General features: G+C 40.0%; 25 protein-coding genes and 1 long non-coding RNA gene across 31 annotated transcripts; 12 read left to right on the forward strand and 14 right to left on the reverse strand.

The window, feature by feature from the left end:
• Positions 1-5,075: 5,075 nt before the first annotated feature.
• Positions 5,076-7,712, forward strand: LOC102700713 (putative serine/threonine-protein kinase-like protein CCR3). The gene has a single exon (XM_015836976.2). The coding sequence runs from the start codon at positions 5,076-5,078 to the stop codon at positions 7,485-7,487; it is 2,412 nt and encodes an 803-aa protein (XP_015692462.2). The 3' UTR covers positions 7,488-7,712.
• Positions 7,713-11,431: 3,719 nt separating this feature from the next.
• Positions 11,432-14,909, forward strand: LOC102700995 (dnaJ homolog subfamily B member 13-like). Its single transcript, XM_040524127.1, has 3 exons — positions 11,432-11,745; positions 11,858-12,231; positions 14,277-14,909. Exons 1-3 carry the CDS (start codon positions 11,584-11,586, stop codon positions 14,707-14,709), a joined length of 969 nt encoding a protein of 322 aa, XP_040380061.1. The 5' UTR covers positions 11,432-11,583; the 3' UTR covers positions 14,710-14,909.
• Positions 14,910-19,647: 4,738 nt separating this feature from the next.
• LOC102701268 (probable 2-oxoglutarate-dependent dioxygenase At5g05600) lies at positions 19,648-26,909 on the reverse strand. The gene is made up of 3 exons (XM_006654888.3): positions 26,131-26,909; positions 25,637-25,970; positions 19,648-20,166 (listed from the first exon to the last, which is right to left on the reverse strand). Exons 1-3 carry the CDS (start codon positions 26,607-26,609, stop codon positions 19,927-19,929), a joined length of 1,053 nt encoding a protein of 350 aa, XP_006654951.2. The 5' UTR covers positions 26,610-26,909; the 3' UTR covers positions 19,648-19,926.
• Positions 26,910-38,660: 11,751 nt separating this feature from the next.
• On the forward strand, positions 38,661-40,499 carry LOC102701547 (trihelix transcription factor GT-3b-like). The gene is made up of 2 exons (XM_040524274.1): positions 38,661-39,786; positions 39,926-40,499. The coding sequence occupies exon 1, from the start codon at positions 38,737-38,739 to the stop codon at positions 39,742-39,744; it is 1,008 nt and encodes a 335-aa protein (XP_040380208.1). The 5' UTR covers positions 38,661-38,736; the 3' UTR covers positions 39,745-39,786; positions 39,926-40,499.
• A 4,614-nt stretch (positions 40,500-45,113) lies between these two features.
• On the forward strand, positions 45,114-46,601 carry LOC102701824. Its single transcript, XM_006654890.3, has 2 exons — positions 45,114-45,443; positions 46,142-46,601. The coding sequence occupies exons 1-2, from the start codon at positions 45,214-45,216 to the stop codon at positions 46,353-46,355; spliced, it is 444 nt and encodes a 147-aa protein (XP_006654953.1). The 5' UTR covers positions 45,114-45,213; the 3' UTR covers positions 46,356-46,601.
• Positions 46,602-54,722: 8,121 nt separating this feature from the next.
• Positions 54,723-57,078, forward strand: LOC107304163 (zinc finger CCCH domain-containing protein 33). Its single transcript, XM_040523847.1, has one exon. It carries the CDS (start codon positions 54,919-54,921, stop codon positions 56,755-56,757), a length of 1,839 nt encoding a protein of 612 aa, XP_040379781.1. The 5' UTR covers positions 54,723-54,918; the 3' UTR covers positions 56,758-57,078.
• A 2,449-nt stretch (positions 57,079-59,527) lies between these two features.
• Positions 59,528-61,726, reverse strand: LOC102703965. Of its 2 annotated transcripts, none has more exons than XM_040523802.1 (2): positions 60,816-61,726; positions 59,528-59,950 (listed from the first exon to the last, which is right to left on the reverse strand). In XM_040523802.1, the coding sequence occupies exons 1-2, from the start codon at positions 61,459-61,461 to the stop codon at positions 59,544-59,546; spliced, it is 1,053 nt and encodes a 350-aa protein (XP_040379736.1). In that variant the 5' UTR covers positions 61,462-61,726; the 3' UTR covers positions 59,528-59,543. The 2 variants fall into 2 exon arrangements, 1 of the variants encoding a protein (XP_040379736.1); XR_001550230.2 differs by lacking the exon at positions 60,816-61,726 and adding an exon at positions 60,033-60,137 and having other exon boundaries at positions 59,916-59,950.
• Positions 61,727-67,437: 5,711 nt separating this feature from the next.
• Positions 67,438-70,971, reverse strand: LOC102704242 (metal tolerance protein 1). 2 transcript variants are annotated; one of them, XM_006653938.3, is made up of 2 exons: positions 70,853-70,971; positions 67,438-69,118 (listed from the first exon to the last, which is right to left on the reverse strand). In XM_006653938.3, exon 2 carries the CDS (start codon positions 69,116-69,118, stop codon positions 67,862-67,864), a length of 1,257 nt encoding a protein of 418 aa, XP_006654001.1. In that variant the 5' UTR covers positions 70,853-70,971; the 3' UTR covers positions 67,438-67,861. The 2 variants fall into 2 exon arrangements, with proteins under 2 accessions (XP_006654001.1, XP_015693292.1); XM_015837806.2 differs by lacking the exon at positions 70,853-70,971 and adding an exon at positions 70,449-70,465.
• Positions 70,972-88,879: 17,908 nt separating this feature from the next.
• Positions 88,880-93,529, forward strand: LOC102704516 (glutamate--cysteine ligase B, chloroplastic). The gene is made up of 16 exons (XM_006653939.3): positions 88,880-88,992; positions 89,085-89,341; positions 89,884-90,034; positions 90,204-90,311; positions 90,483-90,575; positions 90,696-90,779; positions 90,887-90,955; positions 91,052-91,122; positions 91,198-91,266; positions 91,424-91,517; positions 91,637-91,726; positions 91,821-91,901; positions 92,317-92,409; positions 92,604-92,684; positions 92,783-92,852; positions 92,973-93,529. Exons 2-16 carry the CDS (start codon positions 89,094-89,096, stop codon positions 93,059-93,061), a joined length of 1,491 nt encoding a protein of 496 aa, XP_006654002.3. The 5' UTR covers positions 88,880-88,992; positions 89,085-89,093; the 3' UTR covers positions 93,062-93,529.
• A 3,741-nt stretch (positions 93,530-97,270) lies between these two features.
• On the forward strand, positions 97,271-99,603 carry LOC102702099 (acetylornithine aminotransferase, mitochondrial). Its single transcript, XM_006654891.2, has 3 exons — positions 97,271-97,775; positions 97,892-98,323; positions 98,881-99,603. The coding sequence occupies exons 1-3, from the start codon at positions 97,368-97,370 to the stop codon at positions 99,415-99,417; spliced, it is 1,377 nt and encodes a 458-aa protein (XP_006654954.2). The 5' UTR covers positions 97,271-97,367; the 3' UTR covers positions 99,418-99,603.
• A 60-nt stretch (positions 99,604-99,663) lies between these two features.
• On the reverse strand, positions 99,664-101,655 carry LOC102702379 (endoglucanase 14). The gene is made up of 5 exons (XM_015837866.2): positions 101,459-101,655; positions 100,909-101,334; positions 100,680-100,766; positions 100,441-100,596; positions 99,664-100,324 (listed from the first exon to the last, which is right to left on the reverse strand). The coding sequence occupies exons 1-5, from the start codon at positions 101,606-101,608 to the stop codon at positions 99,713-99,715; spliced, it is 1,431 nt and encodes a 476-aa protein (XP_015693352.2). The 5' UTR covers positions 101,609-101,655; the 3' UTR covers positions 99,664-99,712.
• Positions 101,656-111,507: 9,852 nt separating this feature from the next.
• On the forward strand, positions 111,508-112,847 carry LOC102704800 (ocs element-binding factor 1-like). The gene has a single exon (XM_006653940.2). It carries the CDS (start codon positions 112,003-112,005, stop codon positions 112,453-112,455), a length of 453 nt encoding a protein of 150 aa, XP_006654003.1. The 5' UTR covers positions 111,508-112,002; the 3' UTR covers positions 112,456-112,847.
• Positions 112,848-114,910: 2,063 nt separating this feature from the next.
• LOC102702660 (homeobox protein knotted-1-like 10) lies at positions 114,911-121,737 on the reverse strand. The gene is made up of 5 exons (XM_040524189.1): positions 120,977-121,737; positions 120,640-120,777; positions 120,398-120,542; positions 115,684-115,934; positions 114,911-115,575 (listed from the first exon to the last, which is right to left on the reverse strand). Exons 1-5 carry the CDS (start codon positions 121,187-121,189, stop codon positions 115,384-115,386), a joined length of 939 nt encoding a protein of 312 aa, XP_040380123.1. The 5' UTR covers positions 121,190-121,737; the 3' UTR covers positions 114,911-115,383.
• A 10,778-nt stretch (positions 121,738-132,515) lies between these two features.
• Positions 132,516-136,055, reverse strand: LOC107304246. Its single transcript, XR_001550272.1, has 3 exons — positions 135,962-136,055; positions 134,398-134,554; positions 132,516-133,017 (listed from the first exon to the last, which is right to left on the reverse strand). It is a non-coding gene; the product is annotated as an uncharacterized LOC107304246 (long non-coding RNA).
• A 1,586-nt stretch (positions 136,056-137,641) lies between these two features.
• LOC121054402 (probable WRKY transcription factor 65) lies at positions 137,642-138,548 on the forward strand. The gene is made up of 3 exons (XM_040523860.1): positions 137,642-137,796; positions 137,874-137,999; positions 138,162-138,548. Exons 1-3 carry the CDS (start codon positions 137,747-137,749, stop codon positions 138,526-138,528), a joined length of 543 nt encoding a protein of 180 aa, XP_040379794.1. The 5' UTR covers positions 137,642-137,746; the 3' UTR covers positions 138,529-138,548.
• A 242-nt stretch (positions 138,549-138,790) lies between these two features.
• LOC102702941 (RNA polymerase II-associated protein 3) lies at positions 138,791-149,394 on the reverse strand. Its single transcript, XM_040523894.1, has 12 exons — positions 149,388-149,394; positions 148,802-149,037; positions 148,542-148,673; positions 148,310-148,434; positions 147,941-148,062; positions 147,750-147,832; positions 147,517-147,618; positions 147,157-147,270; positions 145,658-145,843; positions 145,474-145,568; positions 145,299-145,396; positions 138,791-139,399 (listed from the first exon to the last, which is right to left on the reverse strand). The coding sequence occupies exons 1-12, from the start codon at positions 149,392-149,394 to the stop codon at positions 139,269-139,271; spliced, it is 1,431 nt and encodes a 476-aa protein (XP_040379828.1). The 3' UTR covers positions 138,791-139,268.
• Positions 149,395-151,614: 2,220 nt separating this feature from the next.
• On the forward strand, positions 151,615-155,196 carry LOC102703217 (cysteine-rich receptor-like protein kinase 2). The gene is made up of 8 exons (XM_040523895.1): positions 151,615-151,635; positions 151,976-152,855; positions 153,238-153,348; positions 153,431-153,570; positions 153,686-153,896; positions 154,008-154,242; positions 154,411-154,564; positions 154,664-155,196. The coding sequence occupies exons 1-8, from the start codon at positions 151,615-151,617 to the stop codon at positions 154,994-154,996; spliced, it is 2,085 nt and encodes a 694-aa protein (XP_040379829.1). The 3' UTR covers positions 154,997-155,196.
• Positions 155,197-158,037: 2,841 nt separating this feature from the next.
• On the reverse strand, positions 158,038-159,925 carry LOC102703494 (UPF0481 protein At3g47200-like). Its single transcript, XM_040524576.1, has one exon. The coding sequence runs from the start codon at positions 159,903-159,905 to the stop codon at positions 158,397-158,399; it is 1,509 nt and encodes a 502-aa protein (XP_040380510.1). The 5' UTR covers positions 159,906-159,925; the 3' UTR covers positions 158,038-158,396.
• A 921-nt stretch (positions 159,926-160,846) lies between these two features.
• LOC107304224 (beta-carotene isomerase D27, chloroplastic) lies at positions 160,847-163,167 on the reverse strand. Its single transcript, XM_015837405.2, has 8 exons — positions 162,996-163,167; positions 162,810-162,911; positions 162,254-162,358; positions 162,059-162,158; positions 161,824-161,915; positions 161,658-161,738; positions 161,472-161,540; positions 160,847-161,291 (listed from the first exon to the last, which is right to left on the reverse strand). Exons 1-8 carry the CDS (start codon positions 163,122-163,124, stop codon positions 161,148-161,150), a joined length of 822 nt encoding a protein of 273 aa, XP_015692891.1. The 5' UTR covers positions 163,125-163,167; the 3' UTR covers positions 160,847-161,147.
• Positions 163,168-163,416: 249 nt separating this feature from the next.
• LOC102703780 (solute carrier family 40 member 3, chloroplastic-like) lies at positions 163,417-166,104 on the reverse strand. 2 transcript variants are annotated; one of them, XM_040524470.1, is made up of 11 exons: positions 165,724-166,104; positions 165,510-165,637; positions 165,341-165,430; positions 165,073-165,258; positions 164,908-164,982; positions 164,714-164,815; positions 164,527-164,632; positions 164,284-164,418; positions 164,098-164,204; positions 163,904-164,017; positions 163,417-163,816 (listed from the first exon to the last, which is right to left on the reverse strand). In XM_040524470.1, the coding sequence occupies exons 1-11, from the start codon at positions 166,091-166,093 to the stop codon at positions 163,508-163,510; spliced, it is 1,722 nt and encodes a 573-aa protein (XP_040380404.1). In that variant the 5' UTR covers positions 166,094-166,104; the 3' UTR covers positions 163,417-163,507. The 2 variants fall into 2 exon arrangements, with proteins under 2 accessions (XP_040380404.1, XP_040380403.1); XM_040524469.1 differs by having other exon boundaries at positions 164,527-164,815.
• Positions 166,105-172,758: 6,654 nt separating this feature from the next.
• Positions 172,759-176,247, forward strand: LOC102705341. Its single transcript, XM_006653942.3, has 4 exons — positions 172,759-173,021; positions 173,981-174,635; positions 175,522-175,675; positions 175,884-176,247. Exons 2-4 carry the CDS (start codon positions 174,083-174,085, stop codon positions 175,942-175,944), a joined length of 768 nt encoding a protein of 255 aa, XP_006654005.1. The 5' UTR covers positions 172,759-173,021; positions 173,981-174,082; the 3' UTR covers positions 175,945-176,247.
• Positions 176,248-178,446: 2,199 nt separating this feature from the next.
• Positions 178,447-180,557, forward strand: LOC102705623 (pentatricopeptide repeat-containing protein At3g48810-like). Its single transcript, XM_015837655.2, has one exon. The coding sequence runs from the start codon at positions 178,447-178,449 to the stop codon at positions 180,355-180,357; it is 1,911 nt and encodes a 636-aa protein (XP_015693141.2). The 3' UTR covers positions 180,358-180,557.
• A 376-nt stretch (positions 180,558-180,933) lies between these two features.
• On the reverse strand, positions 180,934-187,638 carry LOC102705907 (long chain acyl-CoA synthetase 1). 2 transcript variants are annotated; one of them, XM_006653943.3, is made up of 20 exons: positions 187,547-187,638; positions 186,836-187,011; positions 185,210-185,273; positions 185,013-185,102; positions 184,825-184,881; positions 184,635-184,683; positions 184,428-184,504; positions 184,311-184,350; positions 184,125-184,219; positions 183,816-183,983; positions 183,584-183,694; positions 183,401-183,488; positions 183,253-183,319; positions 183,100-183,175; positions 182,869-182,986; positions 182,180-182,422; positions 181,967-182,106; positions 181,689-181,871; positions 181,213-181,332; positions 180,934-181,103 (listed from the first exon to the last, which is right to left on the reverse strand). In XM_006653943.3, the coding sequence occupies exons 2-20, from the start codon at positions 186,994-186,996 to the stop codon at positions 181,041-181,043; spliced, it is 2,010 nt and encodes a 669-aa protein (XP_006654006.1). In that variant the 5' UTR covers positions 186,997-187,011; positions 187,547-187,638; the 3' UTR covers positions 180,934-181,040. The 2 variants fall into 2 exon arrangements, with proteins under 2 accessions (XP_006654006.1, XP_015693140.1); XM_015837654.2 differs by having other exon boundaries at positions 186,836-187,015; positions 187,547-187,624.
• A 12,391-nt stretch (positions 187,639-200,029) lies between these two features.
• On the reverse strand, positions 200,030-203,908 carry LOC102704061 (protein AGENET DOMAIN (AGD)-CONTAINING P1). Its single transcript, XM_006654897.3, has 4 exons — positions 203,382-203,908; positions 201,704-202,120; positions 200,533-200,949; positions 200,030-200,333 (listed from the first exon to the last, which is right to left on the reverse strand). Exons 1-4 carry the CDS (start codon positions 203,886-203,888, stop codon positions 200,313-200,315), a joined length of 1,362 nt encoding a protein of 453 aa, XP_006654960.3. The 5' UTR covers positions 203,889-203,908; the 3' UTR covers positions 200,030-200,312.
• Positions 203,909-205,658: 1,750 nt separating this feature from the next.
• Positions 205,659-211,356, reverse strand: LOC102706381 (protein EMBRYO SAC DEVELOPMENT ARREST 30). Of its 2 annotated transcripts, none has more exons than XM_040524252.1 (11): positions 211,313-211,356; positions 210,449-210,629; positions 210,199-210,283; positions 209,645-209,712; positions 209,481-209,569; positions 209,138-209,381; positions 208,948-209,060; positions 208,525-208,615; positions 208,294-208,422; positions 206,678-207,231; positions 205,659-206,586 (listed from the first exon to the last, which is right to left on the reverse strand). In XM_040524252.1, exons 2-11 carry the CDS (start codon positions 210,599-210,601, stop codon positions 206,148-206,150), a joined length of 1,965 nt encoding a protein of 654 aa, XP_040380186.1. In that variant the 5' UTR covers positions 210,602-210,629; positions 211,313-211,356; the 3' UTR covers positions 205,659-206,147. The 2 variants fall into 2 exon arrangements, with proteins under 2 accessions (XP_040380186.1, XP_040380185.1); XM_040524251.1 differs by having other exon boundaries at positions 210,449-210,632; positions 211,313-211,351.
• Positions 211,357-223,884: 12,528 nt separating this feature from the next.
• LOC102704338 (transcription factor JAMYB) lies at positions 223,885-225,283 on the reverse strand. Its single transcript, XM_015836984.2, has 3 exons — positions 225,094-225,283; positions 224,675-224,804; positions 223,885-224,601 (listed from the first exon to the last, which is right to left on the reverse strand). The coding sequence occupies exons 1-3, from the start codon at positions 225,281-225,283 to the stop codon at positions 223,926-223,928; spliced, it is 996 nt and encodes a 331-aa protein (XP_015692470.2). The 3' UTR covers positions 223,885-223,925.
• Positions 225,284-233,869: the final 8,586 nt, after the last annotated feature.

Genomic DNA, 233,869 nt, shown 5'->3' on the forward strand with positions numbered 1-233,869 from the left:
ACAAAATATTGTTTATCTTTAAGCATAATTATATTATTTAATAGAGTTGACCCCGACTATGTTTTTAGCTAGCTTCCCCACTATTGTTCGTGTACTATACCTCTAGCTTTCAATTTAAGCTGTGCAATTAAATGTCTTTGATGATCTACGAGTAGCCAAGTCCAAGATAGTTTGCAATCCAAATTCAATTCTCAAGCTAGATGCGTTCTTGGGTCATGGTTTTTTCTTGCCATGTAGATGAGGTTGACCACGAGTCGATCGGACTAAGTCAAGGTTTAATATTAATCTTGCGGTTTTGAAACACAATTCAAACGTGCACAGGGTCCCTGGGGGCAGAGCAGGGTTTCAAAATTTGAATTTTCTTTCAGTCCATCAAAATTTAGAAGCTTCACAGAATTAACAGTGGTCAAATCAAGCGAGCAAATCTAATACTAGTTACATAAAATATACGAGTTTTTAGAAGATTGTAAGGGTTGACAATCACTACTTTAACTTTAACCACTAATTACTATTAATTAAGTAGACTACGATAAATGAGATCTACACGCTTATACTTAAAGACCCCATACTTTTACTATTTGCAATTTTCTTCAAAGAAAGGAGGAGCCGTCAAAGTTTTGAAAGCAGAGACAGTAGCATGATTTGTCTGTATCATCACCATTGAACATTACAAAATGACGTGGAGAGTTGATAAAAGATCGATCTTTTTAAGGTGATTTTAGCGTTTGATAAACATTCAAGACATCGTTTGAGACTTCAGACTGACAGAACAGCAATGTCAACCTTAAGTGGTCAGTCAGTCCAAGAAATGCTTGAATTCAGCAGTAAGAACTCCAGGCTACCAGAAGGAAGAAGGATTATCTTGAATATTGAGGCCACAGGAAGCTGCTAAGAATGATGTTTATACGGAGTGGTAGATCATTTATATGAGCAGAGGATGTTGTGATGTGTACTAACCTATTTTCTGAAACGAAAAGTTTGTTTATTTAGAAGCTGATCTGATGAAGTGACAGATCATGGAGAAAAAAACCTTCAGCTTTGCAGTTGCAGTACCATTCAATATTACGGTTTCAATGTCAAATCCCAGCCGACTCTTGACTTCCTGCATGCATTGAGCCGGTCAGACATGGCATGCTGGAACTGAATTGAAGAGGACAAACTGTGCCATTCAGAGATAATGCTAGCCTTCTAGTACTCCATCTCCTTATGAAAAGTAGTATTAATTGGTGATGCCAACTAGTCTCAACTCTGAAGTTGATGTTTCCACTGCATCACCACCATTAACTGAAAGAAATGTTATACTCCATTTTCATTGGCCAGCCTTCAATCTTCCATCCATGCTGAAACTTTGCTTCCTGTGAGGCAACACGGAGAAATAGTCATGCGAGATAAGCAGCCCATCAGAGGATTAGTCATTTCTTCCATTCAGCAAGGACTTTTTCTGTGTCAGGTTCAGAAAGAAGACTACAAGAGGATGGGCACCCGATCGAGCCAATTTCTGGAACCTGAAGCCGGATTCTGATGGCAAAGTTTGAACGATCCTGACGCGGCTGGCACACCAATTAATGGTCCGTCCTCTGAAATGCCAAGATCCATAGCCTATTGGACTTGAGAATGGATTCCATATGCCATTGTTCAGATGACAAGTAGAGGCAGCAATTCAGGATTCCTGGATCATGAGAGATTGGTGGTGGTAGTGCCTGCATTTGCACGCAATATCAGTACCAGTATTACTCTGACCTAACCTGACCCGATTGATAAACACAACACGCTTTGCACTGCCCTTCATCTTCAGAATTCAGACTTAATTAATATTCATGTTTCTTGGATTAATCCTGCTAGCTACGTATAGTACTCGTCTATTAATATGCTGTGCGGGGGGTTCATCAATACCAGTATTCAGGGAGGTGTTTGGACAAAATAATACTTAACCAACTACTCCATAACTAAATTGTCTGACATAAATGGATGCATCATTCAGTGTGAGTGAGGTGTGAACAGTGTGAAACGATCATAGAAACGAAAGCAACATCCACCATCCATCGTCTAATCCTGTCACGGTTCATGTGAATCAAAGATCAACGTCAGTAACAGCAACAACAACCCGGAATTGAAAGACAACCCAAATCTGAATCATATGTACAATCTGCGAGATATCTGAATGTTTGTGTTACTGAACTTCTGACGGCACATTCAGAACCTGTTGTCACAGCTCACAACCAACAACTATTCCATTAAATCAATCTCTGAAATCACATTCATTTCCGGTATATCCGTGTGAGAAGTAGTAGTTGCATGATGTAGACATACATGTACAAAGATACGCGTGTATTAGAACTATACTAATCCTAGTCCTGAGTCCTGACTTGGACTCTGAACGAGATAAACCTTTCTGCCTTTGACTGCTTTGACCGTTGACCCAGGCAGGGATGGGATGGCCAGAGAAGGTTCCTATCGCCGTCCACGTGGCAGCTTCCTACGCCGTCGGATCCATGGGCGTGCAGCATGCAAAAGGTAGGTTAATACTACATGCATCAACAGTTACCAAACATGCAAAAGGCATTTCAGAAATACAATTACATGTATTAGCTAAATGATCATCTGGAAGTCAAAGTTATGTAGCAGCCACACGGCTGCAGAAGTCAAACGAACAGGTGAAGAAGTTTGGCTGGTTAACCGCACAAGCACGTGTTAGGAGATAACTAATTACTAGTACTATAATTAAGCTGCCATACAGAATAACAATAGCATGGGGGCGTTGACCTGGTCAATGATCTTTCAGAAGGAGATCAGCAATGACAACCGTCAGGTTATACTCTGACCAGCTGAGATAATCTAATGCATACTCCAGTAGGTCAGCATCAGTAATTTTATTAGTACAATCGTAATCCATGAACATTACTAGATTTGTGAGTAGATTATGAACCCAGTTAAGCTGCGTGTTCATCTTGTTTTGTACTCTGATCAAGAAACTGAAGATCACAGGTGGCAGCTTAGGTGAGGTTCAGAGTTGGCAGCAGAATCTGATTCTGACCGCGAAACGCACACGGAAGATTATAGATTGGATTAGACTAGACTAGATTACAGGTAATTTTGCAACGCGGTGACGGTGATTGGTTCTTCACATCGGCCATTCACACTTTGCTCACCTTTTTCTTTCTTTATTTTCCTTTTACTTTTCAGTCAGAGAACGGAAAAGAAGAGGAAGAAGAAGAAGAAAGGAGAAAGGGAGAGATCAATGGTAGGGCATACAAGCTGCTGCATGTAGCATGTTTCTTTCTTGACAATAATGATCTTGGTTTTTTATTCTCTAAAAATAGTGATCTTTGTTTTCGTAGAGAGATGGTGTAAGGATTGAGTATTTGGTGTCTGATACTCCCTCTAATTCATTTTTATTATAAGTCATTTTATGCTTGTTCCAAATCAGTGATCAGGTCTCTAGAAAAATGCAACAATATTTCCTACGCTAAACAAATATACCAAAACACAGTTAAACTTAAATAATTTTGACTTGGCATAAATCTAAAACGATGAAATGGAGGGGGTCAGACATTATGATTACCCATGAACTTTTTTTTGGGTTGATTACCCATGAACTTATGCAACCTGTGATTGTGTACAATTGATTCGATACTTTGACCAGGGAACAGTACAGTTGTAGCAGTATAGTAGTAATTTAGGGTGTTAATTACGTTCTCAGGTTACGTGTTTGGAACATGCTTTTGACGTTTACGTGAACGCAAAGTGGTTGTACAGTTGTGAATGCCAATAAAATTTGGACATAAACAGTAGTCCAGTCAAAAGCCAAAAGTATGGTCATACACCACTACAGTGCCAACTTTAGCAGCTTGGATTAATCCATATTTTACTACTAATTTCAACTGATTAGGCACCATGATTCATATTTTAAAGCAAGTTACAGTTTATGTTTGCAAAGATATTCAGAGAAAAGTGAATATTTTGTTCGGCACTTCCTCCAGCTAAATAAAGACGTATTTTGAAACATGTTCGAGTCAAGCATAACATAAATTCTAAGCTCTGAAGTATTTGTACTGGATTTGAAAAGTCATAAATTATAAATTTGAAAGTATCATGGAGATATATTGAAGTATTATAATCTCACATATTTTTCACGTTTAGTACGGAACAGTAGGAGTATTTTTTTCCAAGGCATACCTCAAACATAGACATTTGTATACATGCATGCACAATCACTCCTATAAAAATACATTCAAAGACTGACACCTAGCATATACTCAGATTAATAAAATTATTTTTTTTTGAATATGCGCATAATCACCTGCCTTAGTTTTATCTGTAGATTAATACTACATCCGTTTTATAATATAAAATGCTTGACTTTTTTGGTTGCGACGTTTGACCATTCGTCTTATTAAAATAATTAGTATAAATATAAAAATGATAAGTCGTGCTTAAAATTCTTTTGATAATAAAGTCTATCAGAAGCAAAATAAATGATATTTTTATAATCTTTTAAATAAGACAAATGATCAAACATTGCAAACAAAAAGTATACGTTTTATGGTATAAAATGGAGGGAGTAAAATGTTTGATATACCTATTAGCATTATTAGCATGAGTATAAATGTAAACAAAGCAACAAAATCTTACTATATAAAAAAAGGCGATAACACTACACGTTTACTGCAAACGAAATGACAAATATTTTTTTAACAAAATGACAAATATTTTTAATACATAGTACATACATGCTCCTCGGAGCCGGTGGTGACCAATGCGTTTGTACGCACTCCAGCCTGGCAGCTGACGCGTCCGTCCGGAGACCGGCTTTGACCACGCCCAGTAGCGTGTCGCCACCGCGTGCCCGGACCGCCACCCAAAACCCGGTCCGGTCCGGTCCGGTCGAACCCCAACCCAAAACCCGACCCGGTCGGGACCCACCCGCGTCCACGCGTCTCCTCCTCCCTCTTCTTTTCCACCTCCTCCTCTTCTCTTTTCCACGCACTTTATTTCGAGCCATTTCCCCTCCGCCGCCGTACGCCGCCTCCGCCCCATGAGATGACGGCCGCCGCCGTCGCCGCCCGCCTCGCCCAATGACCCTCCTCCTCCTCCTCGTCCTTCTCGCGGCCGCGTCCTCCCCCGCTGAAGCATCCACGCTCGCCGTCGCCGCCGGCTCCACCGTCTGCGCCGTCGCCGCGGGGAACTCTACCGTGTACTGCTCGTCCCCCGCGGGCAACTCCTCGCGCGCGACAGCTGTCGCGCCGTTCGTCGGGTTCTCGCAGGTCTCGGGCGGGGCGGTCGTGTGCGGGCTGCAGCTCGCCGGCCGCGCGCTCTTCTGCTGGCCGGCCGCCGCGCCTGACCAGCTCAGGCGGGTGTACAACGGCCCCGGTCCGCTGTCCCAGCTCGCCGTCGGGGCCGGCCACGTCGCGGCGTACGACGATGGGGCGCGGGTCATACGGTGGTGGCGTGGCGGGGTCAGGTTCCCCGTGCAGGTCGCGGGAGGATTCGGGTCGCTTGTCTCCGGCGACGATTTTACTTGCGCGGTGGAGATCAACTCCTCCGGGGCGGTGCGCTGCTGGGGCCCGCGGGGTGCCGCCGTCGAGGCGGACTTCCGCAACGCCTCCGTCTCCACCCTCGCCGCGGGCGACTCCCGCGCCTGCGGGGTGCTGAAAACGAGCGGCGGCGGCGTGCTCTGCTCCGGCTCCGGCGGCGGCGTCGGCGGGGTGGCGCCGCGGGACATCTACGTCGATGGTCTGGCCGTCGGTGACTCCCACGTGTGTGGGCTCCTCCGGCCCAACCACACCGCCGCTTGCTGGAGCCTCGGGGGCGCCACCACCACGCTCTACTACCCCGCGGTCGGGACGGCGTTCGAGTTCCTCGTCGCCGGCGGTAACCTCACCTGCGGCCTCGTGTCCACCAACTTCAGCCTGCTCTGCTGGTCGAACGATGCGCCAGTGGCGGCGGAGGTGAATCTGCCGCTGATTCTCCCCGGCGTCTGCGTCTCTGACAACAGTTCCTGCAAATGCGGCGTCCTCCCGGACTCCGGGAGCTTCTGCACGGTCTCCGGCGGCTTCATCTGCAAAAGGTTCTGTGACACATCGCCCCCGCCGCCTGCTTCTAATCCTCCGCCATCGTCTCCTTCACCGCCGGCGGCTTCGAGTTCGAAACGTGGCGTGTCCAAAGGCTGGATCGCGTTCGCCGTCGTCGGTGCAGTGGGCTCCTTCGCGGGGCTCTGCTCCATCGTGTATTGCCTCCTCTTCGGCTTCTGCAGCCACAAGAAGGTGCACAACTCCGTCCAGCCCAACATCGCCGGCAACAACAACGGCGGCGGCGCCGCCGCCGCCGCTGGCGCTGTCGGCAGCGGCGCTCCGAGCCCCTACGGCTCACCGAACGGGTCGCTCGGTCGATTGCGGCGGCAGCTGTCGCGCGTCATGACGCGGCAGCGGAGCGGGCCGTCGTCGTTCAAGGACCCCGCCGAGGAGTTCACGTTCGCGCAGCTCGCGGCGGCGACCAAGGACTTCGCGCTGGAGAACAAGATCGGCGAGGGGAGCTTCGGCACGGTGTACCGCGGCAAGCTCCCCGACGGGCGCGAGGTGGCCATCAAGCGCGGCGAGTCGGGGCCGCGCGCCCGCAAGTTCCAGGAGAAGGAGACGGCGTTCCGGTCGGAGCTGGCCTTCCTCTCCCGCCTCCACCACAAGCACCTCGTCGGCTTCGTCGGCTACTGCGAGGAGAGCGACGAGCGGCTGCTCGTCTACGAGTACATGAAGAACGGCGCGCTCTACGACCACCTCCACCCCAGGCCAAGCTCCGGCGCGTCGTCCCCGTCGCCGGTGGCCTCGTCGTGGAAGCTCCGCATCAAGATCCTGCTCGACGCGTCCCGCGGCATCGACTACCTGCACTCGTACGCCGTGCCGCCGATCATCCACCGCGACATCAAGTCGTCGAACATCTTGCTCGACGGCAACTGGGTGGCGCGCGTGTCGGACTTCGGGCTGTCGCTGATGGGGCCGGAGACGGAGGAGGTGCAGCACCTGTCGATGAAGGCCGCCGGCACGGTGGGGTACATGGACCCGGAGTACTACGGCCTCCACCACCTCACCGTCAAGAGCGACGTCTACGGCTTCGGCGTCGTCATGCTCGAGGTGCTCACCGGGAAGCGCGCCATCTTCAAGGAGGCCGAGGGCGGGAGCCCCGTCAGCGTGGTGGACTACGCCGTGCCCAGCATCGTCGCCGGCGAGCTCAACAAGGTGCTCGACGGGCGCGCGCCGGCGCCGACGTCGCACGAGGCCGAGGCCGTTGAGCTGGTCGCCTACACGGCGGTGCACTGCGTGCGGCTGGAGGGGAAGGACCGGCCGGCGATGGCGGACATCGTGGCCAACCTCGAGACGGCGGTGGCGCTCTGCGAGGACAGCGCCGGCGGCGGCGGCGCCGCCACCGGGCTCGGCAACAGCTCGTCCAGCGCCAGCCTCTCGATCACGTCCATGGAATTGAGTAGGATGGATTGATTGATTGATTGATTAGCTTCCCTAATTCAAATTCAGAGTTTCAAATTGTGATTAGCCCGGGAAGGAAGATAAGAGGGAAGGCCGTTTAAAATTTGTTATTTTAGTTGATTTTTTTGGGGGAGAACATGAATTGTGTGATTTTCACACATTTTGTTCATGGTGGCTGTACATGATTTGTATTGAACTGATTTCTCTTTCATAGACGAGAAAAAGATCTCATTTTTTCTACAATCGATTAACAAGAAACCAACCACATTGGTTTCACTAAATTCTTTCGATAGTGGAAGCATAGCTTCCGGCCTTTCCAAATGAATGGTCTCCTATTTGTGAAATTCATGCGTTCCTCACATATCCCCGTCTTTTCGGTGCATACTGCTATGCTTATAAGCTAAAATTTAAATTTAAAATTGATTGTAAGAATTTAAAATTGATTGTAAGATTTTTCTATCGTAGCACGTAAAGTTATAACCAAAGTTATTTTTAAATTATTAATAGTTGGCTTGTTTATGCTTACTAAAAGCACGTTTAGGAGACTAGTCCTATCGGAATAATCAACCTTTTGCTACGGTTGGTGATAACAGATTTGTCGCTTAGATTGTTACGAGTGGTTAAATGAAGCTTTGTAAAGAGTAGCAAATAGTTAAATCACAACGAACACAGTTTGACATATCATATATTGAGTTCGAAATTTCATATGTTTGAAGTTTCACATCTGAAGTCTGAACAAATTGTGTGTGAATTGTAGCACTAGCAGCTATTGAAGAGATCAGTTGAGTGTTTGGTTGGTATACAATATTACAATTTGCAAGCTAGTACTACAACAATGAGGCCGTTTCTCTCTCTGCATTCACATCGGTTTGGTCGTCGATCCTGTACTCTTCTTCCTTGATGCATGTGCAACCCAGCAATCATGATGGAAAGACCATATATTTAGCAACAAAGCAAATGTTAATCAACTGTGAGCTGAATTTGTTAGGGCTCTCAACGAGATGATGTACATTTAGGCCTTGTTTAAGAAAGCACGTGGCAGCGGTAGCTTCTCTTAAAATTCAGCTACCCTCAGAAAAAGAAAAATTCTAACAAGATTCTACGAATTCATATTTACATAGTCTATGAAACAAGAAAGTCTAAAAAAAACTTAGCTTTCGCTTAGTTATACACCAACAGCTTATTAGAGCAAACTCAGCAGCTCATGCATATGTGATCATCTATATGGCCATTAGAATCTCACCTCATACATATGTGATCATCTATATGGCTATTAGAATCTTCGTAGAATTGTTTTATTAGGGTTTAGTTTAGCAACGTTAGGTCCTAGTATTAGTGCAGACAAATGATGGCTGCTCGATGCTAATATGCTATATCCACATTTCATAAGAGAGGCATATTTATACAAATGATCAGGAATTAATCGCTGTGTTCTTTGTCCTTGATCACATAGGACATGTTCAGAATTCAGAAATGTACTACTCCTGTTAACCAAATGTAGGGTGAGATGCCTCAACAATGCATTTTGTCCATACAGGAATAAGAGGAGAGAAGAACAGAGAAGAAAATTGGTTGCATCCATATGGTTGGTGAAACGAATCATTCGTCTTATTGCTTTAAATTGCATTTCATCTTCAATTCTATCTAATGTAGCTATCCCCACATTACATGCCCATCATGCTTGAAAAGAACAAAAACGATCATCTTTTGTTTTCTTTCAGAGACTGAACATATCTTGAATGGCCAGTGGAGCAGGTCAAAGAAGATGGTCTTGAAAATTTTCACAAAGCTAAAGCTGGTATGTTTGTCAGTGAAATGTGGTAAAGGTTTAGCATATAATGATTGAGGAAAAACAATCATTTGATTTGAGTATGCCAAAGCTTGTGCCTTAATAGCACCTCCTCCTGTTCCACAAAAAAGCAGAGATGTACTCGAGAAAAACAGTCTCATCAGATTAGGGGCTCAATCAACCTGTAAACCACTAACAGCAAAATTTTTAGTCACTGATGAATCACTGTCAGGACATATGATCAATGGACACGAATCCTCTGATACCATCTCTGTAGTGGCTCAACGATCCACCCTCGTACTTTCGCTTATAAGTCAAAATTTAAATTTTTAACTTTAAATTTGAGTTTGATTTAAAATTTTTTCACCAAACTTTATTTTTCAGTCTTGGATTTTAGATCGCTAAAAATACGTATACAAATTATTTTTCGCTTGCAAATATGCCATTTGATTTTTCGACGAAACACTCATGCAATCACCGCGATCAGCTACTAGTCCCTGTTGATGAACAATCAGCTTGGTTTTGCCATCACCAACCATGTCACTTTCCATTTGGCACTCACCTTAATATATCTGTCAAGGTATGGGAACACATGACCTTTTCTTTGCAAGAAGCACTGCAGCCATGCTGGTTAGCAGTATAATAATATAAATTAACCATCTTTAGATTTCAAATCAGCTTTACGCAGAGCTAGAGCTAGCAAAATGAGTAAGAAACAGCTGGGCATGTCAAATGAAATAATGCAGCCGACTTGAGGCGGCCAAAAGGTCTCAGCAGAAAGCTCAAAGGCGTTTCTGAAAATGAGCTTGATGAAACCTATGCCTTTTCCATTGTCGTGAGCTCAATGATTCTGCCCTTTGCTGATGGATCATCCATAGCCAAAACTGAAACCCTACTTTGTCAGCTAAATTAATTTGATCGATTAGGAGTGTAAAGGTTATCTCAATTTGGAGATGTCTTTCTCAGTTTTGTCAATTGCTAGCCATGATTCATTTCATTTCATTTGGTTAGTGTTGTTTTATTGATCATTTTCTTTCTTACCAAATATTGCTTTTAGCACCAGTCATATGCACTTTTGTCATACTTATACATGATGTTCTTGTATTTTTTTACAAAAATATTTCTTGAAATGATTTTGCAATTTTTATATATAGCATAGTATAAATAGGCTGTGTTAGTTAATTTCTAAGTGGGCTGCTTATGGTCTTATGGGCCATAAGTTTTGGACTGGGCCGGTGATGTTTAAGGCCTTACAGATGATTTAAGCCCAGGAGGCTTTTGAGCCCATTTGGGCATGGAATCTATAGCTCTTGACTAATTGCCGACCTATCTCTGTTTTGGTCCTACGGTATTTGACTAGAGGTTTTATGTTGAACAAATTTGGTTTCATTTAAGCTAAGCCTGCCATCATGTTTACTTTAGAATATATGGCATATTCAAATAAAAATATGTGAACAATGATACAAGTAAAGTCGTTTGACGTTGCTTCCAAGACTGCACAAAAGGTGGCAGTAGAAAATAAGAAACTAACCGAACTATCGAAAGCCTTTTTTGTTGGTCCAAGTCAATGGTCCATAAATGCGGTAAAAAATAAAATAAAAATCATTTTTCAATAATCCAAATATAACTAATCAACTAGTTAAACCTTGTTTGATAAGATCAAAATATTTGCAAAAAAAGATTGTTTATGAATAGACAAATGCCATAACCTTTTGAAATTCTAAGCGAACATGAATGAGACAATCGCAAATTTACCATTGGGTCGAAACGTTATTCATGTGACATTTTTATAATTTAAAAAAAACTAGTGGTAAATTTATAAAAGCCTAAACATGAATAGATGAATATAACAGTATACTCTCCCTTCCCTAAATATTTGACTTGACGCATATTTGATCGTTCGTTTTATTTAATTTTTTTAAATATGTAAAGCTATATATATATGCATAAAAATATATTTAATAATAAATAAAATAATATAAAAATAATTAATAATTATGTAAATTTTTAAATAAGATAAATAATCAAACGTATATAAAAATATTAATGACATCGAATATTTAGGGACGGACGGAGAATGTTTACGGGGTGAGGCACAGTCATTACACGAAGTCCATAAAATGGAGGAGTAACTTTGTCTAACACGACAGAAAAGGCAGAGATAAAAACCACGTCTCATCTCTTCTCATCAAGGAAGAAGGAAAAAGAAGAAGAAGAAAAAAAAAAGAACTTCTTGGCAGCAAGCAGGCAATCTACTACCCCCAATCTAGTGAGTGAGAGAGAGGGGCGTCGCCGTCGAATCGAATCGAACCGACGACGATGGGGTTGGACTACTACAAGGTGCTCGGCGTCGGCCGCGGCGCCACCGACGACGACCTCAAGAAGTCCTACCGCCGCCTCGCCATGATGCACCACCCCGACAAGAACCGCTCGCCGCACGCCGACGACTCCCTCTTCAAGCAGCTCTCCGAGGCCTACGACGTCCGTACACCCTCCTCCTCCTCCGCCGCCGCCGCCAAAGCCTCCGTCTTTCTTTCCTAGTTTCTTTCTCACGGATTCACTCTGCCTCCTCGTCCCGTCCGCCGCCGTGCAGGTGCTCAGCGACCCGCAGAAGCGCGCCATCTACGACCAGTACGGCGAGGACGGCCTCAAGGCCCGCGTGCCGCCGCCGCCCGCCTCCTCCTCCTCCTCCTCCGGCCACCACGGCGGCGGCCGCTTCAGCCCGAGGAGCGCCGATGATATCTTCTCGGAGATATTCGGCGGCGCGGGGCCCCGCACCCCCGGCGCCGGCGTCCCCCACGGGTTCCCTGGGTTCGCCGGCTCCCCACGCGCAGCGGCGGCGGCAAGGGAGGCATCGCCGCCGCAACCGCCGGCGATCGAGCGGCAGCTGGCTTGCAGCCTGGAGGACCTCTACAGGGGCGCCACCAAGAAGATGAAGATCTCTAGGGATGTCCTCGATGCCACTGGGTGAGGCGAATTTCCTTTTTTTTCCCCTACTCAAATCGCACAGATTATTCAGATAATTGTTTAGAGTTCCTTATAATCATCGGCATTGTTCTTATTTTGTTGGAAATTTGTGACCTTGGTGAGCGAGCTAGCGACTCTGCGTGGTAGATAATCCTGTTGGTTCGAGGAAAGACCTAAGAGAGACCCCTTTTATTCTGATGCCATTCTGTAGTGTTCAAGAGTCCAGACTAGTAACCTCTATTGCACTTGCTGATTTGTTAATGAATAGCGGAATGTAATGGTAGGTAAAAGTAGAAAAACCGAAGAATTACAGGGGAAGGTTTGGGTGGAGAGGAATTTGATAGTAGATTAAGGTTGGTACACCACTTCACATTCTTCTGGTATGTTTGCTCCATTGAGATGGCATAAAGAAGAACAAGCATTACTGTGCTTCAATCCATATTTCACTACTTCTGTTCAGTATAGTCTCTTGGTACTATTCTATTTTATTTTGACGATTACTGATATGACTGAACCACCCTAGCTCTTTGGTGTGACTCCATCTGACCAGATGAAATCTTTGCACCTAGCTTTTAGCCTTGAGTTCCAAGCATGATTTATGTGTAGCCCGAAACAAATTATTTCGGTAACAGGAATGCTTTTATGCTTTTTTTTGTTGTTGCATAAACTGTTTCACATGTTGGAGATGATGGAGAAATCAAATTTACATCCAACTCAGTATGATGCCAGTTTCCTCTTGTATTATGATTTGTTCGAGATAATAATAAATTCTACTTTTACCTCCTTATAACAAATCCTCACTAAGCACTTTGTATAATGTATAACTATCGTATTTTTCAAATAACAATTATTTTTCTTGGTGTACCCTGTTTGCCTTTTCTGGTACTGTTTGTTTTTTGTAACCCGTTATGTCAATATTTGTTAGCTAATGTACTTGCTGATAAAAGAATATCATTTCCACTTTGTTGTCTAACGATAGCTGGTATGACATTCTTGTTGAGACTGTTATGTGATGGGAAATTTGTATATTCTTTGCTGCAATTAGGGGTCCTATTGAAAATGGATCTTGGAGGTTTAACCTCAAGAATGTTGGGTTCCTGGGCATAATAATTACCTTGTGCACTAGGAAGCTAAGTCCACAGATTACAAACAGGATGAATGCCAGTGTGTTAGGAGGCATGCATACTTTGATGATTGGGATTTTATTGTCGCTGGATGATGTAATGATCACCACCTGAGATATGCAATTGCCATTAGTTTCAGAACTCAACAGTAGATGTATTACTCGTTTATTTACAGTGGTTATGGCCACTAGTTCTGATGTATTTTGTGTATAATCTGTACTACTTCTGACTCAATACCTATGACTACAAAGTATACTTATAACTAAAAGAGCACCTGAATTTTTATATATTTTTCCTTTTAAGTTGAAGCTTAGTGCACATAGTTGACACAAGAACTTCATCTTCATGAGTACTTGGGGGCGCTGGTTTCTTATTCTGCCCTCTAAGCATGGAAAGATGACCCACTGGAACCTGTAATGGAATTGTAGCCAGGTACTACTGGGGATTTACCTCTTATTATATCCATGTTATGGCAAACGTTAAGCAAAAAGCCATGTCCATTGTATCCTGGAAAAAAAACATACAAAATAATAACAGACATAGCGATGCTTTGGAAAGCCAAAGCTTAGACAAATGACTTGTGCAGTTTGTTTGTTTGTTTCTAGACTTATAGTCTTGTTATGAACTGCTCTGGTAATGTGTAAATGAAGATAGTATAACCTCATATATTGGGCATTGCTTTTTTCTGTATAGTAATCACCACCGATAAGTATTTGTAATTTTTTATGTCAAACTATTACTGTTTGCTGCATCGTGGATAAAACTTCATAATTGATTATGTCAGGGTGTTGTGAAATTCTAGGGTTTTCTGAAACTTCAATTCTCCATTGCCGTAAAAAGAAGCTTTGACTTTTCTGAAAAAGGCAAGTCTATTATTTCCATGTCCTTTTTTAGAAAAAATGTTTCCATGTTTTTGTGCAGGAAACCGACGAATCTGGAGGAGATCCTGACAATCGATATCATGCCGGGATGGAAGAAGGGTACAAAGGTAACCTTTCGCGAGAAAGGCAATCAGAAGCCTAACATCAAACCAGCAGACCTAGTGTTTATAATAGAAGAGAGGTCACACCCAAGATTCAAGCGAGACAAGGATGACCTCATTTACACGCATAAGATCTCTCTTGTGGAGGCTTTGATCGGTTGCACAGTCCAACTGACAACTCTGGATGGGCGTAATTTAACCGTTCCGGTGAAGTCCGTCATCAGTCCTACCTATGAAGAGGTTGTTAAGGGTGAAGGGATGCCAACAAAGGAACCAAATAAGAAAGGGGATCTAAGGATCAAGTTTCAGATCAGGTTCCCCACTAGTCTAACGTCTGACCAAAAGTCAGGGATCCAACATCTTCTGTCCTAAGTTTTAACTGGTTGTACAATATTGTGAAGCTTTGTTTATTCCTTAGTTGAGTAGCTGGAAATACATTGAAGGGGCTTGATCACAATTGCTGAATGTACACTCACTGCTTTTGTGCAAGTATTAGAACATGGCTGCTTTAATATTTCCCAACATCATTCCAATTGATTGCTAACTTCTGACACAGTAGCAGCAGTTCATTCTGCAATGTATTCAGCTTCCTTTAGCCTTTCTTCAGACGTAACAGTCTGTATCCTAATTTTGCTCTGTTTCTCTCCTAGCTCACTCTTAGATATTCAGATTTCCAGGCCCAGACTTTTTTAATGTACAATGGACACCAGTAATATAATATTCTACAATGACATTTTGCAGTGTTCTAGCCAGGTCTCATCCAGACACATTCAGCCAGGCCTCATCCACATAAACAACAGCGAAAACTCTGCTCAGGTTACTGGACAAATGGATGTGGCACACCAGGCCCGGTACTCTGCTCAGTGTTCTAGCCGGGCTCGTGCCTACTCCCGTTAGGCCGGCACGGCCCAATAGCCACACCAGGCTGTGCCGTGCTAACCCACGAGCTGCATCCACCGTCCAAGCACGGTCCAATAAGCCTCGGGCCATGCCGTGCTGGTCCGAAAGCATGATGGGCTGAGCTCTTTGGGCTGCACAAAGAAGTCTATTTTTTCTTTCTTTTTTTTGGCTGTGATTTTTATGACTAAAATAAGTCTATTTTACATAACTCTCGTTTTGAACTAAACCTTATATAACTAAAGTAAATCTATTTTAGGCCTTTTTTTTTCATCCATTGGGCCGTGCTGGGCCAGCCCACGTGCCAAGGCATCAGGCTGGGCCGGCACAGGTCTGATCCTTGTCGTGCCGGGCCATGCTTGGGTGGGGCCAAATAGCCGTGCTGTGGGCCAGTCTGTCAGGCGTCGGGCGTCGGGCCATATGGCCATCTATACACGTAAAGAAAAAATTGTACATGATGAGAGATGATGATAAGATCCAATGGGTTCCGTAATTGTCTTCCTTGCTGAATGAGTTTGACATCATCTGCTGCTCCAAAACTGAGAGTTCCTGTCGGTCGGTCGCGTCGATGATCGTCGTTGTCAGTGCAGGATTGCCGTGTGTAAAAGCCGGACGGTGATCTTCTTGGACGAGGTTTGTCCGAGCTGCCCCTCCTGAAGCTGACGGCACGTTTTTTAATCCTCCTGAGGTCTCTTCTCCTCATGGTGGCGGCCACGCCGGCCAGAATCTCGCCGTCGCCGTCGCCGTCGCTATGGCACGGCTGGCTGGCCTTTTCCGGCCGCTGTCGCTGTCGCTGGCCGGGCTCGTTGTCGGACAGGGAGACCGGAGGTGGAGAAGACGACCGATCTACCGCCACTGCTCAGCGTAATTAATGCTGATTCCGTTAGAGCCTCTTTCTGCAACAGTGTAGTAACAGTAATGTTTTCGATCTTTTCTTCGTATTTTTCTGATTTTGCATATACACTTTACTAATGACTAAACAGGCTGTCTTTTGCAAAAAAATAATTATATATGTTATCATTCTATATTTTTAAAGTAATTTTTTAACTTTTTAGTAGTTAATTTTATCTTTTATACTATTAAATAGATATCAAAATAATTAGAAAAACTTCGTCTTCATTTCTATCTGCTCAAAAGAACGCAGGGTGTGTGCTTTTCTAATTATAAATCGTGGATATGCATCCAAAGCTTCTAGATAGTGTGTTTCATATAAATAAATTCTATATAAAAGCTACTCATATGATATTTCTAAAGTAAATTTTTACTTTGTATGTAGTATTAATTTAGTTATTTATATTCCTTAAATAGCTATCACAAAACTAGATAATCCAGAGAATCTAAAACCTTGCTGTTGGAGATAGACTCCAATTTTTTTCTTCACTTTTTTGCCTTCATTTCAAATCTTTTTTAACTATTCAGGGTGGAAAAGCTAGAGTTCTTGTGTGGACTTTTGGGGATTGGCGAATTAATATTATCTGTTCACAGAACAAATGGTTTATTTGTGGACTTGAAATTGACGATGGGGAGTTTAGATTGGGTCGAATTTATCTTTCTTTTTCTGTTAAGTTTTGGATGTGTGTCTAATATCCATGTGGTTTTATCCAATTCTGTTTGGTGTGGTTGCTACATGAGCTTAATTTTAACTGGAACTTGTCCATTTCTTAATATGATGCAGATGGAGTACTATATAGAAATCCTCCTTTTGTGATTGGAATGGAATTGCTATATTTCTTGCGACAGAAATCTGGGAGAGGCAACTTTTGAATTTTGGACCATAGGATATGCTTTGAGATTCGTGTATGGGAAGGAAATAAAAATCGTTGCGTGTGTGGAGGGGATCGAATCATCAACGCATCTTAATTTATCAATTATACCTAAGTTAGATATCAGTTACATTCGAGTTACATGTAAGACTAGTACTTATATAGTTATTTTTTTTGGGAAGGTTTTATAGAAATTTTATGCCGAAAGTTATATAGCTAATCCCATTATCGTAATATTTGGTTTTTTATCATCTTGAAAAGTATCTAAAGACATCTTTAGTGTAAAATTTTGGTATATCAAGATACATCATAACTCGAGGTACCAAATTTTTACACTGAAAAAATGTGACACCGTGAATTACTTTTTTCAAGAACAGTGTGTTAAAAAAGTTCCATAACATTAGAAACAGGACTAGATATGGAATGCTAACACTAGGCTCGCAGTGTGTCGGCAAGGCGACAAGTCACAGTCATAAATCAACGTGAATAACAAATAAGGGCATGTTTAATGGTAGAGTCTATTATGGGCTCTATCTCAAAGGACAGTATTTCAAGCCGACTCTTCATAATTACATGCTAATTAATTTTCCGTTCGTATTTCATCTGTCAGCGCCTCTGATTAGAGTCAGCATACGTACAAAGTAGATTTTTCTGATTGTCTACTTGTTTTATTCACCAAGAGTCAATGTTTTGCTGGCTCCATGCAAAACAACCACTTTTCTCTCTCATATCCTCTCTCTTCCAAGTCAGTGATAGAGATGACAATGAGAGTCCCTTATAGTGCCCAAGTTGACTACGTTGATAATAATATGTTTGTATTATTTGTATTATCAGTAATTCATTCTATCATCCAAAATATTATGAAATGTGCATATCGTATATTTATATCATATACTTCACACGATTAGGGAAATAATATTGTTATCCTATAAAGCACCAAACCATGTCCTAACAAAAATGTTTTACTCAGAAAAGTGTATTTTGTTCTTTATATTCTCGTATTACTGTGATGCTTTCATTTTTTAATTTGTTATCGAAAAAGACCACTTTGATAATAATGTTAATGCAATGATAATTAAGGAGATGCTAGTATTTCTAAGGAAATATAATGACCACCTATATGATGCTGCTTTAAGATGGTTGCTGTCAAGAGTGGTCCTTCAGGATCTTAGGGAGAGGGCGAAATATATAGCCATCAGAAAATATTTGCCTGCCTTTTTGTATATCTTGCTTTCCCATTGTGGTTGTCATGCCTTTTCCTTTTTATTTGCTTCTACCTTTATAATCAGATAAAGATTTTGCAGGTACATATAATGCAAGATAACTGAAGTCCTCTCATTGTGGACACCACCATGCTCTTCAAAATAATACTCCCTCCATGATTAAATATATGACGTTGGACGTCATATAAAAAATGGGAGGGAGTATTTTAATTGGTACTACCTTTGTATATAAATACATGATATTATTGACTTTGCTTTATTCGTTAAAATTTTGAAACTTTGGTCTTCAGCTCAAACGTTTGGAAAGGAAATTTGTCTCTTTTGGTCATGTTTTAATTAAGAAGATGCACTCACTATTATCAAGAAAAGAAAAGTAGGGGGTGATTGTTTAGGAAAAAAAAATCAAACAACACATTTGCAAATAAAAAATAATTTATGAATAAAATTTTTATGTTCGTGTTCATAACGATATAAAAATCAAGTCTGGTAAATAAACTATGTTGAAAAAGATCTCTAAAATCAACTTCAAATTAAGCTTGAAAATTTAAATTTTAGCTTATAAGTATAAGCATAAACGAAAAGATAAGAGAGGCGAAAACATCGTGTGCTCAACGATCGACACGTTAGGGCATGGTGCACACATGTTTTCACTTATCTTTCTAGCCACATGCTATTTCGATACACAAATGGGGAAAATATGCACACATGCCGCTGACAAAGACGAGCAAATTAATATCGTTTTCGTTCACGTGTGAGGAGATAGGAATAATATATTTTTGGATACCATTTGGTGGTGGATATGCATTAATTTAAGCAAATTAGTCTATGCTTTTTAAATGTCATTTTCAAGCAAACAATAATAGAGTTTCGATTTTTTTTACCCTGTTTTTCTTCTTGTCTTCACCTTGATTTAATTAATTCGATCGTCTTGGCTGGCTATATATGTTTTCTTTTCTCAGGTGAGGATGATCATGACCAAGAGTTCCCTAGCTCTTTGCAAGTAATGTCATTATCTTACTCGAACTAGGCATTAATTTATTAATGAGCTACTCACTTAAATAATAATATTCTGTTACTTGCTACACGGCAACTAATCATTCCAAAGCGATCTCATGTCGATCCATATATGTTCATAATGGGATAACTAATTAATTAACCATCTATGTGAGATGAGACCAATTAGTGACGTGAGGGTATATAAGCTAGCTAATCATGCTATTTAATCAGCTAGCTAGCAACCACATCCTCTTGTCAAATCAGCTGGATTAATTAACAATCAATCAGATCGAACAACTAAGGTCAGTCTTAATGCATGTTTCATAGGGTGTCATGCACTAAGAGTGTCAAATCAGCAAAATTACTGACATGATGAGTCATTAAATGAGTGAGTTTAATGAGATGAGAGAGGAGTTTTATCCCTATAAAACTCATCTGACTTAGTTACTAGTTTATAATTTTGATAGCTATGCCATAAAACTATATACGAAGACTGTCCTAAGAGAATACCTTGATCAAGAACCGATTGATCAATTGCAGACAGCAACAACCTTTATTAATTAACTCCATTTCAGCTGTGATGGATGCATGCGAGTCCAGGAGGGCCATTAATTAATTTATTACTTAGCTAAACTAGCTAGCTAATTACGAATCACACATGGCCGGCGATGATGGAGATGGCCGGCGACGGCGATGAATATATATGATTATTATCTGGCGGCGGCGGCGAGGCGATCGACCTGGGTCTTGCCGCGAGGGCCCTTGCGGCGGATGTAGAGGCGGTATTCGTCGAAGGTCATGGGGGTGTACAGCGGCGGCCCCAGCTCCGGCAGCGGCGCCACCGGCAGGTCGCTCTTCGGGTTGTAGAACACGGCGATCGACAGCCGCTCGTCGGCGGCGTTCACCACCACCCGGTGCTCCACGCTCCGGTACGCCGCGTTCGTCGCTACCTGATTATTAGCAGTTTAAGTAACAATTAATTAGTGCTCTTTTTTACGTAGAAAACATAATTAATTCATTAACATAACTTCTTTAGATAATGAACCTAATTAAAACTAGATATTTAAACCCATTGATATGTAGAGTATCACACCCAACAAACCCATCAACATATATATATATATATATATTCTCTAGCTATGGTGAGTTGCAACTCACAGGCTCCTCCATGAGTCGGTCCAAAAACATATCAAATCACCTCTAAATTTCAATTTATATGGCTCACTAGATTCTTCATATCAAAATCTGGTAGCACGCAAAAAAAATTTATTTTTGAGTTTTTTAAGTATTTTTTTGAGATTTTTAAAAGTATCTATACTATATTAATAAAATAATCAATGTGTTATGTATCACTTTTAAAAATCTCAAAAAAATACTTAAAAAACTCCAAAAATAAAATTTTTTTGCCTGCTACCAGATTTTGATATGAAGAATCTAGTGAGTCATATAAATCGAATTTTAGAGGTGATTTGATATGTTTTTGGACCCTGACTCACGGAGGAGCCCGTGAGTTGCAACTCACCGTAGCTAAACTATATATATATATATAGTTTCTTTGGAACACATAAATTTTATCCCAAAACAAGTTATTTCTTTCAAAATTCACATGAATATCCCTCTTTCGAAAGAAGTATGATAAAGCAACATCGATACTTTAATTTTTTTTTTGAGTTTATCTAATAAATTTGCCAGTTTGGAATCTTTGAAACGTTGTACCTTTTTATAAGCATCTTCGATACGACCAAGGTGACAACAAAAGACAGGAGTGCGGTTTTAATAGAATTTTGATAGGTAAGAACATAATAGCTCATCGTTAACGTCTTTTACTACAACAAATCAAGTTATCAATCTAGACGTATATATATTCTACATTGAAGTTTATAGTCAGAATTTATTTAGGGTCAGAAGGAGTAGATGTTAATGACCTATTCAAAACGCATGAACTTCGTAAGATATTTATAAAAAATAGTCTAATTCCTTTATACTTTTTATAAAATTCTTAAACCAAGTGGACCCTAAAATGAGGCACACTGCCCATGTATAAATATGATGTATATGCATGTGCTGTGATATTATACATGCAAAGAAACAAAATCAGAGATGGATTCCTTTCCAAAAAAAAATCAGAGATAGTGGGACCATGGGAGTTGGGATGTGAAATAAAGGAACCCTTTCCTCCGGCCTCCCCGTGATTAAGGTGGTGTTTAGATTGAGAAAAATTTTGAGAGAACTGTCACGTCAAATATTTGATCAGATGTCGGGAGGGGTTTTCGGACACAAATGAAAAAACGAATTTCATGCCTCACTGTGATTAATAAATTGCGTGCATGGCCCTGTGGAAAACGTGCTAGCAGCATCACCAATGCACCCTGACAGCAGCCTTATGTCACGTGTGCCTTCAATTCGTTCCTCCTCTGCAACTCTGATCTACTTTATTTCATCTAAAACTTCCCAGATCTAATTATTTCTAGAGGAATTTTCCAGTAGTAAAAATGTACGTGAGAGGATGATTGAAGTGATATCTGTGTCTGGTTGAGAGAAGAATGTTTGTGAAAAAAATGGAGATCGAATGTGATTGGTTGATATGAGGCTAAATGGTACTACTTCCGTCCTCAGATATAAGTTATTGTAGGTTGTTTTGGAGAAATTAAGAACATATTAAAATGACTATAGCGTTTCTCATTAATATAGAGAATGAAGTGTGGTCGAGGGTAAAAATATGTATAAATATGAAAGAGAGTTGATTGATAAGTATACTCAGGGAATAAATTCAAACCTTAGAATATATTATATATGAAGATGGAGAGGATAGACGGTAGAAATAACTTAGCACAAATCTAACTCACTTTATTTCAAGTTCACAAACAATATATAAAAAATCAATGTCCAACTACTACTCTATATGGTTTTGATAGCTTCTCTGCTTCCCAAAATACTAATATCAATCAACTTTTTATAACTAGAAAGGAAGTATGTATAGCTGAGGGAGTAGGCAATTAAGATTATCAATAATATACTTTATCTCTTAATTTGTCTAGATAGGGCCTAGGAGTACATATACTATGTATATTTGCTGTTGATTAGCATCAACAGAGCACAGAGGGCAGCAGACAAGGGCATGCAGTATACTGTTCCTATTTTGCAAGCAGAGATAAATATGTGGCCACTGAAAACCTGCCAGAATTTTTTTCTTTTCTGATTTATTTTGTTTGTTTTTCAGAAGCAACCAAGATGAAAATATGGATGGACGTACATGACTCTTTGAGAGGTATAGGTAGTTTGTTGGGAAGTGATTGTCCTACCTCAGATTCGGTAGTTGGCTGGCAAACAAACCTGATGTATTGATTGCACATTGTTGCATGCCCAATTCGGAATATAAACACTAGGTCAAGGTTGGCCTAAACAGTTTTAATCATCATGTGTTCACATTTTTAAGAAAACCTTCTCACCTAAACAAATACAATTGACACATGGTATATGAAGTACTCCCTCCATTTTATAATATAAGTTTTTTAGCATTACTTAGATTCATATAAATACTAATAAGTCTATACACATATATAAATTATATACATTCATGAATGAATGAATTTTGACAAGGCTAGAAAGACTTGTAATATGAAATGGAGGTATTATCTATTTAGTTTAAATAACAAAAGGTTGGTATGCACAATTTTTTAAGAAAAAAACTTATCATCTAAACAAACACAATTAAGGTCATGATAGCTACTTAGTCTAATCATATTGTTAGGTACATGACAATTAACACAAATATGTATATATATGAAAACTGTATACTCCTGTATGACGATGGATTGATTGGTGTAATGCAGCTAGCTAGCTGACTGACTGACGCATACGTACGTACGTATGCTAACTGTACGCATACAGTATGTATCCGGAAAAAATGTATAGACGACAAGTCAAACGTACGTATAAATGCCACGTCAGCTAACTGACTGCTTGAGTACTACGCATGCATTCACACATGACACAGCTGGCCCTGCCGGTGACGCATGGGTGCAATGCAAACGCGAGAAGAGATTATTATTATTATTATTATTATTATTATTATTATTATTATTATTATTATTATTATTATTATTTGATCGATTTGTATACAGTATTAATTTCTATTCCTTAACTAGGCAGCTGATTATTTTGTTAGTTCTCAATTTGTTTATTCATCTCTTATTTTGGATCTCATGGTTAAAAAGGCCTTAGAGTTACTAGTGGCTCCATTCTTTTATTTAACACCATTGATTGTCATCATGTTTAATCATTTATTTTATTTAAAAAATAAATAACTATTAATTATTTTGTATAATTTATTTTATCATTAAATAAACCATAAGTATGCCTTATAATTTTGTATATATGTATAAATTTTTTAAATAAGACGAATGATCAAACGTAAATCAAAAATCAACTGCATTAAATAAAAAAGGGAGTAGTTTGATATTAACTCTATATAACCAATGTACTAAATGTTGCAGATTTGTCCACTAGTTTAGAATTAAAAACAATACGCCCACTAAAAATATCACGTGGATGAGTAGCCTTCACGTCAAATTTCACGGTTAAAAAAAATAAAGCTAGAACGTCATTTGTACACATCTCCACATATAGAAACGAAGGGGAAAAGGACATATATGCTGTCCTACAAGATATTAATTTCCTTTTTCATATGAACTTATTCCTAAAAACCATAGAAAAATCATCACCACGCCACGTGCCAGCTTCTGTGTGTTTATTTCTCCTTTATTGGTTAAGGCCTATTTGCCCACGTGTCACCTAACCTTTTGAACAAGAGTAATTTTGGACTCGATCTAGGGGATTCTAAGCGTGATTGTTTGGCTTTTTTTATAAAAATAAATGTTAGATGATATATTTGTAAATAAAAATTAATTTTTAAATAAAATTTTTATATATGTATTTTTGTGATCGAAAAGTTAATGTTGAAAAATAAATTTAAGTAAAAGTCTCTTCAAAATCAACATTGAAATTATGGCATATAAGAAAAATGATAAGCGAAAAGAAGGGATGAAAAACGATCAAGAGACTTTTTTTGCTCTTGCCTTTTTGTATAATTAATTATTACTATGAAGTTGTGACTGGACTGTTACGTACCAAGGGACCAAATTATTCAACAATTCTCTTAACTAAATACTAGTACGTCCTTTTCCAACATGTGCCACTAGCTATAGCTGATTAATTAGCCAGGACATACAAGTGGACTAATTAATTAATCTGCAGTAACCAACTATGCAGGGATAAATACGTTTTAAATATACCTATTTGAAACGATAATAGTTTAACATGTGATCTTTTTGCTTACTAGACGTATTAATTATCGCGTACGAATTAACTATATCAATTATTATTATTATTATTTACGCAGCGTCTTCGATATGATCCACGTCAGGTAGATCAGATGCACTAGTTTATGGATGGTGTTAATATAAATAATTATCAGTCTCGTTGTCCTAATATAGTCCACTAATCGCTATCCTTCTCAATTAGATACATAAGGTTAAATATAATATAGTGCTGTAATATGTGTATTTGACAAGTCAAACTCACGTACTCACACATGCATGCATCACCGTCGCTATACTTTTGGAGGAGCAGGTAAAAAATACATTAATTAAATTAATACTTTTGGAGGTTGATTAAAAAAAATTACTCGACTAATTAAAGTAACTAGAAGGCCGGGAAGAATTAGCTACAACGCAGTACACGGTGCACCCGTGAGGCCGTGAAAACGACCAATTTAAGCCGGAGAGATTATTGCATATGTTATTTACCAGAAGAAATTAATATCGAAGAGAATGCGGATGAACTTTGAAAAAAATACATTTATACCATTAATTGTAGATACGAGATACTCCCTTTATTTTTCAAATTATAGAACATATTTTATTTTATGAGAACAACTATTAGACCACGTATTAATTCATGAGATTTTGTTCCGGTCCAACAAAAAGTATCTCGAGGTACCAAATCGTTTTTAAATATTAGATCTAACTAAGAAGGATGTACAGGTACCTCGAGTTACTTTTTATTGAACTGAAACAAATCTCTTAATTCATTATCTCATATTTTTAATATAAATATAACAGTATTAATTTTATATCATAAAAAAATATATTATACCGTTTTACTAAGAAACAAATACGATCTAAATTTCAAAATGGAGGGGTCGGGGTAAAAAAGAAAAGTAATATTAACACATGTTGCTAGTAAATGAGGGGTGAAAAAAAGGTTCGTCTAGTGATCAAATATTTAAAATTTTTAATTTTATTAATTAAATTTTGTTACGATAATCTGAAAACATGCACGCAGGTAAAAAACCCATACACATAATACGCACGTGTTTGACGCAAGAAAAAAAGATAGCAAAAGTGGCGAAAAAAAAACCTGGATTTGGTCGCCGACGTTGACGACGAAGGCGTCGGGCAGGGGGTGGACGGTGACCCAGGCGCCAGCGCGGCGGACCTGGAGGCCCCTGACGCGGTCGTCGGCGAGGAGGACGGTCATCCCGCCGGGGTCGGAGTGGGAGGAGAGGCCCAGCGTGAGGTCCGGCTGCGGGCACCGCGGGTAGTAGTTCACCCGCACGCACACGCCGGCGCCCTCCGCCCCGCCGAACGCCTCCTGCAGCCTCCCCTGCCCGACCCCTAGCCCCTCCGCCATCGCCGCCATCAACCTCTCGCACACCCTCCTCACCTCCTCGCTGTACTCCGCCGTCGTATCCCTACATACATATACGTATCCGTATTCATAATTAAATTCAAAGTATAATAATAATAACAATAATATATATACGTATTCGTATTAGCTAGTAGTTAGTGGAATACGATGTAGTACGTATTTAATTAATTAAATTAAATTAATTAAACTAAAGTATATGATACCTGAGGTCGGGAGGGAGGTGGGGCCACTTGTCAGGGGAGAGGAGGTGAGGGGGTCTGACGTGGAGGAAGAAGTAGTCGCCCCAGTCGAGGGGGGCGGCGGCGTCGACGCCGAGGCGGCTGCCGTACCCCTCGTACGTCGCCGGCGAGTTGGCGAACCGCTGCTTCACCTCCATCGGCTGGTGGAAGAACCCGCGCCACACGCGCCGGGCCCGCCGGAGCAGCGCCGGGGGCACGCCGTGGTTCACCGCCTGGAAGAACCCCCACTCCCGGCACGCCTCCGCCACCGCCCTCGCCGCCGCCGGCCCAGGCGACGACAGGTCCACCACCGGGATGTTGGTGCCCCCCTCCTCCGCCGCCGACCACGGCCGCTCCGCCTCAGGCCTCACGTACCTCTCCGGGATCGTCGCCGCCCCGCTCTCCGACAGCGCCTGCACCCTCACTACCGGCTCCGGCCACCCTCCACCCGCCTCCTCCGCCATGATCGATGATCAGCTCTAGCTACCAACCTACCTAGCTATATAATTATATACATGAACATATGAAACTGGTGCTGGTAGCTAGCTGCTGTCGTTGCACTTGGAATTTATATATAGGATCAATCGATCAGTAGTGGACAAGATTGCTAAGCTTAGCTTGCTGATGAGTGCAGTGCGAGCTCGACGGCGAGCTAGCTTAGCTGGAAGCTGCTGATGAGCTCAACTGTGCAGTTAGTTGGCAACGAGGTAGCTAGATAGCAAGCGCAAGTGTTCTTCTTCTTCTACACTTGTACGACTCACTGCAGAGCCTCCAGCTTCAGGTGCTCTCTCTCTCTCTCTATTTATATTTATGGATCATCTGGGCGGCAGAATTAATGCTAATACTAATAATTGATCGAGCAGATCGATGATGATTTCTTATTCAGTGTAATCAATAAATAAATTTCTATGTTGCTGGTTATATATATATATGTTTATACTTATGGGCCAAAATTTAAATTTTCAACTTTAAATTTAAAGTTTATTTTGAGATTTTTCATCGTAGTTAACTTACGGGCTTGGCTTTTAGATCATCGGGAACATGTAAGCCGTTACAGAAGACAAAAGATGACCCTGCTGGCTGCTAATAAGCTAGCAAGAGGACGAAAGCTACTGGACGTAATAGGGAACGTGACTGAAATAGGCTGGGCTTGGGGTTTATATGTGTGCGTGTCTCCTTGCTCTGCGGCGTGGTGCTACCACTACCACCACTACAGCGACCCACATGTACAACCGTATCAAAATAAATTTCTTTTTGACCATTTTGTTTTCACTGAGAAAGAGATATCACACAGAGAGATAGACATGGCCCACCACCATATCAATTCATGGACAGTAAAATCTAGACATATTAACGGCATATATTGGATATGCTTCTTTTGTCCTTCTTTTGTCCCATGGTAGTTTAAGGGGATGTTTGGTTCCACTAAACTTTTTTAAGTTTCTGTCACGTTGAAACACTAATTAAAAGTATTAAATATAGACTATTAATAAAACTCACCTTATACTCTAGACTATTTCACAAGACGAATTTATTGAGCCTAATTAATCCATGATTAGCGAATGTGATGCTACAGTAAACATTTGCTAATCGTGGATTAATTATGCTTAAAAAATTTATCTAATGAAATAGCCTTTATTTATGCAATTCGTTTTGTTATCCGTCTATATTTAATACTCCTAATTAACGTCTAAACATCCAATGTGACAATGGACTATAAAAAAGTTCCTGGATCCAAACAGACCCTAAGTTGGAAACGAATATAAGAAGGTTATGATTAGTTGATAAAAAAGTAGATGATAAACTTCAGTGACGAAAATTTATGATTCGTTAAAAGTGATGCCGTTAAAAGTGATGCAGATGTAGAATTTAACACTAGATGGTTTTATATTTTGGGACGGGTATGGAGTATATATATATAGACCAATTATTTTACTGACCCACCATATCGCTCTAAATTCTTGCCAAATCATTATCATCCGTACTTTTGAAACCCTGACTCGGAATCATGATTCATCATTATCATCATAGGCAAAATGAAAAATGCAGTTTGTTTTGCAATTTGTTAACAATTAAGTTGTGCGATGTAGGTTTTTTCCTACATACTTATTGCATTGTGTATGAAATTATGACTTTGTATTGTTTTAGTTTACACTTTTATGTATTTTCATATGTATATCTAGATGCTTTTCATAATTCTCAATGTTATTTTTTAAAGCTTTTATAACGTTAGGGATTTTTCATCAAGGATTTTTTTGTTTAAATTTGGAACATTTATTGTTTCATTCTAAGATAAATTCTCCTATATGAGTTAATGTTGGATAGGATGCAGAAACTAATTAACAATTATTTTAAAAACTATTTGATAGATCGTATAAAACTAATCATTTAGTTCCACGTAAAACAAGGCTAGCTTAGCCTATTGGGTAAAGCTCCAACTTGTAACATAGGCCAAAAATTTTAACTAGAATGCCATATAGATACATTGCATCTTTATCCCACTTGTCCTCTTTTTCTTTGTAGGGCTCCTCGATCCTCTTCCACACGCGAGTCACCCTCTTGACTTATGCATAGTAATATTAAAGCATATATAATGATAGACTATAGGCTAGCTATAAACTTACGTGAAAAAGGAGAGAAAAAAAAAGTAGGATTGGCTCTCTTACAAGAGCTAGTTGTATATATCTATAAGAAATATAGGTGAGAGAAAAAGATATTAGATAAAAATTAGAGCTAATCTTATAGCCAATATAGACTTACTCTTGCTCGATTTGTCATCAAAGAATTGAAAGGGTAACACATAAATCGTCACGTGCATGCATTGTCTAGCTATAGTCGATGTTACATGCAAGGACAATAGGACCACAAGAAAACAGATATAGTATTGCACTGTGTAGTCTAGCTAGCCAGCAATGGGGCCACTGTGAAATTCATAATTAGTTTCTGTAAAAGAAATTAACTATACTAATGGATCTATACTCCTGCACACCTGTTGCAGTGGCTGCAGGCTCAAATGTGGTAGGAAATTCACACATAATTCTACATGGTCCTGCTTCTGCCTTTCCTTTTAAGAACAGCACAGCATAATTAAGTCAGTCAGACCAGAAAAATATATATTACTTCAGAAATAATATTAAAAGATAATTAACTATAAACCACATTAGGAAAAGAAACAAAGCTGGGTACTAATGAGTTCCTATGATTAGGGGCAGTCCCCATTGGTTGTTCAGTTTAGGGGTGACAAAGACCTGACCTGTCTTGGCCACTGCCACTGGCTGTTTGGCTTAATTGAAGTGATTTTCTATATAAGTGATCAGCATTAGGAAAAGGGCCTGGCCACTTTTCCAGTCCGGCCCACATTGACTTTTCAAGCCCATGCATGCCTAGAATCTTCTTATATCTCACATAACATATTGCAATTATCTGTCCTTTCAAAGTGCCCATTTTTTTCGTTAATGGAAATAATAGTACATTTATGGATTATCATTGTTGTATTTATATATATGCAGTAAAAGATTATGAGCATAAATCATGTGAAACACAAATCCAACAAAGTGTTTCTGAATTCCAATTGGTGGTGGAAAACTGATGCAATCCATAATGATGAGGGCTTTTTTTAGCTCTGTTTTTCAAAGGATGGTCTTTGTTTTTAGAGAAAATTTTGTAAAGTGAACCAATTATTCAATCGGTCAATGTAAACAAGATTAGCCCACCTGTCCATATGTTGTGCACACACATCACATCACATCACATGGTGGAAAATCGATTCATGCAGACATTATAAGTGAAAGGTCATCCTGCTTGGTACACTGCTTTGTTCTCTCTGAAGAAGAGGATATGCAAGCAAGCTGAATCAAAGGATTGCACTTGTCTTCTACTACTGTCTGCACATTCTATTTGTCCCCTTTAGCTGCTAGTTGGGCTTTCACTTTCAGGCTAATCTGCACATGCAAAACTTCCATAACATCATAGCCGACAAGAAACCTCATGTCATATGATCAACAGTGGATGCAAAAAAGTTCCAGACTGAAAAAAACACAAGTTTTTCTCATCAGCTGATGGTCTCTTTAGGGCTTCTACAGAACGCAAGAATTTCACATAAAACAGTTAAATTCCACCGAAATTAAGTCCTGCGAAGTTCCTCCAAACCGAATAGGCCTAATTAACTTCGAATGATGCATAGCAACAGCTGAAGTGCTGAACAATGGCCAATTCTGTGAGATCTAAACACTACTCTTCTTCCAAAGTTCAGATATATACAGTGATCTATGTAACAGGCTAACAGCAGCTGCTCTCATTCTACTAAGGGCAAGTACAGCATCCAGACGGCAGCTGTCTCCATGCTATCACCGAGACAAAAATTGCTTGCATGCAGAGCATTGAATAAAGGTAGAGAGAGCTGTCATCGTTTCATTCGGCGACGGCAGTGGCACGTGCTCCCATGCATAAAGTCAGTATGTATTAGAGAATCTATAGACAACCAAAGAGATAATAGTTATCTAAACTATTATATAATCTATCTATTTTACTATCTCTATGTGCTAAATAGACAACTACAGTCTAAACTGTTGTACGTGCCTTAATGCATGCGGTTGTTTTTAGGTTTGCCTTTTGTTTTTTTTCTCGTGGATGCATGCATACACTTGCATTGTCCGATTCGGCGATTCCAATTGCCAGTGGAGTTAGTTGCTGTCGATCTGTCGATGCACTATCTGAAAGATGTTTTTGTAGTGCGACTGCATGCATCACAGGACAGATTGATCAATCGAGTCAAAGTTTTCATCACCTCTCATGCTATCTCATCGAATCGTTAATGCATTTTCCCTACTGATTGTGAGGTGCATATTTCAGTCCTGACCTCACCTCGATCCATCGTCATTTCTGTCACAAGATCGATCGTCATTCAGAGACTGAATTAGTATCCAGATTAATGAAATGCCAGAAAACAATTAACTGGGATGGTTAGTGCATCTGTGGGTACAGTGACTGAAGTGTCTTACTCCATTATTGAAAAGAAAATGCAGGGACAGTGGGACATAAAGTTGATAGCTGAGGGTGCTTTGGCATATATAGTACTATGCACTTTCTGAAATTAAGGTCATGTTGCTGTCAAACTGATGCAGTTGCTGTCGACTGTGTACACTTTTAAAGATTTTCCATGATCAATGCTCATGATATTGCCCACGTGCATATGAAAGATGAAGGCAACTGACAACCACACCAATCAGTCGAGCTTATCCATGGACATAGATTAATCGAAAATACAGATAAAAAGTTTATGTTGTAAAAATAATGAATCAATTTCGCATGGAACACTGGAACTATTGATTATTCCTTGTGAAGAAAATAGTTGGAGGTTTCAGTGACAGGGAGTACTGCATGGTACGTTTCCTGTAGCAGAATGAACTCTTAGAAGTTTAGCTGAAGAATTTTTCAGAGTTGAGATGAAATAGTTAATCATTTCCGATTCAGATTTCAGATTGAGGGAGTTGGATCGATCGAACGAGAAGAAATCCTCGATCTACTGGGCCGACATCCAGTGGGCCGACATTTTGCCGGAGCTACCTAATTAACTGGGCTGCAAGCCTGTAACCTAATTATGTATTGGGCCTGTAGTCCGTACTTGATCTACTGAATTGTAACTGGGCCTAATTCCTTAGTTTTTTGTTCTTAAATTTTGGACGGAGTATAGCACTATAGCGTGTCTTCTCTCCGTATTTTAATTACCTCAAATTTTTCAATAATTTTTCAATAAGAAGAATGGTTAAATATGTGACAAAAAGTAAACGATGTTATTTATTAAAATACAAGGTAATAATATCCTTTTCCTTTCTTTTCATGAAAACTTTTTATCTAGTTTCATTGAATTGGATGAGAGGCCATCTGTTTACATGAGAAAATATGAATTTGGATTGGCGTCGAGTTGAATATGAATATATAGAATTATATTTAGATTTAGTACACGGGTAAATAGCTATCTATGATTATCTCTATTTCATATTATAAAATATTCTGTTTTTGCTAGATTTATACCGATGGTAATAAATATCGGTATAAATCTAGGGATATATATACACACTATATACACACTGATCCATAGATAAAGTTATGAACGCAGGACCAAGACTTCTTACAAATATGATTGGGATTAGCATATTTGTAAATGAAAAATAATTTATAAATAGAATTTTTATATACATATTCTTATCGATCTAAAAGTCAAGACTGAAAAATAAAATACATAAAAAACCCTAAAATGTAATTTAAACTTAAGGTTAAAAATATAAGTTTTAGCTTATAAGGCCTTGTTTAGTTCAAAAACTTTTTCTAAAAACATCACATCAAATCTTTGGACATCTAAATGAAGCATTAAATATACATGAATATTAAAACTAATTACACAGTTATGGGAAAATCGTCTGACGAATCTTTTGAGCCTAATTAGAACATGATTAGCCATAAGTGGTACAGTAACCAACATGTGCTAATGATAGATTAATTAGACTCAAAAGAATCTCATGGTTTTCAGGCGAAATCTGAAATTTGTTTTATAATTAGACTACGTTTAATACTTTAAATATGTGTCTAAAAACTTAATGTGATGTTTTTACAAAAATTTTTTACAAACTAAATAAGCCCTAGGTATAACCAAAATCGAAAAGATGAAGGTTGATACGCTGTTGCGAGAGCGACCCTAGCAGTGGTGACCGGTGCCATCGTTGTCAGCTCCGGTGAGGCGGAGTTGGGCGGGCGGCGGACCGGCCGGCCGGAGATTCCGTCGTCGTTCGCACTAGGTAGGTGGGTATGGGTAGCTGCCTAGCTAGATGTGCTCGGATATAGGTCAAGCTAGCTAGCTATCTATAGGCAGCACAGAAGAGAGAGTGCGTTCGGTTTCGTCAACCTTGGATCGATGAGATGAGGAGTCGTATCTGATGATCACGATCGGTAGGTGACAAGGACATCGATCGATTGTACTGGAGTATATTGGCTCTGTTTACACACTGTTCGTTTCTCTCCAACTTTTTTAATGCTATGTCATATCGAATGTTTGGACACTAGCTAGCTAATTAGATCGTGTTCAGTCACCCCAGATAAGTTATCTAACCCTCTTTTTTTCGTGCGCACGCTTCCCAAACTGCTAAATGGGTGTTTTTTAAAAATTTTCTATAAAAAGTTATTTTAAAATCATATTAATCTGTTTATATTTTTTAATAATTAATAATTAATCATGTACTAATCTTTTACTGTGTTTTTCGTGCCAGATAACTAGACCCCTTCTCCTTTCCTACTGAACGGGGTCATAGAAGTATTAAATATAGACTATTAATAAAACTCACCTCATAGTGTGAACTATTTCGTGAGATGAATATATTGAGCCTAATTAGTCCATGATTAGCGAATGTGATGCTACCGTAAACATTTGTTAATCGTAGATTAATGAGGCTTGAAACATTTGTCTAATGAAATAGTTTTTATTTCTGTAATTAGTTTTGTTACCGGTCTATATTTAACACCCCTAATTAATGTACAAATTAACCTCCGAGGGACAATCGACTGTAAAAAGTCCCTAGATCTAATCAGCCATTTAGTTTCTAAAAACTTTTCCTAAAAACATCACATCGAATCTTTGGACACTTAAATAAATCATTAAATATACATGAACATTTAAACTAATTACACAGTTGTGGAGGAAATTGTGAGACGGATCTTTTGAGCATAATTAGTATATGATTAGCCATAAGTGCTACAGTAGCCAACATGTGCTAATGGCGGACTAATTAGACTCAAAAGATTCGTCTCGCGGTTTCTAAGCAAAATCTAAATTTGTTTTATAATTAAACTATGTTTAATACTTATATATTAAATATATGATCGTACGTGTCGACGTGATCTCTCTCCTAAGAATTTTTAGGAACCGTGTATATTGCAACATTGCAGGCGTACTACTGTTACTAGCTTGGTCAAATAATCCCCGGTCTCTTGTTCTTGCATCGCACGCCACACGCTCATCTTTCTCTAGAAGATCCATCTGCTTGCCGGAATTTCTACGACATGCGTTTGTAATTGTACCCTTCTACACAACAACTCTACCCTACTGTTGTAAGTTGACTAGGGGTGCGTTGTTTTCTCTTCCTTTCCAAGGGGCTGTTTAGTTTCCAAAACATCCAATCAAATCTTTGGACATCTAAATAAAACATTAAATATATATAAATGTTAAAACTAATTACACAATTATGAAGGAAATAGTGAGACAAATCTTTTAGGTCTAATTAGGACGTGATTAGCCATAAGTGCTACAGTAACCAACATGTGCTACTGACGGATTAATTAGACTCAAAAGATTCGCTTCACGGTTTCCAGTCGGAATCTGAAATTTGTTTTGTAATAAGACTAAGTTTAATATTTCAAATATGTGTTTAAAGTTTTGATGTAATGTTTTTGCAAAAAAAAATTACAAACTAAACAACCCCTAACTTCTACTTTCTTGTTTTTCATGCTTACAGATATGCTAAGAGCAATTTCAATAGTATAGCCAACTACTGGCTCCAATTCATAAGTTAATCTAATAGCCAATTCATACAATAGTTACCTACAAACATTAGTGCATGGTCCCACATGTCATACACACTGTGTCTTAGAGTCCGTGTGTAGCTGGCTAGAAATTAGTAACTCATCTCTCTTCTCTCCCCTCTTATCTCTTTAAAATTTAAAATATGTTATAGCTGGCTTATAGCCTACTATTGTACTGCTCTAAATGATATGTTTATATATATATATATAATTTAAGCTTTTAAGAAAACTATATTAAATTTCAAGGTTTTTTCTAATATCTAATTAGCCATGCCTGAATCCACCGTTCAGTTTTATACGCCGATGGACAAGTTCCTGGCCTATATCTAGATGGAGGCGTCCGCCTCCTCTATTCTAAAATATAAATATTTATAGAATTTAAATTTAGTACCACGATATAAGCATATCTGATGATTCACGTGCTTCTCATTACATCAATGATTCTTCAGCCAATCAGAAATTAGAAAGGATATATAAATCATTATAAATGTAAAAATTGACCATAGAAGTGACTGAAATGATATATATCTTTTATCAATCTTAATATATGCTAAACAATCTAGAAATATCTATATTTTAAAACGGATGGCACAAGTAATAATTCTCTTTGTTTCAGCTTAGGCTTATTAACTTAAGCTTTCGTAACTATTCAGAATATGATTTATAACCCGGTGGTTTGAAAGCTTCAAATTTAATGATGAGGTTCTACCTCTACTTTAAATAAGTAAAAAAAATGCTTCTCGAATTTAGCTTTTGACTTAAAATGTAATAAATAAAAAGATGTTTGTTTGTTTAGACCTATGGTTTTTAGGTTAAAAGTCAGCTTATTAATGAAAGATGAAATATTATCTAAATTTATAATGACTATTTAATGATATAAATGAGATATAATTGACTGCTGCAATTTAAAAGATCTAGTTTAGAAACATGAAGTACGTGCCAGGAAAGGTTTGAAAAAATTTTGGTACTGGTGCTCCAAATGGAAACCGGTGGCTTGCAGACTTGCAGCTGGTGTTTTTTTTTTTTTTTCTGTACAGCACAGCACAGCGCCGCCGCCAAATGGAACGCGGAAACCAAGAGGAGATGGATCCTCCGAGCCTTCGCGGCAAAGGAAGAAGAAGAAGAAGCCGCTCTTCTACTTCTAGATCGATCCATCGCTGGGGTTACGCCGCGCTGTCGTCCGCGTGACGCCACCCTCCATCGCCCCAAACGCAATGCGCCGCGGCCCCGTGGGGCCCCACCACGCATCCCCTGCGAACCCCTCACTCTATCGCCACTTCCTTCTCCCACAAACTAGCTAGTAACCGGACAACACATGTACTACTACCACCACATATGCAGTTCCTGGAAGGAATCTGTATATTTTTCTAATTAAACTATATTTAGTAATTTAAATGTGTGTCCTTATATCCGTGTAATGTTTTTGCAAACTGAACTGGGCCTATGTATTTGGTGGACAAATGCACGGAAAATATAAGCACCATTCTCTTCGCAGATAGACAGTGGGCTTCGCCTTTTCGTTTTTGCTTATTTCTATATATAAGTAAAATTTTAAATTTTTTAATTTTAAATTTGAATTAGATTTTGAAGTTTTTTTATCGGAGTTTATTTTCCAGTGTTCACTTTTATATCGCTAACGAATATATATATATATATATATATCTTATTTTTTATTTGTAAATTTGTTGTTTGTTTTTTCTTGAATAAGATAAACAATCACACTCGTTATGTTTAGCTTAACAATATTAACTTATATTATTGCAGATACCACTAGTACTTTCTCAAAACTAATGTGAACAGAAGTTCAATGTTTATGCTTAGTTAAGCCATTTTTATATATAAACAAAGACGACATGTAGTCGAACAATATCCTAGTGAAAAGTATTTACATACAGAGGTAGTCTCCCATACACTTGTTTCATCATTGCTCAAATATTTGTAATCACTGCCAAAAACTATATCTATGATTATACACTATCTCTATGATTATACAATTGTACGTAATCTACATTAATATCCTTTTCTAAAACTAATCTTGTGCTATAAGTTTGACTATTATGTGCATTTCTAAAATAAAGGAAGAACTTCATCTCACGCCTAATATTTTCATTTTTCTTATATTTATATGCCAAAATTTAATTTTTTAACCTTAAATTTAGAGTTTATTTTAGGGTTTTCTTATCATAGTTTATTTTTCAGCCTTTGTTTTTTATTCCTAAAACACTTTTATAATTTTTATTTATAAATTATTTTTTTGTAAATATGTTGTTTGTCTTTTTAAAAAAGCAAAAGATGATCCTGATCATGTGTCTATCTAAGGGAGTAGTATCACTGTGTCTGAGATAGCTGACCTTTTAGGATCGAAAAATTACCTAATTTTTAGATAGTTATTTGAAGTATAAATGCCTAAATTAAATTTATAAATAGAAATTTTCTTAGAAACATCAGACGAAAAACTTTTACATATGATTCTTTTCACAAAACTTACACCATTATCTTTTCACTGATGTTTATGCTCATAAGACAAAATTTTTAACAGTTAATTTTTAGGTTTTTCATCAAAATTTATTTTTCAGCATTATTTTTTAGTTCGCTAAGATATGTATATAAAATTTTATTTATATTTTTTTATGTATAAATATGTCATTTAGCATTTTTACATAAAAAGAGACAAACAATCACCTCTTACAATATATGAGACATGAGACCTTGTTTAGTTTGCAAAAAATATTTTCACAAACATCAAATCAAATCTTTAGACATACATTTAGTATTAAACGTAGTCTAATTACAAAATAAATATCATATTCTGCCTGTAAACCGCGAGATGAAACTTTTGAGTCTAATTAATCCGTGATTAGCACATGTTGGTTACTGTAGCACTTATGGCTAATCACGTCCTAATTAGGCTCAAAAGATTCATCTCACGATTTTCCCCATAACTATATAACTAGTTTTAATGTTCATGTATATTTAATGCTTTATTTAGATGTCTAAAGATTTGATGTGATGTTTTGTGAAAAGTTTTTGGAACTAATTGGGCCTAAGTTTGAAAAAATATACGCTCAATAATTAAAAAATCCATAATTAATTAATTGATTCATTGGATTATTAAGGGGTTGTTTAGGCAGTGTGTAGATTCCAAAAATTTTTGAAATAGATGCCACATCGACTCGTATCATCATACATCTGAAGTATTAAACGTAGTCTAAGCATAAAACAAATTTTAAATTCCGCCTAGAAACCGCGAGACGAATCTTTTAAGTCTAATCAATCCATCATTACCATATTTTGGTTACTGTAGCACTTATTGCTAATCATATACTAATTAGGCTTAGAAAATTCGTCTCACATTTTCTTCGTAACTATTTAATTAGTTTTTATGTTCTTCACTTAGATGTCCAAAGATTTGATGTGATATTTTTGAGAAAAAATTTTAGAAACTAAACAAGGCCTTAGATGGGGCTAAACTTTTTAGCCCCATGTGACATCGGATGTTTGGATACTAATTTGAAGTATTAAACATAGACTAATAAAAAAAATTAATTTCATAAACGAGAGCTAATCCACGAGACGAATTTTTTGAGCCTAATTAATCTATAATTAGTAAATGTTTACTATAGCGTCACATGGGCTAATCATGGATTAGTTAGGCTTATTAGATTCGTCTCGTAAATTAGCTCAAGATTATAGATGAGTTTCATTAATAAACTACGTTTAATAAATATTAAACATCCGATGTGAGGATGGGAAAAAAAAAAGAAGAGTAGGCGAAGAGCGGCGTGGCGCAGAGGATCCCAGATCTAGCGAGGAAAAGCAGTGGGAAAGCAAGCAACCTTGTTTCCGCGTTGAAACAGATTTCCTCCCTCCCTCCGCTTTTCTCGATCTCTCCCTCCCTCCGCGCCCAGCCCCCCTTGACTTCCCTCCCATTCCATCTCCCTCTCTCTCTCTTTTCCTCCCTTGAATTGAATCCTCTCTTCCTCCTCCTCTCCTCTCCTTCTCCCATTTCCCACTACCACCATGGATCCCTTCCACCACCTCAACTCCTCCTTCTCCAACCCATACCACCCCCTCCTCGCCTCCCCTCCCCACCACTTCGCCCCCGACCCACTCCCCCCTCCGCCTCCGCCTCTCCTCCCCGACCCCCCGCCCTCCTCCTCCGCCGACCGGGAGCGCCTCCCCCAGTGGTCCCACGCCGAGACGGCCGCCTTCCTCGCCATCCGCGCCGACCTCGACCACTCCTTCCTCTCCACCAAACGCAACAAGGCGCTCTGGGAGGCCGCCGCCGCGCGCCTCCACGCGCTCGGCTTCTCGCGGACTCCCGATCAGTGCAAGTCCAAGTGGAAGAACCTCGTCACCCGCTTCAAGGGCACCGAGGGGGCGCTGGCCGTGGCCCCGGATCAGATCATGCTGCAGGGTGGTGCTGCGGCCGCGAGGGGGGCGTCGACTGCGGCTTCGCCGTCGTCGTTTCCGTTTCATGATGAGCTGAGGAGGATATTCGACGCCAGGGTTGAGAGGGCGCGGGCATTGGAGAGGAAGAAGGTCAAGGGGAAGGAGCCCGATGAGCAGGACGATGGCGGCGGCGAGGGGGATGAGGAGGACGACGAGGAGGCGGAGCAGGCCGAGGAAGATGATGGAGACGGAGCCTCGGGGGACACTACGAGGTCTGGGTCGAAGAAGCGGAGGAGGAAGGCGGTGGCGGCCGCGGCGGCGGCCAGGAGGACGTCGGGGTCGGGCGGGGTCGAGGGCGAGGTGGAGGCCATGCTGCGGGAGTTCATGCGGCGGCAGCTGGAGATGGAGGAGCGGTGGATGGAGGCGGCGGAGGCGCGCGAGGCCGAGCGCCGCGCACGCGAGGAGGAGTGGCGGACAGCCATGGTCGCGCTCGGCGAGGAGCGGCTCGCGCTCGTCCGCCGCTGGCGCGAGCGCGAGGACGCCTGGCGGGCGCGCGCCGAGGAGCGCGAGGAGCGCCGCCACCAGCTCGTCGCCGCACTGCTCGCCAAGCTCAACGCCGGCGACGCATCCGCCTGATCCACGCATCCAATGTTGTTCTATCCGCACGCACCGCCGCCGGTACGAACCGATCGATTCCATCCATTCCCCTCCTCATCCTGATGATCAACATCTGAATGTAGCTAGTGATTAGTGAATCTGTTCTTCCCCCATGGAGATCGAATCGATCGTAATTACTGGATTGTTCTTCATTGCTCAGGACAATGCACCGCCGCGAAGCGCGCGCCCCGACCGGCCGATCCATTTGCTATGTTAGATCATCAGCCGTTCTAGTGATCGATCGATCGATCAATCCATGGTCTTTAGTCTTTCCCATCTCATCTTTTGTTAGGGTTTCTCTTTTCTCTGTAGAAGACAGTGAAGAATGGTCAAGAAATTCAAATTAAGGAGGTGTACTGCTATAGCTAGCTAGCTAGCTCAGTTTGATCAAATGGCCAGTCAGGTTAATTTTGCAACTGATGCATCAAACGTCTGACTAATTCTTTAGTTAGTTAATTTGCTAGTATTAATTAGCTAGCTAGAGTAGATATCTATCCAGCCCATGCCATCTTCAAGCTCTGATCATATCAAGCTTCAGGAGGAAGACATATTGGCTCGAGCTAGCTTTTCCAACGCATGGATGGGTAGTTGCATTTATGCATGCCTTTGCATGATCAAATCGATGTGCTATCTATATATCTTGTCCTTCCTCTTGCAACCGTGGCTAGCTATATCTTCTTTTGAAGATGATCGGTAGAATCTCTGCAGGAACAAGGGTGGTGGTGGTGGTGGTGTGTACGTGCTGATTCCTCCCGTTCATTATATCTGCTGCTTTTCAGAGAGAGATATCTCTCTGCGTGCAGTGGTGTAGCTTTTGGGCGACATGGTCTCGCTAGATCTTTCCTGCTTTTCAGTTTGCATGGTAAAGAGATTTGCATCTGAAAAGTTTCTCTTGGTGCATGAGAGAAGAAAAAAAAGATGAGAGATGCTTGTTGCATTGTAGTGGATGGAACTAGCTAGCTTGTTAGCTACTACTACTATAGGATATGTATGTCTGTGTGTGTATACATATATGCATATGCATGCATGATGGGGTGCAGTGTGCAGTCTTTGCTTTGCTTTGCTTATCATGGAGGAAGGGTATTGATGCCCTGCATGAAAAATATGCCCATGTATGCAGATTGCAGGCAGCCATCCATGTGAGATAGAGAGAGAGAGAGAGAGAGGTGTAGAAGCCATTATTAACAGCCACTAGAACAACAATGCTGATAGTAATACACCATGCATATGTTGGTGGCGATTGCCAGCCTGATATATAATTGTTAAGATTAGCTCAAATGGGCTCCCTGATGATGTCAAATGCGCGTCATTCCGGCCTGGTCATGGCATGCCTAGTAAAGGCCGTGTCATGCAGGGTATGAAACCATGGACCAGCTGCTGCAGCACAGTGTGTACGTGTAGAAAAGTAGAGTATGAATGCAAGCGTATACATGTAAACGTTCGTTTTTGTCAGAAAATTGCAAACCTGTAGTATTATGTAGTTTAGCCGCTTTATTAAGTGGTTTTATGTTTTTTTTTCTTCAGCATACACACACATATTAGCTGTTGTCATATGTACTGCTATGTGTTGAGCTTGTCTAGTTACCATTTTGTCGTAAGTTACTATATATTCTTGCCTAAAAGTAGTAGCATTTAGATATATAAACCATGCAAGAAAATATGCAGTAGTTAAGCTCTATATCTATGTGAAATCTTCATGCGAAAGCCACATGCATGATATCAATTACATGTAAGACTATACTGCCCAAGCTGCTAACTTTAGTGCATGTGGTAGTAGCTTCCAGCATACTCAATGGTGCGTGTGGTCAGTAACGACAGCAGTTTGTTGGGGGCAAAGACGGTTGTTTTCTGAATTCTGATCATGAATGGTATATGTCACTAAACAATGGGTAAGATGTATGAATAAGAGATGCGGAAGAAACACATCACCATTGATTTTGCAGTTTTTTTTTTTCAAAACATGCTCATTAGTCTGTCTGCACTTGATTCCTTGATTGTGCTTGAGGGTAAAATAACTTGCTTTAGCTATATATATGTGCTACCTTTCAAAACATGCCATCAATTTAATTAAGTACTCCTATGAATTTTTGCACCGTCAGCGTATCATCAATATAGCCATTATCTATCTAAGATATGCACAAATTGCCTAGTTGGTACGTTTCAGCTTTCTTGACATGTCCTGCTCACTGTTCACTTTTGGTGCGTGTGACCTTGAGTGTTCACAATGGCAACAAGCAATCAGACTGGTGAGATGATGACTAGCAAGATGTTTCATCGATCCATGTTTGTTTGGTTCTAGCACCTCAATAATATGTATATATGGTCAATAAAATGATGATCTTTATTTGGTTTTTCTATTAATCTCGTTGATTGGAGGTTATTTGATGTAACAATACAAACAACCATTTACTGCATTCCATTTTACAAATGTTGTCAAATTTTAATATAAACAACCATTAAGATTTAGAATTTAATTAATAATTTTGTGAAGATGTTCCCAATTTCTCTGGCTTTTTATGATTGTTTATAATACCGGTATAAATGCACCTAGTTGGAATAGAAAAAATACCTGGTGTATTTTCCCAGTTGCTGTACTATATAAGTATTAAATTAAACAGCTAGCAGCAGGCTCTTTGGTGATGAGTGATGACACTGCTGATTTCGTTACAATTAATATACTACTATATATGAGTAGTTGATAAGATCTTGTCGTTGTTGTTTCTGTCGTGTTTGTTGTATATGATGGGTATTATATGACTTCTTCTATTTTTTTTTTTCAAACTTGGGCATTTGTCTATTATTAGTGCTCACACGTTATGACGGTTTCATCACGTCGATCTGATATCATTCTCACATTTAAGATTAAGATTGTCTCTTGATCTATAGGAGTAGAAAATGCACACTTGTTATCTTTCACAATACTGAGAAAGTACTGGCTGGCAATGTCAAAGATATATCTGACCTCTTTCTAGTAGGGGTAAATGGGTAATTCAATTTGCAATAATCCGTAGAATATTTTAACTATCCGGCAAACTACCAGAATCTAGTTGACTGCAGAATCTACGGTGGAGTAAGCAAAAATTAATTAACAACAATTTATGATCGATAGGAGGACAAATCTGTCTCGGGTGGCCCACGCATGCATATTCCAGGTGTGAAGTCATGGGTCGCATGTTTAGCCAAAATCTGGAGAGAGACCACTTGAAACACGCAATTAATATATTCCCCTCAGTCCAGTCTAAAGCACCAATAACATCTGTGATACATACTGATGTGACTGACAAGTAGACAAACGACTAATTGTGCGTTTAATTACAATACCCCTGAATCCTTAAGCAGCTGATCGATCGATGGCGATGGATTCAACGATGAGACTGGGCAATATGTTCTGATCAATGTCGTATGTCGTATCTTATCAAGGAGATTTCTATTGGTTTTTTCATATTATCTTATTAACTAGTAATTTATTCCAAAATAGAAAGAAATTGTGAATCAAAAAATGGTTGATTGGATAAACAGTAATATGCATAGTACCTATTTTATTTTTTTTATATTTGGTAACAAGATGAATCCGAAGAAATACTTACAATGCGATCATCGTTTTCCTCCAATCTTAAACTCAGTCTAAGTATTCAAATCAAAAGATTAACTGATGGTCAAAGTTTTAGAAGTTTGATTAATTTTTTTTCTAAATGTGAAATACTTGTGGCCACTCAATAGAGTACTACGCTAGCTAGACATACATATACGCAGTCTGTTAATATATGTGTTTATGGCTAGCTAGCTTTTTTTTAGATAATGTTATGGCTAGCTAGCTAGTACAGCTTCTTTCATGAACAGTTATATATTGTCCTGCGTGTGTCCTTCCAGATCACAACAAAGCGAACAACTGTCGTGCTGACACGTAGTGCCAACTAATTTTGTCGCCGCTTCCTCATCGCCTTGCTTGCCAACTTGCGTATGTGCATGCATGATGCATTATTTGAAGGCCAATCGATCGATCGCGCGTTTAATTGTTTGGATGATTTGCATCCATGCAAGTTGCACCCAAAAAACATCTCACTCTCATCAGCTAACCAAGCACGGAGCATGCGTAAACGTTACAAACTTTGATGTGCTATATATTAGGGGGAGTGATTTATATATCTCCGGCCCGAGTATTTTTTTTCTTATTAAAAACATATAAATGTAACTATACTACGATTAAAGTATGATTATAATTTAGCTGGGACGAAGTATATATCTCATGTAGATAAAAGAATCTCAAAGATTAAAAGATGTTTACTTTAGATAAATCTAAAGTAGCTTATAATATAAAATGGAGCTAGAGAGTTGCTCTAGATAAATGAACGGTCCGAGTATTTGATACGGTGGTCAATAACACTCTAAGGGCGGGTAAACGTGTGGAATGGATACACACAGAGTTACTTAACTAATTTGATGATTAACTTCTACAGTTAATTTCGAGCTGTAACGTAACGTACTGTAGGTGGGAAATCTCGTAGCTGCGTACACACGATCCAACGGCCGTACGTCGTCAAATTTGGCTACCATGAACACACGCAGGCATATGCGCGTACACGTCATCACATCGATATTAGTCCATGATCATCATAATATGCTTGGCCTGGCAGCTACTTGTTAAAAGACTTTTATTAATTATTGTGTAAATTTATATACTTTAAATAAGTGTATAGATTTATTAACATGAAACCGAGAAGTTTATAATATAAAATACAGACAAAGGTTCACATGGTAATAGTCCATTTTTACACCTACTATCATTTACCCGACATTTTAACATTTTGTTAACCATTATCATAATTTTTTCCATGTATTATCTTTTAACTAATGCATATATTTATTACTTATACTTCGCACAAAAAGTATAGAGCTGGTGTAGGGATTGACGTACTGATCTATCTGTTTTATATTAAAAGATTTTTTAGGTTTATCTAGATTCGTCCATATATCAATGTATATATTTTGTATATGTGTTTAAATTTATTAACATATATATAAATCTAGTTAAGACCAAGAAATCTTATGATATGAAATGGGGGAATATTTTTTTACTATTTTTTCCAAACAGATAGAAAGTTAGCAGTGAGACGGTGATAGATTCACCAATCAACACAACCACTGGACAAGTTTACAAGTATACATATCATCACACCTTTATCCAATGGGAAGAAGAATTGGTTGGGCTTCCTCTTCTTATTGGGCCTGATTTTACTTTCTATGGCGTCTTCAAGCCGGCCGGCGATATGGGCCGTCGACGTCGAGCAGAATGGGCGGGAAGGAAGCAGGCGGAGACAAATACTACTACTCGTTATCCGAAACGGAAGGAACACCTCAACCAAAACCTAGCCAGCTGAGCTGAGCTAAACCCTCTCGGAAAATATCTCGCCGTCGTTGAGCTAGCTACCTGAGTACGTATCTCCATCCATGGAGGCAGCGGCGCCTGCGCTGACGACGACCACCCGCGGCGGCGGCAGCTGCTTCGCTCCCGGTCGGAGGACGACGGCGGCAGCGGCGGCGGATTTTGGGGCGGCAAGGGTGCTCCCGGGCCGGCGCCTGCGAGCGCTGCCGCCGGAGCTGAGCGAGATCCTGAGCCCCAAGCTGGTCCCCGGCTCGCCGGCCTACACCGGCGACACCTCCTCCCTCATCCCAATCAGGCGAGTATAGTGTTATATATATGCTTCTCTCTTGCTCCTCCACAAGCTAGCCTCTGATGCACTGTACAAGTTAGTTGCAGTTCTTCACAGTAAAATCAATCAAATTCAGAATGAAGCATATGCATGATTTGATGGTTGGCAGATACGCTATATTTAAGCCTCAAATATTTGTTATTACAGATATAATTATACATTGTTCGCTAACACAAAAAGCTATATATCTATGCCATCAAACACTGTCACAAGCTAAGATATAGTACTCTTAATCATTCAAGCATAACTGTATCTTATATGAAAGTCACAAAGCAGCCAGGCAATGACAGAAGTCAGCTGTATCTTATCTGAAAGTTGGGTGCAAATTGGATAGCCACATTATGAGCAGCACATCCAAGCTCTGATCTTTAATTGGGCCAAAACTAGGCCTTGTTGTCTCTTGGTCCAGGTATACTCTGGGTTGGGCTTGGGCTAATTGTTGGGAGGGCCTTAGTTTCACATGACCTTCTCTTCTCCTTTTCGTTTCTGTGCTTAGTAACAATGGCAAGTTAAAACTCACTGTATTTTACACCAGCTGCAAAAACTTGAGCTTAAATTACTTCTGTCACTACTACTAGGCAGCTCAGTATGCATCTAGTTAACTACATAATATCCCATTTTATAGTTGCCACCAAATTCAGGATTAATTGGTTTTCTAAATGCAGTGCTGTCATGCTGCTCTTCTACTTCGTGTCCAACTGGGTGGTGCCTGAGTTCATCATGAAGGGGTTGCAGGAGCCGAATAAACCTGAAGAAGATGAAGCTACCGCTGCACCGGCAGCAGCCATGTCCGGCACCGCCGATGGCCAACCTGAAACTAAAACCAGAGTCAAGGTGAAGAAGACAAAGAAGAACAAAAAGGCTGCCATCAAGTTGTAGTACATACAAATATATATGCATCAATTATTGTTAATATCCTATTGCTCCCCTCATGATGATAATAGCATCATCATGATCAGTCAAACATCATACCCAGAGTGCTAATTATAATCGAAAGAGAAGATCAATTCTCCATCAGAGGGGGCATGCTGTCTTAATTAAGATAGATGTAATCATGTTCTGGATCTGTGAACACCTCAAATGAAAGATGATTATCATTCCATTGCATCTGTGCTTATTAGCCAATACCATGAATCAATCAACAGCTAGCACTAGGTATTAAAGTTTGGAGATGAATGAAAGGTGCAGAGACCAATTGGTACAACAGGTGGGGCTTAGTTTGTAGTGTAGTAGTAGCAGGCAAAAGGGGGCAAATCAGTCAGTTATCAGTGTGGTGGGCTGAACTCCACAAATCCTCTCATCAACTGGTACAACAGTACTAGTTGTTGTTGTTGTTGCCATCACCATACACAAACACAACAGCATCAATTGGAAAGAAAAGCAAAGGCCTTGCCCAGCTGAAAAAGTTTGGGACCAGGGGCAGGCAGAATCATCAACTTGCAAGCATTTTTTTAGGTTTCAGCTTCATGGTTTCAATTGAACAATCAACAACAAAAAACTTCAAGGATGTTTACATGGGTCATAGAGTTTTATTAGGGTACGGAATTCTATTAAATCTTATGGGAAAAATCTATCCTTGTGGCCGTCTCAAATAAAAGAATGAACTGTGGAGCCATGTGAAATTCACATGTAATAGCTACAAGGTCAAACCTCTCAAAATTCATGTACTTATTTCTCCAATAGTTTGATTGAGAAAATCATATTCTACAATCCCTTATGATTCAACTTGAGAAGCCACACTTTTTTTTTGTATTTTTTTTATGTGGCAGATTCCACAGGAGTGTAAATTTGTTGTGCCAAAATTTTGCAATTTGTCATGTACCATGCCCTTCTAGAATATCATGACGAGAGAGTGGCTACTCCTACACAGAAATTGTTGTAATATATAACCCAACGACCAAAATATGGAGGCACATAACCACTTGCAATGAACTGAAACCATATGTATTGCATAGATAGATATTCCATTTCTTGCTTTGAAGCAACAGAAAAAACCCACACCCACACATCACTCTGCGTCGCCTCATCCCATTTCGATCAGAAATAGGTACTGCAAAATCTTCCTACTTGCTTCAGAATCCAGAACTCTCCATTAATTTCTCGAAACAAGTGTCCCTAGTACAGTGATGGAAAAGAAAAACGAAAATACAATAAGATTCAGTCAATTCACAGCCATAGATAAAAAGCAACAAACATTTCTTTTTTTCACTCTTGTTATGTTCGTTTGTGAATTCTGATGGCATTTAATTTTGTGTGGTTAAGGAGGAGCCCAGGGCATGAGATGGCACTAGAAGATCAAAGCCATGAATGGTAGAAAATCATCCACACAACTAAGGACAGTGCAAAGCCAGCCGGTAGGCCGGCCGGCCTACCGAAGAGTCAAAGGCTTCCATCGTTTCACAGTTGCAACTGTTTATAAGGTAAAAATTAAATTTTTAAACTTAATTTTGAACTTGATTTTGATGTTTTTTTCACTATGGTTTATTTTACAACTTTTGATTTTAAGTTGTTATGGACACGTATATAAAAGTTTTATCTGTAAATTATTTTTCATTCGCAAAAACGCGTGGATGGAAGCCAAAACCAAAAGAGAGGCAAAGAAAGAGAGAAAAGTTTCAGAGAGAGAGAGAGAGATGACAATTCAGAATTCACTCTGGTGATGGTGATGGTGGTGGTGGTGGTGGTGGTGGTGTTGATGGCGACAAGCCTCCTCTCGACACCGCAAAAAATCGGCACCATTATCGCCATCGCTAGCTAGATGCCGGTGGAGTTGTGCTTTGCATTGCATTGGCTTGTCATCACGCGCTTGCTCTTGCTGCCTAGCTACATACATGCATACATACAGTGCCGGTCTCTTTCATGGCCATGGAAAATTTTTTTCACTCCTTTCTTGCTTTCCTTGCCTTTGGGAAATTGCTACCTGAATATATGATAGCTAGCAATTCAACTTCGATCGATCGATGAGATATCTGTGTTCACCAGTGGTTGCTCCTGAAATCATCTTGCCTGTCCCCTTTTTATTTTTTTTTTCTGGCAGAGGTTGTGACAAATACTCAACAGTTCATCCATGGCATGTGAATTTTTTTCAGTCAATTCTGAATTACCTTTAGTTTGGCTTACTGATATCCAGAAAATGGGTAGTACACTCGTTCTCCAGATATCTGGCACTACCATATTCTTTTCTAGTAAAGAAAACAACTTTTTTTTCTCTGCATAATTCAGGTTTCAGACAATATCATGGAACTTCTTTCATGTTTTGATGTAGTCACATATATGTGTATACCTAATACTGCCTTATTGATATATGATTGGGACAAATTCAGACAAATTAAGCAGAGCCACAACCAAAACAATTAGAAGAAAAGACCAAGAACCATGATTGCTGAGTCCACTACCACAGGCGTCATATTACCAGTGGGGTTGGCTAAACATGCATAGAGACACAGCAAAACATGGACCAACGGTTTTGCCCAAATCCAAGTTGGGTTAGGTATGACTTGGCCTGTTTTTACCCTATCTGGCCAGCCTATAGATATGTATATATACACGGCTAGCACAAAGCTTTGCTTTTGATGCAACCAATCATCATCAACTCGAGCATGGACTTGTATTATCATGGCATCGATCTATCAGGGCTTGTGTTAATTGAGGTGTTTTGTTCTTCAGATTAATTAAAAAACTGAACCCTGAGCCGACCACCAAATAAGAGCAGATTCATTAGAGAAGCTAATGAGTGAGTACCAACCTGCATCTATCATCAATCTTGGTTTGTCTAGAGCACATACGACCTGTAGACTTTAGTACTATCTGAATTTACATTTGTAAGGCCTTGATTAGTTGCCAAAAATTTTTAGCAATAAGGCCACGTCAAACGTTTAACCGAATATCGGAAAAGGATTTTGGACACGAATAAAAAAAACAAAATTTAAATTTTGCCTAGAAACTGTAAGACGAATCTTTTGAGTCTAATTAATCTGTTATTAGCACATGTTGATTACTGTAGCACTTATGACTAATCATGTCATAATTAGATTTAAAAGATTCGTCTTACAATGTCTCATATAACTGTGTAATTAGTTTTAATGTTCATGTATATTTAATGCTTTATTTAGATGTGCAAAGATTTAATATGATGTTTTTTTAAAAAAAATTAGAAACTAAACATGGCCTAAATCTGAATTTTCTGCTCTTGAACAGAGTATACGTACATACGTACGTACACAGGTAGGGCCTACAAAAGTACTACTACGTACATAGGTCGAAGGTCCTACTAGTGTACTATATGGACTCATCGTCTTGGTGTTTAGATTGAGAAAATCTTGATGTTTAGATTGAGAAAATCTTTGGTAGAAGTGTCACGTCAAATATTTGATCGGATGTTGGAAGGGGTTTTTGGACACGAATAAAAAAACGAATTTCACGGCTAGCCTAGAAACCGCGAGACGAATCTTTTGAGCCTAATTAATCCATCATTAGCACATATTGGTTACTGTAGCACTTATGGCTAATCATAGACTAATTAGGCTCAAAAGATTCGTCTCAAGATTTCTTCCATAACCGTGCAATTAGTTTTTTGGTTCATCTATATTTAATGCTTTATTTAGATGTTTAAAGTTTCGACGTGATGTTTTTAGAAAAAAATTTTAGAAACTAAACAATCTCAGTTGCCGCGAGACTATGTTGACCGTTGACCAGTCAATCAGTCCACGCAGAGGCGCTGACCAATTGACCGTGCAAGCATGTGTTACTTGGACTAGAAGCTACTTCAGGTAGAATTCAAGCCAGCTTCAGTGAGTTTAATTTTTCTAACCAAGAACATATATAATTGATCTTACAAATTAAGCTGTCAAATATCATTTCCTTCTGTGCATGCATGAACTAAATTAACCTGTCCCCGTTTCTGCTGAGTTAATCACAGCCAGCTGGCTGGCTATCCATCAATCAAATCGATTCCAAAGTTTGCACACAACTGATAGGAGAGCGACAGTTAGTTCTATATGTGTGCAAAATTACTGGAGTTCAGTTGGTGGTTAGCAGATGACAGCTGAGGGAAGCCAAGCTAAGGCCGGTGTTGAAAATCTTGATTCAATCTTGAGGATAGATAAGAGTCATATAGCTGCAATCAGGTTTCACTTAGCCGATGCAGAAAGGCAGCTGAGCTGAGCTGGTCTAGTCTTCCGGCGAGACCATTAATTAATGAAATGCTGACTTGGCTAATTTGCTAATTGAGGTCATCGATTAACTGCTGATAGCTACGTGCACCGCAGCACGCGTGATGGCTTCGACCAATGGCTGCATGCATTTTGCCTTGCATCCAGGGCACATCATTTCTTCTCATGTACAGTTATAGCAGCTTAATTAGTGGTACAAGTTAACTAGCTTTATTGGACAATCAGCAACCTTAATTGTTCAGGGAAAAGAAGGCAAATTAATTAAGAAAACTTTGCCAGTGCTGACTGAACAATTGAACATACAAATTCTCCCTGCACAAAGTCTGAACCTGATGGACGCTGCATCGATCTCATTCCATCATACAAGCTAAATCATTCTCTTAACTCATGTTCCATTATCGGTATAGAATGATCAGGCGAGTAAGTAAATAATTAGTGATAATGCAGAGCTGCATGCCTGTGCAAAGTGATGGAACACGTGCGATTTTGATCGACACCAACAAGCATGATCTATCTACGCGTCAGATCGACCGGATTCCTCCACATGCATAAATTTGCATATGCTCACCTGACCTACCAGACATGAATAATCCGGTCGTGCATGTAGGTCAGTCAATCAGCTGATTTCCTCGTGGTGCTACCTACTGACTACGGGATATCAAGTGCTTGCTAATCACTCCACACTGATCCAGGTTTGTGTTTGTAAGTGGGGGCTTCATACGATCTTATCTTTTCGTTTCCGTTTATATGAATTTATGCTTCTTTCTTTCGTTTATAAATATATCGTTTCCTTTTCTTTTGCCTAAAACAGCCAAAAGATGGCTACTTACTGAATTTTCCGTGCATGCTCAAACTTGAGGACGACGACGACAACAACGGGGGGAGCTTTTGGCAGCTTGACACTGTCAGTCAGCTAGCTAGCTGAAAAACTGATGGTCAATCGCTCACAGAAGAACAGCAAGATTAAGAGTAATTAGAGACAGAATGATCAGCTTAGATGCAGACCGTGTACATGAGCTGAAGAAGCAGCCTGCATGCGTGTGCAGTTGTTTGGTTTGGTGCCTGGAAACCGTGGAGCAATTCCGGTCAGATTTGGTGCACGCTGCGTCTTCAGAGAAGATGAGCAGGAACAGCAGCTGGAAATCAGAGAAACAGTTGAAAAAAATAATGATAAAAAACTAGAACTGCAGCGAGGTGACGGCGAAGGGCGTGGACCGGGTCGTCTCGCTGGCGAGACGAAACCCGGTGGAATGGAACCCTGACTCGGAAACCCACACGCGCGGGCCCCACCACCCCATGCCCCCAAGCACACCACCCGCCACCGCGGGCGGATCGAGCCTTCTCACTGACACCTGGGCAACGTGTCCTCCCGGCCCCACATGTCGGTGGGTTGGGGGTGCGAGAGCGGTGTGGGTAATGGGTGGTAGCGAAAAGTCAATGGGCGAGGGTCGCGCGCGCCCCGCCACGTGTCCCCCGATATTTGCCGGCACGCGTGGGCCCTACGTTGAGGGCAGATTGATGACGTGTGTGCAGGCGATTGCCGCGTCGGCATCCGACGTGGGCCCCGCGGAGGGAAGTAAACGGCGCGGGTAACGGCGGGATCTAACGGCGTCGCCCCACTCGCACAGATCGGGTCGGGTCAGCACCACACGGGGGAAGAGAGAGAGAGAGAGAGAGAGAGAGAGAGAGAGGGGCACGCGTGAACCTCGTTTTTGCCATTCGGCCGCGTGGGGCCCACCACCCGCGGAGGGGGCAGAATGATGTACCCGCGTGGGGCCCACCCGGCAGTGGAACAGACGGCCATATCTGCCAGTCGGCACCACAAGCCGTACGGTGTCTGCGGTGTGGCTGTGGGCACACCAACTTGTGCACACGGGAACTTACCCGGTTACTGTGGCAGGTATATAATGGCATTGCCAATACAGGCACAAACATACGACTCATTCTTCTACGGGATCATATGTTAATGTTAGTGACTATAATATCACTATAATTATATGAATCACTAATATGGAATATGTTAGTGCCGTCGTAGAAAGTATAGGGACTGGACTTGCCAAACAAGAACAATCTCATTTAGTTGCTCATGCTCTACTTCCTTGATCCATCCGTGTTCTCGTATTGTGTAATTTTAGATTATGGAAATTTGCTCGAATTCAATCAGTATGAATGGAATATAAGTAAAATAGGTGCATCGATTAAGTACTGTATTGAATAGGGCAAATTGCCTTCAAAGATGGTACTGTTTCATCTCTCGCAGGAAATTCCTGATTTTTGCATATGTGATTGATCGGGTTTTTTATTCAGAGCATGGTGCTAATCACACCATCTTAAAATTAAACTGGGGATGAGCCACATGTATGTGCTTCTTTTAAAGGGTAACAAATGTCAGGTGGATTCTTCCTTAGGGTTGAAATAGGGATAGTTCTAAGTACTTAGTTTTACACATTGTGTTGGATGTCAAAATCCTTCCACTATGCTAGTGGGTTACATGTTTGGCCCCTTTTTTCTAAGTACGTTGAATCGAACGATATTGCTTCCTCTTCAACCATGTACTATCTCTGTCCCAAAATTAATCAACTTTTCAGTTTTTACATATAATATTTAACTATTCGTCTTATTAAAAAAATTTATGATTGATATTTTTATTTTTATTAGATGATAAAACATGAATAGTTGTGTGACTATTTTTTTTAAAATTTCTTAATAGTTTTTCAAATAAGACGGATGGTCAAACGTTCGACACAAAAACTAAAAAGTTGGTTTTTTCAGAGACGGAGGGAGCAGCGGGCAACCTTTTTCTTACATAGAGATAAAACCACTTTAAAGTTGGCTATTTAGGGGGGGGACTAAATGAAATATTTACAACTGAAAAATAATTTATAAACATAACTTTTAGATATGTGTTCTTAGCGATCTAAAAGTTAAGGCTTAAAAAAATAAAAAAAGATAAAAAAAAACCAAAATAAATTATAAATTTAAAGTTAAAAATCTAAATGTTGGCTTATAAATATAAGAAAATCAAAAAAGATGAGGCTATTAGTGTAAACCTTCTATCCATAAATCGGGAGCAAGTTTGAGTCCGATACGACCATAATTTCCTATATAAATTGCAACATACAAATGAGAATTCTACATTAGCTAGAGAGAACCAAAGCAACAAAAACTGTGATGGTGCTTGGACCTTCTACTCGGCTTCAATGCCACAGATCAAGAAGTGTGATGGTGTAGTTTATCATTAGATAGAAATTGTAACACCAGACCTCCCTATCACATTTTGAATGCTTATAGAGGCGGTTGAGGGTGCAGTTTAGTGTTAGTCTTTAGCTTGACTGGACTTAAAATCCATTAACGAGCACTAGCATAACAAATCTTACACTTTCGACCTTGATTCATTATCATGCTTCGCTGGCTATCTCATAACTCAAGTTATCAGTAACTCCGTCTTTTCACTTTTAGTTATGCTTATAAACTAAAAATTGATTTTTAATCTTAAATTTCGAATTAGTTTTAGGGTTTTTACCAAAGTTCATTTTTCATCCTTAACTTAGATCGTTAAGAACTTATATATATAATTTTACTTATAAATTATTTATTATTTACAAATATACTGTCCCGGGTCTATTACTGCTAAGTTTTCTCCTGCGCTCCGAGGGGCTAGTGTCTCCTAGGAGAGAAACAGGCGTGGCTACATCCATGGTACCCGCAGCTCCAGCTTGAAATCCCAAAATCTCTTATATTTTCTTGAGAGAGAGAAAAAAACAAAACAAAATCTCCTCCATTTTTCTTGAGAGAGAAAAAACAAAACAAAAGGAGAAGAAAAAAAAAAGGAAAAGGAGGATGCAGCGAAGGGAGAAGGAAGAAGGCGCCACGGCTGATTCGTGCGCGTCGTCTTCCCTTTTGACCACGCGAGCAGAGCAGCCATTTTTTTTTAAAAAAAATCATTATTGTTTTCTCTATAAACAATTCACCCGGGAAAAAAGAGAGGAAAAAAAAACGCGCGAACGGGACACGAGCCGAGCTGCTTCGTCTCCCACTTCCCTTATCTCCATCAACCCCCACCTCTTCCCCATCCTCCATTATTCCCCTCCTCTCCTTCCCCCCGTCTCTCTACATATACCCCTTCCCCGCCATTCCCCACCCACCTCCCCTCTCCATCGCCACCAGCCGAGCTGCTCCGATCGGTCTTCACTTCTTCTTCTTCTTTGACGAGAACAAGAACGGGCACAGGTTTTTGAGTACCAAGAACGAGGCGGTGCTTCTTCTCTGTCATGTGCTCTGGGCCGCGCAAGCCGTCCACGCCACCGCTGCAGCAGCAGCAGCAAGGGTCCGGGAAGGAGGCGACGGCGATGGCGATGGCGGCGGTGGTTCTTGAGCTGGCGGCGGCTGATGATGTGGCGGCGGTGAGGAGGGCCGTGGAGGAGGAGAAGGTGTCGCTGGGTGCGGCGGCGATGTGGTATGGCCCTTCCGCCACCGGGGTGGCCAGGCTGGGGCTGGAGAGCCGGACGCCGGCGATGGTGGCGGCGCTGTATGGGAGCACGGCGGTGCTGGGGTACGTGCTGTCGGCCGCGCCGGCGGAGGCCGCGCGCGCGTCGGAGACGGATGGGGCTACCCCGCTGCATATGGCGGCGGCGGGTGGCGCGGCGAACGCGGTCGCGGTTACGCATCTGCTGCTCACCGCCGGCGCGTCGGTGGAGGCGCTCTCGGCGGCGGGGCTCCGTGCTGGGGACCTCCTCCCGCGCGCCACCGCCGCGGAGAAGCCTATCAGGCTGCTGCTGAAGTCGCCGGCCGTGTCGCCCTCCTCGTCGCCGAAGAAGTCGGCCTCGCCGCCGCCGGCGGCGGCGGCGGCGCCGCAGGAGGCGAAGAAGGAGTACCCGCCGGACCTGACGCTGCCGGACCTCAAGAGCGGGCTGTTCAGCACCGACGAGTTCAGGATGTACAGCTTCAAGGTGAAGCCGTGCTCCCGCGCCTACTCCCACGATTGGACGGAGTGCCCCTTCGTCCACCCCGGCGAGAACGCGCGCCGCCGCGACCCTCGCCGCTACTCCTACAGCTGCGTCCCCTGCCCGGAGTTCCGCAAGGGCGGCTCATGCCGGAAGGGAGACTCGTGCGAGTATGCCCATGGCGTGTTCGAGTGCTGGCTCCACCCGGCGCAGTACAGGACCCGCCTCTGCAAGGACGAGGTCGGCTGCGCGCGCCGCATCTGCTTCTTCGCCCACAAGCCCGACGAGCTCCGCGCCGTCAACCCCTCCGCCGTCTCCGTCGGCATGCAGCCCACCGTGTCGTCGCCGCGCTCCTCGCCGCCCAACGGGCTCGACATGGCGGCCGCCGCGGCGATGCTCAACCCCGCCGCCGCCTGGCCGCCGTCCTCCCCGGTGAGCCGCCTCAAGACGGCGCTCGGCGCGCGGGAGCTCGACTTCGATCTCGAGATGCTCGCGCTGGACCAGTACCAGCAGAAGCTGTTCGACAAGGTGTCCAACGCGCCGTCGCCGAGGGCGAGCTGGGGCGCGGCGAGCGGCCTCGGCTCGCCGCTCACCACCGCGTCGCCGGCGAGGACCGTCCCGGACTACACCGACCTGCTCGGCTCCGTCGACCCGGCCATGCTGTCCCAGCTCCACGCGCTGTCTCTCAAGCAGGCCGGAGACATGCCGGCGTACAACTCCATGCCGGACACGCAGCTGCACATGCCGACCTCGCCGATGGTGGGCGCGAACACCGCGTTCGGGCTCGACCACTCCATGGCGAAGGCAATCATGAGCTCCCGCGCCTCGGCGTTCGCCAAGCGCAGCCAGAGCTTCATCGACCGCGGCGGCCGCGCGCCGGCAGCCACGCGCTCGCTCATGTCGCCGGCGACGACCGGCGCGCCGTCCATGCTCTCAGACTGGGGCTCGCCGGACGGCAAGCTGGACTGGGGCGTCCAGGCCGACGAGCTGCACAAGTTCCGCAAGTCGGCATCTTTCGCGTTCCGCGGCCAATCCACCATGCCGGTGACCACCCAAGCCACCCCGACCGCCGAGCCGGACGTATCATGGGTGAACTCTCTTGTCAAGGACGGCCACGCCGGCGACATATTCGCGCAGTGGTCGGAGCAGGAGCAGATGGTGGCCTGATTGAGATGATCACATCATCACCGGCTCATAGCACCTAGCTAACCAAAAAAGTTCTTTCTTTCAATTAATTTTTCCCCTTCGTTTGCTTAATTTGATTCAATGAGATGTTTTTTAGTACATATAAGCTGTTCACAAATAATACTTGATCATCAACAAAGAAGCATGTATGCCCAAAGGGAAGCTCTAGATTGATGAAGAACAGCTGATATTACTCTTTAATTTTTCCCCTCTTTGGGTTTATAAATATTTGTATACACAAGATTTCCAACAAGAGATTATTTACTCGATATATATTATATTTATATATCTCTTTGGGCATAAGCAAAGATTTGATCCATGTGCTGTCTGTCTTATGATATGAACCATGCAAGATTCATGTTCATCCGGAACATATGCTTTTTATCAGTAGTACTAATCTCATTGTCAAGTACCAGTACATCAATGGATAGATATATTCATCAGTATATATTCTTTTGTTCTTCCATGAGCATATCATATCTTCCTTTGTTTGATGCCTTTCTCTTTTTTTCCCCCTCTCCAAAGAGTGGATTATAAAACATTTGCATATTTGCTATTGATTATCCTCTAAAGTGGTTGGTGGGTCATAGGAGGTAAATTGCAGAGCAATCACAGGTTAGTTTAGTGGAGATGGAGGCATGGTGCTCCAATTGTGATCAGTGATAGTATTATATTATAAGAAAAGGAAGTAGCCATGCACCTAAAGCAAACCCAGAGATTAACTAATTGTCATTATTGTGGTGGGTCTGGCACAAAACACAGAAATTAGGCCCCAAAGTCTGGGCATAAGTGCAACCAAGATACTGCTGGAGCATGATAATCTTCATTAATTTATTATTTTCTGAGTGTTTGCCAATGTTGATTTTGCTTTGACAGAAACTTTTGTTCTAGAACATTGGGCTTGTTCTTCCTTATATATGATAACATGAATGGGCACATATCTTTTTTCTTCTCTGTTTTTCAGATTTTATTTTTGGAAGATTGTATAATCTGATGAAAAGAGTACTGTTGTCCATGCTGTCTTTGGATTATTTATGTGATTGCAGCTGCTGTGTTTGGATACTCCGAATAATTGTAGCTGGTGTTGTATTCAATTCTTAATCATGCTTAACTATTGTTCGTGCAGCTGGAGCAGATTTTGGAGAATTCTATGCGTGTCCAGATATTGAGCCATTAACTATGTGCTTTCCAGCATTTCATTGCTGTTGGTGTTCTTGTTTATTTATTGTGCATTAGGAAACATGTTTTTGTAGATATGATTATTTAGTAATACAGAAAACCTTACCTGTTCTATGCTATATTCTTGTGTACTTGCTCTTACCTGCTTTCTCTTCTTGTTTCCTAACCACTTTTTCTAATCTCAGACTGCAATTTTCATGCAAATGAAATGACAGGCCACTTGGAATACCTAAGAACTAAGGCAATATTTGAAACACAAGAAAACTTCCCCATTTCTGTAGGAAGTGAAATATTTTCAGTGAAATTCCTTCACTCCTTTCTTCTTCTTTTTTTTAGAACACAGTACAACACAAACGCTCACAATTTACGCACTCGTCCCTTTCTCTCTCATAATTACACCAATGATATGTAAATTTTTGCGTATTCTGAATAAAAATTCCTCTGTTCTGAACAGAGCCCAAGGGCTCAGATAATACATGTCTATTTTCATTATGGTTGCTCAAGAGTTTATTTTGGAAGCAGTCAAACTGCAATCTGCAGACAGACCTAACATCTTGTGTAACGTGTAACATGCCAATATGATATGATTACTGAGTTAATCAAAACCAACTTGCGTCGCAAGGAGGATTGTGGTTGGCTGATTAGTTGATTATCATGGTCATCGTTTTTATGCGAGACATTCAAACCCTCCTCTGAAAGCAACCTGAATTTCTGAACTATTTTATTCAGTTCGTCGAACGAACGGAGACAAATCATGTTCCAGATATGTTTTTAGATTATAATTGTGACTCATCAGCACACCATGTCCCATCCAATGCCAAGTTCTTATCTCCTAATACGGATTAAGAAATGGAGCATCTTTTCTCCAGTAGATAGAAATTAAAGTGAAGCTCTCCCCTTCACGGGACTGATCTTATTGTTCATGCACTTGTCATCGATGTTGACGTAGCAAGACCTTTCTTATGGAATGTACACATCATTGACCTCATTTTGGTTGAAACTTTCCGACAAATTATTGTTCTGTTTAATTGTCTGCAGATAAGAAATCAGATTGTCCAACCTCTCCCAAAGTTTCCTTCCATGCTGCAACTTTGAAGAAATTTCTTGTTTCTTGTTTTATTTAATTACTCCCTGCCAAGAACCGTCAGTTTCTTATCAACAAGAGGCTGTTCGTTGAATCTGATCCGTTCTAATCCATGGACACTCTGACAAATCTCATAGAATCAGGAAACAGATTATTTTTAAGTGTTCCTGATGGAGACAGGCTTTACTGCAGTTGGTGAAAGTTTTAACAAGTTACTGCCATCTTTGTCAACTAATATGTGCATAGAGAGGAAACACGTGCTACTTTACATCAACTAACTCATATATATGCTGTTAGGTTAAGCTTGTACATGGAGCTAAAGTAAGCATGCACAATATTTAGCATGGTGGTTGCAGGGAGAGAATTTAAGTTCTTGAGACATTCAGGCTCATGTTTTCCTGAACATGTTGTCTCATCCTTGCCTCATGTTGTTGAGAACTTGAGATCTTAATATCTTCTGGTCTCTTCAACTTTTGTTCAGTAGCTTCAACTTGCCTGCATATTTCTAACAATCTTGGAGCTTTGGATACTTCATGGAGATGAACCAGCCAGGTAAAGAATGTACAGTTTCAGAAATTGTGTGCATGAGTTCATCTGTTGTCTCGGACATGAGCTGATCAAGGATTTCTGAACCTATGTCAGCTGCAGTTTCCTCAGATTCCCTGATCAACCACCTCATGCTGTTAAGATCTTCCTCAACCAGCCTGAAGATGAATTGCAAGGTACCAGACACATCTGGGGTGAACACCTCAGCCTTGTTCACCACACTCCTCTTCCTCCTCTCCCAGTCTGAACATTTTGAGTCATGGCAATTGCTAGCTGCAGGAGACAACAGGTTGTCGAGATCATCGTCAAAATCGGGTTGCAGCTTCCTCCCTGAGCTTTCTTGATTCGTTGCAGGCCGAATTTCTCCTGCAATTTGTAGAGATATACAGTGATAATGCAGCCTGTCAGTAACAATCTACCATAAACATAAACAAGAAAAGATGCATACATGGCAGAATAAATGCCTAAACAGAACAGTTTCAAGAAATGCTGCGCATTTCTGTCAAACCAAAACTATGTGTAACTACTCTTTTTTCACGATGTCTGAAATGAATCCAGGACATATAGTCAGATGACTATTAGCTGGTACAGTCTCTGTTATTAATAGCTTTCTTTTAAGTGATACGTTGCCATCAGAGAGCTGGCTTTTCAGAGGCTTTTGCAGTTTTCAGAGCAAACAGGATGAGATGATTAAGCTACAAGAAAACACAGGTTTCAGATTACTTGGATTGCGCCATCTTGGACTGGTTAGCACTCACCAAGAAGTTGCACAGCCCTAGTCTGAATCATGGACCACAGAATTGTCCTTCTTGAACTTTAATATATTTGGAAGGATTCATCCTCGTTGTAAATTATCAACTGAAAAAACTTTTAAGAAATATTTGCTGACAAATTACCAGCAACTGAAACTTTCACAACTCAAAAATATGCACCAAGCCAAGCCCATCACTGTCTTACAGTTGAGAAACAGAAACTTGCTTGCAATTGCTCTAGAGAAATGGCAAAATCTATCTCGGTGTCTGAATTTTGCTAGTGCATTTTACTACTGTTTCAGATGTTTTCACTTGTGAGCTGCTGTTTGATAGTGAATTCTTGTCCAAAATGCAACAATCTTTTAGGCTGCTAATTAATTAAGCTAATGTAGTCAAGAACACAGTAGGAGTGAGCTGCAGCTGCTGCAGGTTGTGTGTAAATGGAGAGAGGAAGAGGAGATTGCGCGAAGACGACGAACCTGAGGTATGCGAAGGCGAGCTCGGCTCCACTTCTTCCGACGAGCACGAGGTGGTGGTAATGGTGGTGGTGGTGGTGGCAGACGACGTCGACGGCGACGACGAGTGCTGCGCGTCCAGCACCGACACCGGGCTCGAACTGTGCATGCCGCACGACGCCGCCGCCGCTCTTCTCTTGGCGTGGCTCGAGGACTGCACTTCCTCCTCGTCGTCGCCGCCGTACTGCAGCTTCCGGCGGGGGCGTCCACCGGTGTGCTTCTTGGATCCGGTGGCGTCTCTCCTCTTGCTGCCGTCGCATGCGCCGTCGTCGCCGTGGCGGGCTGCCTCCGGGCTGAAGCTGAGGACGAGGAACTCGTCGTTCTCCTCCCTCAGATACGGCGGCCACCCCTCCGCCGAACTCACCGACAAACTCCTCCGCTGCGGCGGCGGCTGGCAATCCAGCGCCGGCGGCAATGCGTCGAGCCCCATCAGCCTCGCCACCACACAGGGGCTCCTTCCCGGAGACGCCGCCGGACCCGGACGCCGCACTGCCGCTGCACCGTCGCCGACACACTCTGCGCTCTGTGCAGTGCCCGCATTGCCGGCGGCGGCGGTGCGCGCGCAGAGGAGGCGGCGCAGGAAGTCGAGAGCCAAGGTGGAGGAGGCCATGACTGACTCAATGACAGCATCAGCTTGGAATGCTGCCGTGTTGCACACTTGCACTGCACTGCACACTGGTGGTGTTCTTGGTTTGAACTGCAGGTGGAGGGAAGAGCAAAAAAGAAGAAGAAAAGAAAAGCAAAAGGAAGAAGAAGAATGAAGAAGAAAGCAATGGCTAGTAAGTAGTGTTGGCTATGGAGGTAGATTAGCATTGGAAATGGATGGAATGTTGCAAAGATTAATGTGGTAAGTAGAAAGGTGATCAACTGTTGCAGTGGTAATCTTCTTCTTCTTCTACTGCTGATGATGATTGATGATGCTGTTGCACTTTTGTCCCCTTGGATGGACGGTTGGAGCGAGGTGGTGTTTAGATTGTGAAAATTTTTGGAAGATGTGTTACGTTAAATGTTTGATTGGATGTTTGAAGGGGTTTTCGGAAATGAATGAAAAAACGAATTTCACGGCTAGCCTAGAAACCACGAGTCGAATCTTTTGAGCCTGATTAATCCATCATTAGCACATGTTGATTACTGTAGCACTTATGGTTAATCATGGACTAATTAGGCTTAAAAGATTCGTCTCAAGATTTCTTCCGTAACTGTGCAATTAGTTTTTTGGTTCATCTATATTTAATGCTTTATTTAGGTGTCCAAAACTTTGATACAATGTTTTTGAAAAAAATTTTGGGAGTTTAGGCCTGAGTGAATTTTTACTGTTTGCCATTTCAAAAACTCCCACTGGTATTTACTCCCACTGCTTTTTTACAGTCATACTGTATTTGTGTATTATGACAATGTTGGTACTGCCACTGTTTACATGCCTGTGCCATATATGGGCACTGTAGTTTATATAGCTTCACAACTACTGCAATGATAATAAATGAGGACTATAAATCTAGACAGTAGTATAGGAATATTTTAGGACAGAGTGACTGTATTGATGTAATTATAAAACTATCGAAACATACTTAGGGATACTTAGGGTTGGTTAGATGGGGCTAAATTTTTAGTTCTATGTTACATCGAATGTTTGACACTAATTTAAAGTCTTAAATATAGAAAAATAAAAAAAACTAATTTTATAAATAAGAGCTAATCCGCGAGACGGATTTTTTGAGCCTAATTAATCTATAATTAGCAAATGTTTACTGTAGCATCATATAGGCTAATTATAGATTAATTAGGCTCATTAGATTCGTCTCGCGAATTAGCTCAAGATTATGGATAGGTTTTATTAATAGACTATGTATTATTTATAATAAATATCCAAAGATCTGATGTGACTAGGGACTAAATTTTTAGTCTCCAGAAATAAACACCCCCTTAAGCTCCCATTCGTAGGAAAGAAAAGGAGGAAGGAGGTTCGGTTTCTCAACCAGATCCAGAAAAATTAAAACCATACTAGTTTACAAGGGAAACAGTTGTACACAATTTTGGATGAGCACTAAGATCTCCTCAGAACACTATGAATTTTATTAAACTTTCACAGGAATTAACTCAACTCCTTCCGTTTTACACTGAAATTCTCCAGAACAAGGAGGGCCAAAAGTACAATAGTATGAGGAAAAGTGAAAGGCATGTTCATCACACGGCTAATCCTTCGTAATTTTCTGTATCAGTACATGGGGGTAGGGTAGAGCAGTGTGAAAGTGAAGCATGCAAAGTGGGCGGGCTGTGTGTTTGAAAGGGATGCTTTTACATGGAATAAAATTTCAATGGCGGCCGTTGCCTTGCTTTCTGGCCCTGTTTAGGCCATGTTTAGTTTCCAAAATTTTTCTACAAAAACATCACATCAAATTTTTGAACATCTAAATAAAGCATTAAACATAGATGAAAAAAACTAATTACACAGTTATGAAAAAAATCTTGAGACAAATCTTTTGAGCCTAATTAGCCCATAATTAGCCATAAGTGCTACAGTAACCAATATGTGCCAATGACAGATTAATTAGGCTCAAAAGATTCGTCTCGCGGTTTCCAGGCTAGCCGTGAAATTCGTTTTTTCATTCGTGTCCAAAAACCCCTTCCGACATCCGATCAAACATTTGACGTGACACTACTCCCAAAAATTTTCTCAATCTAAACACCACCTTAGTTTTAAATTTTTTTCTCAGAAACATCACTCGAATCTTTGGATATATAAATAGAGTATTAAATATAGATGAAATAAAAAAATTAATTGCACAGTTATAGGAGAAATCATGAGACAAATCTGTTGAGCCTAATTAATCCATGATTAACCATACGTGCTACAGTACCCACATGTGCTAATGATGGATTAATTATGCTTAAAAGATTCGTCTCTTAGTTTTCTAACGAAATCTAAAATTTATTTTATAATTAGACTATATTTAATACTTTAAATGTGTTACCTTACATACCGAGGTGACATACATTCTAAAAATTTTTGCCAAGGGCTTTAAAGTTTGCAATTTGTGATTCTGCATGGTTTGACAGAGAAAAGGTAAGGCTACTATGCATCATGGGTCCACCGTTAAAAATGTGGATGCAATAACCGATATAGGTGCGAGACTATGTATTAGAGATGTAATTAATGCCGGTGGAAACAATAGAATTCAAATACAATTATTTTGTTCATGATGATGATTATTTTGTTCACTTTGATGATGATTGAGAGGGAATGTGAAAAATATAGTTATGTATGAATAGAGATAAGGAGTCGAATATAAATTTAGAGATAAAATAGAATCCTATAGATATAAAGAGATATAATATATTTAAATCAGCTTTAATTTGATTTACACTTTTAAGTCTATAGTATACGCTATATACATCGTATGAGATTCAGGCACGTTTTGGCACGGTGAAAGTGAGGGGTTAGTTATTCGGCGCGAAAAAAGTAAAAATAGATTAGTACATGATTAATTAATTATTAAAAGATATAAAATAAATAATATGGTTTTTTAAAGCAACTTTTATATAATTTTTTTAAAAAAATATACTATTTAGCAGTTCGGAATGCGTGTGTCGGGAAAACGAGGGAATTTAGGATTAGGAGATAAGTGCCGAACGTGACCTCAATATGATAGAGAAGTAAGGATACGTTCTTTTGTTAGATGAAGATGGAAGACTATTTAATTTTTTTGATAGTATTTCTTAGTCTAATGCAGAATTAATTAAAAACCTGCTTTAGAATATAAGATAACAAACTTTTATATACTCTACCTATCCTATAAATGTCAAACATACCCTCTTAGTTAAAAAAATTTGGATAATTGTTCATATCCAGATCTAGGAGGATCGCATCCTTTTAGGTTTGATTTTTATGAGACTAAGTAAGTAATTTTTTAATAAAAAATACTAAAAACTGAGGAATAAGTTTAGAGAAAAGTAACCGAGAAATAAATACTACCTTCATCCCATAATAAGTTTATTTTTCGTCTTTCCGTATCCAACGTTTGACATTCGTCTTATTTGAATTTCTTTTACGATTAATATTTTCTTACTGGATGATAAAACATGAATACTTTATGCATGACTAATTTTTTGTAAATTTATGTATAAATTTTTAAATAAGACAATGGTCAAACATTAGACACGAAAAAATAAAAAATAAACTTATTATAGGATAGAGGCAGTAATAAATTATAGGATCAATATTTTCCACGTGGCCCACCCCACGTGACCGCTCCGACACTGCAACTATTGATGGCACTGCACTACTCTGCAGACTCTGCAAGTAGCAGGTGTGAAGACAACACCCGAAGGAGAAACTTCCATGCCGCCGGCTTCAATTTCAATGCATGGTCGGCCTCAGGCAGTAGTGTGCGTTTACACAGAAATTACTGATTTTTTTAAAAAAAATAATACTACTTCTCGTAACAAGAATATTTCTAGAATTAAAATTTGTCATATAAATAGTGTATCTATAGATAGAGTACTAATTGCCTCATTCAATTACCTCACATTCAATGATTCAAATCTCTAACCATTTTACGCTTACCTATTTCACGCTTCAAACAATCTTCCTATTTAATAAAAAACATTTAAGACACTTTTCACTTCTAACTGACTTGCCTCCACAGTGCCAGAAATATATTTATATTGACATACACATAGTACCATTTAAATGAAAAATAAGAGTTGAATATCAAAAATTGCATAAACATGGCCATATTGAATTGGGCCGGATCAACAAGGAGTTGTTGAAATTTTTCTGTTTAACAGGGAGCATGTCGACATAACTTAGTTTGAAATGAACCTTTTGGGGCGGAGAAATAATCATCAATTTACCCATGTTCCATAGGTCAAGCTTGTCGGACATGGAAGATTATTTGGTTTTCTACGGCTATTTAATTGGTAAATGGTTGGTTAACAACTACAGTTAAAAATCTATTTTAGAAATATAAGATATATGATAAACTTCTATAGAGAAATTTTAATAAAACACACAGTTTAACCATTAAAAAAACATGTGTGTAATAGTTATAAAAGAAAACTAAGAATAAGCTAAGCAAAACAACATTAGTCTTCTTCTTTTCGTCAATGCTTATGCTTGTAAACCAAAATTTAAATACTAAAACTTAAATATAGAGTTAATGTTGTTTTTTTTTATCATAATTTATTTTTCAGGATTGACTATTAAATCACTAAAAACACGTATATAAAAGTTTTGCATAGAAATTGTTTTCTAATGGTTAATAACGTATTTCACTTGCTGTTTTGTCAGCGAGATAATAAAACTTTTATCACGGGGTAATCGGATCCCAGCCCCGGTTATGCTAAAACTTCTCATGTGATTTTGTATTATAGTTACATTCATGTGATTTCAGTGAAAAGATCACGGGAGTTTTCTTAGCAAAACCGATCCGATCCGATCCACCCAAAATCGCTGCAAGTCTGCAACCCATCCCAACGATGACATCCAGGCCGAAAGCCCAACTAATCATTTTTTTCCATCTGGAGGAACTGTGTTGGGCCTGATGTCCTATGGCTTCACTCTGCAGGGGAATTCGATCCAAAAGCAAACTGTTTTGAGAGTTTGTTTCATCAAAGTACTACTAGGATACAAAATTCACAGCATTTAGTATGTCCTACATATTGTGCTACGTCCAACTTATATTTTTTTCATTGTTATTAGAAACTTCGTAGTACAAGAATAGCAAATTTATAAATTGAATTTAATTCAAGTTAGATCTAGCACAGAAGCTGTAGCGCCATGAGGCCCATGACCACCGATGAGCGCCCGCGCGGAGCACGACACCAACTCCGGCCTCCACCACGACGCCGCGACGACGAGGAGGTTTGCCCTCACCGCCGTGCTCATGGTCCGCCGCAGGCACCGCCACATGATCGTGGAGACCTTCACGTCGGCGACGGGCAGGTGGGAGTGGTAGATCCATCGAGCTGCTGTTGCAGAGGCCTCGTGTAGTCTTAATACTTATATTTTCGTTTCCGTGGCTTGCACCATGCCTCCCCGGGACGCCGGCGGGTGCTTCCACTGGCTACAACGCTCCCCGGCGCGGTGGACATCGCCGGAGCTAGCGTGCAAGCAGCGACTTGACGATCACGTCGGATATGGATGCCCCCCGGCTTTTGGCTCCACGGCTGCGGCTGTAGCAAAAATTGCCAGGCTCAGAGTCAACCTCTGCGAGCTCTACCGCAGCAACCAAGCATTCTGCAACCTCTATTGTCACATACTATCTGTATTCTTCCACGTTATAAAATATTTTAACTATATCTATATTTATCATTAAATCAATGGATATATTTTATATAATATATCTATTGATTTATTGTTGTCCATGTATATAGGAAAGGGTCAGATCGTTTTATATCGTGAACCGGAGCTAATATTATTGCTCCACTAGTCAATTGATTTCTTTATGCCTATGTATTTGTTTTGTATTTTAAGGAATGAGAAGCAATGCACTAATCAATTCGTTTTTTTATGACCAAGTTTAACAATAGACAATATACACTTCTCCAGTAGGTTTTCGAATGCAAGAAGCAAAAGCAAAGCAGATAGCAACAGGAGAAACGAAACTTCATTATTGTTCCCATGCCCAGTACAGATTTACATAAAAGTAGAGTACGACAGGGGCGCTAGGCTACAAAACGCAACAGGGAGATAGATTAGATGTACTCCTACTTACCAGGTGCCTGAAAAACTTGTCTGAACTGCATCCAGGTGAGTACACCACCGACTACAGACTGACATAGCATCCCCTCAACTAATTGACTACTAGATAGGAGTAATAACACGTACATAACAAATAGCATTCATAGCTAGCATTCAGATGAACCTGCAAGTTTTTGTCGGGCTCTTGATGATTTGATGCCGCCTTTGCAACTGCAGAGCTAACATAGACCACGAAAACCAGTGAAAAAACCAGGTTCCTAACTTGAACGCCCCCCCCCCCCCCCCCCCAACACTACCTGTCTCGATCCTACTCGCGCTCAATCTGAATTGTCACATGGCTGATGTTGTACTCAGATTTGATGTACCCAATAACCTTGTCGAGCATTTGATCAGCATCTGCGTTCTGAGTGATTGTCACATGGCATGCCAGTAGAACCTTCCCCACCGTGATGGCCCAGATGTGCAGCTCGTGTACCGCAACCACACCGTCCATGTCGCGGAGGCCATTCTCAAGCCTGGTGGCATCGATCTCACGCGGCGTGCTCTCCATCAGGACCTCAAGGATGTTGCGCAGCATCCTGATTGTGGTGAACAGCACAATTACAGAGAAGATGAGGGTGCATATGAGATCAATAATCTTCCATTCAGGCTTGTACCAGATGATTGCTCCTCCAATCATTACACCAATACTCTGGATAGAATCCCCAAGAACGTGCAGATAAGCACTGTGTACGTTGATATTACGACGAGCCTTCTTGCCAGCCTTAGCACCAGATTGGGCACTGTCACAATCAGCTTCATTCTTAAGCAATGGTTCCTCAGCATCATGGTGGTGTTGTCCAGTGCCAGAATGGTGATGATGATTAGTTTTGATAGTTATTGAACCTCCATGGCCATCCTCTTGGTGATGTACATGGCCATGCTCTTCACCGTCATGGTGTTGATGGTTGTCATCAGAATCACCATGATCATGGTCATGTGAATGACCATGCCCATGTCCGTGTCCATGCCCATGGTCATGACCAAGCAAGACAGCCATTATGATGTTAACAAATAAGCCAAAAGCTGAGACAGCAAACATGAGAGAGCCCTGGACCTCGCCACTTTCGTTAATGAGCCTTACAATAGCTTCATAGACAAGAATACCAGCAAGTAGCCATATGAGCTGAATAGAAACCAGTGCACCAAGAATTTCTATACGGAAGAATCCATATGACTGCTGTGGAGTAGCTTCCCATCCAGCTGCCCAAAGAGAGAACAAAGATATGGCAAAGGCTGCAACATCCGAAAGGAGATGGGCTGCATCAGTTAAGATTGCCAGACTGTTTGCTTTGATTCCTCCTACCACCTCAACTGTCATGAATATAATGCAAAGGATCACAGCAATGATGAGCTTCCTCATAGAAGCCACTCTCTCCCTTGCATCTTTTGAGCTATTGCTGGATTCAGAAAAATCACAAGCAGCACCTCTGCAAATTTTGTTCCCAGCTGCTAGTGAAGTAGATGATGAGATGTCCATTCTCACTTCAGCAATCTGGGGAGGTACTGAGTTATGGCTGTCCATCTGGAAGAAAAAAAATCAAGTCAATGCACAACTATAAAGATGGTGCTATGTTTACTTCTCATGCTCTAAGAAAACGTGTCAATATAAGGTTCCTGCTAGAACTAGTGAGATAAGCTAGTGGTAAGAATCCTTCCATGTGTTTTTGGGGAAGGAGAAGAACCAAACAGCACTTCATAAAGTTAAAAACGACATGGACATTCTTAAACATGAAGTCATAACTAAGAAAACGTATAATCCGTACTATGACAAAGTCTACCCCATTTACAAGAACAAGAAATCCAGTGGTTATACTGTCGAGGAACTTATTATGCATGGCAACAGATATGCCATACATTAAAAACAGTGCACCAGTACCACCCCCTAAACAAAAGCCAACAGTAGTAGGTAGTACAAAAAGGTCAGCGAAAGGAAATAAATACTAATATGTTTGTTTTTAGAAGGCGCCAGTGTTCATTTGCTTTACAAATATAGCAAGTGAATGGATCTTGCCCGTGCAAACAATATAAACCTTGCAAATAATGAAAGCATTTATTAAGTCAGAGTAAAGCTTTAACAATTGAAATAAAACCACAGTAGACAGGAAATAGTTATGACAACAGAAATTCGCTGGTTGCAGAACGAGAGCATTAGTGCTATCCTGCATGCAGTCCAAGAGCAGTTAGATGGCAGTGCTTCCAACTAAAAGTGGCAGCATCACGAAAGGGCAGAGTGAGTGACGACAAGGTTCCCCCGAAATCATAACTGGAAATCCAGCACATGATTTGCAAGATAATGCAAAAGATTCAAGTAGGTACAGGTGAATAAAAATACAGCAACAAATCAAGGCTCTCTCTCTCTCTCTCTCTCCCCGTGACCAAAAGGCTCAGTTACAGCAGTAGAATGAGCAAAATGTCATCAAGGGTGCTAATCTAATCAGCATTCGTGAAACAGTGGCTGTTCACAAATCAATCAAACCATAGGTAAGCATCAAGATCACAAGACAATCGACGAGGCATTCAGTTCCACCACACCTACGGGTCTTACACACAAGATTCCAACCTAACCCATCAAGTCCAGGAGAGTATTATAGATCAGAGATATCCCCAACCTAAACACCAATGATAGAAACAGCCATAAACACAGAGACTACGATTGCAGAGCAATCCATGAAGGCGGCGATCCGTAATAATGGAAGAGACTGGTCAGCAGCAGCGATGGAAGCCGAGCCGAGCGCGCCAATAATGGCGAGCGCGGACAACGAGGGGTAGCGAACAGAGGGCCACCCAGTGGAATCCCGCGGCGTGGATGAAGAACCCAATGGAGATGCAGAAACGAACAAAGCGACACCTACCGCGCTAGACGCCGGAATCCGAGACAGCGACTCGCGATTCCGCCAATCTTCCCCCCTCGATCAAACGGGGGCAGAGAAGGCAAAACTTTCCCCTTCACCACCATCACCACCTTGATCCAGACAACCTCAACCCCCGCAGCCAATCCTAGTAACAATCCATCCTAAACTCCGAAATGCCAAACAACAACAACAACGACACCAATAATGCCACCACCCCCGAACCAGGGAAAAAAAACATCCACGACGAGCGACGGCCGAACGAACGAGCGAGCGGGATCGCGAGGAGCGCGAGCACAACGGATGAAACGAGAGACGGGCAGAAGTTGATCTGCTCTCTCCCTGGGTGGGGGGACGAGAACGGGCGGAATCCACCGGAGGGGAGGGGAGGGGAGGGGGGAGCCTACCTTGAGGAAGAGGGAGGGAGGAGGAGGAGGATGCCGTGGCCGTGGCCGTCTCCGCCGCGGGCGGCGGCGGTGGGGGGAGTCCGCGCGAGATGGATGGGGAGGGGTCGCGACGATGGCTGGCTGGATTGCTAGAAGAGGCGAGACACGCGGAGGGGAGGGGATATGAAGCGAGAGAGGGAGGGAGGGGGGTGGGCTAGGTAGGGGTAGTTTGGTAAATTACGGGTTTGTGGGGCCCGGTGCCAGCCGGATGACGTGGACTCCCCCCACGCAGCAGTCTACTCGCTTTCCTCCGCATTCTCTCCCACGCGGATACCGCGGAACGGTACGTACAAAAGTCCTAGTACTTTTTTAATTTTAATTTTAGATTTAATATTTGCTTTTAAACATTTATAAAGTATGCTCAGAAAATGAAATGGCAGGACCCAAACCCTTTCAACGACGCCGACTACTTCGTCCTGATTAGTATGGAGTTACTTAAGGTATGTGTTTTTCTCTCCTTTCATATCCTCTCCAAGTTACGTGAATGCTAATAAATGGATATATATAAAATATATATTATTCATAGATCATTCTAGTTACATCAAAACATCTTATAATATAACAGAAGAAATACTTTCTTGTTTTTCACCGGCACAACGCTCACATGACAAACTATTAAATGGTAGTTTTTTTAAAAAAATTAACTGTACAAAAGTTACTTTAAAAATAATATTAATTCAGTTTTCAAGTTTTTTAGCTTTCATAGGAGTCGTTTGGATGGGGCTAAACTTTTTAGCCCCATGTCATATCGAATGTTTGGATACTAATTTTAAGAATTAAACATAGACTAATAAAAAACTAATTTCATAAATAAGACCTAATCTGCTATACGAAATTTTTGAGCCTAATTAATCAATAATTAGCAAATGTTTAATGTAGCATCACATATACTAATCATGGATTAATTAGACTCATTAGATTAGTCTCACGAATTAGTCCAAAATCATGGATAGGTTTTATTAATAGTTTACATTTACTATTATTATAATAATCCAAACATCCGAGGTGACTAGAGGCTCCCCCATAATCTGCTATTTGTTTTTCATGTCGGAGAAGTGACAAGGGGAAAATCTACTTAAGAGAGATATATATGTCCACAAACTTGGTCTACAAAATCTTTTATCAATGGTTTATTAATTAATGTTATATGTGTACCCCTTGATCTAAATTTACGTACCCGTATCAGATATAATTTGGTTTAAAATGGAGTAATACAAGCGACATGCATTGTCTTTTGTTTCGTTATAGGGTTCGTATATGGGAGGAGTAAAACCCACATAAGATATAGTTACATTCAGTTTATTTATACAAATTATCCTTATATTATTCCTTATTTTTTACGGTTTCCAAACGCTAAACAACACAAAAAGTTTACTTATGACCTATCTAAAATATATGTTTAATTTTATTATAGTTAATTTTATTATTTATAAGATTAAATGACCATAAAAAAGTTCAGATAATCTTTTCGTCGCTAAGAGAACTCGACAGACGTCATGCACTCACGAGGTGCTACGGCGCGGCCAGGAGGTCATCTACGGTTGATCAAAAGGAACGTTGATCGACACGTGTTTGGGGGCTAAAGTTATCTTTTACAGACAAAAAGTGTCGGTAATGCTTTATTGTTAGACGAGTGGCATATGACACTTGCTATTATATATGTTCTTTTTGTCGACTATTATTTCCTTGTCCACTACTAAGATGATTAGGCCATCTTTAACATAAGTTTCATAACATGTTATCAAAAAAGTGAATTTAGGATAAAACACATTTTTCTCAATGCATAGTTTTATCTATTATTGTTTCTTATCTTACATGCAAGACACAAGCTATCTAGTTAACGGTGCACAGAAGGTTTTATCTCCATAAAACTCATTTCATCTCTCTTCATTAATATTTTACACATCTCAAAAATGTTTATGTGGCACCCTATTTGTTATCCATGAAATTTCCATTGAAATTGGCCTTATTGCTCACTCTTTATCCATAAATATAAAAAAAAATTAGGACATATGTTCGCATATACAAATTGATATTTGATACTTCTTGCTGGTGTATCTCGTATGTAATTAATATGCAAATAAACATATAAATACAATTATATTGTTTTCTGCTTAATAAAATGGGATTCTGAATGGCTTTGGGATAATTATTCGGGCACAAATAATGAATTAGTTGTTATAAGTTGATAGTGTATAAAACAATATTTAAAAAAATTATGTACTGAAATTTGTTTTTCAAAAATCCATAGCAAAACCCCAAAAATTTAACGGTGACGCTGAATAGAATGGTTACAATTGCCCCCATAAATAGAATAAATGGTAGAGCCCGAATTGTCTACCAACGTTAAAGTGAGATCTAAAACAGCTCACCAATTTTATTGATCATGACGTGGCTATTCCCTTCGTCCCAGCATATATAAAGTTTTAGAGCCAAGCACATATATAAAAAACTAATGGAACTAAAAGAAAATATGTTATTATTTGATGAGAACATCAAGTAGGTGAAAATTTTAGTGGCGAAAGTTGTTAATTCGTTGCAAAGACAACATATGCGTATAAATTACTTATATTTCACGGTAAATTTAAATACTAAAACTTGTTATATTACTAACAAGGTGAGTATGGTGGTGCTTGTTTCTCTCTAACTTTTTTTTGTCACTGTCACATCCAATATTTGGACACTAATTAGAATATTAAATATAGACTATTAATAAAACTCACCCCATACTCTAGACTATCTCGTGAGACAAATCTATTTGCTAATGGTGGATTAATTATACTTAAAAATTTATCTAATGTAATAGTTTTTATTTATAAAATTAGTTTTGTTATCGGTCTATATATTTAATAGAGTCCGAATCCAAACATACGTTGATACAGCTGGTAGTAGGCCATACTTATACGGAAACGTGAGATATTTTTCTGGATAAATGAGATCGATGTGTAAGATTAAAATGGCAAAATCACGTGTGCCACGATAGTGCAGTGCAGTGCTGGCAAGGTGCTTGGTAATTAGAGGGAGCCACTGGGCCTATTATTAATTTGTACCCCTCCCTCGAACATCGTGTCCACAGGACGACATGATTTGAACCATACTCCAGATGTGAAGATGTGGCTGAAGTGAGATGAAATTGATGGTTACGGAGTAGATTCCTGCACCATGATGTTCTGGCAAAGATGCCTTTAGGGCTGCCTAGATCAGGGACAACAATAGGCTATAAACCATTTATAATAAGTATATTTTAAATAGATAAGAGAGAAGAAAAAAAGAGGCTGGCTGTCTAATTTGTAGCCAGCTACACACGGCTCCAAAACAAAATATGTGTATGACATGTGGGACCATGTGTTGATGTTTTGTAAGTAACTATTGTATGAATTGGCTATTAGATTGATTATAGATAAATTGGAGTTTATAGTTAGCTATGAGTAGAGAAGAAGCGGGCTATAAACTTATAGCTAACTTTAGTATAAGAACTAAAACTCTGTAAGAGAGATAGATGAGCCATATATTAATTATAAACAACCAACTACTATATAGATTCATATAGCCAATTTACTGGCTATATTATTAATCTTGCTCTTACCTTGTCCTAGATGTAGAAGAGATTACTATTTGCTCTCTCTTAAAATATACCCCTTACTAATATAACTGTATTTTCATGTCTAACTTTTAATCGTTCGTTTTATTTAAAACAATTATGACTATTTTTATGTGTACTATTCATTTTTTATTATCTAATAACAATACTAATTATATTTATATTTTTTCAAATAAGATGGACGATCGAATGTTAGAACATAAACAATGCAAAAATATATTTTCTATGAGTCGGAGTTAGTATCAAATAAATTTATTTTTCACTGATCCCACATATACCAAATAATACCAAAAAGATTAAAACACCCATATTTTAGCAAATTCCAATGCAACTATTTCTCATTTTGTCTACTCAAAATATATTTATTTTCTATTTTCATAAATTTCGATGCAATAAATACTCTAAAAATAAACTTATTTTGGGACAAATAAAAGAGGCTAAAAATAAACTTAATATGAGACAGAGTAAGTATTTATTTTTAGCATTTAAATCTTATCATAAAATATAATCATTTATAACATTATTCACATTACCTATCTATCACTTCTTATTTAAATATTATTTCTATTTTATCCCCAACCTAACCTCGTATGTTTATTCGTTCCTCATTATTAAAGTGCAATATAGTCTTTTTTTTTCTCAAACTTAATCCGACTAAACAATAGCATCATTTAGAACTGTTTTAACATATACTAGCAATTTCTCTTCCTATATACTCTTTTTGATTAATTATAATATTTTCTATTTAATTTCGCACACTTACCTTCAATTTTTTTATTTGGGATAGTGTGTGCCAGCAAATGTGTCTCATTCTCTACATGATTTTACGGGTTTTGATAAAAAAAAAATTCTTCTACATTTGGGATAGTGTGTGCTAGCAAATATGTCTCATTCTCTACATGATTTTACGGGTTTTGATAAAAAAAATCTTCTACATTTGGGACAGCGTGTGCTAGCAAATGTGTCTCATTCTCTACATGATTTTACGGGTTTTGATAAAAAAAATCTTCATAGTAGCTCCGTTCCAAAATATAAGTCACAACCATTTTATTTCTCTATTCCAAAATATAAGACGCGCATTGATTACATTGCTATACGCATGGATAAAACAATAAACTAAAGAAAAATAGGTAGCATGTATTGGCTGGTTTGTACTAAGTCAATGTATGATTAAATGTTTCTTGGTATTTGTATATTACTTATATATTAGAACTAAGGGAGTACATTATTTCTATCTCAAACAAACATTACAAATTAAAAGTACACTCATCTAAAATCCCAAGAATGCTTCCCCTTCAACGCCTGACTCGAGAGAAATATGTATAGGGTGGGTACGTGAAAATGGAGTTATTTGGAACATATGGAGTAATTTTCTTAGCCGTACTCCATTATTTAACCGTGCTGGTCTTAGTTGTACTCGAGTATTTCCCTCTGTTTGCTTTGGATGTTGCATATGATTTGCATTGCCTTGTCGTAGGCGTTGTCTCCTGCTGTCTTTGAAGGTGCTCGGCAACAAAACTACTTCATCCGTGACGTCATTGATTTTTTTATATATGTTTAACTATTTGTTATATTTAAAAAATATATAATTATTAATTATTTTTATATTATTTTATTTATGGTTAAATATATTTTTATGCATATAAAAAATTTACATATTTTATAAAAAAAATTAATAAAAAATGAACGGTCAAATATGTGTCAAAAAGTCAATGGTACCAAATATTTAGACAAGCAGGGAGTACATTTTTTCGACGTTACATACCGGCCCAAGTGATAAAACGTTACTCGGTTTTTGGCTTTGGATTCAGACGGTCGATTTGTATTCTCGCTCATAGCATTTCTCATTCTGAGCCTCGTTATAGTGCTTGTGCTCTCTAATATAGTAGAGTAAATATGAATCCTTAATCTAATTTTACCAAATGGTTTGGATCTATTTTAACTATCACTTCACTTGACGTCAGTAGAAATATAAAGAGGCATAATTATCTAATAATATGGTCTCGTATGGTTAACATAGTATATTTGCGGGCATGCAAAAGGATACGTCGTTGGGTACGTGCTAGGTATCTATATAGTCCGCTGAATGGATAAAACATCTTGATAAAACCACAATATACTCATATAAATCGATGGTCTTTGATCGATTCTACTGGTAGTACAGTAGTACCCTACCATAGAGATCATTTTTTATTCTTATTTGTTTATGAAAGTTGATCCGTTTTCTCGTATGAACTTATTCAAGAAAAGACACGATATTTTTTTTAAGTATGCCCAGTAATGAAGTAATGATTTCAAAGGCATGACTTACGCTATTTTCAAAATCATATTATCACTATTTTATATTATAAGAAATCTTGGTACGTAGATTCATATAAACGTATATAAAACATCTATGTCTAAACATAAATAAATGTATTTAAAATATCTTATAATGTGCAAATGGAGAATATGGCCTTGTTTAGTTCCCAAAAAATTTTTCCAAAAATATCATATCAAATTTTTAGACACCTAAATAAAGCATTAAATATTGATGAACCAAAAAACTAATTGCACAGTTACGAAAGAAATCTTGAGACGAATCTTTTGAGCCTAATTAGTCCATGATTGCCATAAATGCTACAGTAACTGACATGTGCTAATGATAGATTAATTAGGCTCAAAAGATTCGTCTTACGGTTTCCAGGCTAGCCGTGAAATTCGTTTTTTCATTCGTGTCCAAAAACCACTTTAAACATCTGAACAAATATTTGATGTGACACTTCTCCCAAAAATTTTGTCCGTCTACACACCACCTATATAAAATCACGGCTGTCCATTCCAAGTGTAAACGCGGGAGACGTACGTTGACGTGGTATAGGTCTACACGCAGCTCGCGCAAAACGTGTCATAAAAGTTAGCCAGGTCTTAAAAAATCAGTACCACTAGCGAGATTGAGATAGCATCATCAGCAGTAGATAAAACACGTCTTGTTTTAGGGGGGGGTGTTTTAGTTAGAGAAATGAAATTTTTTTATCACATCAGATGTTTGTTTGATCGGATGTCAAAAGTTGTTTTTGGACACGAAAGAAAAAACGAATTTCCCAGCTTGGCTAGAAACCACGAGACGAATCCTTTGAGCCTAATTAATCCGTCATAGCGCATGCGGGTTACTGTAACACTTATAACTAATAATGGACTAATTAGGCTTAAAAGATTCGTCTCACGATTTGTTCTATTTAAATGTTAAAGATTCGATACGATATTTTTGGATGATAATTTTCTAGAACTAAAGGCCACTAATAATTAAAGGATTCTTCTTCTGGCAAGACGACATGGCAGCTAGTGAGATCGACAGAGAGCCGGAAGTGACCAAAGCCAGGAGTCACGGCACTAGCACAGGATGTTCGTGGAACAGTACTTGAGTGCTGATGGCATAGGTCTACTGCTCCAAGTTATTCCATATAACGGCATATACAGTAGCGATTATCAGTTGACTTGTCATGTGAGTAAATATGATGATACGGAGGAAAGATGAGTGAGAAAAAAGAAAAACGGTTGTTATGTATAATAACGGCTTAGAGTCGATTCTTAGTATTTATTTAAAAAAATTTATTGCATAGGGTAGACTAAGAGGAAAGAAGAGTAATAAAAAAATATTCTGTTGTATTAATAAATACCTAAATCTACCTTTATAAATACGCTAATAAAATGAGTTAATATTGCTGATGTGAATGAGTTAAGAGTTAATAATAGGCTAAATCTTTGAACATGCCATAATTTAGGTATTATCTGCTTCCTTAAATGAAAAAGATGTTAAGTACTTTTTTTCATAATAACTTTATTTTTACACGTATCAATACGAAGTAGGATGACTAGAATATTCTCCACTTACTTTATCAAATTGTAACTTATTTTATATTTTATATATTCCTAGTATATTTATTCATGGCTTCTGAAAACTCTAATACAATGATTAATTAAAAATAATTTATTATGATTGACTAGAAACGACAAAAATGATCGTATTATTAATCTAGAGGCATGTTCCTTCGTATTCATCCAGAAAATCTCAAAGATAATATTATACTTTTTTATATTTTGAGCTCGTCATATCAGCTTTTGTTTGCTTCCCCTGAAATACTGGATCGAGCCTGGCTGACCTCACGAGCACAACAGGGACCATCAGGCCGGTCATGCACGTTAGTGGTTTCAACTGCTACCTATATACCATGTCCGTCCCTAAATATTCGACGCTGTTAACTTTTTATACACATTTGACCATTTATCTTATTAAAAAAATTTGTCAAATATATAAAGCTATATATATGTATAAAAATATATTTAATAATACACGAAATAATATAAAAATAATTAATATTTAAGTAACTTTTTTAATAAGACGAACAGTCAAACATGTATAAAATGTCAACGGCGTCAAACATTTAGGGATAGAGGGAGTATAATATAAAGCGGCTTAAGAGGTGTCTTTAATTTATATATCCGTCTTTGTAATTATATATTTCAGTCCTCTTTTTTTCTAATTAATTTAGTACTCCATTATTTTACACAAACACCCCCACAGTAAAAAATAAATATAAAAAAGAAATCCCAAAATCCTCCATCCATCTTCCTCGTCTCCATACTCTCAAGACGCGACTACTGGAGCTCAAGGCACGGGGGCAGAGCTCAGGGTGGTGGCTGCCGGAGCTCGACGCGCGAGGGCTGTCGGAGCTCAGGGCGGCGGCACGAGCGAAACTCGGGATGGCGCGGGGACGGACCTTGGTACGGCGGACACCGTCTCCCCCTCCGGTCACCGCCTGCCTGAGCTTCTATCTTCAACCATGGTAATAATCTTGCAAGCATCTTGAGAAGGGACCACATGCACTTATCATTTTCAGTACAAGGCTACCGCGTCTTATGGCTACTTTTAAATCACATGAATAAAAAAACAGAAAAATAGAAAAAATATATGATTCTGATATAAATATAAGTATAAAATAGAAAATTGCAAAACACATGAAAAACATAAAAATGTCCGTTTGATTGGACCACAGAAAAAATACAGGAATTTGAGTAGAGATAAAGACTTGAATGATTTTTTTCTATTAGGTTCTACCTCTTATTAAATTTCCTCCAAAACTTGTATGAGAAAAAGCATTTCATAGAAATTTCATAGGATTTCATAAGGTACTTTTCTTTGATTCAAAGGGCTCTGTAGAAAAAATTATTATAGTAATAAAATCCTTTAAAATTCATATAAATTTTCTTTTAAGTCAAAGGAGGCCTTACAGAGGAGACACGAAAGCTTGAAGAAACCACCTGTTTTCTTCCCTCTCTCTTCCAGCTCGGTTCCAATCTGATGTGGATTCTTGAGACCACCCGCTAGAGTGGAGCATTGTGCACGACCTTATTAGGTAACCCAATTATATAATACTTTTAATACCATCTTTTCGCTTATACTTATAAGTCAAAATTTATATTTTTATCTTTAAATTTAATGTTGATTTTGGCTTTTTTTTTTCACCAAAGTTATTTTCCAACCTTAATTTTTATATCGCCAAGAATACATTTATAATAGGTTTATTCACATATTAGTTTTTGTTTTTAAATATGTCATTTCAATAACTCTTTTTCCAAAGAAATCATGTTTTTATTAGACTGAAATTAGGATAACCCAATTATATAGTCCTTTCTATGGGGTAATTTTTTAAGTATTTCTTATGTAGTACCTTGGTCCCATAAAAGCTTTAATTTTAGCTTCATTTATTTGTCCCATAAAATAAATGTCATGTTTGCAAATGAAAAATATTTTGTGAATAAACATTTACATGTGTTCTGAACGATCTAAAAGCCAATGGTGAAAAATAAACTATAATGAAAAACCTTCAAAATTTATTTCAAATTTAAGATTGGAAATTTAAATTTTAGCTTATAAACAGAAGCGAAAAGATGTTTATTCATTTCTTGAACAATAATTACATTGGAGTTAGTAAATTGGGGATATCACGTTGAGCTCTGAAAAATTATAGGACTTGAGTTGGAAGCCAAAATTATTTTTTTTTTAAGGAGAGATCGATGTAGCACAAACTTACACAGATCATGATGCATGTAAGCAAGCACTCACGCTAAACCCATGCATCCCTAACCCTCTTGCACATACTCACCCTTGACGGTATGAATCTTAAGAAGCGCCAAACTAGTTTTGAAAACTTACCTGGGCGTGCGTGATTAAACGTGTACCAGAATTTAGACGTACTAATATGACACATGTAGGGTTCAACATTCACTTTACAATTTTCATCACCGTCTTTTCACTTTTCCCTATGGTTACGTGCTAAAATTTAAAATTTTAATTTAGTGTTTGTTTTGATGTTTTCTTAATCTTAGTTCATATTTCAGCCTTGGCTTTTAAACTACTACAAACACATATATAAAAAATTAATTCATAAATTATTTTCCGTTTATAAATATATCATTTATTTTTTCTGATAAAGCTAAGCGATCACCCTCTTCCTAAATTTCGCCCTCTCCCCCACCCTGCCGAAAACTTGTAACCAGACATTTAAATTTAAACTTGTTAGATCCAAAATTTCCTAAAATTTCGCTGTTGTAAGTTCCCTCGAAATATATATATTTTTTGATATGAGTAGAGCTCTGCAGTGCACGTCTGTGATCAATTATAGAATCTGTCATAGTGAAGGGGACCAAACCTGACTTTGTTTGGTGATAGGAAAGAAAATGGGTTATCAGTACTCCGTGCTAAAATAACCTTGTTTCTTTATCGATCTCACATATACCAATAAAACATAAAAGATAGTAGAAATGTCTTTATTTTCTATTTCCATTAACTTTGATACAATAATTGCTCAAAAATATATTTGTTCTGAGACAAACAAAATAGATAAAAAATAATCATATTTTGAAACAAAGGTATTAACTCCGTTCCACATTAGGGTGCGTTTGGTTGGCGGTCAAAGTGAGATAGGATACGACTAATTGACCATCCATATTTTCAGCGATACGGTGATCCAGTTTTATCTTTGATTTAATAGATAAGATGATCTAATATTTTTATTTGATCAGATGGATAAGTTAATCATCATAGATCTTATTGTAAATTTGTAATTAGTACAAATAAACAATAAAATACATTTATGATCACTAAGTAACACTAGGCAATTACTAATTAATGACCAAATAGGCTAATTATCACTAATGACGAAGATGGATGAGTTCAAATCAATTTGGCCTATATCCATTGTATTCATGAAATATTACTTTCCTGGATCGTCATATTCGGTTCCGCCCACGGACTAAACATATTAAAAACCTACGCGGTCATCTCTTATCCAGAGATGTCCATCCAACCAAACATATCTTTATAGAACTTTTCAATCTTGTCTAGATTCATATATGTATTAATCTTTACTACTATAAAAGTCTCCACCACCACCACCTACTCTCATTGCATTTTTATAATTTACCTCCTTAACTTCATATTATTAAAAATCAATCAAATCTATATAGATATCCATATAAAATCAAATTGATATGAATATTTTTCTACTTATTCTAGGAATAACATAATATGTTTTTATCCTTTGCAAAACACATACATTCAGCTAGTAAGTATATGAATACATATGCAAAACATATAAATTGACATATGAATTAATATAGAAAAAAATCAGAAAGTTTTATAATACGACTTGGCGCGAGAAATATTGAGATGGCCAGCAGGCTGTTGTTGTCATACCGTCCCACTGGCTCATATGGGCCATGTACACCGTGCACAGACACACGCGTAGAGACAGTGTCAAGTTTGCCCTCAAATGCTTTCTCCTCCGTCCCAAAATAAATCAATCTTTTACTTTTTTTTCTATAATATTTGACTCTTCATCTTATTTGAAAAAAAAATTATGATTAATATTTTTGTTTTTATTATATGATAAATCATGAATAGTATTTGAAGTGTGACTAATTTTTTTTAAAATTTCTTGAAATTTTTTTAAATAAGACAAATGGTCAAACGCTAAACACGAAAATAAAAGAATTGATTCTTTGTGGGACAGATGGAGTATGTGGCTGTTTGGATCCAGGGACTTTTTTTGTCTCTTGTCACATCGGATGTTTGACGTTAATTAGGAGTATTAAATATAGACTGATAACAAAACTAACTGCATAAATAAAGGCTATTTCATTAGACAAATTTTTTAAGCCTAATTAAACCACGATTAGCAAATATTTACAGTGCTAGACACACATGTTTTCACCGTGCTTCCAACAGTTGCAAGTCCAACAAAATAATTAGAGTGGTCCCAAGGGCCTGCTCTTGTCGGTCTATGGAATTGACTAATTATATTACCTCCGTTTGAAAATATACTGTATTGTTTTACCGCAATAACTAAACTTATATGAATACTATTAGATTATTAATACATGTATATATCTCGTCCCAGCTAAAACGTCTTATATCATAAAACTAATGGAGTAAGCATTTCTTAGCATATTTACATTAAGAAGAAAATAGCATGATGTTCTTTAATAAATGAAGAATGATTGGTCGTGAGGAAATGATGATAAAATAATTTCAAATTAGAAGTGATTTGATATAATAAGTAGCACTATAAATATTGTTAGAAATAATTATACTTTAATATGAAATTCAAATAATAGAAAATACTTGCATGAAATAAATACATTTTTCAAATGCAAGTATTAAAGTATCATGCGAAAACGTTTTATGTCGAATTTACTTTACAAGATCAAATAAATACATTTCTCAAGTCTTAATAGTTAATATTCAATCAGTCCTATATTAATTTATATTTTTCATCTTGCGTTCGGAAAATCAGCCGAACTGACTCCGGGTAAGCATCTTGTGTTTGCAAAATTGTGTGTCCATATCTAATAATAGCCGACGGTGGATATTGTTGTAACCGGCAAAGTTAACTTGGATGCCGTCCTTTTGCAAAGTTTGCAGATCGATCTGTGGGCATATAGAATCGGCTCCTCAAACTTACGTTATGGTGGTTGACGTATGGGTCTATGAACAACGGAGTCCACTATCAGCCATTCACATCACTCTCGCTTAGGTTAGAGGAGTCGCGTCTGTGCAGGTTAGGGTAAGGCACGTGGGCACCGTTGGATCGGATTAAATGATATAATACCACAGCAAGTGTTGTTTTGTGCCATTAATATTCTGTATACGTAGCAGGCGACCAGGCGTACGTACGTATAGTACTAAATCTGCATCGACCAAAATTTGTTGTGTTGCCCGTAAAGATGTGGCAGAGAACCTCACCCCCGGTAGCAAAGTTTTTTGCTCCGTCTCATTCCATATTATAAAAACCTAATTTTAGGTTAAACATATTAACAGTAGAGATCTAAACAGAAGTGTTTATATTTATATTAATAGGATATACTCCATCCGGTCAAAAAAATATTCATCGTTTTAATAAGATTTGGTTAAACTTCAAAAATTCCAATAAACACAATTTATGGTAACATAAATTTATAAAATGTAATAAGTTTATATATTGTGATAGTACTTTTCGGGGAGAATTCATGTGTAGTATTTGTCTTATATTTAAATTACTTATTTAGGAAATTATCAACGGTCAGAATTTTAAAAATTGAACCAAATCATATTCTAAAGAACAAATATTATCGATCAAAGGGAGTGCTATCTAATGTACTACATCTGTGATCTGTCCCATAATGATTTTATTTTTCGATTTCTATGTATAACGCTTTGATCATTTGTCTTATTTGAACAATTTGTATAAAAACTTAAAAAATGAATCACAGATAGAATACTATTCATATTTTACCATCCAGTAACAATAAAATTATTAATCACAAAAATATTTGAAATAAGACGAAGAATTTTATATGTAGTCTTTTCTACTTTGAGTCAACCGTACATGCTACTAGGGGTGAGGTAAGAAACGGCCCAATTTCTCCAGGCCATAAATCCATTGTGCTTCTGTGCTGTGCAAGAGCTGTCCCATGCATAGTCACAGCCCACGCTTGCTTTAATACTGGCTTGCTCAACAATTCTTACTCTTTTCTTCATTTATACTTTTCCACAATTTTAACATCCTTCTCAATTGATGGGGTATGAAAAAAAAAAGCTTCTAAGAGTGCCCAACAACAGCTGATCCAAATTTAGTTCTTAATGTCTCCATTTGAGTAATCATCTAAAAGATATTCCTCCTCCCTGTTAATTTGTAATCCAACAAATTATCTATATTATATATATGCTTTATATTGTATCCAACTATATTTTATCAATATACTCCAACTACCTAATTTCCTTTCGGTATATATACTACTTAAGCAATAGTTTTTCAAGGGTTCCTTCTCTAGGAAGGTTGATGTGGACTTTCTCTTCAACACCCCATCTTTTCACTTATGTTTATAGTTATAAGCCAAAATTTAAATTTTTAATTTTAAAATTGGAGTTAATTTTGGGGATTTTTTTTACTAAAGTTTATTTTCTAGCCTTGGCTGATTGCTAAGAACACTTACATAAAACTTTTACTTATAATTTATTTTTCGTTTGTAAATACATCGTTTGCTTTTTTTTCATTAACACCTGAACAATCATCCCCGTATATAGATGATGACTAAAAGTAGAGGATGAGCTAGAGAGACTGTTGGACCATATTTTTCACTATCTGTCATATATTTTATCAATGGAGTTTGAAATAGATGAGCCGCTGGACATGCTGCAACACACGCTTAAAAAGACGGAGGCCGACAATAAATCCATAAACCTCACTAAATTTCTATCGATGGTGCAACCAAATGCGTGTAGGCCTGGTCGTGGGCCGTCCAGCCCATCGGTTAAACGGGCCACTATCCTAACGGGCTGCAATTTTAGGGTCCTGGGCCATGAAATCCTCCCCTTCGCAATTCGCAACCTTCTTGTCGAGATCGAGGTTTTCTTGTTTTTGTTTTTTTTTTAAATTTTTCTGTTCCTTCTCGAGGGAGGTTGATGTGGACTTGTTCTCAATATTTCTAGAACAGCCCATGAGTTGCAATGTTTAAGAAGATTAGGTTGTGCAAGGGTTATACAAGTGATTGGTGGGCTTGATCCGTTATCAAAATTTTCTTGGTTAGGATAGGATTCGAGCTGGGTCCTTAATAACACATTGGTTCCATCCTGTCTTTCGCGTATGCTTATTTTTATTAGATAAGATTTAAAATTTTAATTTATAGTTTATTTTTGGTCTTAACTTTTATACTGCAAAGAACATGTATATAAATTTTTATTTGTAAATTATTTTTTATTTACAGATATATCGTTTCTTTCCGCCAAAATCTCAAAAGACAACTCCTTCTACGCTATATCAAGACCAAATATGCTCAAACTTTGCAACATAGGGCAGGTTTGGTTCACTTTACCACCCCTTTATTTCATCCCAATGTACCTACATTTTTGTAATTCATAACGTGCTGTATCAACTTGTCGAAAACTATCTTCAATCAGAACACCGATCAAGCAAATGATGAAGCCACAGAAGCTGGAGAAGTCACAAAATCTAAAATAAAATCTCGAGGCCAGGACGATACCACTGCGTAATGTTTGCGGCTACAGTCTCGTTGTCGCAGACGATCACGAGTGACACGAACAGAAAACGTTCCGTCTCTGCTTCTATCGCCTGAAAAAAAAAAACTGTGGACACAATGATTTGGAGACTCCTGCGGATTTTGAATTCCTGGAGCAAAAGAGCAGCGGCTTAAAACAAATATGATTCAAACTGCTCAATCCATTTCAATACTGGCGTTTATAAGCCAATAAAATTTTAACATTATATAAATTGATTTAGGGTCTTTTATCATATTTTATTTTTCAGCCTTTATTTTAAATCACTAAAAACACATATATAGATTGTTTGTAAATATATTGGTTGTCTTTTTTCAATGTCCATGAAGCATTACTAACTATAAATTCTCTACTTGGTACATGATTGGAGCCGAGAGTTTCTGAGCTTGGTATTTCAAGCCCCACAAATCTATATGTCTGGATATACGACTACATAAAGAACGTAAAGAAATCATTTTGTTTTATTTTAATGGCATAAAATTTCAAACACCTTTAATTTATCTTACAAACTTCAAATACAATATAGATCCAGGATCTGTAGTGCCAAGCATAACTTAAATTTAGAAAAGTAAGAAAATACAAATGTTTCTAGCTAGCTAAAATTGTTTGTTTTTTTGAAAAAAGTCAAACAACATATTTGCAAAAAAAACAACTTACGAATAAAATTTTTATATATGTATTCTCTGTGATCTTAAAGTTAAGCCAAAAAATAAACTACGGTGAAAAACTCAAAATCAACCTTAAATTTAAGTTTAAAAAAATTTAATTTTGACTTATAAACATAAGTAAGTAAGAGTGAAAAGATAATGACATTTATATTTGGGACAAAGAAAGTATACGTTCTTGTCATAGGAAAAGAAAAGAAAAAAGGGTAAGAGACTAAGAGTGGCATCATTTCCGCGGGAAAAAATTGTATACATACGATAAACCAAAATATATTTTGACGGTGACGTTTTATCCTGTGAAAAAGAAGGCGCAGTGACATCCTCCCAAAAAGTTTTCTTAAAAATATCACATCGAATTTTTGGACACCTAAATAGAGCATTAAATATAGATAGATGAACATTAAAACTAATTACATAGTTTATAGAGAAAATAATTATGAGACGAATCTTTTGAGTCTAATTAATACATAATTAGTTATAAGTGTTACAGTAACCTACATGCGCTAATGACGGATTAATTAGGCTTGAAAGATTTCTCTCACAGTTTCTTGGTGAATGTGTAATTTATTTTATAATTAGACCATGTTTAATACGTATATCCGATGTGATATTTTTGCAAACTGAAAAAGGCCTTACTTTATTTGGGCAGGCCGGGCGATTGCAAGTTTGTAACTATCAAACGCTGATTAGTGACTGTAATAATTAGTTAATCGCGGATTAGCAGCAGAAGGGAGAAGTTGGTGCACATGCTCTGGTTATAGGAGTACAGTACTATATACTCCTACGGTTCACTGGATTGGCCAAGGCAAAGCAGTCCTAGAGACAGAACCTGGCCGTGAAAATGTATCAGGTTCATGGCCCTGAACCCTGATCAGTGATCCCTGCATCGGCACACGTGCTCAGCTCAGCTCGTAGATCATCAGCAGAGCAGACAGAAGATTCATCACTAGTTCACCACTTGAGAAAAAAATATGACTAGATTTCAGAAGCACTTTTCTTTTGAAAAAAATATTCTGGAGAACTTTTTAGACCACTCCATTTGTTTCACGTTCATAGCATCAGTAATGTTTGCATCTTTGTAGCATGGAAATATTAAACGTCTAGAGCCATTTGATTCGTAATGGATGGATGAGATTGATGCACTACATTCTTTTTTAATGTTTTATTTGATCTCAATCAATTAAGTTACATTGGTACAACCACAATGAAAACACTTTCTCCGGAATGTACTATATATTTCTTTACCATTGCTATCCTTGCTCCAAACCACAATTACATCAGGCTCATTTCTACTAAAACAAAAGCCTGTTATTCTCTTGTAATTCCCTTATGAGACTTTAAAATTTTATAGATTATACGATTATTTATAATAGTTATCTGAGTTATAAACAATTTAATTGCTTATTAGCGTAAAGTTAGAAATTTGTACTTGAAAGATAAATTTTCATATAAAATCTTTTGCACGAAACATATTATCTATGAGTTTAGAAAACATGTCCGAGATAATTCATAATCGATAATGCGAAAAAGCAAACCTATGCATATTGCATTTTCCTTCCAAAGTCAGAGGATCCATTCTCATATAGCATATGTGGTCAGCTCATACGTCATCCTCGGAGAAGATTTCACTTATTAAGAAAATCAACGATCTTTATAGTAGGTAAAATAGTAGACTATAAATCAGCTACAAACATATTTTAAATAGATAAGAGGAGAAAAAATAGTGAATTATTAATTTGTAGCTAGCTATAACACGAGCGCTAAAACGTCAGGTGTATATAACATATAAGACTATGTATTAATATTTTATAGGCAACTATTGTATAAATTGACTATTAGATTACTATATATAAATTAGAGCCAGTAGTTTAGTAGTTGGTTGAACTTGCTCTTAACGCCGCTCAAAAAGTTTGATTAAAGTAAATTAATCACTCGAATTAGCAGCCGGCGGCACTGACATGCGGGCCCCACCCTCGTCATCCCTCAGCGGCAAAAGCAGCGAGCACTTCAAGGAGGGGAGGGCGAGCCCGGCTGACGTGGCGCCCACTGACGCGTGGGCCCCACCTCACCGCTTTTATAACCTTCGGCCGCGCCTCCTCCCTCCTCCGCCGCCTCGTCTCTCTCTCTCCTGCTCGCCTCTCTCGCCGTCGCGCGCGACGCGACCAACCCTAGCCCCCCGGTTCCCGCGGCCGCCGGCACGCGAGTGAGCTCGTCCGTCTCCGCGGCCTCGCCTGCCCCCGTACTGTTGCTGTCGTTGTGGTGCCGATTTTTCGCTGATTTTTTTTGGGGGAGGTGTTGGTTTCATGGTTTTTTTTTCTTAATTTTTTATAGGTGGATTCGATGGCGGTGGCGTCGCGGCTCGCGGTGGCGCGGGTGACGCCGGATGGCGGGGCGGGGAGGAGGCGGCGGGCGGTGGTCGCGGTGCCAACGGCAGCGGGGAGGACTGGGACTGGGAGGGGGAGGGCGCGCGGCGGGGCCGTGGCGGCGAGCCCTCCGACCGAGGAGGCGGTGCAGATGACGGAGCCGCTCACCAAGGAGGACCTTATCGCGTACCTCGTCTCCGGGTGCAAGCCCAAGGAGAATTGGAGGTGAGGAGGTTCCCTTTTGCTGTTCCTGCGAAATTGGATAGCTTATCAGTTATCACTGCTTCACTACTGGTAGTGTTTGCCTGGTAGGTAGTTTCCTCTAAAAAATTCTAGTGGTTGGTAGGATGGTTCGCGTGGAGGATTATTGTATTGCGTTTGATTGAAATGGAAATTTTATATTGGTTATTTCCTAACTCACTGTTTAGCTACTCAATTGCAGTTTTGGTTTTGAATTTATCGTATCGGTGCTTCGTACTGATGATATCTGGCCATATTACTCCAATGTTGGATAGGCAAACTCTCAGTCTTACTGTGCTACCCATTTACTCATTTTGATTGGTAGTTTAGCGCTCGTGATTGTTAGTGCTACCTGATCTGCCAGTACAATTCGTTGGACATGAAAGCTGTGTTGGTACCTGCGTTCAGTTTTTGTGGCATTGGCAATGTGATCTAGTTTGTTTCATTTAGTCTCGCACTATTTCATATGGAGTATTTCAGTTAGTTTTTTTTTACTTTATCCCATAAATAAATTTCTGATTTCACAGAATTGGCACAGAACATGAAAAGTTTGGTTTTGAAGTTGACACATTGCGCCCTATAAAGTATGATCAGATCCGTGACATACTGAATGGACTTGCTGAGAGATTTGATTGGGACAAGATAGTGGAAGAAAATAATGTTATCGGTCTCAAGCAGGTATTACTCTGCTGTTATTCCCATATGAAACCACTCCCTGTATGACATTGCCCAACAATCAAAGCTTAGAAATTTTCCATGTAGTTCGCAAATAAAAAATGGACATGCCAGTTTGTTTCTGACAATTTTAGTTTATTTCTTAAGTCAAGCTACTTATATATTGTTTCAGGGAAAACAAAGCATTTCACTAGAACCTGGAGGCCAATTTGAACTTAGCGGTGCTCCTCTTGAAACATTACATCAAACTTGTGCTGAAGTCAATTCACATCTTTATCAGGTAATGTACAGTGCATCCCTATATTAGCTTCTAAGCTTATGTGATTTTCATGTGTTATTTGTGCTTTGCCGTACCATGTATAGCTTCAGTCTGAAACTATTTTGCCAGAAGATGAGCCAATCCCAAACATCTTAGCAAAACCGTATATTCAGTATCTTCCTGTTCTTGTAGGTCAAAGCAGTTGGAGAGGAAATGGGGATCGGATTTCTCGGAATTGGTTTTCAGCCAAAGTGGACACTGAGTGACATACCAATAATGCCCAAGGTAATTTTGTCCTTAGACCTTTTAAAGCTTTAGCTTTTCTATGTTTTCAGTGCTACATATATATTGTACTTATGAGAAGGGTTCCTATAAATTTTAATGCTTCAGTTTGTCTCTTTATAGGGAAGATACGAAATTATGAGGAATTACATGCCTAAAGTTGGCTCTCTTGGGCTTGATATGATGTTCCGAACATGCACTGTTCAGGTGAGTGTAATTATATGTTAATGTACTATTTTTGGAATTCCATCTCAAAGAAACTTGAAAACTGCTTGTTACTTCTCTAAACAACTTTACTTATTTGAGCCATGAAGGTTAATCTTGACTTCAGTTCAGAGCAAGATATGATAAGGAAATTCCGTGCTGGCCTTGCATTACAGCCTGTGGGTACTTGTGTTGTCTTCCTGATCAATTATTTTGTTCCTCTCACATGAACCTGGCTCATTGTTCTAAGGGATTACATTGCTGCCATTTAACAGATTGCGACAGCAATATTTGCCAATTCTCCCTTCAAAGAAGGAAAACCAAATGGGTATCTTAGCTTAAGAAGGTGATTACTTTATTGTTTTAGAAGTATATTATTTTGTTGTATGAAGTTGTTTACAGGATCATTCATAATCTGCAGCCATATTTGGACTGATACTGACAACAACCGCTCAGGGATGCTTCCTTTTGTCTTCGACGACTCGTTTGGGTTAGTATCTATAATTTCATATCACTTCATCATCTTTGTTCACCCAGAATGCTAGCAATTTGATTGTAGGCCTCATGTTGGCCAAACATATTTCATACACGAAATGAAGGTTTCCATGTAAATGAAATTCTGATGATAGCCTGTTTCTTGGATGCAGATTTGAGCGATATGTGGACTACGCATTAGATGTCCCAATGTATTTTGTATATCGTAATAAGAAGTACATTGACTGTACTGGAATGTCATTTCGGGTCTCTTCCTGTTTCTGATACCTTAGTGCTTCTATTGTTATATCCTGTAAAGATTTGGCTTTTGAACACCAAACTTGGTTATTAACTAGACCTTCATTGGTTTTGTATTTGTTTTGCAGGATTTTATGGTTGGAAAACTCCCACAAGCTCCTGGGGAGCTGCCTACTTTGAATGACTGGGAGAACCATCTAACAACAATATTTCCTGAGGTTTTCCCTAATTTGTATGGCACGATCATGGTGGCTTGTTAACATTGCTAGCTTAATGTAATAACCATTTTTTTCTTTTGTATTTTGCTTGCAGGTTAGGCTGAAGCGATATCTAGAGATGAGAGGTGCTGATGGTGGCCCATGGAGGAGATTGTGTGCTTTGCCAGCATTTTGGGTTTGTTAACTTCTTTGAACTTGCTGTGTAGACGCATGCTGTTCAGTAGCTAGTACTTCTTCCATTTTACTTTTACCTGACAATGTTGACTGGACTCCCTCTGTTTACCGTTATTTGACACTGTTGACTGGACTATGCAATCTTTGATTACTATGAACTTCTAAATTGTTCAGCCAGGAGGAATGAATTTCACATTTGTCATGCACTGTACTTTAATAATATTATATACTCTTGGTGTATATATTAATTTATAGAAAAAGAAAGTTGTAACCAAACTTAAGAGTGTAGTCAATGGTGCCAAGTAAAAGTAAATGCAGGGAATTTGGACATGGATACTGTAGTAATTAGTATCTTCCATGTTTTTCTTTAGAATAATTCTGTTGAAAACCAGTTTTTTGGATTGGTACTTGTCTAGGTTGGGCTGTTGTATGATGAGGAATCACTGCAAAGCATTTCGGACATGACCTCCGATTGGACAAATGAAGAAAGAGAAATGCTAAGGCAAAAGGTATCTTAAGTTATTTGTGCTCTCAGTCCATCCAAGTTATATAGTTTGTTGTTAATACATAAATAACTTCTCACCAGTTCAACAGAATTAGATAATCTTTTTTGTCAATCATTTGTCAACCAGTTTAACATGCTGCTAGGTACCAGTAATACGACATGTTGGTCTTACTGTAATACTGTATTTGATTTGATTAGGTACCAGTAACCGGTTTGAAGACACCCTTCCGGGATGGATATGTAAGAGATTTAGCGGAAGAAGTTCTGCAGTTGTCTAAGGTTAGTAACTTACTTGAATATACATAAGGTTTTAGAACTCGAAGTCCATGCAGATGATATCTGCCTGTCTGTAATGCTTTTTTTTTTTGTTATTCCAGAATGGATTGGAAAGAAGAGGATACAAGGAGGTTGGTTTCTTAAGAGAGGTAGATGCCGTGGTTAGTTCAGGTGATGCTTTCAAAATTCCAACATTTTTATTCATTTGATGTGGATAGCAGCATTTTTCTCTAGATAATAAAGAGTTTAACTCTGTTTTCAGACAATAATCCTTGGCTTACTTTGTCGCAGGAGTGACACCAGCTGAGAGGCTGCTCAATTTGTATGAGACGAAGTGGCAACACAGTGTTGATCCTGTCTTCCAGGAGTTGTTATACTGATGCCGAGAAGCCTCTTACACAACAAAGCTGGACAAAATCTGTAGATGTATTCCCATACAAAAAGAACCCATGTTCATTCTATTCCATGCCTCGACGGCTAATGTCCGCCAGCCGTTCTTCTTGAGACTGACGAGGGCAACTTCAATAACTCATGGTTACTGCCGCCTGGAGCTCTTTGAGCTCAGGCCACTGCGGCACTGCCCTTATAGGGCCTTTTAAAGCTTCTGATTTTCCTCATCTCCAGGGAAGATGGAACAAACCACTGTTTGTACCAGACCCCCTTGTTCCTGATGATTTTTGTATGAAAAATAAGCCCATCTGGTGAAAGATGGAAACTATATATAAGGTTCCTTCTATTCAGAAAATATGTTGGATAGTGTCATCAGAAAATATGTTGGATAGTTTGACACGGACGTGGAGTGCGTTCCAGCTCAATAATTTCTACAATGGATGGTGTCTTTGGTGGTCTGCCTTCTTTCATGGCCCCTTCCTTTTGGAGTTATCAATCGTGCTATATGCTATCCTGATAGGCATTATGCTGTCATTTTTTTATACGGCAGGTAACCAATCCTCAGAATTATTCGTCAGATCTACTCCCTTTGGTTTCTTTAAGACACGGTTGAATCTTATTTAAAAAAGTTACAAGTTATCATTTATTTTGTTAGGATTTATTTTATTGTTAAGTAAACTTTAAATATGATTTATATTTTTTATATTTGCAAAAATATACATGGCCTAGCCGTATAACTAAAAGTCAACTACATTAAAATTAACTCTTATCAGAGAGAGTACATGGTCTAATTGTTTTTATCCACTACTTATCCCATCTGACATGCCTTTTCCAATTTCTTCTGATCATGCCAGGGTTGTTTAGATATGGCTAAACTTTTTAGCCCTATGTCATATCGGACGTTTGTACATTAATTTGAAGTATTAATTATAGACTAATCAAAAAACTAATTTCATAAATGAGAGCTAATTCACGAGATGAATTTTTCGAACCTAATTAATTCATAATTAGCAAATGTTTACTGTAGCATCACATAGGATAATCATGGATTAATTAGGCTCATATTTTAAAATAATCATATTTTAAAGTTAAATTCTGAGTATTTTCAAATTTGAATTAAATACTTCAAAATTTAAATCTAAGTTGAAAGTTCTAAATTTAAGGTAGACTTGAAACGTTCAAAGTGGAGCTACAAGTTTTGATTTGCCGTCTTGCGCGATAAACAACCTCACCCTCTTAATCCCGCCTTTCTTATGCTATATATGTTTCACCAACAAACTGCACACATCCATCCATCCATAAACCTGAAAACTGACGGCCTCCCGTGCTTAATTGCTGATAAAAACAAATGGAATCAACTCTGGAACATTGTCAAATGCAGTAGCAGTTGGGGGGCAAAGGCAAAATCAAACGCTGCGCATGCGTTGTTTGTCCCGAGTCTTATGACCAAGCCAAGGCGTCTTTGGAACATATTCCTCTGCCATAATTAAGTCACTATCTTTACAGTAAGTGATGTATTTATAAGTTCATTTAACTATAGAATCACCTGACTTGGTGAGATGCACTTGCGCAGTCTTGAACGCACGCCACCACCAACCAGCCTTTCGAACATTTCCCTCCCTCCACACGCACCTACTCCCCCCCCCCCCCCCCCCACTCTCACTTGCATATGAGACCTACAAACAAGAGGAACACATGTTGCACAATCTCCAATGCAAAAGGCCCGGTTTAGTTTTTTTCACTCATTTGAAGTATTAAACGTATTATAATTATAAAATAAATTTTAGATTTCACCTGAAAACCGAGAGACGAGTCTTTTAAGTCTAATTAATCTGTCATTAGTACGTGTTAATTAGTGTAACACTTATGGCTAATCACGTCCTAATTAGGCTTAAAAGATTCGTCTCACGATTTTCCGCATGTGTAATTAGTTTTAATGTTTATATATATTTAATGTTTCATTTAGGTGTCCAAAGATTTGATGTGATGTTTTTAGGAAAAAATTTTTGAAAACTAAACAAGACCTAAATTCACATATGAATTAGTAGTGTTTGCAGGGTGGTGTCTAGTTTTTTTTTTTATAACGTGGAGGTATGGAAACAGGACTAGGACTAGTATCGTATATACAAGGATTGCTCTAATAATGTTGGTGATGAGTTTAGTAGTCTACAACCATCACTCTCATATAAGCCATTAGATCAACGGGATATATATAAATACTCTATACTAGTGTATATCTATAACTCAATTTTTTAAACATGGTATTTTATTTTTTTTCCTTTGCAAACAAAAGATTACTTTTCATACTTTTTAACCACTATATGACACACATACCATCTTGTTTCAATCAATTCAACCTAATTCTCCTACAGTAAAAGGTCCATGATTTTTCGGTGTGGTTTGATCCAAGCCATATATTACGCACAACCTATGCTATATTACGTCCTACTACTACCATCCTTTTCCTCCACATATCTAAAAATGCTACACGACAATCTATCACAACATCATGTACTGCTCAACTGATTCCCTAAAAAGACGACAACGAGAAAAAAAACTCACTGCTTTTTAACAAGGAAGTTTTTTTTTGACAACTTTTTTAACAAGGAAATTGTCACAGTTTGGATCATACTCCGTTGTTCGTTCATAAGACAATATTTTAATATTTGACCGACAATTTGTAAATCAATCTAACCATATAGCATCGCACCATAAAGATAATATATTAAGGCCATATTTTTAGATGGGGGCAAAGTAACGGACGTGTAAAACGTAGCAGCGGATTAGCATATGATTAATTAATTATTATATATAAAAACTTGAAAAATGGTTTGATACATTTTTTAAATCAACTTTCTTATATAAAATTTTCGTAAAATACACATTAGCCGTCTAGGAAGCGTGCGTGTAAAAAACGAGAGAATCTATGTTGGTGAACCGTTAACCTGCGTAAAGAATATAGTCTAAGTCCACATGTAACCGTAGATTCAGTTATGTAAATTTGGTTGGGTCTTTTGGTTTTTAAGAAAATTCAGTTATGTAAAACCGAAGACTGAATTATTTTGAAAAAACTCAAGACCAATCAATTCGGTTTCGGTTAGTTTAGTTCAGTCTTCAGTCATGACTGGAATATGTGACAGTTTGAGGAGATAAGAAAATCAAGCAAATCACAACAAAAATTTGGTGACATTTCTCCTCTTTTATGTCCTATTTTGTAAATTAAATTAAATAGCACATAATAATATATAGTACAATTAAGAATAGTTTACCAACACAACATCAATTATGCTTGCTCCTGCTTTCAACTTATGCTTAAAGTACTGAGATTACTATGGCTATATTACTTTTATCCTAATTTCGGTCATTCCGGTTAATAAAGGATGATGACCAAATTAATTTTGGTTAGTGAAATATGCTAACTGAATTTATAACCGAAAATTTCGTCATTTCATTTTTGGTCCCGATTAGTTCGGGTTTCTCAGTCTCGGTTATTTTTGCCCACCCTGCACTACCGTCGACATCCTGACAAGTGACAACCAAACTCTATTCTTTACATATGTATCAATGGAATTTACTTCCAGAAAAGTTGAAGATGTAAACAAATCTCCGTTTCACGGTGATCTTCTCACATTGAAGATACATCACGCAATCAGTATCCAGGTGGTACATTAGTGGGTGTACATTTCAGATATCCGAAATAACAGAATTAAAGAATTACCTGATTTTTCGATACCATAAAGGATTTAATTACACTCGCGGAATGCTTTACAGAGATCAGACGAAAAATTTATATACATAGAACAATTTTTATAGAACACACTATTTATAAGCTTGATAAACATGCTAAAAAAATACAAAATCCACAGTTGAAAACAAACAAACCTTAATTTTTTTTTAAAAAAGAAAAAACTCGCCGTTTGATCCAATGCGTGAATTGGGTCATCTCTCAGCTTTTTAAAGAAAAAAATACAAAAAACATACATGCAAATAAAAAATAATTTACGAATAAAACTTTATATACGTATTCATAACAATTTAAAAGTCAACATAAAAAATAAACTATGATTAAAAAATTCTGAAATTAATTTTAAATTTAAAATTAAAAATATACTTTTTTTTTTATAAACCTAAGCAACAGCGAAAAAAAAAAAAGCGCGAAGTGATGGTAGCCGCCTCCGCTCAATCACGAGGAAGAGGAGGAGGAAGCGATTGTCTCACACCATCACCACCTAATCCCAATTCCGTATTTAATCCCTCCTCCCCCAAATCACCCCCACCATCCCACCACCGCCCGCCATGAACTCGCTCCAATCCTTCCTCGCCGTCAAGCCGGCCTGCGGCCTCGGCGGCGGCGCGCGCCTCCGTCCTTCGCGCGTGTCCGCGTGCCTCGCCACGCCCACGCCCACGCCCACGCCGCCGACCTCCGCGCCGGCCGCGCGGCCCCGGGAGCTGTCCGCCGCGAGCCGGGCGGTGGTGGAGGACGAGGCGAGGTACATCGTCGGCACTTACAACCGCTCCCGCGTCGTCCTCGTTGCCGGCCGCGGCTGCAAGCTGTACGACGCGGACGGCCGCGAGTACCTCGACATGGCCGCCGGCATCGCCGTCAACGCGCTCGGCCACGCCGATCCCGACTGGGTCGCCACCGTCGCCGCCCAGGCCGGCACCCTCGTCCACGCCAGCAACGTCCAGTACACCGTCCCCCAGGTTCGTATCCCCCTTGCTCCACGCGGCACCGCCCACCATGTGTTCGGCGCATTGCCCACTCCATCACCACCACCACCTCCCTCCATGTCCCGAGCTCACCCGTAACCTTTCCGCAGGTGGCGCTCGCCAAGCGCCTCGTGGAGGCCTCCTTTGCGGACCGCGCCTTCTTCGCCAACACCGGCACGGAGGCCAACGAGGCGGCCATCAAGTTCGCCAGGAAGTACCAGAGGGTCGCGCGCCCCGACGGGGACGCGCCCACCGAGTTCATGTCGTTCACCAACTGCTTCCACGGCAGGACCATGGGGTCGCTCGCGCTCACCAGCAAGGTGCAGTACAGGGAGCCGTTTGCGCCGGTGATGCCCGGCGCGACCTTTGCTGAGTATGGGAACCTAGAGGAGGCCAAGAAGGTCATTCAGTCTGGAAAAATTGCTGCCGTGTTCGTCGAGCCCGTGCAGGGTGAGGGTGGAATCCATAGTGCCACCAAAGAGTTCTTGCAGGGGCTGCGGGATGCTTGCGATGAGGCTGGAGCTCTCCTAGTCTTTGATGAGGTATGAAACAGAGTTCCTTTGCTCATTCTGTTTTGTGTTTTCCCAAATGAATAATCCATTGTAATCTCACAAATCATATCATCATACAAATGTAGTATAAACAGAAGCTATTGGCAACTACACAATTTATTCTAAAAGCTTAAAAGCGGGACTATTGTACAAAGGAATTTTGTTTAGACCAGGGATCAAATTCCATGCAAACTTGTATTTTTGCACTTATTCAAATCATTGCAAACTGTCCTCCTAAGCTATCAATTGTCACTGCATCAGTACTGCAATTCTAAGTCTCGGTTGCATTCAGAAATCTAATTTGTATTCAAAGGTTAAAAATGACTTTTTTTATTAGAGGAATCTTACAATGTAACTGCATATTATTTTGACCAGAGATCAAACACCATATGAGCAAACATGCATTTTCATACTTATTCAAACCAGTGCAACTATACCTCCTAAGCTGCCAATTGTCATTGCAACAGTACTAAAATTCTAAGTCTCTGTTACATTCAGGAAGGGGGCACTCATCTAATCTAACACTGTTACATGGTTACTAAACACAGGTGCAATGTGGTCTGGGACGTACAGGTTACCTCTGGGCACATGAAGCCTACGGAGTGGTACCTGATATGATGACCTTGGCAAAGCCATTGGCTGGTGGTCTACCCATTGGCGTAGTCTTGGTCACTGAGAAGGTTGCTTCAGCCATAAAATACGGCGACCATGGTACCACATTCGGGGGAGGCCCTCTTGTGTGCCAGGCTGCATTGACCACATTGGACAAGATCCAGAAACCTGGCTTCCTAGAAGGGGTGGCCAAGAAAGGAGAGAACTTCAAGCAGCTGCTCAGCACCAAGCTGAGTGGAAACTCCCATGTGAAAGAGATCCGCGGGTTCGGTCTAATCGTCGGCATTGAGCTCGATGTTCTCGCGGGTCCTTTGGTTGATGCATGCCTGGATGCAGGTGTCATTGTGTTGACAGCCGGGAAAGGCAATGTTGTCAGGCTTGTGCCGCCACTTATCATCTCAGAAAAGGAGCTTGAGCAGGCTGCAGAGGTGATAAGGGACTGTCTACCTGCACTCGATGCCTCTACCTCTTAATGTATGAAAGCAATGGGGGCTAGTATGAACAACTCCCTCTTTGGGGAACACCCTTACCAATGGATGCTAGTTAGAATGAAACCTCCTCTTTGGAAGGAGATTCAGATATAATCTGTGCCATAGGTGTACTTGTCGAAGCTTCTTCCAAATTTTGGAGACAAATAAAGCTATATTGCAAATGTTGTAGCCCAGTAGTTGTCAGAGTAAGTAATTTATTTGCTACTCCTTTTCATGTCAAACTGCAATCTGTCTGTCCATGCTTGTCATTGACAGAATACATGAATCTCTATCAATTTTAAGGCAGAAGCCTTGCAAGAACGCCGACGATGGGCGCGACGGTGACGGTGGACGGCTCGGCCTGCCGGAAATTCTGCCGGGAGTCGTTGTACAGGTCGTTGGCGTCAGGCCCTCCGACGATGGCGCCGGCGATCACGTTGGGGTCCGGCGAGCCCTTGCTGAAGTAGTCGAAGCCGCCCTTGCAGGTGACCTTCGCCGGGCTGGACTTGATCGACGGCAGCGACGCCGCCCGGTGGTGCACCTCCGCCGGGTACCTGCTGCCGTACCCGACCATGTAGCTCGTCGTCTCCGGGTTCGTGCCAAGGATGTAGTCCACCTGCGACCGCGCGAACGCGGTGAGCCGCGCCGGCGGCAGCGAAGCGCCGCCGCACCGGAGCGCCGCCGCCGCCCCCGCCGCCGTCAGGTGGTCGGCGTGCACGGCGAGGACGAGGGACGCCAGGGTCACGTACTGCATGTTGTTCCATGAGTCCCACCACAGCATGCCGCCGGGGCTGAGCCTGGCGCCGCCGCCGCCGCCGCCGTGCAGGACGAGGTTGCAGATGAACTGCTCCAGGTTGCTCTTCATCTCGGCGTGGCTGCCGTCGCCGGGCAGCTTCCCCTGGAGGACGAGCTGCATGCATGCAAGATCGTACACTAGTGTTTAATTAATTCAGCCATCCAGATCAATCAGAAATTAACATGAACAAGATCGAATGATGATGATGATGAGTAGGATAGCTTGCTTGCCTTGGCGACCAATGCCTGTGCTCCGACGAACTTGTCGTCCCAGCTGAACATGGAACGTACGCCGCCGAGGTTGGTGGCACCGGCGATGTAGCCATCGTACTCTTCCTCGCCGGCGGTGGCGATGTAGAGCCAGGCTGCCGCCCAGAGCAGCTCGTCCTGTTCCATTGTCACCAAGCAACCAAATCAAAACTACCAATGGCTTATTCGCCAGAGCATGCCATTGCTGCTACGTTACGCACCTCGTCGCCACTGCTTGCGTAGAACTTTGCAGCTGATGGCACGCTGTTGTGGTACAGTCCACGGTGGTTCTTGGCGAACTCGAACAGCTGCAAAAACCATGCAAAATGGTAGATGATGCACAATGAATTGTGTTGTTTACAACGTATAATCCGTTGCAATTTGCACAATTTGCGACGTGTGTAACATATTAAATGGCATTGTGCATGTAAAGAACATAGCTTTTCATACCTGTTTGGCGTGCACCAGGAGCGTGGAGGCGTAGCTGGCGTCGGCGCCCGTGAACGCGACGGCGGCGGCGGCGAGCGCGGCAGCCGTCTCCGCGGCGACGTCGGAGCCGGGGCTGGAGGCGTTCACCATGTAGGCCGTGCGGGGCGTGTCCATGTCCTCGGGGCGCTGCCAGCACGAGTGGTCGGAGTCGCCGTCGCCGACCTGCACGTACAGCGCCTCGCCGCCGCCGCCGGCCGACGCGTGCGCCCTGGCGAGGTAGTCGGCGCCCCACCGGACGGCGTCGAGAGCGTGTCCCAGCTCGCCCGCCGCGTCGAGCCTGTCCCTGTACTCCACGACGCTCCACGACAGCGTCGCCACGGTGAACGCCATGGGTAAACCGAACTTGACGTTGTCGCCGGAGTCGTAGTAGCCGCCGGTGAGGTCGACCTGCACAGCACGTACGCCGCGCATGCCCACGGCCATTGCATGCACGCGTTAGCACACACACGAACACGAACGAGTTCAGTACGCACGTTTCGACGGCGGCGCCGCGCGCTCCCTCACGACGTACGCGGTGGTCTCCTCCGTCGCCGAGAGCCGAGTCGCCGCGCCACTGGACGCGCTGGCTCGGCGGCAGCCGGCCGGAGCGCTGGCCCTCGAAGTAGAGCAGCGACATGGCGAGCGCGGCGCGGTAGTCGTGGCCATGGGCGCCGCGCACCATGCAGCTCGTGCTTACCACGAGACCTATCGCAGCCGCAAGCAGCGCCCTTCCAGCCATTTCTCTTCTTCTTCTTCGTTGATTTCTTCCTGCTTGATTTGTGATCTCTCATGCATGACGGAGGATACGATGATGAACACAGCCTTGAATTTTTGCATAAATTCGTGCATTAATTTTTGGTGTTTGTTTGGAAAGTTTGTGATTTTCATATCAATCTCATTATTAATAATTGATCGACATGCCATGTATGCATTTATACCGTATATGCATATATATACAATTAATTTGTGACTCATTAATGTGTATACATACATAAATACAGTACAGATACACGAGTATTTATGTAAGTACGTATGTATCTGTGTGTGTGTATATACACCAAAGGTGACGTCATAATTAATTAGCTTTTTAAAAAAACAGGTAATGCAATTTAACACGTGTATGCGGATAGCAGAAGAGAAAAGGAAGCATGAGAACGAAAAATATTGGTCATCTTTCAAATAAACAAATGTTCTAAATACAATTATCTGTTTTTTTTTTTAATTTCAGTTGATCGCAGTTCATCATTTTGCCTTGGCTGCTGCATGGGCCGTAGCTTCTGAATGGACTAATTATGTCCAGCCCACTCCTCTTCTTCTCCTGCATCTTTGTTTCATTTTTTTTATCCCTAATTTCCTCCTCCTTTTGTGGCCTCTTGCAAAAAAAAGTTTTTAATTACTACCTCAATCCCTAAATGTTTGATGCTGTTGATTCTTTTATAAGAGAAATTTGAGATTTTGCCATTGCTTAATGTTGGCTTCAATGTTATGCCATTTCATAAATAGACTTCGATAAAGAGCCACGTTTAACTAGGTGGGCTTTGATCTTTTACCATTTTAGCCTATTTATGCATTTTAAATGTATTTTCGGTGAAATTTTGGGATTGTGTGACCGTTTTGCCTCTGTCTTGTTCTCTCCCGTTCGCTGTTGCAATGCATAAATGGTCACACAATCCACACACTTGTGATTTATTTACTCTCTCATTGAAACAACCACATATCCTTACACTTGTATCCATTGCAAAAGCGAACGAGAAAGAACGAGACAGGGGTAAAACGGTCACACAATCATAAAATTTCACTGAAAATATATTTAAAATGCATAAATGGACTTAAATGACAAAAGATCGAAGCCCACCCAGTTAAGCATGGTTCTTTATCGAAGCCTATTTGTAAGATGGCATAACATCGAAGCTAACATTAAGCAGTGGCATAATCTCAAATTTCTCCTTTTTATAAACGTTTGACTATTCGTCTTATTTAAATTTTTTTGTCAAATACGTAAAGCTACATATATGCATAAAAGTATATTTAACAACAATGAAATGATATAAAAAATAATTAATAATTATATAAACTTTTTGAATAAGACGAATAGTTAAACGTTTATAAAAAAATCAATGACGTTAAATATTTAGGGAAGGAGGGAGTATATGCCAACTGGTTGAGGACTTGAGGGTTCAGCTAACAACGCCATTTTCTTTTCACTTTCATATAGGTTTTGTACCATCAAAGGTTCAAATACAATAGCTGTTACAAGATAGATCTTAGAATTTTCTTCACTGGAAATAACTTTGACATCGGAAGTTCATAACAATCTTAAGACCTCCATAAAACAGAAGCTGTACAAGATAGAGTTTACCAAGTGTCTGTTTTCTATAAGAAAATTACAGGTGAAATTTTTCAACATCGAACAAGGGGTTGGTTGTTTGACCTTTTGGGAAAAAAAGCTAAACGGCATATTCACAAACGAAAAATAATTTATGAATAAAACTTTTATATACATGTTCTTAGCAATTTAACAACAAAGACTGAAAAATAAACTACAACGAAAAAATCATAAAATCAACTTTAAATTTAAGATTAAAACTTAAATTTGGCTTATAAACTTAAACAAACGCGAAATAAATGAGGGTGCAATTCATATCTTGCTTTTCTGTTGGGGGGTAAGAGCTGTCAATTAAAATATTGTTCGGTAAATCCTTCCAAACATCAGATAGAAAAACAAATCAAGGCGAGCATAAAAACACTTCCAAGTCACTTGCACAGAAACAAAAATGCCAAGCTGAAAGTTCCATCAAATTTTCAAATTTAACCTATTCATGGTACAAAATTAGGTGACTGATCAACCAATCAGCTGGTCAGATAAATTCAATAGGTAGGCTTAAGTAAAATACTATCAAATAGATTTAGTTTGGTTACCCTACAGGCCTAAAGTATATACCTTGGATGCATCAAAATCACTACTAAAAAATAACCATGTAAAAAAAAACTGATATTGGGAATAAATCAGGAAGCAAGCAACTCAAGTCATTATTTAATTAAAAAATAAACTCAAGACATTATTGGCTATAGAAAAGGCCAATGTGGTGCCAACTTTGACAAATTAAACTACCGTTGGCATGTAGTAATGGCTGGCATGAGCGGAAAGCACGTTGTTTGTTTACTCAAGTTTCGACAGCTCTCGCTGTCCTTTTTTCTCCTTTCTTTTTATTATTTTGCACGATTGATTGCACTGCAAAAGCTCAAATTGCTTTTCTCATCTTCAGTTAAAATAAAACCGTTTGCATTTGAAAATAGAATCATATGGTTTTAAGTCCGATTGACACCAAACCATTGCCAGAGTCTGGTTCACATTTGAACTTTCGAATCCAGACAAATCACCCCTTAAAGGAGACCGAAGTGGTTTTAATTGATTTCAACTTTGGTTAAATTGATTACATGACGATACACTCAGTAAGATTACCAAAATAAGAATTAATTACAAGTTTGACCGTCACACGTCCTACATGTGAGTGCTATCAATTCTACCATTTGTCATCTCCCTCCTCTCATTCTCCAGTTTTAGTTGCTGCCTCTAGCTTGCTTAGCCTAGAACCGACCTCGATGAGTGAGCTCAACACTGTTGCCTCTAGCTCCTTGGACATTCCTCCACATCTTTCTCTCAATATTGGCATTGACAGAACACCTAGGGATGGGGAGGGGGAAAGTGAAGTAAAGACGAGTGGGGGATGATGAAACAATAGTACACTAGGTGATGACAATGAGCTAGAGCTGACCGTTGTTAGCTTGTTGCCATCGGATCACACCGGCCACTTCCTAGCCATAGGATTCACATCGACCATTTTCTAAGCCATGCTCCAAAGGTCGAGCTCCCTAGATGGTGCCTAGTGTTGTGACCGCCATCGAGGTGTTTACCAAACTGATTTTGGGGTAAATCTATCACATGTCAGTTTGACGAAAACTGAGCAAAAATCATTGAAAATAAAAAACTTTTGTACAAAAAGCAGCAAAAACCATTGAAAACCGATGACTTTTAGTGGTTTCACGAAAAATTAAGTGGTTTTTAGGAAAAACCTATCGTAATTGTAACCCACCACTATAATTATCCAGGCCAAGCTTCACTTGAGCTTTTCTGCCTCCTTAAGCTCCTAGGTCATCATCGCCTTATGTTCTTCTAGCTTTTCCATGGAGGGTGGGGACACTCGCTCCTATGCCAACTCATCTTCTCCAAGCTTGGATAATGCGTTTGGGCTCAACGCTTTGTCTTTCATAGGGTTGACCTCCATCCTCTGTCTAGCCGTCTTCACATCTCCACAAGGCTCCACCATTAGCGTGCTGCCTGCGATAAAGAGCGACCGAAGAGAGAGTGTAGGGATAACTATACTTTTTAAAAAATAACAAAATTACTTACTAGCCGGATTGCCACATACATGCTACGTGAGACCAAAGCCACCTCACATTAGCTCGAGGGGTATTGTCCGGTTTTAAAAGATTAGGGTGATTAATATGTTCAGCATCATAGTCGAGAGATAAATAAGATTTTACCCCCATGTAGTTCTAAAAATAAAGCCCAAACATATATGTTCTATAATTCTTAGTTCTTTGATGAGCAATATGAATAAACAGATGTGCTCTTATTTAATACAACCGTAACCACGTCGATGCAAGCGTACAAAAACTTTGGAACTTAAGTTCTACTTGCTATGCTCCTTGAGATTATGGAATCACACATCCACTTAGGTTGCATTCTTTTCTCATATTTTTTTGGTCTTTTACATGCACGCTTCTTGAACGGCTAAATTATGTGTTTTAATTTTTTCTAGATATAATTTCATCATCTTACCTTTCTGAACTAGATTTTTAACTTTGTAGTAGTTAATTTTACCATTTATACTATTAAGGCCATGTTTGTTTCAGCTAAGGATTATTGTAATCTGGATTATTAAGTCAGATTACTGTAAGCTGGATTATTATAAGCTAAAGTAGAAACAAATGATAAATATGAATAATTATTTTAATGTATAGTAGGGTAGTAGATCTAAAGCTACCCAATAATTTAAAAAAAGCATATTTGGATGAGCTTATCAGATTATAGTAATCCGGGCTCTAGATTATAATAATATGTTACAATAATAAGCCAGATTATAATAATCCTAAGCTCAATCAAACAGGGCATAAATAGTTATTCTGAAAATAAAAAAATCTCATATCTTTATAGTTACCTACAAGCAATGCACATAGAAGATGCACTCCGTATATCTAGAAATAAGGTATCTGCATTTCTCCAAATTCACAACCAGGTGTAAATTTTTACAGTTCCAGGCGGCCAAGAAGGCTACGCAATCCCCTCGATCTGTATAAATAAATCAGTACAAAATGCAAAAGATGTAAGTAAACTAACCTAAGGCTAATAGTATACACTAATGGGCATTGGTCTTGGTAAAGGAGAGACAGAAAGGTGTTCTCTGGTTGCTCACGGACGGCTAAACCATGGCTTGCATCATCCATGATGTGATGCAATCCTAGCGTCAATATTCTCGATACCAATACATATTTCATTTCATCCTTTTCTCGTTGAAAATTTGCATAATTCTATTGGCGATGATTTGCGGGCACTTCTCTGGGAAGGATGCCAATCCCCTATTTTAATCTAACCTGCATAGTGACATTGCAACTAATAATGCTGTTGGTACCCTTAATTAAAAACAATGCAATGGTTGCTGGGTGGCCACTGTAGGGCATGTGGTTGTGGTTGAGCCGTTGAGTTGCTCTTCGTTTTCTTTTCGAGAAAATCTAACAAATGCCATCTACAAATACTTAATTCTAAAAAATGACATTAACGAGTGTGAGTTTTATGAAATACCATTTTTTATCTTGTGTTGGTATCCTTTACCCTGTAGTTTCTCTGTATTATGTTAGTGTGCGTGAATTCATTCATGCGCAGACTCTGTAATAATTGGCCGTAGCTCGTTGAGCAAAGGCTGAAACGTTATTTCATTATCTAAAAAAACAAATAAATTTGTCTAAGAAATGTTATTGTCGTTAGGGTTCCGTCAGCATTTCTCCTTTAAGTGCTATAGTATAAATAGTGTATTTAACAACATAAATAAATAAAACCCTAACGACGATAACATTTCTAAGACAAAGTCGTTTATATAATGATATTTTGTAGAATTCGTATTCGTCAATAATATTTCTTAGACTTAGACATTTCTCAATGATATTTTTTAGTTCTCTTTCTTTTTGGGTGTTTTTAAGAGGAGTTGTTGTGGTTGAGTTAGGTAATTAGTAGGTTCACGCGAAGGAAGGTCAGAACCTAACCAAGATGAGGAGCCTAGTATACGTCCACTATATATAATAAATTAACACCCACACCTGAAAATTGCTACGCGCACATGCATGGATACTTGGTGGCTAAGTTATCATTCAAGCAACAAACGTGTAGGCCACTTGTGCACATATATACTACATGCATGGCAGCATGTTCAGCTGATATCTGGGGTATAGAAGAGGTTAATTAATTAGTTGTAACTGGTGCAAGTTGTACACAGCTGAATGGTAAGACTATGTTTATAGCTTCATCTTAACAGACCAAGTTAAACATCATTCTATCACGGTCTTAAATACCATGTATCCCCTTGTTAGATCACATACCTTTTCTTCTCTCAATAATGATGGTGATTGTTTGGCGTTCCAAACGAACATATATACAAATAAAAGATGATTTGGGGTTAAAATTTTGATAGATATGTTTTTAGTGATTAAAAAAAATAAACCACGATAAAAAACTTTAAAATCAACTCTAAATTTAAAGTTGAAAAATTAAATTTTAGCTTATAAAGATAAGCATAAAAAACGAGGGTGAATGTGTGCTGTGCATGATCTTGCGTCCACTGTCATATCCAAGCCTTGGGGTGATCATAAGGAGTCTTTAAAGTCCCAACCCAAGCACCTTGACAGGAACAATGATGATTACACTAATGATCTATATGGACGAGGATGACAAAAATATCATTTTTATGAAGACGGTTGAAAATATTTGGTATTTAAGAATTTAGCTGTTTACTGCTGACTTTAATACTACGTAATTAGAGAAACTTGGATTTTAAAAAAAATGATCAAAAAAGATATCTAATTTTAATGGAAACCGTAACCTTTTCATCCCTAATAACATATGGGGTAGTTCCATATACAATCTTTCCAACCTTGCATTTGTTTTTCTAGTTTCAACAAAACTCCCGCCTCATATTTTCGCTTTTATTTACGTTTATAAACCAAAATTTAAATTGTTAACTTTAAATTTAAAGTTGGTTTTAAAGTTTCTTGTACTGAAGTTTTTTTTAGTATTAGCTTTTAAATCACTAAGATTATGTATATAAAAGTTTTTTCATAAACTATTTTTCAATTATAAATATGTTATTTTTTTCATAAAAAAGACAAATAATCGCGCTTTCTCCACGTGTTCTAAACACACCCGAAATAACACCCGAATATACAGCAATCAATCCTACAAATCTTTGAAAGAAACGAGGATCAAAGGTGACGAGGGACAATGCCACTGCCCCAACAAAAGTACACTATCCGATCAGCCGATGCATGGATGGATGGGAGAGAGATTAATTCGATCAGAATAGAAGGAGGAAAGGCAAAACTACAGCAGCAGCAGAGGTGGATGCATGTGCGTTGCTGCAGATTGTGTTGGTGTGGTGTGAGCTGTTCATGTGGTGGTCACCGCTGCCGCCGCCGCAGAGCTGCTGTCCGAAACATCCGGCGGCCGGGTTATCTCCTCTCCGCCGGTGGACGCCGTACCAAGTTGCGTCGCCGTCCGCCATGCTTCTCTACTCTTCTCCCGTTGCTGCCCTCTTTCTTACCTGGGGCTAGCCCACAGTATTAGCCCTATATATCTACAGTGCATCATATACATCCATACCCATGGACAACTAAAACCATGGTCTAATTAATTAAGGCAAAACGCCAACAGTTAATGACCTTCTCTGTCTCCCGTCAACGCTTGATATTTTGCCTCAGTTTAAGTGCTCCGAAAAAAAAAAATTTCTCGTTTCGAACCAGATTTGGTTAAATTTTTAAAATTTCTGACAAAACAATTTTATGTTAAAATAAATTTATAAAACCTGATATGTCTATGCGAATCGATGTATATCATTTGTCTTGTGTTTAAAGTAAGTATTTAAGAAATAAAAAAATTAAAACTTTGACCATATCTTATTCGAAACGATAATTTTTTTTTGACCAAATGGAGTATATATATTGTATATTGTTTAAGATATATACCTGAAGCATATTTAGTATAGCTATGTGATGTTTTTTTTATTTGTCTAAGTTTGTTCCGTATACAAGCGTCAACGAGTATCTCGCCGTGGAACAACGATAAAACTGATGAACTTGGAGTAATATATGCCAGCAGGGAAGATCTATCACTGATTTTTCTGTTTTGATGTTTATGATGTTACGTCCCCTATTAATATATATGGTTTGATGTGATTGCGGTTAATTAAGAGGGATAACGCTTCTCCTTGAATTGTTAACCCATTGGTGGGGGTGGAGGTAATTAACTATGCTATTTCTGCCCTAGCAGCAATGGCAACAAGAGGTAACTTGGACAAACCAGCAGCACATGAAAAAAAAAAGATGCACATAGTTCCATGGAAAATATATTCAAAGACAAGAAAAAAGCAAGGCATCTAGAACCAGAATATCCTCCAAGAGGCCAACATGTCATTATCCACCCCCATCCAATCAAGATAAGTATTATCTATCCTCTCCCTATCCTAATTCTCCCCACAAAAATTTAAAATCTGCCTACCAACCCAAGCTGGTTTTGAGCTCATCGGAAACTTATAAAAATGTTATTATAATTTTGTGAAATCGTAGATATTCTATTCTAACCCATATGTCATTGAGATGCCAAACAGGGTTAATTTGGTCAAACATTCATTCATTATCTTTCTGCACAAACCAAAACAGCTTTTCCCTTGTGTTAATTAAAATTGGGCAATTAATTTAACCAAATTGGTTGCCAGATGCCACACGTTTCATCCTTTTTATCAGGGTGGCCTTCTTGACATCTTCCTCCTCCTCCAATGGATATGGGTTGCATTTGGAACATGTAATTGGTGGGCAAATTTGGAATTTGTTAAAACAGCAAAATTTGGGGCGATTTTATTAATAGTGGGCAGGACCACATGCGCGTAGGGCCAGGTCACCGTCACTTTGTCCGCCTCGGTTGGTCATGTGTTGCTTCCTCTTGTTGTTCTATTTGCGCTTTTGTCCTTCCAAAACTTATAATTTCTTAGAGATGGTAAGACTATGTTTATAGTTAAACATCATTCTATCACAGTCTTAAATACCATCCATTCCCTTCTTAGATCATATACCTTCTCCAGTAATGACGGTGATTGTTTGACTTTTTCCAAACAATATATTTACAAATAAAAGATAATTTGGGGGTTAAAATTTCTATAAATATGTTTTTAGTGATCTAATGAAAAATAAACTACGATAAAAAACATTAAAATCAAATCTAAATTTAAAGTTGAAAATAAAAAAAAACGAGGGTGAATGTGTGCTGTGCATGATCTTGCGTCCACTGTCATATCCAAGGCTAGGTGATCATAAGGAGTCTTTAAAGTCCCAACCCAAGCACCGTGCCAGGAACAATGATGTTTACACTAATGATCTATATGGATGAGGATGACAAAAATATCATTTTTATGAAGACGGTTGAAAATTGTTAGTATTTAAGAATTTAGCTATTTACTGCCGACTTTGATACTAGGCTAATTAGAGAAACTAGGATTTTTTTTTTCAAAAATGATCGAAGAAGATATCTAATTTCATGAAAATCGTACCCTTTTCATCCCTAATAACATATGGGGTAGTTCCATATACAATCTTTCTAACCTTGTTTTTTTTCTAGTTTCAACAAAATTCCAACCCATCTTTTCACTTCCGTTTATGTTTATAAGCCAAAATTTAAATTTTCGATCTTAAATTTAAAGTTGATTTTAGAGTTTTTTTTACTGAAGTTTATTTTCTAGCATTGTCTTTTAAATTACTAAGATTGCGTATATAAAAGTTCTTTTATAAAAATTATTTTTCGTTTACAAATATATCGTTTGATTTTTTTATGAAAAAACCAAATAATCATCTGCATGTGTTCAGAAACGGTATTGGTATTGGGTACATTCATTCATCCTAGTTGCTACAGATTGTGTTGGTGTGGTGTGAGCTGTTCACGTGGTGGTGGTGGTCAGCGCTGCCGCCGCAGAGCTGCTGTCCAAAACATCCACAGATGTAAAGTTACCCGGGGGCTTGTTTGAAAAACACCAACATTACAAAGCACTTAATCGCAAAAGTGCAAAAAATAAAAAATAAAAAATAAAAAATAATCCGGCTTGGACATGGACAGACGAGTTAACGCCCGTGACACAGGCTGGCACACGGAAAACGCCGTCCAGTCCAACCTCCCCCACATTTCCCCCCGAAATCCCCAAAATGCCCCTCCTCCCTACCTATAAATACCCCCTCCCCGAGCCCATCTAAACCTTCCCCATCCGGCTAATTGCCACCTTTTGCATTAGAGCCCCCCCTGGCGTCCCCCCTCCTCTTTTGCAGATAAGTCCTCGGCTCCCATCTTTTTCTTACATCTAGGTCCCCGTGGTTCTTTTTTCTCCTTGTGTTCTTGCGAGGAGCCCCCTTGGGTTTGTCGAATTTTCAGTTGAGGTCCTTGTGGTCGAGGTTGGTGGTTCGGTTCCCCCATGTTTACCTATCCATTCATCTAACGGCCGCCGTCCTCCGATGAAGCTGAAGGTGCTCCGCCGCCGCCGTTCCCACTCCTTCTCCGTTGCTTTCCTGTACTGGTTCTACGTCTTCTCGTGAACTCGTTGCCTCGTCGTCTCTAGAACACCACCACCTGCTGTGTCTAGCTGATTAGATCTTAGCTCTCTTTTTTTGTTTCTTTTCTTTTGTGTTGTTGGGATCTGTTCTTTTTTAAATCTCGAGGAGAGATCCGGTTTCTTGGGTTGAGTTTTGGGCCGAGAACCGACGGCTGTGACCATGTCGTCGCCTTCGCGCCGGAGCTCCAGCCCGGAGAGCAACACGAGCGGCGGTGGCAGCGGCGCCGACGAGCGGAAGCGCAAGAGGATGCTGTCGAACAGGGAGTCGGCGCGGCGCTCCCGCGCGCGCAAGCAGCAGCGCCTCGAGGAGCTCATCGCCGAGGCGGCGCGCCTCCAGGCCGAGAACGCGCGCGTCGAGGCGCAAATCGGCGCCTACGCGCGGGAGCTGGGCAAGGTGGACGGCGACAACGCGGTGCTCCGCGCCCGCCACGGCGAGCTCGCCGGCCGCCTCCAGGCGCTCGGCGGCGTCCTGGAGATCTTCCAGGTGGCCGGCGCGTCCGTCGACATCCCGGAGATCCCGGACCCGCTGCTCCGCCCCTGGCAGCCACCGTTCGCGGCGCAGCCCATCGCCACCGCCGCCACCGGCGCCATGGCTGACGCCTTCCAGTTCTGAGCTGCCTCCTGATTCACCATGAGCTCACAATGCCATGGCCATGGCTGCCGCTTGCTTACCAAAGGCAGCTGCTTTATTGCTACTACTAGCTTGTGTGGTTGTGCACTATGCTGCATATGTTTAATTATGGTTTGATTCATGTTATTTGCATTAATCTTAGATTATCAATAAGTAATGTGTGTTGTAATCTGTCTTTTTAGATGCAACGTGCTCCTTTCATGTGCTTGTTCTAATAAGTGTGGAACAGAACAAATCTGATTTGATGTAATTCTTGGAGCACATGTATGCCCCTGGCCTGTGATGCTCATGAACTGATTGTAATATCTTGACATTGGAATCTATGGTATATGTTTGCGTCAGTCAAAGTACCCTTCTGTCACTGGATTGTTTAATTTGTTTGTGATTGAATTGTTTGGGGGTGAATCCATCCTGGGGAATGGTGATCAGGTTTGGTGAGAATGAGATGCTAATTGTTCAGTTTATATACTACTATATATTATGTTGATGGATTCCAATATGAAGTAGGCGAACGTACTATATATTATGGTGATGGATTCCAATATAAAGTAGGCCATATTTTCCGAAGTAAACGGTATATTTTTTATAAAAATTTTCTATAGAAAAATTGTTTTAAAAAATTATATTTATCTATTTTATATTATTTTTAATAATTAATTAATCATATATAATTTATTATTACGTTTTTCGAGAGAAAAGTTAACTTATCCCTAAACGCGGCCGTAGTATGGCATATATCACTACTCCCTCTGAAAAAACGAATTCTTCGATTTTTGTGTCCAATGTTTGATTATCCGTTTTATTTAAAAAATTTTAAAAAAATTAAAAAAAAATAGTCACACGTAAAGTACTATTCATGATTTATCATCTAATAAAAAAATCAATCACAAAAAAATTTTAAATAAGATGAAAAGTTAAAAATTGAAGGTAAAAAGTGAAAAAATAGTTTATTTTGGGAGGAGAGAGTACTAGATGGCGATATGGCATGTCATGTCGAAAAAATGGATGTATCAACCACTCCTTTAATGTACAAGTCTATTATAACAGAGTGAGGATTAAGCATGAACAAGAAGCGTGTTTTTGTAGGCACATAATTTTTTATCTGAGTTTGCGGAAATGTTGTTTGTTTGGTCAACTTCTGGTTCACCTACCATGTTTATGCCTCACCAATCACCAAGCCCCAAAACCAAAAGAAAACTAGAACGACCATATTCCTATGAGCAAAATTTGGTTTAACTACACGGCCATACAATAATGATGAAGGAAGGCAAGCTGTCGATCGGCAATCTCGCCCACTGCTGGGGTCAGTGGCGGAGCAGAACGAAAATCTATCTATTACAAACTTAAAACTACTAAGGCCACATTCGGCCCTCTGTAAGTTAACTTATGCCTCTCGTTTTCCACGCGCACGCTTTTCAAACTGCTAAATGATGTATTTTTTGCAAAAATTTTCTATACGAAAGTTGTTTGAAAAAAATCATATTAATCTATTTTATTTTTTTAGCAATTAGTAATTAATTAATTATATACTAATATATTACTATGTTTTTCGCGCCGAATAAATTAACTTATCCCTCTTACCCCGAATGCGGCTTAAGTTCTAATTTATGTATAAGAACCACATATGTAAAATAAAATAAAGCTATAATGCATTAACTTATAAATAATCATGTGAATGGTACTCCATATAAATCACAATACTTATAAATCATCTTTTACGCGGCGTACAGCACTGAGTATGGTGAGAAGGCTCTGTCAGCAGCAAGGTATGGCGGCCGCCATAGCTCGCCATATAGGTGGCTCCACCACTGGCTGGGGTCATTGATGAACCACCGAATTTGCTATTCTTTGTCACTCTAGATTTGCGACGCAATCATAGGGATGAAGAGGAGGAGGACGCGGTTCCTCTGACTTAAGTCAGAGGGACGTGGGGCCCTGATGTCCGCCCCTCTGACTTAATCCCGTTCCAAGAGGAGGATGGCTCCCAAGCCGGCAGGTGGTTGGCGGTGACCTCTTGCACTACACCACCGATGGCCAAAACCTCCAAAGTAGACATGGCAGCCCTAAATTTGCTAAGCTTTTTATTGTAATGCCGCATAAATGCCACGTAGACGCCAGACAGATAGCAAGGCTCCACGTCAGATGAAACTACCCTCAAAACTTCTCAGGAAGGCAAAAACAAGGCAGTATTAATCACATATTGAGAGAGATGTTGTACCCTGGTTTTACAATGAAGGGAAGAAAATCCAGCTGGGGTTATAGTTGAGGGAGGAAATATACACTTCTTTTTTCCAAACAAGAAAGGCAACACGGCCCATGAGTGACGGATGCTCATCGGGAAGCCCAACATCACCATTGTCTCGCCATCACGGTGGATGCAATCGGCAATAATGGGCGTAAACTGGCGTGGCAAAATAAATTGTAATGTGACATTTACTTTGACCAAAACGCACTAAATCGTACATAATTTGTAAGTTTTTATACTAGCAACAATATTACACAGATGTAGGCTTCTTTCTTCTTACAATCGAACATGTGCATCCACCAATTGGCAGCGATTACGAAATGCACCGAAAAAAAAAAGGGTATCGTTATTATTGCTACATGTTATAGTTCATCCTTTCCTGTCTAAAATGGTTTAACCGGGCAGTCGTCAGGGATTACAAACAATTAATTAATGTTACGGTAGCCGGCTGAGTGCAGACAGAGTTTTTACAGGTCATCCCCTCTTACAACACCATATACACAACAATTTCGACAAAATGATGAGGTTATTTGATCGATTGAATGATTGATTGGTTTCATCTTTTTTCTCTTTGTAATAATATGATCTGATCCCTTGCTTCTTCACACAGAGGGTGTAGCATTTACCTTTTGCAAGGGGCTACACTCATAACTGGAGTGCAATTCTCATGGCCCGATGGTGCCGGTGTCGAAGTAGAGCGTCGTCCCGGAGGAGGATCCTCCGGTGACCCCCTCCATGAGCGCGAACCGCATGTCCTCCGATGGCTTCCAGTGCCTCTTCCTCTGGTTGATGAACCAGTTGTTGATCTGCTTCGGGTCGAGGCCGGTCATCGCGGCCAGCCTCACCTTATCCTCTTCCTATGAACAATTTGAACATCAATCAACCAATATATATGTATATGTGGAAGATGAGTAGGCGTCAGGTTGATCAAGTGTGGGTTGGAGGCTTTTCGCGACATCGCTTACCGTAGGGTAGGGCCAACGGTAGTGTGTGTTCCACCACTCCATCAGAGCCGACCGCGCGTCTTTCGGTAGCTTCCCTTTCTTCCTCTTCTTCAAGAACTCGGACCGGAGGCGGCTGAGGCACCCGCTGTACTTCTTGAGCAACATCTCCTTGAGCTCATGGTCAGCCAAGCGGGAGCTGTGTTCTTGCCCAAAATCAGCTGCATCAGCATCTCCTGAGCACGGCTCGTCTTCCGAGGATCCCACCATTTCATCTTGCAAGCACATGCTCCAAATCAGAGATACTTTTAAACAAAATGTCATCTACAGTACAACTTTAAGCTCAGATGATGTGGCAGAAGTACAGTTTAGGAGAGATTCAACCTTGAACAATGAAAACAGCAAACTCATCTTCACAAACAGAACAAGTGCCCACAATCATCAGCAAGCAAGATAATGCAGAGATTACAGAAAATCAACTGTTTTCACTATGCAGTGTCATAACCAATGAACCATCAGACACTTAACAACCGGCTATTTATTTAGGCAGAGGTTATAGTCAGAATAGTTCTTAAATTCTCTCATGAATAGGCAAACAGAGTTACTTGAGTGCTGAAAGTTTCAAGCCTTACACTATATTGGACAATATTATTACATACAACAGGGAGACGCATGTAGTCACATGTTATAGTATTATTGAACACCCACATATTCTCTATGATTGGTGGTGTGAATGTTGGATAATATTTTCTTTCCTGACTTACTATTATCAGTCAATGAAATAGGCAACAGCTTGTCTGAGGAAACAGGATCAAAATCAGGTGAATTTGATTGGACAAAAGTACAATCTAGGGCCAGAACTGGTAGTTTGGAAATACTCCAGAATAAAGCTATTATAGAATGCAACTCCCGTAACACCATCAATAAGTCAAAAAAAAATACAAACATTTGGATGGAAATGACATAGACAATGTACTGTGCACCTGTCTTAATTGCTAATCACCCATTTTAAGTTATCATCTTACCAATGGCTCATTTTCATTATCCAGTGCTTCATGCTGAACCTCTTAGCTTTCAGGTCATACTTTTAGCTTAGAACACTCTTAACAACTAACCAAGAATCATTCCAGTGTGCGTTATGACATTTAATTCTACTTGCTGTGGAAGTAAAAATGAGAGTCTAAGGCTACTAGTGCACATAATTCCTTTATGAAGTTACCGAACTTAGGCCCAGGATTCATAATATCTCGAGATCTACAATCTACATATGGTCCTATTTCATCCAATTCACATCAAACAAAAGAAACAATATGATTACAGCAACTCATTTGATATTTTTTAGACTAGAACCATTTTTTTGTCAAGTGGTGCAAAATGTAAAATAAGAACCGCCTCCTCAGCTTCAAAACTAGAAGTAAAAATTTTGTGCTCCTATTTCAAAATATAAGGTATGCACGCAAAATAAACCATTTTACTTTCCCCTCAGTTATCTTCTCTTCCCCTGCAATTTTCATGAGTAATCACTCACACTATGTCACTAGTGTTGGTCTCTAATGCCCCCAAACATTAGCAAGGATATATATCATGATTATTTCCTTCTACAATTCACTCAATTATACCATCCTCTTATCTCATACATGTTTGACTAAAATATGGATTGTAAGAAAGGATGGAGAGTACTACTTTTTTAACTATATATTGTGATTTATGCTTAGCAGTGAATTGTATGTCATGCTTGTAAACATGATACCCTGGCAATTGATGAGAGGGAGGCAATAAGGAATTATTTAAATATGAGAACTAAAACAATATTTGACTTACAGTTAGAATAGTTCTTCACAGAACAAGTAAATCTGACTAACTTGTACACAATTAAGGTTGTTATGCATATAGAATATAACTCCATAAACTTAGAATTTTAGAACACATTAACTACTAGTCCATCACCAATCCACCATAAACTATATATAATTACCTGTTGTTACTATACTTAAAAAATCATGAAAACTCTCATCATTACATCTATCTTGGAACCACTCTCTCTCTCTCTCTCTCTCACACACACACACACACACAGATATATATAACAGAGCTTGTCTCAACTAGAATAAGAATAGTAGTAACTTATGAAACCTGAGCAAACTAAGCATATGTGATATGTATGTATGCATTCTAAATGGATATAAATCATAACTTTGTTTACTTTTTTCTTTCAAGAGTCCATAAATAGGTTTATTGAAATGATTCCAGGTACCAATAGTTATGCATGTGATCATCTGTTTAATTAGTGATAATAGATGTATATCTATACGCATATACAGTTGCATCATGCAAACTAAGAAATCACATGTGTGGGGAGAGTAGAGAAAGACTGGTAGAAAAATGTGTTATAGTTTTCAAACAAACAAAAATAATTAAGAAAGCTTTGAGCTCATGTTTATTTCCCTATGGAATGAGGGGCTAGGGGAGTAGGGGTACAAAGAGAACGATTCATAGCATTTTTGCAATCCAATTCCTTTATTCAGAACGATATGACATGAATATTTTCCCAATGAACAAAATCATCCAAAATTTATATAAAATTTCTCCAATCCAAAGGAGCTTTGAGGATGAATTTAGAGGAAACAGACAATCTTTTACCAAGTAGATCAATATGTCAAAATCTAAACATCACACAAAATGGGGTGTTCTATGCTTCCAACTCTATTTTACTTCAACTTGCAAATTTATATATCAATTTGTTTTATTTAATTCCCTGGTCACCAATATAAGGTAACTGAATTCGATAAAAAAAAATCAGGTAACTGAAATAATTAAGCTCCTAAGCAGCATGCACGCAGTAGTATTTTTCTCATCTATTTTTAAAATAACATCATTTTTATGCTTTTCCTTACAGCTGATGAGTGGAGCCAGGCCCATTAAAAATTTATTGAACAAATATCATATTTCACGCTCCTTTAATTTGTAGTAACGTGCATGCATATTTCTACCTGACATTGTCACCAACATATACTACTAAAAAGCAAAGAAAAGAAGATGGGAACTATTCTAACCACAGTTACTACTGTTCGTGCAAGGTAGTATTTACATTTCCATGTTAGCAGTGTTCTGGCACTCAGTAATAAAATGTCCTTTTGCCCTTTGTGTTTTTTTGGGCGCAGTTGTTTTGACTTAATTAAGCGCATGTGAAATTTCGAGAAGCTAGCTTATGTGCATGGCCTCATCTTTTCGCTTATGTTGTGCTTATAGGGTAAAATTTGGAGTTGATTCTGGGGCTTTTCATCGTAGTTTATTTTTATCTTTGCTTTTAGATCGCTAAGAACATGTTTATAAAATTTATTCATAAATGTTTTGGTTTTTCCTTGAAAAAGCCAAATGATCACCTGAATTTTGCAGGAAGACGTGACAATTCAAGGGAGTTGTGGATGTATAATAGCTTAATTAATTATTTGTAATGTCTTAGTTGAGAATCATCATTCAAACCAAGAGCTTGTTAATCTGATCTTTCAAAAAACAAAAAGAGCTTGTTAACCTCTTTCACACTTTTGACTAGAAATGAGCCTAAAGAGCATTGACAATATTGGTACATTCAGTAACTTTTAAACACCAAACGTGCATCCTGCCACAATCTCGTGTTATTGTCAAATCGAGAGATATTATTCGTCTCCATCATTTCACTTATGCCTATGCTTATGACTTTACTTATCCGTAAACCAAAAGAAAATTTATGAGTAAAACTGTCTTTAGCAATTCAAAGGAAATACTGTAAAATAAATTTCGATGAAAAAAATCACAAAATCTCCAAAATGAATCTTTAAATTCAGATTTGAGTTACAAGCATAAACATAAGCAAAACAATCGGATGATTAAGAGCAATGTACCAAACTGTGAATTTCAAAAACAAAAAACAGAATTCCATTATCTAAAAAAGCATAAAACAGAAACGCCCAGCCCAAAACAAATTGTATGTCGGTAACAAGAAGCAAAACCAAGGAAATCCTTGCGTGATTGAAGCTGTATGAAGCCGAAGCATGCAAAATCTTTTTACCTGACCCACACACCAGCTAGAAAAAATTTCACCATGGGGGCACAACTGCACTAGTAGTGTAGTAGTAATAACCAGCATGCAAGAGCAAGATTCTCTTTTCACAAAGCCATCCAATCCAAGCAGTGCCACTGCCACTGCCACTACCTAGCTAGCAGCTCCCCCACCATGACCAACCATGCATGCAAGCTCACTCACATCACTCCCTCTCAAGTTCCATCCATCCATCCATCCATCCATCACAAAGTCTATAATGGCAGCTACCTCCATAGACTTTGAGAGAGAAAGAGAGAGAGAGGGGGGAAGAGACAGAAGCATGGCCATGGCCTTTGCACAGAAGCTTGGTCGACAAAACCCTACACGGAGCACACTCCCAGAGCTGCTTTACTCGCCTGACACTGCTGTGCCCCATTTGCATGGACACGATTTGACCTCTCAAGAACACCCACACGCTCGCACGCATTCATCGCCAAAAACATGCAATGCATCCGTCAGCCTCTCACATGAATGAAACCACTGCAATAATGCACTTGGGGGTAGCTAGCTCCATGCCTAGCTCAGCTCTCGAGCTCGAGCTAGCTAGCTGCACCGTGCAACAGTAGTCGATCGAGCACATGATCGATCGATGCAATGGGCAGAGCTATTGATTAGTTGGTTAATTAGGCGCCATTGGTTAGTTGATTAATTACTCACCGGAGTTGTCGGTCGGCGGCGGCGCCGCGCCGCCGCCGCAGAGGGTGGCGAGCTGCGTGTGGATGCCGGTGAGGAAGGAGGCCGCCTCGTCGAACGGCCGCGAGAGCTCCTCCTTGTACCGCTCCAGCACCCGGCAGTACGTCTCCTGCGCCGGCGAGCCAGATGATGTTTGTTATTCACCACATGTAATAACAGCCCCCACGAATTGGAAGCTCCGACGAGCGAGGTAGGTAGCTTGCTACCATGAACTCGTCGAGCTCCGGGTCGAGGCCGATCTCCCCGCCGCCGCCGCCGCCGCCGCCGCCGCCGCTGCTTCCGCCCCCGCGCCCGTCCCTGCCGATCTCCTCCAGCAGCGTGGCAACCTCCGGCGGCGCGCCCACCTGGCGGCAAATCAAGAACCAAGAATTGAAGCCACGCAAGCAAGCAGGCATACAGATGTATTGAGGATCAATCATCTTTCATGGGATGCATGGCGATCGAGCTCAGCAGCTACCGCATGCAGCAGAGAGGAACCGGAAGAGGAGGAAGAAGAAAGAAGCTAGCGGCCGGAATGAGTCCAATTATTGGACATGGACGGACCTTGCGGCATTCGATGTAGGCGGAGAGGAGCGAGGGGTAGCTCGGGTGGCCGGCGATCTGCGCCTTCATCAGCTCCGTCAGATCCGCGGCCGCGGCCGCCGCCGGCGGCGGGGGCGGCGGCGGCGAGCTCCCCCCTCCGGCGACCCCGGACGCCTCGCTGGCCGCTCCCCCGCCGCGCGAGATTCCCGGGTGGATGCTGTACAGATCCTCCATATCCAAATTCCAATCCCCTCCTCCCCCACCTCACCCGTACCCTCACCTCACCTCTAGCTAGCCACCTACCTAGCCAAGAAGCTTAGCTTAGCTAAGCTAGCTAGCTACCTCCTCCTCCTCCTCATCTACTGTACATCTCCACACATACTAACACCAAAGCACCAGCAGTTTGAAAGGGAGCACCAGTCCCAGCTTTCCAAGAACAAGAAGAAGAGAAAAGCAAAGCTACACCATGCAGGAAGAGGGAAGAAGAAGATGATTACAATCTACGGGTGTGTGGGGAATTTGGCAGCGGATTGCACTGCAGCCAGCTCTGCTGCTGCTGCTGCTGCTGCTGCTCAGATCAGAAGAAGAAGAAGAAGGAGCAGCAGCTGCTTCTGCAGGGTGCACTTGTGGGTAGCAGCGGGATACATGGGTGTGCGGCTGCTTGCTTTGCTTTGGGAGGATGGATGGAGAGTCACCTGCTGCCTGCTGCAGGCAGGAGAAGAGAGATCAGACAGACATGGCAACAAAGATCGGGAGAAAGGAAGGAATAGTTTGCTTAGCTTCTTTTTTTTTTCTCTTTGTTTCCTCTATTTAAAAGCAAGTGGTATTAGACTAGAGTAAGCAGGTTTCTTTTTTTCTTTTGTTTCAGAATTTTTTTTTTGAGTGTCATGAGAGAGAGAGAGTTTGCATGGGAGTCCTTGATGGAGATGAAAATTCTTTGGATGCCTTGTTGAGCATGTTGTCTAAGAGCGGTACGATAGCAGGCTATAAGCTAATTATAAGTATATTTTAAAGAGATAAGATGAGAGAAGAGAGGTAGACTACTAATTTGTAACTAGCTGCACACAGACTCCAAGACAAAATATGTGTATGACATGTAGGACTATGTATTGATGTTTTGTAGATAACTATTGTATGAGTTGGCTATTAGATTGGATATAGATGAATTGGAGCTAGTAGTTGGCTATACTACTGAACTTGCTCTAAGGCCCCGTTTAGTTTTCAAAAATTTTCACCTAAAAACATCACATCAAATTTTTGGACACCTAAATAGAGTATTAAACATAGATAAATTGAAAAACTAATTGCACAGATATGTGAAAAATCGTGAAACGAATCTTTTGAGCCTAATTAGTACATGATTAGCCATAAGTGCTACAGTAACCCACATGCGCTAATAACGGGTTAATTAGGCTCAAAAGATTCATATCGCGGTTTCCATGCCAGCCGTGAAATTCGTTTTTTCATTCTTGTCCGAAAAACACTTTCGACATTCGGTCAAACGTCTGATGTGACACGCAAAAATTTTCATTTCACCAACTAAACACCCCCTAAATTAATGGCAATATGCTTCCTCCTAAGCAATTCTTAGCTAGCAGTAATCCCTCGGTCCAGGAATGATCTACGTGTTTGGATTTGCTCCAAGACCAAGGCTAAATTTGCGTGCATGGTATCACGCTAAATTACCACTCATATCTCTAATTTCATGGTAAAGTTGCATGCACATGAGAACAAAAATAAATACTAGCATGCATCAAGTTTTCATGAATGCATGCGAGGGGTGTGCAGCATTCATTCAATACAACAACAGAACTGAAGAGACGTGCTATATGTAGATCAATTGTGGCAGAGCAAACAAACTAATATGCAGATTAAGACCTTATTTAGTTGCCAAAAAATTTTAGCGATCGAATATCGGAAGGAGTTTTCAGACACGAATGAAAAAACGAATTTCAGATTCCGTCTAAAAACCGTGATACGAATCTTTTGAGTCTAATTAATCCATCATTAGCACATGTTGATACTATAGTACTTATGGCTAATCATGTACTAATTATAGGCTTAAAAGATTCGTCTCATGGTTTTCTTCATAACTATATAATTAATTTTAATATTCATGTATATTTGCCCAAAAATTTAATACGATGTTGTTGAAAAAATTTTGGAACTAAACATGGCCTAGTTGTGGACGGAAGAAATAGATTGTAAGTTGTAGCTATTCCCTACCACACAATACTCACAAAACTTCCTTTTTCTTTGTCCATTCCAATGCACCCTTACAAAATGAAAGATTCTTTTCACTAAAAAAATATATCCCATAAGACTAAAACATTGTACTTGAGTAGGCTAATTTTTTGTTTGATTCTAATTATTGCTCCCACCCTGTTTGGTACTCTCTCCAGTTTGCCAATTCTTATCAGTTTTTACAACGGCATGGTCTTATAAATCTATCTTTATTATGATTTTCTATTAAAAAGAAATAAATGTTCAATTTCATGAAGTATTCTTTATCTCATATATACATATTGTCCTGGAGTTTTCAGACTAAACATTTTAAATTTATTATTAGTTAAAGTACCACACCCCTTTGTTGTGTAATTCAACCACTGATTGTAACTGTTTTGTAAACACGCCATAGTCATGTATGCCAAGTGGCGAGCAACATCTAGTTACAATGCAACATATTTATTAGTAGTTACTTAAAAACAAATGTTGCAAAATAAAATGTGATGAAAAAAGCCCTAAAACCAAATTAACTCGAAATTTAAGTTTTCGAATTTAAAGTTTGTCTTATAAGCATAAGCATACTTTGACGATTGTGATGGGGGCTTTCCCCTCCAACCCCCCAAACAATCCATACTCTACTCAACTTATGAAAATTAGCAGCTATAAATTTTAGAAAACAAACTAATACTCCATTCGTCCCAAAATACAGTTACCTCTAGGTACAAGCAGAGTATTTTTTTGGGGATTTTCACCAGTCACTTGCTCAATGCTTGTTAGAATCTTCAGCTCCCCGAACTATATGAATATCTAAAAATCCTAAAACCATATGAATATCTGCAAATACTAAAGTTGAGGGGGGCATGGGTGTATAAAATGGAGCAAAAGTGCAAAGGCAAAAGGAGGGCAGGGCGTGAGGGAGAAGAAAGAAAGAAAGAAGACACGTACAAATACAGTGAGTAAACTCAGAGCGGTGTCCTTGCTTCCTCCCCCCAGGTACAGTGTTTCCACTGTACCCGCCGCTGGGTCCCACCCACACGCTCACGCTCACAGGGGAGGGGAGGTCGCACGTGGGAAGGTGCGCGGTGGGGCCCGGCCGTCAGGGGGCGTGGGTAGGGCCATGCAGGGACGCCCGTATTTACAGCCGTCACGTCGGGTCTCCAGTACGCGCGACGTGACGGCCCGCCACGTGCCGTCCTCTCACTGGCTGCGTAGCCGCTGCCAGCTTTCTATCTTCTCCTTAATTTTTAATTAGGCATAACAAAAAAGTACCCGGTACTCGTACTGATAAAGTATAATAGTTCGCTGTAAGCCGGCATCCAACCGCTCATCTATCATCACATCACACGCTCTGTTCTGAAAATAGAGTATGAAGACTACAAATTGAGTTTCAATAGAACGGTCATCCTATCATCTATTTTTTGGGATGTCATCCATATTAGAAGAGAACCTTCTTATTTCAACTACGTCCTTCAAAGAGATATGGAGGATGTCATATATGGATGATCTGGTGGAGTACAAATAGATATAAAAGATGAAACTGTTTTAGATGATCATCCAAATAAAGATATAGATGACCAAATTTAGATGAGCTGTTGAGGATGCTCTAAATGCTAAGGTTAATAAGAGATGAGAAAAGAGGAGAAGCCGGTTATAATTTTACGGTCGGTATAAGAACTAAAGAACCCATGCAAGACAAGAGAGACAAGTGAATTATATATTAATAACAAAGAGATAGCTACTGTATAGGTGGTGTATAGGTGGACCGAGAGGCTTCTAAAGTCTTATAGTCAGTTTGCTGACTATATTGATTATCTAGGTACATGTATATATGTATGTAATGTAGCTAAACCTTTTAATGGTAACGGATTTAAAGTAAATTAAATCTAGAAAAAATATATGTGCTAGTTAATGCATATTTCCATGTACGCTTTATATTACGAGGGAGAAAGAAAATAGTTATGCTTATATTATACTACCTCCGTCCCGAAATAAGATCATTTTTTTTTAGTTTTTTATACAATATTTTGACTATTCGTCTTATTTGAAATTCTTTTACGATTAATATTTTTATTCTTATAGATAATAAAACATGAATAATACTTTATGCGAATTTATTTAATTTTTTTAATAAATTTTTTATATAAGACGAATGGTTAAATGTTGGACATGAAAAAAAAATGAAGATACTACGGAGATAGTAGGACGGAGAGGTACTATAGGTAGATCAATTCTCGCTCAATTTCGAGTGTCTCCGTTTCAAAATATTGCCGCAATATATTTTAGGCGCGATCATCCTTTAGCCATGCGTATGTGGCAGCCTTAACTAAAACAAGCCTAGATCAAATTCAGCTTATTTTTTATATCCTAGCCCCTGTCTCGAGAGCTTAAATTTTGAGAACTAGTTGATAATTTCAGTCAGGTTTTGAGAATATGAAAAAAAAAAGTTTTTTACCTTCTAGATTTTTTTTATTCACCAACTACGGATTCTCATACACCGTTTGGAAGAGACGGAGATTGTAAGAGAAGCTACGGCTCTAGACAAAATAAAGGATCAGTCGTGAGCCTTGAGTTTTTCTTTAAAAAAATTCCACCGTTGATGCTAATATTGGCGTATTAATGTTCACAAGCTTTTAAATATAAGCTTGGTATTTTCATATTAAGAGTTGATTGGTTTAAGAGCACCAAACGATGGAAAACCATACCACGCGGCACGAATCACACATGCCAAAATTGTCCCTTTTTAAGATAACACGCTCCCCCGGTTTCATAACAGTTATAGAAATTTGTAGGAATTACTAATAGCAGCATTTTTGAGTTTGCATTGCTTTAGTTTGATCAATTTAGTTTTATAAATAAATTTGTAAGTAAATTATATCTTAGACGATAGTTAGGTATATAAATCCCATTTATTGTATTCAAACGGTTTAAAATACATCAGTGGTCAAACTAAACCATCTCTTATTCTTAGTCAAAATTTCCAAACACTACGGCTTTATTCTAGTTTTAGATTTTTCTTGGTATATTTTCTAAACTCACAAATGGTGTATTTAGTGCAACAATATTATATACAAAAGTTCTCCATCTTATCTTTCTGAAGCAATTCTTCAAGTTGGGGAGGGGAGGAGGGGTGATACTTCATATGTTACGAGTTAATGACTGAATGATTATCCGGGATAGCCACTTAAGGGTACAAACGGCTACATTAACTACTATAGATAAACATATTATTTTATAGAAGTCCAATGAAGACATTTTTAGAAAAAAAAACCTTAAACACAATATTTGTGAGCTTGAAAATTGTGGCTTTAAAAATCCAAAATCCACATTAGAACAGAACATTTATAGTAGTTTTAAGGGTAAATTTGCAGTTTTTAATTTAATCTTTTATGCCCTTAGATAACTATGATAAAATTATATAATCCAAAAACTTAAAATTAAATCTCATAAGAAAATAACACCAACATATGGAGTAATAAATACACCCATCGTCCTCTGTGTATCAAATTAATGACGCGCACCGATTTTTTTTGGAGGTTTTACCCATTGAATTATGAAAAAGTGTTAGTGCCACCTGATATACATTAACTTACCAAGCTCCACATGGTTTTTTTTTAAATACTTTCTCAAATAATGAAAATTAAAATCTCGATCAGCAGAGATCCATATGTTTTCTGTTGAACTTGAGCGAAATTCGTCATTCTGAAAAAAGTGTCCCCAGTGTGCTGATTAATTAAAGCACCCCTAGCTCATTATTGGACGAAATATTTGCGAAACATTCTGACAAAGACATTCGAATTAAAATACATCCAAGACTGCATGATAATTGCAGAAATAAATAGTGTCATGCGATGGTTTTGTTCGAGTTAGCCGGGACGACGGAGAAGGTGGCCGGTGGGCCCACGCATGTGGTGGCTCATCGGCACGCACTGGTGGGTGGGCCCATGCTTTTCTCCTTGGAAATTTTGCCTCCCGTGTCCAGCTCAGCCACAGCCCCCCCTCTCTCTCTCTTCTCCCCGGACAAAACGTCAAGCGAAGTACCAAATGATCATCAAGAGAGAGACCAAACTATTAATTATGTTCAGCTACTTGATATTGCTGCAAACAGTGCCGGTAATCAACCCCTGGTCTCTCCAGCAGTTAGGATGGCCGTGGATCGACCCGCAGGTATTTTAGAGTCGACTCTAGTTTAATTAAATGAACTAAATTTTATTTTATAGTGAAACTTAGTTCATTATATTGAACTAGAGCTGCCTCTAAACTATGCGCATGTCGATCCATACCTATCCTTACCGGCAGTGATCATGATGCTAATTACTCAGTGCTGAGTACAAGGACTCGCTAGGTTAACATCATATAGGTCCTTGTGTTTTTTTTTCCGAAAAGTCAAACGATATATTTGTAAATAAAAAATAATTTGTGAATGATTTTTTTATATATGTGTTTTTAAGTAATCTAAAAGTAGATGTTGAAAAATAAGCCATGATAAAAAGCTCTGAAATTGACTCAAAATTTAAGGTTAAAAAATACAAATTTTGACTTGCAAGTACAATCAAAAGAGAAAATACTATACCCATAATTTGCCACGTCTAATCTTAACCACGGCAATTAAGATACTGATTTTGTTAAGCTGTGGCGGCGAATAGCCTTTTCTATTTGCCGGTGACCTTTTGTTCTGTTTCTAACAGTAGAAGGTGGCACACGAGTCCGAATGACCATCGTCTAATCAACCTACAAGCTAGTTTCGTTGCTATTTAATCGTGATATATCTATTATAAATTTTCCTAAATCCTAGTAAATTATATTTTTTATATTATTCACCACTGAGTTTAGACTATCCACTACAGAAAGATGGTTAATCCCTTGTGTGATCCTAACAATAGACACAAGAGAACTATTAGGAATTTAGGATATGCCCTTTGCGTCAAGAGCAAAACCATGCAAGAAGAACCAAAATTAATTAAGGATGACATTAGATTAAAAACTTTCCCATTCAGGCAAACAAATAAACGAGGGATCCATCATACAATCTGTACTGAGTTAATTAATTGCCGTTATAGAAAGTTAGTGTTGTTATGCATAAGGTAGCCAGGTAATACTTCATTGGTTCTGAAGATCTTTTGAAATATATAAAAAAACAACTTATATGTGGTGGTAAGATATACACAAAAAATATAATTTTCTGAAGCTTCTTTAATTTGGGTTAATTAATTTTCAACACCTACGTATACCGGCACAGTGACATATTATGGAGCAATTCACAAATTCAACAGTATATCAAAAGAACATATAATTAGCGGCAAATCTTTGAACCAAGATAAACTCAGTGACATGTGGTAAATTTTCTCTAAAGAATATGTCACAAGTCTAACAGAAATATATCATATACGAAGTAAACGTGGACGGTTTTGACGGTTGAGAGAGTGCACTTAGACAGCCGAACAATCAAAACTAGATCTTTTGAACTATTACAAGAGAGAAAAGATCATAAATATTTTTATGCCTGGTTAGTTTGGGTTTAAATCATATTACACAAACATTGCACGTGCAAACAAATCACTAGTAGTACAAATTAAACCAAAAAAAAAATGATGGAGCTAGTACACACTCCGGGCCATGGTGGTGATTTTAGGTGTGGCTGATGAGATAAGCGTTGGCCGGGGGACAGAAGGGAGAGGGAGGCATGTGATTGTGAGTTGGTGGTGGGTAAACAGTCTAGTACGTGTAGTCCATGAACCTTGACTTTGTTGGTTCTCCTCCGGCCTTTTCGTCTCTATTTACGTCTATAAGCTAAAATTAAAATTTAAATAGTTAGTCTTCAGTTAATTTTTTGGTATTTTTTATAAAATTTATATTTTTTAGTCTTGTCTTTTGGCTTTTAGATTATTAAGAATGTGCATATGAAATTGTTATTCTTAAATTATTTTTTATTTGTAAATATGTCGTTCAATTATTTTTCAAAAAAAATCCAAACAATCTCCCCTGCAAATCAGATTATTTTTCCTCTCCAATGTTTGCCTCCTGCTTTTTTTCAGCTTGCATATCCACTCTACAAATCAAATTACTGAAATTCTTTACTGATTTTTTTATGATAATATATTAATACATAATTCATCAACTATAAAGTTATATTCATCTCCAACGTCTATCATGATACACGCAGCCAGAAAAAAAGAAAATAATGGCGTTTTGTTCTAATGTACATATATGCTGCACTTTGCCATTGTTTTAGGGCATGTCAGGCATGTTTTCTTATGAGCCAACTATGTGAAACCTAAACCATGTAGCCTTAAGATAACTATATAGAGTACCTGTGAACTATCGAGCTGTACCTTTTTTTTAATCGAAAACAGCAGGTCAGTAATCTTACATACTAGTATAATATTTAATTGGTCACTGCTAAATCTTGCCAATTAAATCGCGTCTTCCTAATTAAATATAGGTGGAGGGTAAACATGTGCATGCATTATTCTAGTTTCTCCGACAATCTTAACAATTGTTATATATAAATGGGTACTTTAACCGGGAATAAAATCATCAATTTGCACATTGCGATACACCGCCGTGAGACTAAGGAGGTGTTTGTTTCCACTCAACTTTTTTTAAGTCTCTATCGAACACTAATTAGAAGTATTAAATATAGTCTATTAATAAAACTCATCACATACACTTGGACTATTTCGCGAGACGAATCTATTGAGCCTAATTAGTTCATGATTAGCGAATGTGATGCTATAGTAAATATTTGCTAATCGTGGATTTATTAGGCTTAAAAAATTGTCTAATGAAATAGCCTTCATTTATGCAATTAGTTTTGTTATCAGTCTATATTTAATACTCCTAATTAACATCAAACATCCGATGTGACAAGGGACTATAAAAAAGTCTCTGGATCCAAACAGCCACCAAGATGCCTCTCATCATTCGCCTGCTAGCTTATCACCCCTAACGAAAATTGGCTAATAATATAGCCAGTAAGCCGGTCGGAAGATTTTTTGTAGTCTTTTCTCAGCCCACGCATATATTCCATAGTTAGATCTTCATCATTAATACAAGACTCACTGGTCTCTCTCATAGAGTTTCTTGATTCCGCTACCCGAGCCGGTTGTAAGCTTACAACCCGCTTCTTCTCTCTCCTCTCATCCCTCATCCACATCAGCATTTAGCTGGCTTAGAGCATCTCCAACAGAGTTGGCAAATGACACTCCAAGTTAAGATTTGGCAACTTAGTCTAAAATTCGTCCTCTAACAGACTGGCCAACCCGGATGAACAAGCCATCCGGCTGGCCAAACCACCCCTGCCACTAGCCAAATTTGGTCAGCCAAAATGTACTTGCCAAACATGTATAGTACTACTATACTGCTACAACAGTCTGCCGGGAGGGTCGTCGCCGCTTTCAGGACTACCGGCTCGCAGCTATCCGGCCGTCGGCTTGCCGCCTTCGCGCCGGCACCGCGCCACAGGGCCTCTCCGCGTGCGTCGCCTTCGCGTCGGCGCCACGCCACCTCCCGGGCCGTGTCGTCGGCTCCGCCGCTTCCTGCCTCTGCCTCTGCCGCCGCCTGAGGAAGGAAAGGAGAGAGAAAGAAAGAGAAAAGGAGAGAGGGAGAGAAAGAGGCCGAGGAAGAGGGACAGAAAAAGATCGAGGAGAGGATGACATGTGAGGCCCAACTATCATAGACTTGAAATAGAGAGGGTGTATGGAGAGATCGTTGAAGTAAAAAACAAATTTGAGTGGCAAAATAAAATGGGGAGTGGCCAAATAGATATTTGGATAGTTCAATTTGAGTTATCTGTTGGAGATGCTCTTACAGCTTGCTATATTATACTTCTCTAATTTGAACTTGATTTTATGATTTTTTTTCTCTATAATTGGTTTTTAAACCTATTTTCAATGAAAAGTTTGCCCATGTGCATTTCACAATCATTGCTCAAGGTGTTCATGGTATATCTCAAGGTATATCTCAATGCAAAGTTGCCAGCATAAGAAAAGGATAAAACAATTAGAGAAAAGGCATTGCAATATTCAAATCACTTAATACTAAAGCTGGCACTGGTACTTGAAGTACTGTGCCCCATGCAGGGGAAAGCCTTCTCTTCCAAGTTCCAATTGCCATCACACATGCAAAGATCAGCTGTCCTGAATCCAAGGAGAGAGGGGCTCATCAACACTGCTGTGGACTTGTGGTTTAACTATTTAAGACCTCAAAGCAAGCAAAAGTTTGTAAGATTTGATGTCATATACTGGTACTAATGATACAAGAGAGGTGGTCCTGCAGCTGCAGGGATTACATTACTAAACCTCCTCATCTCATGAGCTGAAACTGAAAGAAACAGAGGAGGACTGTTGCTGAGCCAGGACCACAAACGGTTTTTCACCCTGGACCACAAACTACCTCCTTGGAACCTCCAACTGACTAATCCATCAAATACCATGTTTTCAACGTTTTTGTTCCTTTCTTTCTATATGTCAACTTGTGTGAGTATGTGGGTGCATAGTTCTGGTTGAGCTTGCAGATAGCATGTGTACTTGTAAATTCCCTCCTTAATGAAATTCGGATGGTCTCGCTTTTCTGCCATCCGGATTAATAGCATGTGTACATCAATACATATGCCATATATGATTTTCTAGTCATGCTTACAATGAACTACGAATAAATTAATGGCAAAGGGGAAAGATTCTCTGACATACGCCACTTAATTTTGTCATTGGTGTATGGACCTTATAGAGGTGGATCTGAATTTACATTCGAGGATCACATCATAGAAAAGAGGGCGGAAGCTGCCTTAGAAAAAGAGTTGTATGTTGTGGTTTTTTTAAAAAAAACTGGCTTATTCTATTAGAATAAAATTTTCGAGAATAATAGCAAGGTACATAAATAAAAAAAAAGCACACATTGTTTGTTATTCCATCAAATTATCTAGTCGACCTGTTCTCCCAGGATAAAATAAACTATTTACATTTCTTTTATCAAGAATGTTCTTCCCAGATAATCCATCTAATTTAAATACTATTTTCAGAGAGGAAGTGATTGTTTTCTAGGGAAGAGAATGGAAGACAAAAGGGAAAACCATGGTGCATTATTGGTCCTTGACCCTACTTTTTTTTCCAGATAAAATCCCCAAGAAAAGGACTGCCACTGGCTAAATCCAGAGTAGGAGAGCCTAACCGACGCAATCCCTATCTGTTCTCTGTGAATCACAACTGTGATTCTTATCTGAGCTGTTACTTTTATCTGTTCAGTGAGAGCATGTTGACAATTGTCTCGTTTTCCTTTTCTACATTTTCCATTTTTTTGTTAAATAAAGTTGCCTGTCATGAATCTTCTTTCCTGCACTAACATACATTTGCTTTCTCCTCAAGATTTTCAGATGACAATGAGAAGCTTAAGTTAAGATCATCTCATCTCCCAAATGATTGTGCCTAAAAAACATCTCTTTCACGAGCCTGTTAGGCCAACTGATAGCATCCCATCATACTTGACAGAAAAAAGTTGTGTTTTTCAGAGAGAAAAAAAACCTGGGGTTCCTTTCGATGTGAGCTCACCTCCAAATCCATGATGGTGCAATCTCAGGCAACGCCCAAAACGAAAGCCTGATGATATAGAAGAATGCTCCATCGCCATCCATGCCCCTGCTCCTGCTGCAGTAAACCTAGCAAGCTACTGACGTCGATGAGCAGTTGATATCAGCTGGAGCTCTGAACACTGAACCTATCAAAATCTGTTCACTTATCTCTGTCTGTCAGATTGATCCATAGTAGTATTAACGATCGTCTCTGACTCCAGCATAGCTCGTGTCTCATCACAAGTCATTGTGTGAGCTGCTACTAGGCAGGTAGCTGTCATGACAGGAAGCAAGAGTTGATTAGTAGGATAATCACAGAGCATAGCTGATAGCTCTTGCATATCTCTGTATACGTAGGAAATTGTATTTCAGTATTTCAGACATAATATGTAGAAAGTCTTTCATAACATTGATGAAATACTACAGATTTCCAAAACCGAATGGTAATTTGGACAGCTCAGATTAATTAGCATGTCTTTAGCAAAACCTTGAGGCTTTTGGAGCTTGGAGGTTGGAACTTGTAGCTTGGCAGGTATACCTTTTAAATTTCAGCTAAGACAGAGAAAAGCAAAGTATAGGGAGCTAAGAGAAACAAAAGCACAAGCCTCTCGTTTTCGAATCTCTACCATCTTCACCATGATAGAGTGATTATATAATGCCCATCTTAAAGTCCCAAGAAAGCCTAGAGATTTGCACACCCTTAAAATATCAGCAAATGGAGACTATTAAATTAGCATGATGTCAGGATGGCAAATGATGATCACTTGGTGTCCCCTGATATGTAGGAATATCATGCCAGATCCAATTGAAGATTTGAAGTGGCCAATTACTTACACATTTGGATGCCACAAGAATAGATTTTTAACACTTTGATCTTTTAACTACATTGTACTGAAGTACTTCCTACAAAGCTAGTAATATGGTTTAATTTACCTTTTGTCTTCTAAAATAAAGAAAACCATGTGAGGTTGGCCAGTTTCATTTTGCAAAATTCTGTTTGAGAATTTGCTGCATTTTTTTTCAGGGAAGCATCTTGCAGTTCCAACCCAACCAAGAGTTGGCCAAATACTTGTTCAGAGGTGATGATTCAGATAGAAGGAACAAAAGAAAAGAAAAAAGGGGGGGCATCCTAGTGGAACTATGAGATTGGTAATCATTTCTTAAAAAATTCAGGGGCACATTGTCTTAAGTAACTCTTGTTTATGGTCTCATTAGTCATTAAGAATGTGTGTCAACTTGAGGAGAGTCCTCCATGATACTACTAGTTAGGTCCAACAAATGATTTAATCATTAGTGCAAGTATTGGAAGAAGGAACTGTTGCCCAGAGTAGCAAGGGGATAAACACTAGATGGAAACAGGTCATTGCAACAGATGGAAAGAGCAAGAATCTACCACATAGAATAGTTAAAATTATCAGTAAGTGGAAGCCAAAAGGTGTATCACGCATTAGACATTGTCGGCACATCATAGCCTTTTTGTCCCTTATCAAACATCTTTGTTTATAATTTGTGTATTAGGGCAATGAGATCAGATTCCCCAATGTAGGTGGAGAAATTTGGGCCACATCAGATGTATATTTGGATTCCCTGATGCAGTAGGTGACATTTGCAGAAATAAACTACTTTTATATCATTGAGCCAAATCTTTAATTACCTTGCCTTATCTGCAAGAGAAAGAGTGGCAGCTTTCTTAAGCATGGGCCTCAACAAATTGGGCATTAAGTGGGCCACAGTTGATCTACCTGAAATCTTGAATTGCTCAGCAATTCATCAGTTCCCCTTTTGTTTTTGGAAGAAGCCTTATGGACCACCTAACAGCACAATGGAAATATTTATTGCAGATTTAGCATGCAACTATCAACACAAAGTGCGAAAGATGATGCTAGAAAGAATCAGATACATTCAGGTATTCACATCAGCATTTCTGTATTATATTCGATCAAGCTAGCATGATAATTATCACCATTATTGACATCCAGAATTCACTGCCACAGCTACATATGGACAGCAAGAACAGGGAGATGATATGTTTAGTTGGAAGCCTTGGAGTGTAAAGTGAATTGCCCGCCTTTTCCTATCAGCTTAGGCTTTTAGGTGCAATTGACTGGTGCATGCAACTTAACATGGTATCAGAGCCAGAGGTCTCGAGTTTGAATCATGGCTGACGCGTAATTAAATAAAATAATTGCAGCGCCACTTCAATATTCCACGCTTGAGACTTGCTTTCCCTATCAGCTATGAAGGTGATGAAGCAGCCTATGCAAAATTGCATTCTTTAAAGAACAAACTATTTGCTAGCAATCTGTATCAGAGGATGGCAAAAGGCAAAATATGCACCATTATGGCCTGAGTACTAGGTTCAGAGAAAAACAATGTGAGAAAATCATCTATTTTTCCTGAAAGACAAAGTTCATAGACTGAGTATAAAGAAGAGAAAAAAGGAGGAAGGAAAGTAAGAAAAGGAACAAACTGCTCCTTTTCACAGGAAAGCTCGATTTGATCATTCAAACAAAAATGATCTGTGGTGCACGTCATGTAAAAGTGAGGGGAATAGAACTATTTAAGACTATTGCTTTTACTTCCATTATCTTAAATTTTTTTAAAAAAAGACTATTGCTTTTACATGTTGATTGCTGAAAACATCATACCTTCAAAAGAGAGCCATATTTTAGTGTTGCTTTTACATGTTGATTGCTGAAAAATATAACAAATTCAAAAGATATGGCCATATTCTAGGGCACTTGCTATTATATTTTGAAAAGGCACAGGTCGCTGATAATCACAGAACTGTGTGTGTGGGTGTGTTTGAAAGATGATAGAAATGTATGTGGTCGCTGATCTGCATGTACTCAGGAGCCAAGAAACAGCTAAGCAATAATTTGCAGAAGAAACACTTGCCATTAGAAATTACTACAACACAAAACAGACAAACCCATCTCAATAAATCGAATCACATGAAACACAACACAAAACATCTAACAACTGAGAAACTAAAAGTTGTCCTTGATCCTAGATTATGATCTGATCTATTCAACCCGCAAGGTTACAACAAGAACAAAAACCACAATCCCCATTTGACCATTTCCCATGATGGTTCATGAATCAGGATAGCCTAACAACAACACATCTGCCATGGCAAGACTGTACCGCATCCAAGGAATCCAAAGAACACAGCTACAATTGGATGAATAGTAGTCGAAAGAGTCGAGGAAATTTACCGATGCCGGCGAGTCGACTGGGGCTGAGAGGTGCTATGACAAGATTGGGATGAGATTCCCTTGCCCAAAAAAGGGTTAAAAAAAAAAAGATGAGATGAAATGATCTGCCTTGCTCGTTGAACTGTTTACATATATGTGTCCTGTGAATCCTGGGAAGAAGAGGAATCCGACGGTCCAGCAGTTGATGGGCTGAGGAGGTTCTCATGGGCTGGATTGAATTCATGCCACTTCACATGGGCAGCTTTTCAAATGGTCTCAAGCACAACAATCTTTTTTTTTTTTTACAAAAGTATACTTCATTTTCCTTAGAGCTAAGTATAAGTATAATAATAGGAGAATTTTTTTATCCTTAAGGAAGTACCGTGAGGTGCCACTATTTTTTATCTAAAATTTGGTACCTTTTAGTATAATTTTACATAAAAAACAGTGGTACCTCCGGGTACCTTCTTAAGGATGGTAAAATTAGGTTCACTCTCATGCAAAAACAAGCTTTAAATATGCTCCAAAATAGATTCATTAAATACATAAGTAAGAAAAGGAGACGGTAGAAAAATAGTGGTGCGGACCTTGTAGTTAATCTATTATATTATACATGTTAGCTTAGTAGTTGGCTCTATCATTAAACTTGCTCTTAATAAAAAAAACAGTGTGGGGGAGGATATCTAATATAAAATCTGTTCTCAAACAATTGAAAAAATATTGGGAGTTGTTAGGTAAAAATGATATCGGTAGATTTTATCGCTAAAATAATTTAATACCATTATAACTTAATAATTCCATGGATAAATCATACATTAATAAGAAACGTAACAGTTGACTGTAAATTTTGTTGGACATTTTGTGATGATCTAAGTTATAAAACGGAGGTATGACTGCCAACTAGCTAGCTAGCCTTCTACTAAAAAAACCAAACGACATATTTATAAATGAAAAATAATTTATAAGTAAAACTTTTATATACGTATTCTTAGCGATCTAAAAATTAACGGTGAAAAATAAACTTTGGTATAAAAAACCCCAAAAATCAACTCCAAATTTATGGTTAAAAATTTAATTTTTTTCTTATAAGTATAAGTATAAGCATAAGCGAAAAGATAAAGATGAACGTGGTTTAGGTGTATAATACTTCCATATAGTTCAGAAAGAAATGAATTGCTTGATATCGACGTAGCCTTCTGCAGAACACAGTGGTTTTTTTTTTTGTAAGACCTACTAATAAGGATTAGTAGTATATTACTAGAGTGCTCTACAAGACAAAACTAATCACGTTGTTTGTTAGTTTGTGCATGGCCAATCAAAATCTCAATAAAGGAAAAAATGGCTTCAGCAAGTACCAATGCCATATATTTAATGGTTCACGCATTCATTTTATCGAGTAATTGATTTGGTTCGCACAGGGAACATCACAAGAATCACACCTGCAAATTGGAACCACTGCTTTGTAAGAGAGGCTTGTAAAAGTCCACATCATGAACTCACAGGAAAATGGTGGTAAGCCTTTGAAACAGTAACCTGCACATTCAAGCTTTGCATTCAATTATTGCACAGTGAAAACAGAGAAAAGAAGAAAGAGCAAGGCAGAGAGAGAGAGAGAGAGAGAGAGAGAGAGAAGCAAGTTGCTCCAACCTTTTTCAGCCAACTTGTGGTGTTGGAAGTCACTATATCATCTGACTATTCACTAACATATTCTGTGCCCTTCAGAGTAATAGTTGCTATTGTTATCTCTTCACTAGCCATCTCCTCCTCCTGCTGCTGCCATATATTTGTGTAGTCAGTGTTTCAGAAATGACAAAGATGAGCAGCATGAGAGCTGATGGCAGTGTCCCCAAGAGAAGGTATTACCTATCACTTTATCCTCGCTTCTTCTGCTGCTACATATTCTCTTGTGATTGTGTTGTCACTGTTGTTGCAGGAGGCAAGATGTTCAGAAGGTTGTGGTGTCTTTGAAGGATCACAAGGTTGTGCAAGGGCCACCTGCTGACAGTTGGTCCTGGAGAAAATATGGGCAGAAGCCAATCAAGGGATCTCCTCATCCTAGGTATCATCAGCTTGCACTAGTTCCTCATACTGATACTGCAATGGATGTTCTTGTAATATTACAATCTTTTGCATTTGCACTGGTTCTTGCATGCGTTATGTACATCACTGACAATTTCTATCTACTAACTTATTCTTTATGTGGATCATATTCTGCATCCAGAGGCTACTACAAATGCAGTAGTTACAGGGGTTGCCCAGCCAGGAAGCAAGTAGACAAGTGCAGGAATGATGCATCTCTGCTCATCATCACCTACACCTCAGATCACAACCATGACAAGTATACTGCTACAAGTTCAGTCCAAGAACAAAAACATAATCCTGACAGTACCGATGCAGGTGCTGTTCTCAGCAATGGCATGGCCCTTGCTGAAGTAACAGTTGCATCCTCCAAGCTGAACAATGAAGAGGAGAGCTGTGACTTCTTTGATGAGCTTGAGGAGCTACCAGTGTCAGCATCTCCCTTGCCAAGCCTGTCTTTCATGGTCCAAGATAGCTGCTTCTCTGATGCAAGAACACGGTTATTATAGGCAAAAAGCTAATGTCACATGAACACCTTCCAGAAATCCTATTATGCATCCTAACCTGTCAAGCAAATTGTTCTATCAGCGCCTCCTTTTTTGTCTTTAGTAAAGCATGTAAGAACTGTATACCTTCCTAATCTGTACGAACTTGATAAGATTTTACTCTTAGATACTGTATTTTGGGCATCATCGACATGATCTTCCCAGTGCAACTCTGAGCACTAACAGCCACTTTAACAATACATGCAAAATTCATCAGAACTGTAAATTATAAAGGACTTCCCTGTCTGATTAAATTTTAAAAAGATATTGATATTTACATTTTTGAAAGTTTGATCGGATGCTTATCCATGCAAATTTTGGATAACAAAATTACAACCGAATATAATATCCTTCTATCGACTTAACCACACAATAGAATCTCATTAATTGTAGAATTCACTAGGTGTTGCAAGACATCAATATCAGGGAATCCGCTACATCAGGGTACAAAGACAAGTAGAACTCAGTTGCCTTGACCCGGAGGACACATGTATATCAAGAATGTGAAGGTGCAACCTTTCCAGCCAACAAAGGTTCACAATCTCATGCTTCGGTAGATGTCTCAGACAAAACATTTTAACTTTCTGCCATTAATTCACTACCCTCACTGAGCTCAGCATAGCATTTCTACAAGAAAAGGAGTTACAGTATCGATTGGCTAGAGTGCAAAAGGTTTCTAACGAGCTGTCCTAGCATCAGCATCATTAACTTGAAGTGAAAGTGTTATCCTGCCACCCTTCCTGAATATATTTAGCTCGAAGTTTCCCAAGGGCTTCAACTTGATCTGCTGGTGCAGTTTCAGCAAGGAATATTTGATCCCAGACCTTCCGTAACTCTTATGACAAAAAGAAAAAAAAAGCATCAGCAAGTAGAGAATTATCTAAGGATGTTGTGCTGACTATACAAAAAAAAGGGAACTTCAAATAATCTTTGTGTGCTTTAAAGTTTAAACTGAAGGAATAAGTCTTGGGCTGTTTGGTCTTGGTCTTGTGGTGTCCTACCCTTGTTTTTCAGCTTTTAGTTGCTAGGACAGCATCTAGGACAGGTTGTTAGGATGCTCTAGAACAGGTAGTTAGGATGCTCTAGGACAGGTTGTTGAGATGCTCTAGGACAGCATCTTTTAGACTAGTAGGCAGCTATAAATATGTATCCAACCCTCCCCGGGAAGGGCATGACATTTGGTGATAAGTAAACAGAAAATTGCCCCAAGTTTGAGTGTCATCCTCTCACCAATGAGAGTAACAATAGAGATACTAACATCTGGTATCAGAGCCACACTTTCCTGTAGGTTGAACATCTCTTGCTCCTCCCCTTCCCAACCTCGAGTGAGCACTCAGCCACCATCAACAGCAGCACCACCGGCTGCTCCTCCTTCCCCTTTCCCCTTCCCTTCTCCACGTAGCAGCCCCCCGGAGGCGCGCCATGTCCGACGGACAGTCTCGGCGTTCGGGCGCCTCGAGCACACGACGTCAGCAGGACGCCGAGCTCGCTGCAGCGCAAGAGCGCAGGCGAGCAGCGGCACAGACCGCAGCAGCAGCAGCAAGGGCAGCAAGGCTGGCAGCAGCGGAGTTGGCGGCGATCAGGGCGGAGGCAGAAGCAGAGGAGGCGGAAGATGCAGCACGTGCGGCGGAGGCTGAGGTTGAGACCTTGCGTAGCAGCATCAACGGCTCCATCTTCGGCGACATCACCGTCGACAGGGACCTTGAGGAGCTGGCGAGAGGAAGGGTGCGGGAGCGGACAATACGGTGGGCAGCAGCCCACCCCCATGGCGGCGGCGGTCCAGGGGACCACGCATCCGCCGACGGCGCCCCAAGCGAGGGCGCGTGCGGCAACGGTAGCCCAGATGGGCGCAGGCGTGCCGGCGGCAACCCAGAGAACACACGCCGCGGCGGCTACCCTCCCGGTGATGGCGGCCGGATCTACGGAGAGCGCGGCCCTCACAGGCAGCGCGACTCTCCCTCCCCTGACCGGCGCCATGGCTACCACGGCATCCAAGCGGTGGTCAGGGACTTTGGTCCCGGTGGTGGGTGGCCTACCCTCACCAAGACCAACTACATCGAGTGGGCCGCGGTGATGAGGGTGAGGCTCCAGGTGCGGCACATGTGGGAGGCAGTTCGGTATGGCGACGTCGACTACGATGAAGACCGACGGGCGCTAGATGCCCTCATCGCTGCAGTTCCATCCGAGATGCAGTTTTCCCTTTCGCAAAAGCGGACTACCAAGGAGGCCTGGGATGCCATCGCTGCGGCACGCATCGGCAGCGATCGCGCCCGCAAGAGCACGCTGCAAGCACTCCGCAAGGAGTGGGAGAACCTGGCCTTCAAGCTAGGTGAGGACATCGATGATTTTGCCCTCCGTCTCAACACTCTGTTGCAGAAGATGGTGCAGTACGGCGACGACACCTACAACGAGGAGAGAGCTGTCGAGAAGCTCTTCCGCTGCATCCCAGAGAAGTATAAGCAGATTGCCCGCTCCATCGAGTCTCTGCTGGACCTCTCCACGATGACGATCGAGGAGGCGATTGGTCGCCTCAAGGTCGTCGACGGCGATGAGCCACAGCCCCTCTCCGGGCCCATCACCATTGGCGGGAAGCTCCATCTCACTCGGGAGCAGTGGGAGGCTTGCCAGGGTGATGGAAAAAAGGGGGAGTCCTCGGTAGGCGGCCGCAAGCGCGGCCATCTGCACAAGGGGCGCGGAGGCGTCCGGGTCAGGTTGCGAGGACGCATCCGGGGTGGAGCCCGCGGAGGCGTCCAGGGCGGCACCACCGGCAACCGCAGGCCGACGCGAGACGACGCCTGCCGCAACTGTGGCAAGTCTGGCCACTGGGCCAAGGACTGCCGACAACCACGACAAGGCCAAGCCAACGCCGCACAAGTGGAGGAAGAACCAGCCCTGCTCCTGGCACACGCAAGCATCGAGCTATCTCCAGCGGCACCGGCCGCATCGGCTTTCCTCCACCTAGAAGAGCCGAAGGCACGAGCCCTTCTTGGCGACGACTCCAACGACAAGACTGATGGATGGGTCCTCGACACCGGGGCCACCCATCACATGACCGGTCGACGGGAGTTCTTCACCGAGCTTGATCCCAGCGTCCGAGGCTTCGTCAAGTTTGGGGATGCCTCTGGCGTGGATATCAAGGGCACCGGCTCCGTCATCTTCACCACCAAGTCCGGCGAGCACAGGCTGCTCACCGGAGTCTACTACATCCCCGCGCTGAGGAACTCCATCATCAGTATTGGACAGCTGGAAGAAGAGAAAGGCTCATGCGTGGTGATCAAGAACGGAGTCATGAGGATTTGGGATCGGCGCAAGATCGGGGAGCGCCGTGGTCGCCTCCTTGTCAAGGTAACCAGAGGCAACAACCGACTCTACATCCTCAACGTGCAGGTAGCACAACCCGTGTGCCTCGTCGCCCGCCGGGACGACGAGGCGTGGCAGTGGCACGAGCGCTTCGGCCATCTCCACTTCGAGGCCCTGAAGCGGCTCAGTACCAAGGAGATGGTGCGAGGCATGCCATGCCTTGACCACGTGGAGCAGTTATGCGACGTCTGTGTGTTGACGAAGCAGAGGCGGCTCCCCTTTCCCCATCAGACGAGCTTCCGAGCCAAGGAGCGGCTCGAGCTCGTGCACGGGGATTTGTGTGGCCCGGTGACTCCGGCCACACCAGGAGGACGACGCTTCTTCTTGCTGCTCGTCGACGACCTCTCTCGCTACATGTGGGTGACGGTCCTCGGTAGCAAGGGAGAGGCTGCGGACGCCATTAGGCGCACGCAGGCTGCTGCGGAGGCGGAGTGCGGCCGCAAGTTGCGCATCCTGCGCACCGACAACGGCGGCGAATTCACGGCGGCTGAATTCGCGTCGTACTGTGCCGATGAAGGTATTCACCGCCACTACTCCGCGCCGTACAGCCCACAGCAGAATGGCGTCGTTGAGCGGTGCAACCAGACGGTTGTGGGGATGGCTCGAGCCCTCCTCAAGCAGAGAGGAATGCCGGCTCTCTTCTGGGGGGAGGCGGTGGTAACGGCCGTCTACATCCTCAACCGCTCATCTACCAAGGCTCTCGATGGCAGGACGCCGTACGAGGCTTGGCATGGGCGCAAGCCATCGGTCTCCCACCTGCGAGTCTTTGGCTGCCTCGCGTTCGCCAAGGAGCTTGGCCACAGCGGCAAGCTCAACGACAGGAGCATCCCAGGGGTGTTCATCGGTTACACGGAAGGCTCGAAGGCCTACCGCATCCTCGACCCAGCGACACAGCGTGTGCGCACGGCGCGCGACGTGGTGTTTGACGAAGGGCGCGGATGGACATGGGACAAGACGGTGGACAACGGCTCTACTCCGACGTATGACGACTTCACTGTCGAGTACATCCACTTCAGGGAAGCTGGGGGAGTGGGCAGCTCCCCTTCACCGAGCGTGCCTACCCCAGTCTCCGATTCTCCACCAACTCCAGCACCCACCACTTCGGCAGCGCCACGCTCTCGAGCCATGACTTTGGCTGCGCCGTGCTCTACGCCGACACCACCACAGTTGGCGACCCCACGCACTCCGACACCACCAGCCACCCCTCTGGGCACGTCCACACCAACACCAGCTCACGTCGAGCGCAGCCCGGTGCAGTTCGCTACTCCGCTCTCACACGATGAGGAGCGCATCGACGCCTACCATGATGGAGAGCCCCTGCGGTACCGTACGATGGAGGACCTCCTCGGCGACCAGCCAGTGCCGAGACTGGTGCCTCATGACCTGGAGGAACAGTTGCACCTTGCGTGCGACGACGGCGAGCCTCGGTCCTTCGCAGAGGCCGAGAGACACGCGGCATGGCGCGCCGCGATGAAGGCGGAATTGGACGCGGTTAAGGAGAACCGCACCTGGGAGCTTGCTGACCTCCCTCATGGTCATCGTGCGATCTCTCTTAAGTGGGTGTTCAAGCTGAAGAGGGATGAAGCCGGAGTCATCGTCAAGCACAAGGCTCGCTTGGTGGCACGTGGTTTCGTGCAGCAGGAGGGGATCGACTTCGACGATGCCTTCGCCCCAGTGGCACGGATGGAATCCGTGCGACTCCTTCTTGCGCTGGCAGCTCAGGAAGGCTGGCGCATCCATCACATGGACGTCAAGTCGGCGTTCCTCAACGGCGACTTGAAGGAGGAGGTTTACGTGCACCAGCCGCCGGGTTTTGCGATCCCTGGCAAGGAGGGCAAGGTGCTACGTCTGCACAAGGCCTTGTACGGCCTGCGGCAGGCACCGAGGGCGTGGAATGCCAAGTTGGATTCCACGCTCAAGAGGATGGGCTTCGAGCCAAGCCCGCACGAGGCTGCTATCTACCGGCGGGGAAATGGAGGAAATACCCTGCTGGTGGGTGTTTATGTTGATGACTTGGTGATCACCGGCACCAAGGATACGGAGGTGGCAGCGTTCAAGGAAGACATGAAGGCCACTTTCCAGATGAGTGACTTGGGGCCCCTCTCCTTCTATCTGGGGATCGAGGTGCACCAAGATGACTCCGGGATCACACTTCGTCAGACTGCCTACGCCAAGCGCGTAGTTGAGCTCGCTGGGCTCAACGATTGCAACCCAGCCCTCACCCCGATGGAGGAGAAGCTGAAGCTGAGCCGGGCCAGCACGGCGGAGGAGGTGGACGCTACGCAGTACCGGCGTCTTGTGGGGAGTCTTCGCTATCTCACCCACACACGGCCGGACTTGGCATTCTCCGTCGGCTACGTTAGTCGGTTCATGCAGCGACCGACGACGGAGCACCAGCAGGCTGTGAAGAGGATCATCCGCTACGTTGCGAGGACTCTCGACCACGGCCTCTACTACCCGAGGTGCCCTGGAAAGGCACAGTTCATTGGGTACACCGACAGCGACCACGCCGGCGATATCGACACTAGCAAGAGCACGAGCGGGATTCTCTTCTTCCTCGGCAAGTGCCTCGTTAGCTGGCAGTCGATCAAGCAGCAGGTGGTGGCCCTATCCAGCTGCGAGGCCGAGTACATAGCGGCTTCCACTGCTTCGACCCAGGCACTCTGGCTTGCTCGACTGCTCGGTGATCTCCTCGGCCGAGACACTGGAGTGGTGGAGCTCAGGGTGGACAGCAAGTCCGCTCTGGCCCTGGCAAGGAATCCTGTTTTTCATGAACGGAGCAAGCACATCCGGGTGAGGTACCACTTCATTCGAGACTGCTTGGAGGAAGGGAGCATCAAGGCAAGCTACATCAACACCAAGGACCAGCTTGCGGATCTGCTTACCAAGCCCCTTGGTAGGATCAAGTTCCTTGAGCTTTGCTCTCGGATCGGGATGGCTCAACTTTCTCACAAGACGACGCACAAGACTTAGGGGGAGAATGAAGGAATAAGTCTTGGGCTGTTTGGTCTTGGTCTTGTGGTGTCCTACCCTTGTTTTTCAGCTTTTAGTTGCTAGGACAGCATCTAGGACAGGTTGTTAGGATGCTCTAGGACAGGTAGTTAGGATGCTCTAGGACAGGTTGTTGAGATGCTCTAGGACAGCATCTTTTAGACTAGTAGGCAGCTATAAATATGTATCCAACCCTCCCCGGGAAGGGCATGACATTTGGTGATAAGTAAACAGAAAATTAATACTATCACATTCCAAAAATCATTTTATTTGCCAGTGCTTCTCATGAATCATCTCTCTTCTGACAATAAGTAACCGCCAGCCATGATGGGGAAATGAACTAATGAAGAGAATGTAACAGAGGGTTGCAAGTTCAAACTTACCAGATTTATGCATGGATGAAAGGCACATGATTATTAAATCAAAACGGGGAACTTTTGCCAAATTCTCCAAAATGCTAACTGCTAACATCGTATCCTCCCTGAGTATTTAACTATTATTAACAAAAGCACCTGTGGTTCCAAACCAGTACTAAGCATAGAACAGGTAAAAGCTCACCGGAAAATTGAGGCTGTGCACTTCACGATGTCAATCAGAAAAGCAGCTGAAAGTGCATTCTTGAAAATCTCTGGTAAGCTTGCTGGTGGAATTGACTGGTCGCAGAACAAGTGGAAAATTTGCACATCAAGAATGAGCAAGCAAAAGTGCCCAAGAGAAGACAGCAGAAGGGCTAGGAATAAACCTTTAATAATTGTATTTGCTGGGCAGTGTCATCAGAGAGAGCTCTCCAAGAAACCTCAAAATCATATGCTGTCTTTGGTGTCTTCACGCTTTTCACAGTGCTGGCCATATACCGTGAAGCAGCACGAGAGGCAAGATCTTGTATTGATGCTTCTGGACCAGGCTTCTGTTTAGCATCTCGAGATGGCTGCATCAAATAATTGTAATAAGAAAACAACATACTGTAGATTTCTTACAAAACTATGAAAAGTCAATATCTGTACTATTACAATTTTGTAGCACTTAAGAGCAAATTTGGTTGTAGATAAAGATGGTTAGATAGAGCATGAATAGCAGCATTGGAAACTGAGGTAACAACCCAGGTAGCAGGCTTTCCCTTTTCTCGAATTGAGAGGTTTGTTACGGCCAGCCAGTCCATCCAGGTACAAAGAGCGGTAAATGGGTTTTCAGAACCCCATATTGTTTGATGGTTGGTTGCTCTCTTGTCTGCCACTCCCAATATGCAGTCTCTACACCAAAAACGTGAACAGGAACACTCTTACCAAACAAAAATGTATACCAAGACAGCTGTTCCTAGCAAATGTCCACAAAGACAAGCTAAACAACTCAATCTGCATAAATTACATCTGCCCTAAAAATTACATCTGCAGTAACAAATTCAGCTTCAAGTTCTAGTTACAGCTATTCGCTTGTTCCGTTCTGACACCCTGTGGCGCTTGGTGCAGCTTGGGGGCTACTCTGAATTTAAAGAGAAATGTAAACTGGCATCTTGTAGTGTGCCAAAAATAATGGCTGGATGATCAGGCATGTGTCATGGCTCTCAAAAGACCACACAAGCAGGAAGTTAAAAAAAAACTCGCCAGTTTTTGGTCCATGGCCAAGTCAGCACAAACAAGTTACGCAAATGTTTTGATGAAAGGTATTCCATGCATTATGGTTGTGCAGTGCCTGATCTACATCAATGGTTCTATTGGGTCCAACGACCAAGATTAGCACTTTGTGATCATGATAGTTTAGCATGAAGCCTGTAATCTTTGCAGCACTCCACTGATGCGCCTACACTAACTCACAAACTATGTTGAAACAGATCACACTGCCACCAACGGACCAACCATGTCCTCTTCTTACACTACCACGTGGAGATGCTAGTCCCTTGTCAGTGGTGGCCCAATTCTTCCATGAGAAGTGCAATACAACAATGAAAGCAGAAGTGCATACTGTGAGCCATAGTGGCAATGCCAGGGGCAAGGTGTAAGCCCAGCAGGGAAAGTAAAGGTGTGATGCAAGCTACGTTGGAACTCAAGCAGAAATGGTGCAGAACCGAGGGTATGGAAGGCAGCAGGCCTACCATATGGCTACTGGAGCCTTCAGCTAGTTAGTGAAAAATCTCATGTAGCACTTTGTCATAGACGATGCTAACTATGCATGGTGAACTAAACAAGTACTATAACACAAATCACCGATCATAATAGAAAGAAAAACATTGTACAAAAAGAGCACCTGCATGGTACTGTCTTTGAAGACTACTCCAGATCCACCTTTGGAAGTATCATCTGCTTTTTCTGTAATCTCCACCGGAACTCTACTAGGTGGATCAACTTCCATAAAACTGTCCTGTAGAATGCATTAGGTATTACACAAAAGAATAGGTTGGTTGATTATACTCATGGTGAACCATAACAAACTCTAAATAAACAGAATAAGGAGAGTTCAAAAGCGTTGAGCCATGTGCTAAGGGTGTAGAATGTGCTAGGCAAGTTAAGCCTCATTAAAAGAACATTAATTAGTACATATGACTAGTCGATAAACAATGAAAGCTACATAAGTACCATGAAACTGTAAATCTACAGTTGAACATACCTTCTGAGAAGTACTTGATAGATCGGAAGTGCCCTTTTTATCTCCAGATTCACCAAATTCAGAAACTGTACGTTTGGTTGGCGTAGTTCTCTTAGCCACTTTCTGCAGAATTATCACAACACGTTAATACTGAGTTTGGTACAATCAGAATCAACATGAGACATTGTTAGGAGCACAAACACGATTTTAATCAGATGTTTGAAGAAAATTTTGAAGTAAAGATTGTTGTTCACCTCCAAGTGTAATGCTTTTAACTCAGAATACTGCTTCCTGAGCTCTGGATTGTTAGGATCAATACTGACAGCAAATTCAGCATCTGTATGGACAAAATTAGTGCACACTGCTTGTCAGCATTCATCGAGACAACAGTCAAGCCAAAAAAAAAAGAGAGAAAAGAAAGACCGGTTATCAAAATGTAGGATACCATCCATTGCTTCCTTAAGTTTTCCAAGTTCTTTTCTTGCAGTAATTCTGCGTGAGTATGCTTTAACATAACGGTCATCAAGATTCAGAGCTTCAGTGCAGTCATTTTCTGCCTCTTCAAATCTAATGAATATCACATCACAAATATATGATTGCACCAAGTGACAAATGTAAAAACATAACTTTGAAAGTATACACAGCAGAAATATGAAACACAACACAGGTAGCATAAAAATCGTATCTGCAGTCTGAAATGTTGATAGCTACGAAATTGGTTCCAGACTAGAGATCCAAACAAGGTTAAGTATCTGCATCACATTAATGAACACTAGAGTCTAGCAAATGCAAATAGTGTGCTGCAGCTACTTGCCTTCTTAGTTTAAGATATGCCATAGCTCTATTTGCAAAAGCAACTGCTGTAGGAGAGAGTCCAATACTTCTTGAGTAGCACTCAATAGCTTGAGTAAACTTTTTCTGTTTGAAATACTCATTACCCTAGAAATCAAACGCAATTAACAATAGTTTTAGCTTCAAAGGATTGTCCCTCTTCAACAGTCTAAAGTTCTAACAGAGCTGAAAAAGATGTAGCACTTAATTCCAACCTGTTCCTTTTCTGATGCAGCATCAGGCATTGGTTCATCATTTAAGTAGCTTGAGTAGCTCTTGTAATTGTACATATCGCCTAGATTTCCCCGAGAAGCTCCTGAAGACTTGTATGTCCTTGCCCTAGGTTCCTGAAGACAAGGTATTCTGTATTATTGCCATACCTAAACCTCCAGACATAAGAGAACCCCAGAATTTAAAACTGAACGGACAGCAAGTGACTGAACAATATTCGTGCGGGTGCACAGAGAAGCATTACGCTGTCTATTGTAAGATTAACCGGACGAGGGGGTGGCGGAGGATGCCGAGCGGCGGATGAGGGCGCAGCAGAGGACGGCCGGCCGGAGGAGAGCGACGCGCAGTCAAGGCCGGAGGAGGGCGCGGCGCGGAGGACGACGACCAGAGCGCAGTGAGGCCCCCCAAACCCTAGCTTTGCAGTGAGGGGGAGAGAAATGAGGAGCGATTCAGAGGGGGAAGGTGACCCCTGCTCCTGGGCTGCACGCGTGGGCGCATGAGGAGGGCTACGCCGACGACACAAGGTGGATCTCTCCGTTTCTGCTCAGCTGCCTTCGAGACACACCTGTACACGCAACCAAACAGTCTCTACATATTTACGAAATCAAACTAAATTTAAATTTATATTGACTAACTGCTATCTAATTAATAAAAATCTAAGAAATGAGGATAATAAAAAAGTACTGGAAATATGAGAAAGGAAGAACTTCACTTATCTAGGCCTTTAGGGTCCTGTAGTTGGGCTTGTTGAGGAATCAAATCGTAGCCTCGTAGCAGTATAACTGACGGGGTTACAGGGGCAACGCGCGCTGAGCCGCTGTTGGCCCTACGCCCCATTGCCGCGCCCGTCGCCCGAACGCCGTCGCCGTCGGCAGAATCATGAGGGTTTTGATTTTCTTATATCAGACTTCGATACAGGCCTAAATGGGTCGGGCCTTCTCCGCATGTGGGCCTAATTTAGGATCTTCTTTAGGAGGCTGTTGATAGGTCTTCCTTTGCAAATAAAGCTCATATGTTGTACAGTATTATCTTTTTGGTTGTTTAATGAATTAGTATATACTCCGTATTTTTACTTTTTGAATGAATTATTGAATCATAATGTATCTTGTAAATTAGGCCATATACTTTGTGCGATTTGTACTGATAAAATGGTTTATCTTAGTTGCTAATATCAAACAAGTCGTCCTGAAATTCATGTGTTCTAAAAAAATTACTTTTTAAAAAAGAAAACGAAACAATCAAGCCGATATTTAGCTTCCAATTTTCACCCCAAACCCAGAAAGACTTTTCAGCCACAGAATCCTAGGCTTTGATTGATATAAGATTACATACAACCAAGTTAAGGCAGCAGAAGTTATTTTGACATCCAAGTTGAGACATGTTTTTTTAAGAACACAGTACAACGCAGACGTTCATAACACACGCACACTCTCCCCTAAGAACGCACACACGCAAATCTCACCCCTATGAGCACCTACAAGCCTGGTCGGCAAATCCTGGAGAGATTGACGCTAGCACCTACAAGTCTGGTCGGCAAATCCTAGAGAGATTGACGAGAAGCGTCTCGCTGTCGAGGGGTACGTCGCCTACCACTGAAAGCACAAAGCCGTTAGAATCACGAAAAATTTGCTCGAAGCCAGGACCTCAAGTACTACTAAGGCCTTTATAACCACTAGGCTACATGTTCTTTCACGAGACATCTATTTTTCATTGCGAAAAAACAGCATCACTAACCATGGATCACAGGTTACCAATATTAGGCAAAAATATACTCACCGTCACTCGGTCTCAACTCTCACAGAGAGGTAGAGGGTTTCTCACTTTCTCTACCTCTGGATGTATGTAAGATCAAGATCATTGACAAGAATATAACTTCAAAAAAAAACACAATTTCAGTATTTTCTTATGGGCAATATTATGGTGCCTTTTGCTAGGAGTGGTAGCGGTGTAGTAAAACTTAGATCTGATAATGTATTTTTATAAGTATATTAAATATTTTAATTAAAACTTTGGTAAGATATATTTATTAATTCATCTATTTAAACATAATATATGACATATAATTTTATCGCAAGGTTTTACATTTTAGTTCTAATTTTACCATCATTAAATTTTTTTACTACATGTACTAATAAAATCAGATTCGTAGGATCTAACACGAACGGCTAATATCTTTAAAAAAATCCTTTTTCATATGTGTTCTTTTTTGGCTGTTCTACGCAGACCAAATCATCGACGACGCAAACACATACCCACCAACCAAGCGCACTGACGACAGGCTTGAGGGTTGTTCGCCATCCCTGACTGCATGCAGGATATGATGAGTCAAAAAAGACTTTGTTTCTAGATTGCTTGAATTCAATTCAATAAGGTTGAACACTACTGCCAATATATATATATATATATATATAGATAGATAGATAGATAGATAGATATAGATAGTATGTAGTCTGACGGATGTAATAAAAGTTACCACCCTCTGTTAATTTTCTCCACCTAACGATATTATGGAGATCAAAGCAAATCAATCAAACCATGCATATATTAGTCTAATTCCAACCACTAAACCACGTCACATTCACAAATACTCCCTCCATATTTATATATGTTTATATATACGTTCGATTATTCGTCTTATTAAAAAATTTATTAAATATATAAAATTATAAGTTATACTTAAATTTTCAAATAAATTAAATTATAATAAACTAACTAATAATTATATTTTTTTAATAAGACGAATGATTAAATATAAACATAAAAGAACAAAATACGGAGGGGTCCATCTTTTTGGAAAGTAGTAAAAGAGAGTCGGAGGAGAAAAAGAGAGCAAGACATTTTCGCTTCATCGGTTTGATTGGTTGTTCACTGGAATACGTCTAGGAAAGAAAGCTACTCACACCACGTGGTGGCGGTCAGGCGGTGGCTGGTGGCCGGCCGGCCGGCCGGCCGGAGAGGGGCGGCGGCCGCGGCCAAGCGCGCGCTGGCACGACGGCGACCACACCACAGCCGCCGCCACCCACAGCGTCAACCTTAGTAATTGAGCCAGCAGATGAGATGGATATGCCGGATGAATCAGTTCAAAGAATTTACTCTTAACAAATTCTTAGAGTATTTCTGGTAAAATTCTTGCCTATTGGCCTACGTGTCTACGACTTGGACCCACATGTCTACGACACACACGAGTGACGTGAAATTATTAAGTCTAAACCTATCTGAATTCTTCACAAAATCTAATTTTTACTGGATTTTCACACGGTTCAGTTCAATTCTTCTACAAAATTCTTTCAAAAGCGAGTTTTGAATTGGATGTGAGCGTTTTTTTTCTCTTCGTTCAGACTTGGAATGGAGCTGAGGTAGCAACACGACACGGCCGTACAAAACCCAGACGGCAATGGCGATCACGCCGAGAAGCTAGCGGCCAAACACACTTCGCTTCGGTTCCACGCATGCAGCCGACGCGCCACTGCTTCCACCTCCACTACTGCGGCGCGCCGCCATGCGACGACGAGGCTCCTTCTTGGCCGCCGCGCTCCGGTTCTTCCTCCTCTCCGGGAGCGTCGTCGCCGCGGCGGCCGACGACGACGCGGGCGCCGCAGCGGGCGCGCCGGTGATACTGGCCACGGTGTGCGGGAACGCGACCGCGGCCGACCAGCAGGGCTTCGACGTCAGCTTCGTCAACGCGCTGGAGCTCATCTACCAGAACGTCACGCGCTCCGGCTTCGGCGCCGCGGCCTCCGGCGAGGGCGCCGACCAAGTGTTCGGCCTCGGCCAGTGCATGGCTTACCTGTCGCCGACCGACTGCCAGCTCTGCTACGCGCAGAGCCGCGTCAAGCTGCCACACTGCCTCCCGGCCACCGGCGGCCGCATCTACCTCGACGGCTGCTTCCTCCGGTTCGGCCCCGACAACTTCACCGCCGTCGCGTCCGACGCCAACGACACGGCGGTCTGCTCCAACGCCACGGTCTCCTCGCCGGCGTTCTCCGCCGCGTCGTCCGCGTTGCTGCGGAACGTCACGGCGGCCGCGCCGGGCGCCAGGGACTACTACTACAGCGCGTCCTCGTCGGCGTCGTCGGCGTTGCCGGGCGCGCCGCGGGTGTACGCGGCGGCGCAGTGCTGGAGGTCGCTGAACGCCAGCGCGTGCGCGGCGTGCGTGGAGAGCGCGCGCGACCGTGTCGTCCGGCGGTGCCTGCCGCGCGCCGCCGAGGGGTACGGGCTCAACGCCGGCTGCGTCGTCAGGTACTCCGCGCAACCGTTCTACCTGCCGGCGAACGCCGCCTCCGCCTCCGGGTCATCTAGTAAGTCTAATTTCTTCCATTAAAAATCTCGAACACATCACCATTTTCTCGAGAAATTTGCTACCACGTTTGCAATCTTGATCTTTTTTACTTTGTTCATGAACTCACTTGTCACGGGGAATCTGTCAAAAAAAAAAAAAAGTGGATAAACTTTGACGGCCGGCGAGGTGCGTGCCGTGTCTGAATTTTTGTGATAGCAACAGGATCTGTTCAAACAAAACTTCAGTTGATGGGAATTCAATTGGAAACAGAAAAATTGATGCTATCAGATTGTGTGAAGCTGCAAAATCCGTATAAAATGTTGTTGATTTTTTTTGAAAGATAAATATTTTTGATTTCAACGAAATTGTAAGGAATCTGACGTTTTATTGTTCGCATACAGCTAGGCGCATAATTGCCATCGTGATCGCGTCAGTCTTCTCTGCAGTGGCAGTCATCGGCATAGCATTGGTCTGGGCAAAAATGAGGAACAGAAGAAACGATCACCATGACGGTACATATGTGCACTCCAACATGATTACTGCTGCACATTCGGATGAATCTTTAACACAGATGTATCATGTTGGGATTTTCAGACATGGATGAATCAAGTGAGATCATCCGCGCCATCGCCGCGTCGCATCTCAGTTTCAAGTATGAAGAATTGCGGAAGGCGACCGACGACTTTAATCAGATCAACAAGCTTGGGCAGGGTGGCTATGGATCAGTCTACAAGGTACATTCTCATAGTGCATTTTGTATCTGAATTCTGAAACAGCAATGGATCATAGATGATCAGATGTACAACAGCACCGGCCTGAATTTTGCTCCTGACATGATGATGATGCTAGGGTGTGCTACTAGACGGACGGGAGATCGCCGTGAAGCGCCTCTTCTTCAACACGCGGCAGTGGGCCGACCAGTTCTTCAACGAGGTGCGTCTCGTCAGTCAGGTGCAGCACAAGAACCTCGTCAAGCTGCTCGGATGCAGCGTCGAGGGACCGGAGAGCCTCCTGGTCTATGAGTACCTCTGCAACACCAGCCTGGATCACTACCTGTTTGGTACTGGACAGACTGAACACTGAATTTTCTTTTCCTGAGTCCTGAATTCCTGAACTTGCCATACTTTTGTCAGTGTGGGTGCAGTCTGATCTTTCATGGTTGATGGTGCAGATGCATTCAAGAAGAATGCATTAGATTGGGAACGGCGCTTCGAGATCATCCATGGGACGGCCGAGGGTCTGTCGTACCTCCACAATGCTTCTGAAATCAGGATTATACATAGGGACATAAAGGCCAGTAACATATTGTTGGATGAGAGGTTCAGGCCTAAGATTGCTGATTTTGGTTTAGCGAGGAACTTCATGGAAGATCAGAGTCACCTCAGCACCGGCCTTGCAGGAACTTTGTAAGTTCTATTGTTTGAAAACATACAGTACAAAATTGCAAAAACTGAGAAATTATTTGAAGAAAAGAATAAACTTTGTTGTCAAATTGCGCAATTTGTCTGAAGAATCAATATATATTTTTTGAAGTGACTGAAGAATCAATACTAACCATGAATGTTTTCATACAGTGGATATATGGCTCCTGAATACATTGTCCATGGGCAGCTGACAGAGAAGGCTGATATCTACAGCTATGGCGTGCTAGTCCTTGAGATAATCACCGGTCGCAAGAGCCACAACTCGGTGGCTTCATCAGCAGAAGGGCATTCCCTCATGTCACTGGTACATTTGTTACATTTCATCCTATTGTCAAGTACTAGATACTGTAGCATTTCATGAAAATCTGATCAAGTCACTCTACTGCCTCATATCATTTGTCAGATATGGAAGCACTACAATGCAGGTGCCCTGATGGAATTATTGGACCCAAACCTCCGGGAGCAATGCACCGAGGAGGAAGCTCTCAAGGTGTTCCATGTTGGACTACTATGTGCACAAGCGTCGCCTAACCTTAGGCCACCGATGTGGAAGGTGGTCGAGATGTTGGGAAGTAGGGACAAGGAGTTGCCACGGCCTACTCAGCCTCCATTCATCAACATAAAGGGGTCGAATGCGAAGAGCGACAGCTCGGGTTCTTCATCTTTGCACTCGAACTCAGACAAGTCGCCCTTCTCACTGAACCAGCTTTCAGTGAGTGGAGTACAGGCCAGGTAGCAATGCTCTGGGGGCATTCTTGACGTTTTTGTTCATGTCAGGATGTACTTGAATTTTTCAGTCAAGGTTCTTTCGGTTGATCATGGTATAAAAGTAGTCCTTGTAGGAAGCATCCTAGTTGTAAGCATACAAAAAAAATTCTAATTTTGCCAAACATTCAGAAAACTGAAGTTTTGACCTCCTGGACCATTTTCTCTGAATTCCTTGTGTGACAACATTCACCTAGGATGACAGATGTCTGAATTTTGTTAGGAATAGTCCCATATTGGAAGTTTAGGGGGAATAGCACCAACTTAAAAGGAGTAGTCCACTACCTCATGGGCTAGATTTTGGGATGTAGAAAGGCTTTCTCCCGGTTGGGCCAACGTCTCCCTGGTTTTGGACCAATAAATTTTACCAGTGCCTTTTTGCACCTTTGAACATGTACCATTCATATCGATCGAGTTTCGACCTCTAACAAAAGAAAACCTGAAATTCCCTATATTTCTACCATTTTTCAAACTTTGCCATCACCACAGAGAAAACAAGTAAAAGGCGGAAAATTCATATGGTTTACACTGCTTACTTCTTGATAACTTCAGACAGAACAAGACACAACATCTGCATCATAAGGTCAATTTTCATTTTTATTTTCAAGAGTCAAATCAGGGATGTAATTACAGAGGACGATTTAGGTGATTAAGACCCACAAATCCCTGGCCTGATAAAAACTACGTTAGCTAAGTTATCTGGTAGCTAGTCGCTTTCAATATCTACAAAAAGTCAAAATAATCCTGCTGATGAGGGCAAGTGAAGGACCAGCAAGCAAAACAATGGCTTGAATATTGGAGAAAAGGAATTACTTAAGATGAGGAATTTTCAGCCGTCCAAGATGGAGACAGTTCAATAAACAACAACAACAACAATCGTCAATGTGTTCATTGAGGCCGTAGAAGGCAGGGCAAATTCCATATGGGACCCCTGTCCATGTGTAAATTACGTAGAAATAAGGTGTAGAAATTTTATTTTCCCCCATGAAAAGTTGAATATATGAGATTTGACAAACATTATAAAGATAAACAATTTGGTACTCCCTCCGGTCAAAAATATTTAAGAAATAATTGCTTATAAGAGTTTTATAAGTTTGACCAAATCTTATCCTAAAGGACAAATATTTTTGAATGGGAAGGGGGGGTACTATGCTAAAAAAACCCTAGGAGTGGCAGTATGTCTTTAGTTAGCTGGTCCAAGTCGTTCACATTTATACCAAATGCGGATGCATTTAAGGATATTTATGAAATTCATGTGTTATTAGACATTCATGTGTTCTTGACATACTGCATCTGTTCTTTAGAAGTTAAAGAATTTTGTCCTTTTGGGCCTGAGGAAATTTACCATGTTCCTGTTCTGCTGATATCTGAGTTCTTTAGTTATTGGGTTTCTGAAATTGAAATTTGTTGTTCACGTTGAATTTTTCTGATATTTTTCTGCTTGGGTTTACCTCTTGGTCTAGAGTTTGGGGGTGAACAGAAGAGCAGTTCGAGTGGACATCCTCCTATCTTTTAGTCCATGTCCTGAAATTTTTCTAACTGATTGAAGTGGATTCCTCTAAACTGAGCAGTGGAGTTCTGAATCTACTTCGATGGGGAAGCCATAGAGGTGGAATTTTGCCTAATGACTGACCGCAAGAAGCAAAAGAAACTTAAGTGAAGAAACTCATTGTTATGTCTAACTTTTTTTTTTTGAGATTTAGCTTTGGCTTTATTTCTCTTTTCAGAGGATGTTGTGCATGGTACTGGAAGTCTGGAACAGGCTCAACAGTCTCCCTGTATGCAAATTTGTAAAAATTGAAATATGTCCTGAGTACAAGTACTCTTAGGCTGAGTTCGGCTCACCGGTTACTAATCTCAAATTCCTTTGTTTTTCACGTGGACGCGTGCTAAACGGTGTATTTTTTGCGAAAATTTTCTATAGAAAAGTTACTTTAAAAAATCATATTAATCTATTTTATATTTTTTACTAATTAATAATTAATTAATCATGTACTAATCTATTACTGTGTTTTACGCGCCGGATAACTAGCCATAATACCAGTCATGCAGAACGCGGCCTTATTGGAATATCTTATAAATGTGTGCGCAGTTTTGAGATGTTGATGTGTAAAGTTTTCAGATGTTCATGTGTAAAAATTAAGCTATGTGTAAAACTCATGCTATAAATTTTGGGGTTTGGTCATGTATATAAAATATTAGATATTTACATATATAAAATCAAGATATGTTTCTGAAATATGTCCATGTAAACAGTCTGAGATATGTTAGTGAACAATTTAAGATATGCCTTAAAAACATATACATATACACGAAGTGTAAAAATTTAAATATGTCCATGCTGTGTAAAAAAGAGAGTTTTTTCCATGTAAAAAAATTGAGATATGTGATGCATGAAAAAAAAAGGAACTTAGATGTGTGAGCTGCCCACCAAAATTTAGACATGTTCTTTCGTAATTTTTTTTAGATATGCTATGTTATATAAAAAAAATACCACGTATATGTTAGATCCTCAAATATATATCAAATTTATAATACAAGATGTGCATAACTAAAATAGGTGAAGTGACCTATAGTGTAGACAATACAAATGTACACCAGTGCACAGCCATGGCATACAATTCTAAAAATTTTGAATATCCTAACTGTAGTACACACAGTACATATTGGAAGAAGGAAAAGTGTGTTCCCATATGCTTCAATCATTACGGGCAGGAGCAGAACCGAACGAAAGATATAGAGGTGTCACTTACTTTTCAGTATTTTGAATTGAATTTAAACTGCTATGGGTGCTTGAGATTGATCGAGAAGATACACAGTAAAAATATAAGAACTCTAACTATAAAATTTTTGAAAACGGGTGCTCGGGAACCCCCCTTCGTTACTTAGCTCCACTCCTGATTAGTGGCAGAGTGATTAAGTATGTGATTAGATAAACATTGAACTGTACATGTACATGAACGTGTATTCTAATAATCCATATATAAGCAAAATGCATCAAATAGAACGGAATCAGAAAACAATTAAATCCAAGAATTAGGCCAAGAGAACATATAAGTAATTAGGTCAATAAGAAGAAGCTAAGAATTAAGCAAGGAGATCGGATAGCTGCAGATGGATGCATACATGTCATGACGAGATAGAGATTTTCTTCGGTCCAATAAAAAGTATATTGAGATACCGGTATCTTGAGTTACCAAATCATTTCTCACTATTGAATCTAGCTGAGTGGGATGTGCGTGGTTAGATCCAACAATCAGAAATAATTTAGTGCCGCGAGATACCAGTATCTCAAGATACTTTTTGTTACTTTTTGTTAGACCGTAAAATTGCTCGGCGAGATATGGAGTATACAGGAGTAGAGGTATGGATCATTTGGACTTGAAGGAGGAGTACATCTGGACAATGGTGGAGACGAAGGTGACGAAGGCGACGAACTCGGCGACGACCGCCCATGGCACGGTGAAGTAGTTGCGCTTCACGTCCGCCCACATCATGAACAGCGGGTGCCGGCTCCGATCCCGGAGCTCCACCATCATCCTCCCGAGGTAGCTCCGCTCCAGCTCCACCTCCCCGCTCGCCGCGCCCACCTGCCGGAACAGCCTCACCACCTCCTCCTTGCTCTCGCCGCCGCCGCCCACCACCACCACCACCTCCGACGCCGTCAGCGCGCCCGCGTCCTCCGCCGACTGCACCATCTTCGCCATGAACGACACGTACGCCGACACGTCCTGCGCCTCCGGTTTCCCCGCCGACTGCTCGAACGCCATCAGGTTCAGCAGCAGCGCCGCCGTCCGGAGCTCCACGCGCAGCTGCGGCAGCCGGAGCTTGTCCTCGTGCGCCAGCTTCACGGCCAGTGGCACCGGCCCCATCACCGACGCGATGCCGCCCACCGCCGGGCCGCTGCCGCGCGGCGCCTTCTTGAACCGCACCCACATCCGCTTCAGGTCGCTCGCCGACGGCACGTCGTCCCGCCCGTAGCTGGCGCGCCACTTGCTCTCCTCCGGCAGTATCGGGTACAGCAGCGGCACCAGCAGCAGCAGCGGGAGCCGCCGCAGCAGCCGCGCCACCTCCTGCGCCGTCCCGAGCACCGCGCTGTCCTGGATGCGCGGCGGCGGCTCCCACTTTGTCCGCGCCACGGTGACCGTCGCGTGGAGCAGATGTAAGATGTGGGCGATGCCATCAACCGCGGACGGCAGCGCGTCGTGGCCCATGTCGCGGCCCTTCTCGCCGGCGAGGTAGTACAGCACCAGCTTCATCAGCAACACCTCCGGCGAGTATCCCGTGGACGCGAACTCCGGCAGCTTGGTGCTTCTGACCAGGTCGATGAGGACGAAGAACGGGATCTGGTTCTCGGCGAGGATGAGATCGACAGATAGCTGCACGGGGCCGAACGGCGTGGCGTGAAGCGACGCTTCCTCCCTCCCGATGGCGACGTTGGCGAGATGCTCGATGATGAAGCAGCCGTCGAGCACCAGCATCTGGATGAAATCGTCGGCGTACATGACGACGTCCTCGCCGTAGAACGCGCGGGCGTCCGTCTCCCGTGCGGCGACGACGCGGAGGTACTCCTGGATGACGGCGAGCTGGCCTGCCTGGTCGGGGTGGCCGCGGGAGATGAGGCTGTGGAGGTAGGCCATCTTGAGGCGCTCGCCGGCGCCGAGCCGCCGCGCGTCGCCGCGGTGTAGCGGGCCGACGGAGACGAACCGCGGCGTGTAGGCGTCCGGGTTGGCGTCGCGGAGGTGCGCCGGAACGGGGGACACCCGGTGGGTGCTCACCATCATCCGGCGCTCCTCGTCGGACGCCGCCGCCTCCTGCCTCTGCATCAGCCGGCGCGCCATCCGCTCCAGGTTCACGGTGATGCCTTCGCCGCGCGACATGGCCGGCCGGCAAGCTGACAGTGATCACCACCCACCACGTACCACGTATCATCATCAGCTTATAAATACCATACCCATGCATGCACGTAATTAATTAGGGCAACTCTCCGCCTCTCCGGTGCATTTTTTACTAGTAGCAGTATTATACTATGAGAAAAATATTATTCTTTTACTTTGTTAATTACTTAATTAGCGGTATTTTGTATTTTTTTATTTTGTAATAAAGATCACAATAAAAGAAACGACATTACCCATTTAAATTTCTACAACACCTAATATTGTTGATAGTATAATTTAATCACAGGCGTTCGATAAAAATAGATTAATGGTATGAATTAAATTTTAATCCCAGTAAAATGCACTGGAGTCGGCCCCAATTAATTAAAGTGATGGCTGGTTTAGGAGACTTAATTGAAGTGATGGCTGGTTTAGGAGACTTAATTGAGACACTTTACAGTTGCAAAAGATGATGGTGAAATGGACACGCAAGAATTTTAGCATGTCACCTGGATTCTGGAATGATGATAAGCTTCTTTAGTCCACGGGTAGCTTGCATTGGAGACAAAGATGTCACTGACAAATCAAAATGAATGGGGGATAGGCTGGTAGTTCCATTCTTTGCTTGACGTGGTAACATACTATCAGATTCTTGGTCGCCGGTCGGTCCAGGTAGTCCTTATGTGGCCATAGTTCAACTAAATTAACTTTTTTTTCTACGTCTATTTAGTTGGACTATAGTCGGGCATAGGTTACCCATGGACCAACTCGCGCTCACCCCTATTATAATGCCAATCTAGGTCTTTACTACTACCCCTGTTTCATATCGTAAGACTTTCTAGTCTTGTTTAGATTCATCCATTGATGAATATATATAATTTATATATATTTATAGATTTATTAACATCTATATGAATCCAGACAAAACTAGAAAGTCTTACGAGGTGAAACGGAGGGAGTAATTTCCAATCAAAATTCATAGCAAGGTGAAACTGAGGGCGACCTTGCAATGCAATCACATCATTCACATGGACCTCTCATCCCATCCAAACTGATTTCCAAGTATAATTGTGTGACATACCAAAATTATATGCTAGTATTGTTTGAGACAACAGGTGTTACTCTTGATCATCAGACTACAGCAGTTGTGTCTAGTCGCAGTAACTGAAGAAGGGGCACCATGGCTGAATATACTCTTGCCCTGGCATCTTCAGTTATGTTGTCCAAACTTCCAAAAGCAGCTCATCAAACTTGGGGACATTGCAAACCTTCTGTGCTATTACCATTTCCAAGCTCTCTTCGTCGCCTCGCATTCGTGCATATGTCCAAGCAGGGCTCCTTTAGGGCTTTGTCGGTATCAAGAGGTGGAGGTGGCACTCCAAAGTTGAACTGAAATAAGAGACAATACCATTGTGCTTCATCAGGAGATTTGGTTTCACAAAGAAGAAAACCTTAGAACATATCTTGGGCATCGAAAATAATTTTGTTAAGAAAACCTAGCACATATCTTGGCCATCGAAAAGGATTTTGTTTTTAGCATAGTAAGATGTAAATCATTAAATGAATTACCTGGCAGCTATAATCTTCAAAGTTTGGTTCCATATATAAATCGACTCCCATGTGATCGTTGAAGAAACTCTGGGAAACAGAAAGTGACATAACAATCCAAATAAAAATAAGCATCCCAGTATCCCACACAAGTGCATTATGCTAAACGGCCTCATAATTCCCCTGAGATATAAGGGAAGAACAAACCTGAGTTGGCAGTTTGCATGTGTTGATACAAATACCAAGGCATTTACTCTCTTCCAAATACTTGCACTTTTCCACAAACACCTGAAAGTTTCCATTATCCGATGTTCATGAACTAAAAATCTTGGTAAACGATGGATAAACAAAAAAGAAGGAATAGATCCTTCACCCCGCTTGACAATGATTTTCCATCAGATAGTGTTACAGAATTAACTGAACATGGGCCCATCAGCCATTGGCATGAAAGCGCTGTTGCTCTAGCTTCACATCTCAAATGTATAAAAGGATCAGTAAAATCAATCATTAAGCCAAAAGAATTGACATTTATACTGATTCCAATTGTAAATTAAGTCTATTAAATACCAACGGAGGTGGTGACAACTTGTGACTTCCAGTGAACTCACCGACCATCATGGAAGCTAGCTGACCATCAGCAATTGGTGCCAAAAGAGCTTTGAAAAGAACAAGCAAGAGAGGAGGAAACAGTGACTGGAGTACTCTGACCTGAAATTCACATAGAAGCCAAATTGAATTTAGCCTTTAAAGGATACTTGAGCCCAAGTGGTGACATTAGGGATGGACAAGAGAAAGTTATATACAGCTGATTGCTCGGTCTCCAAAGCACTCTTCCCCCTGGTCATGAGACGGTTGGCAACTTCAATCAGCCCAGTGTAGCCAGGCTTTTCAGAATCCCATCCAACCTCCTACAGCTTTACAATAGCGGATAAGAGAATTACTAAATGTACAAACAATCACAGCAGCAGTGAAAAATAACATTCCCGGCAGAGAGTTATAAGGAGAGTTGATCCAATTGACACTTCATTGATCATGACAGGTACATAAACACACATATAAAGACATGTACATGTGACTAACTAATAGGCATACGACCTGCAGACATACACTGTGCAAATCAAATCATAGTAGAAAAATTTATGCTTCCATGGGAGTTAGGAATGGCTGATTTATCCACAAACTGAATAATAATATTCATCAATCATCAATATAACATTGTCCGATTATTTGCAAACAATTAGGCATCCTCTTTTTCAGGAGGATAATCTATTGCAACTCTCTTAATCTCTGCAAGTAATCAATCACCCATGGTAAGCAAGCGCCACGAAGTGGCAATTCAGCCTGAAAGGGAGCACACACCTCCACCATCTTAGCCCGGAAGAAGGCGAGGAGGAGGTCATCGGCGAACGACGGCTGGTGCTCACGAGCGGCCTTCCCCCGCGCCGGCGACGCCGCATCCGCCTGCGGGAGAGCGGAACAAAATCAATCAAGAACCAACCAGTAGCAGGCACCACTTGCTCATCGACGCACATGCTATATCATTACCGACGGCGACGAGCAGCGGAGCGAGGAGCTGGGCCGGCGGCGGCGGAGCCCCCGACAAGAGGGGTAAGCGAGACCGGGAGCAGGTGGCAGGGCGCGGAGGAGGTCGGGAGGAGACGGAACCGCCGCCATTGCCAAGCGCAGCAACCACACGACAGCCACGGTGAGGCGAGGCGAGGCGAGGCGACGCAACTGGTGGTGGATGGCCGGCCGGGCCCCACATGTCAGCAACCTCGGCCGTAGCCCCCGACGTGGACTGATGTGTACCGTCGGATCCAACCGTCTCCTATCTTGGCCGTTTAATCTTCCTGCCCTCCCGTGTGGGTCCAATATACAGACAAATGGGCTGCACGGAGGCCCAATATTTGATGAAAAAAAGATCGGTTTTGTTTATAATTAATTTCTATGCATAGCAAAGTGCGTGTATTTACATAGTTCTTTGACTTCTTTCCAAGTTCATCTAACAATGTAATCCAGAATACAAAAATAGAGAACTTTTTTTTACTTGTACAAAATTAACTCTGCACTTTTGATCCGTGCCGTCGGGAGGGGAAGAGCCGTCTCAGCTCGTCCGTTGGATTCGCCAGCCAGCGGCAGTACATTCCGGCGGCGCCGGCGACGGCGGCCGCCGAGAGCGCGGCCAGTGCGCCGAAGTGCGAGGCGTCCCTGGCGACCACCGCGACGGCCATCATGGCGAGCTCGGCGAGGCTGGCGACGGCGATCTCCGTGGCGCCGATCAGCTTCGCCTTGCTCGCCGGGTTCCCGGTCTGCACCACCTGCAGCCCGACGGCGCTGTACGCCATGTGCCCCGCCCTCGACGCCACCTGCATGCGGCAAATGGAGATGATTCTTGGAAGGTGATCGATCCCCTTGACTAAATTTTCCACCGATGGAGATGATCCATCTCTTACGATTAATCCGAGGAAGACGAACAGCGCGCCCCGCCGTGTGACGGTGCCGGTGAGGTAGACGACGACCGCCGCGCCGAGGGGCACGCTCTGGGCCACCAGTCCGGCAGCTCCGGCCTGCAACCACATGACACCACCGGATTGAAGCTACTTCGACCAGTTTCAGACCGATCGACACGACACGAGCGCAGACGAACCTTGAGAATCCCGAGCTCCCTGACGAGCCTCGCCGTCAAGAACGTCGCGACGATCCCCACCACCGCCGACGCGCCGCCGAAAGCGCCGATCACCGACGGGCTGACGCCTTCTCAAAAACGCCACACCATTAGCAAGAGGAGCTTCGATGATGGTGTCAGAAATGGTAATCACGTCATGGTGGTCACCCTGGTGGATGAGGAAGGTGGTCATGAGAGCGCCGGGAGCGAGGGCGACGTTGAAGCAGACGAGCACGTAGGCGAGGCTCGCCGGGAGCACGGGCTGCCGCACGTACTCGCTCCACCCCTGCCTCACGGTCTCCACTGTCCAGCAAATTGATCAAGATACAAGATTGAGAAATTCACAACGACACCAAGAAAAAAAAGTTCTCCAATCTGAATATCTGCAAGATGAATGATTCGACGAATCACCAGTTTTCTCAACGCTGAAAGTAGGAGCAGCATTGCGTGAGGCTGTGTTTTCAGAGTGATCGAAGATGCCGTCGGCGAGCCGGTTCATCTCGCCTCCCATGAAAATCTGCCAAATTGGAACCAGCACGATCGAATGTTTTTTGAACCTGCACAACAATTTCATAAATTTGTTGCTAAGCTTGTGTACCAGCAGAGGCAGTGCACAGAGCGAGATGACGCAGGACAGCTTGATGCAGGTGAGCGGGTCGTTCTTGGCGAGCAGCAGCGCGAAGGCGGACGCTCCTGCCGTCTGCAAAACCACGAGAGATTCATGACGAACACGCCGATTTGATAGGCAGGAGAGGAGGATGATTTGGATGCAGAAATTCTGGGACTGCACACCTCGCAGAGAAGATCGACTCTGCTGAGCGTCGCGTTCGCCTTGGCGAGCGCCACCGGCCTGTCTGCACCTGCTAGCTTCAGTCACGCACACAATCCATGGAGATTTGGAGGAGAGGTTGAAGAAAGCGACGAGCTGAAATGGAGGTGGATGGGAGTTCGGGTCACCTGCACGACGAAGTCGCGCTCCGCGATGATGCCGAACGCGACACAGGACAGCCTGTCGACGGCGGTGGACGCCACCAGCACGGCGAACCACGGCCGCAGGAGCAGAAGCGGTTGCGCCGCCGCCGCCGCTCTGTGTACGGCGAACGCGTACGTGATCGTCGCCGCCGACACCAAATGCGCCGCGCTCTGGCACGACACGACGGTGGTGACACTCACTCTGTTATTTACAAGAAATGTTTCTTCTTGAAGATGATGGATGGATCGGCACCTGAATCGCGGCGAGAGATCGGTACGCCGGGATCCGGGGGAGCAAGCTGATGACCTCGCCGACCAACGGGCCGGCGGCGAACACGACGAGCTGCATCGGGGATTTCGTCAGAACTTAGCAGAATCAATCCGAATGCAGAACTGGTGCGTCAGTGGTCAGTGACCTGCACCTTCGTGAAGAAGCCGAGTACGGCGACGGGGAGGATGCTCGCCGGGTGGAGCATGGCGACGGCGGCCGGCCAGGTAAAGTTCCAGAGCTGCTCCGTCGCGTTGCCGGCGAGGCACGCCGCGTACAACGCTGCATGCTCACAGGATTCAGGTTCAGACTGTCAGTACACTGCGTTCTGCTTTCTCAAAAAAGAAGAAAGGAACCAAAATTCTGACCGTTCATGGCGGCTGGATAAGCAGGAGCTTCCGCCAGGTGATCATCCTTGAGCTGATCCGGCAATTTGGGAGAGAGAGCGAACGCGGAGGCCGACGCCGGCGCGTCGTCTCCGAGCAAGCTCTGCTCCTCAGTCCGGAGGATTATACCCGAGGAAAGCTGAGCAAACGGAATTCCATCGTCGCGCCCTGGGGCCGTGGAGGTGGATGCTTCGTCTCCGGCGCCGGCAAGGGAGGAGCTGGTGGCGAGGAGGCGGCGCGGCGTCAAGCGGAGCCTAGAATTACAGGACGGCGGCAGCTGCTTCGGTGCGAGTCGGTGGCCGGAGCTCGGAGCGGCGGTTGGCCCTGACAAGGAGGGAGGCGGCGAGAGCATCTTGGTCGACATGGGCATGGATGCGGGCATGGCGGGAGCTGAGGCTGCTGATAAGCTAGATAAAGCGGATAGGGGAGGTGGCGGATAGACTTGCCTTTGGAGGAAGAAGACTAATTTGGGCCGAATGTTATACTACTTCTCAACTGGGCTGGGCCCTCCAAAAGATGGTAATAATTAGGGTCCGTTTAGTTTGTAATTTTTTTAAAAAAAACATCCGAATGTTTGAACACCTCAATAAAGTATTAAATATAGATAAAAAGATCAATTATACAGTTAGTAAAAAAAATTGTGAGATAAAATTTTTAAGCCTAATTAGTTCATAATTGATCATAAGTGCTACAATAACTCACATGTGTTAATACCAGATTAATTAGGCTTAAAATATTTATCTCGTAGTTTCTAGTCAAGCTATAAAATTTGTTTTTCGTTCACCTCTATAAAATCATTCTGATAGTCGACCAAATAGCTCGGACGTAACATCTAAATTTATTTCCCGCGAACTAAACATGGCCTTACTTAGGGGTGTTTGTTTCTGGGGGATAAAGTTTAACCCCTAGTCACATCGGATATTTGGACACTTATTATAAATAGTAAACATAGACTATTAACAAAAACACATTTAATTCGCGAGACAAAACTAATACGCCTAATTAATCTATTACTAGCCTATGTGGTGTTACAGTAAACATTTGCTAATTATGGATTAATTAGGTTCAAAAAATTCTTCTCGCGGATTAGCTCTCATTTATAAAATTAGTTTTTTATTAGTCTACGTAATTCTTTAAATTAATATCAAACATTTGATGTGACATGAAGATAAAAAATTTAGACCACCCCGTGGAGCAAATAGAGAATCTGGCATCGGGGAGAGAATCTGGGTTGATGCGAATTGAAGGAAGGAGCAAGCCTAGCCATGAAGATTGGAGTGAGGTGGACGCCGACGAACGAGACGTGGCGGGGTCTAGAAGAAGAAGGAAGGCAACACGTACCCACGTGTGGCCCGGCCCACCGCTTGACTGACCTGACCATCATCCGTGATCGCCATCGCCATCGCCACGAGCTTCCCAATCTCTCTCATCATGCATCCATGGAGTGGTATCGTTGGAAGCGAAGGAGGAAGAAGAACGAGGAAGCCGCGGCTCCCGATTCAATTTTTACGAATGATATCATTCCCGTTTCTTAAATACTTTCTTAGAGGGGGTTGTTTGGGTTCTTTAATAGTATATTTATAAATAAAAATAATTTATAAACAAAACTTTTACGTACATGTTTTTACGACGTAAAAGTAACACCGGAGATACACTTCGATAAAAAATCTCAAAATTAACTCTTAATTTAAGGTTAAAATTTAAATTTTGGTTTATAAGCGTAACCAGAAACGAAAAAAAGATATCGAAGCTTTTTATGTAATCCCTCGATTCTATATTAATTAAAGGAAACCAAGATATTCAAAGATAGTTAAAAAATAAATTAGATGTCTCCCGTTTAATGAGCAGCAGTTAAAGATATAATATTGGTCTAGGTAAGATGAGAGCAAGTTATGACAAACATAGTTGACTTGGAGCCGGAGTTTCCTTCGCCTCGAAGGAAAGGTAGAGCAGTGGAGGCGGAGGCGAACGCGGTAGAGCGGCGAAGGCTCAGCCCGACCACCTACACGCTGGCTCCTCTTCCCCGTCCTCTCCCTCCTCCTTCCCCAGCCGCATCCTCGAGCTCGCGCCAGCTGCAAGGTGGTCGTCAGCCCCCTTTCCCCTCCGACTCCGGCGACTTCGGTCGCCGACGGCGGGGAGGGGAGGGTCCAGGTAGTCAGGTAGATCCCGTAGTAGGGTAAATCCTTTTGCTTTGTTTGTGTTTTCTTTTCTCTGTGCAGCTTAAGAGGTCGCTGGCGTCGCGTCCTCTTGTCTCGGTGCAAAATCATGGTTGCTGATCTCCCGTGGTGGCAGCTCTGAGTTTTCCCATAGAGTTTTCAACTGGATGTGCTGCAGGTTTGCGTTTTAGTAGGCTGTGCCGGCCTTCAACTTCATCTCCGGCAATCCTTCCACAAGAACGTCGACCTTCTTCGTCAACGCAGACGGATCTTCAGCAAGTGGCTGAACTTTCTTGTTGTAGTCAATAAAGCCTTAACCTCCATCGGAGACCCCTTTTGGGTTTGTTTCTTGGCGTTCATTTACAGCTGCTTGTGGTCTTTAAATCACCGTCATCGTCGTCATAGTTATCTTCGTCAAGGCGGAGAAGCAACGAAGGGTCTGGTTGATTTTTTTAGATACTCTAAAATCCTTTGTTGCAAAAGTCCTAAGCTTAGGTTGATTTGGCCAGCTACAAGGGCTCTCTTTGCAAAACTACTGATGCATGCAGTTCAATCCTCGGTGTCGAGGACTACTCATAACATGTGTACTCTTCTCTGCTAAATAAAGTGCATGAATTAAAAAAAACATAGTTGACTCCTCTAATTTCATCTCTATCATCCTTCATTAATTAAGAGATACTACATATATAATATATCGTCTCTATCACACAAATTCCAGTACCAATACATTACTTCTGTTTACTCTCATACTAAGATTTGAACTAGTATTTTTTTTGGGAGCATGTAGAGGTTGCCTCTTATATTTGAGATAACCTATAATCTCTCTCCCAATTTCTCCTGTACACATCCTCACCCTTTTTTTAAGTCATCGCATGCTTTATTGAAGTTAAACATATAGTACATGAGATAGATTCACATCCAGTAAGGAGTGAGTAAACAAGCCCAGGAGTGGGCAAGTAGGGGAGCTAGATACATGCTGATCATTCTGGCAAATGAAAGATGGAATGTGTAATTTTGCTGAAGACCGGCCTCTGTTTGCTAAGTCATTTGCTACTGCTATCTCCGTCTAATACTGTTGATTTTTTTATACACGTTTGATCATTCGTTTTATTCAAAAAATTTATATAATTATTAATTATTTTTATATTCTTTCTTTTATTGTTAAGTATACTTTTATGCATACATTACATATTTTGTAAATTTTTTTAATAAGATAAATAGTCAAATTATATAAAAAAAGTAAACGGTGTTAACATTTAGTAACAGAGGAAGAGGAAGTACAGAGGAAGTACATTGTAGTCTCTTGGGATCCATCGAACTTGAATTCGTGTTTCTGTTAGCATCATTCTGAGTCGATACCAAAGCGGAAGTAGAGACCAATGTAAGGGATCTGTGTACACATCATCACTTAATCCCACGTAGCACTCTTAAGAGCAGCACAACATTCATAGGATTACAGTACTTGCTCCGAGGAGAAATTTAAATAGAATGCGGTTATGAGGAAAAGTAGTATATAAATGCACTTATTTTATGACAAATTTTAAAGCTAAAAATACTCTGATATACCATTTTACTTTTTCGTTTAGTTTTAGAAAATATATAAGTTTTTGAACATAATTATATGATACAGTTTATTTTTCTTGTAATTAATGTTATTTCGAAAACTTTAAGTATAACTAAGATTTTATATTTTTAAAATATGAACAAGATAAATTGGTTAAACATATCTTTGAAAATTTAACATGTCAATACTATCATCGGACACTACTCGTATCCAAGTTTTATTCATTATATGTTAAAAAATATTATAAATATGATATACTACCTTTATCCCTAAATGTTTGATAACATTGACTTTTTTATACACGTTTAACTATTCATCTTATTTATTTATTTTTCAAATATGTAAAGCTATATACGTGCATAAAAGTATATTTAACAATAAGTACAGTGATATAAATATAAAAATAATTAATAATTATATAAATTTTTTGAATAAGATAAAGAGTCAAACATGTATAAAAAAAGTTAACAGCGCCAAACATGTAAGGACCGAGGAAGTATTATAAAAGTATGTTACAGGTTAAATACGATGCTACAATTTTCGCTTGTCAAAATATGATCGTTTAAACATTATTGACGACCGAAGTCAAAACAGCATTAGTCAATACTTCTCTTCAATTTGTTCAGACAGTTTTTGGTTGCATCTTTTTTTTTTTCATTTTCCTCCTGTAAATACTTTTCTTTCTTTAATATCATATACAATTAGCTACACCAGGCAAAGGCTGCTAGCATTTTTATTCAAAAACAAAACATTAGTCAATGGTGTTATCTCCATAGTGTCATTCACTATCTACTTCAATTGTATAACACATATCGCATCAACCTAACCTTTTTAAAATGGAAAAGACACCTAATGATAGATATTTATGTTTGTGCTTAACCTAATTAATTACCTGTCATTTTCGGCGGCTCTTTGTCTTGACAGAAGTGACAACTGCTTGGCACGTATAGATTACAGGTGTAGCACTACTCCGAGTGGCTTTCCATTGAGCTGGCAAGCAGCTACCTCGATCAGCATGTCCACATCTTCTTTTTTCTTTCCCCTACCAAGTTTTGTCCTGACTCTCCCACAGGTTTCAATGACAGTGTGAGACAAGCTTTCAATGGATTGATTAATGGATATGGTCTTGATCACCTATGGTAGGGTTTGCAACCTTATCCATAGCTTCTAATGAGAAGATATTTCTAAACAAAGATATAGTTATACTCTTGTATAGCTAGATAGTACCCTCTCTATTTTAAAATATGTTGTATTTTGTTTCGTTAAAAATAAAGGTTTAACTAAAAATTATTTTTTATTAATATATTATTTATGTGATACAAAATTATAATTATAAGAAATTACTTTCAAATACAAATCTACTCATTTTTTTCATAAAAATTATATTCTAAAGTAATCTTTGGTCAATGACCTAACAATATAAAATTTAAATACATCCTATATCTTGAAATAGAAAGTAGCTAGCAACGGTATTAGTAAGATATAATACTAGAAAAGTTTAAGATTTGACATCACACTAAACAATATCCTTTTATCCAAAAAAAAGCTCTTTAGAAGGAAATTTGATGGAATAGTGAACCAAACAAACCTAATGTTTAAGCTCGGGTATGCTATCCACCATTTTGCCAATGCTTAACAATTGGGCAAGGCCAGGACAATCTCAAATCCAGGACTAACCAAATATGCCACAGTATATTTCTCAAACTTTATAGGGACAATTAATGTTTGAATAGTTTCTGCAAAACTACTACTAAAATATTGTAAAAATATAACCAAACTATTGTTCCAGTGAAATTCTTACAATACAGAAAAAAATCAGTAGCAAATTTACAAAATCCCTAACTTTCTATTATATTGTTATATATGTCGTGTTCTAATGGGTCGAAACAATTTACATTTTTTAGGTTTTGCATGCACACTAACAGTTAAACTATGGATTTTAACAAAAAACAATCTATATAGAGGTTCATCTCATATTTCTAAGTAGATTTTTAGTTTTTAGTAGCAAATTATATTAAATAGCTATCATAAATAAATTCGTCTTTATTTGCTTAAAAACACATCAATTCTATATTGTCTCTTTTCATAGACATAAAGTATTTTAGCTACGTACATACTATTTAATTTAAAATGATAGCCAACAAGGATCTACATATAAACATACCCAAAATCTCTTGTATTAGTTAGATTAGTGGAGTACCTAGGGCTAGGCTCAAAATTCAAGCTAAGGCCGGAAAGGCGGAAACTATCATTTACAAAAATCAGCTGTTGACTGTTTTTAACTACTCTATCCATTTATCAAAATGTAATAATTTAAAATCTTACAATAAAGCATAAGTATTTTTATAATATTTAAAGTATTATTTCCCATCAATTAATTCTCATTTTAAATTCTTTCTATTTTATTATCACCGACCCTCCTATTTCTATCTATTTTCTCATCTATTAAGGGGCACCTTAATATTTTATTATTAACCTTAATTCTTACTAAATAATTAAAAATACTTATAATTCGAGATAGAGTGGTAGAAAGCATGTCGTCATATCGTGATCCCTCACAATTATACATTCATACTATTTAAAATAAAATGATGGATTTATATACTTATCCACGGAAAAAAAACCAACTTCGGCAAACAAATCTAGATGATTATGTACGTACGGTAGATTCACCTACCGTGTTTTTCTAGGACCGATGAAGTATTTGCTTTATCAAAATAGAAGTACTAGGGATATTAGAATACTAGTCCTATTCATCTTAGCAACAATATATAATTTAAATTTTTACTCGTCCTATACCCATAAGGTCACTACCATACTCATTTCTCCACGCACCAATAATTTTAACCGAAATTTATTTACCAGTCTTAGCCTTTAGATCAACAGGAATACACATACAAATTTTTATTCATAGATTATTTTTCGATTGTAAATATGTCGATCACCTCTATAATTTTTTTTGAATGGAGAAAGTAATCTAAAACCATTTAAATAAATTTATGATCCGAACGAACGGTCAGCTCGCGGAAACTCCCAAAATTTACTAAAACCACGAGAAAAACAAAGAAGAAAAACATGATTATTAGCGAATATCCAAACAAAGAAAGCACAAAAGGAAAAACCTTTCCACAAATCCGTTTCCTTCGCCGTATACTAAATTTAGACACAGACCAAGACCAATCAAACAGAGCGCAAGCATCGCGCGATCCAAGCCGTCCGTTCCATGATCCAACGGCTCGCATTCACCAAACCCCACAAAAAAAAGAGAGAGAAAAAGAGAAGAGAAGAAGAAGAACTGGCTCATCCACCCATAGATGCGATGCCATGGCATTCTGGAGTGCGTGAGTCTCGAGGCAAATCTGGATGCTTCCAATCCCAATCCCAACCCCACCACCACTGCCTCTTTCCTCCTCGATCCCCTTCCTCCTCAGGTCCAAGGTCTCCTCCTCCTCCGCCTCGCCCCGCCGCGTGCGAGGTGTTCTTGATTCGGTGGGAGATCGATTGGCATGGGGAGAGCGGCTTGAGATTGTCGGGAGTGGTGCCTGGTGTTGAGTGATTTGGTGAGTTGTTCTTGGAGGCTGATTTGATTTGGGCGCAAAGATTTGGGTTTTTTTTTGTGTGTCGGTGGAAGGCTTGCTTGTGTTCAAGCCGCGGTTTTTGTTTTGGGTTTTGCTATTCTGGACCAGAAAATCGTTAGTCGGGGGCTTTTGCTTTTTGCAGTGAAAATTTTCCACAAAAAGTTTTCCCTTTCCCGATTCCAAATTTTCATCTTATTAATTTTGCGGGCTGCTTAGCTGCAAATTAAATGTTTTGGTTTGTTTCGTTTGGACGAACTTGTGACTGATGTCTCTTATGTTTTTGCTGACTCCGGACTCTCCGCCACCAATTCGTGTGTCCGGTTTGGTTTGTCTTTGAAATGCCAAATACTAGTTCCAATCATAACAAGGCAGAATTAGTTGTTTGGCTGCATCCGTTTCGCCTAATTAAGCAACACCGTAAAATAAAATAAACTAATCGGAAGATTTCTGCATCGCCATGTGTAAGCAATGCGATGCTTTGTGTGTTTGCGAAGCTGCGTATGGAAGGGATGATGAGACCGGGGCAGAGTGGCGGTGTCAGCCTTCTGCATTTGGCGTTCAAGGAGGATAAGTTCTGAGAGCTTTGCGTGTTTCTCTCCTTTGTCTGCTTTTTTTAGGTAGGATGGTTTTGTTTCTTTGATGGTATTTAGTTAGTACTACCTTGTTTTTCTTTGCACGAACTGTTCTTAGAATGCAAGGAAAAGCTTCACCTTTATTTGCCACCTCCATTTGCGGAGCATCACCATGTTTTCTTTGTTGCGTGCCTGAATTTTTCATGTTGAGTCCTGGCTTTGCCGGAATCTGGTTTCTTTGATGGTTTGGTAATTCAGGTGGTGAAAAGTCTCAATTTGGTTTCCCTTGTTTGATCTCGTGGTTACAGTTGTGTAGAATTTGGAATTTTAACTAACCAACCTAACTTGGTGCCTAATTTGTTTGTGCAGGTAGGCAGTATTTGAGTGGTGGTCTCCTGAGGAAGAGGAGGGATTCCTAGCCTTGATCCCAATTGCAACAGAGAGAGACACACTTTGGATGTTTTAGAGTTTATGTATTTTGCAGCTCCAATGGATGTTAAGGGTGTTAGCGACCAGGATGCTCTAATTGATCTGGAGAGTGGAAATAACATTGTTGTTGGCGAGCATAACAACGGTGAGGATGCTAATTTTGTTGTTGCCCAAGAAAGAACAGCTGCATGGAATGGTGTCATGGGCACCAATGGATCTTGCCTGAAAGATGATAAAAATCAGCACATGTGTTGCTGTCCAGCCTCTCCAGATGCTGCTGCCAAAAATGGAGATGACAGGAAGTCTGATGGGGAGGAGAAACTAGGCCTTCTGGATTCTTCCGGAGGCGAGAAGACAAAGAAGAAGCGCTCCAAGAAACCACCACGGCCTCCAAGGCCACCAACACCGACACCATTGGACGTTTCTGACCAGAAGCTCCTTAATGAGCTGAGCGAACTTGCTATATTGAAACGAGCAAGGATTGAGCGAATGAAGGCTTTGAAAAAGATGAAGAATGCCAAACAAGGGTCCTCAAGTAGCAACTTATTTCCCCTGATCATTACCATTATCTTCTGTCTCGTTATACTCTGGCAAGGTATACCTAATTGGTTAGCTAGCAGGGGGTACTGATATGCCATATATCCCTTATTTGTATGGAAGAAATAAATTTTGCTTGACTTATGACTAAACTATTGCTTGATTTAACTGTATATGCTTTCAACCAATGTCTTGTCTAATTTTTGGCAGTAAACATGACTATCAGTACTTGCTCACAACATTGTTATACATTCATTAGGATCCATTATTCTTTTGATGGAAACGATAGTATCCATTATTGAGCAATGAACTGTGTAAATTTCCATTAAACAAAGTTCTGTAACAATATTGACGTTACAGTCACGGTCACTGTGTGCTTGTAGGATTGTTGGACCTTGTCAAAATGTTTTGTTGGCATTTATGATGAAGCTAATCTTTCAAAAAATTTAGTTGGACTGGGCATGACATATTTCTTTCTAAGTTTGTTAACCATGGTGGTGATTCACTTCATCACTTGACAGTATTCAGTATTTTTGCTTGTTTCATATATGTACATGGATATCTTCTCTTCTGCTGTTAGAACTTGTGTGGTTAAGTTTGCTGCATAAGTGCATATTAACTTTCTTGATTCTTTTATGCTAGTTGATTTGTTGCTAAGTTAAGATTTTAAAGCCTGGTCAAAGGACAGCTCAGAAATGATAGAACGGAAATGTGGTAGTTCAATGTTTCGTTTGTTAATGAAATATTTTATTGATGTGAAATTATCAGATCTTCTGAGTACGGTTTCAAACCTTATACCCCCCAGCAGTTTAATTATTTCACAATTGGCATGTTTACTAATGCAGTGGAATCATGCAAAACACTAGACCTGAATACGTCACACAATTTTGAAATTTTGGCGCTCATAAAACAATGCCCTAAAGTTTCTTATTTTGATGCTACAGGTTTTTTCTCACGGACGGGATCGGCAGTGAGCTTCCATGGATCACCAGAATCGTCAGTTAGAGCGCATAGCAGTCTGATCTCCATTCGGTTCTACAAGAAGAATCATTCTAATAGCAGACCTCATGAGTCCATCTCATTCTCTGCAGCTCCCAAGTAAGTGAACTTTGTCTATCTAACCAAAAATTAAAAAGAGTGCTCCAACTAACTGATATATCTTAATTGGGATCAAGATCTGGAGCTGGCTGTTACAATCTCAATCTGTTTTTTTTTACAAAACTTGTTGGCTTACTCTTTTGTTTATTGTACTGCACGGTATGCTTGTTCCGCTGCTTGTGTTGCTAATTTTCTTCTACCTTTGCAGGAACGCCGAGACACCATCGAGGCTGGAGATCCATAGCAAGGCGAGAAAGATGGTGAGATGAACATTGCTCCCGAGCATGATCTGCTACCATGATTGCCGTCGCCGCAATGCCTCCCAACTTGCCATTTTGAATCCTCATCACGTTAGGTTGATGTAAATTATGAGAAATGACACTGCTTCTCGAGGCGTCCTCACTTGTAAATGATGGATGAACTACTCTTTTTAGTGTGTGGGTGTGTGCCCCCCCTCTCTGGGTTCTATGCTGCTAACCAGTGGACCTGCCAGTGGCCATTGCACTTGGTAAGTGCAAGATGTCTTGTTACAACAATAAAAGTGCTCTTAATAATATGATCTACTGTATGTCCATGCTGCATCTGGTGATATATTTCTTGAAGAGATGAGCTGGGTGTATTCTTGGCTGGTCATCTGAAGAGATGATCTGAAACTCTGAAACCCAAGATTGTTCCAGTTGAGCTAAACTGTTGCTGGTCTGGTGGTTGGTATGGTTTGATCTGCAGGAGGGATCTTTCTCTGACTGTATGGATTCCAGATCTGCAGAGTGTACAGCACGTAGTGTCGGCGCTTGCATTGCACCTGTGTGATGATACTCCAATCTTGTTCAAAATAATGTCTGAAGAATCTGCCCAGGATCAGTAGCAATTCAGATCCATTTTGTGTTGTCCGTAGTGTATGTTAATTCCCACATGGCATTGCTTCCTGATCGGCCAGCCACACTGGTGAGCTGGACTCTGCTTGTAAGGACTTGTTTAGTTTTTAAAAAAATTTCCTAAAAAATCACATCGAACTTTTAGATATTTAAATAGAGCATTAAACATAGATGAATCAAAAAACTAATTACACAGTTATGGAAGAAATCTTGAGACAAATCTTTTAAGGCTAATTAGAACATGATTAGCTATAAGTGCTACAGTAACCAACATGTGTTAATGATGGATTAGTTAGATTCAAAAAATTCGTCTCAGCGGTTTCCAGCCGAAATCTAAAATTTGTTTTTTTATTCGTGTTCGAAAACCCCTTCCGACATCCGATCAAATGTTCGATGTGATGTTTTTGCTAAAATATTTTGGCAACTAAACACCACCTAACTTGTACATGTTATTAGTAACATAAAACTAGTACAGAAGAACTCTTTCTGTAGCTGATTCGCTCGTGACTGAGTTGACCTGGAGTGATGACCAGTAGTAAATGCTTCATGTGAGAGAGATGGCCTTTTCTTTTTGCGAGGTGAGAGTTTAATGCTTGGTCGGAATCTTGGAGAATTCAACTAATAATAATAACAATTTACTAATACATTAATACAGTGCACAAACTTGTTTCGTGGAGTACAAATAGGTATAACTTGCAAAATGCTCGTTTTGGTGCGATAATTTGCTTAGTCTGTACGTCCTAACTTGCAGGGACTTAAGGCCGCATTTGGCGTAAAGAATATAGGGGATAATTTATGCGGTGTAGTAAACATGGTAATAAATTAATATATGATCAATTAATTAATAATTATTTAAAAAATTAGAAATAGATTAATATAATATCTTAAAGCAACTTTCCTATAGAAAATTTTCAAAAAAAACACCGTTTAGTAGTTTGGTATGTGTGCATATTAAAAAAAAGAATTTGAATAAATTGGTGGTTTTGCCGAACGCGGCCCAAGCAAGTACACAGTCTATTTTCTTTTATTTGATGTCGCTGATTTTAAGATTTATGTTTAATTATTTGTCTTATTCAAAATATATATAATTATTAAATATTTATTATGATTTAATTTACTGTTAAAGCAACTTTAAGTATCAATTATAATTTTATATATTTGCAAAAAAATTAAATAAGACATAAAACAAATAACCGGAGGTACATTGTTGTAGCAAATTGGGTTCCACATCTATTTGTATCCACCACCAAAGTCGGTGCACAACTTGTTCATGAAGATTACATCGTTTTTGGGTTTCAGTTGACCCATTAGTATTAGTTTTTCTTAGCCCTTTTTTTATTATGTAATTTTGACATTTTAGTCCTTTTAAAAACTTATTTTATAAATAAACCCCTAAAAAACTTAGTACACGAATGAATCTTTTTGACCACGCTAACATCGTTGGCGCTGTCTTATAGCCACATTAGCATACCATAATGATTTGAAGGACGACGCCAATATCATTTGGCGCCGTCCTATTTATCGACGGTACCAATGATATTGACGCGGTTAAAAAGATCTATTCATGCAATAATTTTTTCTAGAGTCCATATATAAAATAAGTTTTTAAAAAGACTAAAATATCAAAATTCCAGCCTTTTATGGGTCCTAGGAGAAGATTAGTTCTTGGCCCAGATTCCTTATATGAGCCATTAGGCCGAGTAGAGCTGTTCGTGGCCTATAATTGGGCCGAGCAGATTAAACATAATTGGGCCAATTAGAGTAGACCTCAGTTCATCTCTATGCAGCTTCATCGGATGGTGGGCCATATGGCCATAGTGGAAATGGAAAAAAAGTCCACTTCACATCCCTCACCGCGCCATGCGTTCGCGCTGAGCAGCTCTCGCTGTGCGCGGAATGCGTTCGGCCAAATGCCGCCTCCGCCTCCCCCTCCGGTGGCTCGGCCGCCGCCGCCTCATCTCCGCCGCGCCGGCGTCGAGCCACCCCGCGGAACCGCTCCGCACTACTGAGCGGCCTCGTGCAGACCTTGGCTCCGCGGACGCGGCGAGGCACCATGAGGCGGCCGTCAGGAGGCTGGCGGCGGCGGGCGACGTGGAGGGCGTCCAGTACGCGCTGCAGGAGATGCGGCTGCGCGGGGTGGCGTGCACCGAGGACGCCCTCATCGCGGCCATCGTTGCCTTCGCCCGCGCCGGCTCCGCCGACCGCGCGCTCAAGACGTTCTACCGCGCGCGCGACCTCGGCTGCCGCGCGCCCGGCGTGCGGGTCTACAACCACCTGCTCGACGCGCTGCTCAGGGAGAACCTCGTCGGGGCGGTCGTGCCGGTCTACGACAACATGAGGAAGGCCGGCGTCGAGCCCAACGTGTACACTTACAACCTGCTCGTCAGGGCGTTGTGCCAGAACGACCGGGTCGATGCCGCGCGCAAGATGCTCGATGAAATGGCCAGGAAGGGGTGCCACCCGGACGAGGTGAGCCATGGGACGATTGTTTCGGGTATGTGCAAGCTGGGAAGGTTGGAGGGGGCCAGGGGATTCTTGGCTGAGACAATGCCGGTGCAAGCATCGTACAATGCTGTCGTTTACGCGCTTTGTGGAGAGTTCAGGATGCGGGAAGCGTTCTCGGTTGTCAACGAAATGGTGCAGAGGGGATTGCAACCAAATGTCGTCACTTACACAACTGTAGTCGACGCATTTTGCAAGGCCAGGGAGATTAGGATGGCATGTGCCGTTTTGGCTAGGATGGTAAGGGTGGGATGCACACCAAATGTTCTAACTTTTACTGCATTGGTGAAAGGGTTTTTTGAGGATGGAAAGGTACATGATGCGCTGTCCATGTGGCATTGGATGGTGGACGAAGGATTGCGGCCATCGACAATCTCTTACAATGTTCTCATCCGTGGTCTTTGCTGCATTAGTGATCTGAAGAGAGCACTCGCTTTTTTCAAAAGCATGAAAATAAATGCCTCCTTTCCTAATGTGATGACCTACTCTACACTCATTGATGGCTTTTCTAAAGCTGGAGACTTGGATGGTGCCATGTTGATGTGGAATGAGATGACAAGTTCTGGTTGCAAGCCAAATGTCGTCGTTTACACAAACATGATCGATGTGTTATGCAAGAAGATGATGTTTGATCAGGCAGAGAGTCTTATCGATAAGATGTTACTGAACAATTGTCCTCCTAACACCGTGACATTCAACATGTTGATTGGGAGGCTGTGCGACTGTGGAAGAGTCGGGAGAGCGTTGACTGTGTTCCATGGGATGAGAAGTCATGGATGCCATCCAAATGATAGGACTTACAATGAGTTGCTTCATGGTCTTTTCAGAGAGGAAAATCATGAAGACGCTTTCGGAATGGTGATTGAGATGCTTAATCATGGGATTGAGTTAAGTCTAGTAACTTACAACACTGTGATTAGTGGTTTGTGTCAAATGTGCATGAATAAACAGGCTGTGTTACTTCTGGGGAGGATGATGGTCCAAGGAATTCAACCCGATGCATTCACTTTCAATGCAATGGTTCATGCTTATTGCAAGGAAGGGAAAATCAGGGCAGCTGCTTGTCTCCTGGGGCGAATGAATGCAGCAAACTGCCCTCGCAACGTGGTTGCATATACAATTCTGATCTCAGAGCTTTGCAATCAGGGTAAGCTGGAAAATGCCATGGTTTACCTCCTAAAGATGTTGTGTGAAGGTATCTGTCCGAATGAAGCAACATGGAATGTTTTGGTTCGTGGACTTTTTACAAACATAGGCACTATTGGACCGATGCACTTGTTTAAGTATATTGTTGAAGATATGTAAGTGTAAAGTCAGAATTCAATTGTGTTACGGCTTCAGGGTCAACATCACAAGCAGTAAATTCGCTCTGATAGTTGCTTCTAATGTTCTTCAAAATTATTTTCGAGGGTGCATCTGGAGGTGTTATCCTAAGATTCCGGAAAAAAGAGAATACAAACTTTACCCGAGAACCGAGAGGGGGGGGGGTGCGCAGAGGGAAGCCAAATGAAGTTGTTGATGCCGGCCTGAGCCGAGGTAGGTTTCCACTGTACAAGAAACTACAAAACAACACCCAAAGGAGCACTAGCCCATTCCTTGTCGCCTGAACAAAAAGTATGAATATTGCTTGCATATTTTCTAGTACATATTGTTATACATGTTATCCTTTTACATATCTGCCTTGCTCAAGTGGTCAAAAGGCTTCAACCATAAACTTTACCTTACCAGGTGGTTTAACATGGATTTTTAGTCAGAATACTTATGTTTGACACCTGATATCTCATTCAGTATCCTCAAAGTATATGGTTCAGGCGTGTAGCACCCATAATATATTCCATATATGTAAGAAGAGATGAAGTGAGGAAATAGCTACACAAGGCATCTCGCAATGTACATTTTATTGCATTCATGTAACCTTGAGTACTAAAGTTCAATTGAAGATTTACAATGGCATTCTGGCATTCCATCTTGTGTCCAAAGAACTTTCTTTACTTTGATTTGGCAGCAGCCCTCTGTTCCTCTAGTTTTTGGTATACTTTCTCAATCTCAGGCTGCACATAAAGAACAAAAGGTTAGAACTACTCATCAGCAACAAGGAATTTCCGTGGCATGCAAAGAACCCATTAAAGAATTAGATACTGTTAGAAAAACAAGTATTACCTTATAATATTTTAGCAAGTTGTTTCTTCTCTTTTTCATTGTTGCAGTCACCAAATCCCTTTCAATGTCAAAGGGAACATGGTCCAACACTATACCTTTGACATACTCAAAACCTCGTAGCTGAATGATTACATGCAATGAGGGTTAACATCATTCAAAACAAGGAATCAACAAAAACTAAGAAATTTCCGAGTTCTCTTCTTTTTCTAATTCCAACTTATAGAAAACCATGTTGAACATAGCATCAGGATAATTTTAAGGGATAACATGATGAAACATGTATTCCCTCTGTTTCAGATTATAAGACTTTCTGGGCTTTATCTAGATTCATCAATGTCTCAATGTATATGTTTTGTATATGTGTCTAGATTTATTAGCACGTATATGAATCTAGATAAGGTCAGAAAGTCTTATAATCTGAAACGGAGGGAATAATATGTTCGGTTTTTCCAGAGTGGAATTAAATAAAAATGTACCTTGTTCTTGGCTGCAACAGATTGCAGCTCTTTCAGGATATACTCTTTAAGGCCTTCAGTCTTGCAGATTTCAGCAAAAGAACCCTTCAAGCCGTTTGAAGCTGCCCATTTCATGGTGTTCTCTTCATGTGGATTAACAACTGCCACTAACATTGATCTGAAGCTGTCCCCATATACCCAGATCTTGAAAAAGGGCAGAAATGACAGTATTACTTAATTGTAGGGAACTATGGCTCAAACTATAAGGTTGTGCTACATGCACTAGATTTTTAGCTTACATCTTCAACAGTTGGAGGGAAAACATATACTTTCTCCAGGTATTCAACTGCAACATACTCCCCTTGTGACAGCTTGAATATGTTTTTCTTTCGGTCAATTACCTTCAATATCCCATCTGAGTTCATCTCTCCAATGTCTCCTGAGAAAAAAAGAATGCGCCAGGATGTGAAACCTATCTCAATCTTCTAGTTTTGACAAAGCATGATTCTCACCTGTGTGAAACCATCCATCAGTCACGACCTCATTTGTGAGCTCAGGATCTTTATAATATCCAGTGAAGAAGTTTCCTCGGACGCAGATTTCACCACGGGAAGGAGTACCAAGTGGATCATAACCCATCTCAGGCACTTCTTCCAATCGCAATTCAGTGTAGGTAGCAGCCACACCAACAGTTCCAATTAGGGACATGTCATCAGGGTAACACACCGTGCTAGGTCCCAGCGTTTCTGTTAAACCTGTGCAAAAACCACAAAATCTAACATTGTACATTTTAATAGACTGACAGATATTTCACACCTCAGACATTTTTATTCAGAATATTATGAGGATATGAATTTCAGATCATCATTTTAAGTATAAGAATGCAGCTGACCGGCCCACAAGTAAAACCTAGACTCAAACTAGATAAGGCTCTGACCACCTTGGCTTACAGGCATTCACTTCTCTTATGGATAATGCTATAACAGGCCAATTGATTCCTGTTCCTGATAGAAATAGAGTTCATAGTTGAACTCTTCCAGCTGACAATAAAATAGACTTTTGTCTCTATGGACTATTTACTTTATTAGCAGGTATAAACTCCCTTTTATACTTTTAAGTATCAAACAAATTGTATTGTGGTAACAGTTACTTTGTATATACAGGAGAAATTTGATTTGTGGAAAATGTCTATATGCATTACCATAGCCTTGGACGAAGTATGCACAGCTGGTTACTCTCAAGAACTCTTCAATCTCATTACTTAAGGGAGCCCCACCAGAGATTAATAGGCGAAGACGACCACCGAGTCTTGCCTTGACCTAAAGCAAGGAAATGGCAACAAAGAGCCAGGTATTAAATTTGAGTAAATTGCTACTGTTTTTGTTTTTGTTTGGGAGTAATTTGACTACAGGTTGTTTACAAGAAAACATACCTTGCGGAAAGCCAGCATATCTGCAAAAGGTGAAGCAGTTTTATGTGTGAAGCCTGCTTTCATGTTCGCCAGTTTGCTGGATCACAATTATTGCATTGAGTATACATAATATATTTTACTGCCATAGGAAATTTGTGATGTTAGTCAACTTACCGGTTGTACAGCGCATTGAAAATTATCTTTCTGAGTGGTCGGAGTTCTGACAGGGCCTTTAAGATACCTAGAGCCAGTTATGAATAGCTTATAAGCTAATAAACATATGAGCTTAATTAACACCATTTTTTTTTTACTTTTGACCCACCTTCATAAATTTTTTCATACACTCGAGGCACCCCAACCAGTAGAGTTGGCTTTAGCTCCATGAGATCATCTCGCAAGGCATTCAAATCCTGACCCAAGAAGAAATGCAACCATGTTATATTGAATTAAGGATGATCACTTCAAGAATGGAAATGCTGGAACACTATGTGCTGGAATTGCTCACTCCATGGTAATAGCCAACTGAGGCTCCTTTGTGAAAGAAATACTCTTCGATCATGCGGTCAAGGATGTGAGCAAGTGGTAGAAAGGAAAGAAACACATCATCTGTTGTCATCTGTAGACACAAAACCACACTTTTGTTTATATTATGCATTTGTAGAACCATCTATTGGTCAGGCATTAGGTTTATGACTTTATTCAGAACACCATATCTAGCAAAGGATAGCAAGAGTTACCTTATCATCGAACTGGTCCATGAAGAGGTCCACCCCTTTTACATACATGGCATGACTCTCATGGCTAAGCATGACTCCTTTGGGTTGTCCACTTGTCCCACTTGTGTACATAATAGTGCATGTATCATTTGGTTTTGGAGAACAAGGTTGGGCTGGATTATCCTTTCCCTGAAACACAATTTGAGTACTTTCTATCAACACACATGTAGTCATCACAAGCATTACCACCAAATTAGCAGTCCACATAAATTTAAACTGGTATGTCAGTTGGGTTAACGAATGGTGAATGTGTGCAATTTCTATACCTACCATTTTTAAGAAATCATTCCATGAGTACAGCTTCATCCCAATGTCGTCAGCACTTGTGATTTCTTCACTTGTTCCCGAAGTGAATGCCACCAATGCTGTAAACATGTTTTCGTGGGGATTCCTTTTAGAATATTTAGCATATAGTGACATCATAATTCAGAGTCACTTTACTACACCATTGCTTACCTTTAACCCTCTTAGCAGACTTGCAATTTGGGGAGAGTACCTGCAAATAGAAATTTCTCTCAGTCAAAGCTATATTCAGAACAAAGGTGCAATAAACTTAAATTATATGAACTGTACTTCTTTTATTTTCTTGTCCTGAACGAAGACGACATCTATTTCAGCATGGTCAATAATGAAGTCAACAGCTCCCGCACCTGTGATACATGGAATAGTAGTTAGTGATAATGGAAAATATAACTTCTAGTCAAAAGATTTATGCATCATATCTGCATTAGTTGATCCAAAACATTTTACTGTAAGAGCTTCAGTTTAGAAATTTCTTACCTAAAGTATCGTAAAGTGGGACACAGATTAAGCTGTAACCATTGCAAGCCTGCGTTGTTAATCAGGGAGTTATAATAGTTTATTATGATAAAGTTATGTGAAAGATTGAAATTATCTTTCAGACAAATATTATGTTGAAAATCGGAACTATCTTTCAGAATTCAGATTGCCCCTACTCTGCAAAGTTTACCTGCATTGCTACTATCCACTGAGGGCAGTTTGAGCCATAAATTCCAATCCGGGAACCCTGATATAAAATCAAGCACAAGAGCATCAGTGCCCATGAGATCATAACTCATGTAATTGATTCGATCTGTGTTCATAAGAGTAGTTGTATTGTTTTGTGTGGAGAACTTTGTATTAAGTTCATGTTCTTACTGGCTTCACCCCCAGATGCTGCAAAGCAGAGCCAGCTTGCAGGACTTCATCATACACTTCCTTGTATGATTTCCATATGTATGGTCCTATCTGTAAGATACAGAGAACAAGGGAGAAGATTTCATCAGGAGTTCAGAAAACTGAGAATAAGACATGGATCAGATATCAAATCTTCAAGACTTTGCATGTGGGAATACCACTCCATCTTTGACCGGACGCCATCCGAGCATCCGATTATCTGGGTACTTTCCTGCTGCGACCCTGCAGGAAGATAAGAGAAAAGATGGAAACTGAGCTTTTTCTTAGTTGCAAGTATTCTTTTCTAGTTTGGTTTTTTTTAATGCTTCTTGTGACAATCTGTTGTTTTATTTTTGCTTGCAAGTAAAACTTCTAGCATGTGCAGGAGATTACAATGTTGCATTAAATTTACTAGATGAAAATTTAACATCTAGACTCATTTATTTTGGTATTGCTCTGTACACCCCACCAGGGTTCCTCTTACCGCGCAAGCCGCCAAAACCGCGGTACCGCGCTCCCGCGAATACCGCACGGTAATCGCAAAAACTGCGATGAATTTGAATCCAAAAATTTGAATTTAAATTCGCGCGGTTTTCGTGGCGGACCGTGCGGTTTGTCGTGGTTACCGCGCGGTAACCGCGATAACTACTTGCTAGAACAACACATAAGAACAGCGGTTACAGCAGTTTCCCGCGCGGTTTTTTGTAGCCGAAACCGCGGTTACCGCGAGAGACCGCGAATGTGATGTCAAATGCAAAAAAAACTTTAAAAAATCTAAAAAAAGACATGAAAGATAGGAAAATATTTTGTGACTATATTTATAACATAGGAAAAATAGGACATGTTATAGGGAAACAAGAAAAGTTTCATATGACATTTTCTAAATTCTTGATATTGTAACATATCAACATACACCGTCATATCATCTTTCATCAAATAATTCACACCAATAACTTCATTTTGATTGTTACGTCACAGCTATTCCTACTATCTATTATTACGAAACTACAGTATATATCAAGATATACAACATATATTTTTTCATTAATTTTCCTCAAATATTTTAAATTCTCCTCAAATTTAAACTCGGTTACCGCGGCTTACCGAAACCACCGCGGTAACCGCGGTTTGGGTAATCCTGCACCCCACAGGCTATGTACCAAGGTGCCAAGTAAAGTGTGCCTAATTCTCTCCATGACACAATTACACATGCCTGTTGGCACTGGACACGGTATGTTTTTAACTAGCTCTTCCTCTACGTGTCTGACACTAGGACCTATCTACTGTTTTATTTTCATTTTAAATTAAAACGGTTTTATGCAGAAGTAGTTGAAAAAGGGAGGAAGGCACAAAAAGATTGTCACAGTACACAGCAAACCTTAATAACCCAATGAAGAGTTTGATAGGTCAGTGAGGAAAAAAAAACAGAGAACATCACATAACCCTTGAACTTGAGCCATGCCTTTTCTCCAGGAATATTCAAAAACTTCCCTTATGTCCATCCCCCGAAATCAGAAACTTTTCCTCAATACATAAACACGAGCAATACATAAACCAAAAAAAAAAAACTGCCGTGTTCAATTTAGATTTTTCCTTTTCTTTCAACATGCAAAGCAACTGCACACATGTGCAGTGTGGAACAGGAGAACACTTCTGGTATGGTGAGTAGTGCTCACTAATTTAATCTTTAATCTCTATTATGGACAAACCCAGAAGAAAAATACCACAGTGAAATCTATGCTATGAAAGAGCTGAAAAACAAATGGAAGAAGAAAGAAGTGAAGTTGGTGATTAAAATGCTGCACCTGAACACATCCCAGGAGGTTTTCATGTCAGGCTCAAGTGGAGGGAATCCATCCTTTGACAGTGCACTCCGGAACACTGGCCCTACCGCCGGCCGGCCATCCTTCCTGGGCTTTCCATCCTCCACCTGAACTGTGAAAACTTTCTTCCCAGCTCCCTCCATCAACCAAACTGATCCCTACCTTTGTACCAGAATCAAGGTAAGCAACTGATACTTATCTTAACTTTTACTTCCTTGCTCTACTGAATTGATCAATGCATAGGCCCAAACACAAGCAAAAAGAGGATGAAAACAAATTGATGCAACTTCTCAAAGGAAGAAATGAAACGATTGTTTGATAATCACTTTTCTGATGAGGAAGCAAAAGGCACGAAGCAGAGAACGAATTGACAGAAAGTAAGCGATGAAAGACTCTCTGTTTCACACTTATCTTTCTGACATTTCGTGATTAGAAAACCGGATCGTTGTGAAGAACTATTAAGCATTTATGCCTGACCGAGTTTTTGGCGAATTTCTTGAATGCAGTCAGAAAGGAACACCCTTTCCTGTTTAACAAAACATTACTCTTCGATAAACAGGAAAGGCCAGCCTTACTGTTTAGATTTTCTTCCCTTTCTTCATGTGTGTGTGTATGTGTTAGAGAGAGAGAGAGGAGAGAGAGAGAGAGAGAGATTTGCAACAAAGGAAAGTTGCAGAAGAGAGTAGAGCTTACAGAGAAGGCAGAGAGTTCTTGGGCTGAGTTGAGAAGAAGCTGACAGTAGCAACCTGCTGATGGCTGATGAGAAGAAGAGGAGGAAGAAGAGCTTGGCTATATATGCAAGGCAGACATGGCGAAGAGAAGCTGGGACGGATCATCGAGGGGCCCCCCCTGTTTAGACTCGGCGCTGAAACAGCTTAGATCCATGTTTAGGGAGGGGTTTGGGGAAGATTACTTTCCCCCAAAAAAATAAAATCAAGCTCTGACGTGTTTAGCGTGTGAGCAACACGATTAACGAGGCTCTGTTGTTTAGTTAGTGAAATAAATTTTTTTATGTTACGTCGAACGTTTGATTGGACGTTAAAGTAAGTTTCCGGATACGAATGACAAAACAAATTTCATAACTTCTATAGAAACCACGAGACAAATCTTTTGAGACTAATTAATCCATCGTTAGGTGTCCAAAGATTCCATGTCCCCTAACTATGCAATTAGTAGGCTAATTATGGACTAAGCAGACGTAAAAGATTTGTTTTATAATTTTCTCCTAACTATACAATTAGTATTTTTCATCTATATTAATACTAATGTTCAAAGATTTGATACGATGTTTTTAGAAAAAAAATTTGGAACTAAACGGTTGAGATGAGATAAGAGGACATATCTCAAATCTAGATGTGTGGCACCAATATTTTTAGCATTTTAATTTATTTTAGAATAAAGTTAAGCACTTCATCATCTTCTCCAGTCAGGCTTCGTTCGTTTCACGTGAGCCCATCTTCCAAACCGATAATAATCAATACAGTTTATTTAAAAAAAACTTTTAAAAATCATATTGTCCATTTTAAAATTGCAATGACTAATATTTCAATATTTCATTTGACTAATAAGGTACCTCGTTTTGCGTAATCTAAGCACTGACCCTTAAATATAGTCTAAGGAGGCTATGGCCCACGTGTTCAGCCTGCAATAAGTCAAACACAAACAGATATTCAGAAGACTATTTTGAGGGATAAATTGATTTCTTACATGGAATATTAGCATCACAAAATTCCACATAGTAAAGCATATCTCTGTGATTATTATTTTTAACACGCCAACTGGTTGTCCAACAACCTACTAATCCTCTCCAACTGCATGACGTGCTCCAGTTTCTGGACAGGACAAACTGAAGACACCGAGATTATAGCACACGGAAAGATAGAAAGCTTCCAAAACTTATAGCATCATGTATTACAAGATGGCAATCTTTTTTTTGACTGACTTTTTTGTTTGTTCAATTAACAAAATATAGCCTGATTATATTGAATTTGGCAAATAATAATCTTTCTACGTTAACAGAGAGAAGGCAGAGGAGATTTGGAAACTCTCCACAGGATTAATTAAGTATTAGCTTAAAAAACTTAATTATGAATTCATATAATTTTAAAGTAACTATCCTATTTTTTTTAAAAAAAAGCTTATCATTTAACACTTAAAAAAACGTCTGCGCAGGAAGCGAGAGCGTGAGAGGTACATAAAGGTAGAAATTAACCATAAGTGTTTTTTCGTCGGGGCTTTTAATTTTTTGCCACTATTTGCCACACCTATTTAATCTCTCTCACAACTACGATGAGAGGAGAGTTAAATTTCCCTCTTTCGTTGTGCTACTCTTTGAAAGCTTTCAGCATCAATTACATCATGGGGCTATGCAGAGGGGAAGTAGTTTAAGTGTCCTTTTTTATGAATGCATTCCTTTCTAATTGGTTTGTTGTTATCTGTTATTTCAGGGAAATTCTTGTTATTTGTTGAGAAAACGTCTGTCTCACTTTCTGTTTCATACAAGTTTCCTAACATTTTTAAATAAAATCGTTTTTTCTTTAAAGAAAGTTTAATTGGAATGCCTTATGAAGAAGCATTGGTTGGGTGATAGTGCGATATTGCTGTCTGCTTCAAATTCTCCTTATTTTTTTTATTATGTCTTAACCAATAGATTTTGACCCTTCTCTTAAACATGATCAAAACGAATTCATTTGGTGAGAAGGATTTGCTGGCTTATCTAACGAATCTTAATTATGGTCAAGTCCTCACTGATAGTAACACTTAACAGAACAAGTTGTACTAGCAACTTAGCAATTGGTCTGCACTTACCTACATCAACCTTTTGAACTAAATTCCCAATAGACAAGAAAAATCTTATTTACACTAATCAATCCAGTTTGTTTTTACAGGGTTATCAGTAACTGAAAAACTGATTGGGCACCTTGGAGCATTGCTTCTTTTCCAGGTAGGAGGCAGGTAGCCATTACTGTCCTATCATTAATTAATTCATGCAAAGTTATGGCATCATTGGTTAGTAGTGCCAATCCTATACCTGTACTACTCGAATTAGTGTTTCGGATTTTCCTACAAGGCTAATCACCATTATGCATAAGTGGCTCATTTTCAACATAAACTGTGAGGTATATAGAATTGTCACTGGCCTGGGCTGCGTAAACCATTTTCTGAAAAAACTTCGATAGAATCAACAAAAAAAATACCCACTTAATTTAGACTAATAATCAGAAAAGAAAATTCATATCCACTTAATTTACACAAACACCCAATGAGTTTGTGATTTACTTCTAGCTAAGCTTTGGCAAATCAAATAATTCCTTCGATTCTTTGGAACTTCTCGTTTAATATTCAGCTATAAGCCACTTGAAATGTATTTTCATGACCGACGGAAAGGTCTGTTAGTCCTGTCCTGTGATGGTAATTGGACAGCGTCCAAATAGACTAACAACTTGAAACTATGTTCAATAAAGCAGCCTAGCTTGACTGTCAGGTACTGTCAATTGGTTGACACTTTTGCACGGTTCATTTATTGCGTAGTATCACAACGTCTTTAGTCTTAGGCCATGATTAACCATAACATTTCGTCCAACGTGTGCCGGGAAGTGAAGAAATTTGTCCGAGTATATGCGTTAGAATTTTACCATCATGAATAAAGTGCCTCTGCGTATTAAAATTTAGACTATAAACTTATCGTATCTTGAGGTAAAAAAGTGTTAAATTTTTGCATAAAAAAATATGATATCTCTCAGTACCATCTTAGGGATGATAAAACTGCTCAGTATTAGAATAATAATGATTTGCATGAATTCTTTTCTTATTCGTAGATCCTTTCTTATCTTCTTTCTTATCTCTATGATAAACTGGCCCTGACACTCAACAGTATTTTCATCTATTGTCTAACATACATGAAACATTCTTTGATATGACAAACCCATGATTTTGTGAGCTAATAGGCCTTGTTTAGTTGCCAAAAATTTTTGACAAAAGGGTCACGTCGAACATTTGACCAGATGTCGAAAGTGGTTTTCGGACATAAATGAAAAAACAAATTTCACGGCTCACCTGGAAACCGTGAGACAAATCTTTTGAGCCTAGTTAATCCGTCATTAGCACATGTTGGTTACTGTAGCACTTATTGCTAATCATACACTAATTAGATTCAAAAGATTCGTCTCACGATTTTTCCCATATTTGTGCAATTATTTTTTATTTTCATCAATATTTAATACTCTATTAAGTGTTAAAAGATTCGATGAGATGTTTTTAGAAACTAAGCAGGGCCTTACATTAGCCTGGCACATCACTTTACCAGAGAAACTGATAGCCAGTTGTCAGCTTGAATGCCATAGATGATGGAGGAGAGAAGGACATTAATATTGTTGATAGGTGAACATTTATATGGAGTTAATTAATTACAACGGCTGCTGCAAGGTCACGGCACCACCGCACAATAACCAGGATGGCAGAGATAATGGATTCATGCCGATCCATTGAATTGGAAGGTGACTGAGCGAAAGGTGTTCATGGGCAAAGGATCAGTACATGCGATGTATCTCTCTCTCTCTCTCTTTTTATTATGTCTCTGATTATTGTTATATTAATGGGTAGACATAAAGTTCTAAAACCATTATAGAATGGGAAAAAAATGAGAATATGGGGGTTGCAGAGGAGTAAATAGAGAAAAAATAATGAAGGAAAAAGACTGTTCAGACATTCGATGTATCTGACTGCAGTTATCCAATTGCAGGCTGTTATTTGTGATGCTATTTGATCTGACGGCATGGTCTGCGTATGAAATTCCTTCTGATGATTAATTTAATGTGTTGCCACTCTAACTGTATATGGTATATTCTTATTCAGGGGAATTTATAGGGCATACTTGGGATGTTGCACTGAGCAGTCTGAGCTGCTATTAGTTAAGGTAACCAATCCATTGTTGAACAAAGCATGTTTCAACATTCAGTGAGACTTTGTTGTCATTGCTAGTAATCAGATAATCCAAGACTAAACATGTTTACCCTGCATGCAGAGTTATCTTGACTTCTTGAGTACATGCTGCAATGCAAGCAACAAGGAGCTCGGATCTTGATTGCATCATGGATCTCTGCACTTCAGCAAGTAGGTAACCAAACACAAAATAGCCAATCCATGCACAGTTTTTACCCAGTTCACGCAATGAAGAAGGCAGGGGTTGATATTAACTGCAGCATTTGTTGATGCTACTGTTTTTCTTCACTCCAATTGGCAGGATCATTTATTCTGCTCAACCACCGGCCTCTGGCTAGGGTTCAATAGTGTAGGGCCGTTGGCAAATACTGGTGCAGATGAAAGTGACAGAGGACCTGAACAAAGGAGGGAGAGGAGAGCACAAGATAAGCAAATTGCAATGGCATGAACTGAATTACTTTGGACATTTTTCTGTATAGGTGAGGTAGTTGGAGTCAATTCTGTTTCTGTATGGTTGCATCCATAACAAGGACATGCAATAGAAGCAGATGGCCCTTTGCTCCTACCTGAATCGATCTGAATGTAATGCATGCTGATGCATTTCCCCTCTTCTTTTTGTGCTTTGTGCTGATGTTATATTACTTTGATGAAGCAAAAAAGGAAATGCCATGATTAACCATTGTTGCATAATTGGATCATATTGTTTTTATTTTGTTGTTAGGATGGAGCACAGAAGCCAAAATATCATAATCTTTTCACTCATGATTATGCTTATAAGGCAAATTTTCAATCTTAGGACGTGAATTTAGAGTTGATTTGAGGTTTTTTTAATCATGGTTTATTTCTAGTCTTCACTTTTAAATCATTAATAACATTTATATGAAATTTTTATTCATAAATTACTTTTTAGTTATTAATAAATTATTTTATTTATGCTTATTTTAAGCGAAACAATGACGCTGATGAAGGATCTATGCAAGATTGCAAGTTGTTTTTTGTCAGTAGGCAATGATTGTTGGCATCTGGAAGAAATCACACTTCCTCACAAAATATCATTGTGCCTGCCAGTAAAGTTGTTACTGAAATTTGCATATTTGACCTTGCTTTATTGGAAATTTGTTGGTACATATTGTATTATGCACCTGATTGAACATATTGAGCACATGTACTGAGAGTATGCCCAATCATTTGCTAACAGGTTATAAATTGTGTTACAAGTACAGAAGGAACCCATAAAGGAATGGAAATATCTTTGGCCCAAAATATTTATTTTAGCAGAAAAGGTTGAGAAAAAAAAATATTATAGTACCCCTTAATAATGAGAAATGAATGCGGTGCGAGGGTAGGTGAGGGGTTAAAATAGTAAAAATATTGAATAAAAAATGATTGATGCGATAAGTAGTATCATAAGTAGTGCTTAAAATACTTATATTTTAGGATAAAATTAAAATAATAGAAATATATATATTTTGGATAGAGGGAGTATGCGGTAACACCGTAACAGTTGGTTCTTTCAAATTCTTTGCTATGGGTAGAGTTAAGAATTTTTTTTAAAAAAAATGTAGTTTAACTCCTGAAGGGCCATAAAACATGCTGTTAACAGTATCAGTGAAATTGATAGATTAACCCTTCCAGTTTTTGTGGGAATAGAATTGCCTATGGAACTCCATTAATTTGAATAATATTCATTTGAGTTCATTGGCATGTTTTTCTTAAATGATAATCGCTGATACAAACGTTTTTTCACGGTTGGTTGCATGTTTTGCTTGTGTTGTGCGTTTGATGATCCGTACACACCAAGCTGGTGGAGAAATTGACCTACTACAGCCACACTACATGAGGAGCAAATCTGCACGTAATAAACTTCACATTGAAGTAGCATCCTAGTATGTTACACATCATGAAACATAATTAAGAATGTTGTTGCACAGATGGCATCATATACCATTGTATGTCTTTAAAAAATGGACATGACAGTAGCTGACGTGTTCTTGAGTAGGTTTCGTAACTGGCACGAAAAACGTAGCAGTCGGTTATCTTTTATTAATTAACTATTAGCACGAAAAACGTAGCAGTCGGTTATCTTTTATTAATTAACTATTAGCTATAGTAAACTTGAAAGTTATATTAATAAGAATTTTTAAAACAACTTTTTTATAGAAATATTACACAAAAAATATATCATGTAGTTGCTCGGAAACTGTGCACATAGAAAACGAGGAAATCTGGTTTAGTAATAGGATAAAAAGAACGTCAACCGTGCAAGTTTGTCTATCACATGCAAAGAGAAAGGCAGGGAAATAGTAGTGGTATTATTATATATATTCATATTTTTGTATATATGTTAGGTCATCTGTACTTCCAAACTGATTGACAATGACATGTATAGATAGCTCCCTTATGTAATAAAAAGAATGTACCAGTTTTGTGTTCATCATGGAAAAGAAAATATTCCCGCCGATAAGGAATTTCATATTACAAAACTACTAATGAATTTAGATTCGTTCAAGCTGCTTTTATTACATACCACTCCGTTTCATAATATAAGACTTCCTAGAATTATTTGGATTCATCTGAATACTAATAAATCTAAACATATATATATATATATATATATATATATATATATATATATAAATTATATACATTCATCAATAAATGAATTTAGGTAAGGCTAGAAAGTCTTAAAATATAAAACGGAGGTAGTAATATATTGGATCCTAGCAGAAAATGGTGCGTCGTTATTAAAAAAAAAATGGAGATCAGTTTGAGCGTTTGATTGGAGTATGCTAGTCCATTTGTTAATGGGCTGTACTAATTAATTAGTTAAGAGAAGCTCTACTGAAGCTAACTCAGTTATGACTTATGAGCCATGCATCCATACATACGTACATACTCGAGGATTATTTTGGTATCAAACATCCTTTGCAGGTTATTACCGGTCCTCTTTGAAAAGGTATTAACGGTTTGCAAGCTTTGTTTATTGGTGCTACTTTCTCCTAAATTTTCCCCCATACTAAAATATGTAGCAGTCCTATTTTTTCATTCTTGCTTATTCTTATAAGTCAAAATTTAAATTTTCAATGAAGTATATTTTGGGGTTTTTTCATCATAATTTATTTGTCAACATTGGCTTTTAGATCTCTAAGAATATATATATATATATATAAATGTTTTATTTATAAATTATTTTTTATTTGCAGATGTTTGGCTTTTTTCCTCAACAAGCTAAACGATCACCCTAACCCTAAGACTCTTATGACCTCTTTGATTTGCAGGATTTTTAATAGAAAAATAGATGAATTAAACTATTTTGTATGTAAGGTTGCGTTTAGTTGGAAAAAAAGATCAAATACAAGCTAATGAGGTCAAGATCGAGTTTGAGGAGGGACGCAAGTGGAGTCACCTCCATGCAATGCTCCCATGGTGCTATCACAATGCCATGTACAAGTCCTGACACAACCCTAGTCCTAGAGGTCTCTGCTGGTGAGAGCCCCGCCGCTGTTGTCATATTGTGCAGTAGCTTGAAACATACCTTTCATGGTCATGCGTCCAACACAGATTATAAAGCAAGAAAACACCATGAAACACACCTTTCATCTTAAAGTTAATATCAATAGGAACTGTTTTCACTCAAAGAAGCACAACAACATCACTAAAACAACATGATTCTACTACAACCTCAACTAGAGGATGATTTGTGATACCTTGACTACCTTGTACTGATCCCAGGCCATGGCCTACATGTATGTATGATTGTGAGCACATCATGTGAAAGCATTGAGCATAAGTGAATTTTGGAAGCTGTACAACTACATTGATAGCTGCAGATCTACACTGATAAACTTAGCATAAGTGAATTCTAGAAACTGGAGAGCTACGTACATTAAAAAGCATCAAAACTTCAAGATTGTACAAGATAAGACACAAGCTGCTTTCTTGTTTTGCATATACACAAGCAGCTTAATGATCATCTTTTGGTGGTACCCACATGATTAGTTCCATGGAAAACGAAGGGCATCAATCTCTTGATGGGTCATTGGCCCCAGCCACACACACTGAGATTCGACTAATCCATGTGCTGGATTAATTAGACCCATACATGTACTCATGTCTCTCTTGTCACTCTCCAAACTTAATTAGGGCATGTAAAAGAACCTTTTTGCTCGGAAGACTACAAGATTCGAACTGTCCAACAATGATGTTATACTGCTGTTGCCGATGTACCATGCAAGGCAACACTTTGAACTGTTTTTCCATGATTATGCCATCTCAATTAGTAGCTTTTAACCATCAAATTAAAATGTTCGGACTGTCTGATTTGTACACTGAAGTTGATATGTCGTCTAAGATTTTCATATCTTTCTATCACTCATGTTTAATGTTGCCACAATTTTTTAACTTTTAACGCATCAAACTAGATTAAGAAATGTCACATTATATCTGTGTCTAGCTGAAGCCTGAAGGAGAGATAGGAGAGAACAAAAGTGGGCTATATTTATAACAAGCTATAACACGAATACTGATAAATTTTGTGAATTTTGTGAGAGAGATAAGTGGACTAAGTACTAATAACATAGTATATATCTATAGCTAACTTTTGTACGAGCAGACCGAGGCCTCTTCCAGCTAACATGATTTTCAAACCACTGGAATAGAAAAAAAAACACAGGATTATCGTAGGAATGCATATGTAAAACAAAAGATTGAAACACACGAATTTTTCCTTCAATGAGATGAACTCCAACGCACAGAAGATTAATTCAGTGTTAATTATTACAAATTTTAAAGATTAATTCACATTATTTTTTAATAAAAAGCTTCCATAAAGAAAATGTTAGCATGAAACGTAATACTTAGCAATTCAGAGCGTGTTTATGAAGAATTATGAAGTATTCCAGCCTATAAGCCAAGTTAAATATGGTTGTGTTATTATCAGAATACGTATTGTAGTATAGGAGTATAACTAAAGGATATGTATCAATATTGGTATCATTACAGATGATATCATTGTAAGATCTGGATACAGATAGTACAATCGTTAGTATTATTATGCTATCACCTATCAGCCTATGATACTAATAAGAACTTGGGGATAAATGGAAAATATCGAGTATAAGAGGAAAAATATATTAATAACGCTCTAGTTTGAGGTTCTCTTAACTAGTATAGTTAAAACATTATAATTTTAAATCCAATGCTGTTGCTCTATTATTTATAGAATGGCTCTATAAATTTAATAGAACACTAAAACAAACATCTAGTAAAACGATAGTATTATCTAGTATCCAGGGAACACATCTATCCTGGGAGCGAAGGGGCTCGAGGCCTCATTGTCCATGTTAAGGCTATGATAGCCAAGTCCTAAAATTTTATGCTAAAGAGAAATAAAAAGAGACTAAAAGCTCTTTCAAATTATAGTATCGTTTGCTAAATCCACTACCGATGCTAGTCCTAACCACTTTTATTCATGCTATTGGAAAGAAAAAACAATATTAATAAAACGACTACAATATGGCATACTCGAAATACGTGCCTCAACAGGAACATGCACTAGCTGTCCACTAGCAGAGTGCATGAATCGCACAGACACGGGCATGAATGCACGCATGCTTTGCAGCCATTTTTTATTCTAACAATAAATGAGATATTTTGCAAAAGCAGAGATAAATCCGGCAGACAAGTACATTTAATAAATACGGTCGCTAGCTATGCGGCCCAACAACCACAATAAACCACACCAGTACGTGAGCCAGTAAAAAAACGAGCAGTTGTGTAATCTACTGCTACATCAGTAAAAACAAATTCATTTCTTAATGTCTGTGTACTGTTCATATTATTTGAAAATTTTCTAGAAAAACTTAAAAAAAATTAGTTATAGGTAAAATACTATTTATGTTTATCATCTAATAATAATAATATTAATCATAAAAAATTAAATAAGATAAAGAATCAAACGTTATATCTAAAAACTGAAAAATAAACTTATTTTGGGATAGAGGAAGTACTTTAAATACAGACGATTATAGATTATTCTAACACAATTTAAGGTCTAAATAGAATTTATAGTCCTTAAAATTTTACTTGATCGAAAAGATTGTGCATACTGATACAACTGCTAGTGAATAATAAATATCTCAATATCTCAAATTTTGTGGTTGGATAGATCGGGAAAGTAATACTCCAATATCTCAAATTTTAGCCCCTCGTCAAAATATTCAAATTATCTCCCAATACTACTACATATTGCCTAACTCTCTATTTCAACCAATACAACATTTTTTTTGTTAAATTTCTTTATATGATTTTTCACCTCAATCAATTACAGCTATTTATTATCCAGAACTTAATTTCTAACGGAGACATATTTATGGACAAATGGAGAAGACTTAAATGGACCATAGAGTACTGCTTACTCTGTTGCAAGAATTTTCAGGATTTGCTCTTGTTCCAAAATATTAGCATTATTCACATTATTAGTCGTTGTATCAATCACTTACTACTACGATTTAAAATTCATCGTATTCTATCTCCACTTAACCTCTGACACTATTCTTCGTATTTTTATCTCTACTTACGTCTGACACTGTCCATTCTTCGTTTACATCGTAGTTTTTCCTCATAGCAAGTTCAAATAGTATAGCCAACTCCTGGTTACAAATTATCTATAGCCAACTTAATAACCAATTCATAGAATAGTCACATACTACACAATTAATATCCGGTTCGTGCTACAGCTGGCTACAAATCTGTAACCCACTGCTTTTCTCTATCATCTCTTATCACTTAAAATATATTTATAGCTTAGTAGAGACAGAGCAGTAACGTAGCCTGCACGATGACGAAGGGACGAACTGTGGTGTAGCACTGTAGCATCGTCCACTATCCCAGTCCCAGCGACCATTGAAAAGAATTGAATTTTTTTGGTCCATCTCATCCCATCACATTCATGTTTGATGCAGTCACCCGTGAAAAGGATTTGTGTTAATTGAAACCGGTAATAGTACGTTACTCTCGATTGCTGAGGAGCGTTGATCGAATATTTTTATAAGATGTACTGTACATATGAATTTTGGAGAACGTTGATAAGATGTACTGTACATATGAATTTTCCCATATCTACAATCAAAATATTTTTCTAAAATGCTATTGGTGTTCAAAAAATTTTAGGATGGTTAATTGGGATTGGGTGTACATGTGTTCCACAGACATGCATGTGTGCGCTTATGTTTATACTGTGTTTTCATAATTGAAAAAACATGAATTCTCCCTAAGAAACATGGACTATTTTTGAAGTGTCTAGCTGAGCCAGATTAGTAGTAGAGAATAAGACAAGCCCCACAAGCAAGAGAATACAAACAGAAAATGCAATTTGGATGAAGTGTTCAGTTCAGTCACACGACGTGCACAAGTGACATAAACACATAAGAAAACATATCAACTAGAAAATGCCATCCGCATGACGTTTTCGCCTGCGTTTCCAAGTTCCAAGAACCACCTTATTAATCTTTTTTTATTTATCATTATTGACTTTTAAGTCTATCTTTGATCATCTATCTTATTAAAAAATCCACATAATTATTTAAGTGTGATTTGATCTATTACTAAAAATACTTTAATCATGACTTATAATTTCGTATATTTACATAAGAATTTTGAATAAGATGACCAATCAAACGTAGATTCAAAAGTCAACAGCGTCAAATAAAAAAAACATGAGTATAAATGTATAATTTTGCTAACCCATCCTAGTACCACTGAAACATGTGACAGTGGGTACTGTTTGTGGTAGGAGATTAACATCAAACGCTTTTGTATCCTTCCAATAAATTGGTGTCTACATTGAAAAAGATAAACCAATTGGAATCATGCAAGTATCACACTAGTACTATAGTAGTACCTCCTTGATTGTATGATGGAGTGGCAATAGTTTTCAGCAAGTAAATGGTCGGCCATGTTCTCTCCTAGGACCCCATTAATTTTGTTGTATTGCTTCAGAACCTACTAAAGATTAGGTGGTCCAGAAATTAATCAGAGGGAGTGCCGCTCAATTGAGGGCACGAAGATAAGCACGCAGGACCAACAGATAGCAATGCACCGAAATTTCTAGTCCATAGTCCATACGTGTAAAGTTCAATGCAGGTTACTGTCAATTCAATCCTACTAATTTTCAATGCAGAGCTGATCTACTGGAAACATTGCTCAAATCTAGAAAGAAGATGCTTGTGGATTCATGAAATATGAGTTATGTTACCCTAAATTAGAATCTCTATTCCCAAAAGTCAGTTATCTAGAACATTTTCAGATCTGCAGAAAATGCCACAGCTTACTTGGTACATTTGAGGATCTCCCAATGACAAACATTCAGATCAACTGCTGATGGCGTTGTCGATGCAGAAAGGTCATTCAGACAACTTTCACTGTACATCAGACAACTTCCGTAGCAAGGCTAATGTTAGTGAAACCATTCTTTTGGGTACTAACCCAGGTTTCTGGGCAAAAATGCGTGTGCACCTCTTCAGCCCCAAGCCTCCAATCCCTGCGGATGATATACAGTTCACATGAGCTTCTGTAGTAGAAAGAAAAAGTATAGGGTCCATAGCAGTACACAATAACTGTACCTAACGACATGCGGGACACAAGGTTGATATCTAGCTATTTTAGCAATCATAAGCAACTTTCTGTGTGATACATTTTATAACAAACTGTAATGCAAATTCAGGGAAAATGCAGCATACCAGGGAAGCCCGCATCCACCTTCCACCCACCCAATCACAATGAAACCTTAGCTGTTCATGCCCAAATTCAATCTCTTCACCAGTAGATCTGAAGTATACCATGTATCTCTGATCACTGATAACCTTCGATATCACACCAACCCACCATCCATCATTCCAACAAGCATCAACTTCATCAAGTAAATTGAAACCACTGCTTACAGTGATATCTGGAGGACAGGGTCTGACGTGCTGAACTTCTATGGTTTCTGTCAAAGGGGTGATTTCATCATCAGCTTTCAGTGCATCATACTCCACTAAAATCTTGTTGTTAACATATTTTACAGCAGTCGCCTGGAACCAAGCTCCACAAAAACCTTCATCATTACTGGTAACTTCAACCTTGCTGCCTTCGCCAATTTTTTCTGTCAAAACATTCTGAAAGATAGCCAAAAAGCAGTGATCGTTAGCTATATCAGCAATTCAAAGAAATACAAAACGGCAATTGATATCATCAATGATACCATGTCCCCATCTTACACATTTGGACCATAATAATCAAATCTAACAAATAATTTGCCTACCTATGAATGTATCCAATAACAAGAAAATTGAAGTTATAAAGTTTAGCACAAGTGTCAGTGTGTCACTAACAAAGATATTGTGGCTCAATATATAAAAGCTTATAACATGGCCAGGCTAGCAATAGTTGAACTTCAAAAAGATCAATGAAATACTCCTTCCGTTTAACAATGGAAGACTTTCTAGCTCTGTCTAGATTCATATAGATGCTACTGAACTAGATAAATATACAAACTATAATCAGTGATCAATGGATAAATATAGACAAGGCTAAAAAGTCTTACAATATGAAACAAAGTGGGGTACATCTTAAGTTCCTAACAGAAAAACAGTGGAAGAAAAATGTATGGTTCACTATGAATGTAGTGGAAAAATTTAATCCAGTTCCATTAAAAAAAAATCCAACGGGAGCATCACTAGTCACCACAAATCATTGGATGCACTGATAGTTGATACTACAAATATTATTACCAAACAACACTTGGCCATATCGCAGTCAACAGTTAAAGGCTCATGTATCAATAGAAATTGCAGTCTTCATAAGCCAATTCGTGACATTAAGTATCTACTAAAGGTTAATAAATATTCCAAAGAAAGATTGTGTACAAACCTGTGAAACTTGCTGCCACTGACCATCGATCCAGTCATACCGAAGCCTAAGTGTCTTTTGGTCCAATTGAACCTCCTTTCCTGAGTGTGCTGGCTGAAATGTATAACTAAATTCAGGATGAACCTCAGTAATCACCCCCAGCCACCAGCCATTGCCTTGGAAGCCTTCAACCTCATCATTGATGCGGAAACTAAAAGATGATGCATGCGGCGGGCAAGGCCTGATATGATTAAGATGAATAATCTCCTTGGGCAATGCACTACCATCACTCTTTGAACAATTGTAATCCACTAAAACACTGTTCTTCCAGATGGCCTTTTCCACAATTGCAGAGAACCAAGCAACAACAGGATTACCTTCTAACTTGGCAACTTCCACCTGTGATCCTTTCGTATATGGCATTGTCTTAGATATCTCCTGGCAGGCAAAAGGGAGTGATGTAGATGACAATGAGTGTAAAGAGGGAGGGGGAACAGTGGAACACCATACTAGTTCCAAAAAAATGCCTGAAAGAGGCAGAGCTAGTCTAAAACTGCAATCAGTCAACAAAAAACCCTTAAAGTTCAACTTTTCAACAGAAAGCATTTGTAATACCATCAGGCTCAAGGAATGATAGTGTTCAGGGCTTCAGGCTACTTCCCTAATGTACATATACTGGAGTGACCATTCCAGCATGAGCCATGCCCAATTAAGCAACATTCAGCACATCAACTGGTTTAGCCTCTCAACTGTAAACTGTTATTTATCACCCAATAAAATGCATGCGCTCCAGCAGCCCTGCCCTGAGCAACTGATTAAAGTTGCTTTTATGGCAACATCCAGTTTAACTAGGACTAAGTTCCATAGGATAGTAAAGGAGAAAAAAAATAGCAGGCATTTCTAATCTATCTCCTTCAGTGTCACAGGCTCATCACCTTTTCTAATCTCAATCACAAAATCTCATACATTGACTGAACAAAATACAAAAATTCTTCAACTCGGAAATCTGAACTTGGAGGTTGTACAATATTCTACGGGGAGAAAAAATTAGAAAAACCATCAGGAATTTGACTAGTTCATTTTACAACAACCTTGGACATGTCAACTTGAAGTCTTGAACTAAGGCTCCAGAAATTATATGAAAAAAAAAACCTTATGTGAAAAGCAAAACCATGATAATGTTCAGACTAATAATTCCAGCATGATCAATGCCCAATCAAAAAACATTCGGCACATCAACTAATTTGGTCTGACTACTGTAAACCATCATTTATCTCCTAACAGACTGCAGGCTCTCCAGTCTCCAGTAGCCCTGAGCAACTGAGTAAGCCGCATTTATCCCAACATCCAGTTTGACCTAGCCTAATTCAGTCCCTTATGATACTATTACCTACGTTCAAATTATAAGATGTTTCGGCCATCTCTAAATTCATATAGATGTTGATGAGTCTGGCCACATATATAAAATATATTCATTGATTTATGGATGAATCTAGATATAGTTAAAATATCTTATAATATTGAACGGCGAGAGTAAAAGGGAAGAAAAAAAGAGCAGGCATTTCTAATCTATCTCCTTCGGTAACACGGTCTCCTGCATTTCCTAATCTTAATCACAAAATCTGAAAATCGCATACTACATTGTATGAACAAAATACAAAGAATTTTCACTTTGGCAATTGGAAGTTGGAGACTTTACCATTTTCTCCGGGGAGAGCCACTCGCCAGCGACCCACTCGAGGTGGGGCCGGACGTCGGCGGCGTCGAACTCCACCACCTCCCTCGTCTCCGGGAAGCATACCGCGACCATCCCGCCCGCCCGGCCCCCGCCGAGCGCGACGCCGACCCACCACGCCCCGCCCTTGAACGCGTCCACGACGGCGTGCTCCTGCTCGCCGCGCGGCGTGTCGGGCGGCGGGCGCGGGCGGACCCGGGACGCCGGGACGACGTCCCTGAGCGGGCAGATGGATGAGCCACCGGATCCGTCGGCGGCGGCGGCGAAGGCGTCGTAGACGACGGTGTAGCTGCGAGGGTTGGGGTGGGAGGCCGTGACGGAGGCCGCGAAGTGGGCACCCCGGTAGCCGGGCTCGTCGGGGAGCACCTCCACGGCGTCTCCGGCATGGAACTGCTCCGGAGCAGCGGCGGCAGCAGCAGCAGCCGCCGGCGGCGGCGGCGGCGGTTGGCGGCGGAGGCGCGGCGACCTCATCGGTAGAGTGGAGAGGGGCACTGGACTGGAACAAGTGACGAGTAAACTGCAGAGGCGGCAGAGACGTCTTGTAGAGGAGAAACTTCCACCGTCCGATCGGCTAAATTAACGGTCGCGATCACTTCAATGGTCTGACTTATTGCTCTCGCTGAAGTCAACCTTATAAGACTTTCTTGATAGATTTATATTTATGATAATAAATCTAGATATTATATATATATATATTGATATATAGATATCTATAAAGTCTTATTATATGAAAAGGAAGGGTACCTGAGTATAAAAAAATATAATATATATAGGTAGAATCAAGCGGCACCGAGATTTTAGATTTTGGTATATGGATATTATCAAGTGATACCGAGGTATTAAATTCGATATCTAGATATGTTACATATGTTATACCTAAGATATCAAATCTGATACCTCAGTATTAATCCAATATCACACTTGGTAAGACGTGATACAAACTTCTCCGAGAAAAGAAGTTGACGACCCGTGGGCCTTCCACCTCCAAGTATTTGGTATCAACCATGGTACCAACATGTACCTGGTCTAGTACTATAGGTATTAGGTCAATCAGAGTATAACAATGTCATGTTGTTGAACACTAGCTAAGCTCTCTACGTACCTCTTAGCTCATGAAGTACATCTTCTCATTGGTGTCCTAAGCTTGGCCTCAACTCATCCCTCATCAATCTTGAACTCAATTATCACACTTGCTTCATTCTTACCTCTCGCTTGCCAATTCGTGATAGCCTGACGAGTGTAGAAGGAAGAAAGATGACGATACGAAGAATAACGTTTGTGACATTGACATTTAAGGAATCCTCCTGCGACGGAAAATATGAGTGGTTGGGCTAGAAGATTCAAGAGCCTCAGAGAGGATGAGGAGGACCGGAATTGAGGGACTAAAGGTATGTCGTCAAGACAAAACATCGCTCTCTAGTTTTCTTGATTTGAAAAACATCATTTTTTTCTTAATTTCTACGTGAATTAGTGCATTCGCTAAGCAATTTCGTGCGAAGCTACATAAAAATATAATTGTGTCTGATATACTACTCAAATATATAGTTTCATATTTATAGACCCAATTATGCTTTCTAATGAAATTGAAAATATATTTAGGTTTCATACCTAACTCTTAAAACAAAAAAATAGATCGGCGTAATACTAACTGATGTAGTTAACTACATCGATTGATGTATGCTGCTATAAGAGCAGGTACAATAACAGATTATAAGCTAGCTATTAACATATTTTAAAGAGATAAGGAACGGAGAGAATAACAGTGAACTACAGATTTATAGATAGTTGTGACGCGAACTCCAAGACATAATGTGTTTATGCATGTGGAACAGAGTAGTACATGTTTTATAAGTAGCTATCGTATAAATTGGCTATTAAATTGACTATAGATGATTTAGAGCTAATAGTTGACTATATTATTGAACTTGCTCTAATCAACCCACTGTGATCTAAATGTTCAAATCTTTTCTTTCTTTAACTGCTGTGAAAATTTTTAGCCACCGGGGCAAACGTGTTCAGTTTCAAGCTAATTTATAAAATATCCTTCATTTTCATATTATAAGGTTTTCTGGGTTGGTCAAAATTTATCCATTTATCAATGCGTATGTTTTATTTATGGGTCTAAATTCATAAGCATACATGAATCAAGATAAGACCATGAAGTCTTATAATGTGAAATGGAGAAAATAATAGATAGATTGAACAATCACCTCCCGTGAAACCACCTTCCAAATATGTATGGATCAGAATTTCACCATTTTCATTCATAAACCGGAACATGACTTGACTGTCAATCAGGTGTTGTAACATGCAAGCAGCTGTGGTAAATCTTGAAACATCTACCCAGGAAAACCTGTTCTTTACATGCACATCGACAAGATTCCCTCACAGTAATAGAAATCAAACTCACCCAAAAAGTCAATGTATTCCCTGCTAATAGACATTTGTACACAAACAATTTCTTCAGGTCAAAAAGGCGTAAAAAAAGGAAAAAAGAACCCCTAAGTGTTAGTTTCTGTATCGAGGTCGTATACTGAATCCAAGCAAATCATCTGAGGTCGACAAATCATATCATGCTTGGGTTCTCCTAGCTCAGGATGTGCTGCTGCAAACTAATCCCGCTGGTCCAGTAGATCGTTGCAAATTGCAATGTGTGGTGAGATCACTCGAGTTACCTGGAGCTGATATAGCGGATAAAAGGTGCGCCATAGTACCATGCTCCTCATGTGTTCAATCATCTGGATCCATTTCCTCATCTTGCTCCGAAGATTTATTCATGTCACTTCTATCAGATTCCTGCTGTGTGTCTTGGCTAGAATCATCATCAGGCAACTCGCCCTCGTAATCCTCATTCAGAGGTTCATTACTCTTCGTAGATGACATGGCCAAGCTGCGAACCATCCAATCAGGACACTCTTCTTCACCGCCGAATAGGAGCCTACCATGGCTATCTTTCATCGGCTGAACACCAGGTGACTTTGGTGTTCTGCACGAACACTCTGGTAATGGGTGGGCAAGAAAAGATACAGGTTTTGACAGCATAGCTGATGTTACAATGCCTTCTACATTTGCACTGTCATTGAGATGTTGGCGTGCAGCTAATGTCCAATTCCGTGGTGGGTGATACCTGTGGTCGCTAACATTTTCAAAAAGCGCAGCAATAGTCTTTCTGCTCACAAAAAAGGTCGTGATGTCAAATTACATAACATTAAAAAGTATCCACATACAATTGTAGCATAATGATAATAAAGGTGTTATACCTGTCAGGCCTATAGGTTATACCAGATGGGGTTTGGTATAGCCGATGCCCCATGATCAAACTTGAGTAATCTGGCCAGCCACTCCCATCATTATGAAACCCAGGAAAGAATGCATCAGCTTCAACCGAAACAAAATAATCAAGCGCATCCCAGAGCAACCGATGCGCTTGCCTCCTAAATTCAACAGGAGCAGGATCTGGTTCTGTGTCATTCTCCCCAATCCAGCCATACCAGCCTACTTTTTCATGGGCATAAAATGGCCTTGCAGGAGGTGGTGGCAGAGGTCTTGGACGAGGCCCTGCCCTCTTCCATGCTTCAATGAGTTCTTTCTCACTTTTGTGAGGCGGAGGGTGTGGCATATCTGATGCAAGAGGAGCCTCTGGGCCAACTAAATCAGATAACTCCCTCTGACTACATACAGAAGTGCGATCAACTAAGTTGGCATACATAGCTCGTAAAGGAATAAGTATTCTCTGTCCACCAAAAGTTTCAGAACCAGCCAGATATATTATTGTAGTTGATGGATAACCTAATGCTTGAAGCAGAAGTCCAACCTGCAAAAGCACATAGTGAAACACCGCATATATTGGCAAACAAAATGAATCAGTAAGCACATGGCATGTTAAAGACGGAGATTAGCATACTGTATCACCCTGATTTTATGGAAGAGATTAGGTTCACAGAAATAACTACTAGCCTACTTGGTACAGAAAACTGGTACCCAACAGTGTCATGCAAGGGCATCAAGTAATAGACAAAACCAGTCAAATTAAAGAAGTCTTTCTAGCTACTTCTCTCATTTTCCTGTGCATATACATGTGCTTGTACAGTTAGAGATCATTAATACCATTTCTTTCGTACCCTACATATGGTTATGAAGAAGTCCTATTATCTAGTTCCACAATAATAAGTCTGAACTGAATGCATTCTAAAGCAAAACAGCATAGCACTTTAGCGCCCTTAATTAACAGCTGAAACTCATTTTTTTAAAATCTTCATAATGTAACACATGGCTAAGCATCAAGTTTACATAAAACATAAAGGAAAAAATCGCCAATGGAAAAAAGAAACCAACTAGCATTAAAACTATCTTTTTTTTTTTTGCTTCTCATGTTTTGCCAAGCTCATATTTCTTGGACATGTGATGTGAGTACACTGTATGAACAAAACTAGTCCTGATTTTGCAATTGCATGGGTCTCAAACACTACACCATATTCTGTAAAATATTAGTATCTATTAAAACAAGGTCAAAAAGAGACTTGATGTTTGCTCCCAAGGTCTAGAAATTACAACGTTTAATAAAAGAAAAGGAAAAGGGACTAACACTGCTGATTGTTATGTGGGTCCATAATTCCATATTATAAGGGTATAGATTAATTGGTATACATCAAACTGCTGCCAAATGTATAATCAATACAGTTGTATTTTTAGAAATAACTGTACAAGTAGGATAGCAATATAAGTTCACTTTCAATTAAACTGGGATTAACGCAAATTCTGATAGTTTGTACTGAGCATGAGCAGCATAATCGTTTCCTCAAAATTGTATGTATTAAGAGCTCCATCCACAGTTTAGTAAGCAATGACTATAGTATGCCATTACAAACAAACACACCTCTTCTGGCATGAGTGGACATGAACCGTTTATCTTCCTGGACACTGAATCAACTGATAACTGTTCCTTTACAGCTCCTCGTTTGATCATCTGATTCCTTCTATATTGAATAAGTTCTGTATGAATATCCTAGAGAAAAAGAAACTAACGACCAGTCAAACAAAAACTGATAGGAAGATATTTAAAGGAAATCTGTCACGTTTACATTAATTTCATCCGAATTACACGAACCTGGAAAAGTTCAGCACAACCATGAAATGCTAGGGTATCTCTTAGCAATCCTGGGTGATATGCTAGGTAAGGACGCCCAGATGCACGTAAACTGTACAGATTTATCAGTGTTATGCAAAACATCAAAATTAGATCAACTTGTTGAATTTTGAATCATTTAGCTGCTGCACTTTCAAATCCAGCATTTCCATCTTACACAGTTTCACACTATACATGCATCCAGAGTTGACCCAAATTAAAATTTCTCAGTACAAGGGCATTCTCCAAAATTCTTAAGGAACAATTTTTTTTTGTCTTTGTAATTTGGGAAAGCCAACTTGGGTTCAAGTTTAAGAAGGCAGTGAAAGACCACCAGTTATATTGTAAAGGCCACACTAAGTGAAAAATTAAATATGAATTCCAAAGAAAGAATGACAGAATCACCTGCTAACTATTTGGCTCCCGAGAGCACGAATTTCTGGACGGAACTTCAAAGCATGGAATGCTACCCTGCATCTAAGCCTCTGAAATTCCTCCAAGCTTGCAGGAAGAATAGACTGCAGACATAAAGATTCTAAGTCCACAACTGGCCGCAGAAAGAAACAAAATGATGTTAGCAGGACAAGGAAGATACCTGGAGACATTTGCCTCCATTAACGATTATCCCAATAACTTTCGACTTGGCAAGTTTTGGCAGGACTTCTGTCACATAATATTCAGGAGTAGCTGAATTTTTAGGTGATACTGTGGGAAATTTGATCCTTTTTCTAGCCTCCCTGAGATCCTTTGGCAAGCCACGCACAATAGCTATATCATTGGAAAGTGCGGAAATGAAGTGATCTTCATCATATAGATATGAAAAGCTCTTGAATTTTGAACTGCAAGATTAAAACAAGAAAAAAAAAGGTTATATTAGAGGCCAAGCCTAAAATAGGATGAAGAAACAAATGAATTAGAAAAAGAAATAAAGGAGGGACCTGATGCCTTTTGCACGTGTTGTTGCTTGGATCTCAGGAATAACCAGGGTGGCATTTAAGAGCCTGGCAACGGCGACAAGATCACAGATCTAACAAAAGGAATTATGTCATGAACCTACAGGCTAAAGAACACATGAATGTGTACTTTACACAAGGAAGCTTACTGAAGACTGTATCTTCTCAAAGCCACCATAAATCTTTGCATAAATAAAACCATTATGATAATCAGGAGCTGCAACAAAGTGAGTAAAAAAAATGATCAAGGTTTATGCTCCAGGTTGAAAGGGAGAAAGTACACAAGAGGAATTGCATCTTCTGAATATAGGAAAGTACAATTGAATTAACTGAAGATTCCTAAGTTTAAAAGTATCCAGTGGCATGAAAACAAATCAATCAGCATATTTATCTACAACAATATGCAGGAGAAGGAAAATCATATGAAATTAATGTATAAGGTCCGACTAAATAGCACTGAAACACTTGAGAGTGATCATTACAGTGCAGCCTAAGGAGAAGGACATGGCAGTTGGGTGCATAAATATCAATAAATGGCAAAAACAAAATAATTAGAGCTTAAAATAAAAGGTTGGTCAATCATTCAGAATCTGGAAAAAAGGTAGGCTGCTCAAAACTATTGAACTAACCAAATGACTAGATTTGGAAACAAAAGTTCAAAAGAAATGCATGCGTGGCAGCCGAACATTGGATGCGAAATTACCAGGGTAGATTTTTCTGGGTTTTGCATAAGGGTGTAAATGATCAAGTGTACTCAACGGACCCCACAATCTCCGGGGTCGAGGCCTCTGCCAAAATCATAATCAAGAAAAAAAGGATCAGTTTTTATTCAACTACTGCAATAAAGCATGAAACTAAATGGTAACATAATCTCCAAAACTGTAATTTGCCATCAAACTTATATTGAACATACAGAATGTAACAATTGATACATCAGTGTAGTCATGACTTACTGGTCCAAATGGAAGGACATCATCCATATGCAGACTATATTTTGTGATTCCCCCAGCAGAATAATTTGCAAGAAAAAGGTGCACCAACAGCGAGAGCATCGACAGCACGATGCCGATTGCTGTGGCCAACTTAAATTTGCTCTTGAGGAGCATCTTATTTCATTAATCTCCGCTCCAGATCCTGCTGAGAAGATCCCAGGCCAATCTTTAGGAAGTTACATCAGGGCTGAATGCAATGCCCAAGATACCGCAAGACAAAACAGAGAAGCATATATTTGCATGTGCCCTTTGATACAGCCAAAAAAAATGTCTAGTGTAGTTACTAGTTACCCTATCTCCCTCACCCCATAGCGGCCAAGAAACCACTAAGTTAGTACACTAAAAATGCCCCGGAGTTCATCCTAAACCTTGAGGTGTAGTAGTCATAGAAATAGCTAGTGCCCTGCAAATCCTTAAACATGGCGGCGTCCGGGTCTAGCTATGGCAGCGCAGCCTCTCACAGAAACACAGAGGCAATGCGACGCACTACGAGACCCCAAGCCCCTCCCGACCACCTCGCCGTACCACGAGCCTCAACGAAGCAGGAAGCAGCCTCAGCCGCCACCACCACCGTAACACCGCCGCGCGAATCGAGCCGACCCCTACCACGATCGCGGCGCACTTAACCTCGGCAGCAAATCAGGCGCCCCCCCCCCCCCCCCCCCCAATCCACCCACCCACCACACCACAACGGGCGGCGCGCAGGGGATCCGTGCCGATCCAGATCCCACGCTGCACACACCCGAACAGGAAGGAGAAGAATAGGAAGAAGGGGGAGAGAGAGAGACAGAGAGACAGAGAGAGAGGATGTATCATGTACCGTACCTGCGGCAGCGGAAGGGAGGGAGGGAGGGGGCGGTTAGGGTTTGGGAGCGAGGCGGCGGCGGCGGGGGGGGAGTGGGGAATCGGAGGCGGAGCAGCTCCGCCGCCGTAGTGGGGGGAGGCGGAGGAGTGAAGTGGAGGAGCTCGGTGTGTCGTCTCGTCTCGTCGGCGATGGCGATGGCGATCTCTGCAGTGCGGGGGTGGTGGGTGGGGGAGGGTGGCCGCGGCTGAGCACGTGGACGATCGATCAACGGTGTGGATTGGCCCGGTGGGCCCGGGGTGTCAGTGGGAGAAGCAAATAGAGGGATGAATCAACAGTCTGGCTGGACTGGATTGATCAAGGCTCTTGGATCTTAATCCAATGGTCTATGATGCTTTTGAGACCTTTTGGCTAATCTTTTTTTTTTAAAAAAATAATAAGTGACTACTTTGAGACTTAGAACATACACAGTTATGCACATGTTGAGAGGTAATGTTATCACATCTTTCCATCACCAAAAGATAAGTAAATAGGGGCAATGATGTTATTTTCTTGAGGACATGTACCAATGTATTTGAAATTGGGTAAAGTAGTCGGTTATTTTGGATGGATGAGCAAGTACTTCCACCATTTCATCTACAGTGGATTATAAACCATAACATCTTATAATCAGCTAAAAAATTAAGTTTTAAAATTAAAATTTGATGAGGCAAAACTTTTATATGTGTGTCATTATTGACTTAAATAAAAAACAACTACAATGAAATAAGTTACGATGAAAAACTCCTAATCAACTCTTAAATTAAGTTTTAAAGTTCCTTTTCTCTGCCATGGCATATAAGTTTAGAAGCAACCCATGGGAGAGATTGAGAAGTGTCAACACACGATGACGTCAAATTAGAAAATTGGGTGAGGTTGGAGTGGAAAAGAGAATTACTTGAGATGGCTCTTAGAGGAGGTAGGATTGTGGCACCAAATCATCTGTGGCAAAGGATGAGGGATATTCAGCGGAGTAGTTATGACTTATGAGGCATTGATGGTGGAGGTGGTCACACTCGTGTCTACAATGGGGAGTTAGTTTTATAGTTGATAGAAATATCGCAGTAACCCTAACCGTCTAAAAGTAATTAAAATACATCTATGAGAAGAAAAAAAATAGCACCTGATAAAACAGATAACACTAATTTAAAATTATATATTCCAAACATATCACTATAGTAAATGCTTTTGATTGAGTTCATCTCCAAAGAAAATATCTTCTAATGTTAGAATTTAAGGCTTGTTTGGTTGTGTAGTGTTCTAAACATATATCTGGACTAGGCTTTCTAGGGGATGCTGCATACCTATATACATATAAATAGATGCTCCTAAAAATGAAAGGGAATACGATTATATAACATAAGGAAACCGACTACAAGTAAGATAAAATTGTACTGTTTGACCCAGAGTTGAATCAACTTACTCAGCTGTATTATGTTAGCTATTCTCTTGGTCCTATTTGGAGAATGGGTCAACTACCTCTATAAATACAATAATCTCACTAGAGAGGAGGGCCTCAAATCTCAAGCCAATCATAAACTATATCGAGTCAAGATATACAAAGCCGTCTAGTTATCAATCGTCGACTACATCTTGTCGACTAGGTTATCCCATATTAATTGATAGGCTAGATACAACAGATTGATCCCCCTTTGAGCCTCGTGTGGTTCCAATCGTCGAATAGATATAGCCATGTTTGATCTAGCGTGGGATTGTTGTAATCTAGCTTATTAGCAATAAGCTAAAACAAATAAATTGATTATTATGAATGTTATAATCTAGAGATCATATTACTATAATTTGGTAAGCTCCCCCAAAGTGCTTTTTCATATTATTGGGTAGCTAAAGACCCATTGCCTTTAGATACTTCAAATTAATTACCCACCTTGTCATTACTTAACATGTATCGTGCCTCTTTATCTCCAATCCAATCACCATTTGTGCAAGCGGTGGACTGGGTGGTGCAGCGGCAGACCAGGCAGGAGGTCATGCACATCGGGCACTAGGCGATGGGTTCATTGTATTAAGTCACAAAAGAATGAACAATGTATAAAAAAAATTGAGGGCATTCTATACTTTAGCCTTAAAAACTCACTAATCTAGGGCTCCACTAATCCTGAAAAACAAACAGCTCATAAATTATCCCACTTCAGCTTATACTAAGATGGCTCAATAATCTAGATTACAATAATCCCAAGATTCGAACAAGAGCATAAATAGGAGTAAAACCATTACTTTCATTAATGGCTTGAACCTATATAAAAAAACCCATGTGTTTTCGCATTATTACCATCTTATGGATACCTTGGTATCACATAAACCATAAGTTTAGCAATGATAACAACTTAATTTCTAATATTTAATTTAACAATGTGTGGCAGAATCAAGCAAACCCTTAATGTGTTGGGGGTACTATGGTACCTTTTGGAGGAAAAAAGACCATGTGCAAGTACACTTGATATGTACTTAAGAGAGAAACTCAGGTGCTTTTAAAGTGAAAAAAGACGAGTTTTCTATTAATGAAAATTTTTATGTACTCAAATATTGTTTTATTTTAAGTAGATCCAACTGTTTCTATTATTCTTACCTCCAATGATCTCAGAGATGTAAAATAAATAAATAAATCATTGATTAAACTTGATATTGATAAGCATGCACGCATGCGAGACAAGTAATAATATTAAATCAATATCACTTCCCCTATTACATTTTTAAATTGAGTTTATGTACATTATGGAGGTGTATATTATATATTTTTAGATCATATTATATTCGATCAATTCACTTTTAGCATTTAAATATCAATGTTCAACTATACATCAATTAGATTTCTCCATATGTTTAATTAAGTTGTACATATGGAGCACATATAATTTATTTTCAAATGTATGAAATTCAAGTTCGATCAACGTTTATTTCTTTCAAAGTACAAAATTTTATTGGATATTTTTCTACTAAGGTAGGTTTTTGCTAGCAAGACTTGCCAATTTGACATATAAGGGCACATACAAACGGCTCTCATTGTCGTCTGTATCGCTGCATGCTAGCTGACGTGGAAGAGAGATGATAGGAGAGAGAAAAGTTGTTGTTTTGCATGGAGTCAGCAAAATATCGACTCTTGGCGCATAAAACGAGGAGACAACCAAAAACCTGCTTTATACGTGTGCTAACTCTAATCAGAGGCGCTGATCAGATGGAATGTGAAAGGGAATTAATTAGCATGTAATTATGAAGAGTCAGCTTTTTGTATGAGGAGTTTTTTCTGCTAACATGGTTTGAGATAGAGCCCTACCATTGAACATGCTCTAACATGCATTATTTAGTTTGGAAAGGATAATAACGTGCATTTATGCTTTCCTATTAATTGAGAGAGAAAATTAATTAAAAGACAAAATCACAATAAATCAATGGTCGAGATTTATCATGATTCTTGCCAGGTCAGGTGGAGTACCTTAAAATGGTTATTTATTGATTCATTCATTCATCCAAAGCAGGGATACAGTCCCTTTCAATCAAAAAACATCAGAACACAATTGTACAAGAACCTATGATGAACTATCCTCAATCATAATAAGCACCATAAGGCAATAAGTTCATCACCTATAAGAACAAGAACAAGAAAATCTACTACTTAATTAATTGTCAACTTAATTAAATGACTACTTACAAGCAAAACTTAAGAACAAGAAAATCTACTACTCTTCGTACAGAGATATGTATCCTGAATATACCATTTTTTTTCATAGTTAGGACCCACCAGAAACACTTAAGTAGATCTATACCAAGATTTATATACAGAACCTTGTTTTTCAATTAAGATCTCATCACAACCTTATCCTTATCTCATGTAATTAACAACTCCCCCTATAAGGCCCCCACAATGGCCATGAAATGTCATGATCTACATCAATGGACTTTGAATTTCAGCCCCTCATTACACATGGCACAGCACAGCAGCGCCAGCAGCAAGCCAGCAGATCATTCAGAAGATAGCTGATAATATGTCAACAGAAGCAACATAAGCAAAGCATCTCAGCAGAGGCTGCATGCAAGTGGTGCGGAGACTGAGAGTGAGCACATCACTACAAATCACACACACATTTCACTCCAGTTACTTTGCCTGATTTGGGGATTTTTCTGATTGATGTGCATGCCATTGCCAAGCCTCCAAGCAGTGAAGCAGATGCATACTTATTGCACACCTTAAGAGGGAGTAGTACTGTACAACTTCTTCTCTAGCTAGGCCTTTGATGACTGCAGATGATTCAGAAACTGCATCCTGCTCTCTCTGCTTGGAATCAATGTTGTGATAAGCTAGCATACCAGTTCAAGCTAGCTGTGCAATCCCCAAAACAAGGGCAGGGACCAGGGGGGTGGGGAAAACAGAGGCAATCTTAATCTGGTCTTTGATAGTGAAGTTGTTTAAAACACTCTTTCAAGGCAATACTTATTTGCACCGTATTATTTCCTTCCTTCGGTTCTATAATTCTTGTCATTTTAGATAAGATTAAAGTTAAGCTTTAAAATAAATTGTCCAACAATAATTTTTAGAATACTTTAGTTTATTAACATTGAGGAGACAAACATGTTTTCCTTTCCAAAGTGTATGAACTAATGCCCTGATTGAATACATGCAGCATGTCAGCATCTACAAATACTATAGAATTAACTTGCAGGCTGTAATAATATGTACCCCCCCCCCCCCCTCTTTAATAACACATGCTGCATGCATCTCCCATATTCCCTAGGGGAGATGAAAGCTAGAAACATAAGTGTTCCTGGGAACTTAGCATTCCATGACATCTTCTACTACAACTTAACTTAAAACTGCTTGCTCCTCCACATGCTTGCCATCAAATGGCTTCGAATTCTGGAGCACTACAAGTTTGAGCAATATATTAATTGCCCTCTCATCATGGTGACATATGTGTACAAAGACAAATATGTATCATTTGCTAAATTGTAGCAAGGGTGGTCCGAATGGATAGTTTCTTGAGGTAGTTTTCAAGAGAGAAAGAGAGTAATAAATGCCCAGTAAAAACTATCTTTCCCAACCCATGATTTCTACAACAGTTTCTAACTTCGATACAAAGAATAACTTAAATATAACCAAAAAAAAAGAAATAGATCAAATGTGGCAAGCAACCATATAGCCTCATTGCATAGTCGACACTTTGTGCGCAAGGAGTCTAAGCAAGAGGAGGAAGAAACGAGCTGAATCTCTCCCATCGCTGGTTCCACCGTTTCTTAATTAGCACATTGGTACGCGAGAAGACTCGGTTTCACTTGGAGGAAAAGGTTTCTCTTTTTTTTCCCTTCTCTCTCCATAATAAAGCTACTGTCACATCAGCAAATTGCTGAGTTGTGAAGGTAATTAAGCTAGATAGAAACTATCATCAATATCCCATTGGGACTGCCCTTACACAGCTAGCTATGTAGAAATTAATGCATATTCTGAAAAAAAATAGAGACATAGAGAGAGAGAAGAGAGGAAAAAAAGGACAGAGATTCCCCTGATCCTGAAAGCCAGGCTAAAGGGGTTGGGACTTGGGAGCCACTTTGTCCGTAGTTTCAGTTCAAGGAGGCCCTCTATGTCAATCCATTAGATATGCCACTACTCTTTGTTTTTTGGACTAGTATAAACCTTCATCCAGATGAGGGAGCAGCAGCAGCAAGCAGCCAGCAAGGATATCACTGTGGAGGTGCACTGGAGCTAGCTGCTACTCCTCTCTACTGCTACCATCCTTGCTATATACATGCTACCTGCATCTCTGAAATCTATGCATATCTGAAATCTAGAGGGTATGGCAGTTGCACTGCAGATAGTGATATCTTCTCATGACTCAAGAGCAGGTTGGCCTCTCTACATTTCTTCATCCTCTCAAGCTAGTGTTCTTCCTGCAGCTAGCTTCAGCTTCAGCTAGCATGCATGGTTGTATAAGCTAGCTACCCCCAACAGGTTCCATGCATGCTGCTGCTATCTTGTTTTTCTCACTGCAATGTTCTCTCAGTTAGATCATTTGAGTGACTTCGAATTAATCTGCTGTTCTAGCTCATATGTTATGCATTGTCTGAGTGGCTAGCTTCAACCTGATCTGTCGTTTTTCAAAGTTCAAAACCCTCCTGTATTTTTGATCTCATACACATGGAAGCATTCTCTGTTGTTTTTATTTTACTCTCTACCTGTTATTTACTTATTTTCTTTATTCTTTCTTAAGCTAAATGATTGATGTTTTTACACTGCAGGTATTTTTTTGGAAGCTGTCAAAAGTTAACAAACTGGATGATCGATACCCTAGATCTCGCATCAGTATCGACAACAGCTTAAGCAGTTTTCCTTGAGACAATAGCAAGAGGGAGGAAGAAACAGCATCTCCCATCATGATTCTAGCACACGATCCTCCTCAAACAACATTGTTTTATACTCCAGATGAAGATGTTGCCTTGAAATCCTCACATATACCATTGCAAGCACAACTAAGCATTGCAATGCTCTCATAGCTTGCGAACTGGCGCTATCCCGACTGAGCTTTTCTTTTTTCTGTAAAACATGTTCTATCATCCATGCATTTTTTCTGGTTTCTTGTGCCAGAATTAATATTCTTGACCTTGTAAGACCCACTCCTATCGTTCTCCACCTCATTATGCACCTCACACGTTTCTTTCTTGATATCTACAAGAATGAACTTGCCGTTGTCAAGTTTGCCAGCCCTCTTCTACCTCATGCTTCTTTCTCACTTCTATCCCTCCTGAGCTAGCTAGCTAGATGCACCGACGTATTTCTTTTTTTTTTATACCTGATTGTGAGCTTCTCCCATAGCCTAGTAATGAGTTCTATATCTGGGCCTCTTTTAATTTGCTCTTATATGTAAACCATATATGCAATGGAATGTTGGAAACTCATGTTTCTCGTTTAATCATGTTCTCATTCATCGAGTGGTTGGTGATTGAAATTTGCAATGTAAATTTGTAGTTTCCATTTAATTTGATGTGGCATTTTCTTCTTGCAACTTGTGCACATGGATGAAAGCTTTAATTGTGACTTGTGATGTGGTTGATCAGCATTTATCCATATATGGCTTCATGGGGGTGGCCTCCATGTATGCATTAGATGAGACATGCTGAGATAGCAGCTGGGCTGTGAAGGTTATCTCTTTTGCATGCATGGTTAGTTTTGTCAGGGACATGAGACCCCATCACTTTAGGGAATCAAGTGTGTGTGGGGGTAGTTTCAATATAATAATATTGCTAAAAATTATACTCATCGTTTTTTTTAAATCTCAAATAAATTTTTAACCCTACAATTGACGACGAGATTCGTACTCTCATGGGTCTCTTCTCTGCCCTCAGCGAGCTCGTCACCAGCTTTTGTCGAGAGCTATTGACCGTCCTACTTCATCCATTTTATATAAGTTATTTTGGATTTGTTCTAAGTTAAATTTTTTAAAGTTTAATTAAGTTGATATAAAAATATAGTAGCATTTCCAACCCAAAACAAATATGCTATACATTGCTATAAAAATGTATTTAATGGTAAATTTATTTAAACTAATTGGTGTTATATATAGATGTTAGTACATTTTTCTATATAACCTAGTTAAACTTGAATATATTTAACTTAATACAAACTTAAATACTTATTATATGAAATAGAGGGAGTAATTAACCAGCAGGGTTGTGATTTTTAATTAAAAGAAGGGTTATTTTTCATTGATAACAAATTAAACCGCACGAAGAGGATGCGTGGAAGATCGGAGCTATAGCTAAGTTGAGCTGCATGATGCCTTTTTATCAACTATAAATAGATTAACTAGGTGTCATCGAGAATGTGATGAATGGACGAGACAGAGATTCTTTCACACATGTGCATCAGTGCATGCATTCCTCTAGCACATTACCACCATCAGTCTATTCTACTACCTCAAAATTAAAATCATAGATGATATGATGATGCACCGTCCCAACTTGCAGTAAGAATCAAGGGCAAGGGCAGATTCAGCGTGAAGGCTGTGAGGGACTGAGGGGGTCCAACACCTCTATAATGGCCATAGAGAATAGGGAGAGGGAACAAAAGAGGGTGTGCTGGTGGAAGACGGAGGGAACCAGTTCCCGCCATTCGATTTTCGGATGGACCACTGATAAGGAAAGCCATGCAAACTTGCATGTGTGCAGCGAGTGAGCTCATTGAGTGTATCCGTGCATGTAAGCCCAATATACAATACATATTCCCAGGGGCAAAACCAAACAATGCTTAAGCCTAGAGCTAAGCTACCATATGCTTAATTATTTTTAGAATTTATACCGTAGATTCAGCTAATTTAAGAGAGAATTTGAAGTCAGGCCTGGGGCTTAAGCCATATCTGCCCCAGCCTGGTTCCGCTACTGCATATTCCCTTTGTTACAAAATATCAATATTCCTAGGATTTAAATCTTGTTGTAAAATATAGAGTGAAGTGCACCAGCAGTCCCTAAACTTGTGTGCATATGTCATCTAGGTCCCTGAACTCTCAAAATGTATTTTTGAGTCCCTGAACTTGTCCGGGGGTACGTGTCATATAGGTCCAATCAGGCTCCGACCGCTTCATCCGCTGACGTGGCATGCCACGGTGGCGCTTACGAGAAGGGAGAGAAAAGAATAAGGAGGAGAGAGATATACTGACATGTGGGATCTACATGGCCCCGACAACATGTAGGCGCCACCGTGGCATGACACGTCAACGGATAGAGCGGTCGGAGCCCGATTGAACATATATGACACCCCCGGATAAGTTTAGGGACCCAAAAATGTATTTTGAGAGTTCAGGTACCTAGATGACACATGCACACAAGTTTAAGGACTGCTGGTACACTTCACTCTAAAATATATATATTTGTCACTATATACCATACTATTTGTCACATCTATCACTTTCTATTCAAAATTATTTTTATTTTATCCTCACCTACCATCTCACTCTTATCCATTTCTTATTTATTGAGGAACATTGCAGTATTTTCTTCTCGACCTTAATAGATATTTAATAACATAGAAATATTTATATTTTGAAACAAAGTAAGTTTTGAAATGGTTAAACATGTTTTTTACGATAATGTACAGAAGGTTTAGTGACCTCAACCAAATATCACATTAAGATGATACAAGCATACTTAAATCAATCTTGGCCTCTACGTAACTAGATGCACAAAGTCAAAAATACACTTCCATACGCTATTTTTGTTTAAAAATAAATATAGCATGGTAAATGTTTAAGAACTATCAAACGGAAGATTATATTGCCACCTATTTCAGAATAAAACACCGTCTAACCACCAACTTCAAATGTACACAAGAAGATATGAATAATTAAAGGAGATAATATGTAAACAAGAAGATATCATTTTCTTATAAAAACAACGCCATTCTTGCATAACCATAACAACCAACACCGTAACATTATAGCTGCAGCTTCTAACGGGACATAAGGTCTTATAATTTTTAGAAACTCACAAAAGTCATCCCCTAAAAACATATGTTAGACACTACGATGTATACGTTATGTCATAGTTATGTGTATGTTAATTTTCACTTATTACCCTATATCTATACTTTAGTTAGTACATTTTAGTAACTTTTTAGTGCAAAAATCTGTCATAAATTTGGATTACATCTATCTTTTGGCTTTACTTATGCTTATAAGCCAAATTTTGAATTTTCAATCTTAAATTTAGAGTTGATTTGGAGGTTTTTTCATTATAGTTTATTTTCCAGCCAAACGCTATAAACATTGTATAAAATTTTATTTATAAATTATTTTCTATTACAAATATATTATTTAGTTTTTTTTGTCAAAAAAAACCCAATAGATGAGTCGTGGATAGGCAGTTTCACTGGTTAGATGCATGCATATGCAGCAAAAGCTTCAGTGCCGACAAGACACACCAATGAAAAAAGTGAAAAAAGAAAAAAAAACCCAATCATATGAATGCATCAAAAATAAATAATCAAAGAGTTATCAGTGGAAGAAGCGGTTATGGATTACTTACTTACCAACGTTTTAAGAGCAAAGCACTAGCAGCTAAGCTGGAAGACCCAGTCAACGCGGGTCAATGCACAGGTGGACCATTTTTGGACGGCCAGGATCAGCCAATCTGGGCCGTTGATGGCGGATATGCGGCGGCCGGGATAAAATATTACTCCTCCACGAGTGGGGCCTCGCCTGCCTTATCTGGTCGCCCACGTCACCAGTGCTGACCGCGCTTTGACCAGACGACCGGAGACCGATGCTTTGACCGCGCCGTCCAGCTGGCGTCCACGTCATCCGCTGCTCTGCTCGGTTGGCATGTTAATCCCACACGTTTATAATGCCACTCAGACCGAGAAATTAAATTAATCCTACGTTAATGGATTGTTTTAATTAGCATCATAAAAGAAGGTTAAGGTACATTTATGGATGCTTTTTTTTGGTAAATCATCCTTAGTGGATTTTTTCAACACATTAAATGATGGATTATTTTAACTAACATATACTCCTTGTAGTTCCACTTGATGCCATTAACTTTTGAATATATATTTGAATGTTTGTATTATTTAAAACTTTTCTGCAAATATATAAAGTTTATAAGTTATTTTTAAAGTTTTTTTAATAATTTTAATCATAAAATAATCAATAATATATATATATATATTTAAATAATACAAATATTTAATATAGATCTAACAATCAACTACGTCAAATAAAAAACAAAGAGAGTAATAGAATAGGCTAAGTTACACAATATGGGTGAACACAAAATGCTGAAAAATGTTCTCCTATGCATATACGTGCTATTTTGTTACATATATGCACCTACCACTGCACACGTACACGAAAACCTATATAAGCTAGCCAAGCACGATTATTAATGATTAATTTGCTTTGCCACTGATCATTTCAAGAGAAGGTGGCATGCATAATTATATATATTAATTAGATAGAGTAGATATACTAACAATGCTAGCTAGCTATACGTGCCATGCAAGAGTGCATCAACCTTGGTTAAACTAATCATTCTTTGGGATGTGGATAAGCTAGCAATTAAAGCTGGAGTTAAATTTTTGTTAATTACGAAGACTAATCTAGGCTTAGCTACTCGGTCGGTCTCCTTGGTCCAAAGCAAGCAAGCAAAGCATATTAATTTTGATGTGGTGGAATCTCTCCGATTCACCGACCTCTGATCATCATCATTATTGACTGGTAATCTTTGATTACTTAGTTAACTAATGAATAACTTGTTCTTCTTCTTCTTCTTTTGTGGGCAACATGGAAACAACTGGAGGTATAGCCTCAAGCTTTGGGCCAAGCTAGCTTTGTCTGTTATAGGCTGGGCATTTCGCACACAGCAAAATTAATTAACAAACCACAAGAAAAGGTTTGGATAGAAATGCATGTCGAACATTCATGCAAAAGATGCCTCTGGAAGATGCCAGCATTCGATCAAATTATTATTATGTTTGGTTGAGCACACCCATGTTTTAATTATCTCTGTTTTCACAACACAGTATGGCTAGCAGGTCATTGTTTAATTAACTTCCTCTTCAACAATACTCTAGCTATTTGTATTTATGTTCATAACAAAAAGGGGAAGGTGTTTTCATGGGAAAATTATTTGAAGATATACTGTCAGAAATATAACAAATTTGTACAGATATATGCTGAATTCAGCCAAATTTAAATATTTTAATTATCAATATATTTAGTGTTTATTTATGATACATGTATATATGAAAATAAAATCACATATAGCGCTCAGTCCATTCTTCTTTAAAGCACTATCAAAATATTATAATTTTAATTAGTAGAATTCACACAGATACATTAGAATATAAAACAGTGATCAATGTTCTAATTTTAAGACTTGGTAAATGCACATCTCCGAAACACCATTTATTTATTACTAATAGTAACGTACCAGTGTATTGTAATAGCCCGTTGGAAAAGAAAAAGAGGAAAGTGTGGATCTAGTAGTATGATCTAAACAATTTTAAGCACTTAATTTTTTTTATTTACTCATTTTTCTGCTGTTCAATTGTTTTCAGTTTGCTTCAGGGGCATGGTACGCGTGACGGACGACTGTGCTTTTAAGTAGTTATATAAAAGAACATTAAATAAAAAGGAATACACATAGTGAAGAGATAGAGCCGACAGATTTATCGAAACTGAAATGATAAAATGTTTATTTGGTGCTTCAAGCACAATATCTTTACATTTGTGGAAGCCGGACAAGCTACAAATCGAGATTATATGTAATGGAACACTAAACATGCAAAACTAAACTAAAGTACTAATAACACAAAATCTTCTATAAAAGTGAAAAAAAAAGAATGACATTTACATGTATATGTTTGGAGTTTGGCACACCAATAAATTTATATGAACCTTAATTAGTTACTAACTATTTCTTTTGCATGTTTCCTCCTCGATCGATCTTCTCTGCAACTTCTGTTATATATATAATGCTACTCCAGTACTGAGACTAATTTACATGTATTTTTCTTATACTTCCATGCATCTTGATTTATGTTTAATTAATTAATTAATCCTCCGACTAATTAATTTGGTTTATGTAGGCATGCATGCGTCAACACTGCTGGTGCAGCCAAATGTCCTCAAGGCTCCACAAGTTGTCCTCCAAGTCTCCCAGCTCATCGAAGTCCGGCAAGCCGGCGGTGGGGCCGTCGCGGCCGGTGACGGTGGTGGTGGTGGCAAGAAGCTCCGACCAGCTGCCGCTAAGCACGTCTCCGTCGATCACACCGCTCGCCGCCGCCACGGTGCCGGCCGACGACGGCGACGCGATGAACAAGTGCGACGACGACGACTGGAGCGCGCTGGAGGCGTCGTCGGGGCTCATGGTCACCACCTGGCTCGGCTCGCTGCAGCTCGTCTCTCCGGCGCCGGCGCCGCCGTGCAGGCGGCGATGGTAAACTTGTGCACCCGCTGCCGGCGCCGCCGCCATGGCGGCGGCGGGTATCCGTTGGCCGTGGTGGTACATCGCGCCCGCCGGCGAGCTCATCGACCTCGTCACCATCACCGGCGGCGCCACCGGCACGTCGTCGGACTCCGCGGCGGCGGAGGAGTCTGCAGCCTGGATCCGCTCGACGAGGCGCGGCATCCAGACGTGGCGGACGACGTCGCGGAACTGCTTGCTGTTGACGTCGCACCTGAGCTGCTTCGCGTGCTTTTGCACCCTGGTCCTCCAGTAATTCTTAATTTCGTTGTCAGTTCTCCCGGGCAAATACTGCGCAATCTTAGACCACCTGGACGAAGACACATATTCATTTAGGCCCCTGAAAAGGACCGATTTGTAATTAAAATCGAGAGTTTAATTACCGGTTGCCCCAGCGAGAATGGAGGTCGAGGATGAGGAGCTGCTCCTCGGCGGTGATGTTGCCGCGGCGGACGTCGGGGCGGAGGTAGTTCAGCCACCGGAGCCGGCAGCTCTTGCCGGTGCGCCTCAGCCCTACACGTGTCCCACATCGATCAGCACGCAAAAAACTGAATTAATAACCACTAGCTAATTAATTAAACCTTAATTTCCTCTTTTTTTGCAAGTGATCAAGATCACAATACACAAATCACAAAAAAAAAAAACTAAGCATGCAGAGGTAGATGATGTATGACGAATCAAGCTTGTATATTCCAGTGTGATTAAGACTGGCACTAGCTAGCTCAGTGGAGAAGTAGCTAAGCTCAATTAAACCAAGTAATTAAGCTGGTGTATTGGCACACAGATAGTGTAATTGATTTACCTGCGCAGCGAGCAAGAGAGTTCCAGCGACCCTCGCCATGGGTGGCGATGTAGTCGACGAGCAGCGCGTCCTCCTCCACAGTCCACGGGCCCCGCCTCAGGTCACCTTCGTCCTCGCTCGCCACCGCCGCCGCCGACATCGCCGGGCTCATCGGCATCCCCATCATCTCCATCTCCATCTCCAAATCCATCGATCGACTCGATCGGAGAATGAACGACCGGCCGGAGAGAGCTTAGTTCGGTCTGTGAATTTGGTAGCTGTGGAGTGTGGCTTGGGAATGGAAGAGGCGGCGATGGGGGCTGGGGTTTATATAGGATCGACCTAGGAAGACGACGATGACTAATGATGCATGCATGCTTGCTAATGACTACTGTTAATTAGCTGTTAGTGGTCCATAGACATGTCTTGTATTTTCATTTCTGCTTCTATTTATAAATCAATATTTAATTCTTTTATCTTTAAATTTCAAATTAGTTTTAGAGTTTTTTATTTCTCGACTTTATTTTTAAATTGTTAAGAACATTTATATAAAAATTTTGTTTTTATTTTTTTCTCGTTTGTAAATATGTTCCGAAAAAGCTAAACGATAAGCACTACAGTTTTAAAATTATAATTGATTAAAGTGGAGGAGGATGTGTGCGTGTCGATGGAGTAAACAAATTCAAGCGGCTTAAGAAAACAGCGTCTCTCTCTCTCTCTACTTAGCTGCTGCTGTTCTCCGACCGGTCAACCGTTGAACGTTGACTCTTACACGTACGGCGCAATTAGCTGCAAAAACATTTACCTTTTTATACTCGTTTTCTCTACAACCTGACCAGGTACTATACCAACAATATATTTTCTAAACCCTCAACAAATGCGTCTACGTACTTATTATCTTTATCCCTGCTCATACACGTACTTGCTATCAACTTTTCTGCCGACCATTTTATTCTGATTCTATATTATTCCCAGTGTTAGACTGAATTGTCTGTCTTTTCCTGCTAGTTTAGACTTTTACATGTAAATGGTCGGTGCATGCAACTTAACAGCCAGAGGTCTCGAGTTTGAATCAAAATTGGCGCGCACTTAAATAAAATAATTGTAGTCCATTCCAATAATCCACGCTTAATACTTGAGGGGATGCAACTAGTCGGTGCATGCAACTTAATATCTAATAAATGATATGAAAACTGTATAGGTTTTTCCTAATCACTATATGAAAATCCTGTATAAAACTGATAACCTATCAGAATAGTAAGAACCTAGGCCAAACAATTCGTAGGTGTTATCGTTGTTGATACTATAATATTATCATGAGGTATTAAAATTAGTTGCTTAATTTAAATGCTACTAACCTAGAGTAAATATAAGTCTATGATATTAATTTATAATACAAACAGGACTATGATTTTTTTTTGTCCCTGCGATACATTGCTTTAGGGGGCCAAGCTAGGTCCATTTGATACTTTCGTTTTCGATTTTCCCTTGTTTCGGCAATACCAATTACATTACCGTCTCTAACTCTATTATTCAATTTTCATTTTTGGAAAATGGTATTGTAATATTAGAGATGGTCTAACTTAGTAACTTTTGGTTCAGACCATTTTTATCCATAGTTGTCTTTCCCTGAAAAGATATTACTTGTAAATGTAAACACTCATGCCAAGTCGGAGACATACTTAAACCTGGACATATAAGTTCAGTTTATTTTAAACGTAGGAGTTTTATAATTTGTTCATAGAAATTAATTAATTAATTTCATCTATAATTCCCATAAAAACTCTACGTTCTACGGGCGGTTTCGAGAGATAAATCTCTCATAAGCCTGCTGAAATTTAAACTAATATCTTCTTAGTCATTCATTGTCCTAGTGGCATACTGACATGTGTAGACCATCCAGTGTAATCATGCATCTTTCATAAAACAAGTATGCATGATTTTTTTTAATCAAGTATATCCACCGATTATTTTCTTACATACTAGCTTAACGCACATGCTTTTTGCTACAAATAAAAAAAATATATTATAATATTATCAGAAATAAATAAAAAAATATATTTTCTATGAAATATGTTACCCATATTTTTTGTTTAGGGAATATTCAACCTGACTTAGATATTATATACAGCTCTCCTTTCAGATTGATTGTTTAATATTAAGAAGTTTAAGGGATAATCTATAAAATTCACAACAAAAATAGTAGGTGGGGGACAGATTCACCTCCGCCACCACCGCTAAAGGAGTGATAAAGGATTACACGGCTAACTTAGATCTTCCCATACTTAAATCTGGGTGTTTAGAGTCAAATGAGAAGAAGATAACACATAGATGGGCGCCTAATATTGAAGAATTTTAGTGAACCAACCCCCTTCATGTAAAACAATGCAGAGAAGATGTGTAGATTCACAACCACCTTTTTAATTAAACTCTAATAACACTATCATTTTCAATAAAAATGATTTACGTCTCCAGCCTCTTCCATCAGACTCACAACAAATTAATACCACTTCTAATGAACTAAAGATGAGTGGGTTGCAAGGATTAAATAATTAAAGAATTAGCAGAATATCTGCTTTGTTGGAGCAAGACTAACGGAATGGAATAATGGTTTCAAAGATGCAGCAAGACTTAAAACGACATTAACTAGTTTGTTAATCTAATCCATGCATGGAGGGAATAATGCAAAGGCCACAATTATTCCATATGATTCTTCTTAAACCACAAAGTAGAGTTACTTTGTTTGTTCCAAACAAAAAAAGGTAGTATTTTTTCCAGCCGTAGTAGTGACAAAGATATCATCAGCTGCTTGTTAAAAATGTGATTAATCGGTAGCTTTTTAGCTAAGCTCGAATTGATCCCCATTGTTAAGAGTAAGAGGGGCGGGCATCTTTGAACATCAAGGGAACTTCTTCTATATGCGTTATGAATTCAAAAGGTCGAATTTTATGTACTCCTAGATATATCCAAAAAGTAGCTGTTTTGGAGGTCAAGTTGTAGTTCAATAATTTTTTAGTTAATTAATTAATGTGTTATTCATTCAGGCAACTACAACTTTAATGCAGCTACATGAAGGTGAAGTGATTAACTTTTCTAGATAAGGGATGGCATGCCTCAATAGTGTGGGACAAGGAAATAGTTATACCCACTAATTAATTAAGATGGAGTTTGCTGCATAACTTGTATCTTCTAAAGTGTAATTAAGTGAACCGAGTGAAAGCTCTATTTTTTTATAGTAACAGTAGGAAATTAATTAAGAGGAACCATACGTCTGAAAAAAAAAGTTAACTGATCGATTTTTTTTTTAAAAAAAACTAACTGGTCGGTTAAGATACAGTTGATAAGTCATCAAACAATTAAACGAATCAACCAAAACAAATTTATAGGTAAACCTTTATATATGTACTATTTGAGATTTAAAAACCAATGCTTAAAAATAAACTACAATAAAAAAAGAAATCATAAAATTGATTATAAAATTAAGTTTCAATTTTTTGTTTGTTTTGGTTATAGTAGATAAGTTAGCAAGTAGACAATGATATGCCCATCTTTGCACTTGAGCTGTGATTTGGAAGAAGCTGATTTAGCTAAAAAAATTCAGTGGTATAATCTAATTATGTGAAAGTTGACAAGAGTGTTTATCCACACCACACAACCTAGACAAAGCATATACACATGGCAAGAAGAAGCTTCTTTTCTGGAGATGAAGAAGAAGCTTCTTAAAAAATATAGCTATGTGGAAATATAATTAACAATTGCAGGTCTTAATTAGTCTTAGCCTAGTCTTGAGGTCTAATTAATCATGAATATATTCATGCACCCTTCTTCTTCTTGATACACTAACAACAAATACACCACAACAACCTAGACAAAGCATACACATGGCAAGAACAAGCTTCTCTTTTGGAGATGAAGATGAAGAAGAAGCTTCTTAAAAAAATAATAACTCTGTGGAAATTTAATTAACAATTGAAGGTCTCAGTCTTAGCCTAGTCTCTGGGGTCTAATTAATCTTGGATACATTCCTGCACCCTTCTCCTTCTTGATACATACACTAACAACAAATACACCACAACCTAGACAAAGCATACACATGGCAAGAAGAAGCTTCCTTTTTGGAGATGAAGGCTGTGTTCGTTTGTTGTTAGATTTAGGGTAAGTTATCTGATGCAAAAAAACATAGTAATATTAGTAGATGATTAATTAATTATTAATTATAAAAAATAAAAATAAATTAATATGATATTTTAAATCAACTTCTCTATATAATTTTTTTGAAAAAATACGTTGTTATACCATTTTTTTGAAAAAACACATTGTTTAGCAGTTCGGGAAACATCCACATGAAAAACGAGGGAATCTGGGCAAGTAGTAAGAAAGCAGCCGAAGATGAAGAAGAAGATTCTTAAAAGAAATAATAGCTCTGTTGAAATTTAATTAACAATTGAAGGTCTTAGTCTTAGCCTAATCTCTGGGGTCTAATTAATCTTGGATACATTCATGCACCCTTCTCCTTCTTGATACACTAACAACAAATAATTAGTAATAATACTTGTCTACAAGCTGAGTCCTAATTAAAAACAAAATAATAAGTGGCGGCGCTAAAACTTCTAGATTACCACTTGTCTTTCTTGGCTCCATGTGTGCTGCATTCTTTGGTCTTTCTGATGTTGAAAGATTGGATTTTTCTACTCTTATGACTCTGTTATGCTCATAATTATAGTTTGTTTAGTGGTAGAGTATATGTGAGATTAGTCAAGGAAAAACAGAGCAAGTGAAAGGGGTCTAGAACCAAAATTTACATGCTAGCTTGATTTATGACCAAAAAGGTGGCAAAACGATTTCATTGTTCACACATGTTCCTTTCGGTGCCATTCTCTCCACTCATATATTTAGTTAAACTTTGTTATTTATAGTGCTATATAACTATGGCCGTGTTCGGGAGAGGCATAAGTTAACTAAGCCTCTCGTTTTCTGCACGCACGCTTCCCGAACTGCTAAACGGTATATTTTTTGCAAAAAATTCTATAGGAAAATTGTTTTAAAAAACCATATTAATCTATTTTTTATTTTTAATAAGTAATTAATTATGTACTAATCTATTACTATGTTTTTCGTGTCAGGGCATAAGTGCTCCTACGCCGAACGCGGTTATATTTCATATATTCAGGTAATTTTATTATTTAGCGCTAGCTTCATTCACTAACCAGTTTACACAAAAGATCGAGAAAATGGATGACAAATCACTTGTACTTGAACACGACATCCACATGTGGATTTTTGTTTGTTAGCTAGTCGTCATCGGTTATTAGAAGTGAAATATACATGGGGTTGAATTCTTTTTATTTAGATTATGAAATAGTATATCGCAATTCACAACCTTAAAATTTAAAATATTCAGATATAAGTGTCACCAAAGCGTAAGTATACATTTTTGTACTCCTTTATTCTAGATAGACAGTTTGGTTTCATATAGTACTTATATATATCTCATACTCTTAATGTACTTATGTTTAGTTGCTGAATTAAACCATTAAACCTTAATTAACTTACAAATTAATGGCCCATTGGCAGCTACTATCTTTGATTTTTAATTTTTAATGTCTGGCACCGTTGATTTTTAGACAGACATTTAAATCATTTGTTTTATTTAAAAATTTACGTAATTTTTATTTATTTTTCACTATAAGTAATTTAAGCATAATTCATATTTATACATATTTACATAAAATATTTAAATAATATAAACAGTCAAAACGTATATTAAGAAATCACAAAAAACAGGAGACGGCACTACTATGCACGTGAGTTTCAGCCACTTTGACCAAGAGATGAATCCTCAAACGTGGCTGTTAATTAGTTTAATCATCCACTTCTTCGTCACCGTGTCATGTTTTTTTTAACAATATTTTGACCAGCATAGTGCAATGGATTCAACGCCATGTTGTGTTTGCCCTTCTAATTAAAGTCTGCTTTTAGAGAGTTTAGACCAACTTTTTATGCCAAGCTTGCTAACTCGTTTACTAACGTCGGATGGTAGTAACCAATTAGCATGCATTCAAATTACATATACATACATACATACATATATATATATATATATATATATATATATATATATATATATATATATATATATATATATATTCCTTCCAGAAATTGGCTGCTCGAATTGAATGTTTTTAAGTCAACTCAATGTTTGACTTGAGATCATTAATCTAATGTTTTTTTGCTTCTGTTCTTCTTAGCAATGCATGATGGATACAGACAAATATGTTAATTGGTTGACCATGCCTGCATTGGTGTTAGGATTGTGAGGACTTATCAGGGCTTAGCTACAGTTGTGGTATGACTTTGGCTTCATCATCTCTTATAAAATTGTGTCATGTTAGGCGACTCACATTAACACTATGCAAAAGAACATTAATATTTAATTTCTGCCATACTTGACCTACACATGCCAAATGATACTTAATTAGTTTTTTTTAGAACAGATACTTAATTAGTTAATTAGTTAATATACACTTGCCGGGAAGCATGAAGCTGGGTCAGCAATTATAGACGAATTAACAAGATTCCAAATGATGATGCATCAAGCATGCTTGCATTGAGAGAGTTTTAATTAGCTTTTCAACATTGCAGTGTTAACAATAATATCTGTTGCCAAAGGTAGCAATGGCTGCTAGCTGGCTGGTAATATGCATGAGTCAAGCTGCCAAGAGCTAGCTTGTTGAGACATCAGATTAACATAACTAAAATGGTATTAGCTCAGGAAGTGGATTTTCATCTCTCTACTTTATATTTTGGACCAAATTGGTGGATTGTTTCTCTCTCTAGCTAACTAGCTACAATGCTAGGTGCATAGCTAGGTAGACTAATCCTGCAACAAAATATCTCCCAAAACCAGTCTAATCCTCACCATTTAGAGGTAGGATTACTCAGGGCTATGATGTCAAAGCATCCCAACAGCTCATCTAAATTTACTCATTCATATCTTTATTTAGATGATCATCTAAAACAGTTTCATTCTTTATATCTTTTTTACTCCAGCAGATCATCTATATATGACATCCTCCATATCTCTTTGGAGAATAGAGAAAACATCTAAATATAGAGTTTCTCCCCTGATATAAATAACATCTAAAAATAAAGGATATAATAGATGTTTTGTTGGAGCTCTACTTTTATCTTTTATTCTCTATTTTTGGAATAAAGGATGGGATAGAAGAGCTATTGGGGATGCTCTCACGTCAATTGATAAAGTGTGTGTAGAAGCTAGCATGTTTCTGTATATTCGGTTTGGTGATGCAGAAAAATTGTGGTAATCACAATTACTTTCTGTCATCTATTTTCTGACGATTATGAAGGAGGACTGAGCTGCAGTGAGGTTGGTAGAAAGTGGCAGACGACCAAACTGAATATATATGTCAATTCTCCTAATTCAACAGTGCAAATATATGCTGCAGATCACAAACCAACACACGTGCAAACTGATTCTGTAATTAACAACATAATTAGGGATGAAAACGGGATGGAAAAATCCCGTCCCGACCGGGACCGTATATCGATTTTCCTGCCCGAATACCATTTTGACAGGAAAAACAGGAAAAACCGGAGAAAACGGTTGAGGTGTTTTCTCGACCGTTTTCACGGTTCTCGTATTTTCCTAAGATAATTCCCCCGTTTTGAACTCTACCATGATCTTATATTCTTATGAGTATGTGTTGATCAACTAATTTATATGATGTTATATGTTCTCATCAATTGTTTTATGTATTATGCTAGTATCATATCCACACTATTTTGTTGTGTTGAATATTTGAAGTGGTTATATGGTTTGTTATTACTGTTTTGAAATATCGGTTCCCGATCGTTATCGCCATGTTCCCGAGCGAAATGAATCGTTCTCAAAATATCGTGTAGCCGATTTCGTTTACTGGACCAATGGTCCCGCTCCTGCTTCTATTTCCGAGACAAAAATGCAGGAACGAACGTGGTTAGATAGTTTTCCCGACCGTTTGCATCCCTAAACGTAATTAAACTACCTAGTCACTGCTAATTTTATACGACTAACACAAGAAAAAAACAATTAACTCACAAATAGCAAATCCTATTTGATGTACTATCAGGTTAATGGCCGATGTACTATCAGGTTAATGGCCGAAATGAACCGTTTAGTCATTTAAAAAAAACATGTGGGTAAAAGTCAGGGAATAATCTGGCAAAAAAAAATCTTTGCCGCGGCAGGAGGATCAAAGTGGTCGCAGAATACGAAATCAAAACTGGATATCTTCAATTATTAATAAATGAAAAGCTATTAAGATTCAAAATATGAAAATTCTACTACCATATCCGTTATGTGAAATTCTTTCACATAATTCTGTTTCATTCTTTTATAAATATAGAGTTTTAAAAATAATGATAAAACATATATATGTGGTATATTATCAAAAACTGCGTCGATATCCGAAATGACACTTTTGAGAAGGGAGTTTACAACTAGTAGTAATTGGGATTACGTGTTGTGAGTCAGCATGCATGCTTAGCTTGTTGCTGTCATCTGTCACTGCACAAAATCAAATCAACACGGCTCATTCGATGATCAATCGGTTCAAAAAGCAGCTGCTGCCACCATTATTAAGTAAGTAGTCGACAATTCAAAGACCTTTTACCGATCGATTGATCAAGATCTATAAACTGTATGCTTCTTTAGTGGTGCTTGCCGGCCGTTGCAAAGCCGGTTTCAATCATTATTATGCTAAGCTAGATAGTTAGCAAGATGAACAAGCATACGACT

Source organism: Oryza brachyantha, chromosome 5, assembly GCF_000231095.2.
Source record: "Oryza brachyantha chromosome 5, ObraRS2, whole genome shotgun sequence".
Taxonomy (NCBI): Eukaryota; Viridiplantae; Streptophyta; class Magnoliopsida; order Poales; family Poaceae; genus Oryza; species Oryza brachyantha.

Bases quoted from the DNA above. Each gene is read 5' to 3' on its own strand.
- LOC102703217 (XM_040523895.1), top strand. From the start codon at position 151,615: ATGGATATGCCGGATGAATCA. The intron at 153,349-153,430 runs GTACATATGTGC...TGGGATTTTCAG, and splicing joins AAGAAACGATCACCATGACG to ACATGGATGAATCAAGTGAG. The intron at 153,571-153,685 runs GTACATTCTCAT...TGATGATGCTAG, and splicing joins GCTATGGATCAGTCTACAAG to GGTGTGCTACTAGACGGACG.
- LOC102704338 (XM_015836984.2), bottom strand. From the start codon at position 225,283: ATGGATTTGGAGATGGAGATGGAGATGATGGGGATGCCGATGAGCCCG. The intron at 224,805-225,093 runs GTAAATCAATTA...GGACACGTGTAG, and splicing joins CTCTCTTGCTCGCTGCGCAG to GGCTGAGGCGCACCGGCAAG. The intron at 224,602-224,674 runs GTAATTAAACTC...GTCTTCGTCCAG, and splicing joins CATTCTCGCTGGGGCAACCG to GTGGTCTAAGATTGCGCAGT.
- LOC102704800 (XM_006653940.2), top strand. From the start codon at position 112,003: ATGTCGTCGCCTTCGCGCCGGAGCTCCAGCCCGGAGAGCAACACGAGC.
- LOC102701824 (XM_006654890.3), top strand. From the start codon at position 45,214: ATGGAGGCAGCGGCGCCTGCGCTGACGACGACCACCCGCGGCGGCGGC. The intron at 45,444-46,141 runs GCGAGTATAGTG...TTCTAAATGCAG, and splicing joins TCCTCCCTCATCCCAATCAG to TGCTGTCATGCTGCTCTTCT.
- LOC102703780 (XM_040524469.1), bottom strand. From the start codon at position 166,093: ATGCTCTCGCCGCCTCCCTCCTTGTCAGGGCCAACCGCCGCTCCGAGC. The intron at 164,983-165,072 runs GTGACCCGAACT...GCGTGACTGAAG, and splicing joins AGCGCGACTTCGTCGTGCAG to CTAGCAGGTGCAGACAGGCC. The intron at 164,419-164,526 runs GTGATTCGTCGA...TTTGCTGGACAG, and splicing joins TTTCAGCGTTGAGAAAACTG to TGGAGACCGTGAGGCAGGGG.
- LOC102703494 (XM_040524576.1), bottom strand. From the start codon at position 159,905: ATGTCGCGCGGCGAAGGCATCACCGTGAACCTGGAGCGGATGGCGCGC.
- LOC102704061 (XM_006654897.3), bottom strand. From the start codon at position 203,888: ATGAGGTCGCCGCGCCTCCGCCGCCAACCGCCGCCGCCGCCGCCGGCG. The intron at 200,950-201,703 runs GTTTGTACACAA...GCTATCTTTCAG, and splicing joins AGTGGCAGCAAGTTTCACAG to AATGTTTTGACAGAAAAAAT. The intron at 200,334-200,532 runs GTATGCTGCATT...TATCATCCGCAG, and splicing joins GGTGGATGCGGGCTTCCCTG to GGATTGGAGGCTTGGGGCTG.
- LOC102704242 (XM_006653938.3), bottom strand. From the start codon at position 69,118: ATGGACAGCCATAACTCAGTACCTCCCCAGATTGCTGAAGTGAGAATG.
- LOC102705623 (XM_015837655.2), top strand. From the start codon at position 178,447: ATGCGTTCGGCCAAATGCCGCCTCCGCCTCCCCCTCCGGTGGCTCGGC.
- LOC107304163 (XM_040523847.1), top strand. From the start codon at position 54,919: ATGTGCTCTGGGCCGCGCAAGCCGTCCACGCCACCGCTGCAGCAGCAG.
- LOC102702941 (XM_040523894.1), bottom strand. The intron at 147,619-147,749 runs GTGAACAACAAT...ATAATTCTGCAG, and splicing joins TAAAAGCATTACACTTGGAG to AAAGTGGCTAAGAGAACTAC. The intron at 145,844-147,156 runs GTGCTCTTTTTG...TATTTGATGCAG, and splicing joins TCAAAGACAGTACCATGCAG to CCATCTCGAGATGCTAAACA.
- LOC102705341 (XM_006653942.3), top strand. From the start codon at position 174,083: ATGTATTTTGCAGCTCCAATGGATGTTAAGGGTGTTAGCGACCAGGAT. The intron at 174,636-175,521 runs GTATACCTAATT...TTGATGCTACAG, and splicing joins TCTCGTTATACTCTGGCAAG to GTTTTTTCTCACGGACGGGA. The intron at 175,676-175,883 runs GTAAGTGAACTT...CTACCTTTGCAG, and splicing joins TCATTCTCTGCAGCTCCCAA to GAACGCCGAGACACCATCGA.
- LOC107304224 (XM_015837405.2), bottom strand. From the start codon at position 163,124: ATGGCGGCGGTTCCGTCTCCTCCCGACCTCCTCCGCGCCCTGCCACCT. The intron at 161,916-162,058 runs GTGAGTTCACTG...TGAGATGTGAAG, and splicing joins GCTAGCTTCCATGATGGTCG to CTAGAGCAACAGCGCTTTCA. The intron at 161,541-161,657 runs GTTTGTTCTTCC...TCTGTTTCCCAG, and splicing joins CATGCAAACTGCCAACTCAG to AGTTTCTTCAACGATCACAT.
- LOC102703965 (XM_040523802.1), bottom strand. From the start codon at position 61,461: ATGGCCTCCTCCACCTTGGCTCTCGACTTCCTGCGCCGCCTCCTCTGC. The intron at 59,951-60,815 runs GTTCGTCGTCTT...TACAAATTGCAG, and splicing joins CTCGCCTTCGCATACCTCAG to GAGAAATTCGGCCTGCAACG.
- LOC102704516 (XM_006653939.3), top strand. From the start codon at position 89,094: ATGGCGGTGGCGTCGCGGCTCGCGGTGGCGCGGGTGACGCCGGATGGC. The intron at 91,267-91,423 runs GTTAGTATCTAT...TCTTGGATGCAG, and splicing joins GTCTTCGACGACTCGTTTGG to ATTTGAGCGATATGTGGACT. The intron at 92,853-92,972 runs GTGATGCTTTCA...ACTTTGTCGCAG, and splicing joins AGATGCCGTGGTTAGTTCAG to GAGTGACACCAGCTGAGAGG.
- LOC102702660 (XM_040524189.1), bottom strand. From the start codon at position 121,189: ATGGAGGATCTGTACAGCATCCACCCGGGAATCTCGCGCGGCGGGGGA. The intron at 120,543-120,639 runs GTAGCAAGCTAC...TCGCCGGCGCAG, and splicing joins CGGAGCTCGACGAGTTCATG to GAGACGTACTGCCGGGTGCT. The intron at 115,935-120,397 runs GTGAGTAATTAA...TGTGCTTGCAAG, and splicing joins GCCGCCGACCGACAACTCCG to ATGAAATGGTGGGATCCTCG.
- LOC102701547 (XM_040524274.1), top strand. From the start codon at position 38,737: ATGGATCCCTTCCACCACCTCAACTCCTCCTTCTCCAACCCATACCAC.
- LOC102706381 (XM_040524252.1), bottom strand. From the start codon at position 210,601: ATGCTCCTCAAGAGCAAATTTAAGTTGGCCACAGCAATCGGCATCGTG. The intron at 209,570-209,644 runs GTAAGCTTCCTT...TCCTTTTGTTAG, and splicing joins TTGAGAAGATACAGTCTTCA to ATCTGTGATCTTGTCGCCGT. The intron at 207,232-208,293 runs GTGTGTTTGTTT...GTGCTTTTGCAG, and splicing joins GTCCACTCATGCCAGAAGAG to GTTGGACTTCTGCTTCAAGC.
- LOC102702379 (XM_015837866.2), bottom strand. From the start codon at position 101,608: ATGGTGCGCGGCGCCCATGGCCACGACTACCGCGCCGCGCTCGCCATG. The intron at 101,335-101,458 runs GTACGTCGTGAG...CGTGCTGTGCAG, and splicing joins GCGACGGAGGAGACCACCGC to GTCGACCTCACCGGCGGCTA. The intron at 100,767-100,908 runs GTATGAAAAGCT...TGGTTTTTGCAG, and splicing joins TCCTGGTGCACGCCAAACAG to CTGTTCGAGTTCGCCAAGAA.
- LOC102705907 (XM_006653943.3), bottom strand. From the start codon at position 186,996: ATGGAGGGAGCTGGGAAGAAAGTTTTCACAGTTCAGGTGGAGGATGGA. The intron at 183,984-184,124 runs GTAGGTATAGAA...ATTGTGTTTCAG, and splicing joins GGAATGATTTCTTAAAAATG to GGAAAGGATAATCCAGCCCA. The intron at 183,489-183,583 runs GTGAGCAATTCC...TTCTTGGGTCAG, and splicing joins CAGTTGGCTATTACCATGGA to GATTTGAATGCCTTGCGAGA.
- LOC121054402 (XM_040523860.1), top strand. From the start codon at position 137,747: ATGACAAAGATGAGCAGCATGAGAGCTGATGGCAGTGTCCCCAAGAGA. The intron at 137,797-137,873 runs GTATTACCTATC...CTGTTGTTGCAG, and splicing joins GGCAGTGTCCCCAAGAGAAG to GAGGCAAGATGTTCAGAAGG. The intron at 138,000-138,161 runs GTATCATCAGCT...TTCTGCATCCAG, and splicing joins AAGGGATCTCCTCATCCTAG to AGGCTACTACAAATGCAGTA.
- LOC102700995 (XM_040524127.1), top strand. From the start codon at position 11,584: ATGGGGTTGGACTACTACAAGGTGCTCGGCGTCGGCCGCGGCGCCACC. The intron at 11,746-11,857 runs GTCCGTACACCC...GCCGCCGTGCAG, and splicing joins AGCTCTCCGAGGCCTACGAC to GTGCTCAGCGACCCGCAGAA. The intron at 12,232-14,276 runs GTGAGGCGAATT...GTTTTTGTGCAG, and splicing joins GATGTCCTCGATGCCACTGG to GAAACCGACGAATCTGGAGG.
- LOC102700713 (XM_015836976.2), top strand. From the start codon at position 5,076: ATGACCCTCCTCCTCCTCCTCGTCCTTCTCGCGGCCGCGTCCTCCCCC.
- LOC102701268 (XM_006654888.3), bottom strand. From the start codon at position 26,609: ATGGCGGAGGAGGCGGGTGGAGGGTGGCCGGAGCCGGTAGTGAGGGTG. The intron at 25,971-26,130 runs GTATCATATACT...ATATGTATGTAG, and splicing joins CACCTCCCTCCCGACCTCAG to GGATACGACGGCGGAGTACA. The intron at 20,167-25,636 runs GTTTTTTTTTCG...GCTAATAATCAG, and splicing joins ACGTCGGCGACCAAATCCAG to GTAGCGACGAACGCGGCGTA.
- LOC102702099 (XM_006654891.2), top strand. From the start codon at position 97,368: ATGAACTCGCTCCAATCCTTCCTCGCCGTCAAGCCGGCCTGCGGCCTC. The intron at 97,776-97,891 runs GTTCGTATCCCC...ACCTTTCCGCAG, and splicing joins TCCAGTACACCGTCCCCCAG to GTGGCGCTCGCCAAGCGCCT. The intron at 98,324-98,880 runs GTATGAAACAGA...TACTAAACACAG, and splicing joins CTCTCCTAGTCTTTGATGAG to GTGCAATGTGGTCTGGGACG.